Genomic DNA, 240304 nt, shown 5'->3' on the forward strand with positions numbered 1-240304 from the left:
GGTTTATATTTTTGTAACGTGATTTCTAATGAGTGGGCAATATGCATATTTAAATGGCATACAAGTTTCCTGTTACAATTCTAGATTAAACAGTTCTCAGAAAACCGATAAAATATTCTGAGTATTACAATTCAAACGTAACATAAATGTCAATGAGGCTTTAGGCAAGTATTTGTTTTTTTACAGACTCAGTCTGGTAAATAAAAAGGTTTTCAGTTTCCTCTACTTGCATGCCGATTCTGAGTGTATATTTTAGCGGTTTTATTTATTAATTTACTTATGTATGTATGTAGAAAACATCGAGAATGATAAACACAATAAACAAAATAACACAGGTTTTGCTTATTTCAAAAGAAATCTCATTCACCAGAGCCGAGATAGATCGAGTTTTCTTGCTCCATTGAATCACTTTTAATACTAAATTATTAAGGGTCCATCCCGTTGATAAATTTTATCAAACGAGAACCTTAATTACAATTGATGTATCGTTACAAACTCCCAAAAAATATACATAGGAAGAAAATTAAATGGAAATCAGAATAGGCATGCATGGACTGGTGTGTGTAAACAATAACTACGTATGAGAAAAAAAAGTTAGGGTAAATTTGTATGAAAATGAAACGATATAAACTGGGTAAAATCTACCTAAAACATCTTATTTATACTTTACAAACTGTCCTTAGCTGATGCCGAGTGGAAGTTTACTTCAGAATATCCAAGAATTACCGAAGTAAACTTCACGTCAATATTATGGAGGTTTTGTTCATAAAAATGTTAAATTTGAAAAGGACAAATAAAACCAAAACATAACTTGCATTTCATTATATTAAATTATAAACGAAAATTGATGTAACTTAAAATAAAACGTAACTATAAATTCGATTGTGCTACGGTTAAAATGTAACTGATGGATTTCCGAAAATATTTCAAAGCATGATTTAATTTTTCATAAGTAATTTATTGATTTAATAGAAGTAGTGATTCTGATATAAAAAGCAAAGCCAATATTAATGAGAAGAAACATACTTTCCTCTTATAATTACTTCATAGGTTTTATGTTATTGGTAAGTTTTATATGCTGTGATTTATTTAAAGGCTGCGAGGTTCTAACTATTAAACTGAACTAGGTTTGTTAAATGCAAATAATTTAAGGATGAAAATAGAGAAGAAGGCATTATTGTTATATTTTTTTACGTATTCGTAGTAACTTCACTAAAGTTTTTTAGTAACCCATTAATATCGAATGGAAATTGTTCAATTCACCTAATGAAGGTATAATGGCAACTAATATAATTAATTGAACTAAGTAAATTTAAGCAGCTTGCAGACATATCTCTTATAATTTATCTTATTCAATTACAACTTAATAACGATTTACAAAACTGTTTCTAAGTACATGACGCACCACATAGATTGCAGATATACTTACAAGATCTGTAAAAATTTATTTTACAAATATTTGAGGATAGGATTCTTCACTTTTTACAGAAATTCTATAGGATGTAATACATCACATCAATTACATATTTATAAGATTGTTTTAAGAATTGATGTTAAATTAAAAAAAAGAATACATAACGTATCCTAAAAATATTTGTTCTTATTTTTACAGATTTTATTAACAATCGCACATTGCGGTTCGTGGGTGGAATTCGCCAAAATAACCAATATTGTGTGTTTATATGCGCGGATACTACATCGAAAGACTTTATTGAGCAACTATGTTCTTACGTAGATATCCCAAGTAACTACAGTGCAGTAGGTTTGGGTCGTAGATTTTTATTTGTTACCAGTATAGTAAAACTTTACTTACGTCAAAACACTTACAGTCTTCTAGTAAGACAACTTCTGTTTCGTAAGTTTACCAAACTACATAATGTGGCATAATTTTTAAAATTTAAAGCACAAAAATGGGAATAGTAATACAAAATGATATAATTATATTAAAATACTTATATTAATTGCTTTAAAAATATCACGGCAGCCTTTTAAAATTTCTTTATATATATATAGCACTGTACATATTTACATCGAATTCCACCAACACTTTACATAATTTAATAGTGGCTAGCGAATCTTTCATGATTTGTCTTTAAAACACACTTTCATTTATTAGTTATTGTACTTAATGTACCTATATTAACTGCACCATAAAATTTATTAAGACTAAAATATGATATATTTTGGTTTGGCTGCATGCGAAACTAGTTATCGTCTAAAATGACCTTCTATTTACACTGAGGTATAACCGAGTAAACCCACATTAATCAAAGAAAACCTAGTTTAAAAACTACTTGTGTAGCTAGTAATTTAGTGCCTACCAGATGGGGGGGGGGGGGGGGGGGGGGTTTAAACCCTTTATCATTAAGATTTAGCTGTATGTGTGTTCATCTTACGTTCATTGTGTATATTTATTATATACCTACACTACATTATATCCAACCATCATACATTTTGTAATAAATTATATCAATATTGTATATATGTATTTAATTAACTGGATCAGACATACTATTGTAAATAATAAATACAAATCATATTTAACAGACATGCAAAACTCCTGATTTATATGCTGTTTTGACAATACAATAAATATCCATAGAAATATAGACAGTTGTATGTACATACAAGGACCCATACAGTGCAAATCTTAACAATTGTATTCCTCAGTGTAAGTATATAGCAACGCTAAACTTATCGCTGAAATAAAAATACAACATCACATATTCTTTAAGTCTTGTAAGAAATACTTATTAATATACCGGTGGCTGAGGTGTGAGTCGTCGGGGGCTGTGAAGCATTTGGTCACATTCGCAAATGACTATAGTTATAAAAAAATCATAGTATATCACTTTCACATTTTGTCATTCTCCGAATTCGTTAGTTTCGGAAATATCATCCAAGATAAATTGCACATAAATTTGTATTCGTGTTCGATGATAAAACATAATAACGAAATTTCTAGTAAAAAAAACCCTGGCCAGCGTGCATTTTCTTGTCACTTTGACTCACTCGGGATTTGCAGATAACGTTAGTCCTTGGTCCAAGATATAACTCTACAAAATATGTAAGATGTTGATCAGCCGATCGTGATGTCTGCCATGATCAGTAAATTCTCTTTATCGGCCAAAAAATTGTACTGACAATTTCAAAATTTATTATAGCGGCAAACTCAAGTTTATTAAAAAAGTCAGTTAACTTTCTACTAGCGTAATTGTTTTTTAATGTGAAGACCCTAAATGCCAAAGTACGAAACTGCCATATTGAGGAAATGTCGATTTGCGAAAGTGACGAAATACGTTACAACCTCGTGAGGAAGGCACGGTGAGGGATGACGTCGCAGAGTTACCCCAGACCCACATCCAGACACATCATCACCACGAAACCGATGATGCAGCCCCAGGTCGCCAATTTCCCGTTACCTCTGGACAGACAAACGGAAATCTTTAAAAAAACAGTTCAGACATGTTTAGTATTTTCCTAATAAATAAACCTAGAACATTCGCTCGCGGATTCGTTATGTGAATTGTATGAGAATATCGCCTCAACAATATTTTTTTGTAAAATATTCAGGAGTACAGTAATCTTACATACCTGGTCCATTTTGTGAATCAGGGGTACAAAAATTTTACCGTGGTACAACTACTAAGGTGAATTTGATAAACTGTGGGTCAAATTGGACTGTTTCGAAGTACGTTACTGTTTTCAGACACGCAGTTAAATATTTTATTGGCTATTTAATTACAATTCTGCATTGTCATTATATTTCTGCCTAACTTTGACGTGGATGGTGGCCAAACGGAAAAGACATAGTTTTTCTTATATTTATCTCTTGTCGGTTTCTACATAAACTTCGAAATCAAATGGAAGTTACCAACTTACAAAATGCATGAATCGAATCATGTTTTAATAGATAACAATGAATTTAAGTCGAATCGTCTTGAAAAAATAAAGTTTGACGTCTTCCTTGACCTTATTTATGCGAGGGGGACGCAAAGTTGGAAATTACGGACTAGAAACCGAATCGAATAAACATAGCTTTCATTGACGTTGTTGTATAATATATTACAATGGTATGAACATCTATGCATACGTCGGGGTCCGTTATAAAGTGATGTCGTCACACAAAGCCGGCCATTGAGAAATAACGAGCAAACCACATTTGAATATCAACGACTTAGCAAAATTACGATATCGGAAAGACCGAGCCAATGGCGCTTGCGTCTCACGCAGTAACCATAAAATAACTTTTATGTAGAAATTACCCTTTATAGAGTGCGCTCTAGTAGCATAGATAATGTCACACTCCATGTAATAAGGAGCCGTGGTTTTATTACTGATAGTTACGGGAATTTGCGAGATTGCAACAAAATTATATAATGAACACAAGGTGCCTGAATGTTGTTCCTAATGTTAAATATAGAATACTGCCTAATTTGCATTGAGTGTTAAAGTTTTAATGAAAAATATTTGTTCTTCAAATTCTTACACTACTTTTCATTAGAGGTTGTCTGAATTTTGGAGACACCTAATATAAACGGCATCGTGTTATTATCATTAGTATAACAAGAGGTCTTCGTCTAGGCCACCTTCTGCCTTAAATTCTGAGATCCTTGAGCTCAAATTTATTGCAGCGATGCGTGAATGACAAACTTAACGGTGGCAAATCCAATATCCATATTTTTCGCCGGACAATAAAACATGTAGGTAAAGCATACATTAGCAGCTCGAGCATACATTTGCACATTTTATATTGTGTCCCGATCGGCCCGTAGAAACAATGGCCATTGATGGCCATCCGGAATCGGTAGCTGGAATTATGCTCCATTACAATAAAACGATTCCTCGTAGTTAACACGCACACGACACATACCTTTGCCAGTTGTCAAAAATCGTAATTGATATTCCAACCAAGGATTAGTGATAAAATTTGTGAAATAGGTCCCGGTATAATGACAACGATGACTGCTAATGGCTGGTTTAGATACTGTATGCTGACATATTATAAATAAATATTCTTTAAATAATTCCTCCAAACAGACGTTGTATTAAACTTTACCAAATACTTATACCATACTAAAATTTCATTCATTACCGCGTGAATTTAGGGAAATCCTTTCTTAGTGCATCCGTAGACTGCACAAGAAACCAATATGCCAAATTTTAAGTCGTTGGTACAAGTGGTTTTGACTGTCCGTTCAGTCAGCCAGTAGGTAACGGAAGATTATATACATAGATTATTCAGTTACCGTTGAACGTTGCTCTAAGCCGCACGCTACTCGAGTTAATTCGTTTAATCAGTGGTCATCAACATTTTATTTTCCCGATTCATAATAATTCACGTCCTTAAATAATAAAAATGAATACGTGTGCTAGATGTAGCTCAGAATTTAATGATGGAGTGCAGTGCTCATCATGCAAAAAATTGTTTGACTTTGCCTGTGCTAATATCACAGAAGCCGGTTATAGAAAGCTTGGTGCTGATAGAAGAGCCGCGTGGAAGTGTTCGTCATGCAGATCTGGAACCGAGGATCCTGTTTCCCTAGATAAAATTTTTAGTGAAATCCTGGGAATGAAGCGACAACTACAGAGCCTTCCTACACTGGTCGAAGATGTTAAGGCCATTAAATCTGAGATGCAGGAGCTCCGTGCTGCATGTGAATTCAATAATGATAAACTGGATGAATGTGCAAATAGAATAGATGCTGTGGAGTCTAAATTTGCAGAATTCGATTATCTTAAGGAAGCCCTGAAATCTACTCAAGACGAGCTTATGAAGTGCAAACTTAGCTTGGCTGCTAAGGAGCAGTGGGCCCGTCTAAACAACGCTGAGATTAAAGGGGTGCCTACTAAAAAGGATGAAAATCTGTTTTCGATTGTCGAATCTATTTGTAAACATATAAAATGTCAGTTTGCTAAAACATGTATAAACTACATTGCCAGGGTTCCTACGCATAATTCCAAGGAAAAGTCTATTATAGTGAATTTCGCTAATCGCTATGTAAAGGAGGACTTTGTTGCTGCTGCGCGGTCTGTCAAAAACATCGTAGCAAGTGATATCGGCTACCGGGATGACGTACAGCGCATATATGTAAACGATCACCTTACGGCTGATATGAAGAATTTACTCACTAAAACTAAAACTACTCTTAAGGAAAGACTGGGCTACCGTTATGTGTGGGTGAAGTATGGGAAAATACATGTTAGGCAAAATGACACTTCAAAGATTCTCATCATCAATAGCGACAGTGATTTAAACAAACTTTCTTAACTTGGTTCATAATAATGTGTAGTTTAAAATTATATTTATGTTCTGCATTTCAATTGTTCGGATGTATTTTATGGCTTTATATTTCTTTCTTGCATTTAAAAATCCGTATCAGTTTGTTCACCCGTCTATTGTTAAAAACATATTTCTTAAAAACTTACTTCTTGAACATGTTTAGCGCCTCTGACTTGCAGTCCGTGCCTACGCTGGCCTTTTGTTCTCGTCCGGGTGGCTTTTGTTCGACTTATCGCTCTGTTATGCTTGTGGTTGATATTATTAAATCTATACTCATCCTTTTCTTACACATGTTTATTGCGTATGCATATTCTCAAGTTAGTCACGATCTATTCATAAACGCTTTTTGTCCGATACTTATTATTTTAACTACCGTACTTTCTGATACAATTACCTTAGTTTTTATTACGATAATAATTTATTTCTATTTTGTCTCATACAACATTCTTAGTTACAGTGAATAAATTAAATTTAAGCATTTATTACCAAAACACTAGAGGGCTGCGTACCAAGACTGATACATTTAAGCGGAATCTGTGTATGTCTAATTACGATGTAGTGTTTTTAACCGAGACTTGGCTATTGGATGGGATTGCGGACAGTGAGATTTTTGATGATCGGTATGTAGTCTGGCGCCGCGACCGTGACTATACTTTAACAGAACAGAAATACGGCGGTGGAGTACTCATTGCTGCGCGGCGGGAACTTGCTGTTACTTCGCAACCAACATTCCACTCTAGCGCGGAGGATTTATGGGTGACCTTGACTCTTAAACAAGGTAAAAAAAATCCGATTAAAATTAATTTTTGTGTTTTATATTTATGTACCCAAAAATTGGGCAATTCCTTTTCCCAACAGTTATCTAACTTTTTTAACAGCCTGGATGATGTATTCATGCATAATCCTTTAGATAAATATCTCATTATCGGTGACTTCAATTTAAGTAAAATCGTGTGGAACTTGAATAGTGACTTAAGTTATAGCCCATCTAACATAAATAGTGGTGATGAATACTTGCTTACCGACCAACTTAAGTTGCACGGATTGTCTCAATTCAATGGTATACTGAATAGTCAGGGTAGAATACTGGACCTGGTCATCTCTAATGAGACTGTCAATGTTCAAAAAAATCCAGATTCTTTGGTGCCAATAGACCCATTGCATGATTCTTTAGTTATTTCCGCTAATTTTAATACTGACGCTTTTCTCAAGCCAGCCTCATTTACTAAACGACTTTTTTATAAGAGTGACTACAAACAAATAAATTCAGAAATTTCTAAAATGAATTGGAAACAGGAATTTTCGGGTAGGACTGTGGAGGAGGCCACTGACTATTTCTATAATTTTATTAATACCCTCATTCACAAATATGTTCCAACAGTGCAACCCACTAGTAATTCGTTCCCTGCTTGGTATTCTAAGGCTCTCATTAAAGTTATTAAGGAAAAAAACAAATATTTAAAACAATACAATATTTATGAAAACTTGTCGGACTATGAAACTTTTAAATTGTTACGAGATAGATGTAAGCGTCTTGAAAAAACTTGCCACCAGAATTACCTTGATAAAGTTGAAAGTTCTATTGTTAAGAATCCTAAATGTTTTTGGACCTATATTAAAGAAAAAAATAATTCAAAATCCAGTAGTATTCCGAGCAACGTCTCATACAATAACGTACAATATAAAACTGGCAGTGAGATTTGTGACGCGTTTTCCACATATTTTTACTCTAATTTTTCACAACCGATTGCATCGACCTCTCTCCCCAGTCCTATGTCCGATTCCTTTTCTGATATACCCACTTCTTTTGTTTCTAATGTTGAAGTTTGTACAGATGATGTCAAAAAACACTTACTGTCACTTGATACGTCAAAGTCAGCGGGCCCGGATAAACTACCAGCTTGTTTTTTAATAGCTACAGCCGATACTATATCCGTACCTATTGCCATGTTATTTAGGATGTCATTAAGCAAGGGTTTCGTTCCCAGCATGTGGAAGTCGGCGTTTGTTACTCCTGTCCATAAGAAGGGATCCAAAGCGGATGTCACAAACTATAGGCCAATTTCCAAGTTGTGTTTAATCGCTAAGATTTTTGAACGTATAATTTATAATCAACTATATCCTATTTTAAAGAATTCCTTTGGTCCCTTTCAGCATGGCTTCCTCAGTGGACGGTCGACTGTCTCTAACCTCGTACTCTTTAATGACTTTCTAACGGATTCCATGGAAACTAATCAGCAGGTTGATGTTATATACACTGATTACTCGAAATGCTTTGATCGAATTGATCACAGAATCCTGTTGATCAAGTTGGCGGCAGTTGGTATCGGTGGAGATCTCTTAAGATGGTTTACATCTTATATAGATCATAGGTGTCAGGCGGTTGTTGTAAAAAATTATATCTCGAGTTGGGTTCATATTCCCAGCGGTGTTCCTCAAGGCTCACTATTAGGGCCTCTTCTCTTTAATATCATGATTAATGACATTTATAAATGCTTACATTCTTCTAAACTGCTTTGCTTTGCTGACGATATGAAGGTTTTTTCTACTATATCATCGCAATCTGACGCAGCTGCTCTTCAAGCTGATATTGCGCGGCTTGAAGAGTATTGCTCTCAAAACGACCTTGACCTAAATCCCTCCAAATGTTGTGTCATTACCTATACCAGAAAAAAACATATTATCCCAACCACATACTATCTTAAGCAAATGCCATTGCAGCGTTCGTCATCAGTTCGTGACTTGGGAGTCGAGCACGACACTAAATTAATATTTGACACCCATGTAAATAAAATAATTTCGAAGGCTCTTAGATCTCTTGGATTCGTCCTAAGGTGCTCTTCAACGTTTAAATGCATCAAAACTATAAAAATATTATATTGTACATATGTTCGAACTCACCTTGAATACGCTTCACAAGTATGGAATCCCTTGTATAATATCTATATAGATCGCCTAGAAAATATACAGCGTAAGTTTGTCAAATATTTATGTTACCGCATGAGACTGAAATTCAGCCCTGATAATTATTTAACCTTATGCAAACAACAACATCTAGTTCCTCTAAAAATACGTCGTGATGTCGCAGACATAGTTTATTTGTTAAAAATTGCTAGTGGTTCAGTGGATTCCCCTGAACTCCTATCTAAATTAAAAATCGTCGCTCCCTCTAGGAATCTTCGATATACGCCTCTTATATCTGTACCGGTTGTATCAACTAAGTATCGGAAGAACTCTTTTATGTTGCGTGTTGGCCAAAATTTTAATAATATCTGTAGAATTGTGGATTTGGACTTATTTGCCACAGGCATAGCAAAAGCGAGACGTCTACTTTACGATCACTTTCTTCAGTGACAACAAAATTTTCCTTTTATTTTGTATCTCATAGATAGGAATCTAATTTAGTTTAATTATATTGTATACTGCATCTTGCACGTGAATCGTAGAACATATCTTGTAAAAACTTTTACTTTAAGTTTCTATTATTTTTTTTTTTTTTGAACTCTAAGTTTGTGTTGTCAGTGTTCAACTTTTTCTATTTATCTTGTTTCTTATTTGTGAGGACCTTTAATTGGCTTCTTTGCTAACTAGCTTTATTTCTACTAAGTACTATATTATGTTTGTAGCTGTTGGTCTTCCTATTAAAAATAAAATAAAAAAAAAATAAAAAAAAAATAGTTTTACAAGGCTTCAACAATATCGTAAACTTGACACTTACTTACGATATTGTTGAAGCCATGTGAAGTGTGAAGCCCTATATTCAAAATTCGATTGTCACTCGCGTGGTGGTTCCTTTCTTTCATCTTATTATTATTGCTCTTTCACTGAGCTGCAAATAAAAACAATATATCGTTCAGGCTGTAAGCGAAGTCTACTTTACATATCCTAAGCTCGAACACTGAAATTTAGTAATGTAAATAGTAACAAGTTCTTAGTCCGTCACAGATACATGAATAATCTTACAATATTGCGTTTTGGTGTATGAATCCTAAAATGATACGTAAGTGAATCCGTACCAAATACAAAAAGGAATTACTTAGTAGGTTAGAATTTCCAGAAAAGAAACTGACGTAGTATTGGGCAATCTTCCCACCATAACATAGATAAACTCCACCGTGTAACCTAGGATGCAGAACATATAAATCAAATAAATGGACAAATTTTCCCCCTGGCGTATATACCCACTGGCGTCCACCCTAAGGAGGCGTATCAGTAGCCTGACCTCCAAGACTTTATTAACAGGGTAACCTTATTATTTTGTTGAAGGCAAAAACACTAACCTCTGCCACAAAAATTGTGATCCTTTGGAATGTCTACTGCGTAAACATCATTTCGTGCTAAAGCGTCTCTATAAATGTTAGTACTAACGGCTTCAAGTTTTGACATCCGCCTCGCAGTGGCACCAAGTGTTTTAAACCCACAACTACGACATACGCATTCGGATCACGTCTCCTGGGGAACCCCAACTACACACACGTCCTGCACCCAAATGTCAAGTGACATCACTCCCAAAAAGCGAGGAATTTCGAACACGCACATGCGGAGCTGACACGCACTTAAATGGCTGTTAAAACATATCAGCTACTCCAAGTTGCCACATATTCGCCATGATAAGAAAGCTCGCTTCGCAGACGTCCGACAATCACGTATTTGTCATCGCCAGTTTTAGTATCACTGGGCCATTAAAAGCTTGATTGCTCGAGATTGTCGGGACAACCTGTATGTTGTACGTAGTGAGGCAATATAGAATGTATAGGTAATATAATGCCGATAAAGTTTTACAATATAAGTTCGATTAAATTTATTTGTTGTTGAATTTAGACGATATGTATTTTATCTATTACAACCATATGGTTGTCAGATAAACCATATGGTTTATTTACCGCTTAGCTGCTATATTATGCCTCCAGCCAGGTTGAGGATGAACAAGGCGCACCCTATTTAATTTAAATTATTAACTAACTGTATCATTGGAGTAGATAAGTTTGTATTTAAATACGCATTCGTGGGCTAAGACGTCAATCGGAGAAGCGCTGGACATTGGGGGCAGATAATCCATTTCTAATGGTCCCAGGCATGAATTCGCTAAAACAGCATTTAAGAGTCATCCGACAAGTTTTTAGGGTCGGCTGTAAACAACAACAAATCCACCTCTTATATATGTGCCAGTTAAGGTATAATTTTGCTCGTATGCCTGTGTTTCAGTGCTGCGAAATAGGTTAAGCTGTTGAGCTATGTTACTATATATATATATATATAATCTTCATCCCTATGGCGTTTTTCACGGTTGCGCACATTCTCCGGAAAGGAGCCCGTTTTCCGTCAAAACCACGATGTTGGAGTAAATCTGCTTTTTCCGATCATGGAGTAAATCCGGGGGGAGCTTCGCTCACAACAACGGGGCACAAACTAGAATTGTTGTCAACAATTACGCTTATCATCATTGACATGAATATTAATTCTTGTAGAGACCGAAACTGAAATTGTTGCGAGTCGAGTTGGATATGTTAAAAAAAAACATTGCATTCAGCATCAGGATCTTGCATGAAAATGTGTCTGGAGGTAGGTCAGGGAGAGTATCCAGTGGCGCGCCGGATTCCCAGACGGTGACGTCAGCGCATAGACAAACTAGAGCGGCGTCACCGGCCTTATCCCGGCAACAAACGTGTTATTTCATATATTTATTGGTATTGACAGGGGCGCAACAGAAACATGGCGGATGTATGTGCCGTCTGGTTCCCGATATTAAGTCCACTCCTTCTTTTTCCTATAGACGTGGAAGAAATATGCACATTTATTTAGTGGAGCTTTTACCGTAATCCAACACGAGTCATGTTCCCCTGCAAAGGTTGCGGAGGTCAGACGGGAGTAGCTCCTTGTAAAAACCTGACTTACCCAATTCATAATGGTTAAAAGGTTCGACTGGCAGAGAATGCCTTGTGGCATTAAGTCCACCTGTTGTACATTTTACGTGCATAAAGTTTAAATAAATAAATAAAAAACACACCCGACCTCCTCTTAAGAGAGTTACAGATATAACCGGGATTGGCGCCCGGAGGAAGAAGAAAACATTTTGTCAATTACAAGTGTGCGTTTGTCCTCCCTCCAAAGCAATTGCTGCGAATAGCGGCATACTTTGAGATTAAAAAGACAGTGCCTAGTAGAAACAAAATTCTAAACATTGCCATGCATGATGTCATACATCTTATAACAATCTTTTTAAAGCGTATTGGTGATACTAGCCACATAAATAGATAAATTTTGCTGAAGGAAAGTGGCATGAAATTTGCGAAGAATACTACATTGCTGTAGTAGTAGCTTTTCAATTATACAAGTAAATCACATTTTTTCATTCTGTATGCATAGTTTTTCATATTTTCGATCTTATTTTTAGTCAACGGTAAATATTATGTTTTTGAATCTTATCTATAGAAGCGAAGCGATAATAAAGAGCAGAAACTAATTCTTTCTACTTGTCAAGACCTCTACATACTTATTTTGCTTAAGAGTTCTCTTGACCTGATCTTTTTCAGAAATTCCTTGATTTGATAAATTAATTAATGTACATATTTCGAAGTCACTCTGTACCTCATGTCATCGACATGCGAATTCTTTAAGCGCCTTAATGGACACTTAGCCGAACTTCAGGTGGCTCTATGAATTCCTTCAAAACTACACAGGTTTCTCCTAGATAGATCACTGCCAACGTATAACTGCGTCCTCACAAAAGCAGAGCTTCGTGTCGGAGAGATTCATGCGGTGTAATCTATGGAAAATAAACATTTTTGTACTTTTCAATGTAGGAGGGTACGGTGCACCGCCGCCGCCGCTATTTCTCAGGTAAATGTAACCTTTGAGACTTGTGTTTGTGACATCGGCTCTGTCTATCCCTCAAGGAATAAAGACGTGGTATGTAAATCCACGGTAACCTTCATACCCGTGATATAGCCATTCATGTTGGTATGATGTGGTTTGGTTTTATGTATGTATATATGTTGGTATGATCACATCTTAATGAAGCCGGCTATCTGGGGAACAAATGTCTGGCCATGCCGCCTGTGCCGGGTACAAATAGAAGGAGCAGGACGAAAAATCTTGGCTTGGTAGACTTTGTGAAAAGCGGCATGCAAGCCAATGGACTTAAATCTGTGGGTACCGAAAACCGGGTAAAAGTAATTTCCATGCTACGTCCGTACACCCGAATGGCGCGCCGCGTCCAGGGTGACAGACGGCGGGCTGCTAATTCTCAATCGTTACCGGCTCTGTTTACCCCCCAATAAATTTAAACGTGGTATGTCAATCTTAGGAAAATAAACTGCTTAGTGTTTTCCATCCTGAGTCCCCACACCCGAATGGCGCGGGGTGACAGACGGCGGGCCGCTATTTCTGGCGGGGTATTTCCGTCGCCTCGCCCACTCCACGCGCCACTTGCACCACCAATCGCTATTGTCTCGCCTATTATCGCTAATTTCGCAAGAAAAATAATAGCTCGGGAAAGCCATGTCGTAACAATTAATGGTTGTGGTTGTATACAAATAAATGTAAAACAACGTGTTATAAATATTCTTAGGCAACGTGATGAAACAAACGGCAGTGTGTCAGTTACGGATAGCGATAACGTAATAAATTTGACTAACCTTTTATTATTATAACCTAGAGATATCAAAACTCTATTTGAGTTTAAGAGAAAAATATTATTCGAGAAACTACATTATTGATACAAAAATAATTTGGAACATATATTGCCAATGAATATGAAAAAACCTATTGGTAAAAGTTACGTAGGAATGCAAAGAAAAAGATTTTGGCAAACTAGCGCTTAGCCTAATCATGCGTAAATAATCATAATCAATGTGACAAATGCCTAAGCCTTGTTAGCAAAGAGTGTGATGTGCATACTTCTGTATTAAGTTTATAGTAGATTTTGATTCATACATTTGATAAAATATGTTTGACATGACACATCATATTATCCAACCACATAACAAGCTTCCCTAACGACCAAACCCACGGTACATCTACAAAAATGCGGCCTATCCTGTTTTGGCACAATAATGTGAACAATCACCTAATAAAAGTACTTAGACTGGTAGCGACCAGTCCGGAAGGCGATCGAGGCCGGTCTTGGACAATGTATCTGCTGGACAATACGACTCGTCGCCAAGGGGAAGTGTGTATGTTTCCTTCGCTCCCACCCTAACGATCCTCAAGCTATTGACATTTAACGAGCATGTCATATCCAAATCTGTCGAAAGATTGACACGAATCGGAACAATCTAGCCATTCTAGCGGCGCGACCCTCGTCAATCTTATTCTGACAACGCGAATATTCTGCCCCGAAACATAACAACTCTGTGACAGCCGAATGCTATTTAATACGTTTAGATAGCCAATTCGAAAGATTTCGATCTACATCTCGGTAAACTCATATTCACTAAGAAAATCTTGGAGATGCGCAATAAAGGCGTCGTTATCGGAACGACATCAAAGAACGGCGAGGGCCGTGGCAAGCGAGGGTCACAACAAAGCCGATGTCGCCCTTGTGATCTTTTTGCTGATCTCAAGGCCAGCTCTCTTATTCTACTTAGTGAGGGTAAAATAAGACATCGCCGTATTTGCTGTATTATACGTTTTGACCTACAGTCGCGCTGTCGTTGAATCATTTCAAATTTAGTTTAATCAGAATTAAACTAACATCAGAGTAGCATAAAGATGACGATAGTAAGCTACGAGTAGAATTAGATTCCTTCATAAGTAACTAGATGCTTGTGATTAACTAAATATATTTTACTAGCTTTTACCCGCTGCTTCTCCCGCGCGCATTTAGCGTTTTTCGCAAATTCCACTGGAAGTTTAGTTTTTTCCGGGATGAAATGTACACAATGTCCTTCACTAGACTCATAATTATCTATTCGTGGAATTTTAAGAAGATTAGTTCAGTAGATAACTCGCGACGAGGTAACAAACAGGTAACACAGACAACGAGTAACAAAAGCTACCGTTTCTGTTGTTGCCATAATATCGTCCTCCTGGCATTAGATTTGATTGCAGCGGCCCTTTTCAGAGGAGAAGCCTAAGAATATGATTCAGAAGCGAATCACGCTTGACCTCACCAACCTTTTTGAAACCGCTTCGGGGAACTAATCCCCGCTTAACAACTGATCAAAGGAGTTACTTACGAAGCATTGGCTTCAGGTATGATGTCGTCAGTAACCACATAGATCATGGCTCCAGCTGCAAATGCCAGGGCGTATGGCAGCGCCGGCTCGGCCAACCCTACTGCTACAGCGCCTAGCACTCCGAATACCGGCTCAACCATGCCAGATAGCTGGCCGTACCTGAGGACAAATATTTTGGTCATATTAATTATATAAATACAAAGAGGTACGTCACGCCTTTTTACTTCACGGATATAAAGATCTAAGTCTTGGTGAGACTCGTTTCGGACCCCAGAGCCCTAAGCGTAACGGCTGAGGATCCTGCATTTTTATAACATATATATAGGACTGGTTCAAATTTTAATTATAATAAAATTTATTCTTAGAGGTCCAATTGAACATCAGAAATATTCTGCTAAATAAAGAATGCCTTCTTTTACAACAGTGTATTTTACCCGAAGTTTCTGGTCTTACTCAGTCAGCTGTAGCGTCCAGTCCAGTAGGTATATATGTAGATTTTGCCTAAAGGACTCGTGTTTATTTATGTCTGTTATATACTGATAGAATGTGTGGCCGCTCATTAAAACTTCAATTCTCACCCTACTCCAATAAATACTTTTGACTTATAAAACAAAAATATTACATCATATGTCTCATTTGACAAGAAAAGATTTAACTTTATAAGGTTATCCGACTGAGCGGAAAACAGTTAACTTTTCAGCGGCGCGGGTCTTCAAAAAGGCTCGTGTCCAAAAGAGCGATTACGAAGCTATGTATCGGTGTGTTGTTAATTTTCACGTGTACGGGTCGGGCGGCGGGGTTGCGGCGAGCGGTGCGGTGCCGAAAGAGGCCGCTAACGAATTGTTTTGGTGAAAGTGCGGGCCCGGTGCCGCGACCACATTCCGATAGACTGGTCGAGGAGTAGCCGCTGTGGGAACGCATGGCCACCCCACACGACGGCAGCCCGGAGCTGTCCGCGACCGTCTTGATCCGATAACTACGGCCTGAAGGCGCTTTTCAGCGGTTATCCGTGTTATTTGCTTACGCCGAATGGCATTATGGTAACTGAGAACTATGGATTTGTTTATTTTAACGAAAACCTGTAGATTACTTTCCTCTGCTCCTGTCAATCATTATTTCCCCGTTTTAATACTGATTTAGGAAATCTTTTTGTATTCTCACCCTAAGGAAAGTTTTCGTTTTTACGATCATTAGTACCGGCTGTGCTTTGGTGGATTAATTATTAACCAGCAACATTTTAAAAATCCGAAGTCGAAGTTAATCTTTTTTTTTGAGAAACAATGGTAATAAAATGAGGAGCTCGTATTTTTCTGAACAAGATGAAGTTGAATATTTAAGACTTACGGCTCTAACATTCATCTTTCTCGTAACGATTGTCCTGGCTACATCATTTATCTGGATAGGAGCCCGGGGCGTGCCAAAGACCACGATCCTACATAGGTTGAGTCAGGTTTTTACACGAAGCGACTCCCGTCTGATAGCGACAACCTTTGCGTGGGAACCTTAACCTTATTGAATCATGGTTACACATCCTGTTGTCCGAATATGCAGGATTCCTCATGATGTTTTCCCTCAACGTAAGAGCATCGATTATCCATGATAATACATAACCCGGAAAAGAGATATTGGTTGTTGGTCGGGGTAAGATTTGAACTTGCGCCTTCATGTGCGATTCGCCTTTCGAAGCTCTAAAACACTTTAAGAGATCGCTGTGATATCTAGTTGGAATGCGCAAAGGAACGAGTTTGTTAAATCTGGTGAAGGGCGCGGCGGTGCGGTGGCTCGCGACGTGATGCTATGTTATCGCATGTTTTATTCAGCGGGTGGCGAAAGCAGCAATTTGCGACAATATCCACTGATTCGGAGAATACGACTGTTGTTGCCGCCGCCGCGCCGTAAAACAGGATGCCTGTCACTCAAGAACGTTTTTGAATAAAAGATAACTCACGGTTTAATGGATTTGGTCCACTTGACTTAAGTCAGATATTCAGAAATTATTAGTGAATAATAAAGACCAGTAAAAATAAGCATTTAGGAAGTTACGAAATGCTATTTCAATTGTTTAGTTACTAACAATTCAGACCGCTTTAATCATTGGTCTGAATTATTTACTGAATCATTCCCGATGTCTGACTTTACACGCTTCAATCTTCGAAATTTTAGTATACAACTAAGGTATCCGTTTGAAGATATACTTGTTTTTATTTAGAAATACGCAATGTCAAATACCAAGTCCAACACGTCTCAGCACTAACATTTGAGCAACGCTTCCTTGTTACTTTGCATCTTATAATATATATTACGTATATACAAACAGATTTGTGATTTATTTTTATTGAGGTTGCATGACAATGCTGATCATATAAAATTTTTGAAAATGCCGTATTATAATATATTTATCATAAACTAGACTTGAATTAGGTTAACTACACAGGGTTAACTTAAATATACTTTCATACAATTTGCAAAATTGTCCATTCATATAAGATTTTTAATTATTTAAAACTGAAATTCAGAAAGAAAACAACTTTTTTTTATCGACTGCTATAAATGTAGTAACAGATAGTTGTTAACCCGTATAAATACGTAATTAATGTCATTTAATTTATCAATTAAGGGGTGGCTAAAGTTTAATCATATTATCGCGGGATCAAGACAATTTATTATATTGTTCCAAAATAAATAATTATGTGCGGCTTGTGAGGTTCCAGAGTGAAACTGTTTCACCCTTAAACGTACATCTTAAGTACGAATTAACATCGTATCATGTGAATCGAAACCACCTATCGAAGTTTATTGGTCGAACTAGGAAGGAAGGTGGTGTCTGCGATTAGGCGTGGCAACGACGAAATATGCGCAACAGAAACCGGCCGCAATTGCGCACCACAGCGCCATCAAGGCTGGCTGCGCCTTCCGCGACCACTGCTGCGGGGTCCCGGCCGCCTGCGACGACGGCGATGTCGCTCTCTCAATTTAATTATTTAACTCTGAAGGCCGATCGCCCGAGGCACTGCGCTGCGACTGGTCCGACGGGTGCGGTCCGGAAGAACGCGTAGACAGCGCGCCGCCGTCCGCTCGCCGCGCATATCACCAGACTCGATGGCACCGCAACGACACATCGCACACGCAACACTCAAATTTCGAAATAGACGACTTTCTCGGGCCTAGTTAGCAATCATTATCTGACCGCATTACGTAGCTCTCTGCAGACGTAGCGGCCCCTGAGAGAGGCGCGACCGCACGCGGCACAACGCTATGCGCTGACATCGATCATCTACATGAAGCAGCAATCTCAAACAGTAGTCGTTGTACGGCCAATATTAACAATGATTATTGTGATACATATACTACCAACTAAATTAAGTACCTAAACATCAGTTCCAAAACTGAACTTAAATTGATTATCTGTGAGGACATGAGTCCTAAGTATAAATCCATGTGTCAAAGATAAGGACATGAACGAAGAAACCGAATAAGCTATCTAATGACTGAGGCACCTTTATGGTTATGCGTGATGATTACTACGTCATAGTGAGTCATAAGCGCATGCGCTGAGAAACATAGACTAGACGCATTGTCTACACCAATGGATCACCGCACAGTACTTGATCTGATTATGTCATAACGTGGTACAAAAAATAATGTAGGTAAGCTATATGAATCAGTAAAAAGCCACGAACCTTATTATCTACGATAAATGACTATACAAACTGACATATTAAAATTCACATTGTAGATACTGGAATGTGTAGGCAGATATTCGCTTATTTAAACTAGCCCAATACAATACATGCAGAGCTTTTTTATTAGGACAGACATGGGCCATTCAAAAAGTGGTTTGGCTGGTGTGATTCGTACCTATTCTAATCAATTTCATGGTCCTTCTATTAATTTATTTGTTTAAATTGTCCGTCTTCTACTTCTCAACACAAGCCATGATAGGATATATCGAAACGTTTGCACAACATGCAAATGCTAAATTTTATATTTCGTTTATTAAATATTTCGTTGCTTAGTTATTAATAGGCGTGATGATTTTTTATATCTCTGCTTTATTACATAAGACCCTACCCAGCCAACACAGTATAGCTGTATAAATTTTGCGTAAAAGCAATCTTTTAACTTTAAGCTGGATAAAGTATTTGTATAACTTCTGTGTAAGCGCTTATACAGGTGATATTCAAGCAATTTGGGCACAAAATATCTTGCTTCAATTTGGTTAACAGTTGATTAATAGCCACATAGCAGCTGAATAAATGTACGACACACTGAATATCTTCTGCATAAATTCTGATTTTTCTTTAGTCCAGAAATTATACATCTTTTATGCAGTTGTTAATTTGTGAGTTCAGATATTCAAATGATATACGAAATTCCGATCTTTGGAGTAGTTTTACAAAGAAATTATTCAAGTAAAAAGTATTTTTTATTGTGACGGGATAAATTTGTGTCGCTTAGATCAAAATATTGTAAATGGTCGCCGATATAAAATAGCGTAAATGATTTCATACATTTTAAGTAAGTTTAAGGTGAATTATATAAACGCATGGCACTTTACTGTGAATTATCAACATGATCATTATACATTTTTTGAGCGCCTCAAGATAAAGCTATATTTTAAAAGGTAAACAAATGTGAAATAATATTTAAATTAAATGATCTTTACTTTTTATCAAATTTCAGTCCCAGCAAGTAATGAGAATCAAATTTTGTATAACTGATAATGTTTCCTACTCACTAAACAAAGTGTTTCATAAGATAAATGTTGAGGATTTATAAAAATAGGTTTATGTCGAACGTTAGTTAATGGCGGAAGGCCAATTTGAATTAAAGTGTTTATATCAGTGATTATTTTGCTTATTTTTGCATAATAGTTCACATACTACTACATATCCAGAAATTATTTGGTTTAAAGTACAATAATTATATATTTATCAGCAAAAGGTCTTAAATTACGTAAAACAGTATACTTTTATTCAGCTTTTTAGGGTGCTTTTTTATAGAAAATAAATCCATGAATATTTGAGGGTGATGGGACCTATACTAATGTAGGTATTTATAGTACTACTATGAATGACGCATTGCGTAATATTTAGTTAGACAATTGTTTATATTACCAACTAAAATTGTAGGTAGTTGCAACCAAAAGTTTCGCGCTTGTTACAAAATACACCCAAGAGCACCTAATTATATTTCCATTTAAATCTCTTTTTTAATACCTTTCACACATATGTATGTATTGTCGTTATCGGCACCTAAAGTTGGACCCAGTCTATGTGTTTGAATCACTAATCCTGATGGTGATGCATAATCATCGTGTACAGAACCCTCTTCAACTGTGTTGGTCGCACTTGGCCCGGGCCCATTGGTATCAGATGTTAAACTCTTTTCTATTACTGTACAGATACTATTTTTTATCTTTACATACTATCGTGAACATTTTCTTCTTGTTCCTCCCGTTCTCTTTTTTTTTCCATGAATCATTTACTTTTTTGTTATTATTTTTCTGAGGAGGCATATTGTTGATTTTGTCACAAAATGGTGAAATATCTGGATATAAACATACGATATCTTCAACTAATCAGTTATTTGCTGCTTAAGATACCCACATTTGTAACTGATATTGTTTTAAGTTTAACATAAAGATTTGTATGCTTATAGCGCTATAAGTTTGGTAAAACAAGGAGTTTATTTTCAATTTTGCAGAAGTTAGCTGTAAAAAGAAGAAAATATCTAAATTATTCAGCATCTGAATAAATTAGTACCATTTCGTACACTAAACAGCTTAAAGAAAGTATTTCGTCTAATATTCAGCGTTTTGCTGTTTAACTGCTTTTCTTTAAAATGTTATACAGGTCAATGCAAAAATTGCAGCTAATGTGCAGATAATAGCTGTTTCAATTACTTTTATTTGAATATCGCTTGTTTAGCAGATACTACTCTTGATTATTATTCAGCTTGAAAAAATACCGCGAACTTTATGCAGAATTTAGTAAGCTTACAACATTATTTTAATTTAAGAACTCTCTTATTCAAAATTAAGCCATAACATCAGCTGTAATACATAATTAATAAAGCTTGACACTGCTTATTGTGGTATATTTTCGCTATTATCTGGCTTATGTGTTGGCTGGGTAATCATTGGTGAACAAAATCACACCTTTAACAAGACCTCATGGAGGCCACACCAAATGCAATCCTAGTAGATTATGAATGCATTGTACCGATAACATTGAGAGCAAGCATTCGGGGCTGATATAAGCAGAAAAGGATAGGATCTTACATTTTAGTTCCTAAAAAGCATTTAAAGCTTGTGAACGAATTCCGAAAATATGAATGTCACCATTAACCCCTAGACAAACAGAATGTTATAATTGAACGAATTTTTGATGACTTTCTTTTTTTTTAAATTAGGTGCAGGGATATACAACCAATCGCTTACAACTTGGAATTGTTTCCCAATCAATTAATTGTAACAAATCGAGAATGCTCAAACTTAGAAATGTAGAAAGCACCACCGTACTCGTCGTATATTCGCATTTGCGAGAAGGTTGCAAATGTTTTCCCGGGAGGGCGCGCGGTGGGCGGGGGGCACGCGGCGAGAGCCGCCGAGGGCATTTCTTGCCCGGGCTGCATTCCTCACTCCTTGCATTCCGCACTGCAGACCTTCTATTACACGTTGGTTTCAATGGCACTTTTAAACAGCCAAGCTTTTACAGGTTTCAGCGAGTTTTTCGCTATTGTGGTGTGAAAATCACGAAAGAAGCATAACATAAGCCCTCGTACTTTTTATATGTAGGAACAATAGTATTAGAGAAAAATATATTATTGGTTGAACTCAATTTTCAATTATTTAAATTTAACATCTTTAAAATATAAGTTAACCTTATGTGACGATTTGTTTCGTTCGCCACAGATTATTCTTACAGATTATTTCTAGTCTATTATTCTATTAATGTTTCTTTTAGTTGTGAATATATTTTTGGTACTTCCATCAATTACCATATTTGTTACTACACACTCGCTAATAACATACTGCCATGTTAAGTTATTACATCATGGGATTAATTGGAAACTGGATCCACATATTTGAAAATTGGGATCTTAAACTGAATAAAAACATTAACCAACACGTATACTTATTGAAAGTACCATATAACCTTTGCACTATTTTTTAGAATGCTAAGGCTATCTTACACCGCCTATAGTTTACAGCGTGGGGTAGCGAGGTCGTCGCTCGCACATTCTCCCCAACTCAACCAGGATTCCCACCCGAGCGCATTCCTGTTGCGCCGTAGGGAAACGACTTTATCAATGTGTATACGTTGTATTACCCACAACGGATGCAGATAGTTAATAATTATAACTGACCGTTTTGCAAGGTATTTATCGTCTAAAACCTATTAAGATATGTATTGCGCAGAAGTAAGTTTTTAATCATCTAACTCTAACGGGTGTATAAATTTTGTGTTTTCAAATTCTTGTTTATCCTTTTTTGTATGTTTATACTACCGGCTCGAAAAACCTCTTAATACTATAACATACTACTTAATCTACATACATACATATGGTCACATCTATATCCCTTGCGGGGTAGACACAGTCTTGAAAAGACTGAATGGCCACGTTCAGCTATTTGGTTTAATGATAGAATTGAGATTCAAATGGTGACAGGTTGCTAACCCATTGCCTAAAAACGAATCCCAAGTTTGTAAGTCTATCCTTAGTTGCCTTTTACGACATCCATGGGAAAGAGATGGAGTGGTCCAATTCTTTTTGTTTTGATGCCGGGAACCACACGGCATCAATAAATGGCGGCAAAGAATTCTTCCTAAACAAAATCTTTCTAATTTATCAATTTAAAATTATTCATCTTCGATCCTTATTCATCAATATTGCATACTGGAATATATAGTCTACATGACCTTTCACCAGAACGTCTTCGATTGGATCAAGGTACTTACTTAAGAACGCTTTTCCTTCCATTCCCATTTACAAAATTTGCTCTGCATATCTGCTTAGTAAACTTGCTTTCAACTTGGGTTCTATTCTTGTTTATTACCTGCTTCGAGCTAAGCCTACAAACAAGTGAAATATATCTGATTTTGGCACCCAACGTGGGATTTGACCAGATGTCTCTGGCTTTGATATTAAGAGCAAGAATAGTGTCCTCTTGAAATGTTCGTCAGCATTCATTTACCCTTTCTTCCTATACAAAAAAAAACAGTCATATTTATTTTATTCTCTCATTCTAAAGTTACTTTTTGCCAAATACTTTGCATTTCTATAACAAAAAGAAAGTAATTTTCTACATTGATAATTGGTAAACAAGCTTATTAAGGTGTAGTCATATCCATTTCTATAGCTTATAAAATGTTTCATAGTTCTGTTGAACTGAGGGCGCCCCGCGAGCCAGGCGGCGGCGGCGCAGCGGTTCCGAGAACTTCCAGGAATGCGCCTATTTACAACTTTTACCTATTTAGTAAAGTTTACAATGCGTGCACGCACGTATTGCGCCCGGCAGATGCAACCTTTTGCTTCGACATTCCATCAGGAATTTGAATCTTTCAAATGACTGTTTAATAGTAGTATGTTAGTAAAATGCACTGAGAAGAGTTGAATTAGATTGATTTAGGATGATATTTGCAAATCTTACTTATATGCTGGAATTAATTATTATTTTTTTGATATTTATAATACGAAGATCTCATCCATCCAACTTGTCAGGCATATATAGTAATCATCTTGGACTGTGGTTGGTAGCAATGAAATACCTTATTATTTGCATGTTCTCAGTTACATTACACCATCAGTCCACTGAACGAGAAAAAAGAATGTGATGCTTAATAGTCTGTTAATAGATTTCAATTATGTAAACGTTTAATATCAGAAAAATTTGAAGCGGCTACTGTAGCTACACATATTAATTAGCCTGAACAAGAATGGGGTCGGCCAGTCTGGTTTGGTTGGCATTCAGCCTAACGACGTGGTGCATATGCTCGCGCCGGCCGCTAGCAATAGCGACCCGCAGTTAGCAACACAATACATTTATTTCAACACAAATAATGTAATTGTTTGACATAAAATAAATGCACCATGTACACAGACAAATGTTGGCGATTTGTCTGCATACGTTGCGCGTTTTCTAGTAATTTCTTACATTATGAAAATGTTAAGATGGTCGCTAACCGGAAAATTACAAATTTAACGTGGTCAATTGTTGTACTTCTATCTTATGATAACCAATCAATTGCATTCTCAGCTTTTATAGCTTCAAAAGTTTTCACTGACAGCCTGATTGACACCATCTTGTCTCAGCAGTTGTAGTTGTGGCATGCACCAGTTTGTTATAGCTTTTGTCTTTTATTCCTATTTCGAAAGTACTCCGATCGGAACTCATAGGCGACTAATAGTGGTCTATTAATATATATTTTAAATCTGTTCATGAAATAAAAAATAAATAACTTTTGCAAAATGTATCCTAGTGATAGCAGAGGCGATGTCTGGATTTATCTCTGCGTGTATTTTTGGCTAAAAACTAAAGTTTGATTGAACTAATAAAAGCTACGAAAAGGTCAAATGTAACTTACCAAAAAGCTCTCCACACTGAAAAACCCGCCGCCTGCAGCGGTAAACTGACTGCTAGACCCTCGGGGAAATTCTGAATGCCGATTCCCAGCGCCAGAGTTCTGTGAACAAAAAGATTCATTAAAATGTTGGTTCCATTTCACATAAAATAATAAAATGACATAACATCTAATATGTACAAGTATTCTACTTTTCTATTAAACGTAAGTGGATTAGCTTTAGGGATGCTAAAGGATTTCTCCTTAAAATTAATTTTTGGAGATTTGGTAGAGTCTGAATTGTATCTCATTTTCAGGTATTGGGAATATTGAACGGGGAAAGCTAAGACGAAAGTAAGTAAGCTTTGGTCAAATTGGGAAAAGAATAAAGCGAAAGATCGGTCATATCTTAAATCAAATCAAAAGTATGGAAGGATCGTGGCAAGTGAAAAGGTGTAGTCTCTGCCTGTCCATCCGGCAAAGAGGCCCTGCATGTAAATTTCAGGTAAAGTTACATAAAGTCAGAATACAAACACATTATTATTTATAAACAATAGCGCAAACAAGAGTGCTGAACAAAGCTTCGATGAGGCGATTGAACGTGTGGCATTATTTGCAGTTCGCTCGAGTGGCCACTGGGCGGGCGGCCGCCCACGCGCCCTCGACTCTCTACTCTATTATATTCACTGTGACATTGCCTTAATTGGCGGACCACTCGATAAGAACGGTTGCAAACATATTACCAGTGTTATGAGGTGACTCATCAATAACTATTCTCGTGGGCTTTGGCACCTACGGTTTGTTTTGAGTGTCTGCTTTATTTTCTGATCTTTTTATGCTTTTTAATCTGGTTAATTATAGGAAAAGTATTTTCTTAACATCAATATCTATTGTTTATTATGTCTGCCAATTGTCTGCTAAAGAATAAGTATACATAATTGTCATTTGAATCGTTAGTCACAGAATGACCTATGTGGTGGCAACTTAGACTTTCATTTAGCAGAACTATAAGTTTTTGTTGAAAGATAAATACATTCTTGACAGCTTGCATGAAGTGAGTAATGAATGTGGTCGAAGCAAGCGAATTATGCAGAGATTGTGGAAATGAACCCCTCCGGTAAAAAAGGCGTGATTTTATGTAGGTATATCTGAATCAAGCCATACTTGACATGACTATATCAAGTGCTGATTTTCGCATTACCTATCCTATTACAAATACCAAAAGGAACGAATATTCGAATACAACCTCTCAACCCTCTAAATAACTGTTCAGAATGCAGATCAAACAGTCGCGATGAAAACCACGAGATGCGGCATCGCATTCCTCGCGAAGACTCCCCCCTCGCACTGCCACCCTCGCCGCGAGCCGCTCTAGGAATGCGCATAACTGTACTGCCTTCGTCACCGTTAAACTCAACTGTTCCCAAAGGTTAACTGTCTCGTGTTACGTAACATGTTGTACTGTACCCAAAATTTATTATTTCAGATACCGCTTGTAAATAAGGGTTATAAAATAAATAAATAAAAAAGCCTTTTATTAAATAAATAAATTTCTCATTTCATGCTACATTATTTGTTTAGTTTCATGCAATTCATTGATTCTTATTCATTTCGCATTCAAATTATAAAAAGTATGTTAATTAAGTATTTTCAATTTATGGATTTATATTAATTTCATTATCAGTTTGTTATTTATTTATTTATATTAATTTTTTTTTTTTAATGAGAACCCCTCTCTAGGGTAAAGGCCTCCTCCATTTGTAACCAGTTCTTTCTGTCTTTTGCCTTATTGTACCAGTTTTCTCCTGCTTTTCCTTTTATGTCATCGACCCATCTTTGTTGTGGTTTTCCCCTTCTTCTCTTTCCTACAGGTCCCTTCCACACTACGACTCGTTTCGTCCACCTTCCGTCTGTAGTTCTGGCCAAATGTCCTGCCCATTTCCATTTTAATTTCATGGAGTGGTGTAGGAAGTCTATCAGTTTCGTTTTCCGTCTAATTAAGCTGTTCCTAATTTTTTGTATTCTTCGTATTTTTAAAATTGATCTTTCCATGGCCGATTGACATATTCTTATTTTTCTTTTACCTTTTTCGTGTATGTCCAAGTTTGTGCGCCATAGGTGAGACAGGGAAGAATTACGCCATCTATTACTTTCTTTTTCAGAGCAAGCGGCAGGTTCCCTTTTAATATTTCCTTATGGCTCCAGAATTTTTGCCAAGATGCGTTTATTCTTCTGGATATCTCTCCCATATTGCATCATCATATTGTAAATAAGGGTTAAAATATCTATAATCTTGTAAGAAACGTGGAAAGTAATAGGCAGGGCCTTTACAGGGCCAGGTTACTAGTTTAAGTCTTGATCAGAACTTTTGTTGTTGTTGCTGGGTTACACCTGTGGATGAAAAAACACTAACAAGACTAAGTAAAAATCTAATTGGTAGATTTGTTGCAACGGAATTTGCATCATACTTACATCGGTTTAATAATACTATGATTTCTAGTTTAGACAGACTTCAGTAAAACTTTTTTGTTGGGTTGTAATACACCTGTAGATGGCGTAGGAGAATACATACATCCATACAATAACCATAGCTTCGCCCATTTACTTGTTAGGATTATATAAAAAGAATTGACCTTACATAAACTATAATTAAAACCCTTTTGACAAAAACTTTTGGTTTTGAACTGCGTCAAACATCAAATATCGTATAATCTTTTACGAAGTTCGTTCCTATTTCATTTGACAAAAAAACTACGTTAGTGTTATTGTATAAATATTTTGAATAAGTCTGGTATAGGATTAAATTTTTTAGCGACCAATATGCTTCAAACATATACTGGCGCGTACAGCAATGATTATAAGGAACAAAGGACTTAATTTAACATACTGATTTCTTAAAATTTCATAATGTGCTCTTGACGGCACGGGTCGCGAGTACAAATAGCTTCGTAAACGGAAGGTCCGGGAATCTTGTTAAAGGCCTTTCCCACACATCAGGGTCGAGCCCGGCACGTTTCTAGGACGTGTCTCGCTCGGAGTACACTATATTTTAAAAAAAATATCGGATTGACACTTAAGTTTCGATGACGGCACGGGCACGGACGTATGCAATCGAATCCATCGATGACCAGAGTACGCCCGCAGCTCCGTCCCCGTGAATCAAAAAATCTCGCTTATTTCCGTTCCTGCAGAAATATACCTAGGGAAATCTTATAGAGCACTCCGAGACCGCATAAGGAATCTATGTATGTGCTTTAAATCACTAGTTGCAGCGATTGATCCTGCGATCCAGCTGTGCGCTGATATGTCAGGCAACGGTTAGACAGTGCCCCTTTCATATGTTTAAGATAGATGTATGCAACGATAATTTTTTAAGGTTCCGGATGAATCACGTGCCTGGCACGGCCCTATGTGTGGGGATAGACCTTAAAATGGTTAACTTGATAAACATGCACGGCGGCGCGGTGTCTTTGAGCTCGGTGAAAGCTGTATGTTACGAGACGCGCGAGCATGAAACCTACTGATCTTTTTTGATTGAGAAAATTCATTTAACCTTTCAGCAATGAATCACGGATGAACGTATTTATATTTTAGAATTCCTGAACGTTGAAATTTAATAAGAATGTACGGGTACTGTCGACCAACTTCAAATTATATACTTGAAAACATTTTCCTATTACAAATGCTGACAAGTTCTTCTGATATTATGAGAAATTAAAATGCATCTTGGTACCTACTTGAGATTCAAAAACAGCAATCGTTGGAACGATTACTAATTTAATATCTTTTATTATAGATATACATTGTAATGTTCTGAGTAGTTTCTGTGTGAAGCGACGAAAGAACGGAATGTCTGGGCGGGCGGGTAGCTTTTTGATAACCGTGATAAACCTAAGTTAGGACTAATTTAAGTCATGCTATAAAAATATATAATTGCAGAAATTTAATGAAATTTAGAAATTTTCTATTCCAAGATTATAACGGAAACGTTTAAAATATATATACCTATATATATAAAGTTGAGTGTACAGTTCAAATATTTAAGGCATCTGTACTTCATGCGTCAAGGAATATCAATCGCGACAGTGGACAGATGGTTGAAGTTACTGGTGTCATATCATCACCATAATATGATGGTAAGGCTGAAGAAAACAGGTAATCAAATCCATTTTTAGGTACATCCATCTTTCAATGAAACATGCCAGCGTTGGAGTTGTGCCATCAAGTACTGTTTGTCGCAAAGATTGTACTAAACGTATGGACCGGAGTGCCGCAGAGTTTATTAAACGTGGAGGATCTTAATTCGCGACAATCTTTGCTAGTGAAGAAATCTCACGCTGGTGGATTAAAGCAGGAGAGAAGCCTCTGCCGATATCGCCAACACTACAGAGTTATTTAATTTGTAGTGGGAAATACTGATGGAAAAAGTTTTGAATACATTTAGTAAAATTTCAACCTATTATAACTAAGTAAGATAGACAAACCTTATAATGTATCAATATTTGTCTATCATGTCATGAATTGCCGTCTCTGCGCAATGCCTTCGCCTGCTTTCTGTGTCACGGAAACAGCCGCGGTTCGTATCTATTATGTTAACCAATATCTATAGAAATTTTATAAGTGAACGGAGTAACGCTGACTCCGGATACATCCAAATTCCAATTACATCACAGACGAGTCCATTTCACTTTCCGACCTACCCGGAAGTGAATTCCTAAGCACGAGCATACGGCGCGGCCGAATTTTCAGTGTTAAGCTAAATACGACCGTGTGCTGCCCCAGCGTAGAGGTGGTGAGTGCCTCGCGCTGCAGAAAGTCTCCGAAGGCACGCACAAAACGCCAAAGCGGATGTGAACGTTTCAGAGCGCGGTTGTAAAAGGGACTCAGTAATTCGGGCGTTAGAGTGTATAATGTTATGTCGATTTGAGCGATAGTCGCGAAAGTAGTGGAAACTTTCACGGCACGATGGGGGCGCAAGCGGCTGCGCGGGGCTCTGCCGACGACCCATTGACGACACCGTGACCTACATACCGGAGCTCCATTCATGCCACGGCCTCGGCATGCGGTGCGCATGTGCAGGACTATGCTCACACTCACTAACATTGCTTAGTCGGAATTTCCATTGGCCACTTGCACAACGTAGTGTCAACCATTGTCGCAATCGAATCTACGCGGCAGCGGCAGCGGGCCGAGGCCGCAAACAACCAACAGTACACTTGTTTAATTAGACTCTGAATAATATGCGCAACTTGAGCAGTTATCAAGTCTAGACCAACTATACGTACATTCACCAGGAGGGTCCTCTCGTGGTCACGTATGACCGCGATCCTGAAGTGGGCGAAGTGGGGACACGAAGCGACCCTTTTAACATCTGCAAACTTTTCAGGAGAGCTTAAACTATATCGGATTATGGTAACACATACTGAACGTACGGTTCGCTCGTTTTGCTTTACCTCGATGTGAGATATTATTCACAATAAACAGAAACACTAGAAAAGAAGTTCTTTGTGAGACCTAGAATAAAAGCATTGGCAAAATGTGCGCTTCACCAACCCATGGAATAAGTTCATTTACATTTTACGTGCATAAAGTTTAAATAAATAATAAATAGGTTTCAATGTCAAGTCAACACGGAGATATTGTTAAAGTTTAATACGTAATCTATGAATAGAAGTGTGTGAAACATTAGGGAAGTGGCATCCAACAAAGGCCGTGTACGTAGTCCCATGTCCGTGATCGCTGCACTGGCAGATTAATCGTGAGAAACACATGTTACTCACACGACCTAATAAAGCTTGGATACTCACGTAATATTCACACCATCAGGCGGCACCGAATCTTAATGCTCGCAGCGTTATTCAGGGAACTTTTTGTATTGAAAATTTAAGCAAAATTGTGCATTTTGGTCTCAGGTCATTAGGAACACAGGGTCAATTGGCAAGAATTGAAATCCTTTCAAATATCATGTAGGTATGAAGAAATTTATTAATCCCGTAATACATACAATTGCTTTAGTTTTTGTAACTGTTTGTTTTACACTTTGTTTAGAACTACCGATTCTAGATTAAATAAAGCGTAAAGTTATTGCAGTTTTCTATATTTTATGTCTATTGGCCAACTGTGGCGATTTTGACATTTAAGTAGACTTGGGTATTACCCAAACACAAAGCACTATGTGTAGTAACACCTTCGATAGGTGTTACAAACATAGTTAAATAACGTAACGATCCAATGACTTCTTTGAGGTTTTTCCACATGATCACGAATTATAATGCATTGTGTGTATAATTGGAATCTTTGTTTGTATTCTTAACGATATTCAGTTCAATGCTCTTTATAAGCGTGCCTTTTTAAATGAGTCTAATAATGGAACGGATACTTGTTGTTCCGTATTCTGAGTTAGATGGAACGTCATATTGGGAGATTCTAGACTATCAGAACTTGTAAGAAGCAATGAAAATGTCTACGTGTCTTAGTATCGAATATGCTTTGGTAGATGAAGTGGCAATGTTAGATGGTTAGGTATAGCAGGGGGGTACCGTCGTCGCGGGGTGGTGTGGGGGGAGGGGGCAACGGCTGCCAGACAGCGAGGCTCCGTATGGGAGGCTAGCAGCAGCCTCTTGCATCGCCCGCGTTCGCTGGCCGCCGGCGCGACACCTCCGCGAGAACGGTGCTCCACTTTGAATCGAATTGCTAGTGAGGTAACGACACGATGTGTGCGTTTAGGAAATTTATTTACTCAATTATAAACCTCAATCAAGTCTATATACTCTAACTTTAGATAGTGAATCTTTACAGTGATTACTTCTTTGTATTTTGCTATGTAATGGGTATCATGTAAATTAGATTGCACCGAGTCGCTGCACTGAAAAGTAATATGTTCTATTCTTTACTTAGTTTTCTCATAAGTAGCTTTGGCTTTGAGATCAAGTTAACCATCCAAACCAGTAACCATTATAAATTAAAAAAGGAATATTTCCTTTACACTTCATAAGGCAAAAACAGCTGAACGTGGCCTTTCAGTCTTTTGAAGACTATAGCGGGAGCGATGATTCGGCTCAACGACCACCAAAGGGAAGATCTTCTGCCAGGCTAGGTGTGATGCCTGGGGAATCGCGGCTCCAGCGATGTTGAGTCGGAGGTTGTATTTTATGCTCCAATCCGTAAAATCTTTGTTTGCGCGATTTAGAGGCTTTGCTGCTATTGGTTGAGCGCGTCATTTTCTTCGCTATGATTGACAGATGTGTGTGACGTTAGTGCTGTCGCCACAAGACAGTTGGATTTGTCTTTCCCGCAAAGGATATAGTTATGTAATATTTTCATACAATTGACAAATATTTTTAACGGTTTCTACATTAATGGATAGAGATCAACTTGTTAAAAAAATTGGGTATACAAATCGACAATTCACCTGCACATCATTCGCCACATCGAATCTTGAGTTTATGTATTTGACGACATGTAGCAGAATCTACATAAGTATATTGTAATTTTCTTTATCTATATTTTTTACAGTTTTCAGCGAAAAACCAGAATCTTACTTTTTCATCTAATTTATTCAAATCCACTTCGCCACTTTTTAATTATTATGAAGTTTCCTTTTTGTATTTATTTTTTTTTAAAGGTCCACAACTTCTTTGTTTTGACAGAGAAGATCTTTTGTTGTCATTAAGTGAACGTTGATTCGTAAAAGGAACCATTTATGAGGATCTTTTCGCGTAAGTTTTTGAAGGTGCAGTAAGCGCATTGGTGAATAATTTAAAAAGCCTATAATTAGCAACAGCTTTGAGTATCCTAAGTAACCCACTATATATTCTAGAACTACTTCTATAAACAGCGGGGCGCAAATAGAAGAAACTTGAGCTTCAAATAACCAAGATATTTTCGTTGGATCGATAGTTCATAAAGGTCATAAATGACAATTTATGTTGGGAGATTAAATAAAAATACAAAGATAACTATGCTCAAACATGTAAAATAAACCCACTTAAAGGTATGAGACGAACGATTGGAATGCAATATCTATTGAATGAGAGAGCAATTAATAATCAACATTGGAAAGCGTAAAAGATTACACGAGAGCCGATGAATTCCTTAGCCGGCCGCGCATTCGGCCGCGGTGACCGGGACGGCGGCCATCAATAGCAGGACATTAACCAACTTCAATTCACACAGATGAGAGGCATCAATAACTGTAAAATGGTATCATTAAAATGACTAATCAAACGATCAACATTCAAGAATCCAGTAAATGTTAATTATATGTTGGAATTTATTGAAATTATTCGAAATAAAATTAATTCTCGTTCTGATATTTACTGAGAAGAGAGGTTTTAGTTCGTGGTGAAGTGGAAGGCTCCCACGGACCGGTTCAAATAAGTGGTCCGTCAACCTGAGCGGTGAGCTCCATAGCAAGAACCGCCGGCGATTCCGTTCGCTGCCCGACAACACCCAGGTCAGCTATGTGGACTTGCTGCCCTTCACCGGGTAACATACCTTACGACATGCCTATTGAATTAGAATTTGCCATTACATAAATACTTCTATGTAATACATAACCTGAATCAATACATTCAGACGTATTTACACGGCTTTGATTCTGTTTCACGATTAATTCATAAATTTCAGGCTATTTCATAAAATTTTAGTATTTATTAAATATGGCTGTAGAATCATGTTTGATGTGTTAGCCCACTGGCTTTCTAATTCAGATTAGTTCTTCACTAAGAACTTATCTGAACAATACTTGTAGCTTCAGTCTCTTGTTTCAGGAAACTTCGCACAGCTAGCGTCATAATATGTTTAAAATATATAATAACACAGGCACTGTAATAATGCACTTGTCAATCTGAACCTCTAGACTTATTATAGCAATCCAAGGCGTAGTTATATACGAGACCCCTTAGTCCATTCTCCAATTCCAAGAAAAGGAAATAAAGAGTCGTGTTTTTATTTTTATGAGAATGATGGTTTGAGAATGGTGCATGATCTTAACGCGAATTCTCGTATTGTAGAATGCACCGCTGCTTCCATGGCTGGAGAAATTTGTTACCCTGCATTGAGTCTGAAACGTTTTCGCAACAGTCGTTTGCCTTATGAATGGAGTGTCACGTAATTTTTCGTCATCGGGAGATTGGGCGACAGGACTTGACATCTTTGAATGATTCATCGACAGTAAATTAGGATTTTATTCATTAGATAAACAGTTTGAGACCTTTTTATTAGGCTGTCAGAATAACGGTTACAGACACTCAAATTTCTGTTGGACAGAATTTTCACAGATTAGTACGGACATTCCACAAAAGTTTATCGCCTCACAAGCTTCGATGAATTTTCTATCGACACAGAGCTTCCAGAAAATTCTATCATATTTAGAATTAATTTGTGACCTACAAGTGAAATGATGAATTGATAAACTTCAACGTGAATGAACTTCAACGTTTTTAATTTCATATAATAAATATCTTACTACGCTTGGGAACACAGACGACAAGACGTAGTGGTCGAATCGGTAGGTGTCCGGTTGAAATGCATATGGCGCAAAAAGGCACAGGTTCGAATCCATTACTTTGAATAAAAATCGAATCTCTTACGGTAAGGAAAGACATCATTAGGTAATCTGCACATTCAGGCAACTGGATGATAAATAACCATGGTCAATCCAATACGATTTAGGTTTTTAGTTGCGGAGGACAGACGGGAGTCGCTTCCTGTAAAAATCTGACTCACCCAATCCAGGATCCATGGTCAAAGGCATACCCGGGCTCCTCTCAAGAGTAATGAAGATGCAACCGGGACTAAAGCCAGAAGAAAGAACATGGACGACAAGGCGTTTGGATCGAGACTTGCGTAGACGAATATTTTATTGCCTACATTTATTAAATCAGCTATTACATCTATAATATACGTACTACTCATATATGAAATGGACATAAGTATTTTAAAACCGGAAAATTAAGTATCGACATTTTTTACAAGTACAATACATAAAGGTGAGTACTAGATAAGAGTACAGAATAGTAGATACAATGGTAGTTAGCCTTATGGTGAAGTGCATCGAGCCGAGATCGGCGCCGCACACGTCACGCGACCGCATTCCATGGCGCCTCCATTCATGTTGAGCGAGCGAGAAATCGCCACAAAACCTCTAGTAGGAACGAGAAAGCCGAACGAGCGCCGTTACCCTGTATGGGAATGCAATTCGTAAGCGCACGCGCACGGATTTGATACCGGACTTGTGCGTTCCATCTCACGCCCGTCACCCGCCTATCGACGTCCTGCTCGCGCCCAAGCTATTTAGTAGAGGCAGTATATGTTCAGTGTATTTAATATTAACCTCGACTGATACAAAAATGTTGCCTGGATACCTAAACTCATCAACATATCCATTACATTGGTTGTCGATCGCTTTAACACTGATTAACTTATTTTGGCGATCTTCAGCCATCCATCATAAAACAGCTTTTCAATATATAAATGTTTGAAGTTGAGAAATTTATCACATTCTTATTGAGAACACGAATGAAATCGTAAAAAATACAACATAACAATTTCTAAAAATACAATTATATTGAGGCGCGCGATTATTTAAATTCATAAAACTGATATTCTTCATTAGAACAACACGATATTTTCCAAGGATAACACTTATCCGACCTATTTTATATTATATCAGCGGCACCTATCTACGATGCGTTTGTTTGCATACGAGCGGTGTGATTTGATCGATGGACGGTTTCCTGTGAGAAACACAGGTTGTTTGTCGAGTCAGGTGGCGAGGTGCTTCACCGTTAACTTGTCTGTCCCGAGTCCCCGACCACGCATGTCTTGTAGATGAAACCCTTAACGGGATTCAAATTTATTCACGGATCAAACGAATTGTTAACAGTTTGAAGAATATTCGATTACCATATGACCACAAAGCCCGTGTCAGAAAAGCTACAAAGACATCATAAATAATCTATTTGTGTAAAAGTGTTAAAGAGCTTCGCAGTCATTAGGTACAGCGATTTCGTGTTCTTCTTTCTGGTAGAAGACGTCAAGCGCCGATAACGATAAAACCAAAATTATTTGCTGTTTTATCAATATTGCAGCTGGAGCGATATTTTTGGCCACAAAGGGAAGATCTTGCGCCAGGCTAGGTGTTATGCCTGGGGAACCGCGGCTCCGACGATGTTGTGCCGGAGGTTGCATATATGCTCCAATCCGTGAAATCTTCGCTTGCGCGATTAAGGTTTTTCGCTGTTTTTGACTGATAGCGTCGCGTGATTTTTTTTACACCACAAAATCCTTTATTGTCAAAAAATCCATACTGATAAGAACGAAAAGATTCTATATAACGAACTACGATTAACTGTCATGAATTTTACATACATAGATAAAGTATTGTTGTGTAAGCAACATTTTATCATGTACACAACATACAAAGTTAACATAGTAGCGACCGCGCTAGCTGTAAATTCTTTAAGTACTTTCTTATTACAAACTAAATGGAATGTGGTTAGGCACGAGGACGCGCGTCCGAGTTTGTTATTAAAACAGGTTACAGCTTTGTAGACTAAGCAAGTCAAAGATGTAATGAAGACTATAGGAATGTTGGAGTCGGAAGATAATATACAAGTTAATAAAAGTTAACGTTTTAGAAATCTCTTTCATCTATTTTGCGGCAACGAGTCGAGATTTGAGAACAAGCTTATTGCCTGGTACAGTCGGTTAACATCTTACTATAACAATAGTAAATTAATACAATATGGGTTGTTCTATGGTTTAGTAACATTTTCATTTTCATATAAAGCTGCAATTGTGATCGGTGATTGGAAATTTTAGGAGACTCAAAAACTTCAGTCTCTTGCAACTCAGTTCTGTTGGATTTTTAATAAATCTTGTGTTCACATAACAAACTTCATCACAAAAACTTAGGGGAAATACAGAGAAGGCTTTTAAGCCTACGATTTTCTGTAGGACAATAAAGTGAACCATCGCGTTCTCCTGCCAGCACGAGATTGCACTTCTAAACCGTGTAATGTGCTGTATGTTCAATGTCACAATCTGGAGTCTAGCCAAAAATGTCACAATAAGGAGAAAAATGTAAACACAGCCGCATTCTAATTCAAAAATAAGGTCGGATCGTCTTGACTGTCTCGTTCGCTGTCCGCGAAACGGGCGAGACGCGGGACGTTTCGCCACAACATGATTCGCGTTTCGAGTGTGATAATTTTGGAACCAGACAAATTAAATAAAAACTTACGTTCCACGTGCCCACAATAACATTAATAGTCGTGATTCAGTTATGAAAGAAGAGAGGAAGGTCACAAAATTTGTAAGAGACCAATAAATTGTGCACTCACGAAAGAATTTTGTCTGAAACTATATTAGAGAATTGAATAGTTGCATGCTGAGATATTGTATCAGGTAATCGATCAGAGTCATTGTAAAGCTTCGAGCTGATTTGTAGTTATCTCCGATACAAGTGAATTTCTGACTGTGAAAATGTTTAAAGTAACTTTATTTATGATAAGATGAAATATTTTTTACACTTTTATGTACAACAACATTTTTGTACATTATTTTGCGAACTAAAGCTTGAAAATGATATGAAGGAGTCGATACTATGGGAGCGCTTTACCTAATTTTTGTTAGAACGAAAAAGAGCAGAGAAGATTTTTTTGTGCTTTTACATTTGATTTGAATTAATTTGTGGCAATTGAATCATGATTGAGTCATATAGTCTATCATGATTCCAGCATTCATGTCAGGGCGACGCGACCCTTCAATCACCAATGCAAATGAAAATGATGTCATTGGTGAGCAATACAAGTCGTGTTTGTAAGTAGGTAAGTACGTGCAAGGCGCCGATGCGGATTTCCTTCACAGATGCAGCATTCCGCACGAGCCTCCACGGTTAGTCAGCTCAACATCGCTTAAGCGTTTACCAAGCAAAGGTACAACAGGTGAATTATGAATGGGACACGTCATTACGCCCACGCTCTATGTGGTGGCCGCAACTTGGGCGATTCTGGCGCCGCCGTTCACTCGACAGATAATTGCTTAATTGACATGCTGGTTGTGATTTGTAACGGAAATTATTATAAAGAAAAGGTTTATCACGTTTTATAAAAGATATAAAGAGACGCTCATATGCACGGCGAAACAAATTGATAGTGGTAAGCAATCAACAACATTTTAAGACGTTGTTCCAAATGATATTAATATTTAAGGGAATACTCCTGTAAACATTAGAATCATGTTAACAGCTCTTTTTCAATAGTTATATAAAGCAGCAACGAATACCTCGTACAATAAAGCACACACATTCGCTTGTAAAATTACTCATCCATTCATACCAAAGGTGTCAAGGGCGCCACTGCCACCTAATCATCCACTCATTAAATCATGCAAGTGGCTCATGAAATTCTCAGAAAAATTATGCATATGCTGGGAACCGGCGCCAGAGTAAATAATTGTGACTCATCACTCCTTTACAATAACAAATTTCATAAATAAAGATACCCATTTTTATCACGTGGTTTTCATTCATAAATAATTTAATATTTTATAAGGTATCAAATAATTTACTTATTCAATATATAATAATGACAAGGTCGCCGTTTTTATTACTGTAGTTATTTCCACAGGAAACTAATAACTTAACACAGCCGTTGTACCTATAGAATACAAATGTTGCGCTACTACTACTTAGGGTTGATTGTCATTATGTTGGTCTTATCAAATAAGACGGCCCAACATACCGACGCAAAGTATTTGGTGGAGCCCACACGCAAAGATCATCTTTCAAGAGAGAGAGAGAGATTAATAGGAAAGAATCATCGTGAAGAAACATACTGGTTACACCTACACATTCAGACAACTGGATGGATGGGATGGGAAGGAGCATAGCTTCGTGTAAAATCCTCACATACCCATTTCAGGATCTTGATCACAGGCGGGCCAGGGTCTTAAAAGAAAGGTGCAATCGGAGTGCCGGGAAAATATTTTTTAATGGGAAGGTATCTCATTGGGAATTTATAAAAATCATTATCGTCATGTAATCGTTACACGTCAATCGTTATTTATGAGAAATAGTGACATCGGTTATTAAAGGCGAGCAATTATATCGTTATGACGTGCTATGCAGCAACATGACGCATGGAGCGGACCTGACGTATCCCACTTTGTAAAGTAATTGATATCGCAATTAAAATCATTGTTATGCAATATTCCCGTAAAAACTGTTAGCCGTTATTATTTTCTTCATTTTCTTGCTTTATGTAGGTGCTAAAAATATGAAAAGCATTATTCGTTATAAAAGTTAAAACAATAATTAGCCTTATAAAAGCTTTACATAAACATGTGTTTACCGTGTTTAAAGTCATTATATTCTCTACGAAATAATCTATTCAGATTCAAGCGTGAAAAGATGTAACACAAATGAACTGCCCCAAAGCTGGTAACTTACTGCCATAATACAAACTAGGTAGATATTATAATATGTATTATTGCCCTCTCCTCTTCCGAATTACATTCACAAATAAATTATGTTCATTAATGCATTGAAAACACCCAGCCAGTATTGTTTCGGATCGCATACAAAAGCATACTGATGTAGTTATCTTCTAAGGAAAACAAATTATAATTATTATTCGATTCGTTTAGCAAAAATAAAATAAAGAAAACAATAATCATCAAACAGTCATAACGGCCGATTAAAGATGGAAGTATGCGCCCGGGCGCCGGCGCGCAGGAAATCGTAAAAGCACATCTAGAGCGTACTGCGCCGGCGCATCTTCCGGATGCGTTTTCCGACACGACGTCACTTCCTTCTGTCCGCTTTGTGAAACGCGACTAGAGTACTGATCTATTTCGGATTAGCGCCGGCCCGGAAACTGACCGACTCGCTTATCCTATTCCGCTTTATGTGTTTCTAACAAGACGAATTGCTAATGAGACTGTAAAATAAAATATGTTGTTGAAAGTATTTCGTTTATTGAAAGATAAAAGCGAGATGGCGCGATAAACGAAAAATTATATGTACTTCAATCTACTTGTGTGGGTTCTTTAATCGAAAAATTCGAAACGACTGATGGTATTGGATGACGACTCTGTCTACATTTCATCTAGTAAAATAGGCACTCACGTTCATTTAAAACAAAACAACAAAAAAATTACAAAACGCAAAGCCGAACAACTTTTTAGAAAGTATAGCGTCAGTAAAGAATTCGTTATGAAATAGTATGAAAAGGTATTGTTTGTGGCGGCAATAGAGGAAAAAATGAAAAAGCAAACAGTTGCGCATTCCATTGGCTAGTGCACGTGGTACATTCCAATGGGGTCATGCACCACACGCCGCGCGCGTGCGTAAAAACAAGTGCAACGTTTCAAACCAATCAGGCCCTTTTCCTGCTGCTTCGAGCGGTCCACGCTTACATGTGCAAATACACTAATACCAAATATTGAAACGTTGCTGACAAACTTCCATTGTTTTTCTGGACAAAACATTGAACGAACAGATGCTAGCGTATCGTCACAATGCAAATTAAGCGTTTGCTACAAACGTCGACATTTAATAATTAGGAAGAAACATACCTAATCGCGCGATTTTTAATATTGTTTACTACGGAGATGATGCTAATGTTACATAATTTGTGGTATTTATTTAGATAGTTAAATAGATAGTATTTTTAAGACCGTTGACTTTGTCTTCCCCGCAAGGGATATAGACGATTGAGATGATTAATGTATGTATATCTTTAGGTAGCATTTCATCCTAGAGGGAAAGCGGCAGAAGCTCGGTGGAACAACTTCAGCAAGGCGGAGGGTCGGAGGCTTCGCAGGAATGTGGCCGGACGCTCGCCGCCCGCGCGCCCCTCTCTGCGCCTGCGCTGCCGCGGGCTAACATTCGTGTTTGCAAGATTTTTCAAGTGAACATGAAAACTTTCAGGACCATTTGTAATATAATTTAAAATGGTCAGTTTAAAAATTGAATTAATTAATAGCCAACATGTTACTAGATGTAAAACAAGCTGTTAAATAAAAAAAAAAAGTTCAATTGGAGATCGCATATGTTTCAGGTTCATTTGTTATAGTAGGTATTAGGTACACTTCAATTTCAGTGGTCATAATTTTCTTTTTAATTCAATTTAATCAATGTACTAAAAAGGAAAAATATTATTTGGCAGTCCAATGAGAATAAAAAATAATAATTACAATTAGGCAACGATGTAGGCATTAAAGTTCCAAAGTCACATTTGATGAAGTTAAAAAGACTGAAGATATACTCGTATAATGCTAATAACGCTCACTTTAAAACTGAAATAAACCGGAGTAATTTTGCATTTTTCCATAAATTATTGCCCGCAGCACGAAAGTGTTGATTAAAGCCGGAATGAAAATAAAGCACAATCTGATTCTGTTAGAGTTACGGCGCCTCCCGACGGGAGGCGTGTAAAATGGAATCGACAAAACGGGTCCAAAATCCGTGGAAGGAGGCAAAGCCGACACATTCCGGGGCCAATAAATTACCGGAGCGCGAGCGTGGAGCGGCGCCGGCGCCCGGAGGAGTGCTTGTTACGATATTTGAACAAATTCCCGGCGGTGTTAATCTGCATAATAACAGCGGCGGTACAAAGCGTTCGCCGACTCCCATTATGCGCGGGCGCCGTCCTCCGCCCTCTCTCGGGTTGCCGGTCGTCGGATCGCATCCCGGGCGGCGCTCATCTCATCTCGCGTGCTTAACTACACTACCTTATCTTTTAACATCGTAATGACTTTGGAGTTCTCGCCTTTACCTTTGTAAATAATACGCTGCTATCTACGCGCGTATGTAAATAAATATGTTACCGCCAATCTGTATAATTTAGTTATTCTTAACACCTAGGCAATGATTGCGTATTATCAGGTTAACATATACTACCCAAAAAATTTAGGTAGAATAAGTTAACTTTGTGGAAAAAGTAAAAGGCTGTGATTAGGTAAGTAGGTAGGTATATCAAACAAGAAAAGTTTTTTGAAAATTTATTTGTAGATTCTGGAATTTTTTGTTTCAATTATGAACTAACCAATGGCAAGCATGTTTATTTTGAAGCTTATTTTTTTTCAATTTAGGAAATGCGTGAATTAAGTATATTTAATAACCTGGAAACAGGCTTTCATAGTGAAGGGCAGAAGTGGAAATGAAGTGGTAGGCTTCTTCCCTGTGAATATCGTATGTGCTGTGAAGTGATTAAAGGACAGAAATACCAACAACAATGCATTAAAATTTTCGAAAATTGGCGTTATGCAAGTGGCCTACTGTAAAAACTTTGCCAATCTTTTCTTATCATGAAAGTAATCTAAAGGTATCTCTTACATTTATCTTTAGCAAACCCCAGCTTGAGCCAAACACAGACAATAAGTAGGTACCTACGCAACGATGAGGAAAATATTCTTGATAACCAATATAATGTTGTACCCAAACACGACGGGTTCAAAATAGGCCCATGCCCCGCTTAATTTTCATTAGTAACCAATGAACCGTCAAATGCCTAAAATAGTTGGAATAGCGACGTCGGCGCACATTAGTGCGAGGTGCCAATATTTAACGGTTATGAATATGCTCGGGAGGCACCCACGCGGCATGCCCGACGCGACAAATCGTCAAGGTTGATTTTTCAGTGAAATAGTTTCACCGGCGGCGGCGGTGACGGCAACGTCTGAGCCGCGGGGGTCGATGCCCCCGCAGCCCGGCGTGCGATTTGGCTCGACTCGACGCAACTACAAATGAACCGTCGACGGCGAAATGCTCGTTTTGCAACTCTGCTTCCCTCTTATCCAACTCCCACTAATGCGATTGCAGGAAATCACCTCCATGAATATCAGCACAAACTTTATGATATACAAAAAAAAAGAACTCCCGATAGATGGACCGGAGTCGATAATGAAAAGACGGTTAGAAAAACGGAAAAGAAATTCCTACGATTCGCCATCGAGTAACAATGAAATTTAAATCTCCTAAATACGATCCTGAAACTCAAGTGTAGTTACTATAAATACTATTAATTATGGAGGTAAATATTGACCCCATAATACAAACAGAATTGTTTTTCAACACTAACTGAATACTCGTAAATTCCACAAATAATATTCTTTTCTCGTGCCATACCAAATTCAATTCGTGTGTCAAAAAAATCTTACACGAGTCTGAAAAATATTGATTATAAAAGTCGCATGCTTATGGCTAGTAAGTAGGCGTAACAGCGGTTTATGCCAAATATTCAAGAAGACGGGAAAATACTGTTCCGCGTTTTGTGTCCAACACAATTATGTGAGAAAACAATAGATCCATTCGATTTACATTGACCAAAATTTATAGAGAGAAAACATATTAAAATATTTAACATACTACACCTATAAAATTGATAATTTTATCATATTTACTTGAAAACGTAAAAAATATACTTAATAAAAAGAACAGCGTCTGCGCAGAATACTAATGTCTAACGGCTAATTATTTGTACACTTGTATGCTAGTATTAGGTATGTACACTGTCTGCGACGCGGTTTCATAAGGTACCACATCCGAACAATATACGAATATTGTTTGGCGTTAAAAATATAGTCACATTATATCATGTCACATAATTTAAATATTTATTAAACGAAAAACATTTAAATTAAAAAGGCTTAAGGATATTTGGAGTAGTAATTTTAATTTGCTTTGTTATTATGATTTAATAAGTAGATTAAAAAATTGTTAATCAAGTGATTCGAAAACTTCTTGATTATTAAACTAATAAAACAGTTATTCACCTATTACCTAAGGTCCAAGATTTAGTATATTGCAGTAACAAATCTAAAAAAGCATACTTACTGAACTAAGATTAGTTTCTCGCAAGTCACTATCAACAAATTTAATATAGAAAACTTTTTTGTTTTTTTTTTTGTATAAAAAAAGCCTAAAAGCACGTGTGTATTTCGGACCCTCCACAGCATTCGCCCTGGCGGTTGCTGGGTACCATTCATATCTTATCATTCTATTTAATATGATAACAGCGCGGAAGGCGGAAGTAACGCCCTCAATTAAAAAAATATATTATAAGTGAAACAAGTTAACAATCTTAGAAATAAACCTTTCCAAAGTCCGCATATTTTAAGAAAAAGAAAAATTAATTTTTAATTGTATGCGTGCTTATCCAGAATAGCCAGAATTTTCGCGTTATCAAAAATATATATCTACAGCAGGTATTTTTATTTAATAATATCAATTTCCCTAACGACACTTCCTAGATCCTTTCCACAAACTGCTGTAGATGAAGTTCAGAGAATTAGGATAGGAAAATTTAAGTAGACACGCAGATAACTTAAAGACGTTAACATAGAAGCGGGTGCTAACGTCCCGCCATGCCCGCTACTTATCAATGAAATTCCTGCGCCGACGCCGCACCAACGGTGCCTCACGTTCCTACTGTTGACGTAACAAAATGGCGGACTTATACGTGCTTGCCCTATCTAAACATTCATAAGAATTATAAGTAATAATTAATTCAGTCTTTAAGTAACAAGACTTTTGAGAAATGTGAAAATGTCCCAAGGGAATAAAAATTCTAGTCTATTCTCTTTGAACTTTAAATGTTATACTTTTCGAATACCTATATAAATATTAAATTTAAATCAAATAAATTTGAAACTAGACTCAAATAAACTTGAAAAATCTTTCATTGTTATTAGTTAATTATCATTTGTTTCTAGTACTGCCATCTAAATAATGGTAGAGTTATATGCGTGGACGCAAAACGCAAGAACGTAGTAAATAAATGTGGCAACTTTGTTGAGATGGCAGCACAGCTACATTTCATAAAGCATCACTTTGTTTAGGTTTGTATTGAACCATGAAGTGATTCCTTCATAGGTGGCGCTACCTTTGAACTCCAAGCCACGAAGCTCTGCTTGTTTAATGTTAGGTACCTGGTGGTGATTCTGACTTATCAGAATCTTAAATAGTTGGTCTTAATATCGATAGATGGCGACGGTGATCTATCCGACGAAGTGTACGAATGTTTATGGCATTTTCTGAGTTAGCGACGAGGATAATAGAATTTTACCAGTTTTGATTTTAGCCTTAGAAATATGAAATACTTATTGCTCGCTCTTGGATATGAAAAGGATGAAAAGAAGTATGTGTTCATATATCTGTTTTAAATACTAATACCTAAATAGAGATAGTAAAAGGCGCAACCAGCTTTACCTACACATGATCCATTACCACGACTTTTCTTTTTATTTTTACGTACTCTAGTAATCGGCGGTGATATTTCAAAACAAGCACTAACCTGGCAGCATTGAAAGACTTCTTAGTGGAAGAGGCGGCACCAAACGACACCCCCACAGCCAGACCTTCCGGGATGTTATGGACTGTGATGGCGACCACAAGGAGCATGATTCTCTTCCACTGGGACTGCCGCGCTTCTAGAGCCTTGGCTAAGCTGTCCCGACGGTCGCCCTCACCGTTCTCGCCCGCCTTCTGGAAAAACATATCCATTACTCTTTATTTATGTGATTGTTTTGTTTCTAGATTGCAATTGATACCTTAATATAACGTGCGTTCATAATTATATTACGTGTTTGTAGGTTGACTGCTAAGGGTTTTTTTAATGTTTTGATATTACATGTATGTGGTTGTTTGACACAACATGTATACTATAGTAGAAATTTTCAAATTGTACAGTGCAATTACATAATTTATAATTGTGGGAGAGCATTACCTTCAATCAATACCACTTGATACTACCGAGTGAATAATTGAGTTACGCAAGAACATAGAACTCTTACTGTGTCTCTAATCTAAGCTTATCTAAAAGATATAGAACAGGAGAAAATAGGATAACGTGAGTAAAAAGGCCCCTAGATCAAAGAACCTAAACTAAGCTGAACGAACGCCTATGGGTGGCTTTCAGTATTTAACGAACGAAAGACAAGATGTATCTTAATTTTTATATGATCGTGCCATTTTAAGCATGTATGTGCGCATCGGACCGCACACAAACAAAGGATATTAATACAACGTCACACACACAAAGATGTTACAGTCTACTCTTCAAATTAATGCAATCGTCGAATCAAATAGTCTAAGATCGTCGCTCTCGTACATTTAGATTGAAACGCAAATGCAAAACCAATTAAAGCTTCTTCTTACCAAATCTTGGTGTGAATGGTGATGACCCCTTCGCCTTTGCGCTGTGTGCTGGTTAGTGATGCAGTCAGCAAAATCAGCAGGCGGCGGATGCCCGTCCAAGTTGACAACACTCGATGATGGCCGCCTGTTCAGCGCTGTCATCATCTCTAGATCCTCCAGCTTGTCTTTTGAATCTTTGCTCTTGGTTATAGCTGTAACGAGACAAATAAAGCTAATAAGGAATTTGTGTAAGAAACTTGTTTAATACATTTGGGGATGACGGAAACGACTGGTAATTTGTAGAATAGTGAATATAAAAATTGGAGAATAATCAAAGCGCACTGAGGCCTCATTATTCATCTAAGAAAGCGCTCTCTGAGTCTGTGTATTAATCCATATTGTATCATGGACCAATGAATCTGATAATGTGATAGCAATTATCTCATATGCAAGAATAGCTTGAAATTTGACTTTTTCATAGGTAACCTCAAGCCAGCCTGGAAATGGAACACAAATGTGACTGAAAAATAACAGTCTGTGTGACATCAAGTCACATAATAGCCAATTGAATGCATTAAAAACAAATACAAAACACAATAGAGCATATGGCTCCCCATACAAATAGACCGATAGCGTTATATTTATCATGGCTTCAATTAAAGTTGTAATAAAATATAGTGGCATTCACTGTCATCGCTGATAAGAGCCGCCTTGTGCCTGCTTACAATCTGGTAGTCATGTATTTATTGATAAGACAGAGTAAAGATTGTCATTTTTGCTATAAGCAAGTCTGCTTGAAGTTGATTTATGAATTAAGTACTTAAATACAGCATTAACAAAAAAACTCCTATACTCATACTTCACAGTTATAGTTATTATGGGAATGAACTGTTACTGTGAAGTATGAGGATGTTGTTACTTTATCAAATGTTATTATGGTATCACAACTCAGCTCAAAAAAATATACTCGTAAGGGGAATTCTTATAAAATCATTATTGTGTAAGAAAAATACAAAGATTATTTAAAAAAAAAATGCCCACTTTCTTACGATTTTTATTATTTTTCAAGACGTAGTAGAATCTATTAAGTTGTTTTATCAACTAAGTGCATAGTTTATCTTATGCAGATAACATAATTATGTTGATTAACTGTGATAGAAAATAATGATGTGCAATAAGGATAGGCATAATCTTCCCCCCTCATTCTTCACGGAAAATAAAATTGTTTATGGAAAATTAATACTTATTAACTAACTGCTCATGTATGTCAGTCAGGATATGCTTGGTTTCCTTATATATTATAGCTTTATTTACATGGACAAAAAGTAATGAACTAAGATTTATTTAAATATAAGTAAGTATTCTCACAAATATAAGTGTACAAAGCATTGATATTTTGATCGACCTTCATAAATAGCATGTAATTTTGCAATATAAGGTAGAAGGTAGGTATTTATAGTGAAACCAGTTAACTTTGTTGTTTTCAGGGTTATTCAAAGTCAGCGGGCTATACATAATAATGCATCTCAGCTCTTATTCATGTTATTAAAGATGGTTTTTTTTAGAACCACTGAAAATATCGAAAACAAATAAAGAAATCCCTGGGTCCCCATGGGTCCCGTGCACACTATTTATGTACCAACATAATAATAATAAAACTTATCTGCATATTATGGGCATGTAGGTATGTATAATAATGGTATATTAATGAATATATTATGTTAGTAAAGTAGTATCTGTTTTCTTTATGTAGTTTTTCTTGACTACACTCTTACTATATCCAAAGGTGAACAGGTAGCTTATGCATTAGCATTAAGTTAAGCCTTTTGTTCAACAGGATTGTGTTACAATATATTTAAATAAAAAAATATTTTTAGGCTGCCTGTACCTTTACAACAAATCTCATTCAACTTAGTCTGATCGGTGACTTAAGTTACAAAACCAATGCCATGCATAACACCTTAAATCAATATTATAGTTTGTACTATTATGTTTATTTATTCATATGAAACATAAAGTTACTTACCAAACATCATGTTTGTAGAATTAATTCCTAAGTAATCTAGAAATTTGTCTGTTCCAAAGACAAATATAGCTCCAAACAAAAATCCCGCTGCAATTGGTAGAAATGCAAAATTTCCATATAATTCCGAATTCTCACACATTTCTATAGCGGGTTTGAGCAATGACCAATAGGAAGCTGCCGTCATAACCCCAGCAGCAAAACCAAGTGATACATCAAGCAATTTTCTCTGAAAAATTAAGAAATATCATGATAATATGTACAATACGCTTAAAAAAAATTTCTGACTTAAGAATAAAGTACATACGTGTTTCCCTCGTATAAAGAACACACAACCGGCTCCAGCTGCAGTAAGTCCCCACGTTAATAGTGTCCCTAAAAGGGCCTGCGTGACTGCTCCGTAACCTTCTATCATTGTTTATTGATTTGTATTAAGTATACCTTCTCGATGTTAAGTACTCAACATGGCACATATTTCAATAAAGATTCGATTTGAAAGTAAATTAAAACTTATTCATACTGTTCTTTTTATATTGAATACGTGTTTACCTTCTGCTCTGCTCATAGAACACTGGTCTAAGCTGTCAGTTTCTGTGCTGTCAATGTCATGTTTAGTGACAGTAACAGCTGAGGTACAGCTGACAATGACAATATGACACCGTAATTAAAGATTTATTTGAAACAACTGTAACCTAATGCTTTAGTTAGCTGTTATAAACAGTATGTATTGGCGGGAAAACAAACAACTAGATTGGACTTTTTGACTGGAACTCTTCGATCATATATAAAATTTTGAGACTTATTTCGCAATACTTGAAATGATATTCAAATGTCTAATTTCAGTTCGGACACTATTTTCTTCCATTTTTGTATGGAAGCTTGATCGAAGCTGGGAACTATAACAGTTGATTGTGCAGATAAATATTTACGAAAATTTGTGTTTTATCAACAAGTAATAAACACGATTGTGTTTATATATTTTATTCTAAATAAGAATATATTTTTTTAATTAAAAATTAAGACTATCTACTTATAAAAAAAGAGTTGATTACAAACAAAAATTAAATTTACAAAAATTGTACAGTCCCTACATAGCATCAACTTGCGGAAGTTTGCCCAGAAGGCCGGCAGCATTGCAATTTTGGATGGCAATGCTAATTCTCTGAGCCAGATACTTTTCAGCCCTCCGGTCACGAGATACCTCAATCAGATTTTTCGACGATTGTCGGAAAAGCTGACGGGTACATGGGCCCCGCGGTCCCAGAGTTTTTATCCCAAAAGGTGCAAATATATACCTACCTACCTAGGTATTTCGAAATAAGGGTTTCTTATTAGGTATTAGATAAGTGTTTGTGGACAAGAATGACGAATGACGAATGAAGTTAGAGAGTGCTACAATAACGGATTAAATGACTTTGAATGTTATTCCAAAAATTTCTAAGAATGGGAAATAAAGCAATAACAGATACGACGACCATTATATTGTACTAACCTATCTAAAGTTCTATAAGGACTGACTAGAACTAGACACTGACAAAAAGTTTATGAAGAAGTTTCACTAAAATATTACAGCACAAACTAAACAACGAGATTGTTGACTTTTATTTTTTTCGATGTGCCAAAAAAAAAAAAAAGACACAATCTCGTTGTTTAGTTTGTGCCGTACCTAATATTTTTTGCAAATACCTAGGTACTTATGGAAAAGTTCTCTAATGGTGAATAAGTTTCGTCAATTCTTCTTTTTTCGTAAAATTTCGTTTTACCATATGATAGTACGTTACAGTTAAAATTTTTTGTAGGTATTTTATATTGATTTATTTTAGAAACAGAATTGACATTTAACTTGGAAAATCCTGGTTTTTTTGTGTCTATAGAAATCGAAACAATATGCTCTTTTATTTGTCAAATTTCTGTTTGTGCTCATTAATATTGTAGGTACCTTATATCGCATCGCGATTGTTTGCTGGAACTTTATATTTTTTCCTATTCTGGAATAGTTACCTAAGTAAGTAACTATATTTAATTTTTTGATAATAGGAAGTCATGCTGGCAATAAAATAACAATTTTCAAGGCCGCTACTTAGAAGAGGTGATTAGGAATCTATACTTCATTATTTACAAGACGACCTTATCATGTTGGTATCTGTCACGTCGGCAGCCTATAGAATTAAAACTAACCATACAGAGTCGTTTTATTGCTAAATACCGTACCGCCGAGTTGCTGAGATCATAAGTAGGTAATAAACCCATAAATTATCGAAAAACAAACTCCAGCGTATGAGATAGTAAATGTGTAGTTATATAAAAGGAGACACGTAGGTACTACTCTTTACATGTAAAGGAAAGTCTGTCGATCGTAGTTTAGCTTGTTTAATTATTTAAATTAAATACTTTATTACCTACCTTACTCATTACGTCCTCCCTAAAGACTGAAAAATTATTTGAAGAATCGGCCTTTTATTCGCGAAGACGAAGGGGTCGTATCAATACACGTAACCGTAGGTGTGAAGTCTTGGTGAATTTTGTATATTTCATAATAATGTCGTCATATGTTTGCTTAGGATTTTTTTGTGTTTTTCAACTCTCGCCATAGCGCCTCTTATGAGTAGGCGCATGTTCCTTCGGTAGCCAGTTAAGTGATTGTTTGGCAGTGATGCACTTTATAATAAAAATGATAGAGAACTTCCGGATTTGTCGAAATGCCTATAACAGCGGTGCCGCAGGCAAAAGTAACAATTATTGTACTTAACTATGAAGGTTTTTAAAATACCACACCATTTGAATATAGATGAATTGCCAAAACTGCCAAAAGCTGATAATTATAGCATTTTAGTATATCATTTTAACGTCAAGATATGCAGACAAATGGCTCGAAATGACTTTACGTTTTTGTAGAACAATGCAGATTGGAGCAGCTGTACTGTATCTAAATACCTTTACCGGTATTGTAATTATATTGAATCTGCCGAATTATTGGCGTATAATTGTGACCTCCTCTCCTTGTCGTGTCACTTTTGTAAATAATGCAGTAAACCGTTAGAATTTGAATTGACATAAATTTCACAGCAGATTGACTACAAAGAGAGTAAAGAGTTGAACATTTTTGTTCTGCATTTTAAGCAGTAGAAAAATGTTCAGATCCAGAGCAAACGTAAAATTGTAATAATTATCCTAAGTCCATAATATCTTGAATTTGCGTTGCATCTTAAAAAAAGACTAGTATAAAACAATATGGAGGTACCTATTAATTTTCATATACTTACCTATACACTAGCGACCCGCTCCGGCTTCGCACGGGTGTAAAGCTGATACCAAAATCTATTACAGAATGTCTTTATATACCTTCTCGTAACAGCATTTATTTTTTACATTTTTACTTATTTATTTTACTTTTACAATTAACACAATCTCTGTATAAGTATACAGCGTTCACAGTTTTCTTGTCATTAGACAATACTTACAAACAAGTTTTCTATAGATAAATAGGTACTCTTGTAAGAGCGATATATAATTGGCCATGTGAAAAACACTCAACGCTCAAATCTAAGCCTGCAACGTTGAATGGTTGACACTGCGATCTATTTAAGTTTGTTATTTTCCTTCAGAGCTCCTATTATCGCGTGCGAGCATCGCCGGCCGGCTAGTCTTTACTTTTTAAATCTGCCATATCTTCAAAAATATTAATTTAAATACATAATGTAAAAATAAATAGTAATATTCCATATTAAATTAAAATATATTTAAGGCTCCTAATAAGATATGGATTGATGCTGTATTGCTTAAAATCGCTGCATAAATAAGCCATTATTTCAAGTAAAAAGTAAAGGATATAAAACATCTAAGAAGTTCCCTTAAATGTCTCTTTTGGAACATGGTATATTTTATCATAATATTAGATACTGGTCTAAAATCCTGATTTAACTACATGAATTCATAATATTACACATAATGAATTCTACCCAAACGAAATGGATCTCGCGTATTTTAATCTCACAACATTTTACTCATCATATCACGAGACTTGTACCTACAGACAATTCACTCTGGCGACATTCCGCTAAACAACCACTGGTCATTTATCATTATCATTATACCAAAAAAAATTGTTATATGTGTAGTTGATTCTAGATATGAATTACATGCATTCATATCTATATAAGTTTTTGTGAACATTTGCTTCCCGGTACTTTAGAATAGGGAAAGGCTTATTATAATATAGGTATACTTGGGATTCGTTTTCTAGGCGATGGGCTAGCAACCTGTCACTATTTAAGTCTCAATTCCATCATTAAGCCACACAGCTGAACGTTGGCATTTCAATCTTTTGAAGACTCCTTCTTCCCTCAAGGGATATAGATGTGATTATATGAATGTATGAACATTTCAATATTTCTACAAACTTGACCAAGTTTGCAAACACCGGGGGCGCGCATTTAGAGCGTACATAGTTAATGATATAAACGTATTTCAGTTGTAGGTTGAATGGTGACCGCCTATGAAGGTAGCCGCAAGCCAGCATTTACTGCCCGCCAAGCGCCTAGCCTGCAATAAGGGGCGGTGTTGTCGCATTAAACTTACTCAGGGTTGCCTTTCTTATGCAGTGTAGTTTCTTAAATAGACTCACTAGACCTCTGTTCCATAAATGCCGTAAAGGCAACCAAGGGAATAAGCACATTCATCTAGTGCAGCTTTTTTGTTCTAAGAGTGCAGCTTTCATTCCTCTGTACAGCTTGCAGAGGTCAGACAGGAGTCAGTTCGTGTAAAAACCTTACTTACCCAATTCAAGACCCTGAAGTCATTTCCAGAGTGGTAAGGATATAACCGAGATTATCGCCAGGAGGAAGAATGTATGTCGTGTAGGTAGGTATGTAGTAGGTATCCCAGATATTATAAAACAGAGACAAATCAGTGAGACAGCCCTACCGGAGTGTAGTATTATGTCCCGCATGCTCCACATAGAGACACAATTAGCGGGGAGGCGCCTCTCGCACCGATAACACGACCAGGTAAATCCAATACCATTCCACTCCAAGTGTTAAGAAGCAGTTTAGGTCCATCTTGAGAGCTGCATTCGAAATTTCACCCATGATGACTTAGGGTACATACAACCATTTCTTAATAAATAAATTAAATAATTTTAACCAAAACCTGGCATTTTTATAATATTTACTTCACATGCGGCATAGGTAGGTACATGTAAAGTAAATATTATAAAAAAATCAAGTGTTAGGAGTTTTCAATTAAAATTTCCAAATATACCTAGGCAAGGATGTGTAGCGTCACCGTGGCTGTTCAACCTATTTATGGATAGCTGTTTGACAGATTTGAAAGAGTCTAAAAGTGGATTAAGGATGAATGAGTTACTCGTCAAATGTCTGCTCTATGCCGACGATCAGGTTATACTGGCGTCATCAGCGGAGGAGTTACAGGAGATGGTAAACTGTATGCATGAAGCTTTAAAAGAGAAAGGAATGAAAGTGAACGTAAGTAAAACTAAAACACTGGTTTTTGAAATGGAGAAAGAAATGACAGCATGTAATATTTTGATTGGAGGAGAAAAAGTTGAGCAAGTGAAAGAGTTTGTATATCTAGGATCAAAGTTTACATCAGATGGCAAGTGTGATAGTGATATTGAAAGGAGAGTGAACGCGGGGAACATGGTGAATGGAGCTTTGCATGCCTTTATGAGCAGTCAGAAACTATCCAAAAAGGCTCGACTGGCTGTGCACAGGGGCGTGTTGGTCCCGACATTAATGTATGGGAGTGAAAGTTGGGTATGGCAAAAGAAGCATGAAAGCAGAATTAATGCAGTGGAAATGAGAGCGTTAAGGAGTTTGATGGGTGTGAAATTGAGTGACAGGATAAGGAACAGCGTGATAAGGGAATGTTGTGATGTGAAAGAAGATGTAGTTACAGGAATAGAAAAGGGTATGTTAAGATGGTTCGGTCATGTGGAGAGGATGAATGAAAGCAGGTTGACTAAGCAGATATACAAGGAGAGTGTGGAGGGAAAGGTCGGAGTGGGAAGACCTAGACGAACGTATCTTGATCAAATGAAGGACGTCCTGGTAAAGGGTCAGGTCAAAAGTACCCGAAACCGCCGAGCTTGTATGAAGAGAGTTATGAATGTGGACGAAGCGAAAGAAGTATGCAGAGATCGTGGCAAGTGGAAAGAGGTAGTCTCTGCCTACCCCTCCGGGAAAGAGGCGTGATTTTATGTATGTATGTATACCTAAGCACAATAGGTACAATTTTTTGTTTCTATTCTTATTGTTGTAGATAAAGTTAGGAAGGACTTTATGGTTAAGTTAATGTACTTGGAGAGTATTTTTACGAACATCAAATAGACATTCAAAATTTGTAAATGTAAAAATAATAATCAAGATGAATACCGCTGATACCCACTAGCGAATACAACTAAGGACATTTACACACCAAAAATTAGACTTTTTAGATAATAATAATTATAAGACAAAGCGATAAATAAACGCACTATGTGTTAAATGCACATAACGATAGATGTTGTAAAAACTACATTCATTAACTTAATTCGGTCATTAAATATATTTGTAACAGACACGCTAGTTAGCACCGCATGGTCTACTCTCACTAATAAATCTCATTGAGTGTTCAAAATTCTCAGTTTGCTTGTGGAAGAAACTCTTTGGTATAATGTCAGGCGTAGCGCGTCTTGGGACGCAGCCAGCGTAGCGTAGAAAGAACAAAACAATCCGCTATATTCGTCATTATTCAAATTTTCGCTGTACCAGTTGCCCGCTTGTTCCGGCCTCTGCTTTTTGCCCTATTTCCTAGCACTCTGAAATTACGATTAGTCTGGTCGAAATGAGGCGCGGTCATCCATGGTGGATGGCCGTGTGAAGACCGAATGATCCGTTATCCAAACAGTTTACGCGGTTTGCGTTAAACTCAATGGAGACAGTTTTTGAGGTTTAAAAGTAAATTCTATGAAACCGTAAATATTTACTCTCCGTTATAATAAAGTAGTTACTACTACTAACTATCACACGCTGATCAAAAGATAAGTTCAAGAGCTGTGGTAATTTTAACACTTAAATTACCACAAAATTAATGTGAGCAAGCAAATTAAACATAACAACAAACACTTCATATTTCTTTACTCATTTTATTAGTTATAATTTAAAACTTTCGTATATGTGAGTACTTGAGTAATTGTATTATATGATGACCTGATGAAGTTGATAACTTAATAAAAATGTCATCTTTAAAAATCAAACTCAAATACATGATATACTTTCAAGTTGCATCTTGGGTATAAATTAGGTATCATGACTTGTGAATACTGTTACATTGTCTGTCAAAGCCATCTGCATATATGTTATAGATGTCTGATGACCATCAAGATCAAACGGTGTGGTCACTGCCTCCCATGCGCCAGTAGGTACATTACCGCTCGCGATTGCGTAACGGGCTCTCGATTTACTGTTTATATCGATTTCGGTACACACGCACTCTTTTGTTCGAATGTGGCAGCATGCGGAAGATTAGACGTCATAAATCATTGAATTCGCCGCGGAGATGCGAAGCCTCGCTGTAACGTGGCGAAGATACAGAGATCAAATTAGGTAAATTCGTGCACTTCAAAAATACTTATATGCGCGTAACTATCCTGTGCCGTAGTACTTTAACTATCTTATTTGGTTTAAGAAAGTTGAACACTTTACCTTATCATACCCTCTCGGGTAACACATGTACCTACATCAAATTATATAGGTTATACGTTATAATTTGATTTATGTATTCATGTAACTTCATATACTTAACTTACATTATTTTTAACATGTGAAGCAACCAGTATAGACCTGTTCAAATATAGAAATGGCGCCTTAAAAGAAGTTGCGCGGTTTATTAATGTTTCCAATATATTTTGATTATACGGAATTCTAAGAGAAAAGTCCATTCGAAGTCGCTGCCAAAAGCGAGTTTAAGGCTGCCTAACTTCTAAGTTGTCGGCATGTTATCTATTTATCCCTAATGATAGCAAAAAAGCGCGAATGGCACGCGCATGCCATACACTAAGCTTCCCTTGACGCTTGTAATCGCACATTCTGTCGGAATTAATGGAAATGGAATCGGGGCAAGCAATCGTCGGCAATTTATTACATTTGCCGACATCTGTGACTGCCGCGTCAAGTTCAAGTTCAGTGTTCTTTTTAAACAGTAGGTGCAGTTGTATATTGTTAAATTCCACACATTTATCTCAACATGATCATAGATAATGATCGCTCGCATTATAGGGCATAATCATGAGGGATGATTTGCAACTTGAATAGTAGGTACCTACAACAATAAGCTTCTGACTAAATGACTTGTAACAGTTGAAACCGACTTTTATCGAGTTTTGCTGTAAGGTCGCCGAACCACCTAGTCCATATACCTAGGTATAAAGTTGTGTATATGATATATTGTTGACCAAGTATGATTGTTAAAATGTTTGCTCATAACTAAAGGTACACATTTCAGATCTATATATACATACATATAATCACGTATTTATCCCTTGCGGGGTAGACAGAGCCAAAAGTCTTGAAAAGACTGATAGGCCACGTACAGCTGTTTGGGTTATTGATAGTATTGAGATTCAAATAGTGACAGGCCCATCGCCAATAAGAGAATCCTAAGTTTATAAGCCTTTCTCTTAGTCGCCTTTTACGATCCACATCCACATTTCAAGTTTTCGGCTAATGGTGCACACAGTCAAGATCGTATGTTACATGTTAAATAAAAAAGGTTAAATAATTAGATTTATATTATAAATGCAATTGTGAGTTTGTTTGTTTGTTACCTCTTCACAGTTTTACCACTGAACCGATCTGCGTAAAATTGGCATAAATATAGTGTGGAGTACGGAGAAGGACATAGGTACGCATTTCATCCCGGTAAAACTATAAATAGTTCCAGCGAGATTTGAGAGAAGCCGGCATTCTTTTGTAATTGACGCTAAATATGCGCGGGCAAAACTGCGGATAAAAGTCTGTGATCATATAATAGTGAAGGTAAAATAAGCAAATTGTCCTGAGAAATTGTCGCTGCCTTTGTTTGTTCAGACAAACCCCAGAGACAAACCTCTCAAAGTGACTTAAATTGTCCAGATCGCAGGCATCACCCGACCCTCCGAGAGAATGAATGGGTACTCCGGACAGCCCTGACATCACGTCCACATTGTCTAAACGCTTCCAAGATTTATACATTTCCTCACTCATTGTTCCTTTGCAATGAAAGTCGTGTATGTTTCCCGCAGACATTGTTGATATCTCCCGTTAAACATTTCTAGTTCACTGTAAATAAAATTAAATAAAATAACATTGTTAGCATCAATAGGGGAACTTATCGGGTAACTTTTTACACACACTCAATTTATTTTATCGCGAGTTTATGACAATGGAAGCGGTTTCGAAGAAAAGTGTCTTATTTTTTCCCGGGCATGTTGTTATGTTTTTTGGATGCCGGTCGGAGTTTACTGTAAGCACGCCACGCCTAATGCGCCTGTGATCGCCGCAAAAACTGTTTCTGGCGAAATTGTACGTAGTGATCCAATAAATACTAGCCGAGACGATTAGAATTTCGTTAAGATTTTGTACGGTTTAAAATTACTTCAGTTTTTGTGCTTCGCTGTCAATTATTTAATACTGAAAAGATCCAAGATTAAAGACTTGGTTAAGCAGGCGATCATCTTTGAGAGTAACAGAAAAAAAAAGGATTTCCCATAAAGTATGGTATAAAGAACTCTGATAACCTTTCGGATGCAGTGACGCGTACAAGGCATAGATTTTAATTACTAAGCAACAAGAACTCATTACATAAACAAAGTAAGGGCGTGACTGAAGCGGTCAACTGGTTCGCATCGTCGCCGTCACCTGCGGAAACCACCTGCCGTATTTTATCTAACGTCAATAGATGGAAATTGAAATGATTAACGCGTGAAATTGCAAAAAAAAAAAGATTTTGCAACACATCCTTTACAAGCTCATAAGTATAGCTAGTTACTACAATTATCTGGGTCGGATCGGAGATCAGATATCTATGGTATTCATCAAGAACTTGATTAACTTTCTACAGTGATTTTAATTTTGTATTGATCCGATAGCCTCAATGAGTTCAGTCAAAAATAATGGTATTTAACTATCTGATCGTATGATCATTTCCTGTAACCGCTAAGTCGTCGATGAAGAGATTACAAGTCACAACATCTATTGCGGATGTTCATTCGTACTGCAAGTTCAATCAATAATTCTGAGCAATTTCTCCACGCGAATGTCACGGTAATGAACGCATCGAAGTGACCGCCGAACCCAATTCCGCCCTAATCCGATGCCAATCAACTATGTAGATCACGAGATTGCCGAATTGCGAGCAGATTGACGATCATGTCGTGAGAACGATAAAGTACCAACAAGCAAGCAGGTGGTGTTCCCTCCCCGTCGGTGGCTAACTGTTCACCATCATCAACGGAGCGATCCGAGCTAACCACCGCGCAGTCCCGTCGAGACATCGCAGGCGCATAGCGTGGCCGTCGAAACAGGCGATACTTTCGCGCGGGAAACTTGTGCCGGCGCATTTCGTGCTCTAACTCAGAGCTTGCAATATTGTGCTGTGGAATATACTTAATTAAATTTGAGTGATATTTATTATTTGGACTGTCAGAATTTGTGCAGTTCTTTGTATTATCGTCGGTAAGGTAATCGGGGCAGATAGCTTTAACGGTTGGCTCCGCGCTCGAGTGTGGCAGACCGCAAGCATGACGAGCGCCAGCCACTGCGCTCTCCTGCTTCTCTTTCTGGTACGTTTGAATCATCGTTATTTACAACCTATCATTACATCTGGACTATACTAACCATTATGGAGATAATGTTAGCATTTTTGATAAATGTGCGGTAGTTGAACGAGCTTTTTGTACACTTAAAATTATCAGCGTATATGCTGTAAAAATGAAGTATTTTTTTTTAAATTAAGGTACACACTCTAAAATAGAAATATAATTAAATAATTATCATGAAATATGGTAAGTCTTGCATCAATTCTATCTTATTGATTCTTTACATTCCACGACGTCGGCACCTCGACACTTATAGTTTTTGTGGTAAGTAACTATGTACTTATTTAAAAATCGGTTCTTTGCGTATTCTTTAAAGTTTCACCCTCAGCCACTTTCTTTCGGGCCCAGGCGCCCCGTCTCCACTTTGTCTAGCATGTAGCGACCTCAGTTTTAAAACCAATGGCACGCATATTATCTTTCGGAACGTCTAGCCAGGATTTCTATATATGTATTTATTAAACTGCCATAGTTTCTTAGGGAGTTTTGGCAAAGAGGAAAAATCTGACTTATTAACCTAGTCCTAGTTAGATTGCGAATCAGACTTGCTAATTTAACTTTCACAAAGATGAGAAATGCGTATATTTTGAAACGATTTTCTTGAATTTAGTTATATACGTACAGTACAATAGTGCATTTTCAACCGGACATCGTAACACACTCTGGAGACATGAAATATGTGCGTTTGTGCGCATTTATGTCTCGGAGAGGAACTGGTAAATTCTCGCGAAACTACAGTTAAAACGTTTACAAACAAGTGGAATGATGTGCATGGTTGTATGAAACAAATTATTTGTGTAAAAACATTTTGATATTATTGCTATGAAAATTTTCATGAAAATAGGTGTTGAGTAAAAAAAACTGTAAGCCTTTTACAATGTTTTTTGTACTGTTTTCACCACAGCACAGCACCTTAAATCAACAACAAAGGTGGTGGGCTAAATTTCATAAGAAAGGTTTAGGTACATAATCTTACAACAGAGCCTTGAAGACACAAGCTACGTTTAATATTTTGTTATATTTGGCGAAAAAATTTTCGAATCATGACATATCTCCATAGTTAAGTCTTCGCTAATACAAAGTGTACATAATTAGACTGTAAAATGAAGACTGTTTTCTGATTGCGATAGAAATCCTCCTCTTTCTCATTTAAAATTTCTCATTTTCAAAATCACATAATGTACATATACCTAGAACTAAGAGCTAGAGATAAAGAAATTGCGTTAACACTAGATAACATAAATTTCATAAACACTAGATAACATAAATTTAATGAACGCAGTATTGTTGGGTAATACATACATATAGTCACGTCTTTATCCTTGCGGGATAGATAGAGCCTACAGTCTTAAAAGGACCGATAGGCCACGTTCAGGACGTTCGTTCGCTTGATGATAGAATTGAGATTCAAATAGTGTATAAGTAATAATAATAGTGTTATGTAATTGGCAATTTCTTTCTATCCATAATGCATTGCATATATAAATCTTAAATCAATAATTCATCTGTAGAAATAAAACTTATTAAATAATAGGTAAACTATTTGACAACTGACAGTTTAACAAATGACAGTTGTTATTTTTTTTAATTTCCATAGAATTTTCCCTGAGCAAATGAACAGTGGTGAGGGCAAAAAGTTACTACCAGTGAATATACCGCAAAGCTCTATTCATCGTTCTATTTATGTGTACAGCCATACCCCGCTGCGCATTGTTTACCTACATACATTATGACAGTATTTGCATAGATAATATAATAATATGTTAATTTAGTGCATATGGAAAAGTTTAGCGAGTAATTCGTTGTCGTATTAATTCTATTTTCAGGACTGTTTGTCATCATTATAATTTTTGTTCAACTTCATTTAATTAGGCTTATCATATTTTTCGTCTGTTATATACACTGTCGTTTGTTAATATACAGTTTTATGACATATAACAATTATATGACGAGAATTAGGAAAAAGAAGTGAATTAATTATCTTTTCATTTCTACAAATCTTGGGGAGTCTTGTTTGGACATCGGACGAACACGGTCGTGTCCAGCACAATAGACTGCAACATCTGTTGGCCACTTGCAGTGCCGATTGCAATTAGGCTACTTTGGCGGGAAATTACAAACCTTATAATATTATATAAAGGTTTGCATAAACTGTATTGGAAGTGTTGTGTTGTGATGTGTGAGATTAGCTGATTATACGTGCGTTCGTGTGGCAGAAAACCCGGTGAGATCTTTCCTTTTTCCATTGGCTTTTGTCATACAAAGCAGCCAAAAACAAGCGTCAGATGTTAACAATATCAAAAATTCATCTATAACTGCATAAAGCCAAAAATTATATCACCACTTGATATCGCTCAAGTAATTCTATTCAAGGACGTATAAGAAATATTTTTTCTATACGTAAGTACCTATATGCTTCTATTTTCTATCTTGAAGAAACTTAACGGGTATATTTATTACTAAGACTAACTAGGTTGTTTAAAAACAATTCTGTATGTCCAATTCCCTGATACCGTTACCACGTGGGCTTCATAAACCTAAAATCTACATATTAAAAATCATAACTAAATCCAAACAATACTAAAATACAAGGCCGCTTGGGCAGTTGGTCAAATAGAAAGTTCTCCTATCCCATTCCAGCTACCTGCTCCACAATGCCAAGGGACGAAAAGTTCACATCTGGCAAAAACAATAGAAGCTGGGATCATTACAAAAAATCGGCTCTTAGACCGTTCACTACATTGCGTTTTTGTTTTTCAGATTGCACATGATTAATTATACTAATGCATTTATATTTCCAGACAACTTTCCTTCCACAGATCTTACCAATTCTTAAAGAACACATTATATAAAATAAAAGCAACAACGCACACACAACATCATCATCGATTGTAAAATAATAAAATTAATCTGGACCATCTGCTGCATGGAACCTTTATATAAATTCAAAACCAACGTTCGCCCCGTAGCGGATGGAAACATGACATACCTACCATACATAGTATATAATATTGAAGATGATGATAAAACAAATGAAATAGAGAACAAATATTAAGAAAAACAAAAAAAAGATAAATGCGTATCAAAATGGTTAGGTATAATCCTAGCAAAACGCGACAGAAAATACAAAAAGGCAGATCGCGTCAATCTCACTGATAACCTCAGATTATAATAATACAAACACAATGCAATAGAAAAGAACCACGTCACAAAAATACGGCCTCTGTTGCCGAGCTGGAGCTAGAAGACATAACTAACTCTCATAATATTCTATATTAGTATCGGAAGCCATGCCGCAAGCTCACGCAGCAAGCAAAAGTAGGGCGAGCTGAAGAAAATCAACACATCAAAATCAATGCTGGAATCTGGAGGAAATACGACATGAATCAAAATTGAGTACTGAAAAAAATTTAGGAAAAATGGAGTATTGAAATCAGTGCTAAGAATCGGAGAAGTCAGATTGGAATCAACGCTATGATCTATGATCTGGAGGAAATACTGAAAACCGATGTATTTGAACGAATGCTGCGAACTTCAGAAAACAAGACTTATTAAATCAATGCCGCGAATTTAAGAAAACACGACTTATTGGAATCAAGGCTGTGAATTCGAGAAATCATCATGTATTGTTATTAATGCTACGAACTGATAGAGGTATTGGAGTCAATGCTGCGAACCTGAGGGTACACAACGTATTGATATCAAGACTACGAATTCGAGAAAAATGATGTATTGGAACTAATGCTGTAAACTGATAGAGGTCATATTGGAATCAATGCTGCGAACCTGAGGACACACAACGTATTGGTATCAAGACTACGAATTCGAGAAAAATGATGTATTGGAACTAATGCTGTAAACTGATAGAGGTCATATTGGAATCAATGCTGCGAACCTGAGGACATACAACGTATTGGTATCAAGACAACGAATTCGAGAAAAATGATATACTGGAACGTATGTTGTAAACTGATAGAAGTCATATTGGAATCAATGCTGCGAACCTGAGGACACACAACGTATTGGTATCAAGACTACGAATTCGAGAAAAATGATGTATTGGAACTAATGCTGTAAACTGATAGAGGTCATATTGGAATCAATGCTGCGAACCTGAGGACATACAACGTATTGGTATCAAGACAACGAATTCGAGAAAAGTGATGTACTGGAACGTATGTTGTAAACTGATAGAAGTCATATTGGAATCAATGCTGCGAACGTGAGGAAACATGATATATTAGAATTAATGCTGCGAACTGATGGAGGTCATATTGGAATCAATGCTGCGAACTTGAGGACACATGACTTATTGGAATTAATGCTGCGAACTGATAGAGGTCATATTGGAATCAATGCTGCAAACCTGAGAAAACGCAACGTAGGTATGGAAATCAAAAGATTGAATCCGAGGAAACACGATATATTGGAATCAATGCAGCGAACTGATGGAAATTATATTGGAAGCAATGCTGCAAATCTGAGGAATCATGACGTATTGGAATCAAGACTGCGAATTCGAGAAAACATTATGTATTGGAATTAATACTGCGAACTAATAGAGGTCATTTTGTAATTAATGCTGCAAACCTGAGGACACACAACAAATTGGAATCAAGAGCATGAATTCGAGAAAACATGATGTACTAGAGTTAATACTGCGAACTGACAGATATCATATTGGAACCGGAGGAAACAGGAGGCATTGGAGGCGAAAATGAGATCTGGAAAAATACGGTAAGAGAATATGCGGACGGCATTGAAACTAGGGCGGTGAACTAGAGGAAATAACATCGGAATCAATGCTACTAATTGGAGAAATACGACGCATAGGGTCCAATGCTGCATCTGGAAGTGCACATACAAGAGACACGACAGAAACAACACTACAAGCTGAATCAACACCTCAAACTGGAAGAACTCATATTGGACACAACGCGGCCAACTTGAGAGAAAGTCACAGGCAAATTTGGATGACAAGAATAAAGGCTTGAAGATGGCGCAAGAAATGACTTGGCGAGTGCAGATCTGAAACAGCCGACCGAACCGAACCACAAAAACTATCAAAACGGGGATAATATTCCTACATAATTTATTAAGAAGGCCTCATGAAATCCTACACTACATATTCTTCAGAATGGGCAGACATCGCGACAAATAACAAAATTCATCACAGCAGCATGAGATTCCTACGAAATAAATGAAACTGACAAAGAACCATTAAAAGAAGAATTAGAAAATAAGAAAGAAGGAAAGACGCAACACATCAACGCTCTCCTCCGTCGCAATACCCGTCTTCCTCAATTCCTATATTGGCTATAGGCTGTATAGTCGGTCGATTGTGGTCGACTGGTTGCGGCTGGTCGGCCTTCCTCTCCCATCCCTGAGCGTGTCACTCCCTATAAAATCTGTGCCCCCTGGTGTATCCAGCTAGACTGGGTCAGGCTTTGCTTGGCTGGGTGTGGTACCAATGTTCATGTTCATGTTCATGTTCATTTCTACAAATCTTCATACTTATATAGATTTCTGAGGTCAAAAAGTCAAATAAGTACCTACTAAGATAACATTTAATGCTCAAGTTATAGTTAAGTTAACATACATACATATGGTCACGTCTTTATCTTTTGCGGGGTAGACAGAGTCTTGAAGGGACTGAATGAGTATAATAATTTATAAGTTAAATTTATAATTCCTTATTTATTACTTCAAATTTTATATGTGGTCCGATGAATTTAACACAAAATCTCTAAAAATAGGTTTACCCGAAATGGAAATCGAACTCTGAATCTACAAACTTAACCTTTAGGCCATTGGATATCATGATACGTGCGTGGTGCACTTATCACATCTTTACCCAATTTTGGTTGGTGAAAACAACAGCCATGAAAGTTTGAGATAATCTGCGTTTCTTTTCCTTAAGTTATAAACAAGTAAAGAAACATTGGTGACTTGTCAAAAAATATTTTCAACACTTCTCAGTGTAATTTTCTTCACAGAACTTTTTGTAAGTACGTTTTTAAAACGGGGTACCGTATGTCCCATTAGCAGTGTAAACTGCTACTTAAGTACTTTATTGACTGAAATTAAACTCATTACGTGCTTTTTCACCATGCTTTTTTATTATACTCATTAAAGATGTTAGTAAATTATGTCTCATGAAGATATAAGTTGTAATTATAAAATTAGTCCTACTTTAATAAATAGGTACAGTTAGTACAAATGCTATTTATTTAGAATTTTTCCTTGCTGTTCCTATAAGAATGCGCAAGCCCATTATACTTATCCCCTTACGCTAATTCTACGTCTAGAGAGCATGCGTGATCAATACCTATATGTACATTTAATAATATGTTAAATATTTTTCCAAACAACTTACTGGGATGATAAAAAAAAATAACATAAAAAAATTTCAGATACGTTATAAGTATAACATAACGCAGTTTTCACAGGTGGATTACATAAGGAGCGCTTATGGTCAATTGAAAATTAACTTAAAGCATTGGTTCATAAGTTTTAAACAGAGTTGAATGCGGTTTACATAAACGTATTTTATTTAAATAAAGCTAGAATTTCTAGTATCTTATATTCGGATTAACACAAGCAATGCTTTTTTCGAAAAATTATTCCCTCGGGGGCAACTTGAACTAAAAAGCCAAATCCCGATGTCCACGCGGGCAAGCTGCGGGGACCGCTAGTCTTCTAAAAACCTGTTTTCATTCTACGAGTAGCTGTAGTCTGGAGCTTTGCTTACGTGGGAATTTGCAAAACATTTTCTTAGGCCATACGATCTGTATTATTAGCGACCAATTTTCAGTCTGTGCTGACATATTTTCGACTGTTGGCACGTATAGGTAAATAGGTATGTCTGTAATCTGTTACTTACTAAATACACGCCGTTACAGCGTGAATAATAGTTTCGATATTTGCATGCGATTAACTATCGATTACTTATTTGGATTAATAAATACTCGATTGCTCCCATTGAAAATACATATTATGAATATGTTAATATTTGTGAAATTAAAAAACAACCGCCTCCAATAGATATCCTCCTTTTTTAAAGTCAGTTCAATATCTAAACCCTTCCACAAAATTTAACAAACACTTTCTAGAAAACCGTATCAAAATCGGTTCAGCGATACTTGAGATAATCGCGGATAAACATAAATACTTACATACGAACATACAGTTCAAATTGAGAATCATATTTTATTTCACGTTTAAAAAAATATTTATATGTATGATTATGATCATAATGAATCAATAATGTTCACCGTGGATCAATAAAATAAAATCTGATCATGAATTGATATGTACTTAGTGGTCGGACCCCCGCCGTCTTCACTCGCTTACTGCACTGGCCAATCGAACGAAACCAGGGTTGCCTCAACTATTATTTATATATTTTTATCTGAATATATTTTAAGACCCTAAGCCGACGGCTAACGACCTTTCTGAATGTAGGTGAAGTGAATAAGATACTTCGATTGGCTAAGATAAGTAAATATTAAGTAGAATAAACGCGGTGGAAATGAGAGTGCTTAGGACTATGATAGGTGTAAAATTGAGTGACAGGATAAGGAACAACGTGGTAAGGGAATGTTGTGATGTGAAAGTAGATAGTGACAGGAATAGAAAAAGGAATGCATAGATGGTTTGGTCATGTAGAGATGATGAATTAAAGAAGGTTGACTAAGCAAATATACAAAGGGAGTGTGAATGGGAAATGTTGGAGTAGAAAGGCCTAGGGATGTTCTAGCTAAAGTTCAGGTTAAGAGTACCCGAAACAGACGATCTTGCATGAAGAGAGTTATGAATGTGCATGAAGCGAAAGAAGTATGCAGGGATCGTGGCAAGTGGAAAGATGTGGTCTTTGCTCACCCCTCCGGGAAAGAGGAAGCTTCAATTATGCTTTTTTATATTCCCCTTCAATTCTATTCTATCATTTTCTTCATTTTCTCGACTTAGGTACTGTCTCAGTTTGAGATTAATATTTGCATATCAACTCTTTTTAATAACAAAGTCAGTTTAGACTTATTACATTTTAAAGACAAGAATTTAACTACCGAAGATAAATTAGCGTTTTTAGAGGCTTTTGTAGTTACAACCCTATATGTAAAGCTTCAACTGGATGAGCGCTAAACAAGTGATGCTCTGATCGCGAACGATGTGATGCGCGCACACAGGTATCAATTATTATATTACCGGTGCACATGTATCCATGCGTGTAGTGTAGATGATGTAGTCATTCGTCGTTGCATTTGACGCGACTGCTTGCTTCTCAACGTAGGATTAAGTTAAAGATTCTGATAGTATATAGATAGTATTTTAAAACTACGTCCTATCAAAGATATATAATTACTGCCTAATTGAAATCGGTGATTTTCAGTGGATCGGTGGTTTCTTTTTGGCAATAGGCTAACAACTCTCTCTACTTCACTACTCTCTACAATAAAGAACTTAAATTAAATTAACGTGGCCCTTTCAAGACTGCTGGCTCTGTCTACTCCATATGGAGTAAAGACGAGATATATGTATGTATTTAATTTAATCTAGCTAGTGAAGCAATTCAAAACATTGAAATATTACATACCGTATCAAAAAGAATAATAACATATCAAAAAGAAAAAGGAAAAGACATGCCACGCGTTGATGTCTTTTGCTTTGTAGAAAATAAAATATTTTTCACTTCAAAATAAGATATATAGATTATTGAAACTTTACAAAAGTTATATATGTTAGTACATATATCAATATATAGTAAATCTTTTGCTTTCATAGAATCAAAAATCAATAAAAATATAAAACAAATTACACAGATTAAGTTAGACTTTATGCTCGGTCACATTTGCATATTGTATGATTGGTTTAAAGAGAGAAGCCCAGTGCTGCAGCGTGCAGCAGCTCATATATAATATTAGATAGGTTCTCCAGCAAAGGTTGCGGAGATCAGACGGAACCCCAGTATCTGAGTCATAGAAGGACTTCAGTCTGCTCAACAGAGAAGATGCCAGGAGGAATAATGCCATCAACTAAAATCTCACGTTATCCTCCATATATAGCTACTTTCCATCTCATTATCACACGTTCAACATTTGAGGTAGATAGTAGGTACGTAATGAACACCAAACGGTTGTCGTTACCCAAGTTGGTAATGTTATCATTTTATGGTAATGCAGGTACCTACTTTCTCGAAAACCGTTATATTACAAGTGAAATTTCAAAATAATGATTTGGTTTTTGCATACTTAATTGATTTTAGCTCGGTATGATAGCCATATCGGTGGCACACTAAAGTGAGCAAGCAATATAAATATTGATTTTATTATACGAAATCGTTTTATCATCGTAATAATTAATCACTTCTTCGTGGATATAAATTATTGCCTTAAACATTACCTTTGCAGTGATTTTTAAACCGATTTACTAAGTTGATGTACAAAATGCAAAAAATATAATTTGTATTTTAAAGTAAAAGTGATTGTAAAATTAATTCTCCAAATAACATGTGCTAGTAACCGCATTCTGAAAAAAATTATTATGATTGTAGAAGTTATTGTTTTAGTTTTATAAACCATGTAACTAGATATGTATACAAATTTTCAAATGCTTTGGTCTCTGGTATCAGTTGATCGGGCCTCGTTCAATAAGATGGCGAAATCATTTGATGGAAAAGTAATTAGAAAAACAAATCAGTTAGTGTTATTTGGGAATCCAACTTTATAACTAAAAGGTTTAAATAATCGTAACCTAGCCTTTTAATACGTCTCAACGTTTGTGCGAAATGTTATATTTATTTTATTATACTTACTTTAAAACATGCTTCCGTCAGTATCTCAGTTTTCATCAAGCGATGTCATCTCTTCCGCGGAGCCCTAACTGCTTGGTTATTAAGTGAGCCGCTGGGAACAGCCGCCGTGGGAGCCCCGGGAGAACCGCAACTGATCATAGAATTACATTTAATCATATTATATTATTTCTTTTTATAGTAAGTGTCCGTCCTTAGTTAAATAAAACTGTGGTTTTCTATTTATATAGCAGCTGAAACAAAGTTCTGAATGTTACGAATTTTCAAGATTAATATTTATTATTATAAATAATTATTTTAAATATCTGCAACAGTTCTATTCTAGTTTTAGACTAACCAGCATTGTTTCTTAATTAATTTAATTACCAGAGAGACTGTTAGCTCTGTCTACCCCATAAGCGATAAAGAAGTGATTATATGCATGTGTATTAATAACATCAACAACCAAGTAAACTCGTACCTTATTCGGATATCTGAGCACTTTAAAAAGTAAAGTGAATAGCACGAAAGTGCAACTTAAAGCGTAAAGCTACAAATTACGAGTAACTTAAACACGTTTTTAATAATCAACATAATGCATGAGCATTAATAGATAGAGCCAGGAAGAAACAATGCAATGTCTGATGATCATCGTTATATGAGACAGGCTATCAAATATACAATATAAAGTTTACAATAAGTTTATATTGTATATTTCCCTTATTTCATTGCCCACCGCATTTTGGTTTTCGAAATGCCTGTTCAACCAAATAAAATATAACTAAACCTACTTATGTGCTTATTGTTAGTGAGCGAAGTAATATTAGTACTTAAATTAACAAGTCCCATTTTATATGGTCTTAAGACTTAACTTATTACTTATAAGAAATTTTGGAAATCATGTCATTTTCAATAAGGTCGCTTATACATTAGTTTTGAGAGTCGGTTCGCTGACCCAGTTCAAAGAAAGTGATCCTATTGAAATGATAGCTACCATAAAACCGCCATTCACTTGGGCACGACCAATTCTTTCCCGAGCTCTTCACGCCCAATAACCAGAGTAACACCGTTTTTATAAACCGTTTTATCCGAACATCAATTTGCATACGAGCATCAGAGGCAGATTAACAAATAGTTAAGGCACTAGACGGTTTTATATAAGTTTTTAAGTACCGATTTCTGACGTTCTTACGTCAAAAAAATTATTTTAGGTTACAACCAACGGCTTCATGAGGAGGAGATTACATTGCTGCTCCCCCGAAGATGCTAGCTAACAACTTCAGTTGTATGTAGATATTAAACTAAAGTTAATTAAAAATAACAATTTTCATAGAGAAAATCGGATCTGAAACGGTAAAATGCCAGAACAATTGAAATTAAGTTTTCAGCCCGAATTATTTATTACGATCGGGGCAAGTTGTGAATGTGTGAAGAACTCCCGCGTTCATGAGTCAGTCTTTGATAACGGTAGAACAAAGAATCGCAAAGAAGTTAACAATTTTAGAAATGGAATTTACCGCCAATTAGTTGGTAGGTTTTTGCCACACAGTAAAAATCATGCGGCTTTTATCACCCGTCAATTGCCCACATATAAGATAAAAGCTATATCTCAATAATGTTAGTTTAAACTATGTCATCAGATTGAGTATAAGCAAATTCTTAGGTATAAGTAAGTACCTATGACTTTTATAAATTGATCTCAATTCTATCATTATCCCAAATAGCTGAATGTGGCCATTCAGTCTTTTCAAAACCGTTGGCTCTGTCTAACCCGCAAGAGACATAGACGTGACCATATGAATGTAGTATATATGTATGACTTTTATAAATATGTACAAGTATAGGTATTATTTTAACTCAGAGAAAGATATGATTCCCAAGAAATTAGCAAAATCTTTTTGCGCATGCAAATACTAGAATACACAATAAAATACCTATGCTATTTAGATATGACTACAGCATTTAATAGAAAGCGACAGTTGATACTGCTATCGTGACCAGTGAAGTTTCTCTGATCTCTATACGACACCACAAAGTTAACTCTAAAACCACAATTAGAGATAACAATTCGAACGATTATTCTTTCTTCCTCCTGGCTTTAGTTACGGAGCTGGAGAGGAACACACTGGATTGAGTGAGTCGGGTTTTTACACAAAGCGACTCCCATTTGACCTCCGCGACCTTCGTAGGTAATCCTAACCCATATTGGATCGATCATGTTTACCCAACCAGTTGCATGAATGTGAAGATTCACTCACGATGTTTTCCCTCACCTTACATGGCCTAGGTGGGAATTGAACCAGTGCCTTTTTTACGTATCACGCATTTTAACCGGGCACCTTACCGATTCGGCCAGCGAAGCTCTAATTCGAACGATTATTGTAAACTAAGATAACCAAGAGTAAAGGTTCTCTCTGACAAAACCCTGTAAAAACAAAGAGCCTGTGCTAAATTGAAGCCAGGATCTTCGAGTCTAGCGTTTTAATTACTACTTTACGAAGATCGCCACTGAAAAAATAATTATTCTATGATGAGCGACAACTTGTCATACCCATGTAGGAAACATGTAAACGATCTTGATGAATTATCTACTAAAAAGACGTTTCGTCCGCTTGTTTAAGGCCTAACCTAAAAGCATTCCCTAGTACTTGTTATCAGCATGCAGCGTGCTATACAACAAGGCAGTTGAACTGTGATTATGTATGACCCTTGCTCTATGTTTATGGAGCGTACCTACACCTATATAATAATAATAATAATGCAACGACTTCTGTGGTATACTAACTACATATTTCTACTTTGTGTTTCCATATAATTGTTTGCGGTTTTTCTGAATGAGCCCTGAATTGGACTCAAGGCTTAGAATATGCTTTTGGAGGCATCATTTTTGAATTATCTGAATTATGTCTTTCCGAAGAAGAAACCTGAACACTGCTAACATACTCCTGAATCATGGTTACAATAGACATAAGTAATTAAATGCCTTAATATGCATTGAGCAGGTAGCCTTACGCTATTTTCTCTTATCGTAAGAACATCGGTTGGCATTTATAAACTATGAGTCATAGTATGCCAGGTGTACGGTTTACTGGCTGCATGTCCAACTGTCCTATTGTCCTAAAACGCTCATTGACGTGGCCACGTGGCCAGTGGAGTCTATAAATTCCTCGATCCCAAAATGAATCATCTTTTGCATACCATCACGATCTATTGTACGTTATTTTCTTCCATTTTGCTCATACAAAAACAATAGAAACGCCATAAATTAGATTCCATGTTTTTTTTTTTAATTTCTCTCTATAAATAAATCGACTAACTTTCAACAAGTTAGCCGCGCTCACGTTCACAGACAAATGATGTGGTATGGTTCGCTTCATTTATGACCGCAGCCATTCTTTTAACCTCATGACTTCGGGTCACTTTGACGAGAAACGAGAGTAATTTTCATGACTGCGCAATTACTTTTATTGTTTTTTAGAATTCGTTTATAGTTTCTAATTATTTCTTGGAAAACATCTCTCACTTTTCAAAGAGTATGACTCAGTTATTTTCTGTAACTTTTCTTAAAAAAAGTCAATATGGAGGTTAGGTATACCTACGCACAGTTAAATGGTCTGTGGGTATAAGTAACTTACTTGTTGGGGAATGATTTACCAAAAAAATTAGGCGGACTTATTCCTAAAATACTAAACTACTACTAAATATATAAGGACAGTTAAAATTACAAAACATTGTGAGAAAAAGGTGCACAGCGGAGGTCAAATGGAAGTAGCTTCGTTTGAAAACCTGACTCACCCAATCCAAGATGCATGGTCAAAGGCATACCTACCCCGGGCTCCTCTGCAGAGTGATGAGGATGCAACAGGGACTAAAGCTAGGAGGAAGAAGAAGTAAATTACAATAGTACAAAATATTTTAGGGATAGATTAATTGATAAGATACTGAAAAAGCCCTTAAGTAGATAATAAAAAGACAAAAATTCTTAAGGGACGTAAGGTATTTTATCTGTTTATGTTTATTTTTAATAATTCATGGATCATTTAGAGAAAAAATATTTCGACGCGTAGGCATTGTAACTAATGGTACACCGAAATATAAACGAATATTTAACAATTTTTCTTTCCCGCCAAAGTTTTACGTATGTACAATCAATTGAGATAATAAGATCCTGAGTTTCTATATGCCACCGTAAGCCTGACCGAATGCCCGCATTTTATATCATCAGATAAATGTCAGATACAAAATCTCTTTGCTCTTTGCAATGCAAACCTGCGCTCGCGCCGGCGCATGCGCTAGTCATCTAGCAACCGTGTTTATCGCCTGCAAAACTTTCACTCTGACGCAGGATCCCGTTAATATCTTCCTGGACTCTATTCAATAATTTATACATTTAATTAACTTTTATTATTGCAGCAATTATTCGGTGGAATTGAAAATGCCACTTACACACTTGAAAAGTAGTATTGAGATGGTAATTAACTAAATAGCAGTTAAAATGCGATTGCGAATTTTTGGTTTATTTTTCGATAGTGTAGTGCATAGAATACGGATTAATATAAGTCTATAGAAGTGGTTATTGTGACATGTTTTATATTGCACAGATTTCTATGTTGTGGTAAGAAACACATACAAGTACGTACGCAAATTATGGCTGAAAGACGAGCTCCGACCAAATTATACCGGCAGCGGCAGAGTCAGTAAATCGTGACAATTTGGTAAATCGTAATAAATGCCATCATTATTATAGGTCAAAACGTTTGCCCTACAACGTAGAGAACAAAACCCAATCTTAGAATCAACGAATACCTATACATATCTATTAGAAAAATACATGACATGCAAAAAAACCTTATAAACTTATTCTGAACGTTCTTTTGTTCTTAAAAAAACATCTACGAAGGTTACCTATGTAGGTATACGGAACCAAATATAATATTTAAATAAAAGCAATTCAATTACCGTTTGCAAAATATATTGCAAACCGTTTGCAAAATATTTACATTACTTCAGAAAGATCACTTTATTCCCACAGTTTGTATTCTAGTTGAATAAGTAAACATTATAGATTGTACTATTTTCTCGCGAAGAGAAATTCAATGGTCTCCATCGACTGCCCGACTTGAGGTCAGAACTTGTAACACATTCATTAGATTCACACTCCCCAAGATTTCATGTGTCCACAAGGCATTTTTTATAATTTCAGCATTTTCTACAAAATATAAAAAGAAGATGTAGTTACAGGAATAGAAAAGGGTATGTTGAGATTAAAGTTAGAGTTGAGTCTCTGCCTACCCCTCCGGGAAAGAGGCGTGATTTTATGTATGTATGTATGTATAAATTGCCAGTCTTTCTGGTTCTCTATTTTCTACCAATTTTTTTTAAAATAATACCGTTATTCTTCAGAAACCGTTATAGAAATCAATTTTAATGATTAAATCTATTTCACTAATTAAAGTTCACAATTACTTAAAATTATTTTGTTTTTTAATTCCTTTAAATTGATTTAAAACTACAAATAATACACTACGAACTTTAACATGTTAATAATCGATAAACGTGATGTGAACTGCCTTCCGTTTGTTTTCAGTATTTAGTACAAATACTTTTTATCAGCCCGTGTCACACTATCACATCATTGTTACCGTGAACAATCGATACCTATATCACCTACATTAAAATGGAACAACGCAAGAAAGATGAAATACGATCATCAAAGCTAATTTTATTATCAGCCAAGGTATATTATGTAGGAGGAGATTGGTACCTATAGTACTAGCTTTCTTGGCAGTTAAGTTTAATAGTGAACCGAGTGGCTAATATTTCAGACAGTAAACTTAGTTATCGAGCATCTTAAGCACTAGAACGCCACAGAAACCCAATTCCGCTCGGACGGTAACCCACATTGGCATTGTGAAAGACCCTATGTACATACATATATAACAATAGATTGAACAGAATTAATTACTTGAATGTTAATTACAGCATTTTCCTTCCTCCTTCAATTTGAATGCTTTTTGTTACAGATCCGGACGGCGTTCGCACAAGATTACGATGGTTAGTATCTAAATGTCTTTAAACAACACTATCAGCTGTTGAATCAGGAAGATGCTTTGCTTTATCATTGTCTTTAGGATCTTGAGTTATGTTTGCTATGTATATGTATGGCTGTTCAGCTTTTGTGTGAGAGCGACACGTCTTGGTAAAGAAGTAATTAATTATAATGCAATATGTATGTAGGTAAACCCAGATTTCTGAATTAAAATAAATAAACTTTAAGTATTTCTCTGTTTAGTAGAAAAAGATCCACACAGAAATTAAATAATATTTATTTTTAAACGTTTCTTAAATTACAAATGAAGGCACATATTCATATGTAACTACTTAGATGAAACCACACACAGATTTGGATAACTCAATTCTATGAGACGCCTCAGGCAAGTTTTTAATTTAAAACATTGTATTCCAGTCACGGATATCCAGTGCACATTCGCAAGTACAGGCACCGGTCTTCGAGACTCCGTTACAGCTTTACTCCGAAAGCCTGAAGGCTTCCGAGGGGCGCCTCTCTTCGCCGACGACCGGGTCACCGATCCCCTGGTAGACCCCATCTGCCAGATCAGGCCCGAGCCAGAAGACCCTACGGGCCTTCTCTACAGACTCCGCATCACCGACTTCACAAGATGCGGTGTTCTCAAACGGAACGTGAGTTACGATGACACCGCTCATCTTGTCAGTTTAATGACTACCATACGCGGTTGATGACTTGAGACGACAAAGTGGGTTAACGATATTGAATAGATGTATCGCACGACACTTATTTTACCAGTATCACAACAATTACTTTACGTAGTAAATCAATCAATACGTGTTCTGTCTCGTAGCTGCTTTATATTAAGTGAGCCTTTCATATAGATTAATTAATATTGAAAATGAATTAAATTTTACTCAATTTCTTATTTTCTGTAATCTGTATCTCTCATTATCTTAAATTCTGTATCGCGTTACAAATTATTTCATTCATCCTTTAGGCGAACTGTAAATTTTCATTATTCGATTTTAACTACGTAAAGTAACCATTTCTTCTGATCTAAGGTTACATATTTACTGTTGCCACGAAATTTACAGGAAACAAAGGTTAAAAAAGATCGTTACGCCAGGTAATTTCCGTGGTTAAACTGTAATGTTTGTAATAAATAGCGTGTTGACATCACACGAGTTTCTTACTCTTCTAGAAACTAAGTCCGGAGTTACGCCTTGTACATTCGTGGTAATGACCGTAAGCGACTATATTATTACTAAATATATGTAGGTGGGTACATACCCAAAAATTCAGGTAAGATCAATAGTATCCCAAACCGATGAGAGAAAGTAAAATCAAGAGGAAAAGTGTGCAGGGACCATCTCGCTAGAAAGATTTAGTCCTCACCTAAACCCCCGAGGGTTAGAGAAGAAGAGAAAGACGTGATTAAAAAATTGCAAATTTAAGGGTCCAATATTTCTATAGGCTTCTATTAAAAATGTAAAAACAAATGCAAACAATTGGGTTGTACGAAGATACTAGTATTGTTTTGGAGCCCTGTGGTGGTGTGCCTTCAAGTGTAACACTAGATGTTTTGTCACTGTCGGGATAATAACTCGTTCCGTTACTAACAGTACGAGGTGTAGTGGCCTACAGAGGCCACAACGAGGCACTTACTCTGATACCTTACTATATTATTAAACAGCAACCGCCGAGACCGGTACGGAATCGAGGTGAAGAGAAACTAAAACTAGCATTTGTGTAGATATAGGGTTGTATGTATCGAGCGTCAATGTGATGCACAGGTTCAAATCCTAGACCATGGCTTCCTATCAATTACTGTTTTCTGAGTTGTGTTTAATTTATAACCAATGCTCTGATACTGAGGGAACACAACGTGAGCCTATACAGGTTCTTCCTTACTAAGAGAATTAAGAATTAGTAAGAGCCAACAATTTTTTAAAATTCTGAAAGGCAGCGCTCAGCTGTATGACTTAATGATGGAATTGAGATTTAAATAGTGACAGGTTATGTCTCATCTTTCCTTTCTCTCTCTGACTCTGAAGTTAACCTAAACAAAAGAAGAGATAGGGGTCAGTCTTTCCGATATGTCCCGCAGTATGTTCCTAAACTACTTACTGTTTTTCAACAGGGTTTCGTTCACGTGCGAGTGTGGTTCCCGCAGTTCCCGGGGGTGGTGATGCAATCAGACCAGGAGCTCATCATCATGTGTAAGCCTCCCGAGCCCACGATCATCGAAAACAAGGCGGCGGGGTTCGCTGGGAGCTTGTAAGTTTATCTTTTTATATGAAATTTCCTCGCTTACATACATAAAATCACGCCTCTTTCCCGGAGGGGTAGGCAGAGACTACCTCTTTCCACTTGCCACGATCTCTGCATACTTCCTTCGCTTACTTTAGTAAAAAATATATAGGCGGTATAATAAATAGTTTCTTCCTCTACTTACTCGTATTTTAAAAATCTTAGAAATATAGGTATGTGCTGCTATATAGGATAGTTAAAGGAGATGCTGAATAGTAATCTCCTATTTAGTATGAGCATGATATACAAAAAAATCTTCGTTTCAGCCCTCACGGCGCCCGCGTGTCCGGCGTGGTGGAGGAGACCCCAGGGCGGCTGGAGTACGAAGTGGCGCTGTACAAGGAAGCGCCGCCCGTGTCCAGGCACACCAACCACTCGGTCGACTTGCCAGTTGACCAGGTAACGGCTGTACGTGGCCTTTTGCACTTGTGCATGCTTGTATTGCTCAGGTCAAGATGAAATATATTATGTTCAAAACTTTAATAAAAGATGTTCGTTTAGAACATACTTAGTCACTTACGTAAATTATTTACGCATAAATCATTGTTCCCAGAAACTTTTGGAATATTCGTATCGTAATGGATGAGTATTTATGCACGTCTTTAAACAATAAAATAGATCTCTTTTGTTTGTTTCCAGTAAATTTATCAATTCAATATTAACCTTTTCACGAGTTCATTCGATTATAAAACTATTCGCAGGCGGTACCAATAGGCACGAAATTGCAGCTGCGCGCGCGCATAAACCCTGATTCAGCGTGGCGCCACATCAAGTTGCTGGAGGTGGCCGTGTCTCCGGATCCTGATCGTCCTCATGCACCTGGTGCTGTACTTCTCGTCAAAGATGGGTAAGTTTTTAGATGGTTGAAAATTTCCATTCGGAATCCGGAATTTTAAACATACATACATATAATCACGCCTATATCCCTTATGGGGTAGACAGAGCCAACAGTCCCGAAAAAGACTAATAGGTTACGTTGAGCTATTTAGCTCAATAATAGAATTGAGATTCAAATAGGTAAGTAGTGACTGGTTGTCAGCACATCACCTAAATTAATCGTTTATAAGCTATCGTCTATCCCTCAGTTGCCTTTTATGCCATCTTTATTATTATTTTAACGTATTTTACATTTTAAACTAGAGTTTTTCTTAGATTCCCATTCTAATAACAATCCCCTTCTCATAATCATCGGGTAATTTATCAAAACAATCAGACTTTATTGTACACAACACAATTGAAAATTACAACTCAAAATGTACTCTCCTAAGTAGTCAGATGGTTATCAAGAATACGTTAATGTGAAGCCAGTCTTCTGTTACTCACGGTTCACAGCCCACAACCTAAGTCAAAGGTGCTTAGGACAATGTAGGTAATTCTAAACTTATGACTGACACGAGCGAAAGCTTAAACCTTGAACTTGCTAGTTATGTAGCTTTGTTCGTATTTGTTTAACAAAAAATTGTGAACGGTATTTTGAGATTAAAATCTGCTTATCATAACCTAGTAACTTTTACTTAAAATAAATTGCTTCATAAATAGGTGCTTTAAATCAAAAGTACTCTGAACTGTTAGACTTGTATATGAAGAGTTAGATATGAATGTGGTGAAAGAATTGTGCATAAATTTTAACTATATTTCACGCCCTTTAGTAGGTACCAAAACAAATCCTTTATGTACTAAATCAAATGGGAACTTTGCTGACACTTGACAAACTCACAGACATTTCACTAACTTACGTCCATCACGTGTCGACGATCTAATCGCGCATCGTGTGATCCCCACGCATTTCTCACGCTGAAACATACTTACTAAATATCTAGATAAACCTGAATGATAAAACCACAAATAAGGTTCGTGTTACTAGTATGGAACAACTTTCCCCAGTAGTATACTTTGAATCGTGGTTTTTTTTTCGGTTTGTCGGGATGTATAATAATGGATAGTCTGACGACCTACTCGTATGTAAAGTATTCGAAGTGCACATAAAACCTAAAGGCGCCCGCAGTAGTCTTTGTTCTCCTCAGTGTTACAGACAAAGGTTTAGTACTGAACCTTTAGGACTTAAATAAGTATCATTATGTATTATAGAGTATTCAAATATTTCTTATTGCATAATCTACCCTTAACCTCAGCATATTTTCCCAAGATGCCGTAACCGAGATTTCGCGTCCATTATTCCTCACCAACCAGCGAGGTACCGTGAAAGGCACAACGAGGTGTTTTTGGATTTCGAAGCCTTCCTCCTGGCCTCCATGAAGGAACGGTCCACCCTCTGGATCCACTCGCAGATCAAAGCATGCATGGACGCGGCGGACTGCCAGCCGGACTACTGCCTTGACTTGTTCGAACCATCAGGTAATTTAGGTAATCAAAATTTGAACTTTGATATGTCAACACGATTTATATCTAATTAAATCTGTTATCGCTTTCAAGGCACAGGTGTTGAAGAAACGACAGAACACTTACACTGCAGCAATTTCATATACGTAAGAATATAACGAACTGCCACAAAAAAACATCTCACTTTAGTTCAAAAATTTTACTGACAGAGAATACCTTACGGCATTAGGTCCACATGTATTTACATTTTACGTGCAAAAACAGCTTAAAATAAATAAAAATTGTTTGATTTATTCAGGTCACGGCCGTCGCCGGCGTTCCTTGTCTGACGTTAGCCACAACCCCAACATCAGCAGCTCTGCCTTAACCGCGGACAACAATACAACGCCCTACACCAGGTTCAAGGAGAACTTGGAGTATACTGTAGTGATGCCGGGAGAGCTGTTCCACCGGACGCCTCTGGAAGCCACGTGTGCAACCTCAATGATGATTGCGGTGGCGCTAGGATCTTTGCTCTTTATGTCCGCATTATTGGTGAGTTTGTTAGATTTTTTTATTGGAAATTTGAGTAATTAGTAGTTTGGATAAGGTTTATGGTGGTTCATTCAATCTCAAAATATGATGCCTATTTACTCTTGTCTTAAAAATCCACAGATACCTTAGTTCTTATTATCACGGAACAAAAAAGGGAAACTGTTAACACCTACCTAAATACTACCTACCAATAAGTTGAATGTAATAATACCTACATGAGTTATAAGAAGAATTATTCGATTCCTTCTACTTTGGCGGACCTCATGACATATTGGTTTTACCAAAAAAAAAATGTACTTACCAATAACGTATATCAACTAAAGCTGTCGAACCTTGGGCACTTATATTCTATTTGAGTGTGTTTTTTCTTCAATAAAATGTATTATACTATACTTATAAGATTATAAAAAGAACCCTTTCACACCATCAACAATCAGCAGATTAATATTTCCTGGCGGAAATGAGTTAACGGTTCTTTCGCGCGTGACCCACTCAATACTTTTCATAAATTTTTACTTTTTAATAATGCCGTCCTTTCTGATTTGGTTTTAATTATCTTATTTTGTTTCACAGATGTGTTACCTCGCGACAAAACTTAATTCCACCATGCTCAAAAACAACAACTTACAAACACCAGGCGGAAAAGGGTTTGAACAAATCCTGCGGGAATTAGCTCACCACTCCCTCCCAGATACCGGATACACAGGCCGGCCCACCGTACAATGATTATTTTTATATGTATGCTTTATAGTAATAAAATGTTAAATAATTAGGTACAAATACTAAGGTTCTCGTAAACTTCTTAATTACTTAGGTAGTTTTATTATAGTGCACTTTGACAAATAAGTACTTATGTAAAAAATAATTACCTAATTTATTTTTAATTAAGTATTATGTACCTATTCCCTTTTCATTGTTTTTCATCACAAAATATTAAAACGTAAGTAGGTGGTATTATTATCCTCGGAAAAATTTGGAATAAATTGGGAACATATCTACATAAATAACGCCCCTTTCCCGGAGGGGTTGGCAGACACTACATCTTTCCACTTGCCACGATCCTTGCATACTTATTTCGCTTCATCCACATTCATAACTCTCTTCATGCAAGCTCGTCGGTTTGGTTACTCTTGACCAAACCTTTAGCTAGAAAATCTCCGATTTGATCAAGGTACGTTCGTCTAGGCCTTCCCAAACCAACTGTTCCATTCATACTTCCTTTGTATATTGCAAATATATCTACCTAGATACTTTTGTTTTAGGTACTCATAGGTAAGTATACCAATGATTCCAAACTACATATTAGTTACCTACGTTAGTTTAAACGGTAACTCTGAACACTTAGGTACGTAGGTACCTACCTGTATTTATTAGAGCTAATAGAAACATTTCCAAATTTCTGATATTAAGTTTAGTTACAGCCACTCTGAAACACGAAACAGCTCGTTATTGACTTCATCGGTGTTCTAACAAAATAATTCAGCTTAAAGGCAAGACCGTGCCCACGTTACCAATACCTACGTCTACAAACAGATTTTGCACTACGCTGCTTTTCCCTTTTTTTTAGATAAATTTATTAAAATCAAAGATAGTTAAGACTATTTACTTAAATGTATCTATTGTTTGAAGTAGATTCCTACCTAGAAAGTATAAAGTTATTAAATGTAAACCTAAAATTGTGGTAAAATACATTAATAAAATATGTATTATCAATTTACATCGATTATAAAGGTATGTTATTTATTTTACTTATTGATTAATTATTTATTTAAAATTATTATGTAAGTACTTATGACTGAAAATTCCAAAGTTGTATGACTTCATGTAAGATAACTTAACTTTTTCAGTCATGACTATTATAAATACTATAAGATGAAAATAGTCTGAAAATAAATTGTAAGTATAAACTCTTACACATATCTTGAATCATGTGTTTTATTTTATTTTGTTCAAGTTTGATATTTTGTATGATTATATGTAGATAGAGAATAGTAAAAACAGGTATCTAACCAACGTTTAGAACTTTGAGAGAAATTGTAGGAATTGTCGTCATTGTAAGTAGTTTACTTCAGTCCCATCTGCAACAACTCTCGCGAAAAATTTTCCGAAATTTGTTAAATACTCAAAGATTCTTGCAATGACTATAAAGCATGGTCCATGACCCTAGCCTGTGGAACAAAAAATAATATATATGAATGTCACTGTCAGAACGTCATTTTGACGTACCAATAACAATTGTAAACCTATTTTGTTTACCTTGGCTTTGCTCTTGAATGAGAAAAATAAAAGACGAATATTTACGTTCAGTCTTGTTGGCATTTAACTATGAATAAAAGAAAATTAGGAATAATGACTGGATGTGGCACAACAAAGCAACCAAGACACTGGTCTTTAGGTCTGCTTGGATCCATGGAAGACCCGGAATCAATTGTGAAAAAGACTGATAGCATAGTTGCTATTCGCGATAAATATCCAAAAGCCAAAATTCACTACCTTATTTTACCCTTTGAAAATATCAACAGCATCCATGAGCTGAATCTCACTCATATTCCACTGATAGAAGAATTTGGAAAGTTGTACCAAGAATTAAAAAAGGAACATACTGATAGTACTTTGCGCGCCGGCTTTCACGCGGTGCCAAGTATGCAAAGACTACACATGCATGTGATAAGCACAGACATGGTGTCCCCATGTTTAAAAACAAAAGTACACTGGAATAGCTTTACTACAGATTTCTTCATACCCTATCAAGGTAAACTATAATTGTGTTATATGTGAAATTAAAAAAATAATTGTGTACCTACTTACTTAAAACAATAAGACAACTACAAAAAGAAACCACAATGGGCAGCTAACCTGAATCTAACATTGTTTTAAATAAATATGAATATTGTAGGCAAAAAACAGCTATTCTGTAAAACACTCTTGTTTTAGATGTGCTCAAAGAACTCAAGGAAAATGGCTCTATCAAGAAAATATCCAGTGAACTACACAAAAGCCTGATGGCAACAGAACTAGTGTGCAACCAATGTGACTTCAAACCGAAAAACATGCCACAACTCAAGGAGCACCTGGTAACACATATGAAATAAAATGTATCTGTTTCAAGTTGCACTTTAGAGATCATAGTGCTAGCTAATGAGAAGACATAACTACTTTTCTTGTTTTTGTATAAGTAAGAGACTAATTAAAGCTAGGACTAGGTTAGGTAAAACAAAACTGTTTTTTGGGAAAGGGGAGGAAATAACAGAATGTTATATTTCATCTGCAGGAGAAAGAGTGGATCATGTAAAAGTTTGTACATCTAGAGTCAATGTTTTAACAGATGAAAAGTATGGTAGTGATATTAATAAGAGTGAACGGAGTGTTGCATGCATTAATAAGTCAGAAGTTGTCCAAATAGTCTTATATTACAGGTGTGTTAGTGCAAACACTTTTGTTTGGTGTGACAGAAGAAAAATTATTCATTCAAAATTGAAGTGTGGTAGGGATGTTGTGATGCAAAGGAATATATAGAAAAGGGACAGCTTAGATAGTTAGGTCATGTGAAGTGTGAAGAGAGAATGAATGAAACCAAGCTGACTAATATATATAACGAGAGTTTGACTAGAAACATTACAAGGGGATGACTCTTATTCTTACTTTTAGAATAACCACAGAGCTACAAAGTTGTAAGATAAAAAGTATGCTTTTTAAATGATTATGAATAAACCTGCACTTAAAAACAGTCACACACTGATCACAAATTACTAAGTCAATAAAGATGAAATTTGGCAGGAAGGTAGATTATAACTATTCAAGCAGCATCAAGAGAAAACGGGATATTTCGTTTTCCATACATACATACATATGTTTACGTCTATATCCCTTGCGGGGTAGATAGAGCCGGGAACCACACGACACCAATACAGTATTTCGTTTTACACATGCATAATTAAATAATAATCATTGTTTCCTTACATATGGCAAATTCAAAATGGGAGTAGGTATGCATAAAAGAAACACATTGTAATTGCACTAAATGTATTGCAAAATTTACAAAAAGGAAAAAGAAACAAGTCCATGTTTGAATATTTAAATCTAATTATTAAGTGATTTTGTACAACTCATCAATAAACAACATATACTATACATACAATATAAGCTAAACATGCTAAAACATTATTTATTTGTTTTCTAAACTTTTGGGAAAAGTATTATATAGTCTAAGTATTATATCACATACATGTGATAAATACAGGGAATTTATGTTATAAGGTCAAACATAGTTCATAAGAAAACTTGTTATAAAAATATAAGTTTCTTTCAAAATTCATGGCTCTAAATTTACAAATGTAAGTAATGTTTTTTTTGTTTAATAAATTTGTCATATTTTCATTAGCCTAAATCATAATGTAAATACTGCTTAAAAATATGTCATGGTTGCACATTTTTTTAAGTAAATATAATATACACAGGTAAATTATCTTAAAATTGATTAAATCTACTTATGTGAATCCAAAAGCAATAGGTAGGTATATCTCAAACAAATAAGGCTTGAAATATATCTTTCATAAAACATTTTAAAAAAATAAAGTACATTTATATCAATTATAGCACTGCTCTATGTACAACTTATGTAAATATTGGGACACCACTAGATGAAATCAAAAACATTTAATAATCTTTCCATAATAAATTCCAATTAAAGTGTAATATGTTGAACATAAATCTCAAAATAGTTTTTTTTAACTAGCTTAAGACATAATGCCCTCTTAAGCTAAAATGGTATTTTTACAAAGTTGTTTACTTGATTTTGGACTATCGGAATCATGAAGAGAACTGGATTCGGTGCTTAAACTGTCATCACCATCAGGTGTGTACATTGACATATTTCTTCTTTTAAATGTTTTTTTAGTTGCTGACAATGGAGTGATACTCTCATTTAGACTATCAGCAGTGTCAGAAACAAATGAGCTACCAGGAGAAAACATAGAATTTTTCTCAAAGCAACCTTCTGCTTCATGTATTTTTGGAGTATTAGGAGCAGGCAATGACAACTTGGCATGTTTCATTGGAGTTTGAACTGGACTATCATTTGAAATGTACTCCTTTATTGCCAAGTCATTTGTTCGTGATTCTAGGATTGTTGGCATGTTATCAACCCATGGTTGAGTCATAACTCTGCCTAGTCTGGCCATTACAACCTGCAATGGATCATCAATACCCAATTTCTCACATAAAGTTGCAGTTTGTGGATTTAAAATAGGATTACTCGGGGCACATTTGGGCGCTCTCGGGTTATACACAGGTGCAGTCTTGACAAAGCTGTTGTTAGTAACTGTCATATCTTGCATTAGTTTTAAAACGGCTTCTTTTTCTTCAGCTGTGGGTGTGAAATTGTACCTGAAATTCCAGAAAAATAAGATTTTAAAAAATCACATCATATAGAAAAGTCGCATTATTACAGCTCATACTTAAAACGAAAAACCATAACCATATTACTTAGTCTCTGCAGTTTATCTGTCTATCACCAGGTTGTATCTCATAAACAGTGATAGAAATCTGATTTTTTAAATTATGTAACAAATACTAAAAGTAAAAAAATATATAATATTAAGGGAGGTCCCCATACATTAAACATATTTTTTTAGTATTTTTTCCTCACTATAAATAAGGGTAACAAGAAGATGCTTACAATTTTCACAGAATATTTACTTGTACATAACAACATAAATAAGAAAATAATCACCTTTCATTACATCCCGGGCCAGGCATATGACAATCCATATTTTTCACGCTGAGCAAATTATTGGTATTTCTGAGAACAGCGAGCCACTCGACATCTTGTTTCAAGAGTTTGTCACCATCTAACTCTGATGGTATATCTAATATTTGTAAATGTCTGCGTTTGGGCAAACATTTGTCAAGGGCCAGAAATTTAGTTACACTGTCATCATCGTGATTGACTATTGCAGCAAATTGGCAATGCAAGTGAGCTGCAAACCAGAATTCTGGCTTTAACATATGCAACAATCTCTCAGCTGGTATACTTCCTAATTGATTTGATTCTATATCTTCCCTGAAAAAGATAAGCATATAGTTTAACACAGTACATCATCAAATTCAAACAGCAACTATAATTCTCATGTGATACTACACATACATACATACATATAATCACGTCTATATCCCTTGCGGGGTAGACAGAGCCATCAGTCCTGAGCGGACTGATAGGCCACGTTCAGCTATTTGGCTTTAAGATAGAATTGAGATTCAAATCGTGACAGATTGCTAGCCCATCGCCTAAAAAAAGAATCTCAAGTTTGTAAACCTATCCCTTAGTCGCCTTTTAAGACATCCATGGGAAAGAGATGGAGTGGTCCTATTCTTTTTTGTATTGGTGCCTGAAACCACACGGCACTGCAAACACACTCATGTGATACTTGTTTAAAAATTACTGCTAATTAAAGATTGCAATATCTGGAGCACAGATCGCTCAGTGTATTTCGTTAACTGTTTTAAAGACCACAAAAAGAAACTAAATAGTTCAGAATCAAACTCGGGACACTTATGTGATAGGCAAACATAATGAACACTAGACCAACAGTGCAGGGGGCATACTCTAAATTATGTGGGATAATGAATTTGGGTGACTATGGAAAAAACTTCCTAGTTGCAAGAAGATTTGATTTTTTGCCCCTGTGTGTATCTTTATTTCAAAGAAATAGAGCCATTTTCCATAAGCTTGTTTGGTATATAAGGGGTAAAAAAATCATACTGAGAAATTTATTACCATAATCACCTTAAAAATATATAGGTACTTAATTTAAGGTACAGTCACAGTTATTAATTACCTGAAAAAAGGCTTCCTCCTTAGTAAATGTTCCTTATCTCCATAGTCTGTGATTCCTCGAGGCCAGTCGTGAGAAAGCATGACATGAATTTTCTCTTTCAGTTGACTCATTCGGAACACATCAAGTGAGCGAATATGGTATACTGAGCGGAGAGAACTCGGAGTATAAGGTGGTACTTCCCATAAGCCTTGTAAGTAGTCATGACCTTTGTATATTCCTGATAAACCTGAGAGAAGACAAAATCATGTTATTTCATATAGTAAGACAAATTTGTTTGAAACTTAATTCATTTTATTTTAACTAGTATCAGAAGTATAAATAGGAAATGAAACTGTACTAACCTCCAATCCTCAGATTGCCAAAATTAATGACGCCTGCTCTACCCATGTAATAAATATTGGGGGCCACCCAACCGCCATATGGTAATTCTTGTAAATAGTTAGATGCTTCATGATTCCCACCAATAAATATAGTCAGTATTGGTGCCCGCTTTTCTCCACTGTAGTACCTGCAATAAGGACAATTTATAACACTTACAATACATAAAAGATCAGCCAATAAATTTTTTAGCCTTTAATAATAAGAAAAAAATTATGCTTGTAAAATATATTAATGCTTACTTGTGAAAAGTACATATATTTTGATATTTCTCAGGCACGGCCATGGCACGCAAATCTTCATTATTACGAACAGATTGGAAATCTCCACAGCAAATAAGTAAATCAATCTTTATTGATTCTCTCTCTTGTAATATTTCAATACATTCATAGATCTTCTCCAACTCCCCATGAGCACAACCTTCTATGGCAATCTTCATAATGAGGTAAGTACGTAAAATATATTTTTGCCCTTTAATTTATAAAATAACACCCACTGTATTAAAGATGCCTAAATTTTATTTAACAAAGAGCTTGGTAAACAAAAACACCACACTTGACGCTACTGAAGGTTGGACTGGACTGACTGACTGACTCTATAGTTTCCAGTGTTGCCGTTTAAGAAAAAAATAAGTCTCCAAACTTGTATAGAAATGTCGCCAGATATGAAAAAAACTGTGCTAAAAATAATCGCTAGAAGTCGCTAAAATTAAAAACATAAATAAAGTAAAATATTAATTGTAAATAAAAGCATATTTATAGAATCAAACACTTTTTATTAAAAATTAAAGGAAATTAATAAAAATTATCAAAAACTATTAAAAATTAACAAAAATTAAAGAATGAACAACATATAATTAAAACGAAATAGACATATGGTTGCATCTATAGGAGCGAGTGAGAGACGCAATCATATGTAAAACATCATTCAATGCCATTCCCGCGAAATCGTCGTCAGTATCACGTGATTGGTTCTTTTTCTTTGCCGTCAGTCATAGATTGGTGTATTCCGGAGAACTTGTCGTCAGTCTCAGATGATTGGTTCTTTTTCTTTGTTTGTCGTCACACAGTGTTGCCATTAAAATTTTCGAAATTGGCGTAACATAAAAGCCGCTAGAAGTCGCCAATAATTTTTTAACGACTAAAGTTAAAAAATAAGTCGCTAAATACATAAAAAAATCCGCTAGATCTAGTGACAAAGTCGCTAAAACGGCAACACTGAGTTACTCTAAGCTTTGCAAGCAACAAGTTGTTGCCCGTGCATTCGTTCCTCCTTTCTCTTAATATAGGTATATAATTCTTCTCTTTTTAATTTGAAATCTGAGGATTGACGTCGGCCGGCTATTCACTATTGTTAACAAAAGATATGCCCTATTTTCCTCATTGAGGTTAAACCTTAACTAAAGGATTAGAGAGAAAATTAGATTTCTTTAGCATTTTAAGCCTTGTTAGTGATCATGAACAGAGGGGGGCTGGTTGGTTTGCGGTCGAGATTATCCTCTAAGGATAGGCAATAAAACCATAAAATTTGAAAAATACTTTATTTCTTTCCCATTCAAACAATTTTATACGGTTTTTTTTTGTAAAAAAAAGTTGGCAACCCTACTCAGAAATAATGTTTGTTAGTGATTATTAAGCCGCGAAATATCCTACACTGTGTTTCATTATGAAACTTTGTATCTTTGCGTAATAGTTAAGCAAAATAAGTACGTCATTAACAAATTTGAGGTTCCAAAAATACAATCAGACAAGAACAATACGTGTAGGTGTTACGGTGGAATATTCATATTGAACTGGGAAAATGGTTGTCAACATATTTTTTTAGGGTAGGATTAACAATTTTGTGTAGATATAAACTAAGTTGATAGATTATTAAGGAATAGTTTTATTTTTTGTTTAATTTACTTTATTTAAAACAATAACGTATTTACTATGATTTAAATAAATAGGAATAGTGACAAGATGTGGTAGGTACCTATAACAAAAAAAAATTGTAGATATGTAACGCAAACATGTCTGACTGACTAGACTGATCGTCCTGATTATGCATGCAGATTGCAGATACAATGTAAACTCTATATAACGACACTGAAAGGACTGAGCAATTTTTGGCGTTAAAGAGAGTGGTCGTTAAATGGAGAGAATAAAAATCAGAATTAGAAAAAGAAAAAAAATAACGATTAAGAATATGATAACGTTGTAATCTGTGAGTCCTACTTATTAGTCATGGTCTTACACGTGCAAGCAATCCCAATTTGTAAACAAAAGAACGAATTTCTTAAAAAGCTCCGTATGCATGATGCCCGACAATAGAGTTGTTAGGCTAGGATAATAAAGCGACAAAAAAAGTACACAGGTGCGCAGTTTTTACTAATTTTAGCATCTTTAAAGTTACTTTTTATTACTCAATTCTGTTGTTATACCTATAGAGTGGGTGTAATGCTATGTAGAGTGAATCATATGGAATACAAGCTAAACCAACCAAAGCCAATTTATTTCGACGCTTTAGAGAGTTTGTTGTTAAATCGAGTGACGTTACATGGAAGTATTTTCCGATGTTCCTAGTAAAATGAACATAAAAATAGTAGACAGTAGGTAGTTAAACTTCTACTGGAATGTCATCATAATAACAGTAGGTATTAAGATTTCTAGTTAGCGTGTTAATAGTTAATCTTTAGTTAATCTTTAGTTATTTGTAGATATAACTGTACAATATACAGCATAGTCACTCACAATTGAAAATAAATTAATACAAATAATTTTAATTCTATAATAAATATGAAAAAGTAGTGAGAAAAGAATTTCGTAAAATACCTAGTCATAAAAAATCCAAACTTCATAGTTAAGTTGTGACAGGGCGTCAATATCGTAAGGTATGTAGGTACCTATGATTAAGTAATCATCAATCAAGTACCTAAGTAGGTACTTACGTAAGTAGGTACCTTTTATTATTATTACCTAAGAGATATTTTTGAATGGATTTACTTAGTTCCTAATAATTGTATTTTTGGATAGAATTATTATCTTTTCTACCTGATATTTTAGCTACAGTTTTTTTTTTATCCATCTTGCTCTTGCCCGCGGCTCCGCTCATGAGTAAATAGCTCAGAAAAACGAACATAACTCTGAGCTTAAACTGTCATGACGATTAGATGTGTACATCGACATATTTTCCCTTTTGAGTATTTTTTTAGCAGCTGACAATGGAGTGATACTGTCGTTCACACTATCAGTAGTATCCGAAACAAATGAGCATCCAGAAGACAACACAGATTTTTTCTCATAGTAACCTTCATACATACATACATATGTTCACGTCTATATCCCTTGCGGGGTAGACAGAGCCAATAGTCTTGAAAGGACTGAATGGCGACGTTCAGCTATTTGGCTTAATGATAGAATTGAGATTCAAATAGTGACAGGTTGCTAGCCCATCGCCTAAAAAAGAATCCCAAGTTTGTAAGCCTATCCCTTAGTCGCCTTTTACGACATCCATGGGAAAGAGATGGAGTGGTCTTATTCTTTTTTGTGTTGGTGCCAGGAACCACACGGCAGTAGTAACCTTCATTTTCACTTATAAGTTCTTATAGGTATTCGGAGTACCTATAAGAAGTGGACATTGACCCCTTGGCCTTTCAATATTTGAATTTGAACTGGAAATTGGCAATTCTTGTAAATAGTCACTTAGATGCTTCATGATTCCCACCAATAAATATAGTCAGTATTGGAGCCCGCTTTTCTCCACTATAGTACCTGCAATAGAGACACAGTTTATAATAATTGAAAAGAACGGATAGTACATAACTTTTGTCTTAACAATATGAAAAAAAATCTCAAATGTTTCAGGAAATAATGCTTACTTGTGAAAAGTACAAATATTTTGATATTTCTCAGGCATGGCCATGGCACGCAAATCTTCATTAGGTATTACTAACAGATTGGAAATCTCCACATTAGTAAATCAATCTTTATTGATTCTCTCTTGTACCTGATATTTCAATACATTCATAGATGTTCTTCAACTCCCCATGAGCACAACCTTCAAATGGCAATCTTCATAATTAGGTAAGTTTAAAATTAAGTACCTATATTTACACTTCAGTTAGAAATTAATAAAATTACACCTACTTACAGTGAAATACGAGCAAAAATTTCACTCGATCAAGAAAAAAACCACACCGCCTGAAGTGACGGAACTGGCTTACGCAGTTATATGAAAAAATACGTTATTTCATTAAATAACTTATTATTAAGTAGGTAAGTATGGTGAGAAACGAGTATTACTTTGTTCCTTATCACTTTTTATGATTACCTAGGAGATTTTTGTATAGAATCAAAATAAAAGGATAAAACTTATTTTAACAATTTATGTTTATTTGGTACCTACATATAAAATTAAAAGTACCTACCTGACCGATGTCTGTACTTAAAAGATATTCGCAAAACAAATCGATGGAATTTAGAAAGTGTCAGGTTGAAGAATGACATAATAAAGCACACGTAAAGATAAGTAAAGAAGCAGCACTCACTGCTTTTTCTTCGCTACCCGACTAACGTGGAAACTTAGAGATTCATTCTTAATTTAATGACCTATACTTACCTACTTGCGTCACGGGAGATGTCTCAATCAGAACAGGTGCACAATGTACAAAATATTTACCATACGAGGTTTATAAGAGCCTCTCCCTACATACCTTGACAACTCAATTAGCGGGTAGGTACCTACATTGCGAGAATTGGGTACAAAATTAGATCGTGCTAATGTGTGCGCTGGAAGGTTTAATAAATATCAGCTAATTGATGCTGTTTGTTTTACGTGTAGGTAAGTACGAGTAGACGTAGTCTCTACATGCAAGCAATGTAAAATGCAATTAAGGTAGGTAATTCTTTAAGGAAACATAATTATAAACACATTTCAAATATGTAAATCTATACCACAAACATAAACATCAAATACCTATGTAAATAAACAATGTAAAATATTATTAGCTTTTGCATATGGCTTTGCTTGGAATTACCTAAATGATAAATGCAAGAATTTTTGACTTATTTTGTATCTACTTATCAAAATTTTAATAGTAATAAACAATAAAACCTTAAATGCTACATAATAAATATATACATACCTAATATATCTGAATAATAAATAGGTCTTTACCTATCATGAGTTCACTTAGCTCCAAAATAAGATAAAAAAAATAAAGTTTAAAAACTAAAACCCGACTACTAAACCATTCTCTAAAAAGTACGCAACAAGAAAATAGTCTGCGCTGAAATAATTATGTTCAAACTATTAATTAAGTATTCTAACGTCATATTTCTAGAGATACGCGACTAATGGATAGGCTAATAAACTTGGGATTCTTCTTGTAGGCTAGCAACCTATCACTATTTGAATCTCAATTCCAATAACCATCGTATACCCCTACTGTAGCAAAATAAATTCATTATAATAAATAAAATAAAATGAAAGTTGCATACCTACATCCATGGTATTACTATACCTAAACATATCTTTATCAATATCACGTACCTACTTATAAAAATACGATAAAATATAATACGTGTAAATGTGCTAAGAATGCTCTTTCATATAATACCTACCCTACACGACACCGAAATATTTATTTTTCTTTCCTATAACAAATCGGTCGATCGATCGAACCAGATCTCTAACAAATCAAATTTAGCTCATTTAAAAAGGACGTAGCAACGAAATTACGTCATCTGTATGAACTTCTTGTCAACGTTTTCAATCTTCAAAACAACTTCACATTATTGACACTGACAACAGTTGTTTTGTATACAAATAAACCTATGAATTTTTATGTTTACACTTTTTGTTATCTTGTTTAAATATGTCAGTAAAAAACAATCATAATCCATTATAATTTAAAAAAAATCAGTACTTCTAGTCTCAAAACGATCTAGCATACACTATTTATATAAACTTATTTTCATAAAAATACGTCGATAAAAGAATTCAATCCATATTTTTTTTTGTATTTAACATACTTAGTAAAATCAAGAAATGGCCATAGTTATTTGTTTGGGATCTTGAAAAATACCATACGGAGCTACTCACGCCCTAGTCTAAGAACCTAGTAAGATGTCTTCTTTTTTCTCTCTTGCTTGGATTCTTATCGTTGGATTATTTGTTGCCCAAGATGAAAGTAACGATTGAACGAAATAGGCCTACTAAGCTACTTCGTTTGCCATCTTTAAACAAAATAAAAATAATCTTTTAGTCGACACTTAAGGTACCTACAGAGGAACAGATAAATAATATAGGCACACAGGTAGGCCCTGATTGACCATTCGCATAGGTACTGTATAGAGACGATTACCGATTCTAAATAGCGCAACATCCTCTCTCATACATACATACATACATATGGTCACGTCTATATCCCTTAAGGGGTAGACAGAGCCAACAGTCTTGAAAAGACTGAATGGCCACGTTCAGCTATTTGGCTTAATGATAGAATTGAGATTCAAATAGTGACAGGTTGCTTGCCCATCGCCTAGAAAAGAATCCCAAGTTTGTAAGCCTATCCCTTAGTTGCCTTTTACGACATCCATGAGAAAGAGATGGAGTGGTCCTATTCTTTTTGTATTGGTGCCGGGAACCACACGGACAACCTGTCTCATAGATATAATATGAGATGATTTATGATGATTTATTAATGATACAAATAATCTTAACAATATGAGATGATTTATCCTATGGTAAGAACTTAATGCGTAGGTACCTACCTACTATCAATATAATCATAATAATGCCACGGAGCTTCCAGTAGGCAGTTAGATAATGGTCCGCGTGACGTCAGAGCGGCCACACCAATCCGGCGGCAAGGCGGTGCCACGGCGAGTGCGCAACGCCCACAATGCGCGCGCGCCGGAAAACTATGAAAACTCCATTCGCCGCTGCCGCCTCGAGGCAATGAAAAACGTAGTAGAGTACCTACGCTGTTTTGATTCTTCTTTTACGAAAATGATAATAGCTCCTACCTAATTGTAGATACATTTTTCTTGATTATTATTATAAGTAGGTACTAATAGTTTACTGACCAACATGATCAGTAAATTTTACAACGTACTAAACATAGTGTTATAGGTAGGTACTTACTTAACTTCATGTATGACAAAAAAATATATTGATTTCCTCATTAGATATTTATGGCTGAGAAAACCACAATAAAATTTCTGAAACCAGCTCCAACTCTTTGCCGTGAAATAAAAACTTTCAACACAATATAATCGTAAATTTTATTGTTTTTGATCCGGCTAAACAAATAATCGGATAATCTCAAAGTAAACAAACACAATATCTTGGGCCGCGATCCCCTTCTGCCGGCGTTTATAGTTGCGCCGGAGCATAAGGGCTTCTTTATACTCAGTGTGCGCGAGTCGGTCGCACGCGCCTGTCTCCGCGGAGTTTGTTTCACTGTGATCCTCTGTGACCATACCATGAGCTGGGAGCAGGATAAGTTGGAGATAAACGAAGCGGTTGGCAGGTTGATGAGGAACCTCAACTATAACAACATAGTTCACCGCCCTACCAGGTTAGTGCAAAAAGTTTGCTAATGTATCCTACTGCCTGAAATTGACTAAAAATATTAAATAGTTTTATAACAATGGGAAATATTGTGCGACTTAAAGTTTCTTGACTTTTAATTTAAGATGCTTATAGTGAATGTATTCATAAAAAATTTGGAACGATTAATGAATAACGCAAGATAAAAAAAATTAAAGCACTTAGCTCTACCTACCGAAAAGCTCATTTAATTATGAGGTCTTTATAACCAATTAGGACATGAAAACACAATAGTAAATACTAAATGTTTGACGGATTTTATCGAATAACCTAATGTTTACTTCATATTTGCGATAATAAAGTATTAGGAACTTACATGAACTTATGTTTTTTGTTTTCTTGCATTAAGTAGATATGTTTATAGTATTCTCAAGTTTCCTACTTACAAAAACTTTCATATCTTATTTATTTTAAACATTATTGCACAAAAAAAATATAATTAATTTACTTATCTACTTTATTTATTCAACTTCATTAAAACCTTATTAATTTTAAAAATAATTACATCAAGAATTAAAGTACTGAAGCTTTGCTCAATTTTGTTCACGATGTAAATACACAATATGCACTGTAGTCACATATTTATCTACTCCTGTATTTTTATTTATTCATAATGGAATGGATATTTATATTTTAAAATTTATATTCTTAAAAAAGAAAATGGTATTAAAAGATTATATTAAGAATGGAAGAGATTTCACCACCATAAAAACCTACCTATATTTTTCAGAGTAAGTGGTAATAAGTAAGTACTTATACTTATCTACCTAGATAAATAGTCACTTAGATCTGTGAAAAGGGTGTTCTTAGAAAAAATAACTTCTAAATAAACAATTATTGTACAAATAAACTTAAGTAGGTAGGTACTCTTCAATCTCGCAAAATACATGCCACACACTAGTGTACCTACCTTATATAAGTATGTTGTTTTGATAACTATAGGTACTTTAATTACCTTAATGTGAAATTTTGTATAAAAATTTTTCTTTTCTTAGTTTTTATTTCGATTTCTCTTCACTTTGGACGAAAATTATAAATCTCCACTTTGATTTCAAATGTATTACTTACTGTGTCTTAAAAAATAATTACTATACTATAAATAGTAAATTTAATCGACAAACATCTTATATATAACAATAAAAAAATTTATATTTCGCAACAACAGAAGAGTACTTAAGGTACAATTTTAAATCAGTAAATACAGAAATCATTACTTTTAAATCCATCAAACGGCGATGAATGTTTGCAGGTAACACTGAGCTTAGTATTGAGATATTTTGTGTTTTGAACCAAACATTTTCAACTCGATATTAAGTACCGCCAAAACTTTATACCAATATGTTTTTTGCAGAATAATGTTCCACGAATAAGAAAAACTTATGATTATATAAATTTGGTGTGTTCTTAATTTAATTGGGTACTTATTTAAAAAACCTATTTCTACAATAGGTATATTTTTAATTATTTTATTGCCTCTTAAATGTTTCATATCTAAGCGTAACATAAAGCTACTTATCTGGATTCATCATCAACATCGCTCTCTTAAAATTGTAAAACATACTTACAAAAAGTAATTGCTTTTGTTTAAAACTTTATCATTATAAATATTAATTCATACTATGTGTTTATAAAACTTATTGAAAATTACAAAGGACAATAACGATTGACCTAAATATTATCACAATATAATCCTTTACTGAAAATATACTCGGTAGTTAAACGAAATTGAAATGCGCAAATGCGTATCAAACGCTTATCGTGTCCAATTGGTTTAGTGGTTTGACCCCAACATTCATTACCCTCTAATTAGTTAAACATAAACTAGATAAGAAGCTTGTGGTTGGCGGTGGCCCAAAGCTAACATGAAAGCTTCTTCATCGGTCTTTTAATTGAATCTCTTATCAGTTATCTTGTTGTTTATTAATTTTCTATCATGTGTCGGCGCTTCATAGTATTTTTGATTAACTTCCAAGAATTCTTTTCAATTCACAGATGCACATATCAAAAAATTAGGTTTTAGTAGTATTATGACTTGAAATTTTTTTCAAGACTGTTGGCTCTGTCTTCCCCGCAAGGGATATAGAGGTGATTATATGTATGTAAGCAGTAAGTTTGTAGTAGAATTTAGTAGATTTGAGCCAAATTTAACTAAAATTAAACCCATATAATTCGGTTATATTATGCGCGAGTCGTCCTGTAAGTTTAACTATCATGACACATTTTATAGGTTTGTCAGTGCCTACACCATATTTTGTAATAAATAATTTTCCCTTTGAAATTAACTGTATATGATATTTACCCCAGTTTTTGAAAGAGATTATGGCTTGATATGCTCTTCATAGTGAGGAAAAGCTTTAGGAGATTGACCAATAGGTAACCTTTTATCAAAATGGGGATCATATATCACTTAAAAAATAAGTTTCACAACTATTATTTGGGTATTTCCCATTTATTGTAGGTACTTGCGTACCTAACCGAAAACATTAACATAATTTTACAATTCATGTTCGATCAAAAGTGAATTCGTTTTGAGATAAGATAAAGCTTATTTGCTTAAGCTATATTATTACCTTCAGTCACTCCCTAACCCTGGAAGCAGGGAACTTGGTCGTGTGAGGATTTTTATCGTCTTCCTGCGTGTAGTACCGTTTTATTTCCGCGTCCTGCGATAGCTCACGTGCAAACATTCCCATTATAAGGCTCTTATCTCCCGCATCGGGGAGTTCCCGACTTTCAACGGAACTCTCTTCCTGGCCTATTGTTTGTATTAAATATTTGGACTAAGATTTGGATAGATCGCTTACGAAGCCAAAATAACCTAGGAAGTAATATATCATATTACTTCTTATACTAGATAAAGTCACCTATGAAAGAAAACAAAAGCAGAATTAGGTACCTACAGTATTTTTTAACTGATACAATAATATTGATTTATATATTTGTATAGGTAGGTTTTTTTAGAGAAAATAATTTTTAATAAATTAAATCGTAAAAATAATTGTCTTAATTTACCTCACTTTCATTATCATGATGCGATTTGCGTATTTATTCATTACCAATTGCACCCTGTCACATTGGGGCCTGCATGGCTATGACTGAATTAAGTCATTGAAGTTGCGAGTAGGTACGTTTTGTCAAATTTATTTTCATTAGTAGGGGTACCTACTGACAAAAATAATGAGAAAAAATGCTTTTATTATAACATACCAACCAGTATGAAAAGTCTTGAGACTATAACATTCATGAGATAAGTCCGCCATTGCAAGTGATTTGTTTCTTTTATAACTACGTACTTACTATTATACCTACACAGTAACAACTGTGTAAATTTCTATGCAATAAAGATATGACAAACAAACAAACAAACATTCAGTTATTTATACTTTCAAGTAATCTTAAGCTAAACCGTGTAAGTGACACTTTTTGATTTAAAAATTTGTATCCCATTGGATACAAAATTTGAAATTCTAAGCTGGCCTTACTATATACAAATTAAATTTGATAAGCACTTACTTATTAAAACGTTAACCCTCACGAAAATGTAGTGTATCTGCTTTTTCTTATTATAAACTGTGAAAATAATGAGTCATTCCATTTACGACTCCAGTCTGACTGAAACATCGTAATTGGTGGCACTTCGCGTGCGGCTAGGTTGAACGGGCTTGAGATTTTTAACGAGTGGAAAACTAACAAAATGGCGTTGCGATGTGTGTACGTAATGTAATGATTTACTGAGCAATTAGCGAGGCAGCCTGCTGTTGACTATACATATATTATAAACGCTGGTTGAAATGTTGGAACTCAATTTTAAAGCACTAGCAATACTTGCTTCACTAATTATTAAAAAATAACAATAAAGCGAGAAAGTACATACGTAATTTATCGTTTCTAGATTCCGCTTATGATAAAAATCTTTCCTCATACTGCGCTCCGCCTTCTATAAAGTAAGCCATCAACCTTTTGTTTCAAGTATAATGAAAATTTTCACTTCAATTTGATTAAATGTGTGTGAGTAGGTAAGCTTTCAAAAGACGGCGAAGAAGTTATGGTTGGCCAAGTTTAACTTGACGAAAGATGTGTATCTAAACTAATGAATTTCAAACTGAGGATGCCGTTTACCCAAAATGTCGTAGACCAAATATGAGGAATATCAGGAACCGGACCATGTGGCCCGGACAGCAGTGAAGGGTGGACAGATGTAGTCTCTGCCCATCCCTCCGTGAAAGAGGCGTGATTGATGTAAGTATGTGTCTAATATCACTAATGTTAATTATTTTATTCAAATATGTAATATAACCCTATAATAATTAACAAAACAACATTCCATCAAATCTATAAACAAAATCTATTATTTGCCCAACGTCTTACGCGTTTCCGTTATTTGGAACTAAAAACTACATTAATTAAGATGTTCGAGCCGCTAGATTAAGATTTCCTCGCCTCGGAGCTGGCGCGCACAAACACCGGCGTTTGCGCAGTGATTCTAGCCTGCGCAGTAAGTGGTGATGCAAACAGACACACAGGTGCCGCCGCAGGAACCTACACCCCTGTTTGTTCAGGCCACTTCGCGCCCCCGCGGCCCACATACCTCACTTTTGAACTTTACATATCCGCGGAGTTTTATGACAGCGAATACAAGTTTCTTTGAAAGAAATCTAAGTGCAAAGTACTCGTAGTCTTTATAAATATGTTTCTTAAAGTAATCTATTTTAAAAGGTTCTAACAATATTAGTCATATTAGTTTTGTTTTTATGCAAGTGAAATTTTCTAAAGAAAAGACATCGACGAGACTTAATCGGTAAGTAGTGTTAGAAGTTTTACAAGTACTATAATAAAATCAGATAAATAAAAATAACAACCTTAAGTATTTTTGCCATATTATTTTTAATATTTTATTTTGAAAGGAAAAAATTGTTGCAGATGAATAGGGAGTTTAAAAAAAGTTAGAAATCCACAGAAATGTATGTACATTTCATATATTTCTTACTAGATTTTTCGACCTCCTACACCAACAGGAAAATTATGTTTCGTTTCAAACTATCAAACAGAAAAATTCTGATTTGTATAGCATTCATTAAAGTCGAGTGCAGTAAAATGTAGCTTCAAATATTGACAGAGCGTAATCTCGCGGCGCCGTGTGTGCGTTTAGCGGGCGGCCGGTAATGCGGCGTGTTAGCACCGCTCTTCATTACCGCCGGTGGAAGGCGGGCTCTGGGCACTTCGCAGCGCTAAATGTTATTCGCGATGGCCGACGTTGCCACACACGCTAGTTTATAGAAACGGTGGTTAAGTACCTAGACAGAGCCAATACTCCCAAAATACTTATTGGGGGTTGAATTGAAGTACTATTACGTATAATTACTATTTATTAAGTGCCGTGATCGTTTTATCCATTACGGGGTAGACAGAGCAAATGATGGAATTGAGTTATGAGAGTTAGTAATATAGGTTTCTAGAACCAAAACTAAAAATAAGAGTTCCAATTGCAACATTGCAACTATAAAAAAATTACGAAGAAACTAGGATCCGCTTACCGATGTTTTTCTTCATTTTTACCGGTTTTCGACATTCTTAATTTAACAATCATTATTCACATTTCGTCAATCCGAGATTTTCCGATCTGCCGCTTCTGCCTGGACCGATATCCATGTACCAATGCTAGTACTGCGTATTTATCGCGACAAATGTTCTTATCATTGTATTGTGGACACAGACGGTTTCATGTATCTAGCTCCCTTTAGTACCTAAGTAGGTACGTCATGGCAATTGCGTTATTAACCGCCGTCAAAGAAAAAGGCGGTTCTCGGTTTGACATATACCGAATTCGCTGAACCGATTTTGATGCGGTTTTCAGGGAATTGTTTGTTACACTTAGGAGATGGATAAATTAACGATTTTCAAAAAAAGAGAATATCGATTGGAGGCGGTTCTCTTTTTCCAAAAGTTATATTTAAACCTTTATATTTTAACCTGTTTTGCTCTGAAAAGTAAACGTTCCTACTGTGGAAATGGTTTAGTCATCAGCTTAATATGTTCGCGTGCCTTACGGGGCTAGGTTGCTATTGTAAATATGAGGAGGTTCCTGATCAGGTGGGGGTTTAGTCTCGGTTCTTCACTTAGTATTTTGTATTGAATAAAACTTTATCGCACAATATAAAATATACAATATATACTATAAATAATTAAGTATGTATTGTGTATATGGAGAAGCTACTATAACAAACTACTCAACCAAGTTCTGTATGTTTTTGTTTATGTTTGTTTCAAGCTTTTTAAATTTACAATGTATCTCTGTTTAACGTGCATTTTACATCAATCTATTGGAACGGCTCATAGTAGCATGGATTACAATTGTACCTATCTACCGAAGTCAAACAAAGTGCAATGTGAGTCACAGACAAGGTTTAGCGCCAACAAACACAGAAAGCTCCATTCCACACATACGACTACTACACTGATGTGGCAAAATGATGTGAATACGGATCGGTTGTGACTTTTTCACTTCAAATCATAAAGGATAATAATTATTGTATATTGTGTAAAAGCTTTTTATTTAAATTTTTGGTCGATTTTAATAATCTGAGAGAAACTTGATTTTTTTTCTCCAAATTATAACGACTACTAAAAATAATAAGAAATTAAAACATATTTTTTTTAATATTAATATTATTATGTAAAAGGCAACGGAAATATTAATACAAATAAAAATATGTTTGTAAAAAATCTACAAATGTAATTTGCCTTTTCGATTAAAGTAATAAGTTTTTTATTTTTTAAATATTACTGCCATATTAGTTTTTTATTTTTGTTCCTTCGCGGACTTATCATAACATTCATTTGTGATAAAAAAAATGCAAAAGCAGTGATAAAATAAATGGACCACATGATGTATCCAACATATTGGTTAACTAAACCCTCACATTAAAAATATTAATTACAGAGGTGGCCGTTTTCAGGATGCCTTCCAAAAGAAAAATGCATAAGCTGCTGAATAAATGAATGGACCATGATGATTATTTCAACATGTCGGTTTACTAAACCCTCGTATCAAAAATATTAATTACAGAGATGGCCATTTCCGGGATGTCGGCCAATCGGATCGCTTACGCAGAATCGTTCACTTATCAAATCGTTTGTAGGCCACATCTGTGTGAATACGCCCTTTTGCACTCCCATATTTGCATTAGGTATCCCTTTATTGATATGTTATGTGAACTGCGGGTATAGAAATGTCGATATTTGAATTGGACGTGCTATGTTGGAGTTACAACCATCACTTCACGTGCAATGTTACACTCACCAGCAGGTACTACTTACCACTTCTATAGCCTTTTTCTGAATGACTGTGGGCACCGGACGGCATCTTCTTATGATACACAAATATGGAAAATAAATTAGATATTGTCACTATTATTGATTGATATTGATAGAGCCAACAATCTCGAATAAACTGAAAAGCCGTAAGGTACTTACCTCTTAAGTATATCTTTATCCCTTTCAGCCTTACAGTCTTTTCGAAATTGTCGTGATAATATGTATGTATGTAAGTATAATCATAATCGTTTATTCCTTGAATATGGTTATGGTATTATTGATTGTTATATTTAAAACAAACAAAATATGATCTTTGGTCAAGTGATTTAAATTTTCAGGCTAGCTTGTATTACCAACAAAACATTTTTGACACAAGATATGAACTTATATAAAAAAGTTCAAACAGCGTGTACCTAAGTAAACCGTGATAGTAGGTAAACCTTCCCCTTTCTTTGTTTGATACTTATCTTTCCGTTAATATATAATTCAAGTATAACATTTACCAAATAATATTTTTATTGGTAATCATTATAATTGCGTGTGAATATTTCCCTTTTTCTAGCAAAGTAATGTCACATTTTAACACATGATAATTGATAACAACCCTTCATAGTCGCACCCCAATTCTCCACAATTTCCCATGACCATCGACCAGGTGAAACGTTATTTAACAAGAAGCGTGATTACGATACGTATAGATAAATTTCGTTTCAAGTGGCACAATAACTGTTCATCCGTGTCTCATTGGCTACCGTTGTTTTACAAGCACATTAATTGTTTTACGACTTGTAACATCGACTGTAAAGATAACTGCGGTCGACGCGGGGTTGGGGACTCGACGAGGGAAAATTACCCTCGCATATGCTCTGTGATTGTAAAATTTTATGTCCTATGTAATCGTAAACATGATCGTGCTCTTACTGTAATTTATGAAACTGGAACGCTGGTGAACATCAAACTAATGGTGGCCACTACAAAGTGTCTAGGGTAATGTTCCGTTCGCAAATTTATGTAAGCCGCTGGGCGGTATCCGCGGGCCCGCGACGCAGAAATAGCTTGGGCGGGCTCGTCACAGATGACAGCTATCTGGTCTGTTTATGACTTCCTCAGCCAATGGCCTCCGTCACCACGGTGCGGTGCCTGTCGCCGCAACGTCTTCTTAGTAAACTTGCGACATTTTACATAAAATTTTATATGAGCTACAGCGGTAAAAAAAATTGTAAAAGAAAGTATATACGCAGACTGCTTTTTATTACCTTACCTTATTAATCTATTTTCTGTGAACAAACTATGTAGCTTCTTCTTAGGTCAATTTTACCAATTTTTTTATTGTAGGCCTCCCGCAGCCCATTCACACCCGGTTTCGAGTAGTTATAGGTACATAGTCTAGTTGCTGCAGGCTGTCTCTTTCAAGTCTTTTCCCCTCATTTGCAGTCTTCCTCTTGGTCATAGGTGTCCGTAGTGTTAAGAATGTTTACTTATTAGTTCAGTCACAGGTCAGCTTTTCAATACTATTATGCCTATAGTAGTTTTGTATAAGAACCTACGTAAATATCTAACTAATGTTATTTGTTAAACATAACATCTAGTAAGTTCCGCAGGCCCCCGAACCCGAAATTTTGCTGGCTAATTAAAACAACCACTTTTTGTAACCATATCTTTGTTTATAGCTATCAATCACAATGCCTACTGCGTACTACAATGGCTTCTGAAATTCATACGCAAAGCTTTTCTAAACAACGGCTCAGATTGTAACAGCCTAACTAAGCACAATAAAATATCGTACGTGACACGTGTAACATTATTTTTAAGCCGTAAATTAAGCTTTGATTTTAACACATTTGAAAATGACGCTGTAAAAAGTCGAGCTGAAGCCGCCACGTTTAGGTTCGTTCGTTCGTGATTTTATTAGCTGAACACGCATTTTTACTTAGCCTAAATTATTTTTCTGTCGTGTTATCACTATCACACGAACCAGAGCTATTCTTTTGATACAAAAATATGTATTTTAATTAAATAAAATAAAACTTTAAATTCCCAATTATATCCTATGAGATCAGCCATTGTACTCAAATCTTCTACTCTATTTAAGGCTAACTATCTCAATTTATTTGTCTATTCAAATTATATAAAATACACTGTAAAGATTTAATTTAGATATTAATATATGACCTGAAACAAACGCCATCGGTAAAGATCTATTTGCCCTAAGACTGAACAATTGACGAATATTTTTTATAGATTACATACCATCTCTACATTTTTCTTCTGTTTTCGTAAAAAATACTTAATTTACCTTAGACGTTTGCGTAGTAAGAGGTCAGATAAACAAATGGACTCTTAATAAGCACCACATGTATCACCGTATGTCGACAGCTCCGTAGAACATAACGCAAACCATAAGTGGACTTTTGTGATGCCGATCGTGGACACAATGCACACGTGTTCAGCTAGTGTAGTATTTCAGAATCTAGACCTCGTGAAACAGATGACTAATTTATTTCGCGTTGATTTATCTTTTTCCTTCTGACGTTTGTCCTTGTTACACCCTCGCCTTTAAAACGGAAATATTACATTACATTGTTTGATTCAATTTAAAAAAAAACTTTTCTGTAATTAAAAAGTATGTTCGAAAAAATTTGCTAAATCTAATATTATTATTCTAATATTACCTATAATATATTGTTGAGATTGGGTGAACATTTTTTGTTATAAGGCAAAGCGTCTCTTTTTTGGTTTTCAGTCTACCTCTAATTGATTAGAAAAATTACATTGGAAATTGTCATAGAAATTGAAATAATATTATATCTAAAGTGATTTCTATTGTTCTCTTTTTGTTCTCTTGTATTTTAACTTGAACCACTTCGGGTTAAGCTACAATAAAAGTGGATACAATGGTGGATTACTGTTATGATCGTTATAACTGCGCTTTGATTTATATAGTCTGTTTTACTTTGGCAATTTTAACACTCTTGCGTGTTTATTCATACTTCTTTCAACACCACTGACGACACATACTGATTCAGAAAGTACTGCGAAATCAGAATAGTAAATCACGTTATAGGCTGGCGTATTTTTTGTCATGATGGATCGAGTTTAATACTCAATGATGTGTTGAGAACCCCTTTGTTGAGTCATGATGGATGAGTTTCAGTCACTGTGCAGAAAAAATCTTCATTAAACATTAACATAATATTAAACAATGTATGAAAAATTCATAAAGCCTATTTTATTTAGGTACAGTTAAGAAATTTAATCTCACATATTTAAATAAATGAGACTGCGATTTGTATAGATAAGTTATGTTTATACCTATGCTGTAAACATTACTTACCTATACTAATGTTATGTGATGTACCACTAATGTCTGGTCTTTCACCAAAACTACTTATTATAGGTGATGTTTTCAAATATTAACTGGGTAATAGGTAGTTTTCGAATTTACATCAGATGAATATATTTGTAAGTAGATACTCATATACCTATATTTTGATATTAATTTTTCTATTATCTAATTTAACTACTTATAAATATATATGGATTGGAAGTTCGAAGTATCGCGTTTGTCAGCTGATGTTACTAACCAGATGGCGACCGCGCGGTAGGTCTGCCCTTACTCAAGCACAAAAACTTACAGTACTTGAATATCCCAAAATAAAAATAATACAGCATTTAATTAGAGAAATTTTATTGTTGGCTGACAGGCGTAAAATTATGAAACGTAAGATACAAATGAAATTCCCCTAAATATTGTTTCGTTGCCAGAACCCGTTCTCACTAATAAACAAGGAAACCGGCACTAGTTCGCCGAAACTAAGGTAATTATTCTGTCCGTATAACTTCCCGAGAGTAATCCGTTAGAAATCGATCGAATTTTAGTAGCGTGTCAGCATTTGAAAAAACATAATTTATTGTCAGCACTGGGATTGCGAGGAAACCGAACGCGGCCGTAGAAAATAAAAAAGTAATAAAATAAGAGATGTTTACGAGCGTAAAATGACGTGAGCCGCGCCACTTCGGCTGTTTACAGAGTACATGCGCCAGCGCAGGCACATACAGTTAGAGGAGGCAGAACTTGCGCTAGCTAACGAAAACTTTGAAATAATAAAACTTACAGAGTTAAAAATTAGTTATATTCTTATCAGTTTATATCTTTGTCACGTTTACAAAATGTATTCGCAATACGAAGAATACAACTAAATAATATAACTGGTCATAAACTTTTGAAATTTCGTAAGATAATAATAATAATTTCGTTTTCTCAGTTGCACCCTCAGTTGCTAAGACCTTCGACATCATTATTAGATATTTTTCTATCTATTTTGCCCTGTCGTATGCAGTCCATTATTTCACATGATTGTCACTATATTATTATAACTCTTTCTACTATTAGGTTACTACTCTAATACTTAACATCTTCCAAGTAATGACGAGTGTATCGATTTTGAACCAGGAACTTTTCTATACCCTTTTTAATTTGTCAACCGCTCATTGTTTGTCGCACGAATAAAGGGTTGTTCGTAATTTATTTTCTTTATAGTCGTCACTTTGATGGGTTTCTTTGAGAATTATATTTGGTTGCCTAGCAATTATCGGGCGCGCGCCGAAAGCTAAACTAATTAGAGTAGTTTTAGTTCGAGCCGCCTCAAGTGCGCACTTTATATAATTTATGTCAACATAGGCACGCTTATACCACTCCTTTCTAGGTTCGACCATTCATGACGATTATAATGAAGATGAAGTTTATTCATTTTATGAGGCTATTTTAAGAACTTTAATCATCACAGTATACCTAATTAGGTATTTACAACCTTAGTTACATACTCGTATTTAAAAATAAGTATTTAAACTTAGTTGTATGATGAAAAATGTGCTGTTTTTATTATAAAATGATAGCATTTCGATCATTAAAAACTAGTAAAAATAATACTTTTACTTCATATCTGCATTTATGATAATAATAAATATCTTGTTCAAAATCGTTGAGTGAAAGAATAACATAAAATTGATGTCATTTTAAGTTGACAGACATCTATATTTTTATTATTTACTAATGTTTTCTTCTTTATTTACAGGGAAGGAGGCGTGGGCAAGCAACAGAAGCATATAAAGCGTCCAATGAACGCGTTCATGGTGTTTGCACAAGCCATGCGTCGCAAGCTATCTGAAGAAAGACCCTCGCTGCACAACGCTGAGCTCAGCAAGTTCCTCGGGGTCATGTGGAAGTGAGTCACACTTTGAATTACCTTTTGAAAGCTTTAGAAGGCTAATAAATTATATAGGGAACAAGGAACAGTCTAGAGTCTAAGGATCCTATAGAATGTCCGATTTCCGTTTTCTTTTTATTTACGAAAACTAAAGAGAGATCTGAAACGGAAACTGAAAAATCTGAGAAGAGACCCTCACTGCACAACGTTGTTCTGAGCAAGTTCCTCGGGGTCGTGTAAAAATAAGCTTAACTTTTTGACAACTTTCTAGGAATCAATAATCTAAGGAGTCTACTGAATATAATGTAAATTAGGCTGGTATATATCATGGGAATCATGTTAGCTAGAACGTACCTATAAATACCAATTAACGAAAGACTACACAACAGAACAATGTACTGGGGGCCAACCACAACGTCTTATAGCAGTATTAGTTTAATATTACATTGATTTTTTGCACCACGAGGTATTTAAAACAAGCTTAAAACAATATTACTTTTTCAGATAGTTTTGGTGACGTCACCTTTATTTCGTTCATTCAAATTGGTACCATGACGTGACTTTACGCCTATAGCATTATTGTTTTAATGTCAAATTTAGCAATCTTAAAAAAGTTCCTCTTTCGCAACGGATACAACATTATTTACTATTATTTGCTGAAATAAGTGAGTAAATCTACATAGTTTCGGAAAAAAGCTTATTAGAAAGTGAACGTGAATATTATAGGTAGTGACTGCAATTGTTTAGCAATGGATTTGGACTTCGAAATTTTCGAGTTCTTGGATGCCGACGAAGCCGCTAACTTCGAAGAGGTTAGATCAAGAAAACGCCGTCGTATGTCGTCGTCGTCTTATTTAGAAAAACTATTTCAAACCACATTACTAAAGTTTTATTCATGAAATTGGTCTTGAACAAAACTCACTTTATTTCCATGGTGACGCTGAAGAGACGAATATGAAAATGAGCCAAGATTAAAATAGGCCTCACCTATTATGGCTCAGTCGAAGAAAGTTTTTTATTCACCATTTAAAACTAACATAAATCTTATTTAAAGTCTGAAACACTTGAGTTGGGTTTGTTTACATTTCAAATTTTTTTTCGCCTATGACAGCATGCTCCCTTGCGTTCCGTTCACGATTCACCTCGTCATGAAGATTAGGTTTCATACTTATTTATCAACATTTTAAATCATATGTTTGAGATATTAGTGTATATTACATAATAAGTTACGTAAATATCCTAATATTTTTGTAAATAAACACTTTTAAATAATTTACAGCAACTTTTATACTTATATTATTATAAATTTTTATCATCGTACTTAATGCGTTATACGGAACGACATTTGAAAGCGATTGAAGGGGATGGCGTTATGTATTATATATAGCGCTGTTTCTTTTTATCCTTTAGCAGGGAATAGACAAGCTTGTGGTTGGCCCCCTGGGGGCCAACCACAAGCTTTTGTAAAACAATCTTATTTCAAGGAAGTCTTATTATAAGCTTGTAATAACATTACTCATATTCGTACCATGACCTCTATCACGCAATCTTATTTTATTCCTGCTTAGTGTTGCGAAAGAACGAATGATGTATTGACTTTGTCTATTCCCTGCTAAAGGATAAAAAGAAACAGCGCTATATATAATACATAACGCCATCCCCTTCAATCGCTTTCAAATGTCGTTCCGTATAACGCATTAAGTACGATGATAAAAATTTATAATAATATAAGTATAACAGTTGCTGTAAATTATTTAAAAGTGTTTATTTACAAAAATATTAGGATATTTACGTAACTTATTATGTAATATACACTAATATCTCAAACATATGATTTAAAATGTTGATAAATAAGTATGAAACCTAATCTTTATGACGAGGTGAATCGTGAACGGAACGCAAGGGAGCATGCTGCCATAGGCGAAAAAAAATTTGAAATGTAAACAAACCCAACTCAAGTGTTTCAGACTTTAAATAAGATTTATGTTAGTTTTAAATGGTGAATAAAAAACTTTCTTCGACTGAGCCATAATAGGTGAGGCCTATTTTAATCTTATGGCTCATTTTCATATTCGTCTCTTCAGCGTCACCATGGAAATAAAGTGAGTTTTGTTCAAGACCAATTTCATGAATAAAACTTTAGTAATATGGTTTGAAATAGTTTTTCTAAATAAGACGACGACGACATACGACGGCGTTTTCTTGATCTAACCTCTTCGAAGTTAGCGGCTTCGTCGGCTTCCAAGAACTCGAAAATTTCGAAGTCCAAATCCATTGCTAAACAATTGCAGTCACTACCTATAATATTCACGTTCACTTTCTAATAAGCTTTTTTCCGAAACTATGTAGATTTACTCACTTATTTCAGCAAATAATAGTAAATAATGTTGTATCCGTTGCGAAAGAGGAACTTTTTTAAGATTGCTAAATTTGACATTAAAACAATAATGCTATAGGCGTAAAGTCACGTCATGGTACCAATTTGAATGAACGAAATAGAGGTGACGTCACCAAAACTATCTGAAAAAGTAATATTGTTTTAAGCTTGTTTTAAAGACCTCGTGGTGCAAAAAATCAATGTAATATTAAACTAATACTGCTATAAGACGTTGTGGTTGGCCCCCTGGGGCCAACCACAAGCTTTTGTAAAACAATCTTATTTCAAGGAAGTCTTATTATAAGCTTGTAATAACATTACTCATATTCGTACCATGACCTCTATCACGCAATCTTATTTTATTCCTGCTTAGTGTTGCGAAAGAACGAATGATGTATTGACTTTGTCTATTCCCTGCTAAAGGATAAAAAGAAACAGCGCTATATATAATACATAACGCCATCCCCTTCAATCGCTTTCAAATGTCGTTCCGTATAACGCATTAAGTACGATGATAAAAATTTATAATAATATAAGTATAACAGTTGCTGTAAATTATTTAAAAGTGTTTATTTACAAAAATATTAGGATATTTACGTAACTTATTATGTAATATACACTAATATCTCAAACATATGATTTAAAATGTTGATAAATAAGTATGAAACCTAATCTTTATGACGAGGTGAATCGTGAACGGAACGCAAGGGAGCATGCTGCCATAGGCGAAAAAAAATTTGAAATGTAAACAAACCCAACTCAAGTGTTTCAGACTTTAAATAAGATTTATGTTAGTTTTAAATGGTGAATAAAAAACTTTCTTCGACTGAGCCATAATAGGTGAGGCCTATTTTAATCTTATGGCTCATTTTCATATTCGTCTCTTCAGCGTCACCATGGAAATAAAGTGAGTTTTGTTCAAGACCAATTTCATGAATAAAACTTTAGTAATATGGTTTGAAATAGTTTTTCTAAATAAGACGACGACGACATACGACGGCGTTTTCTTGATCTAACCTCTTCGAAGTTAGCGGCTTCGTCGGCTTCCAAGAACTCGAAAATTTCGAAGTCCAAATCCATTGCTAAACAATTGCAGTCACTACCTATAATATTCACGTTCACTTTCTAATAAGCTTTTTTCCGAAACTATGTAGATTTACTCACTTATTTCAGCAAATAATAGTAAATAATGTTGTATCCGTTGCGAAAGAGGAACTTTTTTAAGATTGCTAAATTTGACATTAAAACAATAATGCTATAGGCGTAAAGTCACGTCATGGTACCAATTTGAATGAACGAAATAGAGGTGACGTCACCAAAACTATCTGAAAAAGTAATATTGTTTTAAGCTTGTTTTAAAGACCTCGTGGTGCAAAAAATCAATGTAATATTAAACTAATACTGCTATAAGACGTTGTGGTTGGCCCCCTGGGGCCAACCACAAGCTTTTGTAAAACAATCTTATTTCAAGGAAGTCTTATTATAAGCTTGTAATAACATTACTCATATTCGTACCATGACCTCTATCACGCAATCTTATTTTATTCCTGCTTAGTGTTGCGAAAGAACGAATGATGTATTGACTTTGTCTATTCCCTGCTAAAGGATAAAAAGAAACAGCGCTATATATAATACATAACGCCATCCCCTTCAATCGCTTTCAAATGTCGTTCCGTATAACGCATTAAGTACGATGATAAAAATTTATAATAATATAAGTATAACAGTTGCTGTAAATTATTTAAAAGTGTTTATTTACAAAAATATTAGGATATTTACGTAACTTATTATGTAATATACACTAATATCTCAAACATATGATTTAAAATGTTGATAAATAAGTATGAAACCTAATCTTTATGACGAGGTGAATCGTGAACGGAACGCAAGGGAGCATGCTGCCATAGGCGAAAAAAAATTTGAAATGTAAACAAACCCAACTCAAGTGTTTCAGACTTTAAATAAGATTTATGTTAGTTTTAAATGGTGAATAAAAAACTTTCTTCGACTGAGCCATAATAGGTGAGGCCTATTTTAATCTTATGGCTCATTTTCATATTCGTCTCTTCAGCGTCACCATGGAAATAAAGTGAGTTTTGTTCAAGACCAATTTCATGAATAAAACTTTAGTAATATGGTTTGAAATAGTTTTTCTAAATAAGACGACGACGACATACGACGGCGTTTTCTTGATCTAACCTCTTCGAAGTTAGCGGCTTCGTCGGCTTCCAAGAACTCGAAAATTTCGAAGTCCAAATCCATTGCTAAACAATTGCAGTCACTACCTATAATATTCACGTTCACTTTCTAATAAGCTTTTTTCCGAAACTATGTAGATTTACTCACTTATTTCAGCAAATAATAGTAAATAATGTTGTATCCGTTGCGAAAGAGGAACTTTTTTAAGATTGCTAAATTTGACATTAAAACAATAATGCTATAGGCGTAAAGTCACGTCATGGTACCAATTTGAATGAACGAAATAGAGGTGACGTCACCAAAACTATCTGAAAAAGTAATATTGTTTTAAGCTTGTTTTAAAGACCTCGTGGTGCAAAAAATCAATGTAATATTAAACTAATACTGCTATAAGACGTTGTGGTTGGCCCCCTGTACATCACCCCAAGCGAGGAGATGGTAGGTCGTATGGGAGGCATTAACAATATATAATTGATTAGGTACTTAAATAAGAGGTAATTGATACATACATACATATGGTCACGTCTATATCCCTTGCGGGGAAGACAGAGCCAACAGTCTTGAAATGACTGAATGGCCACGTTCGAGTATATACGAATTGAAATTCAAATAGTGGTCCTATTATTTTTTGTATTGGTGCCGGGAACCACACGGCACGGTAATTGATAGATATAAATATAAATATAGATATAAATGTATATATATATATATATATATATATATATATATATATATATATATATATATATACATATATAATAAATATACTAAATATGAACTCATTTATTCCATTATTATTTACAAAGTTATCATTAGCAATATTTTCGCTAACCCATTTAATAAACTATATCAATCGTTGCTAATCTCCGAGCAAATCGTCCAAAATCACGATGAGACCGACTTTGAGAGTCGTCAGAAATCTAGAGAGGATCGTGAAAGTTCCACCGCGGTTAATGAGAGGTAGGTAAAGCCACAAAGTATGTATAGAGCGCCAACGCCGCCAACAAAAATATTGTTGACAAATTAAAAGCAAATTAGCAAGCAGTAAAATGCATGAGATTCTATACTTAGTACTTAAAGTTATTTAGTTAAAGACCAAATAAATATTAGGTACAACAAGGGTACAAGCTTTCGAATATGTACTTAATAGGTACGTTTTTAAATTTCAAAACTAAATCTGAGCTCTAAGCTAAGCACTATTATCCCTAACGAGAAATTATATGCAAACATAAAAATTTATGATTTTATGACAATAAAAATTCCACAATTTAGGTACCTACTTGAAACTATACTACATAATCATCTGTCGTCGTGCAATTTTCTTTAATTGTAAAGCTGCGAAATAAGATAGGTGTAACACGGTGGTTCTGATAATCAGTTTTGACACTTTTCCCAAGTCTTACCATTCCTATAGTATTTTATTATTCCGTTTAATCTGTATGCTTGATTGCTTATTTTTATTTTTTTATTCATCAATACAAACTCTATAGCTAGTAGTTTCTCTAGAATTTACTAGTGGAGGGCATCTTGAGTGCGGCTGCGCGTGCGGCGCCCAACAGAGCGGCGTGCATCGATTGTTTACTCATTAAAATACTATCACCGCTTACCGTCCCGATAGCATCTGTAACTGTTTCAAAATCTATTCGATATCAGTCTCATATAAAATTGAATTCCGAAATGGTAACATAGTTTAATAAGGCTTAGCTTATGCGAAATTGAAAAACTAAGTTATACATAAATAGTAAGTAACTACATAATAACAAAATAAATTATAATTTTTAAAAGCAGCGGATAAAATCAAATACTTACTTATCTATAAAATATATATCAATTCTTTTTGCGCCCATGGTTTAATAGTAAATTTTTTGAAATATTTTTTTTATTCATACCTACTCGTGAGTAAGAACTTGAATAAAAACCACAATTAGGTATTTTTTCATAAAATTCGTACGAACAAAGAATTTAATTTTACACCCAAAGTCTTTGAAGTCAATAATTAAATGTATATTATGTGTGTATGGATTTCGTTATTCTCGTAATTTTTCGTGTTCTACATATTTCATTATTCTAATTTCAAATTCAATTAAAACCTTGCCGAATCTCATAGTACACTAATCGGTTTGGCCACCCGCACTGTTGCCAGCCTTTTAAATTCGTTTTGTTGTTATGATATGACACGAGATGACGTGGCAATGGCGCAAACTCTCGAATCATCAAAGAAAATAGTCGGTGAAGAGATGCTGATTGCTGTTTTGATCTGTCGATGTTGACCCGTTCTGATCACATAGATTAGCAGCTTTGAATACTTAGGTGCTCCATTTATTCATTGTAACCCGTAGGTACTATACGTTTTTATAATACTGTTAGGTTTTTTGGTGGACAAAATAAAAAATGCTGCATGCATTACTCATTTCGGGCCTTACTTAGAATATATAAAGAAGCATCAATATTTACAATGTAGCAATCTAATAAGAGTTATCATTTGCCATTTTTCTCAGTAAGTAGTAGATACATATGATATGAGTAGCTCCTTCGAGGTTGAATATTTATCTCAAATTTTAGGTCATAGATCACAGGAAGCTTAATTAATTATCTGTAAGAGCTCTAATTATATCTGCGACTGGCAGCCAGACATCTCCGTTACGGTCACTGTAATCTCTTAATAACTATGAGAATAATAGAAGAGATTTAATAGAATAAAGATAAACTTATTAAAAAAAACTAATATGGATGATGGATATGGGAGGCCGAATAATGGGATGGGAGAAAGGAGGTCATTCATTATGTTTTGTCTCTGATTTCTATTATTCCTAAACTAAATCAGTAGTACCTACTACACCACATATAAATATTATTTTGTACTCAACACTATCTAAAAATGTAGGGAGAAAGGCAATCAGTAAATCATTATGATTTTATGAAAAAAAAATCGTTTTTATGAAAATTCTGGTCGGAGACTGAAAATAGTCTCGCCGATGTTATCGCGCGCCCTCTTTAACTGCCAGACGGTTGTCCTACAAAAATAAAACTGCAATTTTTTTATTGTTGCGATAACTTCCTCCGATTTGAATCTCTTATTAAAGGGGATTTTTTTTGGTTAACCACATTTAAAAAGTAGAATGTCTGTAACTAGGCAGAGTAGGAAGTATTATGCAATAACGTTTAAGTTTGGACTAAAATATAATTAAACAATTTGTTCGCAGGAGCTTGACAGAGGAACAGAAATTACCCTTCAATAAAGAGGCGAAGAAGCTCCGCGACCAACACAAGAGGGAGTACCCCGATTACAAATACCAGCCGCGGCGCCGCAAGCCGCCCCCTGTCACCCCCATGAGGCCTAAGAGGGAACCCTCACCAGACCGAGACCAAATCGACTTCGCCCGCATGCCAGAACTCTCCCCTGCCCTATTAGACGGCCCTCCCGACGGAGCCGAATTAGACCAATACCTAAAACCCACCTCAGTACCAGAATACCATGAGCTCCAGCCGAGATACAATGCTCACGGGCTCACGCACCAAACTCCGCCGCCTCTTTACGCCCCACTACCTTCTCATATTCACCCCCCTTGCGCAGACTGGCAACACTATGTTAACCATTGAGAATATCTATAATTTTGTTTTTATAGAGTTCGTGAAGGTTCTAGGAAATCAGTCGGGATTTACAGCCACATGTAGATATTTTTTGCGTCATTAAAAATAGGTCATCTAATCTTCTATAAGTAGGTATATGCTATCGCCATGTGTCCTAAGGGGCATTTAGGCGCACGTGCGTTTAATCAAACACAAACATAAGATAATATTTAACAGGAGTAATGCCGATATGGTCGATGATTCAATTGGCCAAAATTATTATGACATTTAAGTGTCTTCTCGTAGTAAATTGTACTTCTTTAATGTTTTGTAGCGCATATATCAATAAAGAGACATAAAAGAAAATTGACCCAGTACAATTCAGTACTTAGTCGTCCACCTTATTTGCTTAAAAAGGTGGAAGATTTATTTACCATGTCAACTGTATACTACTAAAGTGAGAACAAAATTTGCTTTTTATGTTTCATTGAAAAATGATAGTAGGTACTTAGTTATAACATTTTGAAGAAATTCCTCATGTTCCAAAGTTAATTAAGACAGAACATTATATGTAATGGTATAATTAAGTTATTATTGTGAATGATTAGTTAGGTTAAGTTGGTTTTGCAATCAATGTTATATTTAATTAATGTATATTCAATATTCCTTATTTTAAGTTGTAAATACGAACCATTAAGAGTTTATTGTTGTAACTTTAGACCTACCGATTATTTTTATTGTTATTAAGCTATTTTTTCCTAAATTAAATTACGTTAAAAAACTTTCTTTGCATTTTGTAACTACTTTCTAGCCCACATCTTCAATACATATAATAAAACAGTAAAAAAAAATAGTATATTTTCAATTAAAATATTTATTACGATGAAGAAATACGTGTGGTATCCGAGCATGAATTAGAAAAAAAAAATCTGTCTGTTTGAATGTTGGTTTGTACACGCTAATCTACGGAACTACTGAACGGATTCATATGAAACTTTTTTGTTCTTGTATAGCTCTTATGCCTGCCTTATAGCGTATAAATTATTTTGGAATCTGAAACAGCTGGTACCGAACCATAACAACTCAGCTAAACTATAGCAACTATCGAAATGACGGCTTACCAAGAGTTGTTCAACCAGATAAGCATTCTCTGTTGGCGAATAAAAATTGAACATCAGGAACACCTGATGCAGAACCTTTATAGACCAGCTAAATCATCAGAATAATGGAAATGTCGTCTTAACAAAAGTTGTTCAACCTGATGAGCATGATCTATTTGACGAAAAAAAATGTTAGATCTGGATCATGTGATGTGGAAACCAAAGGGACCAGCGGCTCTGTAATATGTAAAGATTGGTTATCTAATATTTTTTAAAATTAAACCTAAGATTAACATTTTGGAAATCTTAACACAACGGACAAAATATTTTACTTAATATTTTTATAGGAACGCACATAGGTTTATTCATACAAGCCATAAACCTAGAGGAGTCAAGTTGCAATAAAAGTACGCAAGCAGAATTAGATTTGAAATAAGGTCAAAAATAAATACCTACATCAGCAAACTTGATGTGAAATAGATACATATAATACGTTTAGAGAGTTGATGGTTGAATCGGTGAGGTGGGTTAAAATGCGTGCTGCGCTGCAAAGTACATGTTAAATCCCACCTCGGCCATGTACCAAAGACCATTTTCGAAGATATTACATTTGAATGCTAACCGATGCTCTTACGGCGAGCGAAAACACCATGAGAAAACTGAATGTGTAACCATGGATTCGATACGGGTTAGGTTTACATGCAAAGGTTGCGGAGGTCAGATAGGAGTCGTTTCGTGTAAAAACCTGACTCACGTGTAGGATCTATGGTCAAAGGTATACCCCGGGCTCCTTTCCATAGTGGTGAGAATGCAACCGGGACTAAAGACTGCGATTCAAATAGTGACAACTCTCTAGCCCATCGCATACAAGAAGAATGCCATGTTTATTTACCTTACCCTTGTTGAGACTTTTTCTCAAATTCTGTTTTTCATCAGTAGTTGATAAGGTATACCTACATAAAATCTGAGATATTCCTACACATTCCATGAACGTTAGTCGCTCATACTGGAAGCAATTAGATCGGTCCACTGGTTTCTCGGAAACGTACCTACTGCCCTGAGATACGCGTCGACCCCTTTTGATACAAAAAGCGAGAGACCAGAAAACGTATCTACAAAAAGGAACGTAGATCATGAATCATTATTCATCAACATCCAACGAATCTTTGCTCCTCGCATGACAATTTTTTCCATGTTTCTGGTTAGGCCGGACATGCAGCTAATCATTGCCAAATATTTTAGGGGTAAATTGAAATCGACGCGTGATCAGTGATCACCTTAGAATTACCAATAAGGATTATTCTATCTCTTTCCCATAAGTATCGTAAAAGGCGCCTAAGGGAATAAATACATTCATCTAGCCGACAGGCACGTATGCTGATCCGCTCAAGAAGAAGAATATAATATGTGCCAGCTGAAATCAAGAGAACTATTCTCTTTCTTAACTTGGGATTTAATTCAACCAGTCACTATTTGACGTTCAAGCTGGACGTGGCCTGCAAGTATTTTCGACACTGTTGGCTCTGCGTACCTACCTCCCAAAAGGGTTTTCTTGCTACCGCTCCACTTTATCTCAACGCTAGAAACAGGGAGACTACAACATACGTTCGTGAAAAAACTTTCAGATGTCGCTAGAAATTAAAGGGGTCACATCTGTACCCCAATATTTTGAGCAAGCCACGACCCCTGTGAGCCGGGCGGTTTCCGTCGCCCGATGTTCACAAAGCCTCCTTGTCATCTATCTTATCATATAAATTTTTGCGACTAATGAGACCAATAAACATATCAGGATTATGTAATTATACTCGAGAAATAATAAAGGATAAATGATTGATTGCCTGCATGTGATGTTGCCGACTGATAGCTTACAAGCATCCGTTAGCAGTTAGGTTATCACTTAAATTGAAAAATTATTTCAAAAATAGTTATAGGTGTTTTGTAAATGATAAAAAATATTGATGAACGCGCGACAGAATCATAATATAAAATTAATTAATACCAATCTTAGTACTTAAATAAGTTTCTAAGTAAGAAAGTACTAAATTTTGACCATAGTTCGGTTTTTACCCTCCACTAGTAGTAAGTATGGTTTTGAGGGTAAGAAACTCGGAGTAAGACATGTTTGAATAAGGTATGATGATGACTTTGATCTCGTTACTACACAAAAACTCAAAAGGTCCTTTCAAATTTCGAATGTCTAAGCATGGATGAAGCTATTTTGAATATTTTTGGGAAGTTATGTAAAAGTTAAAAGTCGAAAGGTTTAAAATTACGAATTTTAAAATTATTAAATTAATTTGAATAATTTACTTTACTTCTGTGCAAGTGTGCATCCTATGACGAAAACCAGTTCCGAGATTTGTGGGCTAGAAACAAAAACAAGAACTGAAATGATTTTGTTATGATTTCGTAATGAAGCATCAGAGCTGTATCATAAGATTGAGTGCAAATGAGCCGCGAGGCGCGTGCGCATGAGACTCGGATTTCACAGCGCGGCCCGACCCCTACCGACAAGCCTGCATATCGGGTGATCAGCCATTGGGGTTCCACCGGCTTAGGATTCGAGAACCTTTTTAAATTTAAATCGCTTTATATCATGTTACTAGAGGCCGCCCGCGACTTCGTCCGCATGGAAACCCTATCAATCCCGCGGGAACTCTGGGATAAAAAGTAGCCTATGTGTTATTCTGGGTCTTCAGCTACCTACATACCAAATTTCATGGTAATCGGTTCAGTAGTTTTTGCGTGAAAGAGTAACAAACATCCATACAAACTTTCGCCTTTATAATAGTAGTAGGATAAGTAATATTAAACTCTAACTCTCGTTATTTCCTTTCATCCCTTTATTAGAAAATTTTCTTAATTAGCTAGTCTAGCCAGTAGACTAACTCCATTACCACAATGCCATATTAGAATTATTGTTATACTCAAAAAAATTAAAAGTGTAATTGTCAACCAATACAAATACTATAAATAAAAGATACAAAATAGTTTTATATTTTTAATGAAAATACCTACCTAAGTCAAATTGTATCTATATAAATTTTTGCTAGTTTATCATAAACTACAAAAAATTATCTTTATTTTACTTGATCTTTATTTTACCATTTACGGAACCTTGCCGTTGATTTTTGGTTCTAGTTCGAGTTTCGAGCTTCACCACATGAGATATTAATTACGGGGGCGGTGGGTAGCATGCTCAATTTTACGCTTTAATCTTCACTTTTTGCTAGGTACATGGGCACCAATAAAGCCGTTCCTTCTATTTCGCTGAAATTCAGCATAAAGATATACGTACTTATTTATAAAAAACGAATCGGAATAACATCCGCTTCAGAAGATTTTGGGTGATTTATGTGAAAGCGTGACTGTATCAGTCAGAATACAGGGTGTCTGGTAAATCGCATTACATATTGAAAGGGGGCACTCAGTACGTATCTTATTATCGTTCCAAATAATATAAAGTTTAAATTTACCGGTTTATCGAACAAAAACAAAAATCGCGAATTCAAACGACACGCGGAGTGGCGGTGCAGCCGCCGTCTCGCAAGTTATGCATAGACCTTCTGAGATTTTCTACACTATTTTGATAATACTATTTATACTAGTGAGAATTTTGTTAATTTTATAATATAAAAACATGTTCATGATTTATTACTTAGGTACTTAAAGTGAGTTATAAAAATTTGTATCTTTCAAAATAGTAAGGAATGACCCCTGGTAGTAAGGAATGAATTAGGGTTACCAAGCGTCCAGTTGAATCCGGACACTGTCAGGCTTTTTGGTAACCTGTCTGCTCACAATTTACGGCGTCCGACCTGTTTTTAGGATTTTAATATTGCGGACAGAGACATAGAATGGACACAAGTTTACAGGTTTTCGTAGGAATTACAATACAAATAGACTACTAAAAAACCTTATTTTGCCGAGCAAAGTCATGAGCAGGATATTTTACCAACCACCCCAACGTCTCAAGATATTAAAAACAAAAAAGAATATCGAGAGGTTTATGGGATGAGAAAATGAATGAATATGTCGCAAAAGATGATATGCGTGTAAAATGGTTAAGACCGGAGAAAGTGGTAAGAGAGAAATAGGAAAGGTCGAAAGTGCAAATGGGAACATGCCAAGATGAGAGTGAGAAAATGAATGAATATGAGAAAATAAATTAATCTTTAAGGGAGTGTAGCAAATTGATGACTCACGCAACCGGAGGTTCAGGAGTGGATATAGGTAAGTAGTGGTAAGTCAGGTTGTAAAAAACCGTCTGCCCATCGCAACGTCACTAGGATGGATGGTTAACTATGATCCAGTGGCCGGAACCTACTGGAATATTTAGCAATCACACTGATGTTTCTATATCAGAAAAGAGTTGTTGGTTATGTAGGCACTTACATGTTGAACTCTAACTTATGGATCTTGGAACGGGCACGCTTTATAGTCTGATTCTGCACACCAACCAACGTTTTTATATTTACTCTATTACAAAATAAAATACATTATTCGTATCGCCATCTTATTAAATGAAATTAAAATCAACCATATTGTACCTAATCGTGATTGTTCAGGCCTGCACATTGTAACGGGATTATCGGACACATTCACAAGTAGCGTAATGGCGTCCATCGCAGTCAAGTGGCATCGAGACAACCGTGTGAATACAGACATAGATCTACATAGACACCGCCAGTTCACTTTACACATTTGTACAAAAACCGAAAGTAAGAAGATATTCTGTTTCTATAAAATAAACAGGGAGAATTTAAGCTTATTAAGATGATCTTATGTCCACCAAATTTTTGGAAGTTTAATAGTGAGTCAATATCTTTAGATAATAAAGTAAATTCCACTTAACGAAAGAGTTTCGCGAAAACGTATTTTCGTCATACCTATTGAAAAAGACACCCTTTTGTCCCGCGGGGTCTAGCAAGATCTATGTCAGTGCGTGTGAAGATGCTCTTTGCATCAGATACCGACCTGTAAGGCGATACGCCTGCGTCTGGTGCATATGAGAAATCAGATCTACGGCCGAAGCTAACATGTGTGGAATCTCTTCTCGTTTGTCTATAGGCCCTACTTCATGATATGTTGAAGTAAGCAATGTCTTATTAGTTTTGTTATTTCATTTGACTGTAAACAGAAATCCTACATACCTACATACCCTAAATCTTTCCTCTTTCCTTGAGGGGTAGGTAAAGACTCCAATTTTATTATTATTCAAATTTCTATGGTGGAATGGCAACGAATAGGTGAACTAAGTATTTCGCATTCCTCGCATAATGTACATACCACCAAAGTAACTAAGTAAGTAAGTAATTACTTTAGGTGTATGGACTTTACGTTATGTACGGGACTATACTTTCGAAGATCATACGATTAAAAACAACTTCTATTGTACTTAGTTAAATTTTTAACACAGCTTACAGTGTAGGTATGCTGTTATACTGACGTGGTATCTAAAAAACATATTTTTCCCAGCTACTTCTGTTCCCATGAAGATAATAAAAGTCAATCAGGGGAAAGGCTTGTATACAAGGGATTTTTCTTGTAAAGTGATGAGTTTGCAACCTCATTACTCAAACATTCATCTCCATTATTAAGACATCCTGCTATACGCGCCCTTTCAGTTTTTCAAAAACTGTTGGCTCTATCTACCCTGAATGGGATATGGATATAGTAATATATATGTGTAAGCATAATATGCAATTTAATCAAGAATACGGGGTTCGAACATCAAAAATTGAAGTTTCGTCATAAAACACTTCGTAGAACCCACATAGGTATGTAAGTACTTACCACCATGGTCTTTTCTTAGGTAGGTGCGCTATAAGGCGCACTAGTTGCCACACTCTCCCGGGTGAATACCCAGGAGGCAGTCCGTAAAATGGATTTGCCCTTCAAGCACAAAAAAAAGGTGCGCTGTTAGGACCCGTGTCTGCTCGCCAGGCACGGGAAGCCGTGGGTGGTTACTTGGTCTTCTAGGTACCTATGTCTGTACTCTAACTGTACCATTCAACATATTGGTAATGGATTAACTGTGGCGAGATGCTTACTTAAAAAATGACACTCAATTCACATCACAATAGTGATAGAGGGGCCGGAAGTGGGCAGGAAACGACTAGGTAATAAAAATTTAAGAATGGTAACATTATTTCAACGTCACTTTTGACATTGTCATGTGTCATTTCATGTCGTGTCAATACATTTTGTCAGACAGATGGAGTTGTCAGTTGTCATGAAAGTAATCCAGAAATGATAACAGTTCAATCGTTTCGTAGTGAATAATTTTCTTTATTTTAAGATATATTATCAGATGGAATTGGATGATAATTTACCTCTACATAGTCTTTAAACGCGGTATTAATGGCCAAACTACCGAATGGCTGGGTTCAGCTGGTAAGTCATTTTTGTAAGTTGTTTTGATCGTCCTTTCATAAATATCAATTCATCGCTCTCCGTATTTTTTACATATATAGGTATATTGTCTGACTTCTTTGAACTCTTAAATTGGATGAAATTGCCCAATTGAATAACCATGTACCGATACATAGTTGAGATCTTCGTGAAGGGTGCGGCTGAGTGAATATTGCGAAACTTTTGCATTGACGGTATGGGCTTTATTTTAGGAGGTAGTAAAACTCGACATTAGTACTAGCTAACTAATGTCCTCATTCTAAGATTAGCATATAACAAATTTTAATATGTTTAACATAGTTTACTCGCTTTCAAAACCTTGACAATATGTTGCCCCTTTTCTTAGTTGAATTATGGAAATCAATTTAGCCATACAAGATAACATTACCTTTGAATCTTTTCACGATTGCTCTGTTTAAGTTTCATAAGTCTGTTCATGGGAATATCGACAAATAAATTAGTTTAAAATCTTTTCATACAAAATACATAATTGTTCTGTGCATAATAATAATTTTAGTCATTGATTTATTTGTAGTGCACAAGATCAAGCTTTGGTCTTAGTTTTTTATGAGATTTTCATGTTACAGGTACCTTTCTGAGGGCTTCCAAGTTATAATAGAGAAGTCGAAAGAAGCAAAATGCTCTCTAAAAGATGTCCAATTGCGTTTCTTGTGCCCTGATGACCTTGAAGAGGTAAACATTTTTTATTATTCTATACTTAAAAGGTAAAATGAAGATATGTAAAATTATCCTAGTGTGTTTAACAATGGCCACATTGAATTGTGTGGATTTTCAATTAAGGTATTCTTATTTTAAGCTCTGAAAAATACAAATACATCTAACCCACTTAAAACATAAAATCACAACTTCTTGCTTTTGAAATCTAAGACAGATTTGTTTTTGAAATACCTAATGAATAAAAATTCAAATCACTTTTTTTATTTATAAAATTACGTGCTTACAATTTGTTTTGATGTGCTTTTGCATTACTACAAAAACTAAAGAGTGGAATAAGAAGATTGCAATTACAACAATAGGTACAATAAAATGTGTTTTTTATTGTACCTCACTAGATAAACAATTAAATGATATGTTTTCTTTTATTTTAGGTGAGATCTCTATGCAGAGATTGGTTTCCAATAGAGTACCCACAATCTTGGTATGAGGACATCACTTCATCAGAGAGATTCTTTGCCCTCGCTGCTGTTTACAAGTCACAAATCATCGGCCTCATAGTAGCTGAGATCAAGCCTTATCTAAAATTGAATGCGGAGGACAGAGGGATATTGTCAAGATGGTTTGCATCAAAAGACACACTTGTTGCCTACATACTATCTTTGGGTAAATTATATTTCAACATTTAATTACATGAACAGTTTGTTATCATTCTTGTTAATGATATGAAATATCTTTCCTTTTACACATGCCAGGAAAGATTTTTACATTTATATAACATAACATCATGTCCATCCTTTATGAGGTAGACATGGCCAACAGTCAAGGCAGATCAGCTATTTAAATAAATTCAATCTAATTTTTTGGCCACTAAATGAAAAACATAAGTCTTTGTCTACAGAGTAATTAACTCTTCAGCTAAGTATATTTAACACGCTAATAATGCTTTAAATAAATAAAATGACGAAACTAACTACAAAATTTTGACATTTTACATGTAATCGAATTTCAATGTTTCATTTCCTTGGACCGCTGACTTACACTATCCAGGATGGTGGTTATTGGCGCATCCATTTTGGGATTGGGAATTTATTTAAGGCAACAACTGGTTTTGTATAAGTTGATTGATGATTTTTTTTTGAGAATAATGCTATTGCTTGTAATTGTCACAATCTGAATCTCATCTATCATCATTAAGCTATCCATCTGAATATAGCCTTTTACTCTTTTGGGGAAAATGGTTGCTCTGTCTACATGTGATCAAGATGTAATATTTATATGTTTGTATTTACTTGGTGTTTTTAGGTGTAGTCCACTCGTACCGTCGTTCGGGCGTGGCGACCATGCTGCTCGACGTGCTAATCAACCACCTCTCCGGCCCGGTGCCGCAGCCCCCGCATCAACACAGGGTCAAGGCTATATTCCTACATGTACTCACAACTAACTCAGAAGCTATATTCTTCTATGAAAAAAGAAGGTAAGGATTATTCCTAACTGTAAATACTTACTGCATACTTAAAAAATAATTTGGATCTGAAGTTACATATGAATTGTTAACTTTCAGGACTGTTTATAAGTACTCTATTTTTGCAAACTGTTTTTTTAACTGAAAGAATATTTTTTTTTAATTTGGGCGATTTTAACAACTCTCTATAACTGCACCAAAAATGCAATATAATAAGTGACATAAAAATTATTAACGAATTGTTTACCAACGTTTCAGATTCAGACTACACTCGTTCCTACCGTATTACTACCTAATAAAAGGCCGCTGCAAAGACGGCTTCACGTACGTGTACTACCTGAACGGGGGTCACGCGCCGTGGGGGCTTTACGACTACGTGAAGTTCGTGGCGCGGGCGGCGTGGCGCGGCGGCGGCCTGTACCCGTGGCTGTGGAGCAAGCTGCGGCCGGCTCTTACCATCGTATGGCACAGGTAGTCCACCTAAATACATTTTTGTTCCGGCCGTAGTGTCACCCGTCTTCAGCTGACAAATTGGGATACATCTCGGAACTGATGAATTTGTGGCACTCTTTGTTTATGGTTTTTTTTTGTTTTGTTTGATAAATTAAAGGTTCTGGCTAAATCTTTGAAGTGTTAAGCTTCCTTGGGTAGATTTTTCCAAATTAAGGAGAAATGTTGATTATGTAAACGAAAGCATTTTCGTAATTTTTGGTAGCATGACACGTGACATTTTGTACAACGCACTAAATGTGACACATTATGTTTATTATTAAAGCAGACTACTTTTAAAGAAATATTTTTTATGAATAATTTAGTTTACAACATGTGTTTACAGATCAATCGCGTTTCGATGTCGGTCGTACGTTAACGATGCGTAGCAGCCGTATACAATAGGTACTATGATTAAAAAGCGTGCTGTGTTGTTTGGCTTCATCATTAGCATGTACAAAATAGTTTACTTTATGAATTGGTAACTCAAAAACAGATTAGTTGCATTTTAAACAGGTTTCTATTCGATTCGGCGGATTCTGACAATTGTGATAAGTAATAATAATAACTCTTTACAAAAAAACCATAGACCCATAAACAGATATACAACATTTATTAACACACATTGGATGCCTTCACCAGAAGTGCTTTGTAAAGATTTGATAACATGGTATTATAGGTTGATGCGTGACACTTTTTTAGATGCTGAACTCATTGAATTGTTTACGTCATCGAGTGTTTCATTAATAAGATTACTAATAAACATTAACATATGCACTGAAATATGTTAATATAAAACCTTTCAAATTCTTTAAATACTCTATCGTCAATTATAACGTAAATTTTCTTTAGCCAGACTTCCTTAAAATTTCCCAATTGTAATCAAATTATATTCAGCTGAAAATGAATACGTCAGTTATCGTAACTTAAAAATGTTGTGGCAAAATTTCAAAACTCCGACAAATTTGACTAACTTGGCAATGTTTGGTATAAAGAAATGCATGGTTACTCTTTGACTGTTAGATATTACAGCTTAGTATAATAGGAAATATTATACTGAAATTATATGTAGTGTTTAGCACAAAATGTTTTATAATTACCTCATCGTAAAGATTCATTATGTCAATACAAATCGCTACCGCAAAGTATTGCTGTCAGTCTGGTCATACGATGGAAGAAATTGAATGACTCATCATGCGGCCACAAATGACACAATTTGTCATGGAACTAACCCGTTTTATGTTAATTATTATAGTTGTTAAGTTTAATTATTATGATTCTGTTAGCACGTTATCTAAAATAACCGTTAATTTATTGGTCGACGTTGTTATTTATATGTGCAAGCAGATTTTTATTGTATTTTTTTTATTGTTATTGATGTTTCATTACAAAATCCATAACATATTTAACAGTAGTCAAAACGAACGCTTTTTAACAAATTTTTTTCCAGGAATTAAAATATTACGTAGAGAGGCAGTCATAGTGATAGTCGCGAGAGAATTTTGAAAAATGTGATTTTATTTTATTACAATGCAGTACTAAGATATTTTTGAACAAATTGATACCAAGCTAATTTGACACAACAAGAGTGGATATAATATTAATTACCTTTTCAGTCGAATTTCATAGTGACAGTCTATGTAAATCGTTTAGATCTCCTACCAAGGGCTTTTAATTAAGTTCATGCTCTTATATTGACAATTTAGCTTGAAGTGAAACTGACAATGTTGTTTGTGATAATTTTGTGTATCCAAAGCTTTAAATTAAAAACATATTGTAATTTTCATAAGTACGAATTAAAATTGTATTTTGGGTTAATATGTATAATGTTCGTTTGACATTTCGACGATGGCATTATTTGCTGTAAAATTATGTACAGTATTGTGTGCCATGATTACTGCCAAGAAATAAAAGTAAGGTGCCTGTGTGTTCAGAATAATATGTAATATTATGAATAAATAAATACTTATGTCTCTTAATATATGTATATCGAAATGAAACTATTCGTGCCGTTATTTGAAAGTATAATTTTTATATTAAAACGATGTACAAGTTAAAAATAATCCTTTGGCTCAATTCATATTCTCATAAATTATTATTTTGTAATATTTTTTACCCCAAAATATATCCAAACATCCTATGTGAATTAAGGTCCTGAAAAGAGGCAGGTGTGTGGTAGTAGATAGGAATATAGAGAACATTACCCTGGACAATAGCTAGTGTTAACACAAAGAAAGAAACGCTTATATTGAGCACTTGCTACAGAAGGCTAAATCTGAACCAACCGCGCCTTTACAATTCCCACGCACGTGACAAATCCCAGTGCAAAGGCCTGGCGAAGTTACTCATTGTAAACCAAAGTGTATTCTATTATTTTTACTGAATATATTTATGTTTGCTCCTTTTATAAGTATTACTTATTTTAAGTATTTTTTTTTTCAATGAGTATCTGTTACCTACTTTTTTGGACCAAATTATTTTTTGTGTATTCCTCAAAAGTATGAAATGAAAATTTTGTCTCTTGTGATATTTTAATAAGAATTTGATTATTTTTGTGAGTAAATAATCTTTTTACGGATAATGTACATTTGAAAATAGTAGATTGTTTAAAATTATAAATTACGAATTGATTATTTTTCTCAGTAATCTTATGACACCAGCACTTCGTGACATTTAATATATTTGTGTTATAATGTAAATTTTATATTTTACACCTTAGTAACTCATGGAAAGTAATTTTAGCTTTCAAATAAATATAATTGTTGACTATTATTCAGTTTTCTTTATTAGTTCTCCGTATCCATTTACAAATAGATGTCGGGTCTTTTTTTATTAAAACTGGTTTGTGTTCCATTTCTGTTCTGATGTAATCGCTTTATTCAAATTGCACTATTAGATCTTGTTTTTCTTTTCTAGATTTAAAACCTTAATCTCAATAAGTGGACAAAGGGTAATTAAATAGTCGTAATAAAGGAATAGGGGAAAAACATAATTCATAACAATTTCAGAAATCTTTTAATTTTAATAATTGCTTTTTTTCTTCAACTATGCTGTACAAACTATATCGCTTAAATTAGAATTAGCAATTAATAATTGCACGTAAAAAAACTTAACAAATAGGTACCTTCAACTTTTCGATTGGAATGAACGATTATTACATTAAGTAACATATTTTTTACAATATTTATAATCTCCTACGAAATGAAAATCTATATCAACAAGCAGTCACAATCGCCCAATGATATGTTAAAATTATTTTTATTATGTTATTGCGCTCTAAGTATTAACGAACTTATATCATAGTATTCTTCTAGTGACGGGGCGAGGCCATCTGATTTTCTCACGGCGAGAGTCGCGAGGCGTCATTTTATTGCATGAGGCAAATGTTGTCGAGTAGCGATAGCCACCTGCTGCTTACGACACGAGATTATCTCGCTCTTGTGCACCACCTCTGTGATTCTGTCCTTTGAAATCTTTCAGGCGGATTGGCGAAGATTCACTACCTGAGTCGCCCTAAAAAATGAAATTACACCCACTGTATTAATTGACAATGTCGTTAGTATAATCTATGCGTCACATCTTTGATAAGTGGTATTATGTTACCACGCTGAAACGCAAGTTAACGCAATGAAGGAAAGTAAGTCAATCGTAACACGCAGAATATTTTTTTTTTAATTACTTGACATACCTACCAATGCTTGTCGTATATTTTATACTTGGAAGAATAAATGATTTAATATATTTTTAATGCATTAGAGTAGTTATCCTACATATGAATTAGTCATAATAAGTAAGTATAGGCTGGTTGTATAAATAAAGTTATAACATAGGTCCTTACATTAGCGCCCAGAGAAGTGGTGTCCTGCAGCAGCAGCTCGCTGTCAGTCCCGCGGGACTCCTTGTTCTTGAGGATGGAGCGCGAACGAGAGTCCTCACGTTTGTTACCATTTTTACCTACAAATACCGAAGTGATATATTATAGACAATCCTTTTGCGCTTCTGTTTTTCGAAAGCTCGACTAAGACAAAACAAACAAAATAATATTATTGTATCAATTTAAAGTCCCAATAATAAAAAAAAAAAACAACCAAAGGGATGAAGATTTTATTATTAAGTATATCCATATCACCATGCAAGCCTCTCAAAAATGCGGAGTGTATAGACCAGAGACCCACAAAAAAAAGAAACATCTAATTATAAGTAGGTATATATTATCTGAATTACTCTACTTTTACTAATTTGAATTAGATGATAAGTACCAAAGAGGATGTGATGGTTGATTATTCTCGTAGCTATCCCTCTCGGTGGCCTCCTCTCCTCCTCCGACCAGTCCTGCGGGCGAGATTGTTACAACCTTACTATAAACAGAAACATTTACACGGAAGGCTACACAGGCACTTGAAATTAACAACAGTGTTCTACGCCGTGCAAACACGAACGATCTGATACGGCACAAAAATTAAAAAGGAAAATACTCGTGCGATAATTTGCCGATCGGTAAACGCAGCTACGTTACTTACCTGTTGAAATCGCGCTTTTCTGTGTTTGGGCTTGGAATCGTCGGGCGGCATGCCGTGGCTGGCTAGGGCGTCTTCGAGTGGCTGTGGCAGGCTGGTGCGGGAGGCATCCAGCGGCCGCGCGGCCGTCACGGGCCCCGCCATGGCAGCCGCGCCCCCCACCGCCAGGCTAACTCTGGACCCCAGCGGGGAACTCTCAGCCTGCGAACTTTTCGCACACAACACGCCCCCATCCCCGGACGCGCTCTTGCGCACTCCACTAAACTCGGGCGGCCCCCCAGCGCCCCTGCCCGCTCCGGTGCCTCCGCTACCATCCAGGGGATTCACATACAAGTTTGACGAGTCGTTCTCGCATGCGATGTCGCCCTCTGAAGGAAAAGGGTGCGTAAGGCATGACGCAAATGTATCTGCAATGTAAGACAAGACGTATATGGAGCCGCGCACGATCCGATCGAGTGGTATGTGCTGCCCATTCATACTACACGTAAGATATAAAGTAGGTCGTAAATAAAAAAATCGAGTGCTAGGAAGACATCGACAAGTGTTGGCACGAGTGAATAAACGGAGAACAACGTTCGAGAAGTATTCCAGGGTAAGTATCTACAGGAGATTTACTAGAATACAGTTTCATACAGAATTAATTTATAAAAAATATTTATTTTCAAATGTAAGCAATGAGCATGAAAATAATAATTTATGTGCTGCACGGATAATGAACATACTACTTAATGCACAACTTTTTTGGTACTTAACAAATAAAATTATTTCTGTTCTTTACTTTTGCCTGTATATTACAGCCGCGAATAGGTTCTTAAAGTATGGAATGATAATCTACATGAAAAATGATGCTTCATTGGTTACATTTGACGGAAACATGTTCAGATATGCACCTGGGCTGTCGAGGCTATTGGGGGTTGCTTCTGGCAGCGCCCGGGGCGCGGGGTGTCGCTGTAAACACGCCAGCTCCACGCAGACCGGCTGACGGAGATCCGACGTCGACATTGGCATCAGCTGCTCCGCATCGATAAACTCTTTGTATCCCTACAGGAAAGAGGTATGTTATAATTCGTTCTTACTTGTGGGACTTGATACAGTATAAATAAATGTGGAGTTGTTCGTGGAGGCAACCTGAATATAAAACCCAAGGATGATCAGATGATGTCCAACAAAAAATGTCTACCTATATTCTAGTATGTGCACTTAGGTGATATCACGCAGATGGAAAAATTAGACTACACTTTAGAAATATAATAGCATATCGGTAATATTCGCCAGAGGAAATGATTTGTCATAAGTGCAGGATTTTGTTCTTCTTGGAATATGTTCACTGGGATGATCGAGAGCACGATCCCGAGCTACTTGCTAGGTATAGCAAGTCCCTAAAAAGACTGAAAAGTAAAGAAATAGGTATATATAGCTTCAAAGCCAACAGTAAAGAATGTAAACTTGAATTATTCTATGCTCATCGTATGACATTCACTTATATTAACTTCATAAAAACATTGAATAACTTTTTTTATCTGTTAAATTATAAATTCACTAAAATATACTTACATTATACCCTCTGGTTTGAGAAATACTAACGGATAAGCATAATTTTATTCATGTTTTAAAAACACAGCATAAACCAAACATGCAAATCAATATAAATCCATTATTCGTTTTAGCTTTCATAATACACGTATTATTAGTAACTTTAGTACCTTAAACGTGCAAAAACAACATTCAAACTCAGAAGGCAGCTGTTCCAAGTCAAGCTGTTTTTCAGCCATCTTCCTTTCCTAAAAAAAGAGTAAATATTAGTGGTTATAATATTGTTATACACTTCAGCTATGTTGTTAATAAGTTGCCAAAATAATCGTCATTGTACATAAGAATTCTTCATAAGCTAATATTTTATGGGGTTTTTTATATTGCCCAGTTTATTTCCTAACAAACAAAATATCATCAGATGATTTTTATGCATGTTTCAATTCTTTGATAAATTTTTATCGTACCGAAAAAGAACTTGAAAGCTGTAGTTTATAGTCAGAGTGCTACCATTGTTAGGATATCACAATTTTAGCAATAATATCGTTGGTTCTTACTGGTGTAGGATCAGGATTAATGAGCATGTGTTTTTCTGGCGAGCCCGGGTCTTCGTTGGAGTAGCGGCGCTCTTTCTTGGGACTGCTCTGAAACTATTACCTTACAGTTTTACCGGCAAGCTTTTGCTTAATTATATATTGGTGCGTCCCACCATCATCACTAACGGTTTGGCGTGGCGTGACAAATTATGTAGACATAAAAATTAAGAATTAATTGTAGTAGGTATAAAATACAAGCAGGTACATGGATGGCATGACAGTATAAAATACTGAAATTCACCAAGAACTACCAATTAAATTGAAAAATAAAGAGAAATAGAATTGGTAAATAAACAACCAACTCGAATTCATCAGTCGTAAAGACCGGTCATTGGTATTACGTGGCAATGTTCATGGCGTAGACGCACCAATCTAACAGCGGACATGCTCACCTGGTTGGGGTCAGTACTCTGCTGTAGTTTATTAGTGATGGCGTGCTCATACTGCCGGTAGCAGCCCGTGATCGCCGGCTCCTCGCCCTCCAAGCTAGTAGCGTCTGCCTGCGACATTTGGTGTCCTGGAGACACACACCAGCGTAAGTAGCGACGCATTCCATTCCCCATCCGAATACTTTTACAAAACTCGATATTTGTATTACATAAATATATACAATATTTAATATTGACAAATGACAATAAACAGCAGCGTGACTACACAACACACATTCCACACGAACAGTCAATGAAATCCAGCGTCCTCCGGATACACACATCGAACAGTCCACATAGGAAGTGTTAGTTCTAGAAGCGTTAGGCTTACGCTGACAATGTAATCGACCTTAGATTAGAGTGTCTTCGTCGCACATCGCAAGCTACACGCGACGCGAGCTCGAACCCAACTACGATATAACAAAAAGGGTCGAGTGTGCGATAGTAGTAAGTAGCTCATCTGGCGTCGTCTCTTGCCTCAATGAGGACGCACTTGTCACCTGAAGACAATGAATAAAATACTCTGAGTGCACCTCGTCGGAACGAACGAGTGAAGTAGCTGTAGCTGCGATGTAACGTGAACTGTTTGGATTTGAAGATGTCTGCGAGTCCGGAGAGCTAAACGATTAGACGTGCGTTCATTCAACATTCATAACACAATGCAAGATGAGCATGTGAGACATGCGTGCGCGGTGAAGATAGGTTGCATTCGCGAAAGGACACATGACATGGACTGAACAAGCAGCGCAAGCAAAGGTTCTAATGTATACTGACCTGTGTCAACTATGACGTCGATGAGGTCCATACTCTTAGCGAAGGCGTCGCGCAGATTAATGTGGTGGAACGAAACAATGGAGCCCTCGCGCTTGGCGCGCTCCAGTGCCTCTCGCCGCTTCAGAGCCTTCTCGCGCCGCATCTGATTCTTGTAAAACTCGGCGAAATTGTTGACGATAATCGGGATGGGTAACGCAATTACCAACACGCCGCAAATACAGCAAACTGAGCCGATGACCTTGCCCAACGGGGTCGTGGGGTAAATGTCACCGTATCCGACTGTGGTCATAGTGATGCCGGCCCACCAGAATGTTTCCGGGATGGAAATGAATTTAGTCCCCGGTTCTTCCTTCTCGGCAAAGTACGCCAGTGAGGAAAATATGAGCACTCCCATTGCGAGGAACAACATGAGCAGTCCGAGCTCTTTGTAAGAGTTTCTGAGTGTAAAGCCGAGCGACTGCAGTCCGGTGGAGTGGCGCGCGAGTTTAAGAATGCGCAATATTCGCATTATACGGAAAATTTGAACAACCCGACGCACGTCTTGAAATTGGTCCGTCGCGTTCTTATTCGTTTCGAGCAGAAAAAGAGATACGAAATAGGGTAATATTGCCAGTAAATCTATGACGTTGAGTCCACCCTTGAAAAACTTCCACTTATCCGGCGAGGCACTGAATCGTAGCACATACTCTAATGTGAACCAGGTGATGCAAACAGCTTCAACCATGGCCAGTTGCGGGTTGTCCATGGGTGCGCCCTTTTCGTCGTACCATTGCATCGAGGGTATGGTGTTGAGAGTGAGCCCTATCGTGGACAGCACTATGAAGAGGATCGAGATCACCGCGATAACCTGCAAGCACGGGGAGGTCAGCGGCCGGCTCGCGGCGCCGGTCGCCGCCGTGGCGGCACACTCACGTGTTGCTGCTACGGTCGCTTCGGTACATATTAAATAGCCACATGTGTCAATCTTTATATGCAAGTGTCTATACAGAGCTACTTGTACAATGTATGCCTATTTATTTGTACATTGGTATGTTACGATAATAAGTATCGTGGTAAGTATATTATGTAAAGTATATATACATGTAAAACGATTAAAGCCAATAATAACTTATGTTATAGGTTCGACTTAATAATATTGCTTAAATTTTGGTGTAAAAATAACATCTATTCGTGTGATTATGTAAGTAGTGTTGTGTGGTTCGAGGTGTAGATAAGTAATAATGTCGAGTTAAATTACATGTGGGTGAACGGACGGGCGTTCGACCGCCACAAGACAGAGCGGAAAAGCACGCGCGTCCGTTCATCGCCCGCGTCGCTCGGTTAATCGGTTCAGTACCACGAAGCGGAAGCACTGGTGGGTTCGTGATAAAGGAGAGATCCAGGGAGTTGGGGAATGGGGCTGGAGCCAGGAGTGGAGAGCAGCGGAGGGGTGGGGACGCCGGCGGAGCGGCGCTCAGCCGTAGTGGGAGACGGCGCGGGCGCGGGGCGCGCACTGGGCACGCGCGTGCGCAGGGCGCGCGACCCGTCCCGTGCCGCAACGCACGCGGGCCGCGAGCGCCGTTGGCGGCGGCTGGTAACATTGCGGAAGCCCATCCCATATTTGCAACTTGGCGACAACAATTAAGCTTTGTTTTTGAATTCTCCTTTAGAGAAAAAAATCGACGCGGCTGTGAACATTTATAATATTAAATTAACAAAATGGCATTTTAGATGTCGTTCTTGATCTTGTTGTAACAAAATATATTAAAATTTCTTTGGCTTATGAACACAGTAGGGTTGTTAGAATAAATTTATTCAAATGTATTTTAAGGCAAATCCATAGAAAATATATGCGATAAGTTATTGCTTCATGGGTAATATCCATCGGTGTTCACAGGCGCGGTCTCTGAATTTGATGCACATATAACTTCATTTAATTACTCAGGATCGCCATAAAACGCAAATGAAATTGAAATACTTGCAAAAATATCTTAGCAATATTGCTTACATTCTTAAAATATTTACACAAAATTTACATGTTTTCAACAATATTAGGCTATTATGAATATTTATTCAAAATTCTGTATTTTATTAACACAAATGTAAAAAAATATTTCGATCTAATATACCAACTCAATAAGTTTTTCTTTTTTGTTTATATAGGTAGCACATTATAAACAAATGAATGATACTTACGCTCTATCGGCACCGCTGTTGTCGAAACAGTTTTAGAAAACGAGAAAGGAATACTACTATACTAAGCGGAAGAATTTTATCAAAATGTAGCTTCGACAAAAGCGATCATGTCATGGTCGCGAGAACACAACACCACATTCCATAAAAGGTTAACACGAGACATACAACACCGAAGGGAGACAGCGTAGATGTTATTCATGCACCACATCACAACACATAGTAGAATATCATACAAAATATACCACATCTACTCAGACACTTGACACCTAAATAATTTTGAAATCGTCAAAGATCCGATTTAAATTCTTGCATATTTAATGAAAATAAACACTATAGGAAGATGAAAAAGTAAGAACCCATTTACAATAATAATATACATTAAAATATTGAACCATAAGTAAAAAATATGTAAAAAAGGTATTTAAACTATTAACTTTTTAAAATGTTGTAAAAATTCTTTGTAAGAATTTAAATCAACTCTACCAGTATAAAGTGAATAACATTAATAAATAAGCTAAATACAATGTCTACGGTACGTACATATGTATAAGACAAACTGTGTTTGAATAGTAAATATGCGGTGTGTGGAAAAAATTATATAATAATATCGTTTTAAAAAATCTAGCGTAGGAAAAGTATCATAAAACGTTTATTCTAAAAGTGTAGATACCAAATTTTTCGCAAAGTGCACTGTGCAATGCTGATTGATTATTATGTACAAATATGTGTGTGAGAAACACGTGTACGTTTTTATTTAGGAACATCAGTATATATTTTGTTCAGTAATAAAATTTTAAGATAGTCGTTTATCAGAAGTTAGTTTTTTTCTATTGTCAGTTTGCATGTGAAATAGTTGTGCACTAATGAAATTTCGAATGTTTGTGTTGTTATAAGTACCACTGACTTCAATTGAGCAAAACTAAACTACTTGTAGTAAATGGTTTAATACCTCTTGCATATAATAACATACATCCTTGGCAGCTTTCCTAGAGAGACAAGATTAGTATTGACTATGTAACTTAGCTATAAGATCAGTCGATACATTACCCTGGCCGCTATACTCGTCGTTGGTTTTTCTAGTAAATCCCAGAGCCATTTCTGGTACTGCGCGCAGGTTCCTTGTCCAAACTCTTCTTCCTCGCGCTGACGCAAACTCTCTGCTTCCTTCCTCATCTCTTCATGAACATGCTCCTTCCTCTGGTGGTACTTGTGCTGACAACACGACTCCAAGTACAATTCGTCCACGCCCCAGTACTCCAGGTCATCACTGAACGCCAAAACGCACATTTCGTCTACTAAATGCAATTTGCCGGTACGGTAAAAGTTTAGTATTGAACTGAAACTCTTCGGGTGCCTGTAAAAAACCAGTGTTATACTTGTTATCATAATTTAAAAAACTTACACCTAGGTGAATAACCCTTTTGCGATCTTTACGATGTTAGGTACTCGTGCTGTTAATTGTACGAGTAAACTGTATAAATCAAAAACATAAGTTTAAATCTGGAACTCTCACGTTCGCGCCAATAATTTTTTGTGTTAATTTTTCTTTATGGTCTTTTTTCCAGCCAGTGCTACCAAAGTGCCAACTACTATTGAGATTGCATTGTATTGGTAAATACTTACTCAAAAATTTTTACCTGTACAGAACCTTTATGTTTATGAGCTTGCTTGTTTTTTTTCACGTGGGTAGTAAATGTACGTTATTTTTTATTCATACTTTTGTGCAATAGCTATAATTTTGATTAAAATATTTTTATGACGATATTACTTACCTATCGAAAAAATACTCGTTGTCCTGTAGCGAGTAGTCGTCACAGAGTTCTATGATGGCTTCGTGCGTGTTACAGTCACGGAGTCTTCCGAGGCGCGTGTGAGGAAGTCTCTCCAGAGTCCGCCAGAGCACCTCATGCCGGACTCCGCCCACGTTGATGATGACTCGCTTGCTCAGCGCCTTGGCGCGGAGCATCATGAACGGCTCGGGCGGTAGTGACGACATCGACCTGTAAATGTCAATGATTCTTTTATATACTGTATTATATTCATTAGGTGATACATAGTTAGTTTGTTTAACAAATAAAAAATAACAATAGATGTGGTTGGACTTATTCATCATTATTACTTTTGGTGATAAATCATCAATACATAATGTCTTCTACCTTTTATCTTGCGTTTTCAAAACCCCTTTGGGAACCCTTTGACATGTTAATGTAAAACTGCCGAAGAAGCAAACCAAATAGATAGGCGGCGCAGCACTTTCAGAGCTGGATTCGTAGCAACAACTTCGTACAACCGTAGTGTGGACTGCACGTCGCTTATAGGGGCTGCGTAGCGCTTGCATTGCGGTGTGCTACACTTTATAACTTCTACGGCGTAGCAGTAAAGCTACGACATGTTTTATACTTATTTTATGAGTTAGTTGTCAGGCCCCAGATGCCAAACATTAACACTCAAGTTGATTATTAACTTATTGGTTAAAAAAGTTAAAAGCCTTTGATAAAATTGACGACAGGTTATTTGGCGAGTTAAATCTAAAAACATTGACACTAAAATAAGTTAAGTAAAAAATATGACATTTTGTAAATAAATACTAGCCCAGAAAATTTATGTCTCTTTGTGTTGGGTCAATCGTTCAAAGGTGTTTTAGTAGGATAGGCTTCCATGCTGATTTGGTAACGAAGGAAGAACATAGTGCGTGCTAGCTGCTATTCTCCCAGAGTAAACGAAGACGGTAAGACGGGAAAGGCTTATAAAGTTTTAGAATTATTCTTTTAGGCAATGGGCTGTCAACCGGTCACTATTTAAATCTCAATTCTATCCAACAGTTGAACGTGGCCTTCATCAAAGACGTCATTATATGTATATATGCATGATTAAAATTGAATAGTACCTGGAGTGCGCCCGCTGCAGGCTGACATTAGCGGCAGCGGGCGCGGGCGCAGGCGCAGGCGCGAGCCCGCGGTCGAGCAGCGCATCCTGCGCGGGCGCCGGCGCCGCGAAGCCCATGGGCGCGCGCGGGGGCGAGTCGCCCACGTGCCAGCGCGCGGCGCCGCGGCCCGCCCCCTCGCCCCCCATGCCGCTAGCTCATCGCGACGACCGCCGGCGCCTCATCTGCTCGAAAGCTCGGTCGTCGCGCTTATCTGTAAAAAATGAATAGAACATAAAGTTGCAAGTTGAAGGTTGAAATATAGCTACGACGAACTCATTTAAATACATTTGTGTTTTAATATTTCAATATTTGTATAAACCTAAATATGCGCCAAATGCCACATGACGAAAATATTTACATTGGCAAAAGTAAGACTTTTTTTTCCTATGTCAATATTTAAGGCGCTACATTCAGATTACATGTACCTCGATGCGGGCGAGAGGCTCACCCCGCGCGGGGCTCACCCCCGACCAGCCCGCTAGATCGCCGCTGCACCGTAGCCGCTGGCGCGTGACCTCACGTACCGAATAAAGTTTGCGAATGTAATGGAGTCCGCATCAGAATATTTTATTGTTTTTGATACAATAAAATAATTTTACAAAAAAACATACATATATTAAATTACATTATAAGCAATGATATAGTTGCGGATGTATGCAAAAATTTTGTATAAAATGAATAAGTTTGTAATGGTTTTAAAAAAACTACTCGTAATTACTTATTCGATTTCGTTCAATCAAAGGTAATTTACATAGTAATGTATATCATATATTTTTAGGGTTCCGTAGCCATGGCTACGGAACCTATGGTTTTCTATATATGGTTTTCTATCTTGGGTTGTCGTTGATGTCGGCGTCGGAATAATGCCATGACTATCTAAGTCCATAATATCAACTGTCGACTCCACACCATCCGCACTTCTCTGTTCGGACATTGTCAACGACGATATCGGAGACAATTTATTTTTCCTAAAAATTAATAACAATCAAATAATGGGATAATGACTGTGATCGTGCCAAATGAAGAAAGCGAAGAAAAATAAACCCTGCGACGTCTTGCAGCTGAGGAGGTACCCTGAATAATACAGTTACCTAGGAGTAAGTACCTATAGAAAAAGACAGAACAATCATCCAGTAAAAAGTACTGTTTCCGTAGGCAAAGACCAGGGCAACAACTAGTGACAGTATAACCGACGGCGGCGGAGCTGTTGTTTGTTGTTGTTTTATCTATCTATCTACCTACTGCCGCCCCGCCACAAGCCGGTATCAAATGAAATATTTTTCACCTTCAGTGTTTGCGGAGAAAATCTCAGTAGGCATCTATATGTCTATCTATTAGTAAGTGTAATTAGTACCCACCATCTTAATTGTCCCATATGGGAAGCTCTTTCAAGGTTTTTTTTTAACATGCTAACATTTAACATGCTATCATGACGTAAAATTATACACCTATTTACACTAAACGAAACAAAAAAACTGTATTAAAAACTAACCTAAACTATCTATAATAGGTATATTTCAGAAAGTACCAAAAAAAAAAAGTATCAAAATCCACGATCCTAAATACCTACGTAATATCACCCCGTCCGGCGGAAAAGCGACGCGTAAGATTCAGAGATCAACGACACAATTCAATAAGCTGAGCTGACAATTATGTACAGAAATAAATTCAAACAAAATGAATGTGGGAAATTAAATACTTCGCAGAATATTTTTCAACGACGCTCGGAGCGATTGGCACAGGTCCTGCGTCGGAGAATGTGATCCGCGGAGTGAAGGCACGCTTACAAAGGATAGCGCTTTATCCCACCCGGTCGTGTAGGAATGAGACAGAGATAAAGTGTCAACACTCTACTGTCCAGTACTATTGTCGCAACAATTTTAATTCCTGTTTTCATCTATTTAGTTTAATTACGTCTAAACAAAACATCCAATCGAAATTTCATCTTCCAGAAGTTATTATTTTTTAATGATCTTCAATTTGGTACAAAATTCAAATTTTAAATCCTTATAGTTTGAGATAAATAATCGAAATCTAGACTTGTGTTCCTGAATTTTTTTGATCGAGGATTTTTGTTCCAATCGTGTTTTCATCTTCCACAAATATAATTGAATATATTTACTTTCATATCCAAAAATATTGAAACGATGCAAGTTATATTTTATGAGAAAAAACCAAGTGAAAATGACCCAAAATCTATGATGTATCGCCTTAACATAATGTACGGCAGCAGACATGCTTTGACGCCTTCTTCGATAATAAATACTAGTATTTTAACTTCAATGTAAAGGACATTTCAAAGTTTTGAAGCTCAATTATTTTATTGAATTTACATGCAAATAATCCGATAACTACTACTTTCCAAACTAATTATTTTTCACTGCATTAAAAATTCCCAAGAATATTTTATAAAATATGGTTCACGCAATGACTGTTGACAATGTGCTTTGCGTGTTTCATTGCTAATGTGATGCGACGCTATGATACGCGCTTTATAGGTATCAAGTCTAATGGAACACTTTGGTATTTACTCTCTAGGAAGGATACAATTTTACAAAATACGCGGTAGTGAATCAATTTATGGTAATTTGGTACGTTTTTTGCCACGTACAGTAAGTTTGTAAGTTCAAAATCCAATTATGCTAGCGATAAAAATAAAAAGGTAAAAAGAATTTTCAAAAATAAATTGATTACATAATTTTTTTGTCGTCATCTATACAGTATCAATACAATTAGCTAATGTATTTGTTTTTAATGTTTTTGTGAATAAAAAAGGAGCTATGGTGCTTTTCTGTATACACAAAAACATACATATAATCACTCCTCCTTATCGGTGGAGTAAGCAGACGCTGCGTCTTTCCACTTGTCCCGATCCTTAAACACTTAGACGAAACCATGAGAACATATTTTGTTTTATAAATTATGTATAAGATTACCCATCAAAGGTCGCAGTTTCATGTTACCACATGACTGGAAGAATATATTCCGACCCTTAGCTAACCTATACCTTGACCTCCTCGACCTATTTCCCTTGCCAGCCCTGCTCTTAACCTTTTCACTAATATATTTCCTCCACACAAATAATTATATTTTTATGACATTATTCCGATGGTAACTTCTGATTCAGTTATAGCTTCTATATGATACTTATGATTATTATTATCGTAAACTCTATAGCACGCGACTCCTTTCCCTCTAATTTCGTCCCTTTGAAATATTGACACAAACTTTTAATCAAAATTTTTTGTACTTTTTCCCGATAAAATATAACCTATGTAAGATATATTTGATGTAAGGGAATACATAACATAGGGAAATAAAGATGTACATAATAACACGACCTGCGAAAAAATATAGCGACGAAAAACATAACGATAACCTAAACTTAATTATGTAGAGACATCTCAACCAAACCTAGTATCAGTACGATAGCAAATAACATGAATGAAGGCAGTATTTACTTGTAAGCAACAATTGTACATGCGTGTGATGACCTATTCTGGCGACATTAAAATTTCATGGCGCTGGCAGCCGATTCAGATCGATAGTAAGGGTTTCCCGGACACCCGACGTAGGTACAGTCGACGTTAGAAAAACCCCTTTACATACAAACCAAAATAATAGGTGGGTCAAGTTTCTCTGCATGCGACTGCTAATGCTTTTCTTGTTCATAGAACATATCTGGCATTGTAGTTCATAATTTTTTGAACAGAATATATATTCCACGAACAATCTAGCATTTCTGATAAATTTTATAGATCATTCCTGATGCTTATTTAAATAAGGCTCTGTTTTTTGAAGACTGTTCTTAAAAACAAAAACCATATCTATAAAATTTCATATAGACTTACGTAACAAACACTCACTTATACCACATACCCACAGACATCTGAATAAATAAACCTCATTGTAAAAAATTTCTCGTAGAACAATTTTATTTAAAAAATATGTTTAATGAATAAAATTCAAATCTCGTGAAGATTGTACCAGCTTATGTTTATTGACTTTCCAAAATACCGTCGGGGGACCCATACTTCATTCAGATACCGACCGAGATTAGAGCGAAGGGAATCCTGATACATAGAGTAATCCTATTCTAATAGATAAATATTTCAGAACCACTATTATTTAATATTTCACAACACAATTTTTTTCAAATAAATGTTATGCGTACCTATTTCGAAAATATTTTGAGTATTGGTATTCTTATAAAAATAAAGTTGGAGGTGTAAAAAGAGGAGTACTTAGTTATACTCGTAATATTAAAAAAGTGCACCTCAGTCATCAAATTATGCATATGAAAAAAATAATTCTTCATCACGCAATTATGCATTTTAACTACTTATAACTGGTTAATATTTATGTCGTTATATACATACACATTATTCTTTTTTTTTAATTAAGGTAAGAATTGAATATATTATACAAACAAACAAAAATCACGCTTCTTTACCAGTGGGGTAGGCAGGCAGCTCTTTTGCTTCATCCACATCCATAGATTATGAGTTTAAAACTGCAAATACCCAAATCTGATTGTAATAATATTTTATTAGAGTTTGGGAAACCAATTTCTTTTGTTCTCATTGTCTAGCAAACGTTTTATCTCCAAACGAATCGAGGAACCTCAATGAATGGTGAGGTATTTCGTTCCCGCTCCGATTTCCCTTTCGCCTCAGAATGCCGTAAAACTACTGAAACAAATGGAATGGAACTAAATTGAGAACATGACTTTATAGAACTATATGTTTAAACTTCAACACAATATATGGTGCTAGTGTAAAATCAATCCCAAATATATTGTCTGTTAGCATCGTTGTATTTAACAGGTATCATAAATGTTATTTTAATTTATATTCGATAAAAATGAATTCGATGCCTTTTCACTGTTGATAACCTATATTACATTTTTACTACTACTACATTTTTTTATTTCATAACATTCGTAACGCAAATGTCTCTGTACTTAATGTTTTAATCTGAATCGAGAATATTGGAGTGTAACTTGGAGTGTCGGCTTGATTAAAAATAATTGAGAGTGTAAACACAATCGATTAGCATGTTGCGGGGTTATTTTGATGCTTGAAAAACCGTTACATTTTTTACATTTGCAAGTAAAGTATCTCGTTTTATGATGTGAATCGAGAGTAGTGGAGCGGGGGCGCAATCGATTGGCGGGCCGCGGTACTGGGGCGCGCCGACCGAGCTTATCAAGCCTTCGCCAGATCGACCCTAATCTAATTATAGAGCAGACATTCATTGCACTCTGATATAACATCATGTCAACCATTAAAGCGCTGGTCTTTGTTTCTACAAAACATTTATTTTTGTCTTGTAACATTTTGCGACCACGCAAAACCGCCTAATCGTTGACAACGAACTAAATGTAATTGAATGATAGATACATATATAGATGGTGAGAAGGAATGTCAGGAAGCAGATCTTGGACTCAAAGCATAACGGCTGAGTTTGCAACAGGGAACAGAAAAATTAATATAAGTTAGACAAATTTATGGTGCGTTTAAGATGTTAACTCATATTATTTCCTTTATGTGATGTTTGCGTTAAATACTTAGAAATTTATTTTGTTGGCAAAAAACAGTGAGCTTTATTTTTAATCTCTGTCATTAAATTTCTTACTTACTAGAGTAAGCACGTAAACATTTTTTGTGGCTGATCAATTTGTTGATAAGCTAACACTTCCGGCATCTAATTACTTCCGCATTATAAAGCAAATCTTTTTCTTTTTCTGTTATGACTTTATTTGAAATCACTGACACATCTTCAAATTATATTTATCGAGCAACAACTTTTCATTTTCGAAACTGATATTAGAAAGAAGAAACATTTTCAATTACTACGAATAAATTGAAAACTCTTTAGAAATCCGAGATAGATTGTTATTTTTTCAAACACCTTTACATCTGTAAGTATATGACCATCAAGATGACATTATGTTAAGGCTCAACATCTGTAAGGAGTCGCTAAATGTGTGTTAAATCTCATTACTCCAATCTCGTCGCCACTCCGTCTGCCCGCTGGCAGATCTCCGCGCCGCCACGACGCCGTTACACGACACGAAACAACCTGCCGTTGTAATGTACACCCTCATGATGTAAGTATATTATCCAATTTGCATAAAATTGACATTCTGTTGCTAGAACGAGAAGGAATACGTAATAGGTTTGCTATGTTGGATAAAATAGTAGGGTGTAGAATAAATACTTAAACGGTTTTATTTGTTTTATGGAGGAAAGCAAACCCGAAAATGACATATTAAATAAGTGCAAAACCTTTGCACTTGCATAACTCTATGATCGTGATGTTCTTGTTTAGTTTAATGACTGACGTTACTTTTCGTAAAAGTATATTGGTCACATTTTCGTACTCTCGACATTTTGTGATGCTAGGGTGGAGACAACCTCCCTATTGATCTGAAGGAGCGGAACTGATGAGCCGACGGTTGTAAATATCTGATGCCAAGAATACTTCGCAAAGTTAATCATCGCACAGCGGGAACTGCGGGATTGCTTGCTAATTTACTACACTTGTGGCAATATCCCTTATCTTAGCGAGATTAATATTTTAACCTTACCCTTATCACCTTAACTTGACCGGACTAGAGATTATCTTTAATGAACAAACGCATAATAATATCACCTTTCCGGAGAAGCAGGATCTCACATATGTAGACTTTATTCGTTTCGTCCACATTCATCACAAATTATTTTTGTGTAATGCAAAGTACCGATGTAAAGTCTTGTTTTTTTCTTTTCACAATAAATTCCTATGTGATTTTACAATTAGTAATTTACAATCCAAAACTCCAGAATAAACTTGGGATTCTTCTTGTAGGCGATGGATAAGCAACCTGTCACTATTTGAATCTCAATTCCATCTTTAAGCCATGCAGCTGAACGTAGCCTATCAGTATTTTCAAGACTGTTGGCTCCGCGCTCCCCGCTAGGGGTAAAGATGTGACTAAATGTACTTATATATGAATCTGATACCGAGGCATCTGAGGCATTGCCGGACAAGTATCCACATGCGCTTCTTTATTTCATTTTCAAATAAAAATAAAGCAGAGGTCACAGGAAAGAGGAATTGCACCGAGTGCATTCGATGTTATTCTCTATGAATTAATTCATATCACCGCAGTGTATTCAAAGCTTTGTCTATATCTTCACAATTTGACCGCATTCCAAACGACTACGTATTTATAATAGGCTAAAAGCGGCGATCCCCACTCAGGGTTACATTTTATCAAAATGACATTTAGCAGGGGTTGGATTCTCTCAATCGTTAATAAAGGCTTACCCGCGGGATCCGGCGCCACTCCTTTGTTTCATGATGCCGTGTGGAGAGCTTACTCGTATAATCGCTTCCAATCAAATAGCGCTTATTCAAATGTAGCATGCAAATTACTAGCTTCAACTCTAGGTTAGGCTTTGTGTGGATTTATTTCAAATTATCCTTTTGTTTATAAGAAAAAAAATTACGGGACAAATTAAGATTGAGGTACGAGTAACTCTAACTATACTTTAGTTAGAGCTAGCTCAAGACTTGGGCTATGGGATAGGTAGATATCTATGGTAGGTATAGAGTTAACATCTCAAGTTTTTAATTTAATCCAGAAATTTGTTGAAAACTTAAGAAACTTTTATAAATATTTTTTCCGCCAGCCAAAATACATGACTTTGGAATGGAGCCTTAATTAGATTCAATCTATGCTTTACCGGCCTTAAGAACAGCCGCCAATTTTATTATTGGAACCAATTTGTATTGGATATAATTTCTCTTTGCCATACTCTGCCAAAAAGCTTCATGGCATTAAAGAATATTGTAGAATATATTTTATTACTTTTTCTGCCCACAGGCGTAACTAGATCTTATCGTTATGGTTGTAATTGTGATCATGAATCTATCAATATTGAGTATTTAGCAATATTTTTACTGAATAAATGGATTGTATACTAAATTTTCCAGTTATTCTATTTATAAAATCTCTTCATATTTTATGATATATTTGTATTGCTTATTGCCAGAATGTCCTTCTCGGCTACAATATATTATTTAAAAATGAAGATACAAATGTCCAGTAAAATTATTAGTGTAAAGTCTATGATTCATTGCGTCATTACTAACACTATGTTATGGATAAGAATGCTGCGGACAAATGTCATGGCGATATAAAATCGCTGAATCATGCTTATATTCATTTCTATTGAAGTTTGGCCGCACGCCATATAGCGATTTATAGCAATTTGTTAAATTATCTCAATATTTACTGGTGAACTGTTAGCAACATCGTTAGAATTAGAAATATTGTGTACGTGTGTACACTGAGTAAATTTGAAAGTAATGAAGAATATTTGAATAACAAAATAAGGCTATGTAGCGCTCGAGATTATTTTACCTTGTACTTAAAAATCCATGAAAGCTTCAGCTGATAGAAAATACAAACATATCATAATTAAATTTCCTATACACAAGTTTTCTCCGCACGCACATTTATATTTAGGAAATAAATGATAAAGTAAATTTGTATGAAAATTTCAGCAAACAAAAACAAGAATTGTAACATAACTACTTAACATTAATTAGAAACATAGCTACTAGTTTTAGTACAGCAGTCGATGCTTGGGTAGCTCGTAGAGCGTTTCGTAGCATATTGAGCGCGTAACCTATGGGTTAGGTTAGGTTAGGGCTATGTCCCGTAGCAAGTTGCTATGCTGACTCGTAACCTTTTGTCTCGCCATTACGTTCCAAAAAAACTACACCTTTGTACTTTATACGGCATTAACACAACAATACGTTTAATTACTCCAATAATATTACTTGCGTTCACACATTTGACTGTGAATCAAGTCTTTATATGCAGTGTAATACATGGAATATATCACGCCTTCATCCCTCGTCGGGTAAACAGAGCTAACAATCGCTAGACTAAAAGGCCACGCTTAGCCGAATAGCGTATAATAATGGGATTGAAATTGAAACATAGCGACAGGTCCCAAAGAAGCCCATTGTCTTAAAGAAGAATCCCACGTTAATAAATAAATACCATACCAATATTATAGGCCTTTTCACTCCAACCTTTTCCTCCACACTCTCTTTGTATATTTGCTTAGGCTTACCTTCTCCACAAAACCAAACCATATTTGCATACCCTTTCTTATTCCTCTTACGTAATACATCTTCTTTCATATACACACAATATTCCCTTATCACGCTGTTTCTTATCCAGTTACTCAATTTCACACCGATTATTCTCCTTAACGCTCTCATTTCCACCGCATTTATTCTGCTACCGTGCTTCTTTTGCCACACCCAACTTTCAGTCCCATACATTAATGTTGGGACCAACACGCTTTTATGCACAACCAGGCGAGCCTTTTGGACCGTTTCTGATTACATCGAATCATCACATCATAAAACTTTTTTTAAGTTTTGCTTTATCTACACAAAACAAAAAATCTTTTTATTAAAATCTATTTATTAAATCGATAGTTATTTATCTACCTATATTTTAAAAACTCTTCCGTTGCGAGTAATTGACAGATTGACTAAAATTTGGTATGAATATGCCTTATGTAGTCGTCTAGGAATTCAACAAGTAGGGGATTTCCCAAAATTTCAGCGGGAACGGCCATGAACTATTTATATAACGCGTGCGGTGCCAGACACAAGTCTTTATATAATGATAAATAATAACGTTAATTTCGTCACTATAATTAAAACATATAAGTTACCGAAATTTCTTTTTGCTTATATTTTCAACATTCCCCAAAAAATATTTATCACAACCAATTATCATTATCACCCGATAATGGTATCACCATAGGTGGCTATCAAACTGCCATTTGCGCTTAATAATGTAGTGGCCGGGCCATTAAAATTCTGCATTGAAATTGGAATATAATGAATAACGATCTGACGCCAATTACTCGCTCATATTTCCAGGCTTCTAAATCGAACAGTATTAATGACTCTTAGTAATTGCCTCCCTTTATCCAGAACAATGTAAGAAAGGAGATACTTTGAAAAGTTTTTGTTCCTTCAAAACTCTTCAATACTCAATCTATATTAGGTACATACCATGGAGTCATATAAGAAACGAAAACTTTTTAAAGACTTTTTTTACGAATTATCACGTCTATATCCATGAACATCACCAGCCGTAGGAATGTTGATAACAAAATGTTAAGGAATTAACAAAATGTTTAGAATTTATTACTTATTTTTAGAATCCATTTCAAAAATCGTTCAAGAACAGTAGATTTCGGAATAAGAATGGAAAGTATCAAAACTATCTACTTCTAGGTTTGTCTACCTAGTAAGGTAATAAGACGTGATATAAGTAAAAAGTATATATTTTTTTATCATTAATTCCTAGTTGTCACCTAATAACTTTCCATATAATTAACGTTGAGAAGCTGCGATAACCAAATTATTTGAGGAAACACGTTTCGTGGTCCATTAAATTGAGTCGAATTAGAGCGAGCGGCTAATGACAGCAATTATTGTTGTTTATCTGTCTCTTTGCGGCGCCGTTGAATAAATTATATTAAGCTTTCGCCCGCGACTTCGCCCGAAAATACCCGAACTATATTGACTAGAGGATGATATTAGTTCAATGAGTCTGACGTAAAAAAACACTGTAACATTTATAATGTAAGTATGTTCATTATGTCAAAATCATGTCCTTATGAAACAAACTAAAAGTTTCACAAGATCGACTTATGAAACAAACTTAAAATGATAAGCAGAGTTTTAACAAGGCGATTGATGAAAATTTGAAGTAAATCAATTTAGTGCTTTCGGAGATATTCATGATCATAATACTCATAGACAGACAGATGAGAGACGAAAAATAAATTATACATATATTTTTTAATATTTTAAATGTAAAGACAAAATATTTTTTTTCTGTTTTGTCTGTTTTGTTATATGGGTAGATTTAGACAAGATGCCGGCTTCACTCGGCGCATGGGGTAATGTGTTTAGGTCACGGGCGCTCTGGGGTCGATCGCCGGAGGGGCGTCGCTTCCCTGTTCATATAATGACTAAATTCATTTTACTTTACAACGGTTTGCAAGAGGATGTTAGCATTAGTATATCTACCTATACTTCTTTAGTCTACACTTCTATACCAATATTATGAATACATATATAATCACGTCTATATCCCCTGCAGGGTAGACACAAACAACAGTCTTGAAAAGACTGAAGGGCCACGGTTCAGCTGCATGGCATAATTATTGCATGATTCAATTGAGATTCAAATAAGGTTGCTAGCCCATCGCCTAAAGTAAGAATGCCAAGTTTATAACTTTTCCCTTTGTCGCCTTATACTGCATCCATGAGAAAGATGTGGAGTAATTCTATTCTGGCACAAGGAATCACAGCGCTACTGGACTGATTGTGATAACATTTTGCAGAGAGAAAGACAAAACCTTCAGAACTAAATATGTATTTATATCGTAATAATTACCTACATGTGGAAGGCCCGTGCAAACTCATTATATAATATTATTCACTACATTATTTTTACAATGCATGCGCTATCACTGCATTTATTTACTCATGATAATATTAAAAGATATTTCAGATCAGAGGGATACGATAACAGTGTTTGGTTTGCAAATATTGAAACAGATAACTTTGTTATTAATATATACTCTACTAATTCAATGGAACGGTTTGCATTTAAAAATTTTATATCTACTGAAATTACGGGCCGCCATAAGCGAAATTGCGGCCGCCAGTGAATGTAATTTATATATTCCATGTTTATTGTATATGAAAGGTCGGTGGTACACATAAGCACTCCAGTATTTACCTTGTTCAGTTCAGTCAAAAATACTAAAACAATATATTGCGGAAGTTGAAATATGATAAGAGATTCCACAGATCGATGATAAAGGCTTGGTTTATACTATATTATCCTGATCGTCGAAGTGACCCTTGAAACATTAATACTCGTAGTAATTATAAATACATACATACCTGTAATCACGGCTTAATCCCTTACGGGGTAGGTACAGCCGACCGTCTCGTAAAGATTGAAGTGCTACGCTCAACTGTATAGTTATTAATATTAAGAATCAAATAGTGAAGAATAATAAAATGTAACCTTTACTTTAGTAGTAATCGTTTATGATTTAAACTATTCAAACTTAATGTTAAGGTACATTAATCTAAAACTTTGAACATGATAGATACTAAAGGGAAAATAATAAATCAACCGGATACACTAACTGGACAGAGGATTCATACACGGCAAATGTAAAACATCTGAACAAACAAGGCGTCACAAAGACACGACACAAATAAATACAGGGAGTAATTAAGAAATGAACTGTTGCGCCGCGGGGCCGGCCGACGCGGCGTGACAGTGTGACGTGTCCTCCACATTTAGCTAGAGTGCTCTTGGCAGAGCTCCCGGGCTCTTCTCGCTTGTCTTAGGCCTCTCACTCGCACTCCACAATACTCACTCTCACCTTTGTGTTTTCATAGTTACATATAATCACGTCTAAATTCCTTACAGGGTAGACAAAACATACAATAGATCACGTTCAGCGGTTCGTTATCATGGAATTGAGATTCTGATAGGGACAGGTTGCTAACCTACCGCTTAAAAGATAAGCCTTTATTTGATTGACTTATAAAAATTGTATTGTATTTATCTTCCCATGTTCATACTTTAAGGAAGAAAGAAGTCAGCTTTCCGAAATTTCACTCTCCACTTTGTCCGGTCGTCCACACTATCGAGTCCCAGGTGCATTATTAGCTGTACCACTTCAGACTCATTAATACCTAACCTCGTCAATATGACAATATTACCAAATTTCACATGTTTTAAATTCTCATAACTTCATAAACTTTGCTGCACCCTAAGGCAGGTGTAACAGCAATATGTTCGTGAAATTCAATTTGCCACTGACTGCACCTATTCACATGACGAGCGCCCACTAAATGAGTTTATTCAAAGAATCTTTCATTAAATTCATGCATGCCTCGTAATCCTCTTCCCCTCCTGCTACGAGTAGGTATTAAATTAATGCTTTTGTACAAATTTGGAACCTGTTTGCCGAAAACATTCCTGAAATGAATCACAGTTTAAATACTTAATACTTGTTAAATTCAAAGAAGACGATATTCCGGATGGTATTTTAATTGAAAGTGGCGTAAATGCTGAGTTCAAAAGTATAATTAGGCTTTATACGGTTTTTCAGCCAGAGTCACGAAACTGATTTTTTAACTTTTCCTGTTAGTATACTTTCTGGTTGAGTTAAAATGTTAGAGTTGATATGATAAATGAAAAGTCTGTTATGAAATTTTGCCTACCTCCGTCAAAAGTAATTTCCATTTCAGTTTTGAAACGTATTTTGTTTTGTTCGTTGTTGTTTAAAACGAGTTTTGATATTTTATAATAGAAATGTTCGATAAAAGATTTAAGTGCTTATATTGCTCGACGTTGTATGTAATCACAAGAGAGACTTATAAAAGGCGGACATAAGAATAGCCTCTGTAAGTACATTAGCTTATACCAAGAAAGAAAAACTTCAGATAAATTAATACAATTGTTATAGAAGGGCACCCAAATGTTATTTTGTATTCAGAGTATAATATCTATCTGACCTTAAGCTAGTATTAAACGTCCCAGACGTTATAGGAAAGTAAGAAATATTTATTGGTGAGATGGAGTAAGTTCAGCAAAAGATTGATAACGTTTCAATTTCGAGTAAGAACCGTTTTTGGGCAACATTTTAGCGACGGAAATGATACGGATAGTTAAAAACGAAGCCGCGACCGTGCCGTCCCCGGAGTGAGCTTCACGATTGCATAGGACTAGTGTGCCGCTCCACTATCGATAGACTTTCAAAAATCTTTTCTTTCTTTTATATTTTTTTTTGTAGTCATAAAACATACAAAAGCAATATCGATAGTATCAAAGGGTCGATAACCTAGTTACCCTAAATACTCTCTCTCATCAGGGCGTGTTCCCGGTTGCACGCTTCGAAGCCTGGGGCTAAATACTATTGACGCGCAACAATACTTTGGATACTATCGAAACTCAATATCGAATGCACATTCAATAGTATCGATTCTATTGAAGCTCCATTTCTTAATTACTGTTACCTCAATATCTAATGCGCTACCGATAGTATTGATAGTATTAAAGCTCAATTTAGAAATAACTATAGTTATTGGTACTGGTGATATTATAGATGATTCCCGAGGTCAACTATCGATATTTTAATTATCGATATTTCGGCAACGCTACATGGGACGCTCGCGTGCAGCCCCGCCAGGCTCGACTTTTTGCTCGAAGCTCGCCGCTTCAGCTATTTGTCTGTCACAAAACATTACAGGCTAAGCGGACAAGCCCTCAACAGGTTAAACTAGTTTGCAGTTTTAAAATTCCAATTTGTTTGAAATTCTTATTGTGTCTTTTTTTGTTATTTCATTTGTATGTTAAAGATTTTAACGCGCTCTACTTACAAATTTGTGAATACAAGTTTGTAACTTATTTTATTTATATTAAAATCATTAATATATTTTAATCATTTACTTAAGAGTAATTATTGAATATCAATAAGTTCTTCGCAGATAGAATTGCAATAAGTTTTTATCTCATTGAAATAAACTCGCATGTCTAGTATCATCTCAATTCCATCTTAAAGCCAAACAGCTGAACGTGGCCTATTAGTCTTTACAAGACTGTTGGCTCTGTCTACCCCGCAAGGGATATAGATGTGATTATATGTATGTATGTATGTCTAGTATATCCCTTTAACTATTGAACATTAGGTCATCGTGATTTAATATTCTTCTTTTGAATATAAAATTGCACTTGAATGTCAGTAGCGATTGCAATAAAGAAATATAAACAATAAAAAAAAAATGATTTCCATTTATACATCGATTATATCTTGAGTCTAACTGTATTTTTAAGTACACTGCTATTTCCAATGACAGAAACAATGGTTATAAAACAGGAAGATCAAAAGCCGGCCATCGACTCCCGCGCCGACGGGAGGCGTCCAGTGACACGCGCGTTGTGTCCGGGACTCGGGAACAGCGTGGTTCTGCAAATAACGTCCGAAAATAATGATATTACAGAAATAACTCGTGCGCATTAAGGAAAGATCATTTTGTCAATTTTTATTCTGGAAGCTATAAACGGGACCGGAACTAACTTGCTTATAATACTTGACAATTCTTTTATTTGAAAATATATAGTTATTTGTTAAAACTTATATATAATCTTAGTGTAAACCGAAAAGACTGATATGTACGTGACTTGAGTAACATATCTTGTCACCACAATGTCACCTGTCTTCTTAAACTGGTTTCTGGCGAATCTGTACAACTTTCAGTAACAGTCATCCGTAAAAATACCATTAGGGTGTAAACATTGAGATATTAACAAATAGGAATGCTGCCAAACACAATAACTCCATCATGTCCTACAGAATGTCAATTCTGTTCAGTCACACTTTTGTGTAACGTGGCCGGCGCCGGCGACGCTACGTAGGTCAAGTCGGATATTTCGATCTCGCCTTGATACAGGGCTACTGCATATCATACGCAGTTTAATATTAACTCTTTCGTCACGAGCGGAAAATGTCGATTTCAATTCACATGCTGATCCTATGACCAGTGTAAATGAAGTAATAACTTATATGAATCAGTTTCTCTGCGAAGTTATTAAGTACGTTACAAAAATGTTATGTGACGAAGATGATACAGAATTGTAATAAACACGAAAAACATGCGCCGTGTGGTTTCTGGCACCAACATAAAAAGAATAGGACCACTACATCTTTTTCCCATGAATGTCGTAAAAGGCGACTAAGGGATAGCTTATAAACTTGGGATTCTTCTTTTAGTCGATGGGCTGGCAACCTGATACTATTTGAATCTTAATTTTGCCACCAAACACAAAAGCTAAACGTGGCCTATCAGTCTTTCAAGACTGCTGGCTCTGTCTACCCCGCAAAGGAAATAGACGTGATTATATAAATTAATTAATGAACGATAAACAAATTCTATTATTTTGTATTATTCGGATTTCTATGTAGTATTATTAGTAAGTATTACAATTTATAGGACATTACATAGTATTATGTGGAGTGGAGATATTTTCGCGTGCGCAGCTGTCGGATGTGATGCGACCGCGACTCATCCGGCGTTCGCCATATCACATTCCTGATGCCCATGGTTTACAATTTTTAGATAAATACATGATATATATTTTTTTCAATTGTTTCTTGTATTAGGTACAAGCTTTCGCCCGCAAGTTCACCCGCATAAAACGTATGGTACACACTATAGTACGTACGTACGTAATTAAATTTTCATAACATATTTCGCGTTATCCGGAGACTCTCTTATCATAATGTTGATTAAATGTCAAAAACAAAAATACGTTGTTTTGTAAGTGGTATTCTACCTCTGGATAAAATGCGTGTAGGATTATTTTGATTAATCGCAAATGCCAATCGCTAATCGTCAAATCTTTTCTAAACATCCGCAAGAAGAAATCATATTAAACGTTATTTTTAATTCAGTTTGCTATCTAAAAATAATATTATCCCGACTTCTAGTTCTGAAACCAATTGGTAGAATTACAGGATATAATGATATATACAATCTACATGCAATGGTACAGTGGACCGCATTGAAAAGTATACCAATTTCTTATTTTACATTTCGTAAATAGTGTATATATTTCTACTAGTTGTTGCTCGCGATTTCGTATGCGTGGAAGAGAATTCTACGTTATATATGCTACTCAGTACATAAGGTGTTATCATAACTGTATTTTGATACAAACTTATTTTTAACGTACAGTTTTTTTTTTCAATACCTAAAACACCCAGTCCGATCTTATCCAGACCTGTTGTTGTTAAATACATAAACAAATTTAAGTTTTCCGATGCTTATTAGGTCTTTAATTTTTTATTGGTATGTGAGATAGCTAAACAAGTAGTTGGGTAAGAACGCTGATGTCCATATTATTACCAATCATATTATTGGGTTGTACGGAAAAAGTATTCTTCCTTGCGAAGAATCTTTTCAAAACTTTATTCATGGTGGTAGCATCGCGAGAAAGCATGATGAGGTTATTATCAGAACTCTTTCTGGAACACGCCACATAGCATTATCCGTGTGGAAAAGATTCATCAAGCTAAAGGTCCCGCTGTTAATAATTATAAAAAATATAAATAGTCCGCCATAAGTTGGGGCATGTTCAGCAGCACAATCAGCTAACTAAAATATTTAGTTATTGTTCCAACGATTTCACCCTCAGACAGTTAGACAGAAAAACGCGAGTGAATCTACGAGCAAAATCTACTGAAATAGTTATTTGTACATTTGTATGTAGCTCACTGTACATTCAGATGCGTCGGCTTAAGCGGGCGCTTGTTATTGATTACAATACCAGTTTCTACATAGTATTCGTAAGGTCAGATTTAGGACACACATGTTTCATTTTAGTTAAACGAATTACCAAATTGTTTCACAGTAAATGAATGGAAATAAATCTTTTAATTTTAGCAAAATGTTTTCTTGTTCTGTTTTATAACCCTATCTTTAATTAAAGTGTTTTTTATTTGTTTTGAGACTGAGAGATACAAATAAATATAACATTATGCAAAACCATGAAAACCCAACAATCTATGACTTTCAACTTTATGGAAGTTCAACTTCCTGATCAATCTTTAAATGTCTTTTAGTATGCAATTATAGTTTAAATGAAATAATACAAAAAATTGTACATTTTTCTTTTCTTTTCAAGGTTATAAATTAGTTAAAAAATGCATTTTTAATAAATAAATTCGTTTATTTTATTTCAGTAAGTAAATACATAAAGTAACTGACTATAGTTTATTTCCACCAAATGTATAAAATGATACCCCAATATTTATAGGAAAAGGCACTGCTACGAGTCGCTACGAGCTTGCTACGAGCTACGCTACGATCATAGACTGCGATTACGATCAATACTAGTAGTACCTTCTTGCATTAGGTAACGGTACGGGTTACAGCTCCAGCTATATTATGTATTGAAATGTATAGTAGAAACCAATACGGCGCAGTTATTAACCTAGTTTTTAAAATTAAATTGAAGTGTACTTCTAAAACCAAAATGCTTAAATTTCGTATTACACTTTCATTTGGCAATATATTGGTAATTAATAATAACACCTATTTGTTATTGAGGAGATGATTTTTTGTCGCTATTTATATAACTACAATTTTTTGCAGTTTATTGACAATGATTAAGCTTATTCCAAACTGTTACAAGATGAATCATGACATTTGTGCCTGGAAAGGCAAAACAAAGGTCCTATAAATGTATAAAATATTTATCATAATCTGAGAAGGGCATGACTTGGTGCTGCACGGCCGCGTGGGGCTCGTAAAGTGTCCAGTTTAATGGCTGTCAATAATGGCGGAATTTACGAGCCATCCTACCAATTTACGACACATTGGCAAGCAGCCGATCGGACCTGTGCCCATTGTCTATCGATCGTAATAGGTGATTAACATATTACTTAACTAAATCAATTCTTGAATTTTTAAAGATATCGATTTAAGGCTTGTTCTTTTATGTTGTCACTTCATGCTATAAACCTTTGATAAATCGCCCTTTGCTTTTGTCTACTTCTTAGCTTTCTTCGTTTAAACCACGTATTGGTGTTGCAATAAATTTCAATTTTATTGAAACATTTTATTGGCGAACGTACCTACGTACAAAACATCCTTCGAAGTGCATTGTGCGAAGCCAGGCCGGATCCTAGTTTAAAATATGATAAAGATGTTGTTAGTATATTTTTATTATCTCAGCGATATATTAAATTTATTTATATAATACATAAATATTCCGTGGGCCTACTGGAAGAATTTCGCTAGGAATAAGTTCTATTCTTATTTTTTACCTTGATGTACATAAATAAATAAATATAATCTATGTTTATTCAAACTATTACAAAAACATAACACTATAAGAAAGTAAGAACGAGTGAAATCATTACAAGAAATACTTACATTGGAAACACGCACAAATTTACCTAACCGATTAAATTCGTTAAAGTGTATCTGGAAACGAATCATTGCCATTAATTTTCTCTTATTATCGAATCATTTGGATCGAAGAAGTTGTTTATTACTCAGTAATAGCATTATTTATCAAAACTTATGTTTGTTCTGTTAGGGTTAAAGACATAACTATTTTGCAATACTTTTCACTCGTTATCATCCGCTTTTAATATGTTTTTACTTATTGAAACCAGATCGTTTTTATATTTATATTTAAATGAATTGGTTAGATTCAATCCGCATAATAACATATTCGAGTATATAAACCTACCTTTCCAATAATTGTGTGTAGGATACGTCTGTCTTATTAACAATCACGCCAACTTACGCCAGTTGCAATTACCTTAAAAATGTACGAGGCAAGCCAGGGTAGCTTCTTCCAACCTTTAATATTTAAAAGGCGACCTTTGCCTCGAGTTACATTGACTAAATGTGCAATTCGCTAAAAAGAAACTTATCTTTTATTCAACTTCGGAGAAAGATTAGATTTTCCTCCAACCAAAAAGTATATTTGCACGTAACAAACATGTTCGAGTATAAAGATGTGAAACCAGAGCTTATTATTTTAACATCTATGGATATGGCATAATCTTGCACATAAAAAAATGATCTCATCTTGCAAATGCCAAATATATTCTTTATCTACTTTTAATCAAAAGTAGTCAAGTATTTTGTACTTCGTCTTCATTAGGTATATATTAGTCTTTAAGAATGTATGAGTAAAACTTAAAAACACATATCTGTCAATATACGAGTATGTTACTCTGCCCACAAAGTTTAATAACATACACAAAGTTTTACAAAATCTAAGTACGTCATAATTTTCTCAATAGTTTAGTAGTTGATAGCTTGAAAAAGAGAAAAAATATATAGAGCAAATGTTCTTAAATGCATCAGAAATGATTGAATGCAATGTTGGAGTTTAGCTCACAAGTGTTGTGTAAAGCTGTAAAGTGAACAGTAAGTGCACTTCGCTGTTTCAAAGATCACAGGCTCAGCTGACAACCGACCCTTCGACTTTTGTAAACAATATAGACATAACAAAGTAGTGAGGTTGCAGAGAAAGTTCGTTACTCTTATTTTTCTTATACTGAAAGACATATGTACATAGTTAATACTTCACAATTGACAGGACAACCCGTAATCATCCAGATTGCATGCAATGAGTAATGTGTATGAAAAACAAAAGTTTTCTGTCAATATCGTAGTAAAAGTAAATAAAAATCTATATTTCCGTAGATGTAAACAGACAAGACTGAACTATATTTTGTTTACCATCATTTCAGCCTGAAGAATCATACTCGCTCGGCGATCTACGTCCTCGTTATTTTACTTAAAGTATCAGATTGTGGCCCATTCAGATCTGTATATTCCGAGAACCGGTAAGCCGAGCGATCTTCCGTTAAACAGAATTAAACTCACGGTTAATCCGCCGCTAATAGCCCGACCTTGACAGTCGTTAATATTTATATCATGTTTACGGCGGTCAGTGTGAATGTCTTCTATATTTAAGACGAGTGCCACCTATAAATATGGTGATGAAGATATAGCTACGTGTAATCGGTTGTATATCTGTCAGATCCTGGCGTAATTTGAAGTGCGTAGTGCTGAACGCGGGGTTTGAAACGTGACGCGATGATAGGCGCCTCTGTTTGTTAACAACATTTATTTGTAGCCATATAATCTTAGAATATTCTTCGTGTCATTACACTGTATTTTAATACCACAATACAAACTGTCCCCACAAAAAAACACTTTTAAAGCGACTTATAATTTGCAGTTTCAATGTCTGTGCAAAATCTTCACTCGAGAATCTCGAACAAAATTTAATTCCTCTTAAAATTCCAAACAAGATTCCTTATTGACATTTCTCAAGTTCCTGGCTATTTTTGATGCTACTCCTTTCATTTTCTGGGTCACAACCTATCTTTGTCTCTGACGTAACGTGGAAAAATCTAACGAAGACACGTTGTAGTAACTCATTAAAACGCGTCTCTCATTTGTTTTCTTATAAAACAAGAATAAGCGTATCAAAATTAATAAGTAACGGTTGACAATATTTTAGTTAAACATTCGCGTTGTTCGTACTCTACTCATATTAGGAAATGAGTTTTATCAACATAAATAATAGAAATTAAGGACGTCCTGGTAAAGGGTCAGGTCAAAAGTACCCGTAGTAGGAAGTATGCAGAGATCGTGGCAAGTGGAAAGAGGTAGTCTCCGCCTACCCCTCCGGGAAAGAGGCGTGATTTTATGTATGTATTATCTTTTAGTTGCAATGTCTTAGATACAATGCTATATCAATGGCGTCATTCTGATCTCTTACAGTTTCGTAATAGTCAACTCGCTAATCTTACTAATAAGTCCATAAATAAATTTAGTTCGTTAGGAAATATAACTCTTAAACTCATCTATTCTAATTTTTGTTTTAATTTATTTAAAGGAACTTGTAGGTTAATTTTATGCGGTAATGAACAAGTAGCTTTCCCATGCAGCTCAAAATTTTAACTTCACATACAAACCTAGTTTCTTGCATTTATAAGAAGTAAAGTACGAGTATGTTACATCGGCCGGATCCGCTGTAAAAGTGGGACGTCGAAAGCAGGGGGAGCAATTGCTCCCTTCATTACACATCCCTTCAACCGGGACTAGACAATTGACGAAATGAGTAATTATTCGGCCCGGGCCTTTATCGGTATATTATATTACTACCTCAGCTTCACCGGCGTATAATTCGAGAAATTCTTTCTTATTGCACTTTAGCCTACATGAAAAAATTTCAAGTCTTTAGACGTAGCGGCTTGGGTTATACGATGTCTGTTGGTCACTCAGTAACATTTTTCTATTTAAAGATATTATGGTATATTGAGAGTTGTGACACGTTTTCTTTGTTAAATATTGATATTAAAATGTTTAAGAAAAAAATAAGAAAAATATTTCGATCATAAGTGGTAGTAGGTGTTAGTTAGTTAGTTAGGACTAGTTGAATTTTTCTGAAAAGTCGGCGGTCGTCACTTACATTTCCCATTTTATGTAACAAATAGCAAAACAAATGAACAGTAATTATTGGTGTTCATGACTCACGTATTAAATTGTCTTGAATATTTTTGCAAAATAGTTACGACTAATTCGTTTTTAATGTTAACGAGTGCAGATAAGCTAGCTTTAGTACTGAAACACATTACATCCTGTCAGTAATAATAAGTTACATGAGAGTTAATTTACATGTTATACGTACTCATATACCATGTTCAATTGTACTTCTAACATACGTTAATAACTTTAAGCATGTCAGCAACCATTAACTGTTACTGCTCACGAATCAAATATCACATGAAACTCGTGTTAAAATGTTGGTTAAATGTAACCGACCGTAAGATTTTATTTGCTACCTGAAGCGCGACGGCCCCAACCCGAAACTGCAGACACGTCTGCAATTAGGATGTTGTTCGGAAACATTTGCATTTTTACTTTTCATTTAGGATGCAAACCTATAGCATCCATGATGCGGTAAATGAAAACTTGTGCTGTGACTACTTTACTGTTTACTTTTTTCAGTTAAATCTGTTTTCACTTTAGGTTCGACTAAAAAAGTTACTTAAGTACCTCTTCAAAAAAAACTATCTTCCTGGTTGCAGCTAGAACTACTAACTTAATATAGTTACTTCGAATTTATCATTACTTAGAATATTCTTCCGATTAAGAGCAATGGCAAGTGACGCGAATGGTAATGATTTGCTAATGAAAATTTATTGTATCCTCTCATCAGCCACAGAGTAACTGAACGAGCTCTTTCGATTGTTCAGCATATAAATTAAAATAATATAAAACCACAATTATTGCGTACTCATGTAGGAATAATATATAGTCGTCAAGTTATCTCAGAATTTAGATACAATATGAACCATTAGCAAATACTTAAATAGATAAACATCCAAACCCAGGCCAATCAGAAGTACCTACTGATAGGGGCGAGAATCCGATACAATTCATCAGTACCTATTTATTACTTCTATAGTCGTATACTATCCCGAGGATGATCTCGGGAACCGGACCTTCGAACATGAGTTCGAACATCATCATTAGTCAGTATCTCGCCAAGTGAATTATGATCACAACAATCGCTAACGTTTTCACACTGAAACGCTTTATTGCACGTCAAATTCTCATTGTATGCTTTGTAATGAATTACACGCAAAATAAAAACTTCACAGTTTACCATCGGTCCGATTGGAGATTACAAATCAAAATGGAATCGTTATTTTAAACCAGATTAGTATTCAATCAATGCCATTCGTGAAGTTTGATCATTTTTTAAATCATTGTTGTAGTACAGTGCGTAACGTAAATATACTCATAAATACGTAACATTATTATAAGTAGAATTCCCTTCAAAACTTCTTAAGCTTATAAGGAAGTAATAAAAATTCATTTATTCATTCCTTTATTCATATAATCACGTCTATATCCCTTGCGGAGTAGACAGAGCCAGCAGTCTTGAACTTTGAACACTGACAGGCCACGCTCAATGAAAGAATTGAGATTCAAATAGTGACAGGTTGTTAGCCCATCGCCTAAAAGGAGAATCCCAAGTTTATAAGCCTATTAGCCTTAGCCGACTTTTACGACATCTATGGAAAAAAGATGGAGTGGTCCTATTCTTTTTTATATGAGTGCAGGGAACCACAAGGCACGGTTCTAAAAATTTACTACAAATATATTTATACATGTTATTTATGTGTGTACATGTTATAAAAACTAGTGATAGTTAACGGTTATGAAGATTGACAATATAATTTTTATTGAGATCATGATAAGAAGGTACTGCTTGCTAGTCTGAGTATGACACATTTGGGAAATTTATATAAATTTCAAGAGGAAGTAGCGACCTTCGGATTGTGACAGTTTGTAAAAAAAAATAGTTACAAAGTAATCTCGCATGAGAGCAAGTGTTATTATATCTGAAAATAAGATTGATTTGCGTGTGCTCCGAAGTTGTATTCTTCTTCAGAATTCTTTAAAAATGTGTGCAGGAATTAGTTTGATATTGACCTTTACACCTATAGAATAAGCCACAAAGCACGCCATGTCATGTAAGATCGATCTAAGTATAAATAAGAGACTATTCCTGGCATCTACAGATCCGGAAGAGGATTCTGGTCATCACACAAATATATTTACACAAACGCAATTCTGATTCGAAAATCTAGGTTTAATTTTATCTTTGATGATTCACTGCACCTCGCACTAAATAAATCCAAGAACATTGCTGGCAATCAATAAAACATTCACAATTTATTTTTAAGTGCTATTCATAAAATTGTAATACTTATAAAAGTTATGAATAGAATTAAAATATTTACGATTTAGTAGCATCCCTTCACATCATCTTTTTTTATGTAATACAAATAACTATGTGCCCAAATATAAACAAACGAGTAAGTAGGTTATTCACTGCCTAGATTTTAGAATAGGTATATTTCAGTTATGTGATCTTGCTAAAATAAGACCACTTATGGTCTAATCCCCTAATTTATTTTTATGACGAATTTGACGTCAGGGACACAACTAATCATAGTGTTCTATGGTTGGTTGTCTCCCTTATGTTAAAACTTACATGCTGTCTGAAAAGATTAGCTTTGAAGGCAACCGACGAGAAGACGAAGGGAAACAAAGTATAATGAGGATTTATTTAATACTTATCAGCTCATAATAAGAAATTAAACATACAACCTTAAGACGAGCGAAGTTTGAATGAAGGAACTTAAAGGAAAATGCTACATTTTCGCAGACAAAATAACGACACAATTTCTAAACTAAAATTTTCTACATAAGTACTTTACTCTACGTTACATACGTTAGAACTAGAATAAAAGTTATAGATAAATAAGTACTTGCTCTTTATTTGGATTGTAGGTTTTTTTGTTCTTTTTAATTTAAATTAAATTGAAACACATAAATTTTGGATAAAAATGTAATTATTTTTTTCCAAATAATCCCTTTATCTAAATATTACCTACATATCTCAGAATTAGTATTATTCTATTAAATTGTTTTTATTTATACATTAACTACGCAAAGAACAACTGAATCCAGCCAACATTCAACACAGCAATCAATACGTCATTCAAATAGCTATCTCTCACAACATAAGAGCTACAGTGAAGATAACACACTATATCTCTATAATTACTCATGTATCAAAGTTTCATAAAGTAGATATTCGCATAATTTTATCAAGTTAAATACCTAAACGTATAATGCTCCACCAAAATGTTCCTTGTATACTCGTAAATATCATGGTCTAAATGCGGAACATCATGAAGATTTTCTTATTATTTAGAGCTCATAGAACAGGCGTTTGTTTTGTTTAGTTAGTGAATATTAGCGGGTGGGCATGATAGAAATACGGGAAAGGAAAGTACATGTATATTGTTAATTAAGAAGCTTTACCGATGTGCCGTGGTGTGGTTCCCGACGCTAAAGAATAGGACCACTATATATATTATGGATGTCGTCAAAGGCGACAAAGGGAATAAACTTGGGTTTCTTCTTGTAGGCAATGGGCTAGCAACCTGACACTATTACTACTACGCAATTCCATCTTAAGCCCTGGCCTTCAGTCTTTTCAAGTATATTGGCGCTATCCACCCCGCAAGGGATATAGACGTGATTATATGCATGTATTTTGAGTGGACAAGGGTCGATGGCTGGCGTGCGGCCAGCGTCGGAGTTCCCCGCCCGTCAGATGTGGGCCGAACTTTTTCTAAAGCCGCATCCCGCATCACTCCTCGCTGCACTACTACATAATACAACCGTTTCATAACCCAAATACCAATATATATTTAATTTCTTAATTTACTCAAAACGATTTATAAAAACAGTTCTGACGTCAGCCGTTGTGACGCCACTACTGCTCTGACTAATAATGTAAATGATGATTTGACGGGATCGTAAATTAGACTGCGCTTATCTCGGCACCTAATAACTCGGATTAGGAAAATAGTTCCTGTATTAAAGTGATGACTTGTTTTTAAAAAATACCACAGTTATTTTATATAAAACTGTAATTGTAATATCTACATTAGTGTATATTATTTAACATGCGTAACACTTGTTTTCGCACGAGTAAACAAGACATTGTCATATCTACATTACATTGACGACGAATGGTTGCTATTGCCAGTAAATGAAAAGCAATATGATGCTATTACACGTAGCGTTAACAAATCTCACAGCTGATCATGAATTAAATTAAGGCAAACAGCTCTGTTTTATAAGATTATGATTTATATGTTTACAAACTGATAAGTATCTACCAATTAAAAAATAAAGTGTATATTTAGTATTTTATTTGACATTTATCTCATTGCAAGTTTTATCACAGCAGGTCAGGTACTAAATAAAAGTTTCGACTGTTGTATTTTTAGTAATAGCTTGCGAGAAACCTGCTAATTAGTTCAGTGACAGTACCCGTGACGCAACTGACGCAGCGCGAGCCAAGCATGTGCCTATGCAGTTGCCTACGACACAAAAATTATGAGGGCACAGAGATGTGGTACAAAGAGAGAGTTCATATAAACTGTACAACACAATAGGTAAAGAAAAGAATAAACTGCTTCCTTAATATAGATACTAGTCATGCATAGCAAAGGTACCTAAACACACGGAATATGATAACTCCTGCTACGTTCTCCGTGTATGTCCCACTTGGATCAACATACTCGAATCATGAGGAGGGTTATTGTGCTGTCCATCTTCTGCAAATGGGTGACTTCAATGATTACTCAGTTATGACGATTCAAATGCAGTGAGTGTAGGGCTTTTAGAAACCGTCTCCTGCTATCTTTATAATCTCTCAACATATTCAGTATAGAAAGCCATCTTGAGAAGCGTAATTATTTACATCATCCAACGCAATGCAACATCAACGCAAAGTTATACAGGGTTATTATGTATACTCTCGCTATTTTCTAGAATAGACCCGTGCAATGGGCAGATGAGATGACGTGAGTCTACAGAAATACACTGGAGGCAGTGACACTGTGGATCAGTGGGCTGTCTGGTGGCCTGCCAGCGCCCGCCTGCCAACTGGGTGAGCCCGGAGAGCGGTCCGCGAGGTGCACTATCGATTTGTTTCATCTGTTACACAACACGTGCCAGGTGTAAACAGCCAGTATCAAGTTGAAATCCTCCACGCTGGCTAGTTGAGTGGGATTGGTATTTCAAAAGCTTCCTTATCTTGTACTTGCTTTTACACGCAGCTTCACGCGCGCGTATTTGCCGCCACATACAAAAGAATCAGGTATTTTGCAAATTCCACGGCAACTTTAGATTTTACCGGGATGAAAAGCTTATGTCCTTTTGCAGGCTCTTAGTTATTCTGACGCAAAATTTCAAGAGGATTGGCTCAGTAGATAACGCCTGAGAAAATAAACAAACAAACTTACTTTCGCATTCATAACATAAGTTGGGATTTTTATAGAGCTACGCCTTTTAACACTTTATACTTGCGTACCCTTTATACTTAAAAAAACCAGGAAATATGGGTATGAATGAATAGCATGGACCTTAATGTCAAATAACTTACTTCATAGTCCCATTACAGGATTAAACTTTTCAACATTGGATGATACAAAATGAAAAGAAACTTTGTAAAATAAAATACTAGAACTAGAGTGGTTGCCCCTCTTTTACCTTGCTTATTAAACGCGCTGCCTTTATTACACAATCTATGATAGTGAAGCATGCAAGGTCGTGAAATTGTTGCAGCCTCAAAAATTATTCCGTTTTAACACGTTAGGTGGCTACCTACTTCAAATTTATGAAAATAATAAAGATAATAAAGACTTAAGTACTTAATTGTGATAAATATTTATGTAAAGTTACAATTACAAAAGAAAATTCATGCTTTCACATGTGTGTACTTATATCCTCTTTACATACTTTTAAAAAACGTAAAAGCAGAATAAGTACAAGTGGCATTCGAAGTTGATAAACGAGTACTTACTTACGGCATTTGATCAAAGGCTGACAGTAAGGTCAGGAAATGGTAATAAATTACTGCTGAGCCATATCTGAAGTGAACATCTTCGAAGGCTGAAATGGCCAAATAGGTCAGGGCTGCCTCTCCAGCAAAACAAATGCTACTTTTGCGAGATACATCCTTGGGATAAGTATTATGGCCTTGTTTTTTACTGTTGCAGTTTACCTACGTGTTACATGACAGGTAAAACGATAATATACCACTACTTGTTGAAGATTATAAATTTTTATTTATCTTGCTCAACATACAAATCATGTGATGTAATTTTTCCCAATTTTAACGAAATGGTCTCTAATGATTATAAAGGCAAAGAAATTACTTTTTGATGGAGAAATTATGAACCTATTATTAAATTTGGCATATTACATAAATACCTTTTTATTTGAACGCTGCCCGAAATCGAATAAGCCCAATCAGCGCTTTTAGGAAGGGTGTTTAGCTTACCAAATTATAAGCTACTGTAAAGTATGTTTTACTTGCATGCATGTTCAACGGACGACTGTGTTATTGTTGAAAATGTAATTTCGAGTAAATTTTGTTCGGATATGATATGTCAATGGTCAGAAGAGGCAAATTCGAATCATTCTAGGAATCTACAAAAATCAAAATATGCAAGCCCAAATCATTTTCATCTTTGATGGTGGTTACTGTGATTTAATGTATGTTGTTGTTGTATGTTTGAATTAAAACGTAGATAGAGTCACATAATACATGAGAAGGGCGCTGTTTCCTACATTTTTATAAATAACGACTTCTTCAATAGCAAACGATTAAAAAAGTAGCCTTGATATGACGCGCCATGTAAACAGCCGCGGTCCAAAATAATTCGATTACAGAAATTCCACTTGTCAGGCGTACCAGATATTCATCTCTACGAATCAATAGGTAGGTACGTAGATAGAGATATAACAACAACATTATCGTCTGAGTGTGTCCCCGATTGCATCACTTAGTGCTTTAGACTGGGCTGACTAACTTGATAATTAAGCCAAGCAAAAAAGGAAGTTAAGGATATGTTTAGTTTTCTTAAGTAACCTCTTGTGACGGATAGATTTGCGTTATTTTTATTCTGAGCTCAAATGAGATAAAAACAAAAGATAAAGACAGCTCAATGAGATAAAAACATACAAGTGTGGGGTATATTTTTTTAGTTTTACCTGATATGTCCCATATTGAATGAAGACATATCTTTTAACTTTTTAGTTTGTGGCCGCGACTTGGCAGTTGGCGCTCATCTGCATGTTCCTCGGAATGCTAACGATATTGGCCCATTCCACTCGCGCATCGTCAATTAACTCACTTATTTAATGAATACACTGTTTTTATTACTGCTTTGGCTTCAGAGTTTTTTTTAGAATGCATTTATTCAGTTCCGTTCCGTTTTAAAATTACCCTTAACCTGTTGGGCGGTGTTGTACTGGAAAAGTTTTCATCCTGTACCGGCTTTCTTAAAATTTAGTAAAATGTGATGAATGATCATTCCATGGGTGGATGTCTTATAATATGCTTGCTTGTACGTGATTGTTATTCTGAAAAGACTCTGTCCTAGTGGCCACAATTGTTATTGCGTTGGGCAACCGGTAACTTTTGTATAAAATATCTATGTAGGTAATCCATAGCCCGCTTGTGGACTAAACCAGTTTGAACTAAAGCTTACAATACTAATCTTCCCTTTCCTTTGTAGTCAACCCACAAAATCCCCCTGTTTCAAAGGTCCGCGGAGAAACACTATACTAGGTTATTATTATTCAGATTTCTGTGACATAAGATGGATGACTCTAGTGCATTTATACATACATATCATGTCATTATCTCTTAAGAGGTGGGTAGACAGAGCCAACAGTATAGGACAGACTCAAGTCATGTCATGTCATGTTCAGCTGGATGAAATAAATATTAAATTGAGATTCATTCAGGTAATTTGCGCCTTGCTGGCTTCTTCTTCGTCCTGGCTTTAGACCCGGTTGCATCCTCATCCCTCTGGAGACAAGCTTGAGGTAAGCCTTTGACCATGGGGTCCTGGATTAGGTGAGTCAGGTTTTAACACGAAGCGACCCATCTGAACTCCGCAATCATCCTGGTGATGGTTAAACATCCAGTTGCCTGAATGTGTAGGTTTCTTTACGAATTTTTTTCTCACCGTACGAGCATCGGTTACTATTCAAACGAATGTGCATAACTCTTACGCCTTCCTGCATTAACAGCCTATAAAAGTCCATTGCTGGACTAAGGCCTCCCAGAAATTGGGGATTTTACCCATAGTCAGCACGCTGGGCAGTGTCTACTTATTCTGGACTATGTTGTCATATTAGCGTACAAACTCTACCGGCACCAAACACGGCCCATAATTCCGAGATACATATAAAGTTTTCTTTCCCCAATGTGAGTAAATAAATTACGTAGCCATTAAACGATTGAGTTCATCAACACAGTGTTGCACTTGAGTGCATCAATGCACTGAGCGGTTGCGTAAACAGCTTGGGCGGCAAACGGATGTTTTGTTCCGCGCTGGGCGGCAACGTGGGCAGCAGAAGCTCGCCCTTTGTTTCCGCCACCCAAGCCCGCGATCAATACACTCATCCAAGTCCAAGATACGTTCACCGTCCCTTCAAAAAACTCGTATATTAACCCGTTGACTCGCTACAAGCACATTTTGTGAGAGAAAATTTGCTGCGGGGTAGTAGTAGTAGAAACTATAGTGTATAATTAAGTCTGTACCTCATAACACAAGCATTGAGCTTACTTTGAAGCTCGCTCAATCTCTTGCCCCGTATAACCTATGTTTACGTCGTATAACCTTTGGTACTTTTCTGTAGTTATACATAGCAAAATTAGGTAAGTATTCGTAACAGCGATTATTAGTTAGTTAACATTAAATTCACCTGTTGAAGCTTAAGCTTAATTGTTTAATCAATAAAGGTCAAGAACCTTACGTTTCAATTAACAAAGCTGTCACGCATGAGAGGGGAGAATATTTTTAGTAAATAAATGTGAATAACTTTTACTATGTGACAGACCCTAAATTCTTAAAATCAGTCAACTGTAGTTCAAATCATAAAATTAATTTGATCAAATGGAATGGTATGGTCTTTGGCTATTTTTAAAACTTATCTCTTTTATTTATACAAGCCAGGCACCAAGACTCACATGCATAGCTTATAACACCTGCATACAATGAAAGAATAAACAATACAATAAAAAAAGAAACATTAACAGTAGAATAATTTTCATGTAAGTATTTCTGTAAATTAGCTCTTACATGCACAATCAAACTTTACCTCTTTATTATATTAGTATAAACAGCTTATGCGAGGTGCTTTGCTTCCCTGGCAATTTCCAATAAAATCAGCCTTTGTTATCCAGGTTTTGCTGTTTTTGCTCTGTGCCAAATATAATTAAAATCAGTCTAGTAGTTTTTCGAGTTTACAAAAATAGAGTTCTAAAATTAAAAAAGGCTACACTGGAAAGAAACAAAAATATATATTAGATACTTACAGAAAAGATACAAATCTTTGCTGTTTGTATCTAATATTTTCTTTTTAAAATATTAGTAATGGATCACGAATATCATATGATACACGTCGAACATCACATAAAATGTGTCGACATCTTTATTTCAATCACAAAGAAAATGCCGAACCTCGGTGATTCTGAAAGCGGGTCACCAGGGAGGGTCGGCTGGACCCGTGCCAAGTTTGGGGTACACGTGCACTACCCTCGTCGCTAATTGTATTTACAAGAAGAATTCACGTCATAAAACAAACTACTAAGTAACTTACGCAATGGAATCGAACTTTACATTGAAGAAAACTGTAGCCAGCTTTATAAACCCAATGAGATTTCACATTTTTTAAGCAGTTGGTTCCATATACATGACCAAATTCCTGGTGTAATTAAACAAACGCTAAATATAGGTACCTAAAATTCGATGACAAATTCTTTTTCTTTTCATACAAAATTCACGATCATATAGTCTAAGTAGTAAAACGTCAAACAAAGCAAAACATTTAATTTGCCCAGCTTTTTACCATATACCTACACAACTGACCTATCATTTATTCAAATCAAAAATTACTTAAATTGAGACAGACAGAGACAGAGAGGTGATTCCCGTTTGCCAAATACTTATATTTATAAATCTTGTATTCGGTTACTGTAATCATATAACATCAATTTTGAACAAACAATTTCACCAGTGGAAATGTTGTTTTCCCTATCGGCTTTTACATTGGAGAGTTGCCAATAGAGCCTCCTTGGATAGACCCACCCGTGGGCCCGCCAAAACGTCGCCATGACGTGGCGCCTAGCATTTTCTTTTAATTATAGATATCTCTTTTAAATTGAACTAATAATAATGTGTATCAGTAGATTTAACAACAACTTTGAGAATAACTAAAACTTTTAGATAATTAGGTATCTACATATTTTTATGATATAGTATAAGGCTTATTTCAACAAGGCTCAAGGTAAATAGTGATGTACGAAGAAAGCCGAAAATTGGCGTTACTACGTGTTCCTTTGGAAGTCTGGCTATCTCATCTTTACGTTCCCGGTTGCACCCTCCGTAACTACATTTCTGGGCCCGTGGTCCGTTTTCAGATAATCTTTTCATTGTCTACCTCATTGTCTTCAGCAGTCATATTATTTGTCCTAACTTTCAGCCTGGATATTTTCAGCCTGTCCCTAATGCATGGGTCCCGCGGAGGTAGCACGGCGATACATTTATTCCCTGGCAACCTAGTCCAGGCATCCTTCAGGCAAGGTTGTGTGACCGTTAGAAATCGACAAAAATAAAAGCACTAACATAATTAACATTTCTAAGGTCCCACCCCGTCTCAGGAATTTTAAATGTGAATTTTGTTTACGTAATACGCATACATACAGACAGAAAGAATAGGGAGACTTTTTAATTAATAGACGCGTCTATTCGAGTTTACCATCAACCTACATATACTGAAGGTAGTTACAGCGGCACGAAATGAAAGTAATCAATAAATTGGTAGATATCATCGGCATCGCAAGACGTTGGATCAATATCAGTTTACATAGGCTGGTATACATACAATCTCACAAAAGCTTTCAAATCGCACAAAAGTGGATATATACTTTAGTAAACATGTAAGTACATCAGTGTTATGTATTGCAAACTGAATAGCATCATTCCTACTAGGTATTGAAAGCACCAATACTTAATATCACAATGAAACCAAATTAACTTTAATCAAAAGTTAATAAAGAAGTAAAAGTTGATGGGAATAGCACAGTGATTGGTTATTTAGATATAATGTTATCAAGAACTCGTCTTGGCATTAACAACTATTACTGAAAATGAAAATCCATCAATTTAGATTATAAAAGGCACTTTATTTGCCGTGGTACGGTAGGTATGCACTTGACGTAGGTGTCATATCTCTTAAACTTAAACTTCATCAATGCTGCTGAGGAGAGTAATTTGGTTGATTTGTACCAATCTCGATGACTAATTATTATAGTAAAGTGTTGTCGTATTTTTTTTTAATATAATAAATCTCATTTGCAATCTTTAATAACAAAGGTGTTCAATTTTGATGACGACAAACAGTTGTCCAAGGGAGTCTTTCATATATCAATTAGTCTTATCTACCTATTAAATGTCCAAACCTTTTCTACTCACAAGATTTTAAAGTTTGTCTCTGAAGGGCGTAGACTTAGGGGTAGGGGAATAATGTTTCGAATAGAACTTCATAGAAGTGGGAAGGGGAGGCCTTTTCCCAGTAGTGGGATACAAATACAGGCTAAAATTAATTATAAGCACCAAATATCAGGGTTCTTTGATTCTTTAACAGCCCTGGAGCCGATAACATTACATCAACAGCCGCACGCAACTATCACGCAAACAAAGGGGAAGCTCGAGCTATTTATTCTACAGTATTTGTCGAGCGAATAACCACTGATGAGAGTCTAACGATTGTTTCCTAACTTCCGGAAACCACAAGGAAAACTCGCCCTTATCCAATTAAAATAAATATACAAATCTATGTAAATATAATATCTATTCGTTTAGCTTCTTTGTCAGATTTTATTAAGCTAATCTTATTTTGCATGGCGGCGTTTAAAAATGTATTTGTTGTCGTATTCTCAAAATAAATTTTGTTTAACAGACAACATTATGCTTAAACATTTTTACCTACCTATTGCAAAACGTTGAGATGCTGAGTGTTGACGTACTGGAAGTGGGTCACTTGGTGTCATGCATGCACTTATTTATTCCTCACGCACCAAATTAGGTAAACCACACTGAAAATGTCGCTATATTGTAGTACAAATCCTGTTTTTTTTTCGTCGATAAGATATGTATCAGTATCGCTTTCTTTCACCTTTCAAAATTTCCCACAATGTGATAAGCTTATTTATAAATAAACCAAGCTCAGATCAGTCATTATCTTAGCGGCTTAATGGTTTCTAAATAAATTATGAATGAAAGTAGACTGATGTTTACCTCCCCTTGTGACCTTGAGAAAGAAGCGATGTTGAAGTGGGGAGTACTGCTATTGATTCAGGATCCACGTGCTTCTACAGGGTCTGGTCACCGCACCTGGAGTGTCCAGGGTGGTGCATGATAAGCGCACAGCACTACAATTTTTTTTGGTTTTTTTTTGGATATGTATTTCACTGTTGGTGAGTGGTCGCGCGCGTTCGAGGGTGTATAGCGAATCGGGAAGCGGTTCCTGTGGGCGAGATGGGAGCACGGGTGGTGACGGGAGCGCTCGGGCGCGACTGCTCGCGAGCGGAGTGCGCGCCGCTATTTGCGCCCGCGGGCGCCCGCCCCGCACGCAGCCGCCCAGAGCTTTCTCTGCGCAACGCAACAACAAACATTTCTTTTCTTTCCTTTCTCACGTTGCCAAATGATCTTTGGAATTACAAAATAGTGTATAATTGTTAACTTTACAATTACATATATCCTTTCAGAATAAATTAAACCTATGAAATGTACGAAACAGGTTTAATGCTTATTTTTGGTAAATCTTTGTTCCTTAACCAATGGGCGGTTAAGAAATAAATTACAGATTTCTGCTGTTTCCGCAATAAACAAAAAATGCCAAAAAGTAATAACACAAAAATCAAGTTGCATTCTTTAAAGAAAACCTATTACGATTTCTACAGTTGAAGTCCAGTCTGAAAATATATGATCGGTAATTACCTAAAGTTACAAATCAGTTGCTTCTTAATGCGGTATAGTTTTTATCCTTGTCCTCTTCTTAACAGCAATTTCCATGAAATAAATGGCTCAAAATTATCTCAACAATCATTAGTCGTCAATTCACGCATTCACAAAGCCTCATCGAAATCGGTCCATACATTTAACGCACTGTAGTTGTCTACAGTGCGTTAAATATCTTGTGATAACACTCATGGAATTGTATAAATATATAAAATTATTCCAATTTTATACGACTATGATATGCGTCAGTTTCGAAGGGTACTTTTGTATGTCAGTCTCCCGCCACTTTACAATAGAACCAATCCACTCTCTACCGTAAATGTCGTTAATGGTGACTAAGGTTAGGGTGGGTAAAAGTAAGTATAAAATTAACCTACTGCTACAACATAATCCGAATATAGTTAGGTCTTCACGGTTACACATTTAAATTGTCATTTTTTATCCGTTACGGGGTAGACTCTAATTACAACTCTGAAGGAAAGTCAGATATGGATTAGGTTAAAATAAGAACATACATACATATAATCACGTCTATATCCCTTGCGGGGTAGACAGAGACAACAGTCTTGATAATACTGAGATTCAAATGGTGACAGGTTGCTAGCCCATCGCTTTAAAGAAGAATCAAAATTTATAAGCCTATCCTTTAGTCGCCTTTTACGAAATCTAGGGGAACGAGATGGAGTGATCCTATTCTTTTTTTTTATTGGTGCCGGGAACCACACGGCACAAAAAATAAGAATCCCAAGTCTATATAACCCTTTCATTGATTCCTATATTGGCGGAAATCATTCCGTGTAACCTGACCCACTTCAATATGGTGCAGCCATCTCATTTTAGAACAAAATGTGCGAAAAACCTCTTCATGCTAACTTCGGCCATAATACATAATAAACCTATGGAATGGTCCTACTGCCAAGTACTTCAAAGATAGGAAGTCGACAGACTGTGGTAGGAACAGGTGGATCCGCAAGCGGTAGTGTGCTTGCCTGTGGCACACGTGGATTAGAATCCTGGCCGCTTATTTACAAAGGCTACTATTTAAGTCACGAGTCAGTACGACGAGCGTGTACAAGGTCGAGTCAAATCCTATCTCGACACTTTGAGTTCTATTTTAAATGATGGTCTTACGATGAGTAAAATCATCGATAAGAAACCTGCACATTCAAGCAACTGGATATGTTACCACGGACGGGTAGTTTGTATTAGGTTCCCCTGCAAAGGTTCTTTCATAGGTTGTGAAAGTCAATTAAGAGTCTGACTAACCCAGTGCAGGTTCAATTTCATAATAAAAGGCGCACCTAACTAAAGTCGGGACTAATGAAAGGAGGAAGAAGAAGAAAGTCTTATTACTTAACTATCTGTCTTCTGTCTATCTATATATATAAAAGCGAAAAACACTCACTTAGGAATCACGAAATCTCGAAATCTACTAAGCCAATAAAGATGAAATTTGGCAGGAAGGTAGATTTTAATTAGGAGGGATCCACTAAGAAAGGATTTTTGGAAATTCTATTCCTAAGGGGGTGAAATAGGGGTTGCAAGTTTGTATGAAACTTCGTCATTTTTAGTGTGGAATAATTTGGTATAAGGACATACATAGTATCTCTATTTAAGTAATTTGTGATAGGGACCTACTTCAAAATTGGATTATAAACGCTTTTGCTTATAGGCTCGTGCAGCGTGCCGCCGACTTCTACCTACCTTGGTGTACGGTCACGGACCGGCTGGACTAGACGTATTAAAGTGGTGCAATGCAGCATGAAACGTCTATTGGTCATAGAATTAAAAAAGATAAAAATTATTAACAAAATTGAATACAAGGTATCACTTATTGGCGTCACATCATAAATCTAATTATAAGCGGAACAAACTACACTGCAGCATTTTCACCGGGCGTCAATTTACCAATATAATCTGCAATATACGTACAATCTCCAAAATGTATTGTTTAAGAAATTTACAAATTTGTAAAAATTTTAAGTGTCCAAGAGGTCTAATAAGTTAGTGGCGATCAACCGTTACGCAGGAGTAACAGATATCTTACTGCGCATATACTTAGTTGTGTTGTACAGCTCTTATAATATAAAGCTACAATAGTTAGGTACAGGTTTATTTTTGCCTGTCTAATTTTTGTTATCACTTGAAATCGTTTAAAAACTTACGTTGTCTGCTTAAATAAATTAAAAAGTATGATAAAGTTCATAGGGCATTAAAATCAGGCAAGTAGTTCTTTCGGTTGTAAAAAAAAATTGTTTGCGCGATATAAGTTCACGGCGAACAACTAGTATAGGTAGATGTGTCTATCGTACGGCTGGCAGCCCTGACAATCAGTCTCTGGTCGCTAGTCGACCGCACGCTACACTGATTTTGGTCAGTCATAGTCTGCCCGACTCGGTACGACAGGTCATACGAAGTCGGCGACACGCAGCACAAGCTCAAGGCTTTTTCAAGCTCTTCCCAAGAACAACTTCTAAAATAAAGAAAAAACGTGACAACATCAACTGTCCTGTCAATGTCAAGTCAAGGCAATCTGAAAAAGTTCTTTTCTTTTGTTGGGCAAGCAAATCGTTGTGTACGTTTTGCAGTTCCGTTGTTTTTGTATTTTATGTTCAATTTAAATAAGGCGTTTACTGTGATTATAATATACAATTAACAATATTTCTCATCCTTGAAAAATTTTATATTAATGGTAATAATAATATACCACAAGAGCCGGTAGTATGGCTAAATGGAAACTAAGCCGACTGATATTTGGAAAAGAAGAGTTCACATTTAGCGAAGGAGATGAAATAACTATTGGCAGAGGCATCAACAACAAAATAATTTTATCTAGTTTATTAATTTCTCGGAATCATTGTGTACTTATTGCGAAAAAAAATGAAGTTGTTCTAACAGATCTAAAGGTTAGTATGAGAAATGCTTATTTTTAAATTAATATTTTAATTTAGCTTTACACTGTAGTCGTATGTCTTAATTTGTCGTTTTGATGGCAGTTCAGCAACGAAAACCTTTATCACATTAAATATAACATAAGGTGGTTGTAGCACACCTTAAGCCTGACTGTGCTTAGTGGGTTCACTATTCCTCACACAGGGCTATTAAATCACAGTCCCTCAAAAGTGTATGCAAACAGGAAGTTGCAAATAATAATATGACAGAGATATTACAAATAATTTACTTAAAAGGAAATTCAAGAGGTCAAAAGAAAGCTTTTTGCTATAGCAGCAAAGAGATTTTATCCCAGTATGTAGATAGTACCTTTTTATAACTGAGCTTACATTTAATACAATAGGTAAAATGTTTAATTCTTTTACAGAGCTCCAATGGAATTTTTATTGGTTCTGAGAAAATAGCACCAAATACACCAGTCAAACTGAAACCATTTGATGTTATTGGATTTGGATTGACAAAAGATTCTTCTTTTCCTAACGTTGAAGACAATGAGAAATATCTTTTTAAAATAATAAAGGAGGAAACAACTTTAGCTGATAGAATAATATTCCAAACTGAAGATGATATTGAAGAAGAATTGTTAGCTTTAGAAAGAGGTTGTTCTAATGCAAGAGGGGTATCACCTGTTATAGACTTGAAGAAAAATTTGAAAAGAAAAATTGATCAGGAAAAAGAAAATGTTTTAAAGTCAATGGATCATAAAAGTAATAGCAAAGAAGATTACAATAATGAATTTAATATAAAAAATAATCCTTCAAATTCAAATACAAATACTAACTCTTTGAAAAAATTCAAACAGGATGTTACAGATGATCCAATTACTGTTAGTGATGAAGTCATCAAAGAAGAAAATGATTTAGAATTAGATGTTTTCTCCATCAAGAGGGAGTACATGGGTGATGATGATGATCCCATACAAATTGACAGTGACAGTGATGATAGTGACTCTGAACAATGGATCATGAGGCTTTCACAAAGCTCTCCAGGAAAACCATTCACTATATCATCAGTTAAAAGTAACAAAAATGTAACTAAAGATTATCATAAAGATGACAATTCTTATAGCCAAATGGATGATGAAATTGTAAATAATATTATCCATATCCCTGAAGAAGAGAATGAAGATGAAGATTTCATGGTAGATTTAATATCTATACCACCTCAGCCTCCTAACTATGATGATTATATTGAAGATAATCAGGTTCCTGTTGAAGACCATCACATGCCTGATAAAGGTGATTCAAATGAAAAGATTGTAGAACAAAACCTCACAATTACAAAAGAACAACCAATACAAAAAGCTACAATTTGTGAAAATAATGACAATTATATTAATAAATCTACTGCAAATGACCATCCAATGAATGAGGATTTGGTTGATGGTTGCTCAACTATAATGCCTGAGGAATTGGTCCAGAACAAAGAATCTATAGAAGCACCTCCATTGAACACTGAGTCAAACAAAATTAGATTTATTTCACCTCCGCCTCTAGCTCCAAGAAGAATATCATTAATTGCATCACCAGAATGTAAGTGTATTTACATAGAATGAGTTCTTGTTTAGGAAAGTAAATAAATAAATTATTTTTAAAGGTAAAATAAGCCTCATATGTTTTAGTTTTAATCACTTTAATAATTTAATTTTTATAGTTTTATTCTAATAGTAAAATTTGTCTTAGGGAATTTATGATCATAGCTGATATATCAGAGGATATAAAGGTGTTGCTTCATAAAATTACCAGAGTAATTCATACTTGAATCATGCTCACAGTCTGATTTTGAACTCATTCAGGGAAAAGCCAAATATTTATGATTAGATCATGAACTGTTAAAGTTTGTTGTATGTTTATTTTTTAAACATAGTTAATCACAAAAAGAATTGTCGTTATTTCACAGATAAATCAAAAAGTTCGTCAAGAAAACACAAAAAAAGTAACTCATCAAAAAGGACCATATCTAATTCACAAAAAGAAGAACGCAAGAGGAAACTGAAAGCAATTGCAGAAAAGAATAAAGAACAAAATGAACAAAGCAATGTTGTGTCTACTACAACAAATGATGATAAAAAACCATTAAGTTCTATTAATGTTAAGGTTACCAGTACAAATAGAACAATGAAAATGACAGAATATCCACAAGAGATACCCAAAGACAAGTCTAAATCGGAAGCTGTCACTAGGGTCCAACCACTAGACATACATAAAACATCAGAATCCATAAAGAAAACACTATGTCAAAAAGATAAAACATCCGAATCAAGACATAAAAAGAAAATTGAAAATGAAAAAAATACAGAATCATCAGACAAGAAACAAGTTGATTCAAAGCACAAATCGAAATCTGCATCATCCAAAGAAAAATTACCGTTGAAAAGTTTGAAACCACTCACAGATAGTGAGGACTCAGGAAAGCCTTTATCAAAAGTTGAGCCTTTGCCTCCAAGAAAAGTTAAGAAGTCAGTGAGATTTTCTGAGGCAGCACCAGAGGTGCGAACTTTTGAGATAGAGCCAGGCAACAGAATGAGAAAGACCAGTTTGATTAAGACAACTCTTGTTGATGTACAACATATGCCTATCTTTTCTTTGGAAAAATTAACCCTGATGAAAATTTTAAGGTGGAATCCCCAATGGCTGGATGAACAAGTTAATTTAACAGTACCACCTCCTATTTTGGGTCATGACAGTGAACCAACAGCATTGTATCATACATTTCATAATCACAACCAGTATGTACAGTAAGTATCAAGTTTTGTACAAAGAAACTTCCTAATAATTATTTTTTATAAAGTAAAATTACACTCACCCCAAACACTAAGTACTTTTCAGATGATTTGGAAACTAATAAGCAATGTCATTTGTTAATAAGTGCTCAGTGGTCGAATCCGTAAGGTGCCCAATAAAAATGCGCAAAAAGGCACAAGTTTGAATCCCACCTCGGCCAAGTACTATTTTAAAAGTTTTGTACATTAATAAGCTAGAATACTAGCCACTGCTCTTACGGTGAGGGAAAGCATCGTGAGAAACCTGCATATTTAGGCAACTGCATGTTTAACTAAGATTGATCCAATATGGGTTAGATTCCTCTGCAAAGGCGGAGGTTAGACAAGATTCACTTCGTGTATTTTTTGCTCAATATGAACAGATAGACCCCTATAATTTTCACTCAATATTTACCAGAATATTAGCTTTCAAAGTAAATAAATAACAAGAAAGTCATTATTAAATGGGGGCTCCCATACAACAAACATATTTTGTCTATCAACGGTGCCATCTTATTAAGTTCTCTGAACTTAGGTATTAGGAGCGGACATGCAACATGGTATGTGTTGACCGCGTTGTAGTTCTTTCGATTTGCGCTTGATGGCGTTGTTATAAAACCCCAAAACATTGCATGGCATTAATTCATTTTTTTATTTGTTAATTATTATAAAAATATGAAGAAATGCCATGCAATATCACATGTAAAAAATATGATAAACAGGTAGAAACGTAAATATAAAAAAAAATATTTATACAGAAGATTCCCGGCACCAATAAAAAAAAGAATAGGACCATTCCATCTTGTTCCCTTGGATGTGGTAAAAGCACATTCAGTTGTTGCGAGACTGTTGGCTCTGTCTACCGTAAGGGATAAAGACGTGATTATATGTATGAATGTATGTATATGACACAAAATCTTTTCAAGACTGTTGGCTCTGTCTGACTCTCACTTGGGCCGGTTTTTTAATTTGAAGCATCAGAATTTGGTGGGAAGATTTCAGTGTCCAAACCCTTTGAGCACCCAGATATAGTTACAAAATCTTGTGCATTAGATTACATGCTGAACCCACAGCTGCGACCGTGAGTACAGCCACAGAACACAGATAGTATATTAATGGAGTAATAAGGTTTAATGTTTACAGGCAAGTTGGAGATTTATTACTAATGGAAGTATGGGAAAACTTATCATTAGCATATGCGAAAATTCGTAATCAACCCAATTTATTGTCTATGAGAATAGCTTCGTTGCCCCCCATCCCGCCTCCAGAAAGATGTTTCGATATTGCCAGTATAACTGTGGATAGTAAGTACAAACTACACTAATGATAAATATATTGTCTGAAGTAGATGTTACCTGTGACTCCGTCGACGTCCGCTCGAAAAGTCCTTTGATTTGTCCTTTGTCCTTTCCATATTATATGTAAGCAAAACTACTTTTACGTTCGCATTTAAAATATAAGTAACAGTTGGTAATGAGTGTGGAGGAAATCCATAGTCTCTGTCTACCCCAATGGGAAACAGATGTGATGGTATGTATGTATGCCCACGACTTCTTTGGCTGGTAAAGTTCACTGAAAATCTTTCATCTTCTCTTTTCACCCCCTTTTTCGCACAATAAAAAGCCTAGCCCATGTTCTTCCTCAGGGTCAACTCTATCTCTGTACCAAATTTCATCATAATCGGTTAAGTGCTTTAAACTTGAAAGTGTAACAGGCAGAGTTACTTTTGCATTTATAATATAAGTAGGGATTTGGGATGGTTGGGATTCATATCAGTCGGCCTGTGTGGCGCTGCGGTGGTGTCTTCTACCCCTGAGACATTATGTTTATAACAATTTAAATATACTTAAACTCTTGTTTTTCTTTTTTAGTTTCTCTTCCAAATACAGAATTGAAAAATTTACCTAAAGCGGGTGACGTATTACTGGTTTACTTCGGCAATGAAGGCACAAAGAGGTTTTTCTATGTTCATAATGTCAAATGTATTCCATCACCACCTAGTAAGTATTTTTCAAGTAATCTTAACATTATACATATTATTTTGCAGCATTTATTATGAGTATAAAATTAGGAGAAAAAATAGCTATTTTCAATTAATCGCAAGCTCGATAATCGCTAACTACTCATCAAACGTTTTCTAATACAGTCATAGATGAAGTCACGAAAATTATTCTATCACTATACCTAGTTGTCTCCTTTTTCCTTCTGGCGCCAATCCCGGTCACATCCCTTTGGAGAGGCGGCTTTTAACCATGTTCATTGATTGGGTCAGTTTTTTACCAAAACGACTCCCGTCTGATCTCCGTAACTTTTGCAGGAGATCCTAAGTCTGTCCCATATTTGAGCATGGTAATAGCTGAACTAGTAGAATATCCCTATTACGTTAATGGCCCACCTTTCTGTCAAATATAGCCGACAAAATGTTTACATGTACGCAACATTAATTTCCTAGGGAATATTCACTCATTCTACAACCTGGTCCTCCACGCAACTTTTACTCAGAAGATGAAAGATTTGAAGCCGGGCGAGACTATCAGGGCTCTAGACCTCGGTCACATCAACAACGAGAGGAACCTGTTCGAAGCCATGGCCTACCTGGCCTCGTCGCCCCTTAGCGAGGCGATACTGCGACCGGAGCCGAGGCATTTTGTGCCGAACGATTCGGTCTTGAAAAATATTAGATCACCGGTAAGAATCATTTAGTTTTAAGTCAAAATAAAATCAGGGCTTGTAAATGACCCCTGGATAAAAACGTGATGTGTGAGTGTAAGAAGCCAGTTCCAAATATCTCAATCATCCAACACCAAACCAATGGAATATCGAGTCAGAAAAAGGCTGTTTCCAACGCAAAGTAATTATGATATTTTTTTACAAAAAATTTTACGACACAAAACAATTTCGCACCACCCAAAAAGAGAATGTCATAAGGCATTAGGTCCGCCTCTTTAACATTTTAGTTTGTGTCATATACATACATTCATACATATAATCACGTTTTTATCCCTTACGGTAGACAGAGCCAACAGTCTCGCAACAACTGAATTGGCTACGCTCAGCTGTTTGGCTTAATGATAGAATTGAGATTCTAATAGTGACAGGTTGATAACCCATCCTATCTCTTAGTCGCTTTTCATGACATCCATGGTAAAGAGATGCAGTGCTCCTATTCTAAAGTACTACATTTTTATTTATTTGTGCAATAATGTTTTAAATAATTTAATTATATTGACAGTGGACTATGACTTTGAACGACAGTCAGCAGCGGGCCGTGACGACGTCAGTAGCTGCGGCGCTCGGCGACAAGCCGTGCTTGCAGATGATACAGGGACCCCCTGGAACGGGTAATTCATTAAAGAGTAATTCAGTTTTAGTATTTTTATTCATATTGTTTTAAAAAATGAACTAGTCATCTATAGGTTTTAAATTAAATACAAGCAAGAATTTTTAAGTAAAGAAAAATTATAAGCCAAATAATGTCTGAGGTCGTACATTCAAGCCTTGAAAGCTTCCAAGTTATGAGGTTAGGCATAGGTCTTGTCTAGACAAGAGATTTTTTGGCATAATAAAAGATTTGGCCACTCTTGAGGTGCGGTATGTGGGATATCGACTACTACCGCCGCTATGCTTTGGGATATGGGGGCCGCTCTTTTTTTCAATTTTGCCGGTTTTAGACCAGAAAACCAAATGAGTCGAATCATTAACATGATATATAGGTATAGGGATTCCACACACTACGATTCCATCTACACCATATCAGCATCATAAAGTGGTGCATGCGGTGACATTCCTTCTCATTCAATTCCTCAGGGAAATCCGGCGTGATATGCTCCATAGTGATGACGTACTTCTACGACGAGCACGGCAACCGACACCAGAACCGCGGCAAGCTGCTGTTGTGCGCGACCAGCAACGCCGCCGTAGACGGCCTCGTGCTCAGGCTGCTGAAGATTAGGCAAGATCTGCCCAAACGTAAGGCTCTCAGTTTGTTAGGTTTCCTAAATATTTGCTGGTGAGACTATTATCTTTAGTTGCATGTCCGTACTAATATTGTTAAGAAGTTAAATCTGTAACATTGATTGTTTGTTAAGGCTTAATCTTCGGCTGAACCGAGCATGAAAATTGTTTCACCGTTAGAATGGTACATTAATTGCGTCTGTGTGGTTATCTACGTAAGTATAAGTACAACGAGCGTAGCTGTTGTGGGCCACTAGTAGAAATGTTATAAAAATAATTCTTTGACGAAAAAGTCGAAAAGGTTCGTTAGGCAACGGTTTTGGCAATATTTTACATAGAGATTGAAAAAGCTTTGAAATGTCAACCTAAGCGAGGCTTGAGGCAAAAAAGATTTTTTTTTGTAATTTACATCCTGAATTACAAAAATAAATTGAGATGTCTAAACGCGTTTTATATGGTGGCACAGTATGTCATCTCCATCGGCACTGTAGCACAGCATGGAATGCAAAATAAAAAAAAACTTAATATATTACATAAATAAAATGATCACGCCTTTCTCCCGGGGAGAAAGGCAGAGATTAATCATTTGGTTCATCCACACTCGCCAATCTGTTCGGATTGCTGATTGGTATTTGTACATGTTCACACAGCGCAAAGGTTCAGGATGGTGCGCGTGGGCCGCCTGGAGTCCATGCACGAGCGCGCGCGCGACCTCAGCTCGCAGCAGCTGGCGCAGCGCGACGCGCAGCGGCCCGCCGCGCCGCCGCCGCCGCGCGCCGCCGAGGAGGTGGGTGCCGGCTGCCACTGCGTACTGACACTCCACCACGTTTAACTACCTCACACGCCCTGTTTTATAGTACGGAACGTTAGGTTTCGGAATCATATAATGATGTAGTAGTAAGAACTTGTAGTTTGACGCGTGGATCGTTTAGAATCCCTGTATGAGCTCGCTCGATCTACCGACGACGACCAAGGTCTTTACCTTGGTTCACAACTCGCCGAATTAAGAGGTTGGTATTTATCACAAAATTATACGCGAGCGCCGACGCTGGTAAGGTATGTTGAATCGGGTGGACGTGTCCAGTTTTACCGACTACAGTCGGTAACGTTTAGCGCCATCTACGAGGGTCAAACTGAAAGTTTTTAGAAAATCAAAAACTGAGCATTCTACTATAATATTAGTTTCTCCTCTTGGGTTTCACGGGTCTATACACCCCGGATTTTTGAGAGGCTTGCGTGGGGATATACATACATCCAACACGTAGAGGCCCTTTGAAGAAGTTGATGTTTTGTTGTTCTCCTGCCAAAACCCGTTCCCGGCCATATCAATAGACGATATGTCCATGAACAGGTCTCGGCAGGAGGTAGAGCTATTACAAAATAAGGAAAAGGATTATGGGTTATGGAGTTGACGTTTGGATGGATTTAAACTGGGCTATTGCTGGAAAAGTTCGGACACCTGCCATGATCATGAATACATGACTATTATGTGGCAGGTGGTGACTCGCCACTCACTAAATGGGCCCCTCAAATCAGTCACCATGATTAGCAACAAAGGGGCAACATCGGCGTGGGTGGCTAAGGATGTCGAGAGGTGAGACTGCGGGGCGTGAAATCGTGGTGATCCAGCCAGGCACCCCGGCGTTATGACATTTTACAGTTCCATCCTTCGAGCGTATAGCTCTCGCGACTCCACTCTGACCGGTCGGTTAAGGCAAGCCAGAGGTAGGGTCCTGTCCCTCATCGGTTTCCACTCCGACCTTGGCGAAGGAAGCTCGGAGGCATATTAGTTTTATTATTTCTTTTCAAAATAGTGTCCCCTTACGTCAATACATCGCTGCATCCGATGGAACCATTGGGAGAAGCACCTTGCCCACTCTTCCTTAGGTGTCTCTTCGACGGCCCTTTCAAACGCAGCGACTGCTTCCTCAGCGTTCACAAAACTTTACCGCGAAGTTTTTTTTTTTATTTTGGGGAATAAATAGAAAAAACAAGGTGCAAGGTTGGGGGGTGCAATTTGATGTCTCTAATAAGTCGATGGTTCGCCTGGCGGTGTGCGCCGAGGCGTTGTCGTGATGAAGGAGGATTCTGCTGCGAGGTCGTTTCTCCCTAACTTTTTCAAAGACAAGTGGCAAACAAATATTGGTGTACCACTCTGCAATAACTGTTTTTTTGATCCTCTAAAACAATTGTTGCGTAATAGCCTGAACTTCCGAAGAACAAAGCCACCATCTTTTTTCCCACACTTCAACCTCTCTTCACTTTTGTGGGCAACTCATCGAACGGAAACACCCACTGGGCCGACTGCCTTTTAGTTTCTGGATCATAACAATAAATCCAGCTTTCATCACCCGTAAGTATGTCGAATACGGCATTTGAGTCACCTCCGTAAAATTTTTCAATCATATCACGGCACCAATTAACACGACGGAGTTTTTGGGCCTCAGTCAAATTATGGTATCCACCGGGCACAAAGCTTCCTGACCTCTAAATGTTCATGGAGGATTTTATGAATTTGGCTCATACCAATGCCTAGACTTGTCTGAATCTGCTGATAGGTAACTCTTTTGTCAGCCTCTATCATACGCCGCACAACACTGATGTTTTCTTCAGTCGTCGCCGTAGAAGGCCGTCCCTCACGCAGATCATCGGTGAGATTAGACCGACCACGCTTAAATTCATTGAACCAGTTGTAAACAGTGGCACGAGATGGAGCTTTATTATGAAAGGCCAATCGAAGTCTATTGTAACTTTGTTGTTGAGTTAACTTACACCGAAAGTCATAAAAAATCATTGCACGAAAATTTTCTCGCGTGAAATTCATAGTTTTGGAACGAAATATTTTCACTTTGCTGCCAAATTGCAAAAATAATGACAATTGAATGAAATTTTTACTCGTTATTATTGCTAAAGAGTTCCATTTTTGAAATCCGAATTCATTTTTTTATTATATAAATAACAAATGGCCAGTTCTAAAAACTTTCAGTGTCGGCCTCGTAGCAGGAAGACTCGACTTATGTTTCATTTTGTTGGTGGCCTTCCAAAATTGACCAAACTTTTTGTTTTTGTGGTGCTCAGCAATGATATTCATCTCTATTTGCTGCTGATTGTTTTGGAACCATTTTAGTTTGGACTTAAACGTATTTCTATTTTGACGCATATCATTGTAAATATGGCCAGAAGTGGGTTTACCGTGAAATGACCACATAAGGAAACTCAGCCGAGCCTTCTCGTGATCATTGTGAACATGTTCATTCCACCCAGGTATATATCTACATTTCCTCCTTCGCACATTGTAACTACATTTAGCGGCCTCCGATAGTATACATGCAATATCATCATACATTTTATCACGGAATCACAACATGCCGAGAACTCGTGTGGAAAATTTATCATTTTTAATTTCGAGTGACATTCAGTGTTATATTTTGAGATTTGATCATTATCTCTTTCTCCCCAAACAATTTTATTTAAACAATTATTGGAAGCTACTAGTTTAGGACTCAAAAAATTAAGAAAATCACACACTACTAATACAGGATAATGATCTGACCAATATATAACATATAAGACAGATACCGAGAGTACAGTGGGCCGCGCTGTACTTGTGACAACACAATGATTGAGCCATCGCAAACTCCCATGCACATCACTCACAAACGTACGAGTATGACTATTCGTTGGTAATAGTTCTCTGTCCACACACGACCACAATTGTTCTGAGGCTTTGATTCTTCACAGGCTACGCACACACTCCACAGATCTAACAACGTTTTCACAGTTGTAACTTATAAATTTGACGTTACTATTCATTATGAAGTTTGTTTACTAGCCCAAGAGGAAAAGCCGTAAAGGCCACTTTACGGCTTTTCCTCTTTCTCGGTACCTAAAGTCAATAAATCTTCTGTAGGCAATACCTTCAGGCCAGAAGTCTTCCGACATAAATAAATCCATTTTATGTTTAGGTACAAATATTTTAAATGATTCATAACCCTTTGCTATTTTCATATTCATTAATTCTACACTAACATTGATATCACATTTTTTCTTTATGTATGAAGTGATATCACACGCCACATTGTAAATATACAAAGGAATTTTAATTTCAGCTGCCTTAAAATTATTCCCAGGCTCTAAGCTGGCTTTCCCTCTATTACCGATAAAACGATAACGTAGTCTTTTCCTATGAACCTGTATCTTCCACTCCTCATTCGGATCATTATTTCTCCAATCTCTCTTATCGCCAACAATAGGCTATTTGACAAAGTTCTGAAAACTATCACAGGGTATTTATTTGTTTATAAAGAGCCCTAAAAACACTTTTCTGACCTTATTTTAGCTATTTTATAAAAAAATCGAAAAAGAAAATGCAATATTCAAATATGCCGCCAAAGCGCGACTTTTAACAATATGGCAGCCATGGCATGCAGTGACGTAAATTTCGCATAAATATCATACAGAGCTTGTTGGTGTTCCGAATAGTTTTAATTTTCTCTTGTTTTATTTAACTTGAGCCACGTCATTTGTGTGAAAATTATTAAAATAGTATCTATAAATGTTGTGCAGTACCTCAATGCACTAATACCCGTACAACAATAAAAACTCCTACGAAACTGTTTTTTTCTGTGCCGATAGATAATATATGATATGATATGGCGTAATGCTGATGATATATCACCAAAACATGTCCTCATTTTTGTGAAGACCACTTTGATGTGAGTATTTACGATGATAAGTTCTTATTATTCGGTTCTTATATATCTGTTCGGGATGCGTCATCGTAGCTGTTCTGTCTTTTGTCTCGCACTCTCGTCGCATTATTTTACTATGTGGTGACGAACGTCTACCCTCCAATGTATTATTATTCATAGCCTCCAATAAATATATTTCTTGACCGATATCCCGATACGTAGGTCCTTTCAATGATCGGGTTGATTGTATCGCCTATAATTATTAGTGACAATATCACTAATAATTATAGGCGGCAATCCCATGGGGCCACTGTGACACTCGAAACTGTCTTGCTGATGAGCCCCGCGTCTTTCATTTACATAACACCCATAGTTATTTGTAACCGACGTATTTTTCAATATTTCCACTTCAGACTGTATTTCTTGTAGCTGGTCTGTAGTCACATAGTCTTTTTTGATGTGACTAATATCCTGCTGCATTTTGACAATGTCTTTTAATATTATCTGCTTCATATGTACTACTGGCGGAGACGCGGGTAGATTTAATAATAATAAACATATTAATATTAAATTTTTACATCTCCTTATATTATTATTTTTCATCGTAATGTTTGCTTTACAGATATCTCTGTTAAATGCTAAAATAAACAAATGGAAAACGGCGGCGCGTGATGCAAAGGATCCAGTGAGAGTAGCTTATTGCGAAGGTCGTGTAAAGGAACTCGAAAGGAGGAAAGGGCTGGTAAGGTTTTTGATGTTTTTTACATTTTACTTAAAATAATAGAGAATTTACCTAAAACTTTTTAAAAATTACCTAAATCTTAGAACACCATGTTCGCTAAGCCGTTTCACCATCTCGTCCCGCCACAAGCGACGATAGGTGAATTAAGCGATTCTATTGGTTCATCAAAACATCCCTTCTCCTCATGTTCATCAAAACATCCTTCGCTACGCATCTCTGATGCAAATGTAGCCTTATACCTATTATACTAAGCGATTCTTTTTTCACCAGCCAATAATCCACACCTTGTAAAAATAAAATGAACGTAAAGTCAACAAGTATAAAGTAAAAAAATGTTGATTGGCCCGCATTGTATCACTGCCACTGAATTCAACTTAAAGAAAACTCCATGAAATTATGACAATAACAATACAAGTACAATAACTAAAAATACTTAAAATCCAATAAAAAAATGTCTCCTGATGCTTATTAGCGGACAGTACGCGGGTTAAAACGGCGCTGATAGGCTCAAATATTTCGCGCCATACAAAAATTTGACTTCTGCACAGATGCATCGATATAACATGTAAAAGTTGTCTCAGTAACAGCTGAACGAGGCCTGTCAGTCTTTCCAAGATTATACATGACTATATGTATGTATGTATGTGGTGTACCATCCGCAGCTGTCCGGCGGCGCGGCGTGCGCGGCGAGCGCGGCGCTGCGGCCGGAGCAGCTTGCGCAGGCGGAGCGCCGCATCGTGGAGGGCGCCGACATCATCGCCACCACGCTCGCCAGCGTGCACAACCACAAGATGAGGGGGTGAGTGCTCAATGTGTTCAACAAAAAGCAGGTTCTCTTTGCGGTTCTACCGTTAGCCGCCGCTTCCCCACAAACGTCACCACCGGAACGACAAGGGCAGCTACTGCTCCGATCATACAGAGTTGTCCGCCCTTTTTTAGTCGAGTGCCAGTACGAATTGCGGCCACATTTGCCGATGACGGCTGACCTGCTCGGACATGTTACTTAATGGAGATTCGCGGTCATGGAGGTCGCGGCGACGAGCGGGAATAAATGGTTATCAAGGATAACTTGTCAAAACTCCCCCTTACATTCCCACAACCTCACAGGCGTAAAAGAGAAATGATACAAACCCAAAAAAAGAAGAGCAATCCTGCCAACTCCCAACCGCCGCCGCCCTCCACCGTGCAACTGTCCACTGAGAAGGCCACGCACACGCAGACATCTGACTCTCGGCGTTGGAAACCAACACCAGTAACTCTATTTTTCCGGACGGGAGTTTTTTTCGTCCGTGAATACCTAAGATGCTCCAAAGACACCCACCGGTTACAGCACAGCAGCCGTTTTATATATGACGATACGTCAATTAGCCCACATTTTACAGGATTTTATTTTATTTAAACTTATTTTTGCAGGCTCAAAGGTCGCATTGCATTGTGCATCATTGACGAGGCGGGACAAGCCATCGAACCGGAAGCCTTATTACCTCTCACGCTTGACGTGACTAAACTTACGCTCGTCGGCGACCCACAACAACTTCCGGGGTACATATGCTCGCAGGTACGTCCTCTTTCTCATATAAATTTAAATAGAAATAGCCATTATGAGCTTGAAACTATGTACCGTTCTCTTTCAGCGCACATAACTTTCTGCGCAGTGGTCAAGTTATCATATTCATATTATACAATTATACTATAATTATACAAGACGTCAAATTAATCAGTAGTTATTACTCTACATCTCGTCTTATTCATTCATTCATATAATCACGTCTATATCTCTTGTGGGGTAGACAGAGCCAACAATCTAAAAAGACTGAACCCTTACAGCTGAACGTGGCCTACGTTCAGCTGTAAGGGTTAATAATAGTGTCAAAATAAGATACACGAAATTAAAAATTTATGTTATAATTTATATATATAATTTAAAAATGGAATTCTTGCAGCGAGCAAAGCGTCTCGGCCTAGGCGAGAGTCTTTTCTCGCGATTATCATCCTGCGCCGAGTCGTGGAACCGAGAAGACGAAGAGCGCGCGGTTCAGCTGCTGCAGGTTCAGTACCGGATGCACGCGCACATCGCGGACTACCCCAACCGCGCGTTCTACGGCGCCAGGGTGGGGGACCACCCGCCTCTTAGACCAGCAATGCCGTGCGGGCCATACTTTGTGCTGGGAATCTCGAGTGGCGATAAAGGACAAGGTAATTTGTGAACTGATTTTTCTGTGTCAAAATGGCTTGACACGGAATCTGTCTATGTCTGTAAAAGGCGACACTGATTGATCCGCTTGGAAAAATTGGCATTTTATGCTGGGCGGGTGGGTTCATATTAGGTATTATGTAGACTACCCACTGTAATAAAACAGATAAATATACAATGTAAAATGTATTTTTTGCAATGCAAACAATATTTCACAACATGACACGGCGGCTATGTACCTATTTCATTTTTACAGGGGACCACCTGAAAAGTTGTCATAATTTAGCCAACAACAATATAATACAAATACTTTATTTGCTATAAATGCGGTACAATTATAGGTGTTACAAAGCATATGCATTTCGCGCATTTAACCAGTCATGGCATGCAAAGCCGTCATTTTGTATACAATATTGGTCCAGCCCCCGTAGAATGACACTCGCGTCACTGTTTTTATCGCGCGAAAACTATCGCTTTTTATTATGATGTGAAACGGGACAGCGATAGTTTTAATCGGCGCCGCGCGTGTCAAGCTACGGTGGCAGCTTACTTGTATTATTGAGATCAGTGCTCGAATCATTTTCTTTCGTTTCGTGTAGGTGTTCGCGGCGAGAACGAGATGGAGGCGTGGGGCGCGGCGCGCGTGGCGGCGGCGCTGGCGGCGGCGCTGCGGCGCGCGGCGCCGGCGCCCGGCCTCGCCGTCATCACGCCCTACGTGGCGCAGCGCGACACCATCCGGCGCAAGCTAAAGCTGCTGCTGTACGAATTCCTCGTAACTCTTCTTTATTGTGAAATTTAAAGATCCATTTTCGAACGGACGGTCGATATTAATATCTCATAAAATAAGTGCCGTGTGGTTCCCGGCACCAATACAAAAGAGAATAGGACCACTCCATCTCTTTCCCATGGATGTCGTAAAAGGCGACTAAGGGATAGGCTTACAAACTTGGGATTCTTTTTTAGGCGATGGGCTAGCAACCTGTCACTATTTGAATCTCAATTCTATCATTAAGCCAAATAGCTGAACGTGGCCATTCAGTGTTTTCAAGACTGTTAGCTCTGTCGACCCCGCAAGGGATATAGACTTGACCATATGTATGCAAAAAATAAATATTTTAACAGAGCGGAGAACCCAGCGAGCAACGTGGAAGTGAACACGGTGGACAGTTTCCAAGGACAGGAGCGGGACGTGGTGGTGGTGTCGCTGGCGCGCTGCAGCGGGCTGGGCTTCGTGGCGGAGCCGGGCCGCATGAACGTGCTGCTGACGCGCGCGCGCCACGCGCTGCTCGTGTGCCTCAACCCCGCCGCCGTGCAGGTAGCCCGTGCCACATCCTCACCTCTCTACATAGGAGCATGGGTGCATCTTTGACTATAATCCTGGATTGGGTAAATCAGGTTTTTCCAGGAGCGACTCCCGTCTGACCTCCATAGCTTTTGAGAACCTAACCCATATGGTGTCATGCAAAAGCTGATAGATGAGTGTGCCTTTTCCATTAATTTCCTTTTATTACATCTACGGGAAGGAGACGGAGTGGTATAATGGTCCTATTCTAAAGTGCCAGACACCACACGGCACATGCCGTCCAGAATGGACCATGGATATGGACATCAAGAACGCTTCTAGCACAATATCTATTACACTTATTTCTGCATAATAAATCATGCTCTACTAATTCTTACCCGACTGTTTGAACAGCTCTAGTACCTTTCAGCCTATTGTTTGACACCACTTGCCAAAACTAGTTATTTAATTACTTTTTTAGCGTGGGCTTTGCTGTCGCAGTAGAAGATGATGATGATAGTTTTATAACCTAACGTTTCGTCAATACAGAAAAGTCATTAAAATTTCTTTTTTTATTTCAGAATAATCCACAATGGCGTACGCTATTAGAAGACGCACAACGTAGAAATTTGTACAGAGCGTTACCAAACAGCATGTGCCAACCGGCGGGCCCCATATCCGACAATGACATCCTCTCTTATATATCTAGTCACAGTAACTCGCATCGTTCGAACCGATAGTCAATAAGTATGCTTTGTTGCCAATGGTATCACTGAAAAAAGATATACGCATATGTCAATTCCATCATGAAGCCATACCTACAGCTCAACGTGGCCTTTCAGTCTTTTCGAGAATATTGGCTCTGTCTATCCGTGTAGACGTGATTACTTTTATGTATGCATGTACGAGTATGTATCAAACCCACTAAAAATCTTAAGTTGGGGACTGGAGGTGGTTTCGAATGTTATTTTTAAGAATAAATGTGACCAATATTTTTTCCTTACTGTGTCATCCTATATGTAACCGTGATGTTACCATTACTACAAAAATGTTTAATTATCTTTGCCGTGTTAATTTATTTCATAGCAAACATTATCATGTATCTGATAACTAATATTCATGGTTGAAAGCGTAACAAAACGAAGCTTTTCTTATCACATTTACACTTCGTCACAAGTTCATTAATTGATAAAAAGATAAATATTTTATTATCTTAACTCAAATTTTGATTGGCAGAAAGTCAAACCTTTACGCCTATCATTCGGTGAAAATTTTTAGTTTAGTCTATAACTTAACCTCTGAGCTGCCGAATTCGCGATCTGATTTACACCCGCATCTGCCGCGGGACATTAATTTTTCGAACGAGAAAGGAGTATTTCCAAACTTTTAGTAATGCAGTAATTCTCAAAATAAAATAAAAAACGTGGCCGGTAGGGCGAGCACTGATCCGAGCTTAAACGGTTGACGCCAATGCACTGATGCAGTGCTTATAAAAGAAAAGCTGTTCAAGAGCGTACGTACTGTATGCCATAAAACACTAGTTAGTTCTTAGATATAGAACGTTAAAAACGTGTTATCTTTACGAAAGTCAAAGAAGCTAAAGTGAACTCTGGTATGAGTTACCCAAACTCAAAAAATCTTCGCTACCGAAGCGAAATTAAATTCTCTAATATTTAATAAGTACCTCAAGGATGATCGTCCAGGCCAAAAAGCATGCCTAACTGTTAACAGTTGCTTGTGTGAGAAATCTGCATCTGACGCGCTTTTACTCACGATTACAACGGACTGTTTCTAGGCCACTGTTGGATTAAATTTATCAAAACTGAGAATTTATTTTCTGTACCAGCATCTCATTGATCCGTTATATCTCAATGACCCAACCTGCCAACGCTGGACGACAGCATAAATCAAGCTTGTGTTTACTTAATTAAACTACAATTTAGCAAACACACAAGCAACATTCCCATAAATGTTTATATCACATTTGCCACCTTTTTGATGACTCGACTATTGCTAATGTCGCAATGATGATATGAATGAACATTGTGGACTGTTTCTAATGTTTATTGGAAGATATTTTTCTCTGTGGGGAAAAAAATCTGTGTTGTATTGGTATTTTTTTTTAATTTACATCACTAGTATAATGAGCTGCTTCTCTCCTCTTCATGTAAACATGGTTACAAATAGAGTGTCGACGGTCGAAACGGCAAGTTTCCCGGTTAAATGCGTCATGTGCAGAAAGGCACAAGTTCGAATACCGCCTCGGCCATGTACCTACCAATAACTATTTTCGAAGTTTTGTACATAACGATGCTCTTACGGTGAGGGAAATCATCGTGTGGAAATCTGCACATTCAGGCTACTGAATGTGTAACCATATCGATCCAATAGTACCTATCTACTAGTTAGGTTTACCTGCAAAGGTTGCGGAGGTCAGATACAAGTCGCTTCTTGTAAAAACCTGACTAACTCCATCCAGGATCCATGGTCAAAAGCGTATCTTGGGTTCCTCTCCAGAGTTATATGACGATGCAACCGGGACTAAAGCCAGGAGGAAGATTATAATTCAAGGGTAAAATCTGAACAATACGCCGATTAATTGACCGAAGGCGGTGTATGCAAACGCTTGTTTATAAGTATTCCAAGTTCCAGGGTGTGAATTCGTGAATTCTATGTTACAATTTGATGCGATAGGAACATTAAATATAAAAAAAGCTTTATAATCTAGGTTTACAGAAATGTAATGTGATATTTTTATAAAATTTTCGTTGAATTGTTAGATATAAGATTTTATTATTTTTCCAATAATGCATTCTTTGAATAAATATAGTTTGCTGTGCAGTACTACATACTCTCTTATTTAAATTAATTAAGATTCCAGTTCATAGTTTTAGTTGTCATACTTGAACTTTATAAATGTGTGTAAAAACTGTCTACTCCGTAAACGATAAATGCCATATATGTTAAATGTGACATTCCTGTTATAAATTATACAATAACTCATACTCTTAGACTCAACCAATTAAGATAGCCCATAAAAAGGTTTCACTACAGATTAAGCGTTACTTCAACTTAATGTATGTAATAATTGTTGTATTGATAAGGAAATCTTTGTGAAATACATGTAATATTTTATGAGCGAATAAAATTATTTTACAAAAATGGAACTATTTAAATACTTCATAATAAGTCATAACGAACAAGTCAAAAGTGTCAGGTTTTGCCCAAATAAATTATTAAACCTAAGAATAGAGCGATAATTTCAAGAATGGGTGATCCTCACAGCAAAGACCGTGTCACAACGCTAATCTTACTAACAACGCATCGAAGATGGATATTTACTGTCGAGAGAAAAGTTGTCAGTATATGAACCTTTATTATATTAGTAGGCATCATTTAGCCCAATTAGGCCCGGAAGACTACCGGCTCTGGCTATCCCGTTATATGTATGTTGTATTCAAACGAATTCGTTCGAAGCTCGATTAGTTAAAGTTCGTTGAAAATAAGTACTAAAAAGGTGTAAATAAAACAAATATTATTAAGTAGAATGTTTCTTTCATATATTCCAGTTCCAGTGAATAGCACAAGGTACCCACGTTACCAAACTGTTATTACATTGTACAATTTCTGTTTCCGCTAAACTAAACTTAGGAGTCATTACCACAAATTATTAATATTAACATTAACTACATAGGGATTCTTCACATTTTTTCTTTCATTATATTCTCACGGCACTAACTTTTGCATAACGCCACAGATTATGAAAATATAAAACTGACTAAAGACATTAAAATTGTAACAAATATTACAGTGAAGGTCTGTCTATTTTACATTTAAATAAAAACAAATGCTTTGCGAAGAGTCCATGTAGCAGTACTTAGCATCCCTGACAAAATGCAACTAGACAAAGAATAAAAACAAATCAACTATGTACAAATGCGTAGTCAGATAAAAGTAAATGTATGATAGCGTAACACATTTCCTAGATGTACCACAACACTCCAGAAGATACATGGACTTAGAAACTCGACCTTAATCTATTTTATTGCTCTTTTGGAATGGCTACCTTTTTTAAATATAAATATATATATGTAAATTACTACAATACAATCGACTGATTCAGCAATATTTCCTATTTTATCAAGTCAACAAATTTGTTCAATCCAACAGCAATTATAAAAAAAAATATTTAAAGTCCATATTTACATAAATATTTTGGGATAACGTTCATGCAAAAATAGTATCTTCAGGATGTATTCTATAATTACAACATATTAGTCTTTTTCTTTCTGTGTAAAGTTCGGAATTATTGCAACATTTACGAAGGAATTATTGCAACTTTATAACCTCATCCAGCTGTTTAATAGATTTATGTCATAGTTTATATTTATGACTTTAATTGCTGGGTTTATTTGTCAAGTTTATTAATAATACATTAAAGTTCTGAAAGACCTGCTTGTTGAGGGATTAAAATAATATCCGTTTTCAAGTAAGGCCATTTCTAGAAGTTTGTTTATTTAAACATGAAGGTATTCATCGTCTTAACGTTGATAGAGCACAGGGCAAATTAACTAACTTTATAAATTAGGTAACGAACTTATTACTATTCTCTAATAGGACACTTAACTAAAACTGTTTACAATGCAGTTTTCAAGCTACTTAACATGATAATGTATGCATTAGATTTTGAATTTTCGAATCATTTATTGTTTAATTGAGGTAAGGTACATATTACATGTATAATAAATTTGTTAAATATTTTTCAATATTAAGGTACATAATCTAGGCTACAAATTGTAATTAAAATAGGAAACGATTTTATTTATTTAATAAAATTTTTGATAGGATTGAAAGCAAATAACGTTTGTCCTAATTGTTATTAAACTTAGAATAAAAATAAGCCCTAGGACTATCTGCCAAGCGCAACGTCTTCTCCTTGCCATATTGACTATCAAAGGCTTACCTATTTAATATTATAATACTAGCTATTTACAATAAAGAACAACACAGGTCAGCCTCGGTCAGTGGTGTCTGGAATAATGATGACCACTGCTGTACCTAAAAAAATACAAAAAAAGAAATTACAAATGGTAGACTATGCAAATTCTATAAATTGGAAAATAATATCTGAATGATTCAATAACTCTTTGAAACTTCCTTCTCATTTAAATTTTTAGTTATTAACCATTCAAATTCCTTATATACTGTAAATCAAAACCTCAATCGATCCATTTAGGGGATGCCATTACTTGAATCTCGTTTCTTTTAGTAATTACTTCCAAGACTATTGGCTCTGACTACCCCCCAAGGTAAAAAAAACTTATATGTATGTGTGGAGACCGGTTGGACTATTTATTTGAGCTAACTTTGTTGTGTCATCTGAATAACACAATAAGTGAACAAAGTTATGATCTAGGTATACAATGGAATAGTGAACATACTCCGTTGCCACACTTTGGCGACCAAGCGGTGCTCGGAGGACGTCAGAAAAACCGTAAAAAGTAGAAAATCAAAAACCATAAAATATTGTAATAACTTTGTAAAATATAAAGAGATTCGCCTCCAATCAATGTCCACCTTTTTTAAGTCGGTTTAATTTCGAAAACTTTATCTTAATACACTTAAGAGAAACACTTTCCAAAAAACCGCATGAAACAAAATCGGTTCAGCGAGTTAATCGCGGACAAACATACATACATACAGGATATGTTGTCACATCGCCGACATGTATATAACGATTACGCTTCTAATTTGGTATTTATGACTGTCACACGAAACTCTTAGTACTTAGTTGAATAAAGTGGGTCTTAATGCCGTCGTTAAGTGACCATTTTAAATTTTATTTCGAAGAATTAATGAATGTTGAGAATGAATGGAGTAAAAAAGAAGAAAGAATACCTGTCAATATAGGAATGATTGGAGAGGTAACAATTGAAGAAGTAAAAATGGCAAGCATGAAAAATGAAAAAGCTGTGGGACCTGACGAAATACCAGTGGAAGTATGGAAGTTGCTTAAAATGAATGGGTGGACATGGTTGGCATTGTTTTTCAATAAGTTGTTGCAAGAGGAGGCGATCCCTGACGAATGGTGCACCAGTATTCTGGTACCCATTTTTAAAAATAAGGGTGACGTACAAGACAGCAACAACTACAGAGGAATAAAGCTGATGTCACATAGGTACTATAAAAATTTGGGAAAAGATCATAGAAAGAAGGCTGAGAGTAGAGTGTCAGATTTGCCAAAATCAATTTGGTTTCATGCCTGGTCGAGGAACAACGAATGCGATATTTGCACGACGGCAACTTTGTGAAAAGTATAGAGAAGTTCATAAAAATTTGCATATGGTTATCGTTGACCTCGAGAAGGCTTATGACGCGGGACATTTTATGGTGGGCATTGGAAATGAGCGGAGTACCTTGGAAGTACATACAAATGGTGCGCGTTATGTATGGAAGGTCCAGTACATGCGTTCGGTCTGTAGCAGGTGTTACTGAGCAGTTTAGCGTGGGAGTGGGTCAGCATTAAGGGATCTACTACACCAGGGATCAGCATTAAGTCCCTATTTATTTATCCTCATAATGGATGCGCTAACATCTGACATCCAAGAGGAAGTGCTTTGGTGTATGACGTTCGCGGATGATATTGTTTTGGTTGGAGAAACGGATCTGAAGTGCAAAGCAGACTGGGAAAATGAGAGATTAGAAAACGTAGGTCTAAAGATCAGTAGGACCAAAACAGAACATATGTTTCTCGACATTGGTGGTTCTTCAAATTTCTCCTCAATTGCCTTAAGTGGTTTGACCTTACCAGTCTACTCAAATTTTAAGTTTTTAGGTTCGCTTATACAGGGAGACGACCGGGATGTTACCAACAGAGTAGAGGCAGGATGGGCAAAATGGCGACAAGTAACAGGAGTGACATGCGATCCTCGTATGCCTCTTAAATTAAAAGGGAAAATCTACAAGACTGTCATCAGACCTGTCATGCTGTATGGAGCAGAGTGTTGGGCAACGAAAGCGACGGATGAAAGGAAACGCATGCAAGTGAGATGCGAATGTTACGGTGGATGTGTGGAGTGACAAGAATGGATAAAATACAATAAATAAGAGGAAGTATGAAAGTAGCACCAATAAAAAAGATGAATGGTAATAACCTGGATGGGTACGGACACATCATGAGAAGAGAGGAAAGTCATGTTACTAAAAGAGCCTTAAATATGGAAATGAAAGGTTTAAGAAATAGGGAAGGCCGAAAAAGAGATGGATGGATGGCGTAAAGGATAGTATGAGGAGAAAGGGAGTAACCAGTAGTGTCCGACCGAAGGTCTATTTTTGGCCGAAGCCGAAGCCGATGCCGATTAATCGGCTTTCGCCACAACCTTCGGCCGAAGCCGAAGCCGAAGCCGAAGGTTTATATTCTCTCAGCACTCAGTAATTAATTTTGTTCAATATTGTCTACAAGCTACAATTAATATTAAAATTATTTCAAAACCTCAATATTGAAGGTTTATATATTGACTGTCTCATATAGAAGTTTTTTTTTTTTTTTTTTTTTTTTTTTGGACAAATTACACTGATTGAGTTGAGAAGTTGATGATATATCATATAAAGATGTGCAAGAACTTGTGCGATTAAAGAAGAAAGCATGGCTGGATTTGTTAGCAGCTAAAGCTAACTTAAGAATGCAAGAGGTTATAGATGAAGATGTGAATGAAGCACGTAAGGAATATAAAAAAATGAAAGATTTGGTTAAGAAAGCTGTGATTAGAAAGAAAGAAGAGTATAAAGAGGAATTTGATAAAAGGTTATCAGAAGACTTTCAGTCAAATCTGAAAGTATTCTGGAAATCCGTAAGGTCAGCCCGAGGAAAAACTATAACCAGAGAGCTGACTAGGATCAGATGCCAGGATGGTAGCGTTGTGAAAGAAGAAGAAAGTGTGCTAAAGATATGGAAGGACTATTTTGAGAGTTTATTTGAAAAAAAAGAAAGGAAATAAGAAAGAGTTCTGCTATAGCGAAGAAAAAGAGAATGAGATGGAAGGCGAAATTGAAATGTTCGAAATTGTGGAAGCACTTAAGAGTATGAAAGCGGGTAAGGCTGCTGGGTATGATAGAGGTCGAGATGCTAAAAGCAGGAAAAGGCGTCGTAGCTAGACAGTTGTACTGCCTTTTCAATTTGTGTTGGAGAAGCGGCCGAGTACCAAAAGATTGGTGTAAGGCTGTTATCGTGCCACTTTACAAAGGAAAAGGGTCACAACTGGACTGCAAAAATTATCGTGGTATAAGCCTGCTTAGCGTCGTCGGCAAATTGTATGCTAAGGTATTGATTAAAAGAGTCAGGAATGAAACTGATGGCAAAATATGGGATGCACAAGCGGGATTTCGAAAGGGAATGGAATGTACTGATCAGGTCTTTTCTTTGCGGTGCATAGCCGAAAAGTTTTTGGCCAAGAGTCAAAAAGTCTATTGCACATTCGTGGATTTGGAATAGGCCTATGACAGAGTTGAGAGGAATGAATTGTGGTCAGCACTTTCTATACATGGGGTGAGCAGTCTCTTGATACGAGCACTGAAATCCTTATATGAGGATTCGTGTGCTTGTGTCAGGATAAACGGAGCGCACACTGAGTGGTTTAAGATTGAGAAAGGCGTTAGGCAAGGATGTGTTGCGTCACCGTGGCTGTTCAACTTATTTATGGATAGTTGTTTGACAGATTTGAAAGAGTCTGAAAGTGGATTAAGGATGAATGAGTTACTCGTCAAATGTCTGCTCTATGCCGACGATCAGGTTATACTGGCGTCATCAGCGGAGGAGTTACAGGAGATGGTAAACTGTATGCATGAAGCTTTAAATGAGAAAGGAATGAAAGTGAACGTAAGTAAAACTAAAACACTGGTTTTTGAAATGGAGAATGAAATGGCAGCATGTAATATTTTGATTGGAGGAGAAAAAGTTGAGCAAGTGAAAGAGTTTGTATATCTAGGATCAAAGTTTACATCAGATGGCAAGTGTGATAGTGATATTGAAAGGAGAGTGAACGCGGGGAACTTGGTGAATGGAGCTTTGCATGCCTTTATGAGCAGTCAGAAACTATCCAAAAAGGCTCGGCTGGCTGTGCATAGGGGCGTGTTGGTCCCGACATTAATGTATGGGAGTGAAAGTTGGGTATGGCAAAAGAAGCACGAAAGCAGAATAAATGCAGTGGAAATGAGAGCGTTAAGGAGTATGTTGGGTGTGAAATTGAGTGACCGGATAAGGAACAGCGTGATTAGGGAATGTTGTGATGTGAAAGAAGATGTAGTTACAGGAATAGAAAAGGGTATGTTGAGATGGTTCGGTCATGTGGAGAGGATGAATGAAAACAGGTTCACTAAGCAGATATACAAGGAGAGTGTGGAGGGAAAGGTCGGAGTGGGAAGACCTAGACGAACGTATCTTGATCAAATTAAGGACGTCCTGTTCAGTTCGTTCAATCTCGACGGTCGCTCGGACCTTCGGCGAAACCTTCGGCTTCGGTCGGGTTTTGGGCCGAAGCCGAATGTTTCGCCGAAGGTGGATTTTTGGGCCGAAGGTGGCCGAAGCCGAAGCCGAAGCCGAAGCTTCGGTCGGACACTAGTAACCAGTGAGATGGCAATTGACAGAAGTAATTGGAAAAACTAACATACTGTGCCGACCCCACGTAGAAAGTGGGAAAAGGTAACGACGAAGAAGAATTATGTAATATTTACAAGCTATATGTGATACGATGTATGTTTTTCTTACATACATACATATGGTCACGTCTATATCCCATGCGGGGTAGACAGAGCCAACAGTCTTGAAGACTAAATGGCCACGTTCAGCTTTTTGGCTTAATGATAGAATTGAGATTGAGAATGTTTTTCTTGTGTGCAATAAAGATAATCCATTCCATATTTGAATGTTAACGATTATAACAAGATATCCACATACCTGTTATTGAAGCGTTTGTACTTGTTGTTGTGATGTTTGTTGAAATGATGCGGCGGACGCCTCTCGCCTCGGTATTTGAAGTTGCCTCCCCAGTGAGGCTTATTTTGTTTGTCCTGAAATTAAATAAAATAAATTTCATTAATGAAGCTTACTTTTTTATTTCAACTTCATTACAATAAGATTAAAATCAACATCGAATAAATTAAACAAATTGTTGATATAGAATAGAATATAGATTTATTTTCAAAATTAGAAACAAGGTACATATCACTTATTGACTTTACATCACTTAAATCTACTACCGCTTCCAAAGCGCATGTGAAGAAGAAGCGGCGAAACAAACTGCACTGCAGCATTTTCACCGGACATCAATTTACAAACATAGATCTCTTAAATCTTAATCATGGACAAATGCACATTGTCTAAAAAAAATGAATGATTATATATTCATATTTGATTTTTGATAAACTAATGATTTCAATACGAATATTTCGTCAAATAAATATAGATAACATAAGATATGTACAATACATACTGTATAAATTATGTCAATAAATGTACATGCATTTAAGAGGCCATTATGTCAAGCTCGGGCCACACATGCTTATCATTAAAATAATCCTTTGTGCTGTAATTAGGCTTTCCTGCAAAGCTCATCTTTAATGTACTTTTTGAATTTTCTATCTTTTATTTAAAGAACACTTTTTGGTAATTTTTTATTAAATCTTTAATCAGAAATGATTTCCCTACCTTAGCTGGACCAACAACTTAATGTATAATTTTTCTGCAGTGATTTACGAATCGGGTCCATATGTGAGAATTTAAATTTGGAACTGTTGGAACATCCTAATGTGTTGCAACAAAACACATAATTCTAAAAATTTCAGGATAGTGTGCCTAATTCTCCATCTTATCCTTTACCCAAAATTAAAATTTGCTTTATTGGGACACTTTCAGCGGGATTTTAGTCGATGTTTATAGCACAATATATTAATAGCACATACCTGGAAGGGATTGTATCCGTTCCTACTATTATTGAAGCGGTTGTAATGGTGGAATTTTTTCATCTTCTTGCTTCGGCCGCGATCCATGTCGTCGGTGGACTCCAGCGCACGCTTCCGCTCCTCACGACGTTCTTCAAACACCTGAATAAGAAATGTTCATGTTAAGGTTTCATATGTTTTTTGACATGTTTTCAATGTTGATACTGATTACACTTGTGGCTTGTGGCGACATCTGTAGTCGAAGGTTGATTATAAGTTACTCTGTATTCTACTCCAGTCCCGGGAAAACAAAAATTAATAGATATAGAGCAATTAAAATTTGTACGTTGTATCTTGACACATTCTCAGTCAAACATAAAAGAATAACCAGATAGAGAACTAAAGGTAAGTTACAGGTAGATTTATTCAAAACTGTTACGAGTTGATGGGCTTTGCAAATGCATTATATAGTACTTGGTTTGCCCGCGACTTCGTCCGCGTATTCATTATGAGTCCGCGACGACATACAGACAGTGATCCTCTCTATCAACCCCTTCCACCTTTTTCGCGATAATAGTCTATGTTCTAAAATCTGTTCAGAGTGACAGACAGATTTACTTTCGCATTTAAATATTAGTAGAAATTTAAGTTTTATATTTTACAATGGCACAAATTACACAGATGGGAGATCACCCCAAAGTAAGAAACTCTAGTGCAACTGTAGATATGGAAGTACCTGTCGTGAGAGGACGCTGTGGGAGCCATTCCAACTGGAGACGGGCGCGCCGTAGCCGCGGTGAGACAACGTGTTGAGATGCCGCGCCGCGGGGCCCGGCAACATGGCCGGCCCCGGGGCTGCAGGGGCCTGCAGCGCGGGACCCGCTCCCGGCGCTCCGCCAGCGGTCGGTGAGCTGCGGTCGCTGAGCGGAGACATGCTGCTCACGCTCGTGTTAGGGCTCTGTGAGCTCTCCGCTCGCCGTTCGTCTTTCTCTTTCACCCTTTATCAAGCAATCAATCATTTTATTTGATAAAATCATCTAAACATATGAATAGTATATATGGTTTCGATTGGTCATAGTTATCTCACTTGTGTGTCAAAAGAAAATAGTGCTTTTTTGCAGAAACCATACCTATCACTGCATTTAAGTGCCCTTAAATTATATTACGTAAATTCTTTGCACATTTGGTTATTTGCTTGGTTGCTCCCTTTTAACAATTAAAAAAATACAGGTAGTGATAAGAACTGCAAAAAGGGTGATTTTTTCAGTACTGATAACTGACACTCACGCATCGTTACGAATTTCTATAATAGTAACCGACTACAGCTTGTTAGAGTCTAATATACAGTAAGTGTTCTGAGAGACTCCCAAAATAACTTATTTCGCATTGACCTGGGTTGCTCTTTGAAGGCATTCTCGTGAAGTTTGGAATTTTTGAATTAATAAAAGCACGCAGATAATGTAATATGTATCAGGTTCTGCAGATCTCACTTAGCTTCCTCTTGTTCTGTGATACTCCACCAACGTCGTGGTATTAGGCTTTTCAAGTCATAACTTGCTGTTTATTTTTTTTGTAAAATGTATAGTATTTGCTTTTGTCTATTACTGTTAAATACATAATATTCTCATGTAGTCTGGTATTTGAAAGATTCCAGACATTCCAGATATAAACGTAGATTTTTATTTAGCAGTATATAAATAGTAGCCTTTTAAAAATATAATTTTAGGGTTCTCTTGCCTCTGTTAGTAACTCAGGTTTCACACTGACCTAAATTGCTTTATATTTTGCATCCTCATAAAGTGTGACACTTTTAAAGTAGGCATTGATGTTATCGTAGGATTGTTAAAAGGGCTATCAAGATTTATATCTTTATTAGCAGTCCTGGCAAACGTTGTTTTGCCATATTAACAATTTTTAAGTATTTAATATATATATTTACATTACATATATTTACATCTTTGAATATAAAAATACCTTTTTAATTTATACCGTGACCTAAGTTGCTCTTTGAGAATCATCATGAAGTGTGACAACTTTGTTTACGAACTTGGTGAATTTGCTCTTTTGTGTTAATGATGTTTTAATAAAATAATGGGTTCCAGATAATAAAAACGTTTATTTTGCAAATATCCGATAAGCTGCTCCTTCTGTGATCTACCAACCTAGTGACATTACGCTTATCAAGTTATTTTTCGCCGTTACCCAAGTTGCTCTTGGTGGGGTGGGGTATACGTCAATGAAGTGTGCAAATGTTTTTTTTATAAAATAAAGGGTTCCAGTAAATAAGGACGTTCATTTTGCATATATCCGGTATGTTGCTCAACTTTTAAGATCCTCACTCCTAGGGACATAACGCTTATCAAGTCTCAGTCAAGGCCTTTTTTTTGCAGTTATTCAAGTTGCTCTTTGTTGGGCATACGTCACAGAAGTGTGTAAATGATTTTATTATAAAATTAAGGGTTCCAGATAATAAAGACGTTCATTTTGCAAATATCCGGTAAGCTGCTCCACCTTCTGTGATCCTCCAACCTAGTGACATTACAGTTATCAAGTCTCAGTTAAGGCCTTTTTTTGCAATTACCTAAGTTGTTTTTCGTTGGGCATGCCTCAAAAAAGTGTGTAAATGTTTTTTTTTTTATAAAGTAACGGTTCCAGATAATAAAAAAGTTTATTTTGCAAATATCCGATTAGCTGCTCCTTCTTCTGTGATCTACCAACCTAGTGACATTACGCTTATCAAGTTATTTTTCGCCGTTACCCAAGTTACTCTTGGTGGGGTGGGATATACGTCAATGAAGTGTGCAAATGATTTTTTTATAAAATAAAGGGTTCCAGTTAATAAAGACGTTAATTTTGCATATATCCGGTATGTTGCTCTAACTTTTAAGATCCTCACTCCTAGGGACATTACGCTTATCAAGTCTCAGTCAAGGCCTTTTTTTGCAGTTATTCTAGTTGCTCTTTGTTGGGCATACGTCACAGAAGTGTGTAAATGATTTTATTATAAAATTAAGGGTTCCAGATAATAAAGACGTTCATTTTGCAAATATCCGGTAAGCTGCTCCACCTTCTGTGATCCTCCAACCTAGTGACATTACACTTATCAAGTCTCAGTCAAGGCCTTTTTTTGCAATTACCTTAGTTGTTTTTCGTTGGGCATACCTCAAAGAAGTGTGTAAATGTTTTTTTTTTATAAAGTAAATGTTCCAGATAATAAAAAAGTTTATTTTGCAAATATCCGATTAGCTGCTCCTTCTTCTGTGATCTACCAACCTAGTGACATTACCCTTATCAAGTCATTTTTCGCAGTTACCCAAGTTGCTCTTGGTGGGGTTGGGTATACGTCAATGAAGTGTGTAAATGATTTTTTTATAAAATAAAGGGTTCCAGTTAATAAAGACGTTCATTTTGCAAATATCCGGTAACCACCTTCTGTGATCCTCCAACCTAGTGACATTACACTTATCAAGTCTCAGTCAAGGCCTTTTTTTGCAATTACCTAAGTTGTTTTTCGTTGGGCATACCTCAAAGAAGTGTGTAAATGTTTTTTTTTTTTTTATAAAGTAACGGTTCCAGATAATAAAAAAGTTTATTTTGCAAATATCCGATTAGCTGCTCCTTCTTCTGTGATCTACCGACCTAGTGACATTACGCTTATCAAGTTATTTTTCGCCGTTACCCAAGTTGCTCTTGGTGGGGTGGGATATACGTCAATGAAGTGTGCAAATGATTTTTTTATAAAATAAAGGGTTCCAGTTAATAAAGACGTTCATTTTGCATATATCCGGTATGTTGCTCTAACTTTTCAGATCCTCACTCCTAGGGACATTACGCTTATCAAGTCTCAGTCAAGGCCTTTTTTTGCAGTTATTCAAGTTGCTCTTTGTTGGGCATACGTCACAGAAGTGTGTAAATGATTTTTTATAAAATTAAGGGTTCCAGATAATAAAGACGTTCATTTTGCAAATATCCGGTAAGCTGCTCCTCTTTCTGTGATTTACCAACCTCGTGACATTACGCTTATCAAGTCTCAGTCAAAGCATTTTTCGCAGTTACCCAAGTTGCTCTGGGTTGGGCATACGTCAATGAAGTGTGTTAATGATTTTTTTTTAATAAATGTTTCCAAATTCTCCTCATTGTGACATTACGCTTATCAAGTCTCAGTCAAGGCAATTTTTGCAGTAATCCAAGTTGCTCTTTGTTGGGCATTCGTCAATGAACGTTAATTTTGTAGATATCCGGTAAGCTGCTTCTCCTGTGTTACTCATTCCTAGTGACATTACGCTTATCAAATCTCTATCAAGGCATGTTACCAAGTTGCTCTTTGTTGGGCATACTTCAATGAAGTGTGTTAATGATTTTATGATAAAATAAAGGTAAGGTAAGATAATAAAAACTTTTTGTGACGCCAACCGATTTTGGCTTTTTCTACTTTTTTTCGAATTTTTTTGTATTTTATTTAACGACTTTTTATAGTTATCGCCGTGGATCACCGCTCTGTCACCAAGGTACTATAACTAAAATTTATTTACGTACTAGCGGACCCGACTGACTTCGTTTTGTCAAAAAGATTTGTAATGTAGCGGTAACCTATTTTATAATCCGGGCAAAAAGTTCCGCTGAACTGAACCGTCGCCCTCGTGACAGGGCGGGAACTTTATAAGCAATAAGCTCAAATTGACTCTACGTTTTAGGTAGAAAACGTTTGTATGGGAAAAACAAAAGGCCGGAAATACCATCCTCGAATTTCAACGAACATTTTTTTTTTTAAATTGGCCAAATTGGTCTAGACGTTGTCGATTTGTGCGCTTACTAACACATTTTGCGAATCATTTTTATATTATAGTAGATAGATGACAAAAACTTTAGGTCACACAAACGCTAGTGTCGCGTGATACATGTCCTTCGCTTAGCTCTTTAAACTTTAAATATAATAATTGATGAAATGATAGTGACCTCATTTTAATGGTGTTTGATGAGACAAAAAGCCACAAGATAGTTTATAAATAAACAAACAAAAGAAATTCGAAACAAAGTGTTATGCAGCGAACAAACATCACTTATTTTTATGTGCTGGGGGAGAAAAAGGCAGAAAGTATCTCTTATTATAATGTTATTGTGTTGTGAGTAAGAAGTATGATAAAAGTTTTATAGCAGTGGGACATAAACATCTCAAAATAAGTAAAACAATATTGCAAGTTTAATTGCCATTTATTCGCTTTAACGCATGGACGTATGTACCACTGCTCTTGAGTGAAATTCTTCTAGAAGTGAAGTGATATTATAAAATAATAATTAAATTCTTGCTAGTGTTAATCTCTCTTACATCTGGGATAATACAGGAGCCTGTGGTACACCTTTTGACCATGATCCTGAATTGGGCAAATAAAGTTTTTACATGAAAACAACTGTCTGAACTCACCCATATTGGCACCCATGGTATAAGCTGCACTAGATGAGTGCCTATTCCCTTAGTCGCCTTTTACGACATCCATGGAAAACATACGGAGCGGTCCTATTCTAAAATTCCGGGAACCGCACGGAACAGAAATAAATTATAATAAAATATGATAGGTATACAAAATAATGATATATTTACATATAAATGATACACATACATATAAATGATACACATATAGTATTGACGACTAATTACTCACTTTTTATGAGTAACACCATTGAGACTAGGGCTGAGGAGTGGTCCGTTCTTCTCATTGGACACGGTCCACGTGTGGTGCATCCCCTTAGTGGTAACGACGAGGCCCTGTGGAGATTCGCACCGACTAGGTTTAGGCTTCTGACCATCCTCCGTTGAACTGTCTTTTCTGGTCCTATCCTCATTGAACCGGTCATTATGTTCATCACCACTTGATTCAAAGTCATAGGGGACCAGCTTGGAATGACAATGACCATTTCTCTGAGAGTAATCAGATGGTGAAGAGTCATTCTTATTCATCTGTTCTTCTAATTTCTCTAAGGGTGATTTTGGTATTCTTACTAATTTACTTGTGGTTGCAGACTTCTCTGGGGATTTTGTATTGATGGTAAAAGATCTGAGATCACTGTCACTTTTTATCAGTTTTGATTTCAATTGACCTTCTTCACTATGTTGTCTCTTTAATATGAAACTTATTTTCTTTTCTTCATCAACTCTAAAGCTGGGTTTGTCAAGGCCGTTCAAGATTTTAGGCGCCTGTACCACTTTCTCTACATCGCCATTCTTCTTGACTACCCATGGTTCAGAGTTGGAATTGGCAATATCAGATGACTTATTCAATGTATTATTCAATATTATAGGTTTATTTTCAGATTTGCTAACCTCTGTTGAGTTGCTATTGTTTCCAACAGGTTTTCTTTCATCATTACTATAAATGGTCAATTTAAGTGGATTCTTGTCTCCGTTTAGAATATTATCCGGCAATTGAGGGCCATACACGGTGCTTGATGTGGATGCAGTGGGGATCGTAGTATCGTCTGCTGTGTTATCTCTTTCAAAGAACATTATGTAAGAATTTGTTCCGAGCACGGCCGACAATGGTAATGACCTCACGCTGCTATCGTCAAACTGGTAATAATTACTGTTTGGTGCTTGCCCGATGGCTGTATAATGGCCACAGTTTTGTGAGGGGCCCAAGTGAGTTACCAGACTTACTAGTTTGTATGACTGTAAAATAAAAAAGTGCAGGTTAATTTATGTTCAAATATTTTTGTAAAATTACGGGCAAAACAAGCGAACATAATTTGTTAGAATAGAATAGAATAGAATAGATTTATCAGATCAACTGTATATGATTCATATAGTCACGTCTATATCCCTTGCTGGGTAGACAGAGCCAACATTCTAAAAAGACTGAAAGGCTACATTCAGCTGTAAGGCTTAATGATAGAATTGAGATTATAATTGTGACAGGTTTCTAGCCCATCGTCTTAAAGAAGAACCAAGTTTATAAGGGATAGGTTACCTTAGTGACCGGCTTATCAACGCCCAGCCTAAACCATAAAAGCTACAAACTTTAAATTTGGACATATGATTTGAGTTATCATGTTATACTGTAAGGAAGTATTATTCGACATTCAACCCCAAAAATATAATCCCATGTATTATATTTTTGAGCAATAAATACTTATGCCTTATACCTATTTAGGATTTTTTTTAAATTATTCCATTAATTAATTTTTTTTACTTTTAATTTACACGAACGTTATGACAAAAGCTATTAGAAATATAAATTTCACTAGCATAATATGTCACCACTCGACATATGGTACACAGCACGCTTGGACTATGAATTAGAGTACTCAGGTCAGTGATATTATTTTTATTATTTTTTGATAATTTAAAAGATACCTTCGCTTGCAACATGCTATTTTATCTAGAATTTCCAACGCGAGCAGAGTTCCGCGCAATAGCTAGTAAAATTTATATATAGATAAAAAAACTTACCAAGGGCTGATTATTTTTAGAATACATATATTTATTCAATGTGATTTTCTTTCTAAATTGCACATGTTTGGGAAGTTTCCCGCCAGCTAAAGAAAACCTTTTTAATGCAATGCAGAGCACCATCGGGGCACGTTCTATGAAAAATTGTTTTGTGGCAGAAACCTGAAACCAATATAAAAATAAGATTATAAGATCAATAAAATTAATCTTTAAGAAAAATAAAGATGGTGACTAATTGAAGCAAACTTAAGTTTTTATTTGTTAGACTTAAATATAAGATCGAGATTACAATCAACCAGTCAGTAATTACCTTTTTATGACATGATTCACACTTATATCCTAAATCTTCAAGCCTTTCTCTTGTGAAAAACGAATCTAACGCTTCTTCCAGTGTTGAATGTTTTCTAATGTCCAGTAATAAATCCTGTAACCAAAATTATACAAACATTAAATAATGATTCCCTGTTTTAAATACATTTAAAATAGCAACTGATGTTTTGCGTAAATACAGATACACATTAAGATCTAGAGATATAAATATAAAAATTACCTGGAAATGTTGGTAAGTTGTTGAGAGATGTTGGCATGCTAGGCATCGCACTGTCGACCTCAAATAACCTCCAAGAATTTGGTTTAGTGGAGTTGTCTCTTTACTATATTGATCTAGTTTATCCCCATTAACAAAACGGGACAAGTAACATTTCTCCATTGCTTCAACAAGGTATCTGAAAATTATGAATGAATGTTAGAGATTTAAAATTTAAAAAAATTTCAATTATTTAAAGCAGTCATTTCATTCCATACAATTTGTTAAATTAAGTGAAGAAAATGAGCATATAAATATATATTTAAAAATATTTTAACTCCTTATATACAATGTCTGTTTTAACAATGATTTGTTAAAAATTTGCCTTGAGGAAAGCTTACCTTAAAAATTCATGAGCGTCTTCTTGCCGACCTGGTGTCAAATTCTTACATATGAGTCTTAGCTTAGAGTAAACTTGCCAGGGCTTGATAGGTGCGCCACCACTTTTCTGGGTAGCCATCAGAGTTGCTCGCATCCCACATATCACACATGCTTCTGAAGACAAACATTAAACAATATATAAATAAAAATATTCATAATTAATTATTCAAATTTATACATTTTCCTTTTTAATTTCTTAATTAAATTAAAGTGTGGTTTCCAAAAAGAATAGGACCTCTTTCCCAGGGATGTCATACACGGCGAGTAACCAAACCGAATGGGCGAACAATGTTTATGATGAGACTATGAGTCTAAACAATATTTTCTAAAAAAATCCATTTCATCAAACAAGTAGTGGAACCTTATCTTTGTTCTCTACATACATTTGACCAACAAACAAACTCTTCAGCTTTATGAATATATAGCAAAGTTAACTGATAATATAAATATGAAAATAAGTTTTTGGTTTCATTCTTTAGTTTTTAGTTATTCTTTTCACAGTCAAACTACAGTGGATCCCCGATAATCGGCCCTTGTATAATCCGGCGCCCCCTGTTATCCAACATGTCTTTGAATATGTATAACGTATTTGACATACGCTAATGTAGATAATGCAGGTTTGAACAGTTATAAATTTTTGATGCATTAGTATTGTTTTTCTTAGTTTAATTAAACATAGAATCTTATAATTGTATATGTAATTTGTCTGATTACAAGATAGTATTTTGTTAAAAATAAAACAGACTAAAGGTGGTCTGAGACAGTGTTCTATAATCCAACAAATTCTATAGGCTGTATAATGTTTATCAGATTGCCGGAGGTGCGCTTGTACTACTTTACACACTGTGCTGTTCTGTAGGATAGAAGATGATACATTGTTCAGGATAGAAATTATGCCAGATGCTAATGACACAATGCCAGCTATACCTGCGAAAGTATAGTTCATACAATCACTAGTCATTGGTCGATGGAAAGCTGCACGGTGCCGTTTAATAACACTTTCAATCCAGTCTGTCAAAATCTGTTGTTAACCTTATGTTTTTAGCTTGATGTATTCCGGAAATGGTAAATAAATAAATGTATAATTGTAGAACTTACCTTGTTGATTACATTTTTCTGCATGTGATGTTTCTGACATCAACCAATTTGCCAAGGCAGGCACATGAAATAGAGCTTGTATAGTGGAATTCAAGTAACAAGTATTGCCCACATTTTGCATTCCTGCGCCAGCGGCCCAAGCACTTTGCCATCCTAACTGAACTTTCTCAATAGGAAACAAAATCCTCTTTGGCTTAGGTATTCCTTCATCGCCATTACTACTTGCATCTAAAATTAATAAAAAGTTATGTGAGAATATGTTAACATGAAAAAAGTCCTACAGTAAGATATTAGTTTAAAGAAAACAAACATTAAGGCAACCAAATATTGACAGTGATGTTAAAATATAACCTATAAATTTAATTCTTCTCACATGTACTCAGTTACAATCTTTTAAAATTAAATAATAATTATGATCACCAAAAGGAACTTACCAGGAGATTGATGAGAAGGTGCTCCTTCCTTTTTGAGGATTTTACCCTCAAGCACAGGCTTTTTAGGTCGAATCACCACGTATTTAGACTTTAGCCCGTCAAGTACATTACTTTGGAAATCCCCAGACTCCTCAAAGTCTATTTTAGTAAGAAGTACACTTTTAGCCGATGAATATAGTCTACTGTCTAACAATGATGAGGATTGAGAATCATCTGCAGATAAAGATAAACGCAATGCGCTGGATACTGGGTCGCAAACTGAAGCTGGCATTTTACCTCCAAAACTGTACTATCACTTTAACAAATCACAACATTCTTCATATTACGTTATAAAGTAAGAACTGTTTAAACTTTAGTCACTTAATATAAAAAGGATAACACGATACTAGTGACAAACGTGGATTTCAGTGAATATACAGTAAAAAGGATTCACAAGTAACACGACTTTCACGGCAGACTGATACCCATAAACTAAAAAGACGACAGTCGCCGACTCACGGGCGGTCGGCGTGGGGCGTGGGGTGTATAGAGAAGGAAAGGTTGGAAGTTGGAAGGGATGGACGAGCGACATTTGAGCGAGATAGGTGTAGAAAAAACGAGATGGTATGACACACCTGGATGTCGGCAGTGTTGCCACCCACCTAAGGCTTGTAGCTAGACATATAACAGAAAGTTACTAGATTGGGTATTTTTTTGCAACCTAAAAAGTTGCTAGAAGTAGCTAATCTCCTCAATAAATTTTAAAATGTTAATTCACGAAATAAAACAAAATTAAATCAGATATTCTTTATCAAAATTACACAGTGAATCTATGTAAGGTATATAAAACTAAGTTATTATCAAATTAGGAAGATGTCGAAGTTTGGGAGGCTTCATTTATGGTATCTGCGATTGATTTGGAATATTTTTCCTTAGTACCAATTTTTTGCAGTACCGATTTAAATAACACGTAGTTGTGACAGCATTGGCCCTCTTACGCAAAGGATATAATTAAGAGCTCAATTTGTTCCTCCGTTTATTTTTAACGATATTCAAATTCAAAATTTTTATACATTATTATAGGATAGTATAACGTGCTTAATAATTGACAAATCTTTTGGTTTCACAACATTTGTTGACGTGAAATAAATTACTTAAAACTAAATTTACTGCCGCTTCCAAGGCGTCAGTGCAGAAGAAGCGGTAACAAACTGCACTGCAGCATTTTCTTCAACAACGTCAACGTCACAAATATCCGAACTTAGAATAGAATGTGGACAAAAGAATAGATTGTTCAGATTAATTTATTCATATGAAAATCTCATATAAATAAATTATAATATAAAAAAATATATTTTTTTATGGATTACCAATTTTAAATAGATTTATGTATGAGTGTACTGAATTTTGATTTAGGTTCAAATCTAACTACAATTCATTACGAGGTTCCTGTGCCAAGCGCAAGCCAGATGTTTTTATCATTTAGGTAATCATCAGTCCTATAATAAGCCTTGTCACGAAGTACTTTGTTTACATATTCTTTGAATCTTTGGTTAGGCATATCAAGAACAGACTCTGGCAACCTATTATAAAATCATATACCGTATCGTATATACTCCCCATAAATGATTTACTGACTTTGCTAAGCCTATGATACGGCATGACTAATTTATGTATATTACGTAAATTTCTATAAGTTGTGGCACTAACTTTTTTAAAAAAGAGGTATTTTCCTAACCTACATTATAAGATCAAAAATGTACTGGGACGCTACTGTAGGTTTATTTATTTTCTTAAAGAGTTGCATGCATTTGCAATTCATTTAGGAGAATAATCGTTCTACCCCAGCACTTGAATGGGGAAGTGTAAGACATGCTCATGCTAGCTCGCTTATATCTTCATATATATTTTCCCCAGAAGCATTTTTAAACTTTTTGACTTTCACCCAAATCCGTACGATTTCTGAGAGACCCATTTAAAAGAATGAGGATTATACCACTGCAGTCATGTTCACTAGAAATGCCGGCAATTTGGACAAGATTCGTTTGCAAATCTCTATGAAACATCATTTAGCTCACTCTGGTAGTTGTTTTTAGCTACTCGTAAGTATTTTATTTCGGGGATAAAAAAATGTTACCGCTATAAGCATATAAAAAAATTTCAAAACCAAAAGTTGCTGGAAAAAGTAGCTAAACAGTTTAGCTACAAGTTTTTTAAAAATGTAGCTGCCTGACTTTAAAAAATTGCCAATTCTAGCTACAAAGTTGCCAAGTTGGCAACACTGGATGTCGGTATCTGTCTGAATCATTGCCATACATAAAGGACTTGTCATAAAAAATGGTACAAAAAATATCGTAATGTCTTTTTACAAGCGTAGGTATATAAAATCGAACAATTTTAGTTTGTTTGAACAAAGAAAAAAATATTATTATTTGGTTATTTATGTAATTAAAAATTATTTCATGTTTCTTTTGTAGCTACTTATGTTAATTTACAAAATCAGTATCCATGACTAAAGCAACTGTTATAACAAAAAAGGAAATTTAATTTGTACGATTTTGTCGACATGTTAAAGAAAAGGAAATAGCAATGGCTAAATATTGGCATCGAAAATTTACAAACAACAACCAAAAATAAATTATATTTGTTTTATACATTTCGAAAAAAAAACACTATAACAGAAGATGTTAAACATTACAAGACTGCGCTATGGTGCCTTGCTCTCAAACGAATAATCCATACATCAATACATTTAATAAAAAAAAGTAATCCATACATCTACCTATGCGTTTAATAAACAAAAATAACTGACCGATGTCTGTACTTGATAGATATTCCAATATTTATTTTGTCTATTTAAGACCAACAGAAACCAATAAAGTGATTTTTAGAACTTCTGTATGTTTCTACTCGTATCAAGCGATAACTATTGTTCCGATTTTTTCAATGTTGTATGAAGGGTGGTTTCTTCATATGCAGGCTTAGTGGACTCTTTTTGCCTGATCCCTGCAAACTGCCTTTGCTTAAGTCAAATTCCTCAATTCATCATTGCGAGAATGTAGGTACTACCGCTATTACTGCAAGCTTGTCAATTTTAAGTTCAATTTAATCAATGACATTAAGCCGGATTTACATTACGAAATTAGTGGCTTGAAATTAGTTTGATAAAACTAATTTATCCAGTAATTTTATCTACATGTAAACGTTCAGTTTTACAATGTATGCATTACTTTTGTGAAACTGGACTAGTTTCGTGCTATGCGTACATTTTTTTAAAACAAATGTCATTTAACAGAGTTGGATATCGGGAAGTTGGTCAAAGGTTCAGAAATAGATTCTTAAAAACATCGGCACAAGTGAAACTAAATAAAAGCGTCGGTGGTCGAATCGGTAAGGTGCAGGTTCGATTCCCATTTCGGCCAATGTACCAATGTCTATTTTCGAAACGAATGTACCTACTTACTAACTGATGCTCATACAGAGAGTGAGATGAGGAAAACATCGTGAGGAAACCTGCACATTCAGGCAACTGGATGTGTAACCATGATCTATCCAATACTTACGGGTTAAGTTCTCCTGCAAAGGTTGCGGAGATCAGACGGGAGTCACTTCATGTAAAAACCTGATTCACCCAATCCACGATCCATGGTTACTCGTTACATGATTCTACGGCCTCTGTGGCGCAGCGGTAGTACGCTTGTCTGTGATACTAGAGGTCCCGGGTTCGAATACCGGCCAGGGCATAATGAGAAAAGATTTTTTTATGATTGGCCTGGATCTTGGATGTTTATCTATATATGAATTTATTTTAAAATACATATAGTCTCGTTGAGTTAGTGTCTCGTAACAAAAGTCTCGCACTTACTTCGAGGCTAGCTATTTGTTCCGTATAATATTTATTTAATCATACACCCCTGGCTCCTCAACAGAATGGATGAGGATGCAACCGGGACTAAAGCCAGGCTTGTTGTAGAGTACATATTTTTTTTCTATTATTTTCTATTGGACTTCGTTCATTATCGACGTCATCATTTTCACATTTAAAAAAACTTTTACAGACTTCCTTTAAAGAGGGGTTGGACTGCCCTTTCGGAGTTAAATTTTTCACTTAGAAGTTGTCCAAATTTAAAAAAAAAATGGTAATCTGTTTGAGCAAGGTCCGGGGAGTACGGTGGATGTCTTAGACATTCCAATTGAAGCTCTTCCAATTTGGTAGCCGTCTGTTGTGCAGCATGTGGTCTAGCGTTGTCGTGAAGCAGCCGTGCCGTGGAGCGATTGACCAGCTTCGGTTGTTTAGCAGCTAGTTTTTCCACCATAGTTTGCAATTGCTAACAAAAGACGTCTGCCGTAATCGTCTAGCGAGATTTGAGAAAACTGTAATGGACGACATCGGCACTAAGTACTTAGTTCACCAAACGCTTACAAGTAACTTTTTTGTGTCAATTATCGCTTGAAGCAGGATTTGACTGGCTGGCCAGGGTCTAGTCATTGCGATGAGCGTTTCCGATTATCGTAGAGAATCCACTTTTTATCATAGGTAATGATTTGATTTTAAAAACGCTTCATTATTGTGCCAGTTAAGTATTGTAACGCAGCAGTCAACACGCGTTTGCTGGTTTGCTTCAATCAATTCGCGATGTACCTTTCAAGTTTCTTAATCTTCCTAATTTGCTTCAAATGGATAAAAATAGTTTTATCACTATTACCGAAGCCTGAAGCTAACTCGGACGTGGTTTGCGATGACTACCCTTCCACAATAGCCTTCAATTCTTCATTATCAACTAGGGTCTCCGGACGTCCATGGGGCTTGTTCTGCAGGTCGAAATTTCCAGAAAAAAAACGTTGAATTGCATCACGAGTCCGCTGTGACAGATTAGATCTTCTAGGACGCGGCATTTTTATTAATAGTAATACTGATTATGTACTCGCACAAAACCACATAAAACAATCGAGACGAGACATACCTAGATAATAGCTTATCAAGAAAAATCATAGACAACCTATGAAAAGACATTTACACTTTTGTTAACCTGTAGAATAAATCTTGATCTATATATATATATATACTAGCGACCTGCCCCGGCTTCGCACGGGTGCAAAATTCGGAAAAAATCAATATGTTTATTTATCAAAATAGGATGCACCACATCACTTTTTGATAGTCAATATTTACATAGTCTTTACCTGCCTCATATACCTATATGTATATGTATGTTTTCTTTTCATATATAGATATTTGGCATGTTAATGTAAAATATTTGAATATCTATTTATTTAAACAATAATCTTAAATGCGTTATAAAAAAAATAATATATTACAGAATATCTTTATATACAATGTTTACAGCCTTCTTGTCGTTGCACAATACGAACATGTTTATAAGGTGTACAATACTTAGTACATTATTTTTATAAATCCTGTAAGGTTAAGCCTGCGTACGCAATGTAAGCGGCAAGAAATGTAAGAATTTACGACACCACATTAGAAACCCTGAAAATAACAGTATTTCTCCATTATTTAATAGATGTTATTATACATAAAAACCTTCCTCTTGAATCATTCTACCTGTTACAAAAAACCGCATCAAAATCCGTTGCGTAATTTTAAAGATTTAAGCATACAGACAAACAGACTAAAATAGCGACTTTGTTTTATACTATGTAGTGATAATAATATATTTAAAAGAGCAATTCTTGAATATATGTAACCGGAAAGTACCCGAAACCGCCGAGCATGCATGAAGTGAGTTATGAATGTGAATCGTGGCAAATGGAAAGAGGTAATCTCTGCCTACCCCTCCGGGAAAGAGGCGTGATTTTATGTATGTATGTACTTAAAAATGGCAGAAACAAGAGCCGAAATTACACCGTCGTTAACAATTCTAACCCAGAGAGTTTATAGTATGGAAAAGTCTTGCAAATAAGTAACTAGCTGTGCCCGCAACTTCGTCCGCGTGGAATAGTTATTTCGGGCTTCATTGAAGCCCTTAAGGATAAATAATCTACCCCGTTTTTTTCACATTTCCCATTATTTCTTCGCTTCTAATAATTGCAGCTCGATATTATATAGCCTTTACCCTGCCTCGATAAATGGTCTATTCAACACAGAAAGAATTTTTCAATTCGAACCCTACTGGTTCCTGAGATTAACGCGTTCAAACCAACAAACAAACTCTTCAGCTTTATAATATTAGTATAGATGTAAAGAATTGACCTCTATACATATTTATTATAAGTATAGGTAGATAGATCTATATCGCGGAATTTTAAAAAGCTATTATTTTATAATACTTTTCATATTTTTGGAAGCACTCTGCCCCGGATTACTTAATAAATATGAAAAGTACTACAAAATAATAGCTTTTTAAAAGTCCGCGATACCATATCTATCTACTTATACTTATAATAAATATGTATAGAGGTCAATTCTTTACATCTATACTAATACTAGCTGTGCCCGCGACTTCGTCCGCGTGGAATAGTTATTTTGTGCTTCATTGAAGCCCTCAAGGAAGAATAATCTACCCCATTTTTTTCACATTTTCCATTATTTCTTCGCTTCTTATAATTGCAGCGCGATATTATATAGCCTTTAGCCTTACTCGATAAATGGTCTATTCAACACAAAAATATTTTTTTTTTTCAATTTGAACCAGTAGTTCCTGAGATCAACGCGTTCAAACAAACAAACTCTTCAGCTTTATAATATTAGTATAGATGTAAGGAATTGACCTCTATACATATTTATTATAAGTATAGGTAGATAGATATAGTATCGCGGACTTTTAAAAAGCTATTATTATTTTGTAGTACTTTTCATAATTTGGAAGCACTCTGCCCCGGATTACTTTATAAATATTGATTAATGATTAATCTGTCTTACATCTAAGTTATTTCAAACATTACTGTTTTCTCTTTAATAATACTTAGTGTGGATATTGCTCTTTAACTCGTCTGACGATGGTCACTATTTTAACTGCTTTCTACCTGTCTCTTTTGTTTGTGGAAAGTTACAAAACATGAATAGATTGCTTTTTGCTAGACATTATATTGTTCAATTTAAAAGATAACACGTCATTGTACAAATTGCTTAACTATGTTCTGGATGGTAATAATCATTTGGAAAATATTTTAATTAGCACCGAAAAGTTATAATAAGTAAGTATTGTAAACCGTAACGGAACCGTCGGAATTCCACCCTATTATTTAAAATTTTATTGCTTAAGAGATATGTAAAAGCTCGAATCTAATATAGGTATAATGGAACAAAGGTGACTGACTCAGCAATGCCCACACATTCACGCCACATGACTCATAAATGCCAATCATTACTTACCTATTACAGATTTTGACAAAAATATTTGACAGCTCCGAAATTAAAGAATTTTTAGGGAAAATAACGCATCTTTCAAGTATTCGTCAATTTTTCAGTATTTTTAAGATATATTCTGCTATTCGGGGCAGAGACAAATCCAACAAATCAAAAACCATGAAAATTGGTCCAGCAGTTCTCGAGTTATAAGTGTTGTAACAAACCCGACTTTGTTTTATAAATATAGATTATAAAGCTGAAGTGTTTGTTTGTTTGAACGCGTTTATCTCAGGAACTGGTTCGAATTGAAAAATTCTTTTTGTGTTGAATAGACCATTTATCGAAGAAGGCTAAAGGCTTTATAATATCGCGCTGCTGTATGCACTCGCTGTCTAACGTACGTTCGATAAAGACGTGCAGATATTCATTATCAATTTTTAAACAACTACCCTCATGTTGTCCAAATGTGTTACGTGCAACAAGAATATTACCAAAAAAACTCCGGGACTCGAGTGTAACAAGTGTGAGAAGGCTGTTCACGGTACCACACAATGTGCAAATTTGACCGCCAAGCAGCTTGCAGCACTACGTTCAGCAGAGAGCCTGGAATGGACCTGTCAAGATTGCCTCAAAAACTTTTCCAAAAGAGCATCATTAATCAACGCTGAAACGGATTCAGATGATGAAGAAGATTTAGAAGGGTTGCTAGAAAAACCAATATTTAAAAAATTACTCAAGGGTGTGGAAAAAACTATCCAAAAAGAGATGAAAACAATTACAGGAACGCTGGACTTTTTTAGTGAAAAAATTGATGAATTTAATGAATGTTTACAAGCCTGCGTTGCAAAAATGAAAGATTTGGAGAAGAAAAATGCTCACTTAATCAACCAAAATGTTAATCTGGAGACAAGATTAAATGCTGTTGAACAACGAGTGCAAGAACTAGAACAAAAGCAGCTGTCGAACCACATAGAAATATCAGGAATAGCATACACTGAAAAAGTAAAACCAGTTTCTATCGCGAAAGCAGTGGCAAAACAGCTAGAGGTTCCAGAAGTGTCTGTGAAGGCAGCTCGTCGCACGAATTTAAGAGCAGACAAAGTAGGAGTATTGCTTGTTGAACTACAAGAAGAAAAGCGGGCACAGTGGTTGAATAAGGCAAAAGAGAAAAAATTAACAGTACAAGATTTGCAATCTACTGTAGCAGTTGTAGGAGACCCTAAGGATAAAATTTATATTAGGGAAGCTTTGACGGCGTATAATAAGTGGCTGATGTGGAAAGTGAAGGCAGAGTTAAAAGAAAGCTTCAAATTCATTTGGTGCAAGGACGGGCTAATTAAGGTACGAAAAGACGAAAAATCTAAAATATTAATAGTCCGAAACGAAAGTGACATTAAAAAACTCATATCTTAACAACCTTTATTGTACCTACTTATTCACTACTTAAATTATCATTATTATGGATTTAGATATAGATAATTCAGTAACGGAACTAAAGGATTGTACTAATTTAAATTCGTATTTTAACTGTATTCCCTCTGCTTCATTTACCTGTGTGCATATAAACATACGATCCATGATAAAAAATTATGCTTCCCTCTTACAGTGCATTGACAATTTAAATCATAAAATTGATGTTATTGTAGTGACAGAGGCGAATATCTCTCAAACCGTAAGTCCACTATACGAAATCGATGGATATACAATGTACACTAGTTTACGAAAACATCGTAAAGGCGGTGGAATAATTATCTATGTAAGCAACAAACATAAATTTAACACCATAAAAACATCTACATTAACTTTTGAATGTCAATTAGGTACCATCACAACTGCAAACAACCTTAATTATACACTGTGTACATTGTATAGGCCACCAAATAAAAACAAACGCAGATTCATACAAGAACTACACGATATTATTCGGAGATATTCAAATCTAGATAATAGGAATGTGAAAAAAAAATCGATTATGGAAAAAATCGATTAAAAATCGATTTTTTTAAAAGAAAAATCGATTTTTATTCATGATTTTTTTTTAATTAATAATCGATTAAAAATCGATTTTTATAATCATACAATAAATGCACTCCAACATTACATTTTTGTCTTCTGGCTTGGAGCCCGGAACGCGAACTGCCAAAGAATAGTTTAATTTGAACTTAAATCAAAATTTCAGTACACTCTGTACATAAATCTTTTTAAAATTGGCAATCCATAAAATATATATATATATATATATATTTCTTTTTTCAATATTAAATCTCACAAATATATAAATCTCCCGTGAACAATGTATTCTCCCGTCCACATTCTATTCTAAGTATAATTTAATATTGTGAAGATGACGTTGTTGAAGAAAATGCTGCAGTGCAGTTTGTTACCGCTTCTTCTGCACTGACGCCTTGGAAGCGGCAGTAAACTTAGTTTTTAAGTAATTTATTTGACGTCAACCAAGTTGTTAAACCATACGACAATTATTAAGCGATATAATAATATCCTATAATAATGAAAAAAAAAAAAAACTATCATAGCTCCATAATATTACATCAACGCCATCTGTGCATTCTTTCTGTGCTCTTAAAACAGTTTAGAACTTTAGATGATTAATTTAATCAAACATTCTCTAGATGGAATTAGTCGATGAACAGTATTTTACCGACATTCGGTTGATATTTTATTCATTATTCGTTGCTGAAACTTCATTTTTCAAACTTGATTGTTAAAAACTTTAATTTGTGTTGATTTTATAAGAACTTTCTGTTTCTGTTGTTTATTTTTAACGAATAATTCTATTGATATAATGTAAATGGCGTTTCTTTTGACATAAATTGAAAAATTAGGAAAAAATCTATCAATATAATAAAATCGATTATTTTCTTAAGAAAAATCGATTATTTGTTAATCGATTTTTCATACTTAAAAAATAAATCGATTATATAAAAATCGATTTTTTATCAGCAATGTCACATCCCTACTAGATAATTTCATAATAATAGGAGATGTAAATATAAATTTGAGAGGTGAATCCACTGTAAGAGACGAATATTTGGACACGCTGAGTGGGTGCGGCCTGGCTTGCGGGATTAGCGAATATACTAGAATAGAAAAGAGGCTAAATCTGATAACAAGATCTTGTATTGACCATGTGTTTATGCGTTCCCGCGAGCAAGACCTGTACACGGCAGCGCTCGGAACCGTACTAGCGGATCACCGTATGATTGCATTGTCCTGCGTAGCTTCACCGCATATACAGGTTGAACCTAAACTTGTAAGTAGAATTAATTATAGAATATTATATGATGGAATGGAGAAAATTAAATGGGAAGAAATAAATACATTAGATTGTCCTAACTCTATTTATACTTTTATAAAGCGCGAGTTTAATAAATGTTACGAAAAGTCATTATACCAAGTTAAGCTTAAAAATAGTAATAGAAACAAAGAACCTTGGATAAATGAATATATAAATAATATTTGCTTAAAACGAGATGAACTTTATAAACAATGGTCAAAAAACACGAGTAATGCAGTATTATACTTAGAATACAAAAGGCTAAGAAATAAAGTTAATAAAATAATAGAAAAAAGTAGAAACAAATTTATAAAAAAAGAAATTGAAGATTGTAATGGAGATATGAAGAAATTGTGGTTATTACTAAATAAAATATCCGGTAAAAGATCTAAAAATGTGGATGAGGTTATAGTTAAATATTTGGGTAAAAATAACATGTCTAATAGCCAAATCGCTAATAATTTTGCGGAAATATTTCAGGATAGTGTTAAAAAACTTACTAACAAATGTAAAACCCCGTTACTAGATCCACATCATTATGTAAAACCAGCAAATGTAACAATAAGATACCAGCCAGCTACCGAAGAAAATATAATAAAAATAATTAAAAAAATCAACCACAAAAAATCTCCAGGGTATGATAAAATAAGACCATTAGATATTAAAAGATTGTCAAATAGTATCACATTGCCCATTGTCAAATTTATTAACAGTTCTGTCAAAAAAGGGTTTTATCCGGATGAACTTAAAATAAGTATTGTACGGCCTATTTATAAACAAGGTGAGTATAGCAACTATAATAACTTCAGACCTATATCAATATTGTCTATTTTAGATAAAATTTTAGAAAAGTTTATTTGTCAACAAATTCAACAGTTTTACGCTGATAATAAAATCCTATCATCCAATCAATTTGGTTTTCAACCCAAAAAAAGTACGTGTACTTTATTATCAAAATTCACAGACGAAATCAACACTTACCTGGATGAAAAGAAGCATGTGTTAGTAGCCTTCATAGATTACAGCAAGGCTTTTGATACACTCAAACACGATATATTGATAGATAAACTTGACGACACTGGTATAAGAGGGCCATTACTAGAATGGAGTAAAAATTATCTTGAGAACAGAAATTATGTAGTAAAAGTTGTAGATAGTTTTAGCGAGAGTAGAAATAGCCAAATAGGAACGGCACAGGGATCAGTTTTAGGACCACTACATTATCTGGCGTATGTCAATGATATCAACAATTTGATAAAAGAATGTCCAATATACCAGTTTGCAGACGACACTTGCATTATATCCGCAGATCGTAATATACAGATGGCGGAAACTAGGATGCAAAATAGTATGGATCTTTTAAACAAATGGTCGCACGACATGGGCTTAGTAGTAAATTCAAGCAAGACTAAGTTAATTCATATCCATTCTAGTCATAATTACTCACCATACGATCCAAAAATAAAAATACATTCGCATGAATGTATGCATAATACAAACTATCAATGCAGCTGTGAGTACATAGATAGTGTGGCACAACAAAGATATCTAGGGCTTATTATTGATAACAGATTTAACTGGGGCCCCCACATAGAAACTGTGTGTAGCAAATTGCGTATTCTGCTTGCAAAATTTAAAATTATTTCTTATAAAATAAAGTTTCCAGTCCTGTTGTTACTGTTCAAGGCTCTTGTCGAACCTATGTACACTTATGGTATCACAAGTTATGGCAGAACGTTTAAAACATATTTAGATAAAATATATAACTTACAGTTACGATTTCTTAAAGTAATAGTCGGTAAAAAAATAAAGGAAAAATATAAGGACAACTACAGCAATTTATTCAAGCACTGTAACATTTTACCAGTTCACGATTTAGTACACTACTACTTAGTAAAAGAAAATTTGAATAATATAAATATGCTTCCAGTATATAAATTTCTAAAACAAACTAGGCAAGTGAACCGTAAAAAGTTTTTATCGGGAAAGCACAATAACTTTTATGGAAATAGAAAAACATGTAACATGTTACCAAATATACTTAATAAAATACCCACTGATGTAACTAATGATCTAGACAAAAAAAATGCAAAATTTATTGTTAAAAAATACTTCTACGCAGCGTATAATAAAGAACCTTAAAATTAATTTATTTAAAATCAACATTTAAAAATAACGATTTTTATATATATAATATATAATATGTGTGTGTTGTATAATTGTTGCCAAAAAACCTACAGTTATTTTCTCTCACTGAATATTGTATAATCACCCAGTATAATTAGTCGTAAACATAAGTATTGTTTGTTTTGTTACCCCACGTTGTAATGGTGTTATGGAACATGCTGTAGATTATAAGTCGCAAAACCGGTTGGGTCCTCGCTCGCTGTAGTCGTCGTAGGCATCAATCGTGCGCATTTATTATGCGGTCTATTTTGCACAGATGCCGTGACGTCACAGGCGAGTGTTAACTTTTACAGATTTCCTTTTGTATTTGATAATGTTTAGTTGTAAATGCGAATGTGCAGCGCCCAGACAAACCATCATGGTTTTTAGGCGTCATAGCTTAAGACACTACTGTGTATGTATTTCTTATGGATAATAAAAAAATAAAAAAAAAAAATAAAAATAAATTATTAGAAGCGAAGAAATAATGGAAAATGTGAAAAAATGGGTAAGTATTTTATAAGACTAGAACGTTTTTTTGAAAAATCATTTTATGTCCTTTATCCCAAAGAAGCCACTCCATCTCTTTCCCATGGATGTCGTAAAAGGCGACTAAGGGATAGGCCTATAAACTTGGGATTCTTCTTCTAGGCGACAAGCTAGCAACCTGTCACTATTTGAATCTCAATTCTATCATTAAGCCAAACAGCTGAACGTGGCCTATCAGTCTTTTTAAGACTGTTGGCTCTATCTACCCTGCAAGGGATATACATAGACTTGATATAATTTATTACTTTAAAGAAATAGGCTGTCGCCCGCGATTTCGTACGCGTGGAAAAGTTTATAATGGTTCTTCTACGTCAAACTTTTCATTTTTTTCTCCATACAAACTTTGTTCCCTTTTTCTCCCATTTAGGGATTTAATTTTGAAAAAACCTTTCTTGTGGAAAAAGTATGTGGTAAAGTCACGCGCCTGACCAAATATCAAGTTCTTAGCTACTTTAATTTCAGTTCTGTGATGATAAATTAGTTGACATGTTTTTTTTTTTTTTGGTGTCTGTGTTTGTGGTGAAATATTTGAACTGGAAAAAAATGAAACTGGTACTTGTGGTTAAAAAATTCAATGTATATTTGCACTGATTATCATATTTTTTTTTTTATTTATTTATTTATGTACACGAAATTATAAACAGGAGCATTCAATACAGTAATTATAGTACAAAGGTGCTACTTATTTCAAAAGAAATCTCTTCCAGTAGACCCATGAGAGGAGATATGAATTTTGGAGCGGTATGGCGTGTGCATAAATAACATTTAACTAAAGATACATGCTAATACATAATAATTTATTTAATTGTTCCATGTTTAATTACGTAAAATTAAACATGGAACAATTAAATAAATGACAGTAATAAACTACATAAACATACCAATATACGTATATATATACTAATATATATATGTATATATTAGTATATATATACGTATATATTAGTATATATATATGTATATATATATATATTAGTATATATATATGTATATACTAATATAAGTCTATTTCGAGAGATAATAATCTTTAACTCGTCGTTTGAATGTAGAAAGAGTTTGGGAATCGCGAATATCATGCGGTAAGTAATTCCACAGACGTACAGCATGAGCAGAGAAGGAAAAGGAGTAGAAGGAAGTCTTGTGGGTAGGAATAGTAAGAATGGTGCGCAAATGAGATCTGCAAGGAGAATAAGGCGAATGATGGAAAAAGAAACGTTCTTTAAAATAGGAAGGAAAGGCGGGATTAAATAAAATATTAAAAAGAAGACAGAGGATGCGAGTATTTCTACGAAAGCGAATGGGAAGCCATTTCAACTTAGTACGGTAAATGGAAACATGATCGTATTTTCTTAAGCAAAATATGAAACGAATACAGAGGTTTTGTAACCGTTCCAATTTATCCAGTATTATATCATAATTATTGGTTAGATAAAATGAACTAAGACAGTATTTAATTCTTAAAACATGCACTCATTAAACTTGTTTTGTTTAGATGCCAAAAAAAATTCGAATTTTTTTCACTAACATTCCATCAAATAAAAAATGAAGTATTGTTTTTATAACTGGCCAGCACTTGGCTAGCAACAAACAAATAGCAAAACAAAGAGGTTGAATGTTCCATTCATAGAAGTTTGAACATACCGCCCGCCAAGGACATCTATTGCAAGATGGCCTTAGAAGACGTCTGCCATGAAACTTCGAAATTGGTAACATTGGATTATACACTAATAGTATTTAATAGAAGGTTTAAAACATTATAACTAAACCTAGTTGATAATTAATAAACTAAAATGAAAACAATTAGTAATAGTTTGTGTAAAATCAAGATATAAACATAACATAACTTCTTATTTCACTTAATGAATAAACAACAAATTAAACTAAAAATACATTATGCAAGCATTTGAATTATCATTGCGTACATTCGTGAACAAAACAAAATAATTAATTTGTATTTATGACAATGTAGGAATCATATTTGTATTTCTAATCCGTAACAGGTAAGATACATAGCTTCGAAACTGGACGTTTTATAATAGAAGATTTGGTGCGTATAGAAACTACGCGAGTTACAAGGTCAGCTCCAGGGTGAGTTTCGACTACTCGACCTAATAACCACTGACTTGGAGGGAGATTGTCCTCTTTAATAAGAACTACATCATTGAGTTTAGGCGCGGGTATTTGTTTAGTCCATTTATATCTCTGCATTAATGTTGTGAGATATTCATTTGACCAGCGTTGCCAAAAACTTTGCAACATCCTTTGAATTAGTTGCCATCTTGTTGAAGAGCTTACTTTTGATCTTTCGAAATTAAAATCAGGTACCGACAACAATGGCTCACCTACTAGAAAGTGACCTGGAGTCAACGCAGTTGGTTCAGATTGATCTGTATTGTTAAGAAATGTCATAGGACGTGAATTCAAGCAAGCATCTATTTGACACAAAAGTGTACTCATCTCTTCAAACGTTAAAGTCGAATCTCCTAGTATTCTCTTCAAATGATATTTAGTAGATCTGACCGCACTTTCCCATAATCCCCCAAAATTAGGTGCATGGGGTGGTATATAGTGCCATTCTGTACCATTCGTTTCTACATGTGACGCTATTGATTGCTGAATATTCCGTAATTTAACTAGTTCTTTTGATGCTCCTACAAATGTTGTACCATTGTCACTAACTAACTTTAAGCAATGACCTCTTCGTGCTACAAATCTGCGAAATGCCGCAAAAAATGCTTCTGTAGTCATATCGCTGGCTATTTCCAAGTCGTGGCACGTGGTGGAGGCCAAAACAAGGATTATGCGAGGCAACGGTATGCTGTGGGGCTCCGCCTCAAAGGATAATTATTATCCGTTGAGGCGAAGACGCGGGTAGTCTGTTGCTAGGCAAAGTAGGAAACAAAATAAGTTGTATAAATAGTTGTATAAGGCGATAATTTTATGATTGGGACATAAAAATATGACTATGGTCGTTCGTAATAGTAAGCAATGTATATGAATATTAGGATTTTATATTATTTTAAACAACCTGACCTAGTCTGTTGTTATGCAAAACAACATCCTGAAAAAAATAGAATCAAGGTGATAATTTTATAATAATAAATGACTACGGCTGTTTGGTTTATAAGTTAGTAATAAGTACCATATAAAACTTACATACATACATACATATGGTCACGGCTATATCCCTTGCGGGGTAAACAGAGCCGTAGTCTTGAAAAGACTGTATGGCCACGTTCAGCTATTGGGCTTAATGATAGAATTGAGATTAAATAGTGACAGGTTGCTAGCCCATCGCCTAAAAAAAGAATCTCAAGTTTGTAAGCCTATCCCTTAGTCGCCTTTTACGACATCCATGGAAAAGAGATGGAGTGGACCTATTCTTTTTTGTATTGGTGCCGGGAACCACACGGCATATAAAACTTTTTGACAGATATCAAGTATTTAGATTGAATATTAATGTAAAAACACTGTTTAAATTATACTTTGTAATATAGATTAAATATTGACAATATAACTGTGAATAGATACTTGTAGACAATAAGAAAATATTTAAACAAATAGCGAAATCATGCTATCAAAGGATACTGATATTAAATGTATTCAGATACGTTGATTAAAAAGTTATTGACCAGTTTTCATTATATGGCAAAAAAAAAATTATATATACGTGATACATATATAAGAAAAGTAAAATAACAATGTAAAAAAACAAATAATTAAATATAAGATAATATAAGACACAATACAATGTATAAAAATAAAGTTAACGAAAAACAACTTGAAATTGTATAAAGAAGCAGACTTTAGTTTGAAAATTAAGTTAAGTAGAAGTTTGTCATATATGATGTAAAAAACAATGTCTTAAAATGTCTCTGCCCACCATAACAGAGAATACTGGCAATAAACTCCCTCTGGGTGTGGTGTAACACCCAGAGGAAAACTTAAAAAAAAAAAAAAAAACACCGTTCACAACAATACCCATAGGTAACACTAGTAGACAAGATAAATCAACACATGGACATTATTGACATTGCTGTACCAAATACACATCACATTCAAGCTTCAATCTACGAAAAAAATAGGAAATATACAGAATTACAAGAAGAAATAAAAAGGATGCGGAAAACGAATACTGTTACTTTACATACATACATATGATCACGTCTCCATCCCTTACAGGGTAGACAGAATCAACAGTCTTGAAAAGACTGATAGGCCACGATCAGCTGTTTGGCTTAATAATAGAATTGAGATTAAAATAGTGACGGGTTGCTAGCCCATCGCCTAAAAGAAGAATCCCAAGTTTATAAGCCCTATCCCTTAGTCGCCTTTTACGACATCCATGGGAACGAGATGTAGTAGTCCTATTCTTTTTTTTTTATTGGTGCCGGGAACCACACGGCACTGCTACTATAATAGGTACCTATTATAATATCTACCACCGGAGTTGTTACAAATGATATATTTAAAAGTCTCGGCCTTTATATTATATTATATACTAGCTGTTGCCCGCGACTTCGTCCGCGTAAATTTTCAGTTGAATCTTGATCATGCAGACAGACAGACAAAAAATGTTAAAAAACGTTTTAAGTAAATCGGTTCAGTACTTTCGGACAGTTTCGGAGATAAGCGTGATCATACATACAGACAAACAGACAAAAAAAAAATTGGCCTTCTATTATTCATTCTAAGTCAAAAATACTAAATGTACGGACAAAATATTTTTACTGTTTTATTATAAGCATATCTAGATAGCAAAATCGACATGTATAACTTTGCAAAAAGGCATCAATTCTGAACACTTGCAGAACTGTTCGTAAATTCCTATAGTTAGAGTCATATCGGTAATGCTATCAACACGTTTTAATAATTTCATTGCATTAGCACTTGGTGACCAGCCCGTGCTTTCGCAATCAATGTCAGGCCATGCCTGAGCACGTTAAGAGCAAAAATAAATATATAAATATTAAATTCTTTATTATTTAACCAAATGATATATATGTATATACTACTCTGTCAAGAAAGTAGCAGGAAAAGATCAATAATACACAAACTGTTTGTTATTCATCCAAATTTATTTTATCACCTTCAAAATATGCTCCTTTAGAAACGATACACTTACGCCAACGAATAATCCAATCATCAAAACATTTTTTAAACGCTGTTTCCGGAATTGAGGTCAGTTCTCGCCGCGAATTCTCTTTTATGTCTTCTACCGATTGAAAACGGGTGCCACGAAGTGGTAATTTGAGTTTAGGAAAAAGAAAAAAGTCGGCTGGAGCCATATCTGGTGAATATGGTGGTTGCTCGATGGTATTTGTTGAGTGTTTGGTTAAAAATTCGTTCACAATGATGGCCTTGTGCGAAGGTGCATTATCATGGTGCAAAATCCAAGAATTTTCTTTCCACAAATCTGGCCTTTTTCGTCGGATTTGCTCTCTTAAACGCCGCATAACACTCAAATAATATTTCTTATTTACCGTTTGACCTTCCGGCAAGAATTCCGAGTGCACAACACCGCGATAGTCAAAGAAAACAGTCAACATGACTTTGACTTTTGAACGACTTTGGCGTGGTTTTTTCGGTTTCGGTTCAGTTGGAAGGCGCCACTCCGAAGCTTGTTGACTAGTTTGCATGTCAAACTCGTAAACCCACGTCTCGTCACCAGTAACAATGCGTTTCATGAATGTTGGGTCGGAATTGACTCGTTCTAGCATGTCCTCAGCGACTCTCATGCGATTGAGTTTTTGAAAAAAATTCAGGTCTTTTGGGACTAGCCGAGCGGCAACATGTTTCATACCCAAATTATTAGTTAAAATGGTACGGATCGACTCGTGAGATACAGAAAGTTCGGTGGCTATCTCTCTCAAAGTTGAATGAGGATTTTCAGTCACTATTTCCTTCACTTTTGCGATGTTAACTTCAGTTGCAGACGTTGATGGCCTACCAGAGCGAGGCAAATCTTCCATCACATCTCGACCGCTTTTGAACGCTTTGTACCACTCATAAGCACGAGTTTTTGATAAAGTCGATTCACCGTAAGCCTTCTGTAACATTTTCAGTGACTCCGAACACGATATTCCATTGGCAATGCAAAATTTAAGACAAACTCTTTGTTCGATGTTTTTATCCATTATGAAATTAGCAATACACACTAGATATGATATAACTAAAAATAGCACTGTATTTAATGTAAACAACAGATGCAACTCAAACTCCGCGCCAAAATGGAAAACAGTTGTGCCAATCTAACAACAACAAAAAAAACAAAAATTTGAATTTGGAACCATAAATAAATAATCCATTCCCGATACTTTTCTGACTGAATGTATACAAAAGTTTCCTCTGTTTCCTCTCAACTCTAATGAAGTTAAGTTTTTGCAGTCTTTACCTATTGTACATCAGCTTGGGGAGGCCCAAGCTGATGTACAATAGGTAAAGACTGAAAGACATAGCGAGGAGTAAACTAGATTTAAGGTTTCTACGGTGTCAAATGCCTTTTAAAAGTCCAGGAAGATGCCTAAGCATCTTTGCCCTTGATCTAATTTCGTAGTAATATGTGTTACTAGATCCATGATCTTATTAAGGAGTTTTTCAAGTATTTTGGACAGGTTGGTAAGGAAGGAGTGAGCCTATAATTGGCAGTTTCTTTTATCACCACTTTTGTATAAAGAGTCGAGATGGTCCTTTTTAAAGGCGTTAGGGAAAACGCCTGCGTGAAAAGCTATATCGCAAATGTGAGTGATCACTGGGATTAGGAGCAGACGATTGGATTTTAGAATGGATGAAGAAATTTTGTGCCAGCCGACTGCAGTATCAGAGAGGGGACTCATAATAATAATACTATCAATTTCGGCTTCGTCAGTGAGAACGAGGGCCATGAGTTTGTAACGGGTTGTTTTTAAAGAAAAGGAGTGAGATCAAAATTGGAGGGGTCTCTTATCGAGGCGACTCTTAGCAAAGCTTTTGCCGATGTTGGCGAAATACTTATTAACACAATTGAGTGAGGATGATGGAGGATGTCGAAGTGTTTCAGTATTAGTATTTTTTTAATGGTGCTCTATGTAGCTTTAAGTTTGTTTTTATTTTTAAGCAACAATTTTTTTTTATATAATCTTTTAAGTTTATAAAGAAGGGAATTACAGAAGTTACGTTATCGTTTGTATGTCATTTTAATGATTTGGTTATTTGGGTATTTCCTAGATTTTGTATGAAGATGATCTCTATTCCTGATACAAAGTATTTTGTTTTTGCTAGTAACCATAGTAGATTTAGTGTGTTTAGCTATGATGCTTGATAATATTTTGACACTAGTATCGGCTGCAAGATTTCTTCAATAAATAGAATATATGAAAAGTCTATGTTTGAAATAACCCTTTGTATGCACTCCATATCAAACTAAAGCAAAGCTTTAGCAAAGCAGGTTGACAAGCAGATATACCAGGAGAGTATGGAGGGAAAGGTCGGAGTGGGAAGACTTAGACGAACGTATCTTGATCAAATTAGGGTAAATGTCAAGAGTTCCCGAAACCACCGAGCTTGCATGAAGAGAATTATGAATGTGGATGAAGCGAAGGAAGTATGCAGAGATCGTGGCAAGTGGAAAGATGTAGTCTCTGCCTTCCCGTTTCTTTATGGCTGTCTATGTTTTGTTGATTGTGATATTGTCAAAGTAGTTTTTATTATTACATAATTTTAAGTAGTTTTTTTATTTAAAGTTTTAGTTATCTTTTGTCTCTTATATTTTTTTAAACTAATTTCTTCGATTGATTGTGATTTATTTTTTATTGTTGTCTATTTTTTGTTGTTTTTAAGGTTTAATTTTAGTACATTAAAATAGGAGATGATAAGACTGATTATAATACCGTGAAAGTAGTTTTTAAATCATTATTCTTATAATGTTATTTATTTAATATACACATACTTTGGTTTAAAGCAGTGAACAAATCTGATTTACTTAAAGCAAACTGACTAATTATTGAAATATTTATTTCGGTACTATTTTAGAACAACTGACGAACAATACATATGAATAGTTTGTTTTATTGTCTACTAGCTGTGCCCGCGACTTCGTCCGCGTGGAATAGTTATTTTGGGCATCATATTTAGTTTTGCAAACATCCTCCTCGGCTTTATCAGTTATAGCTGCTAATTATTATGCGACTTGGCGACGACTTGGCCCACATCATTACCCGCGACCGAACGGAGACCGTATATATGCGTTTAGGGTGAGAGGTTGTGCGTTTGTTTGTGCAAACCAATGTTAGCATATATCTCCAAAACTACTGGTCCGATTTTAATAAATAAAAGGTCAGGCGGTCACGCGTATTAGAAAGAACGCTAGTTCGCCGTATTAAATGTTTCGCTGCAAATTGCTTATAACGACTATATCTCAAAACCTATTCGTCTGATTTATATACTGTAAATGGCAATTTTAGTCTACATGAAAAGCCGAAAGTAATAAACATATTTATTTGGATAAGGAATTAATACTGAATTAAAGAAAATTGGTTTCAAAATAACTCATGTTTATAATGAAAAAATAATCTTAAAAAATGAACATAAAAGTGGTTATTGTAAGTAAACCTTAAGAGATAGATATATGCTCTCGCGGACTTTTTTGTGGCAAAAAATGAGTACTTCACATCTTTAGTACATTGTTTTACTATATCTTTGTTGGTTTGCGCAGCGTTCGCGTGGAAAGCTCGCAGATGGCCGACTCATTCAACTTTCACCTGCATTGTTGACGTTTCCCGTAGGAAATCCGGGATAAAATGTAACCTATAGCCTTTCTCGATAAATAGACTATCTAACAGTGAAAGAATTATTCAAATCGGTTCAGTAGTTTCTGAGATTAGCGCGTTTAAACAAACAAACAAACAAACAAATAAACAAACAAAACAAACTCTTCAGCTTTATAATATTAGTATAGATTTATCTTCTATCTACATATTTTTTCCTATTATATTACACTCTTATTCTGTTACACATATATACATATATATATATTATAAATAAATTTTGAATCCTTCCACTTGTTTTATTTAACCTTTGCAAGTGTTACTAATCGGAAATACAAAGTGCCATTGTGTAACAGTGTTACTCATTGGGAAAACGATAGTTGCAATGTGTACCACTGCTACACGACAGGAACTTTATTCCCATTGAATAATATTGTTACAGATCGGGGTGTGACTGAATGAGAACAAACCCTCAAATCTAACCAGACGATTACGGCAGCCGTCAATTGTCAGAAATTGCAAACTATGGTGGAAAAGCTATTTGATAAACAACCAAGGCTGGTCAATCGCTCCAAGCCACTACTTCTCACGACAACGCTAGATCACACACTGCCCAACAGACGGTTACCAAATTAGAGGAGCTCAATTGGAATGTTTAAGATAACCACCGTACTCTCCGGACCTTGCTCCAACGGATTACCATTTTTTCGAAATTTGGATAACTTCTTTCAAAGGAAAATATAAATTTCAATAGGGCATTCCAAACCGCCTTCGATTTTATTGATTCCTGTCCGAATGGTTTTTATTAAAGGAAAAAAAAAAAGGTAAAGGAATCAATGAACTATCGTACCTTTGAGATAGCAAAAGTGCATAGATAATAATGGCTCTTAATTTGATTAAATAAATATATATATATATATATATATATATATATATATATATATATATATATATATATATATATATATATATATATATATATATATATATATATATATATATATATATATATATATATATATATATATATCTAGTACTAGCTGTTGCCCGCGACTTCGTACGCGTGGAAGAGTCGCAAATCCCACAGGAATTATAGTCTTTGGCGTTTATGAAAAGTACCCGACGTCATTCTCCAGTCTCTTACTGCCCTGGTATAACTAAAATGTCGTTATCTGCCAAATCCTTGTTTTAAGTAAAACGTCAAAAACTGCGGTAAAAATTTAAACTGATGCCATTCATCAATGAGAACACCTATTTATGATTTAAAGGTACCAAAAAGTCGTATATACAGATCAAGGATATTTTTTTTCTTATTTTACTGGTAAAAAAAAGGTGTAAATCCTGATGTCTGATAACGGCATTTTAGTTATACCACGGCAGCTTATTAGTCCACACAAATAATAAAGAGAAAATATTTGTATTTTTGTATGTTTGTAACGAATATACTCAAAATCTACTGGATTTATTTTCACGAAATTTGGCGCATATATACGAGTAGAATAGGCTTTCGGAAGTGACATAGGCATTTTTTGTAGAATTTTGACGGAAATGAAGCCCCGCCCGAAAGCAAGTTATACCTATATCTATAGGTACACAAAATTTCAAGAATATTACTTTAGTAGATAACGCGTGAAGAGATAACAAACAAACAAACTTTTGTATTTATAATATTAGTTGGGATTTACAAAACAAAAAAAAGTAGAATAACTATATCGGAAAATATAAAATATCGCCTCTTCTTTGCAGCGTCATGTTTTGCACATCGGTGTTATTTTTAAATTGTTATATCTGCTAAGATGTTCATTGAAATTAAGTGATGTCAAAGACAATTTTGTCCACAATTAAATACTTACTCTTAATCAACAACACATTTATTTGGATAAAGATTAATATTATTACGTTGATACAACTCTTAACAAATAATGAATTAATAGGCTATTTGTTAAAGTTCTAAAAACTATCTTAGGGTATTTATTTGTTTATAAGGAGCCCTAAAAAAATACTTTTCTTTCTTTATTTTAGCTATTTTATTAAAAATCGGAAAAGAAAATGCAATATTCAAATATGCCGACGAAACGCGACTTTTAGCAATATGGCGGCCATGGCATGCAGTGACGTAGATTTCGCATAAATATCATACAGAGCTTGTTGGTGTTTCAAATAGTTATCTCTTGTTTTATTTAACTTGTGCCACGTTATATGTGTGAAAATTATTAAAATGAGATCCTATAAATGTTGTGCAGTGCCTCAATGCACTAATACAACAATAAAAATTCCTACGAAACTGTTTTTTTCGGTGCCGATGGATTTTTATGGTAGGTTTCGACTGTCAGCTTTCTCAACTTCAAAAAAAACCTATGTTACCTGAGCAATCCTGAGCGATAAAACACTTATAAAATCTAATACTTAAAAAAATAATAGCGAACACTAAGGAACGCTACAATCCTCAGTTTGTTTATGCGTAATAATAGAAATAGCCAATCACGGTCGTTTTTAGTCACGTGACAGCTGCATTAAAAAAACCCTAATTTTCGGAGACGAATTTTGTTAAAATAATGCAATATTTTTATCTCGCGTTATTACAAATCGCTCCAAAAAAATAATAAGTATTAAGACTGATGACATAAAAGTAATGTATATTTTTATTACACTCAAATAGCCTATTTCGACTAACGGTTCTAGTGAGTCAATCTTAAAAGATAGACATATACTGTCAGGGACATTTTATAAGATTATTTCAAGAGGAATAATTCTTTCATACATTTATTTATGGTATCTTGAACAGTTTTCGCAGCGCACGCAACGGAAGCCCTCAAGGATGAATAATTTACCCCGTTTTTTTCACATTTTCTTTTATTTCTTCGCTCCTTATAGTTGCAGCGTTGTTCCAATGTTATATAGCCTAAAGCCTTCCTCGATAAATGTTCTATTCAACACAAAAATAATTTTTCAATTCGAACCAGTAGTTCCTTAGATTAGCGCGTTCAAACAAACAAACTCTTCAGCTTTATAATATTAGTATAGATTAAAAAATGGGTATCATTTAAGCTATCACCAATTTAATTAGTTTTGTGTTTCTTAAATAATAGGGTTTGTCCTCAACATAGTAGATCTGTCACCAAAATGTAGTCACCAAACAATGCAAAATCAGTTCTACAATAAATCACCTAAAATCCTGAGATATAAGGTCTAGTACCAAATAAATATTTTTGTATGTATTATAATAGGTGTGTCCTAATAAGTATTTAAGCAAACTAATTTAAAGAGATCACCAATAAATCATATTATGTTACTAGAAAATTGCATTAAGTTCAAATAAAAAATTAGGGTTGCCATCATCGTTTCAACCAAAAGGCTCCCAAGGTTCTAAATTTCCACTGGTAGTATAAATTATATTTAAATAAAATTTTTAGCAGAGTAGTAAATAAAACAATTAAAGTTAAAATAATCAATATTTATTGTTGAAAATAATTACCACTGAACAATCAGCGCTGGTTTAAAATAGCTGGCTTATGGCTAGCAGAATAGTAGATAAAACACTTAATTAAAGTTAAAATAATCAATATTTATTCTTAAAAATAATAACCACTGAACAATCAGCGCTGGTTTAAAATAGCTGGCTTATGGCTAGCAGAATAGTAGATAAAACACTTAATTAAAGTTAAAATAATCAATAGTTAACTACTACCCATCGTTGAGGCCGGATTGGTCAATTTTTAAAGCGCGCCAATTTGTCTCCGACTCTTTGATCATTTTTTCATTAAAATTATAAATTGATGTATTAAATTGGTAACGAATACTATTAATTTAATATCTGAACGAAATAAAATGTTACTACTGTATTGGTGACAAAATATCAAATAAAAAGGAGTCGCAGTCAGGGATCGATAATCGATTTATTTGGTGACAGATCTACCATTCTGAGCACAGAGCTATTATTTAAGTAACAAAACTATTATTATAAGAACGAAGTTTATATTCATGTAATTCAATATAATTTTATTGGTTATCGATCTCTTATTTTACACATATATTAACATTAATTTGATAATTCATACCTGGGAACAATTTTTGTTTATCTGAGAACGAAAATATTTCGTGGCGATAGATCTATTTATTAGGTGATACAACTTGATGACAAATATAAATTTTGGTAATAGAAAATATAGTTCCCTTAAAAAATATGCGACTTTTTGTTCCTCCTATACCAAACGCCAATTTCATATAGGTATACGGACCTAATATTATCTAAGTTTAAATGATAGAATCTACGTTCTAATAGCTCCCAGCATCAAGTATAAGTAGATTCCTTTTTTTGTCATTTTTAATTCTAATTGATATTAACTTTATTTGTATCTTTTTTTTTCAAATGTAATAATAATGTAGGTAAATATTCTATCCATAAAATAATAATTTGTTTTAGATATTATGTAAGTAGATACGATATATACGATTTGTTCTGGAAACGCACCAGCGCAAAACTTAACGCGAGTACTCAATACTCACAGTAACAAAAGTAACGAGTACCGATACGGTTGTAACGAGTACAGTTTTGTTTAGTACCGAATACATGCGGGTATGCATTTTATCGGTACTTTTACAACTCTACTAAAAGGGTTATGCAGAGCCAACTTCTATTGTTTATAAATATATAGACTCGAAGCAATTATACATATAAATCATAGACAAATTTTCTTCAGTGGGTTGTAGACTATCTATGTCGTAGGCTTTGTTCACACTCATACCATAGAGTACATCACGTAGCGATCAAAGAGTATGTAATCAGACGTTTTAAGAGAGGAGTGTCGTATAAAAAAGTACTTTAGTAT

At 35.7% G+C, this 240304-nt stretch overlaps 9 protein-coding genes across 14 annotated transcripts; 5 read left to right on the forward strand and 4 right to left on the reverse strand.

Moving 5' to 3' along the window:
• Nucleotides 1-1208: 1208 nt before the first annotated feature.
• LOC106135155 (zinc transporter ZIP11) lies at nt 1209-48777 on the reverse strand. 2 transcript variants are annotated; one of them, XM_060946512.1, is made up of 7 exons: nt 48504-48777; nt 48200-48425; nt 46195-46385; nt 45332-45519; nt 25053-25151; nt 15463-15621; nt 1209-3424 (listed from the first exon to the last, which is right to left on the reverse strand). In XM_060946512.1, exons 1-7 carry the CDS (start codon nt 48609-48611, stop codon nt 3346-3348), a joined length of 1050 nt encoding a protein of 349 aa, XP_060802495.1. In that variant the 5' UTR covers nt 48612-48777; the 3' UTR covers nt 1209-3345. The 2 variants fall into 2 exon arrangements, with proteins under 2 accessions (XP_060802495.1, XP_013190832.1); XM_013335378.2 differs by having other exon boundaries at nt 45332-45522.
• A 25735-nt stretch (nt 48778-74512) lies between these two features.
• LOC106134872 (uncharacterized) lies at nt 74513-81976 on the forward strand. Its single transcript, XM_013335014.2, has 9 exons — nt 74513-74572; nt 74859-74889; nt 75302-75537; nt 77007-77143; nt 77443-77575; nt 77878-78023; nt 79323-79531; nt 79815-80050; nt 80624-81976. The coding sequence occupies exons 1-9, from the start codon at nt 74513-74515 to the stop codon at nt 80774-80776; spliced, it is 1341 nt and encodes a 446-aa protein (XP_013190468.1). The 3' UTR covers nt 80777-81976.
• A 309-nt stretch (nt 81977-82285) lies between these two features.
• Nucleotides 82286-83932, forward strand: LOC106134973 (aprataxin). The gene is made up of 2 exons (XM_013335126.2): nt 82286-82802; nt 82985-83932. Exons 1-2 carry the CDS (start codon nt 82376-82378, stop codon nt 83140-83142), a joined length of 585 nt encoding a protein of 194 aa, XP_013190580.1. The 5' UTR covers nt 82286-82375; the 3' UTR covers nt 83143-83932.
• A 130-nt stretch (nt 83933-84062) lies between these two features.
• Nucleotides 84063-87846, reverse strand: LOC106134925 (uncharacterized). Its single transcript, XM_013335067.2, has 5 exons — nt 87507-87846; nt 87228-87394; nt 86887-87112; nt 85782-86111; nt 84063-85435 (listed from the first exon to the last, which is right to left on the reverse strand). Exons 1-5 carry the CDS (start codon nt 87701-87703, stop codon nt 84805-84807), a joined length of 1551 nt encoding a protein of 516 aa, XP_013190521.2. The 5' UTR covers nt 87704-87846; the 3' UTR covers nt 84063-84804.
• Nucleotides 87847-94202: 6356 nt separating this feature from the next.
• LOC106134955 (transcription factor SOX-9) lies at nt 94203-116277 on the forward strand. Its single transcript, XM_013335107.2, has 3 exons — nt 94203-94828; nt 107250-107399; nt 115161-116277. The coding sequence occupies exons 1-3, from the start codon at nt 94734-94736 to the stop codon at nt 115555-115557; spliced, it is 642 nt and encodes a 213-aa protein (XP_013190561.2). The 5' UTR covers nt 94203-94733; the 3' UTR covers nt 115558-116277.
• Nucleotides 116278-122851: 6574 nt separating this feature from the next.
• Nucleotides 122852-128442, forward strand: LOC106135180 (N-alpha-acetyltransferase 60). The gene is made up of 5 exons (XM_013335409.2): nt 122852-123023; nt 123629-123734; nt 124151-124382; nt 125022-125193; nt 125440-128442. The coding sequence occupies exons 1-5, from the start codon at nt 123007-123009 to the stop codon at nt 125654-125656; spliced, it is 744 nt and encodes a 247-aa protein (XP_013190863.1). The 5' UTR covers nt 122852-123006; the 3' UTR covers nt 125657-128442.
• A 272-nt stretch (nt 128443-128714) lies between these two features.
• LOC106135140 (potassium voltage-gated channel protein Shab) lies at nt 128715-173518 on the reverse strand. 5 transcript variants are annotated; one of them, XM_060946615.1, is made up of 13 exons: nt 173254-173518; nt 138578-138827; nt 137463-137690; nt 136738-137044; nt 133516-134362; nt 132706-132830; nt 132275-132367; nt 131891-131968; nt 131078-131228; nt 130191-130555; nt 129930-130002; nt 129509-129624; nt 128715-129183 (listed from the first exon to the last, which is right to left on the reverse strand). In XM_060946615.1, exons 2-13 carry the CDS (start codon nt 138760-138762, stop codon nt 129085-129087), a joined length of 2667 nt encoding a protein of 888 aa, XP_060802598.1. In that variant the 5' UTR covers nt 138763-138827; nt 173254-173518; the 3' UTR covers nt 128715-129084. The 5 variants fall into 5 exon arrangements, with proteins under 5 accessions (XP_060802598.1, XP_060802594.1, XP_060802595.1 ...); XM_060946611.1 differs by having other exon boundaries at nt 130191-130594; XM_060946612.1 differs by lacking the exon at nt 173254-173518 and adding an exon at nt 150623-150921 and having other exon boundaries at nt 130191-130594.
• A 2997-nt stretch (nt 173519-176515) lies between these two features.
• Nucleotides 176516-193551, forward strand: LOC106135051 (uncharacterized). Its single transcript, XM_013335225.2, has 16 exons — nt 176516-176882; nt 177296-178460; nt 178828-179665; nt 180833-180993; nt 181561-181689; nt 182142-182377; nt 182922-183030; nt 183497-183658; nt 184294-184430; nt 188957-189076; nt 189739-189875; nt 190490-190634; nt 191020-191272; nt 191870-192029; nt 192393-192585; nt 193134-193551. Exons 1-16 carry the CDS (start codon nt 176700-176702, stop codon nt 193290-193292), a joined length of 4287 nt encoding a protein of 1428 aa, XP_013190679.2. The 5' UTR covers nt 176516-176699; the 3' UTR covers nt 193293-193551.
• A 2542-nt stretch (nt 193552-196093) lies between these two features.
• LOC106135053 (ubiquitin carboxyl-terminal hydrolase 36) lies at nt 196094-213965 on the reverse strand. Its single transcript, XM_013335226.2, has 11 exons — nt 213431-213965; nt 212997-213224; nt 211859-212012; nt 211482-211656; nt 211242-211355; nt 210932-211093; nt 209148-210151; nt 204224-204485; nt 203509-203649; nt 202505-202617; nt 196094-197610 (listed from the first exon to the last, which is right to left on the reverse strand). Exons 1-11 carry the CDS (start codon nt 213699-213701, stop codon nt 197574-197576), a joined length of 2661 nt encoding a protein of 886 aa, XP_013190680.2. The 5' UTR covers nt 213702-213965; the 3' UTR covers nt 196094-197573.
• Nucleotides 213966-240304: the final 26339 nt, after the last annotated feature.

This window comes from Amyelois transitella, chromosome 11 (assembly GCF_032362555.1).
Source record: "Amyelois transitella isolate CPQ chromosome 11, ilAmyTran1.1, whole genome shotgun sequence".
NCBI lineage: Eukaryota > Metazoa > Arthropoda > Insecta > Lepidoptera > Pyralidae > Amyelois > Amyelois transitella.

Excerpts from the sequence above, each read along its gene's own strand:
- LOC106135140 (XM_060946611.1), bottom strand. The coding sequence starts at position 138,762 with ATGGGGGGCGAGGGGGCGGGCCGCGGCGCCGCGCGCTGGCACGTGGGC. Across the intron at positions 137,691-138,577 it reads CTGCAGCGGGCGCACTCCAG|GTCGATGTCGTCACTACCGC; the intron begins GTACTATTCAAT and ends TGACATTTACAG. Across the intron at positions 134,363-136,737 it reads CGACGAGTATAGCGGCCAGG|GTTATCGCGGTGATCTCGAT; the intron begins GTAATGTATCGA and ends CCGTGCTTGCAG.
- LOC106134925 (XM_013335067.2), bottom strand. The coding sequence starts at position 87,703 with ATGAAGATTGCCATAGAAGGTTGTGCTCATGGGGAGTTGGAGAAGATC. Across the intron at positions 87,395-87,506 it reads AATATATGTACTTTTCACAA|GTACTACAGTGGAGAAAAGC; the intron begins GTAAGCATTAAT and ends TCCTTATTGCAG. Across the intron at positions 85,436-85,781 it reads GGCCCGGGATGTAATGAAAG|GTACAATTTCACACCCACAG; the intron begins GTGATTATTTTC and ends CTGGAATTTCAG.
- LOC106134973 (XM_013335126.2), top strand. The coding sequence starts at position 82,376 with ATGAATAAAAGAAAATTAGGAATAATGACTGGATGTGGCACAACAAAG. Across the intron at positions 82,803-82,984 it reads TTTCTTCATACCCTATCAAG|ATGTGCTCAAAGAACTCAAG; the intron begins GTAAACTATAAT and ends CTCTTGTTTTAG.
- LOC106134955 (XM_013335107.2), top strand. The coding sequence starts at position 94,734 with ATGAGCTGGGAGCAGGATAAGTTGGAGATAAACGAAGCGGTTGGCAGG. Across the intron at positions 94,829-107,249 it reads ATAGTTCACCGCCCTACCAG|GGAAGGAGGCGTGGGCAAGC; the intron begins GTTAGTGCAAAA and ends CTTTATTTACAG. Across the intron at positions 107,400-115,160 it reads TTCCTCGGGGTCATGTGGAA|GAGCTTGACAGAGGAACAGA; the intron begins GTGAGTCACACT and ends ATTTGTTCGCAG.
- LOC106135051 (XM_013335225.2), top strand. The coding sequence starts at position 176,700 with ATGGCTAAATGGAAACTAAGCCGACTGATATTTGGAAAAGAAGAGTTC. Across the intron at positions 180,994-181,560 it reads TGCCAGTATAACTGTGGATA|TTTCTCTTCCAAATACAGAA; the intron begins GTAAGTACAAAC and ends TTTCTTTTTTAG. Across the intron at positions 189,077-189,738 it reads TCGAAAGGAGGAAAGGGCTG|CTGTCCGGCGGCGCGGCGTG; the intron begins GTAAGGTTTTTG and ends TACCATCCGCAG.
- LOC106135180 (XM_013335409.2), top strand. Across the intron at positions 124,383-125,021 it reads TGCCTACATACTATCTTTGG|GTGTAGTCCACTCGTACCGT; the intron begins GTAAATTATATT and ends TGGTGTTTTTAG. Across the intron at positions 125,194-125,439 it reads TTCTTCTATGAAAAAAGAAG|ATTCAGACTACACTCGTTCC; the intron begins GTAAGGATTATT and ends CCAACGTTTCAG.
- LOC106135053 (XM_013335226.2), bottom strand. The coding sequence starts at position 213,701 with ATGCCAGCTTCAGTTTGCGACCCAGTATCCAGCGCATTGCGTTTATCT. Across the intron at positions 212,013-212,996 it reads AGAAAAATGTAATCAACAAG|AAGCATGTGTGATATGTGGG; the intron begins GTAAGTTCTACA and ends GTTTGTCTTCAG. Across the intron at positions 202,618-203,508 it reads ACGGATACAATCCCTTCCAG|GACAAACAAAATAAGCCTCA; the intron begins GTATGTGCTATT and ends ATTTAATTTCAG.
- LOC106134872 (XM_013335014.2), top strand. The coding sequence starts at position 74,513 with ATGGAACAACGCAAGAAAGATGAAATACGATCATCAAAGCTAATTTTA. Across the intron at positions 77,576-77,877 it reads TCGACTTGCCAGTTGACCAG|GCGGTACCAATAGGCACGAA; the intron begins GTAACGGCTGTA and ends AACTATTCGCAG. Across the intron at positions 78,024-79,322 it reads GTACTTCTCGTCAAAGATGG|ATGCCGTAACCGAGATTTCG; the intron begins GTAAGTTTTTAG and ends TATTTTCCCAAG.
- LOC106135155 (XM_013335378.2), bottom strand. The coding sequence starts at position 48,611 with ATGATAGAAGGTTACGGAGCAGTCACGCAGGCCCTTTTAGGGACACTA. Across the intron at positions 25,152-45,331 it reads AAGTCTTTCAATGCTGCCAG|AACTCTGGCGCTGGGAATCG; the intron begins GTTAGTGCTTGT and ends TTTTGTTCACAG. Across the intron at positions 15,622-25,052 it reads TCAGTGTGGAGAGCTTTTTG|GTACGGCCAGCTATCTGGCA; the intron begins GTAAGTTACATT and ends ATTTGTCCTCAG.